Genomic DNA, 243,793 nt, shown 5'->3' on the forward strand with positions numbered 1-243,793 from the left:
GCACACTGATTGATAAGCCTTCCATCAGTCCTTCTGTCTGTCTGTGCCTCTTCTTGTATGTATGTATTATCTATTGCCTATCCATCTATCCATCTATCTATATATTTATCTCCTACAGTCTCTCTGTTGCTCAGATTAGCTCCATCCATTGCACACAGCCAAACCTACATTCAGGTGAATAAAGTGTCATTGGACAGAGAGGGAGGTAATAGGAGGGATGTGACCCTGCAACCTTCTCAACGACAGATGGAACCAATCTCACCAATCCGAGACAGGCCATCTATTCATACCTACCCACTGTGGTGTATTTATGTGTGTGTGTAATGATAGTGCCTGTCCATTCACGCGGCTGCTGGTGATGCAACTCAATGCCTCACTGTGCTTAAAAGCTATTACATGTCAAGACTGTGTGCTTTCAAACGTGTGTTTGTGAGTAACCGCACTCCTGTGCACTAATCTTTTATCACCAAGTCAGCTCCAAAAACCAGGCTACTGTCCGACTGCTGGTGTGTGTGAAAAAAACAATCTTCAATGACATTAAATTAACTAGTAAAAGTCTGTGGTGAGTGTATAATGCTGATTTTACACACAAATCTATACGTACTTTCTCATTGTATTTATTAGTAGGCTATATATCAAAAGTATAAATAGTTTTTAGAAAAGGAAAATAAAAAGTTACACCTAGCTGTAAAATCCTATATTTTGTGGCTGTAGAGAGAAGTTTATATTGATACAGCAGAGGCTTTTCTCCAATAACTAACCCCCCCCCCCATCTCTCTCCCTCCCTTTTTCCACACACACACACACATTTCTCCTAGCCATATCTATACACTGGATACAGTGCAGAGAGAAACAAGATAATTGCATTGACTTTAGTAGTAAAACAACAGTTAAAGACTGTAAGCATCTATTGTGTGTGTAATGTGTGTTTAAACCTCTCATCTATCCATATCTCTCTGCATAAGTACTCTGGTCCATTCTTTCTCAGACTCTGCTTGCCCTTGGAGAGCAGCAAACAGTACTTATTGACTTTAGCAGATATTGTGTGTGTGTGTGTGTGTGTGTGTGTGTGTGTGTGTTTGTGCATATGTAAGAGAAAGAGTGAGACAAAGTGGAGAGATGGAGAGAAGGAATAGCCCCAACACACACACATACACACCCACATATCCATGCATACACATACACAGTGAGATGCACAGTTAGTGTTTTGGGAGAGTGTGATGGTAAATGAAGCATGAAATGAAGAGTCAGAGATGTTAGAACATTCCTTCCCCAGGGAGCCTCTACAGCGGACTGACATAGACCGGGCCAAGATAGATCAGGACGGCCAAAACCAGACCTGTAATGTCACTGCATCAGCACACCCCCTAGTGGGGGCATCAGACTGTGTTCTTACATTTAAAGTTTATTGCACAAGCTTTATTACCACAGTGTTATTGTGGGTGAGGATTTACAGCATATGAAGGTGGAAGACATCTGTTTCCAGGTCCCTGACCTCTGCTGTGCTGGGAAATATCCACACCTTCTCAGCTCTGAGATGATATTTAAATATCTTTATTGTCCTTGTATAACAGAACTTTGCTTTGGTTACTCACCACATTCAGTGACTTGCACATTCTAATTGAGTTGATGTGTCTGTATAAGGGGATACCATGCACCAAAGCAGACCTCTGCCATACGACTGCTACAGCACCAACATTAAAAGTAAGTGGCATTCCCCTTTAATGGCCATTGCTAACATTATTATCCCAGTCTTGAGTGCCGTAGCAGGTCACTTAATTCTATTGGAGGCAGCTCCAGCCTGTCTCTCTTCCACCAGAGTCCATTACAATCAGGTCTTATCTCCTCTAATATGCTCTGCCGTTAATGAACAATCAGTCCTGTTAATGTCCTGCTAATTAATGGCCCATCAGCCTCTTCAGAGTGGTAATTAAGTGCCAGTTGAGGCGTCTAATTGGCATGATTTCTGATTGGATCGAGTCATGCTCGACCCTCTGGGACACAGGAAGTGAATTATAGCGTTGTCATCGTTGTGGAGAGGACTTTTACAAAGACTGCTGACTTGCTTGTTTAAGGAATAGAATCATCTTGTTAACCTGAGCAACTGTGAACTGAATGACAGTTTCACTTAAGCAACAGAGGACAAACTGTCAAATCTGAATGAAGGAACTGTCAATGACAGAACCAAGCATAAATCAAGATCTGAGAAAACTTTTCTCAACAAGTATTCATCCAGTCTACCTCAAACTCAGGTGTGTTAATCAAAAGTCAAGTTTAAAGCTGCATGAGAAGTTTTCTGCTGCAGTCTGGCAGACACACAATTTAGGTCCATGAGCTGTTGAAATGCCAAAGCAACTAGTGGAAGACAACTGCAAAATCATTGCGAAGCTAACTGCTGTCTGAGCTACGCTACACTCTTTGGCGGCGTTACAAACAAAATAATTTAAAACCTGAACTAAAAATTATATTAATGGCTGCGGTCACTTGATGACATAAAGGGCTGCCACCGTATTTTGGCAAAACAGTAAATCAGTACTAGAATGACAATTTAAAAAATCAGGACTTGAGAAAGATCTATAACCATATAGCCAGCACAGTTTTAGTACACCAGCTTCACACATGGCTGATGGTGAGCTTCACTAATTGGCTGTACTGAAAAAAACCTATGATATAGAAGATTTTCAGGCAAACACAGGTTCAAAACCAGCTAGAATTATGTGATGGATTCACACGGCTGGATGCTGCCTGTAAGCTGCTCGGTTAATTAGTTTGCCTGTTAAGAAGAACAGAAATAGCCAAAGGTTTAGGGCAAAGTTTAAGGCGAAGAGCAGGCTCGATATAATACAAGCTAACAGTGTGAGGTTGCACTTTTCACTCACATATGGCTGACTGGTTGCTTCAAGCTGTTGGATAATGAGTGAGAGAAAGGTAAAGAGAAAGGGGGGAGGGAAAGGGGGAAGGGAGGGAGAAAGAGAAAGACGTAGGAAGGAGAAAGGGGGAGATGGGGTGAGTTGGTTTTTATAATGAGAGGACAGAAGAGACAAACACCTGGGTGGAGAACGAGAGAGAAGGTTGGAGGCAAATAAAGACTCCATTTGGCTACTGTACACACACACACACATACACACAGTGTAATGCACAGAGTATGGTTGCTTGGAGCAGCTTGGGATAATAAGAAACACAATAAGATGGTTTTTTATAATGAGAAACAACAGCTGAACCACCGATGGCAGAGAGTAGAGTGAAGAGGGTTGCAGGCGATGGACAGCTCCACTTACTGTACAAAACAAGCTTCTGCACAGAAATAGAAAGTTGTTATGTGATACTTATACTTACTGAAAAAAGTATGGTAAGTGGAGGTACTTAATGCATCCCTGACTAAAAGTCTGGCCTTATATATGATGGGAACTGTAATGGAGAATTTGCAGACACATCGCTGTTGACTGGGAACGTAAGCACAAAATCAGTTCCACCTTCATTCAATCAAAGTCTGGGTGGTGTTGCCTGTAGTGAAACTCTCGTCACAGGACCTGCACATTCTACACAGTCTGTGGTGTGCTTTTATTAGTAGCATTTTGATTACCGGTATGTCTATTTTTATATTTCATCTAATTTTACCTAGAGTGCAGAAATAGATTTGAGAGTGCACAATTTATTTATTTATTTAATTATTTATATGTATTGATTGCTTATACATAAAATATAAACAGACTTTTTTTGATAGTGGAACATAGGACCTGAATGTTTCAAATGTAATGCAATGTATCTACAGTAGTCACTGTGACTTTTGCATGTGCACAGTATACACATTTGCATAGTTTGCTGTTGATCCATATAATGGATGGAAATGTTTTGATTGGAATGTACACAGTTAAAAAGTGAAAATAAGAATCGTTTTACACATACTGTACACCTGTGACAAAATGTCACATGCCATAAAAATAAAAGTAAATGCTGTGGATGCTCACCAGAGACTCACAACACAGAGCACTGGATGAAAACACAATGTTAAAGACAATGTTTATATCTACACACGTGAAGTATAGACTGGATACTGAAGTGTGTGTGTGTGTGTGTGTGTGTGTGTGTGTGCCTTCCCCCCTTTTTTCTCCTGGATAAGCACTTTGTTGTCCTTGGGAGACTGCTGGTGCTTGGCTTCTCGTGTACAGTCACCAGGCGCTGTTCCACTGAGCTGTGCACGTGAGGTGACCTTCCTTTGCCTCTGGCTCAGTCACGCTTCTGTGAACTGCTCACACACACACATATATACACCAATGAGGCCTGAGGATAACACACACTGTCCCATGCAATGTTTCAAATTGACAAACATCATGTGTTGTCCTTTTTAATGGACCAATAGAAAAACACAAACTACCATATTTTCACACATGAACCACTGTTCATTACACTGCCACCATGACATAGTTGCGCACACACAATGTGACATATAGCATCCATTGTCATCTCAAGAGGCCTCAGCTGGTGATGGTAACACAGGTGTCCAAACCAAGGCAACCACATTTTACCAGCAAATTCACAGAACTGTACACACACACACATCTCAAATTGACACATATATAAAATATGCAATACCTGCTAAACATTCAGGTCCAAGCTGTATAGTTGTCTACTATGTAACCATGTTGGAACTTAACTGACAATAGCATTAGATACACCAAGACTTGAGAGAGTGCACTAGGAAGCAATGGTGAGAAGTGCTTATTACAACAGCTGTACCACCTATGCACTTTTCTAAAGAGACACTATATAATGTTTGCTGATTATTGGCAACAGTGCCCTCTGTGGTCACAAATGGTAATTACAAGAACATGGTGATTAGCCAGCACGTCGTATAAGAAGGTCAGACTTTTTCCATGTTTTATGTCAGAGCTACACGTTCATTTGCCAGGCGACATAATGCTCCAAGACTTTTGTACTTTTGCACTATATCATTGACATCTGTAAGTCCAGAGAAGCACCTCTGCTACAATGCTTTAATGACAGCAGGGATGGGTGTTGCAGGGTGTAAGGGATGTTCTCTCAGCCCAGATGTTGACCTCGCTGTAGAGCCTCGGAGCGGCTGTGAACATGGGCAGAAAATCACCGTGGGTATCACCGTGGTTATCAGGTCTGTACCGACAGATTGCTCATTAGAACAAACAAGCACACATGCATACTTACTCTCACACACAGAGCGATAACTTTGTAGGTTCTTCCTACTACTTTAACCCTTTTCTATCACCCAGTGAGTATTTATCCTCCCTGAAAATCTTTTAACAATGTGTGAAGGGTATGCATGAGACTGGCTTCTTTGTGTTTGGCTTCTTCAATAAATGTTCTACTCATTAATGTAAATTTACAGCCAATAATGAGACCGGGAGTTAGGGAGAAGAACCTCTTTGACACCCACTACTCACAATTATTTCTCCCAGAAGAATGATTAAAATCTGACACGTTGTTTGTTTACTGCTTTGTTAATTTAGTCTTCCAAACTTTTGCTTCACACATTTCACAGACATTCTTCTGGTGGAACTGTTGTTTTGACTACAATTTAATGATTGAAATATGTCTCTAGAGCATTCGCCCCTCCTCTCCTCTGTACAGTAGTAACAGTGGGGCACACAGAGGCAGCCATTATTCTCCTCAGAGGCAGATATATTTATTCATAGATTCCTCTCATCAATGTTTAATGTGATAGTGATTTTTGGCCACCATTTTATGAGTGAATGTAACTGGAAATAATCTGCAGACTTTTGATCCAGTCTATCCATCTTCACAATACACCTGAGTTTCATTATTCTGCTTTTAAACTCTGCTAGCAGGTCGTAAATGTACACATTAGCATACAGTAGTGGTTATGAGCAGGGAGACAGGTGTTAATGATCCTCTGAGGACTCGGATATTTTTATTCATGGATTCACTTCAGCCTAATTCTTTTCTTATATCCAAATGCACAGTGATAGCCCACCCAGTTCTCCCCCCTGTGTTGATGCACCTTTGCTGTATATCTGGCACAGAAAGTGTCATTTTGAATCTTCATCATCGTTTAACAATAAGAGCTTCTAGCGCCTTTGCACAGATGTAAATTTGCGTGAGGAAAACATGTTTTTATATTCTGATGGATCATCATTCAGATCATGAATATAATAATGTTGAATTTGTACTTTCATTTGTTTCATTTTATTTGAGATATTATTTACACATTTGAATTTTATCTTACTTTTATTGTGCTTTGAGAGGAAGCATTCCTTAGATTGTGTGAGATCTTTAACTCAAAGAGCAAAACTAAGCTCTGTAGCTTAAAGTAACAACAGCTCATTAAATCTTTTGTGATTGTAGATTTTTTTAAACAGTAATGAAACACTGAGAGCAAAGAAAAAAAGATTTTTCATTCAAGACATTGTTGAATTCCAGTGCTTATTTAATGAGTTGGGTTCACTACAAACTTAGCCCTATTTAAAGACGAAAGCCTTTGGGATACTGTTTTTAAATGGAGTGATGTTTTTTCTTCAGGCATTTTACAAAAATTAATTAGAGGTTAACACACTGTTTGTATACAGATACAGACAGACAATATTAAATTATCCTCAGAGGATTTTTTAAAAACATACAATTCAGTTCGATTCATTTGAAGCATAGATAACGCTGAGCCTTTATATGTGTACCGGAGGAAATGTTAAATTTTATTATATTGTACAATAAAACACATATCTATAAGATAAATAAAAATTTTGTTATTCATTTATATAATCGATATAAATGACGTTGAATTGAAAATGTAATTAAAACCTTTTTTTCTGATAGTGGGTCACATACTTCTCTGTACAGTAGGCACAGTAAGCAGACAGATGGGTGTAAATAATCCTCTGTGGCCTGTGATTTCTATTCATAGATTCAGTTTATTTTGCCGCTTCATTGTTGTGTCTGTTGTAGGCCCCTCCCTGGCGGCAGCGTGGCTCATGAATATTAATGGTTAAAATCTGCATAATTAGATACGGTGTTATCATAATAATAAAGGCCTACAGTATACCACATCTCTAAAATGATCCTCAGACCTCAGATCAGATCTTTGACCCAGAAAAGAACAAAGATGACTGTGTTACAGTTATCCCTGTTCGAATCTGCAGCCTCTGGCAACGGGAGGCACGAAACTTTGGTTCAGTGTGCAGGACACACAGTGGAGCTCCTCTGTGTGAGCCTCAATGAAAGACACACAGACGACTGGAAGTGACAGTATAACTGCTGCAGGAACCGTAAATTCATTATTGGTGTATTGATCTTTTCTTTCTTTCTTTCTTTCTTTCTTTCTTTCTTTCTTTCTTTCTTTCTTTCTTTCTTTCTTTTTACATTTATCTTCACTCTCTCTCTCTCTCTCTCTCTCTCTCTCACACACGATAATTATCTAACCTACAGGGGGGCCAGCTTTGAATCTGGATGTCATGTGTTTCATATTTACAGCAGCACTTGAGCATACTGAGTCACATCAACACACACACAACATACATGTAGTCACAATCAGATGTGCACACTCACTGTTCAGTGTGTTGATATACAACATAAGCACATCCATGTACTGAGGTGCACACACACACACACATGTGCAAATAATCCCCTTTACTCCCTTCCCCTACACCACTCTCTCTCTCTCTCTCTCTCTCTCTCACACACCGCCTGGCTGTGTCCTGTGGTCTGTGTGTGCTGATAAGGGTTTAATCCTGATTGGAGGCTCAGTAAAAGGCTTTGTTATGAACACTAAATAGACTGGCCCTCGGCGAGCACACTGGGACACTGCTGATAACAAACACATGAGCACGGACACACTTACGGATGCATATAAACACATGTGGACATACATATCCACACCCAACACACATGAACACTCTGCGTTTTACATTATATACTGCACCTGTAGAAATTTAACCTCACATTCACATAGGAATGTCCACGAGCAGCAGGCCTGCCAACACACACAAACACACTCACAGTCCATAAAATCTCTCCATAAAACAAATGCATGCATGTGTCCATATGCAAATGTTTGTGTGTGTGTGTAGTGTGTGGAGTTTATCAGTGGCTTGATAAAGCTCTGGAGAGCAGTAAGTGTTGGCAGACTCCAGACTGAATATGCTGTAAATAGACTACTAATGGAGAGAGAGATTAGAGGAGCGGAGGAGAGGACAGTAGAGGAGAGATATGAAAGAGAAGAGGAAGGAGGAGATGAGAGAGGAATAGTAATGTCAGCAAAGCCACACTTCACCTCTAAATCTGACCAAACGTGGCACGAAGCCCCACAATGTCACACCTGTAGCAGCACAGTTAAACTTTACTGGAGCTCTAGCTGACGTGAAGGTTAAACCTTTATAAATCATGTTGTTACTGCACTTGTTAGTTGTCCCACAGGTCCAACGCATAGAGGTGGAAAATGTCACATAGTAGTTTATATCAGCTGTTAATTCATTTATTCATTATTCAATATAAACATAAATATAAAACATTACCATTCAGAGATGTTTTCAGGGGACAATAGGCCCCCTAAATACTTGCTGTTCAGAGCTTGATGCTGATTGGTTAGGCTTACTCTTAGTTTTGTTGAAATTTACAGATGGTTATAAAATTGTCACATCTCCAGGTGGACCCTTCATGTCCTGTGGGGGTCTTTCCTGCAAATGTTCATGTACAGCTCATGTACAGCCCCAGGTTCCTGCAGCGGAAAAGAGCAAATAGGCGTGATATAAAACTCTTGACATGTTCTTATGGGTCACAAAAAAGGCCAAAATTACCTAAATAAATTTGACACAACAAAAGACATCACTGCTCTTTTGAAAGCTTTAATCTTTGATAACAGACCTCCAGCTTTATTTCTCTCCCTTCGATTGACTATCCACTCAGTTAATCAGTAGATCCAGACCCTTGCTGAGGTCACCATATCTGTGTGACATCTGGTCTTGACCTTTCATCAGTGACCTCTCTGCCGCCCAGGGGTCATTAGATGTATCCCAGTATCATTACAACTGTCCCAAGAGGTCGAACTAGAGGTCAAGGCTGTTCCTAGAGGTCAAAGGTGAAAGGTCAGTTGCTCTGTCATCAATAACAAACAAGGTGGAAGGTCTATTGTTGTCTACAAGTAGTGACAGGCAGGCTCAGAGGGGTCTGAGCAAAGTGAGGTCAGCAGTGTGTGGATCCCCTTTTGTTGGTTTGTATGTGACAGTTTTCTAAAAGCAGAATACATTATGCATTACAGCTGCGTCGCCCTTTCGCTGTTCAATACACTCGCTTAAGATGAATGTTCACCTTGTGGATTTCAGTCAGATGTGGTAGCTTTTGCTGGAATTCTACACAGGCTTCAGTGACTCAGTGCACAGGTTTCTTGTTTCGCAGCAGCTCACACGAACACATTCTGTATATACGTGGGTAAATACACATCTTTGCTGACTGGATCGCTCCCTTTCTGCGCCTCAGTGAATAATCCTGTTTCTTTGGCATCACATCGATTGAATGCGAACTTCAAAAATCTTCTCAAAATACGACGCTCTGAGAAAATGTTCCGTTTTATGAAGGAGATAGAGCTTTTCAAAAATGCTGATGTATTGGCTCTGGTGCCTGATTGTCACATGACCCAGGGTCCAGCAACTGCAAATGTAAACTCGCATTCAGGCACAATCTGGTCGTCATGTTCTGAGAGAAGCAAACAAAAGTTGGCTACATTCAGTTGGTGTGTAGTTTCTGCAGAATGCACATGCCCACAAAAAGATAGGTTTGTTTGCTGTTTTTGAGTGGAGCTGTTTCATTGTAAAACACCAGACTTTCAAAGAAAAAAAAAACTACAAGTGCTTTGTTGGAAAACTTTGGAGTGGCGTTTTCAAATTATAGTCATGGCCTCCATCACCTCGCTGCTTGTCGCAATCTCTGTTTTTTTGTTTCTCTTTTCTCTCCCATTCAACTTTTTCTTCTGTTTCATTCTTGCCCCCCCCCCTCGTCCCCCAAACCTCCCTCCCCTCCCTCAGTGTAACCTTGCAGGGTAAAGCTACATTGACATCTGCTTCATAAGTATTCAGGACTCAGCGCCTTTGACATTAATCAGCCTACAGTACATTATCTCCCCTCTCCTCTCCCCCATCCCCTCTTTTTTGCCTCTCTCTACCCCTCTCTCACCTCTCTTCCCTACCCTGCCTTCCTTCCTCCACTCCTATCATGCTTCTCGGTTTTCCATACGTTGTTTTCTTATCATGCTTTGATAACGAGAAAAGAAAAGGGTCACTAAGTATGTATGTTGCCTTCCTCCACGTCACACTATCGTGATACATTGTCCAGCTGTTTGCACAGAAGTGTTTTTAAGAATAAGACAGCAACGTTAATGTAGTTGTCACAGCAAGGTCAGCTCAGCATGTGAGATTAGGAGAGAGACCCCAAAAAAAGGTGTTTAACCAAACAGAGTTCAAGAGAAAGAACAAATATGGACCTGGATTTTGTCTTTGTCTTAACTGGACTGAGATCTCTGGGTTTGTCTTAATCATCAGCCACCATTCAAACAATACAGTAAAGTCCACATAGACTGGTGCCCTGTGAGTGTAGCCTGCTTCTTGCTGCATGCTGGGATGGGACACAGACTACTTCCACCCTGATTGTCTGAAGTTTGTTCTGTTGGTCTTTGATCATCCCCTGATCGTGTACCATTAGACCGACAAAGAAGTATGCTACAAACTGCTGCTGTCATAACTTTAGCTTCACTGTCAGAACCCCCTGAGATAAATATGTTTTCAACACAGGTATTTGGAGATAAATATGTGGAAAATATGCCTGAAAATAAACGTAGATTGTGCTGGTAGAGCTTATGCATCAGCTTTAGAGAGAGATCCACCACTTCTTTCATTGGAAATAATGGCCTTGACCTACATATTGTTGAAAGCCCAAAACTGAGAGTGTAAGTAGACAAAAAGTCATTCACTGAGTCTCATAAGTCCTGCCTGTGCTTCAATTTTCCACAGGCTTTTAAAGAAACGATGTAACATCAAATGGAAATCGTACTTGTAATAAGTTCCCTCCGGCAAGTAGAAAACAGCCGATGCCGCCCTACACTGTTTTGAGTTTGTAGTGTGATTCTATAGACTGTCCTGTCAACAAGTGTGGAGTGTGCACATCAGCAAGTAGCTGATAGAGTGACTATCCCAGAAGGAGTAGATTATGGGAGTAGATGAGGACAAGGCGAGGTGTATAGCTGTCACATAGCTCTCAGATTACCTTGGTGGTGTGATGTATGCCTCCACTGCTAGCTAACAAGGGATTATAAAGCTGCACATAATCCTGGATGGGCGGGCTGGCTCAGGACTCTCACTGTTACTGCATTAGCATTAAGCATTAATAGTGCCCTAGCATTAGTGTTCACAGCTAACAGTGTCCCAGAATACATTAACAGCTAATAATGCGATGCTGTAAGATTAGCATTAAGTTATTATAATACCATAGCATGCATTATGAGTGTCTGTGTGAGTGCAGCGAACAGGAGTCTGCATCAGGCCTGTGGCTCTGTGTGTGTGTATGCGCGTGCACATTAACAGATGATAGGAAATGTATAGAGAGACAATAGAAGGTTACTGAAGACAGTGAAGGAGGGAAGATGGAGGCTGTACCAGGAGATGGGTTTAACAGAGTGTGTAGCAGCATGCATTAGTTACAGCAGGCACTGATGCAGCAATCACGCACACACACACACGCACACACACACACACACACACACACACACACACACACACAAGGTCACCTCACAAAGGATATGTCATTTACTTGTATGCCACACAAGGTCAAATAAAACAATAGAATGGACAAATATGAAGACAGTGAGTTGACACAATGACTTCACTGAATGCATGTCTACTGCTCCAACAACAACAAAATCACATAATTGTATTGGTGTGAGTTTTTTCTGATCCCACACACAAAATACAAATAAACTGGCTTTCATAAATATTAGCTTTGACCAAAATAATTTATATCATTGTTTTATCATGTTAAAAGAAAGAAATACTTGGTCAAAATTCCTTTGAAACAGCCAGCCAACAGCGACGTGTTTCTACAAATACAACACGTGTCTCCACCATCTCAGGCTCTTAACGAGCTCAACATGGAGAACACCCATAAAAGGCAAACCTCTACTCCACCACCACCATCAACTACATCTATAAATTGTACCAACAAATAGGACAGGGATTAAACCAAGAAAGAAGAAGACAATGGTGATGATGTTTTTGTCATGTGCTATTGACTTTATATTACTCCTACCATTACCGTATCCTATTTTATCCATGTAAAATACTTGTAATCATCAAATAAAAACATTTAAACATTAAATTTGATTTCACCGAGGCTTCAGCATTATGCTTAAATAAGCAACAGTGGTAGAAAATTCAATTTTTGCTGGGCTGACTTCCATTATTCACTATCATTCACCCCTGAATTGAGTACAAAATGGCAAACTTTTTGAAAGGGTCCTTGTCATAATACACACAAACATTCCTATAAGAACTAGAATTAGGCTGATTTTCCTTCTCTTCAGCATCTATGTTTTTGTACAAAGAAGTAGAAACAAAGACAAATAAGAAAGATAAAAAACAATGACAAAGTTTGTGGGTAATGAACTCCTGAAGTTGAAGGAAGAAAGAGTTGGAGCAGAGACGACACACAAAAACAGGAAGAAGCCCCAGAATGAAAGGAGAAAAATAATCTGAGAGAGAGAGAGAGAGAACAGACAAAGAGTGGAGATGCAGACAAAATGCAGAGGGGGGAAAAAGACAAACATTTCACAGAAAGAGGTATAATCATGTAGCTATTCAGCAGAGTCATTATCGGGCTGCAGGCTGTTCACTTCTTTACAGAATAACAGCAGGGGTTCAGAGGAGCTTCTAAACCACCCACAGATACACACCGAGAAAGGTCCTGCCAGCTACAGTACTATCTTTAGCCGCAATTTTTTAAGTGGCATACCACTCAATCTCAGATTTTCTTCCAATGACCCAGGGAAGTACACAGAGGATGTATGAACTTGCAGATTAAAGTGTATATTCCTGTGGAGGTGTTGAGCTGCTAAAGATGTGGGTTTGATGCTAATGTCTTATGTTCTTATATGATTAGTGGAGAAACAGGCAGAGAGGGAGGGAGAGACAAAAAAAGACAGACTGATTGGTTAGCTTTTGGTATCAGATGTTCATGGATAACATATGTTAATTACTGCTGTTAATGATGCCATAGATTACGGTGTTAGATGACAGAGCGTGGCTTACAGCTGAGACAAAGGGCAGCCATGCATGTGTCTCACGGTCACCTCCCAAGGTGCTTGGAATCACAGTGCTATTAAAAGTGCGTGTAAGTATGTGTGCGTGTGCGTGTGTGAAAAATCCACTGTAATTGCCCTGTCTATCCATATCCGCCCACAGCACCATGTGGGACCCCAGCTAAAGTGGCTGCAACTGCTTTAGAAATAGCTGTCTAAATGGCTGGCGGGAGTTGTAAAATACCCCATTGTCTCAATGGTCGCAGAGCTCAGTCTTCAGAGACCCATTTACTCACTCACTCCAACAAATAGAGGCCACAGAAATTTCTTCTTTGTGCACATTTTGTTGGATTTTCAGGGAAGCGCATTGTAGAGAGTAGTGTAGTTGATTTTTTTTTTGGAGTGACGTGATTTGAGGTTCTACTTTGCACAGGAGACCTTTTACATAATCCTGAAGAATCCCAAATGTCTGGTCCGAATATACAGTTTGACAGTGAACACCTTGTTAAAAATGCATCCATCACATGGTGCTGTGAGGAAAAAGGTTATACATTTGAAGCTCATTGGCCTCGAATATGTTGCTGTGATGTTACTCCAGTCTTCCATGGAGCTATGGTAACTAAGAGTTAACTGAAGAACCATGAAAAACAGTCAAAATAAGCAACTGCTTTGTGTGACTGAATAATTTTTCCATTAATTTCTCATTTTAAACAAGCTCAGCGGTAACACACAGACACTCACATGTAGACCATTCTATTACCTGAGCTAATGGCTAATGTAGATGGGAGCTGGCACAAGGTAATCAGCGTCTTATTTTCACCCCTTTCACTGATTAAAAACAAACATGGCTGTAAGACAAAAACACTCTTTTCACTGCAGAGCAGCAATGCATATACTTGGGTTCTTTCACTAAATTTGGTACACTGGGAATATGAGCTGAGAGTGATAGGCAGCAGCTCATACTGGCAGGATCTGGTCCTGCGTGCTTAAGAGTAATGCTGAACCATAGATCATTTAGAACCTGCATTCGTCTTTGATATTCAGAGAAGAGTGTATGTTTGTCAAAATGACAGCACTTCCAGTGTTGCCTTCAATTCAGTAAGGAGAGTTATGCTTTTAAAGCAAATTATTCACCAAAGAGAACTGCTTTGTTCATCGCCATTCCACTCATTAGGTAAGAATTCAGGAATAATACTTAAGGGTGTGTATATGAAGCAAGAATCTAGCAGTCAGCAATAAACCACATGAACTCAGGATGGTAATACAAGGTAAGAACAAGCTCCACTTCCCTTTACTTGGTTACAAGTCAGTCTTAGCCATATGGAACGGGACCTTTGATAAGAGTTCATATTTTTAAGCTGAAGGCTTCAGAGCAGTTGCACACAAGGCAAACCACTCTGAAAGAATCATCAGGGTGCAATGTCTCTTCTCCACACCGCCACATATTCTGCCATCGTTCGAAAAATGTAAACACACTTTTTACTTTCCAAAACTTATTGAGAGCCAAGAGGCATAAGCTTAGCTCAGGTTACTTAAGTCTACCAAGGTAACCAAGAAGGTCGCCCCAGAACAACATAGGAAATAACAGAAATTTGTGGTTATTGCTTCCCTCTGCACAGATTACACTAAGAAACCAGTTATATTCTAACTTACTAGACTAAATGGTTCCTGGCTGTAACTGTGTATTTGACCTACAGATATGAAGTCAACCTTCTCATCTAACTCTTGACCTGTTGAAATCTGTCTCTTTAAAATATGCAGTGGCTTTGTCTTCCTCTCCTCAGTCATCTTTCTAATCTTCTTCCAATGTTGCTGTCTTTACATTTTATTATTCTTTTCTCTCTTCCGCCACTCATTTCACTGGAAACATAATGAGCTGTTAGCATAAAGCACACAGACGCACAGAAACATTGTTGCCCTCTCAGAAGGTTTGTGCGCTTAGCATAAGAGCTTAAGTATGCGGGTCTCTTCCTGTAATGTGGATCATTATGCATTTTGCTGAACATCAACGCACGCTCACCCTGTATAAGGAGTAATTAATCAAATCCTGTCACCAATCTGTAATCATTTACATCTCCACTGCTTACTATATGTCTGTCTGGCAGTTTGAAAGTTTGTGTGTGTGTGTGTGTGTGTGTGTGTTTGTGTATGTGTGAGTCACCTACACCATCTGGAGTATAGAAGTGGCTGCAAGAGCATGTTGCAACACAGAGGGGGTCCTCTGAAAGAACACAGACACCTAACATCCCCCTCAAGCTGCAACACACACACACACGATTTATGTGTTCATTAGGATCTGTAATCACAGCCTATATCCCACACCTGTGTCTTTGTCACATGCTTAGAGGTGTGCATGCATATCTGTCTGCAACACAGAACCCCTATTAATCACAATGAAATACTAAAATAAGTCCAGCTTTGATTGAATTGTTCCACATGTAGCCCAAAATACATTTTTTATTTCATCAAAGCACTGAACCACTCTCTCCTCTGCTCTTTAAGTCTTGGTCAAATCTGTCATATCACAGACTTGATTGTTCTGTTCTGACATTTAAGTGACCTCAACAGTATCTTCAAAGACAAACATGAAGTCAAGGGCTGTCTTGTGCATGAGCATGAAAAAAAATTACAATTCACAGGAGCTGTACAGACACTGAAAGTTTGCTCTTCGGTGTTCACAGAGATCTGAGGTCTTGAAAGAGATGCCAGCATGCCTTTAATTTAGTGAAGTCCCAAGGCAAGAGAGGGCTTAGCATATACAGTCTGAGGCAGCACATACACTTGAGGACAATAACCTTGATCACGGAAACTCTTCAGAATTCATCGTTGCTTGGAAGTGTGATTTATGTTTGAAAGAACATCTTTCAGGGGGCGCAGAGAAACACTGGAGGATACAGCAGAGGCAGCCTGCAGGCAGGGGTTCCCTTTAACACTTTTTTTTTCTGAGAACACACTCAATAATGTCATTACTATCATCCAGAGACCTCTTCAGGAGCAGTTTCAAATGAATGATCTGCAGCTGGGATGTTTCAGATGCCTGAAACAGATGCTTGTAGTGTAATGATGAGAGCCTGACATGTGCAGAGGCCCAGTCAAATTCACATCCACGCTCAGTGAACAGACACACATACTGCTGCTGTATTTTCCTATCAGCAAAAGTCAGAGTAATAAATGCTCAAACGTTCTGAACGTGACCTTAATCATTACAAAAAAAAAATCACACGTAGCATGACTGGACAGCAGCTGTGTGTGAGTGTGGGTGTGAAGGGGGTGCGTTCATCATCTACATGAAAATGAGAGACACAAACAGATTCTGTTTCAGTGTGTCTGCTGCTATATCTGCCTTTGTGTGAGTGTGTGTATGCTAATGTTTGTGTGTGATTTTCCACACTATTGTTTACATGTTAATTCCACCAATCCATTCATCATGCCTCCATATAGCTCCTTAGTGTGTCTGTGTGTGTGTGTGTGTGTAGCGGGGAACAGACGGTCCATGTATATCCTGCCATTGTGTTTGACCCCCTGTAGTGCGTGCATTATATTAGTCACTCAGCTGAGGCAGTCAACTCATTTAAATACAATGAGACTTTTATTGAAGTAATAATAGACCAGTCTGTCATTTTATTTATTTATTTATTTATTTATACATTTTTTGTATTGTTCAGTTTTTGTGTACGTTGTTGTAAAGAGTTTAAATCGAGACAATTTTAAACTCTTGGATGTGACTATGACCTGGATGAATAAGAGAATGCACAGACATATTGTCCCCTTATGTATTTGGTTTCAAGGATCCTATATTGCATAAATACATAAATGAATAAACCCTGTGATTCAGGGATATATTTACAAATTATTCTATTATACATTTTCTACCTTTCTACATAAATTTCACTTATAATTTCAACCAATTTTTACAGAAGTTCTAAAAGTAGAAAAAAAGAACCCAGTTGAACAGGTGAAACAGAAATATCTTACTTGCAGTGCAGTATTCTTTCTCCTAACATCAGGCTTCTCATTAAATACAAATAATTCTATTCTGGACTCATCTGTCCACAAAACATTTTCCCATGGTTTTCCCCTCTGGTTTGTCCACCTGAGCTTTAGCACCTGCAGACAGGCAGCTTAGAGAGCAGCGTCTTTCTCCTTGCAGCTCCTGGAGTCCAAACTCTTCGGAGATGGTTGTTTAACCCTTTCCAACCTCATGAGCAGCTCCTCTGAACAGATGGAGTAATTCAGAATTCAAATAAACTGTGTTTTTATCTGTTAGATTCTGGGTTCTCCTTTTCTACTTATGAAACTGAAAGTTGCCTGATATTTTGAATCATATTTATGCAATATAGAAAATTCTAAAGGGTTCACAAACATTTAAGCACCAGTATACACATTTTAAAATTCAAAATATTTACAAATTCCTGGCCCCAGTACTACAGTGAAGTAACTGTATGAAGCACTTTGCTTCATCTCTGTTGTGTTACATTGTGTTGTAGTATAACAGGGACAATAAGAGTTGACTCATTAGGAGTTTTTTGTATACAACTGAGCAACTATATTTTCACAACTGTAACTTTATGTCAAAAGTTTACTATTTACTCTCTAAATTCCAGGTTATTATGTCTGGAGATTTCAAATCTCAGCCTGACATGGTGGTGAGGAAGACAGCTGCGTTTCTTATCCACAGAGCTCAAGGCTGTTAGAGTTTTGTAGCTCTTACTGACTGAATTTGGGGATGTAGGTTCATGGGAAAGTTTCAAAAAAATGCCAGAGGCTTATATGAATATATGCACTTGTTCTTTATTATCTACAACATGTGCAATCTGGGGAAAACATCAAGTGCACTATGACTATTTTTAGCCTGTGGGGCTACAGCCTTTTTTTTTGGCCCTTCCGATGTAGTCAGCACACATCTGGAAAGCTACTGACAGGAGGGCTAAGTCTGTCTGTTCTATGCATTATTTACAATGCAACTAGCAACTTAAAATGCACGAAATGAATTGGAGTTTAGTGAGGATGTCTACAATATTTTTCATCCTCCCTGTCAGAAACAAAAATCTCACAATAGCATCAACAGTGGTCACAGAGGCTGCTGGAGACAACAGATGCATAAAGGTAGAAACAGATGACACACACACACCTTCTGACCACAAAGTCTAGAGGCTGCTCTTCAGCACATGTTGATCCGTGCTACTTTTGATTAGAAATCTTCTTACTAAAGAAAACATTAAATAGGGATCCTATGTCAGTTTAGCCCGTCTACCCCAAAGCTACCTAAAGACAGTAAACTGGAAGCGGAGTGCAGTGACATGCTGGAGGATTTATGAGGCGGGCGGTGCACTGCAGCAAGCACAAAGAGAGTGCCAGAGACAAGCAAAGTGAAAGAGCAACGTGCAGGGTTAAAAAGGCTCATTTCTGTGGCTTTTATCACACATTACACAATCTGATGGCCTATAATGTACATCCTGTGTTGGCCTATCATTTAAAAAAAGAAAGTTAATGAAATGAAGTGTTTCTTATAGACTGGAGGTTATTTGCAGTGTGTGAAGTGGACCGGTAATTTAGATTTTTTAACTATGTTACTGGTTGAAGGTGATTATGTCAGTCTCCTCCATTGACTTTAAAGCACAGATAATTTAGAATATAATTTAAACATTATATTAACAACACTACTTTTGCAATGGACATGTCCTAGATGTAATAAAAATGGTGATACACCACCTCTTTATCAAATTAGAGATGCAGCATGACTTAATTACTCATTTATCCAAACTAAAGATGATGTGTAGTCCCTCTCATGATTTTTCACAGAAATACTGGAACATTTCTTTGCACTGAGTTGACATTTGTCTCCAATAATGAGTGAGTAATTCAATATCTAAAGACCTAAACCTTTGTGTTTCAGCGGCCTATCAATTGGCAAGCTCACATGTCTTAATTGGACTCTCAATTAGTGTTTTAATAAAGGCAGATGCATAGCAAAGGTCAACCAATTACTGTATATCAGACAGGGCTAACATCAGTTGATGAATATGCACAATTTTGCCTGCCACAAGTGCCTCATTAGAACCCAGGACATTTATAAATGATCTTGTGTGTAGATTTTTTATTTATTATTTTTGTTGGGAGTTTCTATTTCAGAAAAAAACAACTTAACTCAAAAAATGTGAAGATATTCAAATTGTCCTTTTTATTCCATCTGTTTGAGTGTAGGGGTCAGACGCTCAAGAGGCGGAAAAGCATATTTTCCTCTACAATATACAGATGATAACAGTTACAGTGCCCTAACATTTGCATAACACCTGGCGTAGGCATATGGACTGACTCAGTAGCACAAGTGCTATGTAGCTGTTGTAAAGTTCTAATTTGGGTGCAATAAATAAACCTCTTCTTCAGCCCGAAATGCATGTATTTATATGTGAGATATTTAGTCTCTAAGTTTCTGTAGTCTAAGATCAAGAGTGTGAAAATGAAAAAGTGATACAGATAAAAGAGAAGAATAGATTTTACAACTGCTGAGAGAGGAGAGATGAGACAAAAATCAAAGAGCATTAGCATAGCTGCTCTTTGTCTCCAGTCTGTCCTTTTACCCCCTGTATCTAATGAGTAACCAATGGTCTGCCAGACAGAGATAAGGTGTGTGTATGAGTGTGTGTGTGTGTGTGTGTGTGTGTGTAAGAGAGAGAGAGAGTTTGTGTATGTCTAGTCCCAGCACTTTTCCCTAGGGACTATAGTGTGACAGTGAGATGGATGTTCCTCTCAAACACCAGCTGATTACTACACATGCAGTCAAAACATACGTTGGCTGAGCAGAGCTCAATGACCACGTGTCAGAGCATGTGGAGCAGATTCATTGTTGTGTTTTCTCAAATGTAAACAAACATATAGGGTAGATGCCAGTGTGGAACAGCCTATGTTATACCTGCAGTGGTCTGACATTTGTCAAGGTCTACAAATCATTAGGATCCAGATGACAGGAGGTTTTTTAAAAAACTGGGAGACAGGAGATGAGCAACTGGGGAGCCATATTTTGTGGACCGTATCAGCTCACTGTTGCTTTCACAAGACAATGAGCTTAAAAGAAATCCTGACTCAACTTCTTACTGAAAACTTTGACCTTTTCATCACTGGTGCAGCACTTTAACATATGAAGTCGCTGCCTAACAAGCTGCAAATGATGCTGTTTCAGCCTATAAGCACCAGGTAAAATGAAATGTAACATTGCATCTGGTGTCTGTGTTGACATTCCCACCTTTGCAATGCTGTAGAGTCTGTAGCATTTAAACACGGATCCTAGGATCATGCTAGGAACTGGCTATAAAATACAGATAAATATTTTTAACATCAATCTGCAAGGTGACATTTGTATTTGTACTCAGACACCTCTGTTCTTTAAGCACACTGCAATAACAAGAAGCCACACCAATGCTAGTGTATGTCAGCAAGCAGGCTAGATGCATTTGTTGTTTCCAGAAACTTTACTGATATGTCTCTTAAATTAGTAGAAATGTTGATCTTCAGCCACAGGATGAAGGCTGCACCAATCAGATGGAAGCTCTGTTAGAATCAGAGACTTCAGACAGTTCACCTGTTTGTCTCTCACTACCAGCAGGGTACACGAAGACAAAAACTCTGCACTGTAGCTTTAAGTAATTAACAAAACAAATCATGCATCAGCTTCAGCAAAGTTAAAAGGACATTACCTCATATGTTTCTCCTCACTTTGCTTGTTTGAGTTGATTGAAGTTTTGTCTTTGTCAAACGATTTGGGAGTTTTTAATTTGCCTCCTGATTGATGGGTACAGTTGGCCAATTAGCTGTACAAGTCTGTGAGTCAACGTCTGGTTATAAATGTAAAAATAAGCACTCTGTGTGAAGCCGACAACCTTTTATCAGGAAAACGACTGATGAGAAGCCGTGACACACAGAAACACAACGAACTGCCCTTTACTGAATCTTCTGACTGGACAACAGATTTATTACAAAACAGAATTATTAAAAGAGCTTCTCTACACACTCTAGAAGGGTTTCTTCGTCTGCATATGGTGTCACCATCTGGAGGGCGTGACATGGGAGACAGATAGTTCTATAGCTGCTCAATGCATCTGCAACTAGTTTATACAGCAGTTTGGTGTTTTTTTTACAGGGATGATACTAAAGTCATGAGAAACTTGCTGCTGAGATGTAAATATGAGCTCATGTATCTATTATACACATATATGTAGACTTTGCTCAACAGGCTGAAGATGTTATTGGTGTAAAGTATTCAAAAGTTCTTTCTTTCCCTTAAATGTTCTCTCTGCCTTTGCAACCGGATGTACTGTAGATAAGGATTCTCCTTAGAGCCGCATGGCCAGAAGCCAGATGCAGCACGGATGACCTTTATAAGTGACACTTTACTGTAGTTTTAAGCTTTTGGCAGCAGTTTAATTATTCTTTGGTGGCAGTGAACGCAGCTTTATACATGAAAATGATCAATCATAACCTTGTGCTCACAACTCTCTGTAAATGAATGCTCTCATTAGTAAAGGTCTCAGCTCTACTGTCTTACTTTGGAGTAAAATTAGTCATGTCCTCAGATATTAGGTAACATGTCCACAGTTTTAAAAGATTGTTATTTAAACTGGAGTTTTCAGGTTGGAGTAAAGAGAAAATTCAGGCAAAACTCTACAGTGGTTCAGATTAATAGCCATGTGCAGCAGAGCAGGCGGCACGGCTCAGAGCCAACGGTCCCTTCTGCTCATACAGACAGGGCCAACAGCCAATTAAAGCCCTTGTTCAGGTCTAGGGCCAATTAGAGCCATTGGTCAGAACGTTGGACAAGTATGAAGTATCAGTGAGAGCAAGTGGAGTTTTGAATGCAGGGCTGAATGTGGTTTTGCCTCCTTACCATTTCCTATCTTCCTCTTCTCATAAAGCTCCGGTTAACTGTCATACTAGACAAGTTCACACACATGGGAATTAAAGTAGCTGTTTCACCAACCCCCACATGTAAAGTATCTGTACATGATGGTCATGTAGAGCTGCCCCTGCTGGCTCACCCTGCGTCGTCCTGTTGTGGACATGCGTGGGTCGAGGCTTTTAGCCAGAAGAGGAGAGGAGGACCATCAGTCAGCAGCCTGAGCCAATGAGACCCTCTGTTCTGTAGTCCGAGCCAGACAGAGGGGTCAGGCCAGGGTCATGTGGTCAAGACTTGGGTCAAATGTCAACAGACTCCCTCAGTGACCAGCAGCAATAAATGTCACACTCACACATGAATGCACACACACACACTCTAATGACCGACAACCTTGTCCAACAGTGACCAGTGACTGTGACTGATTCTTTCTGCTGCCCAGACCTTCATTTATCACATGACTTGCACTGATTTGAATGAGCAGCCAGCAGAGCCATTTGGAAACTGCTCCAAATATCTTAATAATGCTCTCAGCAGTGTCTCCTATGTAGTGTGATCTATATGTGATTACCTGCAAGAACAAAGTACATGCTCTGAGAAATCAGAACAAGATAAAAAATGATAAATGGCGATGTACCGTGAAGATGAGGGGACAGTCTTGTTTGATGCTAATCTTTTTCTCCCTCCTTCAGGTGGCCTCTCTCAATAACACATCACGGATTCAAGCAGCATAAAAGAGCAATCACAGAACAATTTAACCTCTCCTGCTTCTGTGCTCACACTCTGAGCGCATGTGATGCCGCACTAGAATTGGCAGTAACTGCCAATTCACAAAGCTCCCACTCGACGCATTCCTCACAAATGATAACTTTCGGGCCCCCTAGTGATAAAGTAATTTCTCCATCTCTCCTGTTGGGGGCTTGCGGGACGGCAGAAGGCTGTGATAATCTTATAAACAGTAGCTGTGTAGATATGGGCCATCTATTATGACCGGGAACAGTAGCGTAGATAGCAGCATTTATTATCTGAGACAGCAGACAATACATTCTCATTCTGTGATACTACTGCTGACAGACACAGAGTGATCCATCTTCACCGACTCAGCGGAGAGAGAGGAGGGACGAGAGAGGGAGCGACAGATGGGGAGTGAGAGAGGTACAGAGCGAGAGGGAGACAAAGTCAGAGTGAAGAGAGGAAGAGTATGTAGGGAGAATTATTATTGCTCTGGTCTGCATTAACTCCTCAGTGTTACAATCAGATAAACTGCACACACACACACACACAAATGGGGCTCCTCAACTGGTTGATGTAGCTGACAGGGCAGCAGTTTGCTGTTGCCTGAGGGGGTCAAATAAATCGGTAGAGGTAGTGGTGGTTTTATTGCCAGGCAGTTTTTTTTACTGCTAATTGTAATATTTTAGTGTAAACCAACTGCCCACACTGACCACAATTAATTCCTATGGTTCATCATTTACTGGAGCAGCTAAAGTTGTGCTCATTTGCAGATTATTATGAAGATTACTACTTATGGCTACAGCTAGGATGCTAATTATAAGCTAATCAAAACAAAATTCACAAAAAGGTTCTCCCTCCTGGTACAGAAGATACTGAACTAATGGATTAATCCAGGATGTCTATGGACATAGCCAGCATTTCCCTCATGAACATGGCAGTTCTGTGACACATATTTAAATGAGAATAACCAACTGATCAATTAAATAAAAAAAAAAGCTGTATAATGTTCAGACTACTTTCTAGAAGCTATACTATGTCCTCTTAGCAGCCTCTCAGGAAGAAAGTGAAGATCCCAAAATATGAGTGCAGCATTATCCCTGACACAAATGACCACTGGCTAATGATACACTCTTATTTATACTTTTATTTATCTCTGCAGGCTTCTGGCTTGTATGCATGGCGATGTTATGGAGGACACGGATGTCTTGGCAGGAAACCTACTGTATATTTAGAAAGAAGGAACAGAAAGAAAGAGATGAGCAGACAAAAAAAACAACATGAAGAGAAAGGTAATAAAAAAGAAGTTGGCAAACAGATGATGAGTGAGACAAAGAGAGGACGGTGGAACAAGTCCAAGTGATATTTTTGTTTGTTTCTCAGCTTCTTCTGTTAACTCAGAGGTTTGAGCGCAGAGCGAGCTGACTGGAAGAGAGCAGGTATAAACACAGAGAAAGCTGTAGCTTATTATCAGTGTGTAATGACAGATGAGAAAAGATGCAATTAGAAAGAGCCATATGGGTGATCATATGGTCATTTTATAATTAGCACTATTTTAAAATAGTACACCGGCTTGCATAAAACAGCAGAAAAGAAAGTGGTTGATTCACAAATAACTTTTTCAAAATTAGAGCTTTGATTTAATTAACAAGCAATAAGAAAACCTCTTGCTGTGGTCACTCATTATCATTCTGAAGGCTTTTTCTTTTTAAATTGGTTCATTTGTCATGTTTTATGAGAAGAGCAAGCTGCCAGAGGGGTTTCTGAGTTTGCATATCTGTGTTTCTGACCTCAAACGTCAGTCACTTCTTCTCATTCATCTACTAAATCACATTTACTGATTTCTTTTTAGTATACAAACACTTTTATACATGTGTTGTAAGTTAACTGTACATATTTCTTTGGCAACTATGGTACGAGTGAGACATATTTGTGTTTAAGGCTGTATAGCTTTATGATATGATGTGCATGGATCCCAATCGTAGCCAGGAACCGTGACCATGCCTGGCTAACAGACCGGTTTTCCTTGTATAATGTTTGCTATGAATTTGTGTTTTTATAACATGATCTTTACTTGTCGCCTTAAATTGTTATTTATGCCTAACCTTCGTCAGCAGCTTTTATGCCAAATTCAACTGCAATTGAAAAGAACAAAACTTGATACCAGGTAAAAACAAAACAGCCCGAGGTGTCAGGGGGAATTGAACCTCCTGAGTGATGGTCTGCCATGTTCTATAGACCTCCACTAACTATATAACCTGCAGACCTTTGCAGCTGTATCGGTCCCACAATGGGATGATGTTCCACTAGTGTAACAACAATCTCTATGGTTTTTATTTATGGTGCCTGCAGATTTGTTTGGGCAAGAAAAAGAAGTTAGTTTTTAACTAAAAAAAGATAATAAACTTTTAAAGATTGTAATTAATTAAAGTATGTCACTGAGTCACGAATGCTGACACTGACACTGAAACAATATACCTGTCCTCATTTACTCCCTGCAGGAAATGACCTATACAGTTTGTATTTTTCACTGCATAAACCTAAACATCATTTACTTTCAACAGACTGGCTCCTTTGTGCAGTGGAGCTCTGACATCCTTGTGATCCATAAAAGGTCACTGCCACACAAAACGCACTACAGCAGCGACATTTTCACACAACACTCTCCAAACACTGGGGGAAACCCTGGAGACAAACCTCACTGCCTGTGTCCCAGAATTAGAAACAGCCAAGTCCTCTCTCAACACTCACCTTTACCACTCACCTTCTCATAGCGTTCCCCACCTCATTTATGCAAATGCACTTTGTCCCTTTACATTTCTTGGTTGTCACATCTTTTCGACATTGTGTAGGTACAGAATCTTATACGATTATATGTCATGTTTTTGTGCTGTGAAACCAAACTCTGCAGTCATGTCAAAGATGGTGACACAGAGTGCTGTGGGCCCTCTCCACTGTTTCATAAAGCAGACATTAAAAATATAATGGGACTTATTTTTAAAAAAAACACATTATATGGGAATAAAAATATGATCATGTAATGGGTTCACTCAAAGTTCATTTCATTTCTTCATAATAGAAGTGTGTTTGTAAACTGTTTGGCCTCTGGGGGCCAATAAAGTTGATTTAGCAGTATTGACAAAACATTACAACATTTGAACAGTGGTGTGTTAGAATAGTAATGTGCTGTCCTGCTGATGGAACATCAGGCTACTACTGATGCTACAGCACTGCCTCAGGGATACATACATACTGGGCATATATGTGTGTGTGTGTTTGTCTGAGCATAAATTTGTGTGGTGTGTGTGCCCTGCAGAGTGTATCTGTAATCATGTGTGGGAATGTGTGTGTGTGTGTCTGGAGACAGATTGCTTGTGTGTGAGAGAGATGAAAAACATCTGAGAAGCAATAGTGGTGAGGATGGAACAAAAGAATGAAACCTCTGATAATACTGGAAACACTCAGAGAGGTTGGAGGAGAAGAAGAAAAGGGAGCAAGACCGCAGAGCCTGCGTGTCCACTCAGGAGTTATCTGTTTATCTGCTGGCATCTGGTAATGGTATGAAGTAAGAAGCACACATGATCCACGAGAGCACTGAGAGCTGTCAATACTTCACAAAGCACAGAGTAGCTGTAATTAATTATGTCATAGATAAACATTTAAAAAGCAATTTCCTCAACATGATGCGTGAATGGACACAGAAGAAGTCCAAACATGCATGCTGTTGCTGCAGGGTTATCACCTTCAACTGTACAGGTAGTCATTTCATCCACTATAAAATCAATATACCAGCTTTAAGTTCAGATTGTGTTTCTGAGCTATGGACAGATGTGTGACACACGTTATTGGCTGCAAAGTCTCTTTGTAGTGTCGTGATTGCGACCTGGAACAAACAAAAGCTAAAAGCATCCACCTGATGTTTCAGTGGATGCTTTTGTTGTATTCTACATGAACATAAAAGCTAAATAAGTAATGTCAGTTTCAAAGCGTGCATTTGCATACACTGCAGAGACTATGCCAGTCCACTGGTATGATGTCCAGATATTGGATCATGTGCTTGATCGTGCTATTTAAACTGTGTGCACAACAATAATGGACACGAAACAAAGAGAATATTTACTTTGATATCTTGCAACATTCTCTCAAATGAAATCGACTGATGCTGATGCCCCTAAATCATGACTAAAGAGTAACAGAAATATAACAGCTCCCCACTCACTCGTTGTATCTGGCTGCTTTCGCTGCTCTACGCTCTAAAAACATTGAATAAACTGAGCGATCTGTAAAACAAATAAAACTGTTATAGTGAACGTTGTCATAAGTGTTTCACTGAAGTCATCACTCCTCTCATCCCTCCCTCCATTCTTCCTCCCCTCCTTCCAACAATATGTATCTCTTTATCACATGTGACATCGTAGGATAGGCCTGTCGGAGGCAGGTAATGATTTTTTTGTTCTTATTTCTGTGTAGAGAGGGATCAGAGTAGTGCTGGTTATCAGGCCATTTATTACCCTGCCGGCTCGCCACTCAGCTGTCTGGGTAAATGCAATCTCTCCTGATTCACACAATTACCCCAAAATAGAGAGAGGAAGAGAAATATCTTTCACAATGGCATTGTGGGTCAGAGAGAGTTTAGGGAAATACACAGAGAAGGAGAGAATGGCTACTCCAGAGCCTTTCCTACGTGGCAAGCAGTCTGAGTGAACACAAAGGCTGTTTGTCTGAAAGCTGAGAATGTGTGTGGTGTTTAAATGTCAGAGGCATTAATCTACACTCTGCTGACTGCGAAGTCTTCTGTTATTAATTCATGATAAACATGATAGAATTTCATTAGACATTTTCAACAAGAGCTCATCACCTCCTAAAGTGCCCATTATTCCTACACTTCTTCCACATTCATTTATCTGATGAAGCATTCTGTAGACTCATATTGTTAATACCTTCAGTGTCAACCCTGCACCTGATGCCTGACCCTCCTGCATCACAACATTCAGTGATCAATTATTGTTAATTTGCTATACAATCTACATTAAATCATCAACATTGATTGCATTTGTTCTTTCATTTTTTTCCCATGAGAAAAACAAGAAGAATGTTTTGGTCTCTTGTTGGTGGAGTTTAGGTGGACTTAGATGTTGCATGTTGGCAACATCTAAGTCCACCTAAACTCCCAGTTAATCCAAATATAGCTATATAAGAGGTGTATTGGGAGCTGAGCTGAGGCTGTAGTTATGCTCTAAAGGTCATTAATTAACATGTTTAGTTTGTTTCGCCCTACAAAAGCCAACATGTTGTTATCCAGCTTCAGTCTATGGTGATGCAAGTGACTGCAAAACATCTACAACAACTTGTAGCTTTAACACCGTTCAGTGCTGACAGGCAGATATCCTTACTTTGTTTCCTCCTATTTGAAGTCTTCATCATTCACATTGAAAAGGCAGTTTGATCTTCTCATAAAATGTTCAGCTTAAATTCCTTGAGTACACTCCACAGATCCGATAAATGTATCTCCTTCAGACGGAAATGAATGAAAACTCAAATGAAAACATCATTATCTTTGACTGATAAGAGCAGCTCTCCTCTCCTCTCCTCTCCTCTCCTCTCCCCTCCTCTCCTCTCCTCTCCTCTCCCCTCCTCTCCTCTCCTCTCCTCTCCCCTCCTCTCCTCTTCTCTCCTCGTTTTGGGACACTCTATCCTGTGCTAATGTACGCTGCATTCTGTTTCACCAGTACAGCGGGAGTCATCAAAAACTGCAAAGAAACAGGCCACATTTCTCCCCTAGCCCAGCACTTCTGAGTGTGTCTGCAAATGTGTGTATGTGTGTGTGTGTGTGTGTGTGTGCGTGCGTGCATGTGTGTGCATGTGCCTTTGTGTGTGTGTGTGCCTGATGAGAAGAGCTGCTCAGCAATATTTAGTGTTACTGCGACAGAACAGCTTTAGGACAGAACAGAGGCTCACCTTCAGAAAAGACGAAATGAGAGGCAAAGAGAGACACCGAGAGCGAGAGAGGGAAGAAGACAGAGGTTTATTTTGACTTTTGATAATGTGCTTATAGTTTTTCCAAGTTGGACATAAATGACAAACACTACAACCACCTGGATTTACTCACACATGAGAGGAAACTCTTTGTGGCCTTCAGTTGTCTCATAAAGACACATTAGGATGTGCTGATACATCTTTTAGACATTATGAAATGTCTAAAAGATGTCTAAAAAGTGTGTGTTAGCGTCAGAAGTGATCAACTAGTTACACTTGAAAGGTTATGTGTTATTTTAGTGGAACAATGTACATGTACGTGTGTTTACTAAAGACAAGAGAACCTGCAGCAGCTGCCTGTCTCTCTCTCTCTCTCTCACACACACAGACCAGCTGGGCAGCGGCTCCATGTTTGGCGTACAACGCAGGTGTCGGCCTTCGACGTGGCACTGCATCAATTAACCAAACAGGACATCTATCACAGCTAACCTTTTGCCTGACACACACACACACATGTACACACATATACAACCACTCCTCTAACACACAAGTGCATCAATGATACATCAAGGTATTTATTTATCCAGCAGCTACAATTACAGACGTGCCTCAAATGCATTTCAGTCTGTGCGTCCACACACACACCAAGAGCCAGACAGTCAGTTTTGTAACATATAAATGATTTGAAATAACATATAATCATAACCTGCTGTTGGTGTCTCTTTTTATATTTGAATCAAACATTAATGACTAAGGTGGAAAACCTTTTTTTTTAGTGTGAGATTTTCTCACAAGGCTTCCTGACAAATTACAAAAAAAAAACTTCCATTCCTCCCAAAAATAAAGTGTGGTTCTGTTAGTGAAGTGTGAGGATGACACCAATGAGAGAACACCCAGAGCCTTCCACTTTTGGCTGCAATTCGCACTCATGTGCGCTGCAGTGAAATATTGTCACTTTCATTTTTAGAAATTACTCTCACGTCCTCAGTCTGATACAGACACAATGAGTGACTTGCTGTCACCTTGAGCATAGAGTTTAACTTACTTTAAGCAGTTATAACATCAAAAATCCCAATAATCAGAAAAATATTGTGTGTAAAAGTAATGTAAGTGTGTGTGTTTATTTATGTCTGCTAAGCTGTGTACCCACATGGCCTCTAATGATGATGAAATTAAGTTAATGTTGTAGGTTATTTCAGTCAACTGACAGTTGTTGTAGAGGTGGTTGTGTATTATGTGTTGAGCCAGTTGTGCGTGTTTGTGTGTGTGTGTGTGTGTTTAATTGGACCTCCCTCAGCCAGTCTCCAGGTGACAGAACTCATCTGCTCTTCCCCTGATTAAGGACAACAGATGGACTGGTAGCAACACACACTCGTACGCACGCACACACGCACACACACACACACACACACAGTCACCAAGATGCATTTACATGCACAATGTACACAACTTTTTTTATGATTTATCCTCAAAAACATTGAAGGCACACATTATACAAGTCACATAACACATGATCAATATCACACACACACAGAGTGAAAAGCTATCAGTCAAACTCAACCTCTTTGAACTTCAGCACACTTTATTTCTGCACGTGAGACTTCTGGCCTCCAGATATCTATGCATCAAGCCTAAATGACTCAAACGCCTCATTTGGTTCAGTCTTCATCATTATCACCTTTCTCATCCTCGCTGTCAACTACGAAAACAAACACAGTGTCGCCTTCATCCTCCTCCAAATCATCCTTGTGCTGCCTCTTTAACTTGACATCTCTACTGTCCTTCTCCATCTGTCTGACTGACAGAGATTATGAGTCAATTTACTTCACCAGCAAGGCTGAGGATTAAAAAAAAGATGTGCCTGAAAACTGGAAAGAAAAGGTTTAAACTGCTTCTCTTAGTAAGAAATTACAGTAAAAATACCTTTAAACATATTTTAAATTCAATTTGTGAATAACACACACACACACAGACACTGAATGCAACATTCTGTTACCATAACAATCAATAACACACACACAGCACTTATGCAATCACCACACCTCCACTCTGCAACAAACAAATGGATCAATGCATTAAACATACAGTAAGTGTAAATATTCTAGTATTTTTAAGTGAACATGAATATTTATGTAAATTCATAATTCAGTTGTTTTAGTTTGCTCAGCCTCCTTATTGTCCACACATTTCTGAGCCGTTATCCAAATTAGAAGCTAAGTGAGACAGAGGTTAGCCAAAAACAGACCTTAATCGTTTCCACGTATGTATCATTATGGTTAAAGGGACAGTTCACCATAAAATTGAATATTCATATTCAGTTCCCTCTGTTATTACATCTCATTCTTTGTGACGTGAGTTGCAAGTTTTGGAGATATTTGGCAAACAGTTTTCTGCTCTTCTCTCCAATATAATATGAAAGTTATTAACAGCACCCAGTCGATGTATTTCATACATGATGGAAACTGACCTGTTGAGTCAAGATTTCCATTTACTTCCATAAACTCACAATAAAACACTCAACATGTGTAAAAGCCCCACAGGTCACAGAAGGAAAATATGTATATGTTATTATGGAGTTTTTTTTTATTATTATTATGTGAATTGAATCCACTGAGCTTTCACAAACTCCAGTCAACGTGTGCCCCTTACTGCATGGAGCCAAACTCAGCCATGTGTTCTAAGGTAGGCTATTGTTCTTGGCTGAATCATTTTTAGTTCTGTATAAATATAAAACTCAACAAAAAAAGGTTTTAGGGGATCAATAACTTTTAGAATTAAAATTTCTATTCTTATATTATTTTGTCCTTAAACCTCTAATTACGAACACATCCTATTCTTCCTCTTTATAATAATGTAACACTTTCTATTCTATCTTTCCTGTCCTTACATAATAGGACACCTTGTAGTAAAACTTGTGGGTGAACCTGGTGTGACCCTGCAGCAGATATAACTCCACCTTCATATTAATCCACTAGTCACTGTAAAACACTCCATTTGGTCTACTCCCATTTGCCTTCGGGGCCACATTAATGATAATTACCAGCCTCTCAGCATGCTAGTTAATATCCCTCCATAAAATCCATGTCATCGACAAAAAAAAAGAAAAGAAAGATAAAATATGCTCAAAGCTGGAAATGTGTGGGACCCAAAAAAAGAACAAAAAAAGTACAAGACTCCCTAAAAATCATGCACAATGGGACCATCTTTAAAATGTATGTTCCACGCTGCGATAGCTGAATCAAATCAATGAGTGCTTAAAAAAACATACCAATAATTTCCATTCTTATCTCCCAAAAACATGGCGTCTCGCCTCACACACACACACCCACTGACACACACACACACACACACACACACACACACAGACACACACACACAGACACATCCTCAAAAATGAAGAGAAAGGAGGGAGAAGGAGAATGAAAGACAGAGAAAGAGAGAGAGGGGGGTGATAACAGCTTCAATAAATCATCCGGGCCAGTCGCCGCTCCCCGGGGATGTGGGATGGATTAAATTAAGCACTCCCTCTACCCGTGTGTCTATCCATCCCTCCATCCTCTCCCTCCCTCTCTCTCTCTCTCTCTTCCTCTCTCTCTCCCCCCTCTCTCTCTCTGTGCCGTATAAATGCCAACAGCTGATCGCGAGACGGCACACTCACGGGAACACCTCGCGGAAGCTGCAGAAAGAGAGAGACGAGGGGAAGAGAGAGAGAAGAGAGAGAGAGAGAGAGGGATACAGAGAGAGAGAAAGAGGGGATGCTGCTGCTCCGTCCGTCCGCAGGGAGTCTTATTGTGATTTTTTTTTACCAGCCGTGTAGACGTCATTAACTGGAATTAAGGACTATCTCTGTAGCAAAGAGGATAGGACAAGGTGTCCGACATCTTTCTGAAAAGCTTCCAAAATCATCCTTCCAGTTTTTATTTTTTATTTTTGCCTCTTGTTTTCTTCGCATCCCTCCCTCATCCTCCTCTTCCTCCTCCATCTCCTCTTCTTTAAAGAGGCCCGGGCTCGCAGCGGGGTGCCTTCCATCAGCTTTTTTTATTTTGGATTCAATTTTATTTTCTGACTACTCGCGAGCCCTCAGTCCGCTTGTCCGCGAGCTCAAAGAGCACGAGGCACCCCCCCTCTCAGAGGGAGCTGTCCGGTGCTGAAGTTGCATTTCTTTCCTTCTCTGCACGAGGACTAAGCCGAGCAGACGGAGGGCAGTCAGAGGCTCTGAAGCAGGGCAGGAAAAACACATCAGCGGCCGGGCAACTCTTTCATACACAGGATCAACACACATCTTCGCGCTTCCTCCAAAAATCTGAAGACAATCTTCCTCTCTGGCTGGAGTGTGTGCGTGCGTGTGTGTGTGTGTGTGTGTGTGTGTGTGTGTGTGTCACGGGCCAATTACCACGCTGGCCAGGCCGTCAGCGATCGGCTGCGAGTGTGTGTCGTTGTGTTTGTGAGTGTGTGTGCGTGTGTGTGAGTGTCGGTGTCGGTGTCTAACCATCATGCCAAGGTCTTTCCTGGTGAAAAAGGTGAAACTAGATGATTTCTCCACCGGGGCGGATCTGGAGAACGCCTACCGGCACAGGACAGACCTCAGCCTGCGGCTCCATGACAAAGGTAGGTCAGCCCGCCTACACCGCGAGCACTAACAGGTGTCTCACAAACAAATCGATCTCAAAGAGGAGGAGGAGGACATGAGGGGGAGCCTGATTCTGGAATACCACTGTAGGCTATAAAGATTGGATTTACCTGTTGTGCCTGGAGGGATTCCCTTTGAAATACAGCACACTATTAATAAGAAGTGGCTATAAAATAAACACGTGGACTCACAGAGTGTATAATGAGAGTAGCATGGTGAGTCACCCAATATATATCTTTGCATCTGAAACTTATTGCACTTTTGTTGGCTACCTGCAGACTGGTGTGGCTGCAGTCAGGTTATCATGTGGTTACATACCTCCCTCATGCGTAATAGCTCCAAAGTCCCTCACTAATCAGCGCAGTGGAAACATCAAAGCCTGAATAAGAGCTGTGTGCTTCAGAAGAGCTCAAAGATGATAAAAGAACTTAGACAGTGTAACCACATCACATGAGCCAAGAGCATATATAAGCTACGTCAGGCTTGATTCAAGCGGTCTGTAGGAGTTGAGTTGTGAACTGAAGCAGAAAGGTCACTTGTGAAATCAACTAAATCAAGCGCGTCCCATGTTCCGTTGATTCTGGCTCATACCCATCAGGGACCTACTTACTGCCTGCACAGGATAAGTAAGGTTAAGGGAGATAAAGACAGGACAGTGGTTGATATGTGGTGTCTAACTTCACATGTTTTGATGCTTTTATTCATGTTTCTGCGAGCTGACTGTGTTTAAGATGCAGGAGAATTACCTCCTTTGTGTGCTGAAGGTTGCAGAGACAAAAAAACGGGATAATTGTTTTGATCCTTTTACAGCTGAAAATTATGTCTTGTGATCCTCCACTGCCTGCAGGTGAAGTACAAATAAACAGTTATCTTTTACAATGCTGTGATAAACATTCAGCTACCAGCTATGTGGTTTTCTTGGTTGCATATAAAATCAGCTCTATCACAGGCTGATCAGCAGGCATTCTGCAGGCTTTCTTCCCTCCTGTGCTCCATGTCCAGGTGTGCCTGCCCCAGTTTTGCAGTGTTAGCAGATTTCATTTCTCGCCTATTGAAGATTTTTAGGCTACATGGCTGCATGTGCATACATGATTAGCCCTTTTATTAGAGGACATGATCATGTTGGCACTTTTTGTCACTGATGAACTGTTGAATAGAAGTTAATGGTAACAAGAATGAACAACTCGGGCTCTGGTAGTATTCTTATTATCTTCAGTTGTCTCCTCCGGCTCTTGTAATGATCCTGTGGTATGATTCATTACTCTGGCACTGTGCTCTTCTGGCGCTGTTAAACCTGTGCGTCACATTTTACAAAAAGGCTGAAGATGCTTTTGCCATGTAGATCAAGCCCCTCTGCATCGCTTCCACCTCGGTGTCATTGACAGGTTGCTGCACACCAACCTGTGCACGCTGCGTGCCTGCAATTCTCTGCACGTAAAGCAAAAGAAGCTGTCAGTGGTGTATTTATAATGTCGAGGTTAACAAGCCCTGCTAGGTTTTGACACGCGATCTGCCGCCTCAGCAGCACTGCTGTCCCGACCACCTTTTGTCTCCATGCCTAACAACTGATGTTAACAGCTTAATGCAGCTTCTACATAAAGAACACAGCGCACACACACACACACTGCAAAGCGTTAGGAGCAACTTTCTACTTGAACGAAGAAGCTTTTAGAATAATTTATATACCACCCGTGTTCTCTGCGTGGTGTGTGATGGGACTGTGTATTCAAATGGCTCTGTTCATATGTAGACACATATGTGTGTCACATGGAGCTTGTTGCTTCTGCCTGGAGACTGGATGGATAAGGGGAACAATGAATACTTAAAGGTACATTTAAATTTTCCATGTGAATTCACAATCACCTCCATCCACCTATAAGCTAAATTTTGTGACAAACACCCGGTCCAGTCCAACTCATCAAACTAACAAAGAAATAACCAAAAAAAGTGGAATCATCCAAATGTTTGTACATCTTAGAGCTTTCTGATTTTTTTATGTGTGGGAAGCAGGTGTGTGAGGTGTATGTCCAAAAAGGCTCCTGCCAATATGCAGGGTACATGTTCTGTGTATGGATAGCTGTGCTCAGGAACAGGGGGTATTATGCGGTTATAATTCTAAACAATATGAATTCATCTGAATACACACCAACATCATCTGGTGCGCTTATCTTTTCTGTCCACTGTGTTTGTGACCTTGTGTAAACAAACCTAATATAACACACACACTTGTAGATCCACATTTAAAATCATTGTACTGGACAAAACCAAATCTAAACGCAATGTTTTTTATTCTGTCTATATACAGTATTATACACACAATACTGCATGTGGTTATGTATCCCTATACTAACCATGACTGAAACAACATTTACATCTGTATACGATTCCCCTGGAAAACACATAAAACTCATCAGTCAAGAGATTCAGGCCGCTTAGTTAACTGCATTTTACCCAAATGTTTGCTCCCTCATCTGGAAAAACCCACAACACTGCACTGACTGAGCCCGTAGAGCAGGCCTGCTGCTGTCACTGTGCCATCGACCTGCCCTGCACCACACTGGATCTGTCCATGGTGCTGATGCTCATTTTCACACGCTAAATCAGCGTTCTTAAGTTCAGGGTCAGCCTGCGCGCATTTATCTTTTACACAAGAGGTGTTTTTAACTGCAACCTCTGAGGGGCCGAGGGGGAAATATATTGCTGAATTATCTCTGGACGTAAGCTGCAGACCTGTCTGTTTTTTTATAAGCAGCCACAGGTGCACTGATACTCTGCCACAAATGTGTAACACTGTGTAAAAGATGCTTTTACTGTTTTATTGGCTGTTGATTCCATGCCTTGTCATATTGGGACATGACTGCTGCAATATTATTATAGGACAGACAGTGAAGGACAGCAGCTGTCATTGAATTGTTTGTTTTCACATCTGACAAGTAGAAGCAGCAGAACCTCTTAAAAAGAGCATAATGACTTTTATGTACAAATACTGTACATAAAGACAGATGATCAGACAGATGTGCTTCAGATGTCTTGGAACTACATGTAAATTTCATTTTCCTGCATATGATCTTACTGCAGCCTCTCACCTACTTTGTTGCCATCTGTGATTTTTACGCTTCTTTAGTTTAAAGCAGAAAAGAAAAAAGAAAAGTGTGCTCTGTCTTGTCAACCATTTATGTTCATCCATAGCACTTAGTGAAGGGCTTTAAATCATACAGACATAGAGATAAGTCACTGGTTGAATGAGCAGGCTGTTTTTAATATTTATGTGAACCAATTTGCTCCATGTTTGTATAATATATATATAAATGCATCTGAGTGCGATGTGCAGATGCAGAATAAAACATACAGCTGTTTGTTACAATAACAGTTGGTTGTATCAAAGAATATGCGTTATTTAATTCACATTGTGTGTGGCTGGTCAGTGTGCTGAATCATTGTGTCTGTAGAAAGATAAGCTCTAAAAAAACACAGATTGCCTCATCCAGCTGGCTCTGATGGTGTTAACTCACCACACTCTCCTTCAAAAGATTTTTTACCACTCTGTTCCTCTTTAAAGTTTAATACAGTAAAACTGTATTTGTAGATATGTCATACAAGCCATGTGTATCATGGTCCATGTCTGTAGGTCTGTGTAAACCTTATACCTGCTTGTGCTAATGCTGTTTTCTTTCTTCCCTATCAGCTGGTTACATCAGTGACTACATCAGCCCTGTTGTCTACGATGGTGAGAGTGACAGCGGCATCAAGGTGCCCTCTCCTGATCCCCTCTATGACCACAGTGTCCACAGTGACTATGGGGCCCCTGACTCCGAGTCCCCTGACAGCCCTGGCTCAGAAATCACAGATGGCTACATCAATGGAGATACTGCTGTGAGTGAGGGTTACACAGTTGATGCCTTCTTCATTACCGATGGCCGATCGAGGAGGAAAGCTCTCGGCAGCCCAAGGACCATCCAGAGGCACACCTGCAACGAGTGCGGCAAAACCTACGCCACGTCTTCCAACCTGAGCCGGCACAAACAGACACACCGCTCGCTGGACAGCAAGCTGGCAAAGAAATGTCCGACCTGCGGGAAGGTGTATGTGTCCATGCCCGCCATGGCCATGCACCTGCTCACTCACGACCTCAAGCACAAGTGTGACGTGTGTGGGAAGGCGTTTAGCCGACCTTGGCTTTTACAGGGTCACATGCGCTCTCACACAGGTGAGAAACCGTACGGGTGCGCCCACTGCGGGAAGGCCTTCGCTGACCGCTCAAACCTGCGCGCCCACATGCAGACCCACTCGGCCTTTAAGCACTTCAAGTGCAAACGCTGCAACAAGACCTTCGCACTCAAGAGTTACCTGAACAAGCATTATGAGTCCGCCTGCTTCAAAGGCCCCTTCTCTCCTCTTGGCCCCCTAGATGCATGACCCACCCACATAGATAAAACAACAGACAAAACTGCAGATTACCATAATCCTTACAGACTGAACTGCAGGCACAAACAATGTATTTTGGGTCAGAACATGACCTTGCTTTCCCTCCTTAACCTTTCTCACTCCTTCTCCCCTCCACCTTGCCTCCCTTGGAGCCTATTTGTGATGATGAAGATAGCACAATTTTTTCTCCTTGAGATTTGCCCACTTAAGGATTTAACTGATCGACGCATGCACTTCTTCAAAAAAACAAAAAACAAAAAACAAACTCTTCACCTCCTCTTCCTCTGTCTGTTGAGGACAGAGACGTTAATACTAACACGGCTTCCTTCTGGCATCTAGATACAGTATGACACCATATATCCTGGGACAGTGATGATGACGATGATGAGGATGATGACAAAGACAATAGTAAGCCTATAGCTAACAGGTTTCTCCCAGCACTGAAATGCAGTGAAAGAGTTTTTCATTCTAATTTTTTTGGAGGGTGCGGGGGAGGGGGGGATAATAGTAATAATAATAGTAATAATAATGATAATAACAATGCTCTGCTGCACCAAGTGACCATATTCTCTCCACTACTGAGGTAAAAACACTATTTATTTATTTATTTATTTATTGATTTATTTATTTATTGTATACTTGATTTGATAACAACAACGTGATACAGTTTCTTTGTTTGCACTTTAATTTATGGATATGTATGTATTTGCCAATTATATTTGCCAACCTCTTTTTACCACTACAGGCCAAAGCATATGTCACTTTTTTTAATGTACTATTTTTTCCTATTATGTTGTTTACCTTTTTTTCTTATTCTCGTTTTTGCATGCAAAATAATAATGATAATAATAATAATAATAATGAAACCTATGCCAACATCATAAAAAGCTTATGATTTTTTGCCAAAATCCTATAGATAGAACCCGAGGGCAATATTTTTTCTCTTGGAGCCTCCATAGGACTCTTTAAAAGCAATAATCACCTAATGCATGGTATTTTATGATGAAGTTATGAAGTATTACCTACTACTGTATAGCAGTTTAAAAATCAGGTATGTTTTACTTCACCTATAGTCATAAACAGAAAAATACTAATATTACAGACATCAGGGAACATGCCAATGTAGTGTTAGAGTAACAAAAAGAAAAGTCCTGTCTTTCCTCTCTTGTTATGCACTGCCTGCCTCTTAGTGAGTAGATCTAAAGTAGGACGTAGGCTAGAGAGGCTGGGATCAGCTGCCTGCTGGGTGTGAGGCCTATTGCAGGACAACTAGGGTTAAACACAGCTGCTAACAACAACCAGAGGAGGCCTCAATGTGGAAGAGGCTGCACTCAGATTGGATCACAGGCCTTTCAGAACTTCATTCAAATGGCACCTGAATGCACCATCCAGCCAAGTGATGTAAGAATAACCACCCACCATATGTTTGTCCTGTGATACAAATACACAGTATTCTTAAATCACAATCATATTGGAGAATTTAGCTATAAGATATGCACAAGATGCCAGGAGGCACGCATAGATGACAGCATTGTTCAGTGCACCACACAAACAGCATGCACTGGTCTGATTGCAGCCTAACTGTTACAGGTCCATGCTGTAAATACATGAAACATCCTGTTTATTCTGCAGTAGGCCTCGTTCATCCCTACTGGGCCGACCACAGGCTAACTCTATGAGTGATATACCTACAGACAGGCTAACTCTAATCAACCCTGACCCCGTAGATGATTTAACCTCTAATCTAGGTGGTCAATACCAGTGATGCTGACCCCAGTTCTCTGCAGCTCAGAAACCTTTTCCACAGATTCATAGAGCCTCCCAGGAGACAGACTGAGGACACACAGATTTACAAATATGTACTTGTGTGTTAAACTTGTATGACGCAACCTCATATAGAGGCACTGACGTGTGTGAGTGTGTGTTGTTTATGAGCCATATGGGGTGACAAAACAGGATCTTTGACAAAGTACATTTTGATTATTGAAGTGCTTCCTCCAACATTATGAACATAAGTTAACTGTATGTGGATCACTACCTAAAATAACAGGTGCAACTGTCAAAAAGTCATTTGACTGGCCAATATGTTGTGACTGAGAAAATCAGTATGAGTCAGCAAATTGCAGGTCTGATCTCCGCACTCGAGGTATGCTGCAATTACTTCAATTGTTATGGATAAATAGTCAGACTTGTAAGGGCTAACGTTCTCATTGGTGTCTTTTTATCTTTAAAAACGAACAAAAGAGGCAAATTTAAAAACACTTCCATGTACACATATTCAAAGAGAACAAAAACTCTAATCAGCATTCAAACATCAGTATTTAAATTTCACCTGATGACAGTGTGGTGGATACAAAGTTGCTCTCTGCTTTGATTGTTGTTTACTTATCAGAAATTGTATTACTGTGTATTAAAACTCTGGTTTTAACTTTGCACTGCAGCCTAAATGTCTTAAGGGTGTTTGGCTCGAGTTGTTGTGAGTCTGTTTGGAGGTTTCTGAAGCAGAAAGGATTAGCTGTGAGTCTGTTTGTCCATATCTGTCTCTGGGGGAGCTCCAGGTCTGTTCTCTTTAAGCACTTCCATTCTAGTCATCTCCACCTTAAAGAAAGTAGCACAATGAAACTAACTAGAATTCAGGTAGAGAAGAATTAAAAAAAAACCTTGTACTAGCTTGACCTCTCTTCTTTTTTTTGTATTTCCAAGTTAAAGAATGACGATAACCTAAATAATCATTTATTGCAAGAGGGTTTGTAAAGAATCCTTTGGATTGAGACGTTTTTACTGCTGTATATCTGACACACCTTATCTCAGGAGGTTTGGATCTCTGTTGCAGAGTGAGGATCTCCTGGGTTTTTTTGAGCCAGTATTCAGACAATGTAAGCACAATGAACACAAAGCATTTTGTGGCACTTCATAATAAAGAATAATCTTAACCAACCAAGACAATTTGTTGCAGTTTTGTTTCTTCACATGAAGGTTTTTTGAATTTTTATTAAAATGCAGCTGCTAAATTGTATGTATGATTTTTTCCCCTCTGTTTAAGTAGCTTTTAAGGCAGTTCATGCTAATATAGTGCACTTATCTTTTAAGTCAGAAGTGTACTCATTTCATTTACATGGACTAACACTCTGGCCCATACTTTGCATTAGCTTTGCCAACACTGTATGTTTAAAGAGGGACAGGGCTGACACGAGTGCACGGTGTGCTTGTTAGCATTCTTCATGCTGCCTGGTTGGCCAGATAATTCCATATTAGGATGTTAAACAGCGGTTAAAGTAGAAGGGTGTTTAAAGACACTGAAAGCTGAAAGGTTATGTTTCTCTTTATGATGTTAATTACAAAAGAATCAAATTTAGAAAATACCCACAGAAAGTGTGTAAAAGCGTGTGTTTACACCTGTAGTTCAGCTCTTTTGGTCCAGAAAAAGCACATAATTATACCTCTGATTCAGTATTAGCATTTCAAAATTTGAAGCTAGTCTATTACAAATGTTAATAAAGTGCTTTTGCTTGAAATGCTTGATGTTTGGCCATGTTTGTTCCTTTTGTTTTATTAGCATGCCAACTGTGTCCTTGATGCCTAATCAGGTGATTTTTAGGGTTGCATCTTGTCACATCACATCCCGGTGGTGTGCAGTGTGACTCTTGTCATGTGTGTGGATAATCTCACGGTGTGGGCTTGGATGAAGGTAACAGGAAAAAAGGCAGACACACTTGTTGCAGATGGGAGAAGTTTGTAACATGTGTTTAATGTTGTGTGTGCAAATAGCTGCTGCAGATGAAAAGACTCTCATCTCACCAAAATGCCAATGTTCTCATATGCATGTCATGCATTTCATACTTTTATAATGAAAAATATAAAACAATCCCCATACAGTGACATCATTACAGTGTCTTATGGTATACATATATATATTATGTGCATTTTATTTATTGTCATTTTAATAGTTTTGAATGCTAAGTATGCTGATTTTGATTAACAGTCCCCACCTTACATCTTATCATGCAGGGGACAGTGAAGTAACAGCCCATCCTTGCTGTTAGCTCCTCATAAGCACAGCCCGTCCAAATCTATTGTTGCTATGCCAACACCTGTGGTATCCAAGGCAATAAACTGTATCTACAGTATCTAAACTACCTGAACTGCTCCAACAAAGACACAATGCAGCACTCTGCAGCTTTATCAAGTACACTATATTTGTCAACCTTAAACAGAATATTGGTTTCACAGCAGAAAAGTGACTGCCCACGCCTATGAATCACCTTCACCTCTCTCCATCCTGTCAGACTTATGCTCTCTTCATCTTTCTTTCTTCTTCTCTTTGTTATTTTCATGTCACCTGCTTTCCCTCATCTCCATTTTTCTCACTGCTCTTCCTCCAACCATCTCCTCTTCCTCTTACTCCTCCCAAGTCAAACCAGGCCATCAGGCCTTTGAGGACCTGAAAGTCATTTAACTCCTGGTAGATAATAAGTCTTAGAATATAGCTCCTCTCAGATAATAAGCTTTATCACTTGATTGCTCTGCACGCTCCCTACTGTCTTTAGATTCATGTCCAGGGACCTACTCAAGCGAATCACACTATTTCCTTCCTGGCAAGTCAAATTAACACTCTGAGTGTGTGTGTGTGTAGTCAGAGACTTCTCATAACAAGGAACAAGGGAGTGCTGAGGGTGCAAAATAAAATCAGGTTAAAAAAGGTTAGTTTTAGACAGTGCATGTGTTTAATTGTGAGAACAGTTCAGTCCCCTTTAACTGCTTTAGCTGACCTCATGCTGACTTTAATTTTAATTTTGATTATTATTTTGATAAACTCCACAGAGAGTTGTCCCTACATCTGTCCTCTGCTACCTCATTGACCTCTGCTCCACCTGTCCCTGCTCCCCTACCATATCTTCATCATTTCACTTCCTCCTGTTGATACTGTAAATCCATCAAATAATAACTTTAATTCTCAACACCAAGGCCAGCAGATGTCACTTGTGCTGATGACTGAATATGCAGAGCTTGTTTTGGGTAGAGCCTGGACAGCCTCTTGGACCGACCAGGAATGATCCAGATAATGATCTCAAAGGAGAAGCTAGAAGGACAGCACAAGGTAACGAGTGTGCTGCTGAAACAACATCTTTTCCTGGAGGTTTTGCTGACTCATGCAGGTACACAGAAAATTACAGTGAGATGTAATGAAGACCCAAATAAACACAAACAGTATAGGAATTGATCAGATTTGAGGAAAAGAAAAAAAATGGAATCAATGTTTTTTCCTGACAATCAATCTGCTTCACATCTAGCAGGAGTCTTGCTCAGGATTGCTCTAGTAAGTGCAATACTGAGTTTGGAGGAGTAGTTGTTATACAGAACATTTTCAGATAGCCTACAGGAAAGACAGGACAGAGCATGGAGCCGCAGGCTTTTAGTGGCCGACTATCTTCACTCACCAGCTGTGATCACGTCCCCTCCACCTTTAACAACTGGTGGACAATTTGCGAAAACATTACAGAAAGAAACATACTCTCATCTAGCTGCCTGCTGGCTGTGTGTTTTGTGTCTTCAGTAGCTCATTCACTGATTGCAGCTTACTTTAATCTCAATATCATAGGTACCAGCCCTTCTGTTTCATCACATGACCCACACAACAGGCTCAACTATCAAGATGTGTAATAATAATAAATGATCTCTATATCCTCTACCATCATCTGCAGGAAATGTTTAGTAGGTTAAGAAAAAGAAATCTAATGAGAACATCACTCATGTCTCCCTTATCGCTCGTTGTGTCTTCTCTCGTTCATGTCACACAGCCTCTCTTAAATTAAGCTGCGCAGTAATAAGTCCGGCTTCCTCTGCGGTCTCTGATGTCATCTGTTAAAACAGGCATCATTATGTGCTTTATGACCTACGCAGTGCCACGCTCACACCTAAACGTCTCATATTTAACTTTAGTGCAGTACATCCAATTTATTTTTATTCTACCAAAAATTAAGTCTTCTTCAGGGGAAAAGCTTTTTTTATAATACTTCACTACATGAAATCCATACAAAAATACCATGCCATCACACTGAGGATGCACGATGCATAAACAGGTTGTGTATGGGCTTTACAGATAAGACCTGCATCTATCTTTATCTGCTGCTACATCTTCCCCACACCCGCTGCAGACATGCACAACGTTGAGAGCGAAGTGGTGTAGGACAGGGTTGTGAAAGTTCTCACCACATCCCAGGCTATTTGTAGAAATGGCAGCTGTCATCAGAAACATCAACAGGCTGAAGACAAGTGCTGTTCACAACTCTGGTAGGTGGAGGTGCAGATTGAGGGGGAGAGATGTCGAGCTACTAGATAAACACTAAGATTTCTGAGCATACTCTTTGTACTGCCTTTTCCATTTGTCGCGGTACAATTAATGAAATGGAAGGCTGCAAAATTCAGCTTTCTGTCACAATCTGTTCAATATGGAATGACTGTATTACAACAGTCAGTATTGATATAACAAATTGACAATTGGAGAACAATTCATTCCTTTTCCTTTTGTTCTTTAACTCTGTTTCTTTCTCTCTGGCACACTGCTGCAAACAGATAACATTTTACTTCATCCAGACAGCCAACAGACTGTGCTGCTGGAGTCACACATCTATTCCAGCAACACTCGTTGTCAGAATGCAACAATAATCAGACAGAAAACAAAATATTCTGAATGTTTGCAGGAGGAAAGAGTTTAGCCTCTGCACAGAAACCTAATAGCCAAAGAATCCCTTCTTGATAAGACACAGCAAAAATAAAACACGCTGTATGCAGCATGTCTCCCCTTCACAAACAGCAGCCATATATATAGCTTGTGTAGCAACATGATTCACTGGTTTCTACTGTATGCTGCTGTCAGGGCAAATTCAGTTCAATAACACATATGTGCATGAGTGCCTCATTAAATGAACTTGTTGATGTTAAAATATATTTTGTGAGTGTTCATCATTGTTTGGCTTAAGGCGATATGGATCACCTGCAGCTGATGATTCGGCAACAGCACATAACTGCTCCAAGGCCAGCTGCGGGGCCAGAAAATACCTCTGCAGGAAAGCAAGCCACAAACATTTGTCAATCAAGTTCTGTTGTTTTATTGATGATCGGCTGATTTAAAAGTTATCAGCAGCATCATTATCGGTACAATTATCATCTACATGGGATACTAGAAAGGCAGAGGGTTCATTAACATATATTGTGATGCTAGATAGAGACAAAATAAGCACAGATTTGTGAGTCATGTGGATAAATACATGCTGGTGCCTCCACTGTGACTCGTCACCTTGGTAACCCTGGAAATTAAGGAGAAGTTTGCTTTTAGGATTTCGCAGAAGGTTTTTATTTTAATGCAAAATGTGATCTTTACTTAAATCTGACCATTTTAGTGTCTAAACAAAACCAAATAAAAAGCAAACAGAAGGAAAAAAATGTTAGTGGTGCCAAATGTACCTAGGTTATTGTTATTGCCATGCTACCCTAAACTGCCCTAACAAGTGAACTGTGTATGCTGGACCTGAGTATAGATGAACCTGATTAAATCAGTACCATTGACATTTAATGGTATAATAGTAACACCAGCAGCTTCCAGTGCAGTAAGACCCACATAGGTGAGAGGAGAACCCTCCTGACCATGTGTGGTACTGATAAGAAATGATAATGGCTATTTAATGGGATGATGACATTTTAAGTGGGCGCAGCAGTCATAGAAAAGGGAAAAATGAAAGGCACACACACACACACACACACACACACGTCATAACTTCTGTTATTTGCAGCTCCTAATGTGAAACTTCTGTGGTGCACTGCAGGCAGCAGATTTGAAGCGTCAGCAGCGTGCTTCGTACTGACAGGAGATGTTGATATGTTTTATTTATTGTTCAGTGGCCTGTCGTGTTTAGGTTTCCTTCATTCGGTTACAGAAACTTAAACTTCATCATCTTTGAAGTTCATATGTTTAGAAGAATAGAGTACATTCTCACACTGTGTCATTGCACCCTCAACCAGAGGTTTATTACTGCAGGAAAAAGCAACATTACAGCTTTTAGCTTTTAATTACTAAATGTATCATCAACATCTTCATTACACACTATACAATCATAACCAGAAACCTAGTTCAGTCAGAGACATTGTGCCATGTTTGACCACAAAGCAGCAGACATGGTAGAAAAGGCTCGACTCTTACAAAAGGAGTCTCTCAGAATCCAAGAAGAAATGAAGATTCTGTTAGGAGGACTAATCCCTCTCAACACATACAGGAAGAGTAAATCTTAGCAGAGTCAACAATACCAAAAGCTTGAGGAGGACGTTGAAGTGATGGAGGCAGTTGTAGCACTGAACAGCAGCGTGATGTGAAGACTGTAAGGCTGCGAGGGTTTTTACTAGTTAGCTAAGCAACTGACGCTAAAGCAGGCCTGAATACAAAGCTCTGTTAGTATGGAAATGTAAATGATGGCAGTATAATGTCACACACACACACAGAAAATAAAAGAAATTATTTATCATGTCTCTCAAAAATTTATAGGCATCTTTATTTGGCTTGGACACAGGAACAGAGCATGGGCCTGCCTCTGAGCTCTGTAGTTAAGCAAATACTCCCTCAGATAGAGAGAGGGAGGAAGGGAGAGAGAGAGAGAGAGAGAGAGAGGGAGAGAGGATGGAGAGAATGAGATGAAGAGAAAAGGAGAATGTGGGAGGGGAACAGAAAGGAAATAAGACAGACAGGGAGAGAAAGCACTTAGGGAGTCGAGGAGAAGAAGCAAGAGAGAGACAGACAGAGAGTGAGTGGGAAAATGTGGGAGAGAGAGAGGGAGAGAGGGGAGGAGAGGATGGAGGGATGGAGGTAGCTCAGGGAGCAGAGGAGGGAGACTTGACCCAGATTGGGAGCCTAACAGCAGCAGCAGCAGCTGAGTGAGCCGGTGAATGTTTAATAGCAGCAACCACTTGCACGCTGACACACACACACACACACACACACACACATATCCATCCACCCCCACACACACAGACACACACAGACACTGTTGACTAGGGCTCTTGTTGCTGGAGTTAGGCTCAGGCCTGTTGAATTACTTTATGTCTGTGGAATAAAAAACACAATCCATCCACGCACTGGATATACTGGTGATACTGGTGCGTAAGGTCATTATTTTCTGTTCTGCATCAACACTGCATTGATGCTCAGTGTGGAGGTCCTCCACCAGCATCTGCACCACTACAGCATTTACTTTGTATCAGAACTGCATTAGCTGCTCCAGAACAATACAGACCTGATTTGGCAAAAATCAGACTGAAACTTTGCAACAGAACAGCATGGTTGGGTTTCTGTCTGCCAAGCAATGTGTCTACAAAATCAGTAAACAGGTTCATTCAATACTTCAGACCAGCAGCTGCCTCAGTGATTTAATCCTCTATTAATACTGCATTCACATTGCCACAGACAATGCAGCCTAATCTGTGTTTAATGAGTGACTCAAATCAACAGGCACATTGGATCATAATGTTTACAGCATTTCCTATAACAGCATGAAGAACGCATAGCATCACTGTACTTGCATTGGTACATGTGACCTACCATGTAGATTGTGGCAGAGCCCCACTTGAAAGTTCAGGCTCACTCTCCACCCACTCTTCGGTTATAAAGACAATCGTCACACAGTACACAGACGTTTGTTGCAGCTCTTTTTCCTTCCTTTCTTTCTCTTTGCCTTGTTTCAGAAGTCAGCATTCTTGTTCATGTTTTCTGCTCAAGTGACTCATCCTCCTGTATCTCTGTGTGTGTGTGTGAGTGCATCAGGCTGCTATTTCAGCACTTTCCACTGCTATCGATTCAAACCAGCCTGCAGGGGGAAAACCGGGCCCCTTACAGCTACACACACATACATAGCCACACTACTGCAGTTACGAACAACCTGCACACAATTGAAAAGACATGTTTATGCTCACATTCCTACACAGTGTTGAATCACCTGGCATCATACAACCAGAGACCTGAAGAACTGTCTTCTGTGTTTGTGTGTTTGTCTCTGTGTCCTGATACTACCCCAGGTCAGGACCATACCACTATAAAACCTTTGTCATTCACAGTGTTGCATGTGCACTGCTGTATATTTGACCTTTACTTACAGAATTATACAACAGACCCTGCAGTGAAGGAAGGAAGAGTTGTTGATGACTCAATGCTAAGCTATTGCCTACTGTGTGTGTGTGTGTGTGTCAAAGGAATGGAGAGAAAGAGAATATGGTAATATAGTAAAGGGTATTAGTTTGTAAGGTTAAACTGTTTGTGTGCTTGTGTTTACATATGTGCACATAATCATATTTGGAAGTTATTTACACACATTAATAGGTGAGGTGTGTGGGCAGCTTACCAAATGATATCTGTAGTTAGTTTGAGAGAGTGTGAGTGCGTGTGAGTGTGCGAGAGAAAACAAAACTGAAATGTGTTTCTAGTGTGTCTGTGTTTGTGCTTCCAGTCAAGGTCACTCACAGACAAACACACACTCAGTGGACACACTCCAACAGTTACCTGTTTGTATTTAGACACATGTGTTGCATATATGCATGTATGCTTATACACACAGACAAACACAAACACTCACCCTGCAGGCTCTGAGTGAAGGATACTCAGCAGGTGTGGGTCAAACCTACAGAGCCACGTCACACCTCTCAGCGTGGCGTACTCCTCCGCTGCTGACCTCAGCTGAAAATAGAACCAGGAAGTAGTTATTTCAGGATCTCATTTCCACCCACACCGGGGGTAGACCACAATTAGCACAACATCTCTGTCTGTCTCCACTGCCCGTCTTTGACTGTAGCTCTGGAATGTGGTGAAGAATGAAATGATTTATCACTTTGTGTGTTTGTTCAGGACTACACAAATGTTTTAAATGAAATCTAACACATACTAGGCTACTGTTGTTTGACTGAAACACATTAGGTCGTTGGTGAGCATTACAAGCTGTGAAGTCATATTCAGCTTCATGAAAAATGGAGAGACAACACCCACTGCTGCCTGTTTCTTAATTATGACCTGTTTGCTAACTTATGGTTAATGTGAGACACACACACACACACACACACACACACACATCTAACAACATGCTAATTGCACTAGCTGCCTCTTGTTGCATTGAGTCTAATGAAAAGCCTTCCATCAAACTGACTTCTCTAACTGTTTGAACTGTGTAACAAACCAGCTTTGGATGCCCTAAACAAAGCCTGGTGAGCTTTATGCTAAGCTAACTCTCTCATGCACCTCTTTGCTAATTTAAACAGCAATGTAAAAATGCTGTATTGGAAGCTGTTTTTGTTGGAGTAGATAATCATGAATGAAGTAGCCTCTGCCCTCTAGGTATAGTGTTAACATAAATTGTGTAGCTACATGTATACTGACACCTGAGTGCTTTTATATGTTTCACTTGCTCCAGACTTTAATTTTCTTCTCCATTATATCCTCTCCTCATTCTCTGTTTCCCCACACAGCCCCTCTCTTCATACTGTTTCCTGGATTTACCTCCCTGTCATTGTTTTGGGTCTTTTTTGCGTCTACTTGTGTTTAATCCAGCTTTTTTGTTTGCTTTCTTTACCTTTCCCTCCTTGTTGGTTTTCTCAGTGCTTGGCACTGTTTCAGTCTTTTATGCAGCATGTGTGTGTGTCTACAGTCAGTTGTGCACTTATGTTTGTGTGCATTGATGCAGGCAGGTCTGAATGGGTAACCATTACAATTAACAATAGCTGGACAGTGATGACAAACATTAATGCAAACAAATCATTTCATTACATGAAGAAAAAAAGAATTATGATGTTTGCAGGCAATCATTACTGGTGAATAAATCATCATAGTTTATAGTATAGGAGCATTTGGTCTACACCGTACAGAGGCATAAAATAAGGACACAATAGAAGATACAATGAGGGTCAATAAGATCCTTAGCCTGCTGAAATGATCTTTGTGTAATATGCAGACATGTATAGTTAAGATCTAATATATGGATGTAAATACAGCTTTTCCACAGGAGTCGAGCCATTTGCTTGTAAAGCTTTATAATCTGTGCTCATAATGCACTGTTTTGGATATTGATTCCTCATCATTATGGGAACGCCACTAAAATTCTCTGCAGCAAGTCATGGTTTGTAAGACTGTATCACAAATAAACGACTGCCTGCTAATCCATCTCTAAATGCACTGTGTTAAATGGTCAAGTGTGTATTTAAATATAATGTATAGCTGTTATAAAACTGGTGTGTAGCTGTTGTAAGATGGGATCACAGAGTAGATGGCTGCCTGCTAATCTGAGCTTTAGCTGCTTTAGTTGGTCTCATCCCCTCACCATGTCTGTATAAAGAAACCACATACAGGGTAGCAGTCTCACACTCTTTTTTCTCCATTAATCTTTAGTGGGAATATTTAGACTGAAAGAGACAGCGTCAGCCTGTGTTCCTCTATTGAACATCCTCCAGTATGCACTGTAAACACTGATCCATCACCATCTTGGAGACAGTGACATCAGTGGATATGTGCCTAATTGTTTTTCCTTTTTTGTGCTAATCATAAAACAATTAAAATCCATTTCCTATTTCCTTGCCTGTGGAAGGCTGAACAAAAAATAGAAAGTGTAAATTCTGTTTTTTGTTATTGGATTGAGCCACTTGCCAACCTGATTATTTCTCTGCCAGTGTGTGGTACAAAGCTCCCAATAAAATGCTGACGATCTGTGACAAATATTTTCATTTTTCTTCGCATTGTGCTGACGCACAGATTTTGCCTTGATGCAGAAACACAGGTATTCAGTAATAAAAATACAACTGCATTGAAATCATCAGTTGTGTGTGTGTGTCTATCTCCTGCTTTCTGTCTCCTCACTGTGCTGTACAGTCCACCAATACAGTGAGGGTTGTGTATAAGAAGCCAATCCGGAATCTTTCTCCCCCTGATCTGTGACCACTCCTGACCCCACAGATCTGCACTGCAGCGTCATTGTGTACCATGAGTGTACGAAGACTAAGACCCGGTTTCGCTGCCAAGGTTTTTAGGTTTTCTTTCAAGACATTTAGGTAGTCATCTTTTTTTTAACAATTTCCTCGACACTGACATAATTCCCAGTTCCAGATGCACTGATGCATCCCCTACAGCATTATACTGCCACCACCATGTTTGACTGTAGACACCACTTTAGGAACATTGAAAAGGAATAAAATAGTAAATGTGTCTAAAACTGTAGGTGAGTGAAAAGCAGAAACTGAGTAACAAACCACTAAAGAGTTTGATACCTTGAACAAAGCCAGACGAGCTTTATGCTAAGCTAGCTGTATTGTTTCCCGTTGTTGGTCATGCCTTGACTGTAGACAGCAGCAACAACAGCTAATGCACTCAAATCCTTGTAACTACCTTGTTCAATTAATCCTTATTGGACAGAAGTGACTCGGATTGCCTACATTTATGTGGAGTTCATGGTCACACATCGAGTCCACTCTTTGCAACACATTAAGTTCAGTTCTTTCTAAGAGTGTGCAGGCTGTTTAACCAACTATTATTCCTGTTCTGATATATTGATCCTCATTGCCAAGTGTATCATACCTACCATACGATTTATTTTCACTCTCCATCTTACTTCTGAACACTCTTTCTCTTACATTGCCTCAAAAAGTTGGCCTCAAGACAACAACTCATGCAGACACACATAGATACTAAAAGCTCATTTATAGCCTGAAGGCTTGCTGCTGTGGTTGTCACTACATTCCTGTTATTTGTTTGGATACTTCAAATACCCTGAGATTTCAGTTTTAAGAAGTGACGTAGGAGTGTAACTTCAGCTCCCGCATACATCTTCGTCTGTCTGCCACCCACCTGCTCCAAATGCCTATTTCTCTTGCTCACCATCTCTCTGTATTTATCTCATTTATATCTCTCTACCTACAGAAGTGTGGAGATCTCTCTTCCTCTCTCCTTCCACCTCCCTGTCTGACTGTGTCTCTGCTTAAGGACAGAGATAATTAATCTCAGATGGAACTCTGAGCCCTTCTGCATGTTTACATCTCCTGTGTGTGTGTGTGTTTGTGTGTGCATACCAGCGTGTTTCAAGTAAGTGCATGTCTTGTGTTCTTGTGTGTGTGTGTGCATAGTTGAGTGTGTGACTTGCTAATTTGATTAACGAGTGTAAACAGTTAAGCTAACGGTAATGACTACCAAGCAGCCTGCTGCTGTAGCCAGTGGGTTTCATACTGATTACTATCATCATGAAGATAAACCCATGGAGCAGGGTGACTGAGTGTATGTGTGTGTGTTTGTGTATGTGTGTGTGCACAGTAAGCCAGTAGGCAGTGTGTGTTCATGTGCTGTCTGGATGTGTTTGGTTATTTGCGTGTTTATGTGTGTTGAACCAGAGCTAAAGGCTGTATGCCGGTTTTGTGTGCATGTGTGTGTGTGTTGAGCAGTCTCTAATCTATTATAGCGCAAAGAGATCTACGATAGGCAAAGATAACCGGCCAAATTCCTGCCAATGACACCTACAGTGAAACAAACAGTGACAGCAAACACGTTTCTGTCTTTCTGGACTCTAAATCAGAGATCATAGTGATAATTTTCTTAAATTTTATTGAAATGTATCTGAGTGTTATATCTTGTGTTTGTTCAGTTGAAAGTTTTATTTGTAAATCACAGTGGAGTTCATTTTTCCATTTTTGTGGCTTATTTGGAGTCTTTTTTAAGTGCAGTGACACACGGCCCTCTCACATATGCCTTAGGCTCTGTGTCCACAGGCAGTTGTTTTTTTTGACTGGAAACACTAATGACCTCATTTTCTGAGCACTTTATTCAGTTACTCATTTCTGCTTGTGCACAAACACTTTTCTACCTCCTCTGCAAACCTTTGTTGGGAACATCAGGTCTATTTACCTAAAAGTATACAAAGAACTCACATCCTAAAACAAGCAAGATGGAATTGACACCATCTCTGAGAGAGAAGTGGCACTGAGGAGGCCTCAATGTATCTGATTCCTTTCAGTTGATTAAATATTTTTAAAGTCTGATAAAGGATGATGGGGTCAAACCAGTCAAGTTCTTCCTCACCAAACATTTGAACATTTCTTTATTTGTTTTTTGTGCCATCTTGAAAGAGGAAGCTGTCACATGCACACACACTGATCATATAAATAGTCATTAAAGCTGCAACAATCAGCCAATAATTGGAAGATTTCCACTAGTTTGTCCATAAAATGTTAAAACAAATTGTTTGATTGAGCATGGGCAGTCAACAGCCACTGTGATGCTGTCCATTTACTTTTGGTCACATACTGTATAGGCGCTGTTGTTTCTTCCGAGTTATACTAGGGAAGGCAGGAGGTGCTTTCAACACATGAATTAAATTTATTGCATTTGACTGACAGCCCCACCTAAAAAAACATTCACCAAACATCACTAAAAAACACCCCCACCACCAAATAATAAATCATTTAGACTTTAATGTTGTCCTTATTAAAGAATGCAGATTGATCCTCTGTTCTCATATTGTCTATTTTTCAATTTAATTCAGTATAATGAATTTTAATTCAACAATTTAACTGAATTCTAGCTGTTGCAGAGCACTTTGCATCAATAACCTACTTAGTTTAATCTGCGGTGGAGTCGTATTCTGATACATTTACAATGTGCTGCTCTGGTCCCCTCAGGCCGCTCTGTTCAGCATTTAGGTTCACGCTACCCTTCACACAAGTGTGCACACGCGCAGCATTGTACGTTACAGGCACAAACACAGGCATGAAGGCTCACAAGAAGAGATGCTAATAAACAGAGAACACACACACAAACATGCCTGCACTCACACAGAGGCAGAAGGCAACTGGGAGGCTGCTCCCTTGCCTTGCCTGGAGAGGGAGAAGCTTATTATGGAGCCTTATTGAAGGCTTCAAAGAGTTTAAATTAGGGTGGAGAGGAGGGATTAGGAGACGAGTGAGAGAAAGAGGGGGGGAGAGGTTGAAGAAGAGCGGGTGAGTAAGACGAAAAGAAGAGAGACAGTGAGAAGGAAGAAGAAAAGAGGTACAAATAGAAAGAGGAGATAAAATGAGAGAAATAAAGGATGTTGGGAGGTTGGAAAGGGGAGAAGTAAAGGATGGAGAGGGAGGAGAGAGGGAGACAAATGGGAGGAGGAGAGTCAAAGAGTTTGCTGGCTCATGCTGATCTTAAACTAGACGACGTTTGAAGTGATTTCAGAGTTTATTTCCAAGTGGGAGTCACAACACTCGCTAGGAATAAGACACAGTCACAGCAGCCTTAATGCTGTCTTTTCTCATAATGACAAAATCAAACACATTACAGTGAAGGAAATGTGTGGCTGCAGGCACGATAAAACTGTCTGTGTTCTTCTCAGGAGGGACAAAAACAAACCATGGCATGTAACCTTGACTAAACAAACAAAGGAGGAACCAGTGCAGAAGCCTCGGAAACAACCGAAGAATCATTTATTCAAGCACAACGTGATAAACCAACACTGACAGCGTTCATTGACATCACTTGGCTTCAGGATGTTTTTTGGTCTGTTTGATTTTTGTCCACAGCTCCAGGTGGAACCTATACATTACTGCTTTTAATAAATCATGCTGGACTTTAAGTAGACCAGAACCACATACATATACAGACATATTGATAGAGCGGGCTGTGACTAAATGTCGACAGGGTACAGAAAAACCGCTAACACTCACTCAATACTGACACAATCCAGTGGACACTGTATTGAGTTAGCACTGTATCTGACTTTGTAACAATATTTTCCACACTGCGTCATGGCCTGTGAATAGGGAGAAATGAATGATGTGAGAAGCGAGTAAAACAATTGCAAAAAAAGAGAGGAAGAGGAGAGAGCTGAGGGGACACAGTGAGCGAGTACAGGGAGGATTTGACCTAGAGGGATGGAAAAAGGCTGTCAAGGTTGCTAAACATGGAGCAAAGAGGAATGACTGGGAGAACAGAGAGGAGAGGAGATCAGAGGAAGAGGAGAAAGAGGGAAAGAGGGGGTATTAAAGAGGCATGTGAGGAAGATGTAGGAGAGAGGAAGAACAAAGAGTGAGAATGGCGCGACTCAGAGGGACAGGGAAAGGCTGTCAAGGTCGCTAAACAAGCAGCAGAAACAAGGACCTGAAGGGATTGGCCGCAGTGCTGAGCAGCAGTGACCTGTTAGTCATGGTCACACACTCACAAGCACACAAACAATGGAGTGATGGGCCAAAACAGACATGATGAAGACACAAAGGATGACACGAGAAGCAATGAAAAGAAGCAAAAAGTTAAAAAAAAGACTTCATCTATGTGAATTTATTCATCCAAACCTCTTTAACATTTTCCTCACACGGTAAAAGACGCCACATAAACGCAGGAAGGAGTTCACATCTTTACTGGAAATGAGTCCACATCAACACCAAGTGACTAAAATTAAATTTAATGAGCTTATCTTTTTTTCTCTCCTCCAAGCTAAACCAATTTGGGTCAATTCAGTTTGCCTGAGAATCTTGTTGTTGTTTTTTTAAACTGTGTCAACAAAATGCTGAACACCACTGGGATACACAGATGATACACGTTCAGGTACATAACAGCATGATAACCTGTCTGTCAGAGAGGAGAGGAGAGAAACATGCAAAGCAGAGGAGGATGGTGTGTGTCTGTGTCCTCTGTGTGTGTGACTGCTGTGTGATTGCCTTGGGGAGAACATCATGGCATAAAGCAACAGTCACCTGTGTTTGTGTGTGTGTTTGTGTGTGTGTGTGTGTGCCTTAGGGCTTACAAAAGTAACAGCACACAGTAACAAAGCCAGCCGCCAGGTTTTAAGAAAATAAATTTTACAAACACAGTTCAGGTGTGCATCTCACATGCACCCACACACACACATTTAAACAAAGGGTAATTTTACAGGGAGTAGTTGTGTGTCTCACCTATAGCAGTAATTAGTTTCATCTCATAAGCGACATACTGTTGGCCTGTCTCTGATGTAAGACAGCTGTGTAAGTCTGAGAACTGGTTCAATCAAGGTTAATTAGTACACTGGCCATGTTTGTAAGTAATGACACCAGCTCTATACTCAGCCAGCAAAAGCACAGCCCATAATAAATTATGATGAATATTTAATGTTAAGGCTGGTCCTCACCCACACTTTTGTGTATGTAATTATGCAACATTTTAAGATAATAATAAGATAATACAGACCAAAACATTGTTTAGAGACATTTTTACCATGGAGGTTTGTAGGAATTGCTTTTGGAGCCTGCCCCCAGAGGCAGTGGGGGGAACTGCAGTTACATAGGCTTCATTTCCCAGCCCCAGAGTTTGTCCTCAACATACACTAAACTATAAATACTACCAGCTTTGCTGAGCATTTAATTGTCCCATCAGTCTGTAACTGCACCGATTCACTCTGACTCACTCACACCCTGTTTGCAGAGTAGCAGGTACTCTTTTAAACAAACACTCAAATTAGCCACATAAACTAAAAGTTGAATTTTTGACTTACACTCTCTGCCTGGACAGAAACTGAATACTAATTTTGTTCGATGACTGCTGTATGTGTAAACAGCCAACTGTTGGCTGCCACATCTGCCATATCAACTTTGCAAAGTAAAAATATGCCAAAGCTGTTTTTTTACAGCCCACTCCACTGATCAGTGGGAAAAAGAATCAATTAGTATCAATCAATTAGTAGTAAGGATGAAAAATGATGAGTGGCCATGAAGGCGAAGTCTGTAACCCTGATGTAATACATGTTATGTATTCTGGTAATGTGTCCATGCACATTCAATGGTCTGCACATCACTTCCTTCCTGCCTTTTAGAGTCTGGGTTTATGGAAATATGGTGTCCTTGTTTGGTTTTTCCACACAAATGAGCTCCATTTCGTAACAGCACCAGCAGCTCTGAACCAGAAAATGGGCGCATAGCCTTGGAAAATCTGTTTTATTCTAGGCACTGTACATCTAATTGATTTATTTACTCTAAAAAAAAGCAGTTGCCAATTTCTGCTGAATGTTTCATGTTGTGTCTTGTGTAGTCTGCTCTTTGAGGACTTGGCAGTTCTATCAGCTTTGTTATCATTGTCCCTGTTGGCAAAATAAATCAAATTGTTATGAAACAGGATTGGCACACTGTTCAGGGATGACCAAAAATAACGGACTTAGTGGATTATTATACAGGTAAAAAAAATATTAATGGGAACTGAGCTATATTGTCATATTTGAACATATTTATGACAAATACTCTAATGGACTCTCAGCTCCTCAGCCTTTCTGTCTCTGCCTGTGTTTATCGCCAACATGCAAAACACACACACACACACACAGATTTCAGTGTGACTATCAGAAGCGTTATCTCTGCACTGCAGACTATTAAACATTGATGTGTTGTTATTGTAACAGCAGCAATCTGGATCATCCAGGCTGAATGACCCAAAATAAAAACACTTTGCGTTGCGACAACACACACTCTGATAAACAACTGTTTTGTCTGCAGTGAACAATTACAGCAAGCTTTTCTGGGACCGGTTTTGATCCAGAATAATCTTTTTGGGAAGTTATTGTGTTTTTGAAGCCTTTTTAGAAACTTGTTGTATTAGCAGAATGAACATTCAGAGTAATCATTCCTTCCTGCTGTCATGACCATCAGTCAGTGACATTTCATGCATCACAGGATTGATTACATGATGAAGTCATGTTTCTCTCTGACCCAGTGTTCCCCGGGCCTGCCCCGTCTTTTTCACCTTACCTTCATGCATCTTACTGTACAGTAAGGAGGTAGAGGTAGATGCATCGCATCATAGTCACAAATTAAATTAAAGCTGCTATTATTGCAGGAATTTGTTAGAAAAGTAGTTAAAAGATTAGAAAAAGATAATATAAAATCTACACACTCAAACACTACGTGTCCAACAACAAGGAACAAGGAATTCATGCTGTTAACTAATGAATGAATTTACTTCCTATCTTTGCCGTTTTCCGTATGTCAGAGCTGATTCTGAATGATGGGTGGTGCCGACTGCAAGTTTAGCCTTGTCTCTGTCTCTGGGTTTCCATGTCGCGGTCGTGGTCATGTCTGAAATAAAAAGCCTACTTCACAATGAGATTGGCTCTGACAGTAAGCTAATTACCAGCAACACACCAGGGAGGAGGATTCCCTGTCATGATGCAGAGCTGGAAGTCTGGGCAGTGAACCACAACTCAAGCAACCAATCAGTTACGACTGACCTTTTCTAGAGGATGTTTTTAATGTTTTACATGTAGAAACAATATGTAAACAGCTAGTCACTTCATAGGAACTCTCATGTGAGAGTCTCAGCTTTACATGCATACTAATGTAGAGCAGAAGTGAAGAAGCCACTCAGGGGAACTGAAGGCGGAACGTTTTAAAAAATCCTTGAGTCCAGTTGCCTTGATTTAAAGTCATGGACATGCCTACTAAACTGCCGGAATGCCCCTTTAAGAATTCCTCCACAAGTGTCCTGTTGGAACTGGGGGACCACGGAGGAATGACATAACTGACAAATTCTAGCAGAAGAAAATGTGTGACTGTCTCTCCATAGTGGAATTAAGGAATTACTGGCTTCCAGGGTGACTAATAGTCAGACAAAAAGGTTGGTTTAATTCAGATGAGACTTGTTTAATTCAGATGGGCCCTCTCCCTCTCTCTCCCTCTCCCTCTCTCTCAATATGTGTGTGTCAGCAGCTCACTCAAGCAGGATAATTCAGTTCTCACTCTGCGGATAAGGACTTCTATCCAGCTTTAGTCTGTCACAACATTTGTTCCACATTTAAATTAGACTGCTGCAGTAGGATGATTGCATATAGATTTGCAATGAAGGAGAGCAGAAGGAATAAGAGAGAAGAGAGAGTATCATGGGGCAAAAGAAAGGAGGAGAGAAAACGCAGGGGAGGAGAGGAGAGGAAAGGGGGGGACAGAGGGGAGACGAGAGGAAGGAGAGAAGACACAAAGGAACAGTGCTACTTTTCTTTGGCAGAAACATTCAGTACAATCAACTGTTGTTGTTTCAGCATCACTCTGGTCCCCATGACAACTGTCCCGGATTCTGATGCATGCATCTCACATAACACACATCTATTATAAATAGGCTGGCAATCAAAATATAATGTGTACAACTGCCAAAAAAACTACACCAATGCAATTAAAATCAAAGCCATTGTTGACATGCACAGAGCAACAGGTTCACATACTGTGTCAACATGAAATATTAAACAGTGCATTAACACACAGTCTGGCTAAAAGGCTTCTTGCAGGATTTCAACCAATTAAACAGACTGAATATCAGAATGCTTCCTCACTGATGTTGTGGTAAGATGCATTAATAGACAGAAAAACAGCCTGATAAGAGCTGCAAACGTTAAAACAGTCATTAACTTATGTGGGTTGTAATGCCTTTTTGTACTCTGATCAAGCTAATCTCAGTTTACACACAAGACTGCAAATTAGTCACCTGTAGCAACCTATCTGCAATTCTAACAGCACTGTGGGATGCTAACTACTGAAATCATTGTTCTTCTATGCCACAGCTAACAAAATGTGTTTACACTGTGTGTCACTGTCAATCAAGATAAATACACAGGCCTGCATGGCTGGAGGCTAAAGGACAATTCCTGCTGTTTCACTGAGGACATTGTTATTATAAACAACTATAACATAGACAATAAGCAGGACAAATTGTTCAATACTGGCTGTGTTGCAGAGCTGGAGAGAAAAAAAAAGAAAGAAAAGCATCAACTGATCTTGTAAATGTAGAGTTTAAATGATGAAAGGTTATTTATTAGTTGGTTGTTAGCTTTGCAATCGTTTGCCTTTTAGGTCCAGTAAAATTCTTCATAAGCTTTTATAGACTGTGACACAAACTCCTCTAAAAATAAAGACTGCTCTTCAAACCTGCATTATGCTGGATAAGATAAGATAAGATAAGATAAAACTTTATTAATCCCGAAGGAAATTCTTGTGCCAGAGGTATCAAGTTACATTAAATGATGGCAAGTGGATGGCAAGTTCAGCAGGTGGATATATTGTGATGTTGTAAAAGCTGTAGATAAATGAGTCCTGTTATCTGGAGAGCATAAAAAGGAAGCTTCCGGTTTCACTGTTGAATGTATTAAAAAGCAATTCTCAGTTCATTCCAGAGCCAGAAGCAAAATGTGATCTGACCATGAGAGAGAGAAAGTGTGTATGTGTGTGTGTGTGTGTGTGTGATATATAAGCTCTGACATGCAGCTTTTGTATGTGTGTGTGTGTGTGTGTGTGTGTGTGTGTTATAACATATATGAGCATGATGTGTTGTGAGTAATACATGTGTCTGTGCAGACATGTGTGTGTGTGTGTGTTTTGTGCAATTGTGTGTGTAGGTGTCTGTCAAATCGAGCGAGGGAATCTTTTTTTCCTGGGCGTGATCTCAGTCTCTCCCACACTCTCTTTCTCCCCCTTTCTCCCTCTCTAACTGATGGTGACAGTTGTTCTTTTTAAAGCAGAGTGGATCAGAATGCAGGCGGAGCGCCTCTTAATTATGGATGGCCTGTTTATCCTCCCAGGAGCACCCAGGGAGGGAAAACATCCACTCTAACTTTGCCAGCTAACGCCTTCAACAGCGCTAATATGACAAGAGTCCACGTAGTGATTTTGCTCGCTAACACCTCAAAGTAACAACCCAGCTAACCCCTGATCAGCATATGCAGACTAAACACAGCACACATGCATTTGGAGTGAATGTGCCAAAGCCAATCATCAAAAGCATATTTAAAATTTAACAACATGAATAAATATAAAAACAGCACTACTTTCAACTGCTGTCAAAAGTCAGCACTGTTGCTCCCAATGTATATCATTTTCTTTTCTAATCCAGCCAGTTTAAATCATTTTTTGTAATTTAATCAGTTCTTTATAATTAAATATTTACAAAGTACGATCCAATTTAAAAAAAAAAGGAAATTTCAATGATCTATACCATGCTTCTGTGCAAATTCAATAACTTAAAAAACAAAAATCTGGAAACAAATCTGTTTTATATTTGAATCATTTCTAAAACAAGTGATTAAAATTCAGCAAACAAAAAAAGCTGGTGAGAGAGACATGCTGTTAATCATAGTGTTAATTAGCAACAGTTAAGAGGCAACCTTTCACAAAATGTAATAGCTACAACAATCCAGACCTGCTAAGCAGTTTGTTTGTCATGCTTTTATTTTTCATGCCTCTGTATCACCTTTCATTCACTTACAGCAAATCATCTGAGGAAGCAAAATGTGTCAAAGGTGCAGCAGCAGAGGAGCGGTAAATAACAAGTAATTAGATACTTCATTGATTACTATAGGGAGGCTCTCTGCTCCAGACTGTAGGCACTCCAGAGTGCAGGTCAGTGTCGTCCAGCAGCAGAGCTGGGAGAGAATGTTTGCCGCTGCAGATAAATGACGGTGCATACACACACAGAGGTAAAGCTTGAGAGCAGACAGACAACATCAATCATCCATAATTCACTCACAGCATATTCTTGACTTGTGTGTCTCCACATCTCCTATTTTAAGATCTCCTTGAAAACCTCTGGACTTATTTTCATTATGTTTAATGCAAAAAGTTCCCCAAAGCAGTAGAATTAGAACTGTGTGAGCTGTAAACCTGACACAGACACACCTGCACACAGGTGTTCGTCATATAGAAACATTTCAGCTTCATCTAATGAGGGCCACCATACACCTCTTTATGTGCACAGACAGCTCAGGTACACGGTCTCAGTTATCATATCCTGTTGACAGCGAGTGAAGCAAAATCAACATGTCGGCTTATTACAGCGAGGAAACAAATGAATGGAAGTGTCTGAGAGCTGCAGAACTTTCATTTGTGACACTTGTGACACAGTGAAAACTTTGCTGTGATGCTGATGCATCATCCCCAGAGGCACATGCTGCAAACAGCTAATGTCAGTGTTGTGAATGCAGACAAATTAGCAGTTGCAGTCAGAGCCGGTGCTGCCTGAGTTTTTTTACAGAGCTGTCGTGCAGCTCCTGCTGCATCTGTAAAATGTACTCATGTAACTCAGCTGAGATTTAGCCACATCATTCTGAATATCAGCCTGTGTAAACAAATTCTTTCTCAACATGTGGTGCTAGACTGAAAAGTCTTGCCTGGGATTTTGAGATGAATGTGTTTCTCTGCGAGTGCCTATCTCATCCTCAAAGCCCCAAACCAATCACTCAGTCCTCTGATGACTGAGGCTCATTTAGCTCTTTCCCGATTGGTTCTGAAAGGCAGAAAAGTGCTGGGATTGCCCCAGTGGGAGGTTGGGAATTGGAGTTCTGAAGTTTTTTATGTGTTTCTCTTAATTTGCTCAAACTCTTTAATGTTTGTCTATATTTGATGTGTGTGCTAATTCCTCTTAGCGAGGAGCAGTCTGAGAGTGTATTTAAGTGTGTTTGTATGGAAGCTTGTGTATATGAAGTAGTTTTTATTTTTAATTAGCTAATGCTGCAACATATTGTGGCAATATGTGGTAGACAGGAAACCAGATGTTTATTGCGTTTAACAGTCTAATGACTGTGATCTCTGCCAGTGCTGCATGTTGGGAAGTTCTCTGCAGTCTGAGTCTGAGAAAACAAGCAACTGCTGGGATGAAGCCACCTCCCTGTCATCTCAGCACATTAAATACAGAAGTATCAGTTTAAAAGGTCAATCAAACACGTATTACAATAGGACACAACAACACCATCAGCACACACATTGTAATACTGACACATACCTCATAAATTAATAAGAAAAGCAGTTAATTGATGTTTGCATCTGAGACCGTGTTTGCATGAAATCAGCTTTTTAAATATGTATTGAACATTTTGGGTGAATACATCAGCATCTGTGAGAGAGGAGAGCTGTGTCTGTGTGTCTGCTCAGATGTGAATATCAGCCACAGCACAGACGTTACAGCAACAATAATCACACTAATGGATAATGAGCAAAAGACTGGTGAAGCAAACAGGCTGCAGGTTCTTAAAGGACCACAACTTTGTTCCTCAGGACAGAAACGGGACATATTTACTGTATATTGATTATAAATCGAAACAGAACACTCACATAACTCTACTTTTGACTCAACATCCAGCAGAGACTGAAACTCTGCAGGGATTCATGAGAGTACACGCTCCAAGGTAGGATTATTGTGATCTTTAACTGATTACCCCTCACTCAGCTCTCCTTTATCAAGCCTGTAAGAGAACTAGGATGTAGATAAAGATGAATGAATCTCCTGTGACGTCACCCATAGGGTTACAGACTGTGAGGCTCTGTCTGGGAGGTACTCATGTAAGCAGGAAGCTTCATTTTTGTACCAGGCTCTAAACATGTTGTGTTTTAGACTCCTCTCTTTGGCCAACAGTTGTTGAAAAAATTGTTTAGAAAATAATCTTATTGTATCACAATATATAATTATTCTGCATTTCTGCCATCAGACCTCCCTAAATCCTGCATACTGAACCTTCTATCAAGAAAGAAAAGATAACCACACTTTGTCAAGGTGATGTGTTCATTTTCACTCGTACTTTTATTAGCTGTTCAGCATCTTTTCCTCTACTCTGTTTTTCTCCATTAATTTCTGTCTCAACCTACATCTGAAGCAACTCCCAGTCATGAAGACAGATTCACCAGTTTATCACAGCTTATAATAAATATTCAACAAATTTCCTCCTGTGTCCTTAACTTAACATTAAACCGTAAACATCAGTGATAACACTGTGGGGACTTGTGTTTTGCCCTAAAAAGGAAGGCATGCCTCCACAATGTGACTGTGTAAACAATATGACACACACACACGCCTTTAGGACAGAACCAGACCAGGAAGTGTCCACAAGCCATAGCCAATCAGGATACAGCACAGAGAAGGAAAATACCCCTAAGCCTGCCCACCACACACACACACAAGCAGATACACACACAAGCAGATACACACAAGACTTTCCTATAGGTTTGTTTGCCATAGTGCCTAGGGAGTAGCACCAGTATAGAGAGGACACTGGGAAGGACTGCAGATATACATGGACACACACACAGACACACACACACATGCACACAGGCTCTTTCTCTCACACATACATACACAGGGGAGCAGGATAAAAATACTGTGCTGACAAGTCAATTAATCAGATGTGAAGGTGCTGAGCAGAACAATCCTTTACAAGGCTGGAGTTCAAAAACACTCTGTGTGTGTGTGTGTATGTGTGTGTGTGTGTGTGTGTGTGTGTGTGTGCTTAATAACCTGTGTCATAAGCTGTTGATCAGAACATTTGGAAAAAAATAAATTGGAATGTTTTTGTGTTGAATTGGAGCTGCACAATTTTGGACTCCTCACTATTTCTGTAACACAGTAAATATGTTGAATGTATAAGTGAACCTTCAAATTAACACAAAATACAAAATACTTACAACAGATTATTTAGATGTGTGGTCTGTGCGTTGTTACCACCATGAGATGAATTGAACCTTTTTGGTGGAAACTCAGATCTGCTTCGTTCTCACATAACAATGTAAAAATACTCTATGAACTAAAAGTGAACCGAGTGTTAGAGCAGCATGTTACTGTTGAAGCTGCTGGAGGTGGAGCTAGTTTCAAATAATTAATATTCAGTTTTACAGAACAAAAGATACATCTAAGAGGTTGATGGGAGAGGAAAGCAGAAAGAAATGACTTTTCAGTTTTAAACTTTTTGTGGAAACATTTATGAAATTAAATCCTGTGAGGAGAGAAAATGACCATTTGATGGAGTTGTTGACAACTAAAAAGCTGAAAATGAGGCAGACACACTGCTGTTTGTAAGACAATAGATGACAAAAAAGTTAGAAACCCTTTTTCATTTGTTGCATAAAAATGTATTAGTACGGCTGTTAGATGAAGTCCCTCTTGTAGAAGTTGTTGGTAATTCTACAGATAGGTCAGGGTACTGATCAAGTGATAGTTAAATGTACTTCATAACTCATCAGTCTGTACTGTCAGCAGTGCTGAAGTGTGTTGACTTTGGTTCGAAATCAACAGTGTGACTGACTGACGGACAGACATCTCCTGAGCGGTGCTGAAAGCAGTCAATCAGGAGTGGGTACTGCAGTAATGACAGGGATGTGTGCACTCCCTCAGGAAGAGCTGTCAGGTCAATGGATCGCTGCTACTCTGACACACACACACATACACACACACAAACTGAAACAATACATCCACTTCTAAAATATGCTGCCATTTTGCCTGTGCATACACACCCAGTACAACTCTCAAACACACAAACAGTTCAGTGTTGACAGACTCTCGTGCTGCCTCTGTCCTGTTATTCATTATGGATTCTTCCCAGGGGATTGACATGCACACACAAATACAAACACGTTTCAAGTACTTCTTTGCATCCATTGAACTGGATTATAACTGACACCATATTCAAATAACAGCAGTTCAAGGATGAGGATATCTAAGAATTCAAAAAGTACTGTCTACACCGCACGACTACCCACAACTGCAGAGAGAGAGAGAGAGAGCACTGCTGGTTGGTGGATGCCTCTTAATCCTGTTTGTTCCTGGATATTTTATCTGGCCGTCGTCTCAATCAGGCTGAGGCTGAGCGACTGCATCGTCTCACTTTGGGTCCCAACATGACAAAAGCAATAATATGTTTTAAATTGGCCTGAGCCCTGGAGTAAGAAACTACACTCCCTCTGTTTGGACTCCTGTGTGACAGAAGGGCAATTAGATTATAACAGACCTGGACCACAGACTTATTTTCTCATCAGAGGTAAGAAGTGAGCTATAACTCCCAATTACTTCACCTCTGACATGTGCTGTATGGTATGTTTTTGAAAAACTACAGATGCAGCGAAACATTTATACCTATGAAACATTAGAATATCATGACATTGAGATTTCTTTAACATTTAAAGTTGATAAAAACAGTTAGCCAACAGCCAATAATCAGGAATTCTGTTTGTACACTTTTCCGGTGACAACAGTGCTACATTCACCAATACAGACGACGAGGCCACTAGTGCCCACATTGCTTAGACATATGGCCTGAATATCAATGCTGATAAGACTAAAGTCCTGAGTACCATTCATTTGGAGGAAAGATAAGGCACCCACTGCTGAAATCAAAACCGAATGAGCCAGACAGCCACAGTGTTCAACTCACTCAGGTAAGACTGACATCCTGATCCAATTCTACTGTATGGATCAGAAATGTGGACCACACTCTACACTGACCTGAACGAGCCTCCCAATGGATCGTCTGCACCAGACCCTGGGTGGCTCCTTTCATGATCACCTTCAACATGAACCAACAGTCAGTGACATTTGGACATATCAACAGGATGGACAACAACTAAGTTCTCTGGTCATCCTACAGCACTAAAGATACAGAGAGCTGAAAACAGTTTGGAGAAGACTGACGCCTGGCTCATGAAATCAAGCAGAACCAGCAGAAACCTACTGCTGCTATGCATCCTAAAGTCAGCCTGGAGTCAAAGACAGGAAGAGAAGAAGACTGAAAATAAAATCCTGATGTTAGCAGATGTTTTGTGTTTAATTTTAGTCTGTTGTTATAGAAGCTGGTTACAGTGGTTAAAAAAAAAAAACTGCACATTCTCACATCACGATCACATCTGTTCTCCTCTACTTCTCTGAAAAAATCTCGCCTCCCCGTACTTGTCTCTAAGGTCAAACGACTGAACTCTGTACTCACAGCGGTGATGATTTAAGAAAATAAATTTGCCTCGCTGCAAATTGAACCTGTAATTTAAATGTAAATGAAACATGTCTGTGAAACCCCGGCCACAGTTCAGACAGTGGTAAACAGGTTGTTTTAATGACCTTTCATATCATGCAGGGACATGGCTGTTTACAAACAAACAGAAAGCGGTCAGACTTGTTTACCAATTAAACAGTAGTGACAGATGTGTTTACAATCCACAAACACTGCAGCCTCTGATGATTTTAATATTTATACCTGCCCGTGCTCCCCTGAAAGGTTCATAAACACAGGAGAGGAGCGCATTTAGAATGCTTAAAAATATAGAGAAGAAAACAATGAACACGTTTTGTCGTGGCTGAAACGGAGGACGGTACAGCACAACCTGAAAGTTTCCGATGCCACTACATTTATGTGTAACAAATACTAATCACATTAGAAATTAATTACATTATTAGTATTGTATTTGTCTCCCTGCTTGGTAACATTAGACTGTTAAACCCATCAGGAAGCCTGCAGGATCAGGGTTATTTCAATGGCACCGCCGTCTCAAGAGAGATGACTATAGAATATTTCTGCAGGACTCTTGCCTCTGACTTGAGGATTTGCCTTGATTTATTGCTTTTGTTTTCATCATTCTCTGCAGTGTAGTTCACTACAGGTGTAGCTGCCTATAGAAATGATTCATAATTTATTTCATGTTCACAGATTTGCAGTAGGTGGAGAAATGAAAAAAAAAGCGTGTTGGGGGAGAGGGACAAAACACATTGATGGAGAGGTTAAGAAAGGAGGGGTTTGTAAAGACAAAACAGAGCATCTAATAAAAGGAAGAAAGAAAGGTACACATGTAAAAAAGTAAAGGAGAAGAAGAATAAGAGGCTCTCCCCGTGTATGCCTGATCATGCTGCTAAAAAAAACAGAAATCTACAGCAAAACTATTTAATTTACTGCATTCATGTTCAAGGAAAAACACATTGACTGGAGGTTAGGTTCCTTTTAGTGCACAATAACACTTGCAGTGGGTAACTTGCCATGCATAATAAACCTGTGCATTAGGCCTTTGATATTGCCTTCATGCATTCATCTTTGTACTCTTGAAATGTTCCCACGCTGCTGTTGCAGAGTGAACCTCGTCACTGTGGGCTACACACTGTGGGCTTTTCTTTGATGCTGTGAATTAAATGATCTTTGGCCTTTACATTCACCCCACTGCCTGGCAAAGTTCCTCATTTAACTAAAGGAGATATTAGCGTGCATTAAAATGTCAAATATCACTTATCCAGTGCCAACAGCAAGATGGCCCGTACTAAAAAGACAAACACAGCAGGAACTTGTCTCCAAATGTAGAGGCAGAATGTGACAGAAGAACAAACAGCAACATGGAGGATAACTTGTTTAAAACTGATTTTGGATGTCTAGTAGCTGATTTTTCTACTGCAGGAACTTTCCCCAGGGACTAAAAAACCTTTAAAGAAACTCTACAGGGGCCACTGATAAGCAGACAGGACAGTATTTATGGGTACTAAATGCTGCCTCCTGCAGTTGAATCTGATCCAGATTCATTCATTCTAGTGAAACTACAGTCTCCCCCCTCAGGGAGAGTCTGTCTCCCATTCAGTGCAGTATTAATCGATACCTTCAGTTAACAGCTAACACAACAGAGTCAAGTGACAATTTCACGCAGTATAAGTACACTAAGTATAAAAAAGTAAACTATATCTTCAATTTAAATGCAAAACCTCGTCCCTGTGTCTCAGAGTCTGTGTTTGCACACTGACTAAAGTATGTTTGTCAGCTGGAGTTGTTATTTTTCTCTGCAGCATACGCCTCAATGGGCTGTCTGTCTTTTTGGATGGAGCTGGGCAAGACAAATTGACAGCTACACACACACACACACACACACATATATCTGCAAACCCATAAGTGTGCACAACGGCACAACGCCCAAATCACAACCACCAAAACGCACACATGGGAACACAAGAGGCAGTCATGCACTGGCTGATGGACTGAGTGACAGTTTATTTTCAGGACTTAAATGAACAGAGGGATAGACTTAATACTCTAAGGCAAAGGAGAGCGGAGTAAGCAGGAGAATATGAGCCACTGTTAGTGCTTTAGGGTGGAGAGATTCAAAATTAGAATACACACACAGTGGCCTTTGTCAACTGTCTGTGCATGTTGGATTCAATGACCATTACTGACAGAGTTGCTGAGAGAGCAACAGAACAAAGAGAGGATATAGATATGTAGATACAGTGGTCCCCCACACAAATCTCTTTGACTTCAACGCTGCCGCAGCATTGCTACAGCTTTAGCAGAGGATTCATCTTGAAAGCCAGACTGTAATACACTACATAATTGGATCTATTGTAATAAAAAAGACCTTCTTCTCACACAATTGGATGTCAGACCCTTCCTGAATCAAAAAAGAGCCATGTGTCACAAATTTTCCACTGAGCGTGGATCAACAGCGCAGCAGAAAAAAAGCCTGACTTTGATCACGGCTCTAGTTTTAATATGGGATAGTTTGAACAGAATCGGCAACCACTGAGGCAGAAATGTGTTTAATTAGGATGAAGAAGGTTTTCCATTTTGTGAGCATGAATAACATGACATAATGCGAACAGCAAAAGCCACGAGAAGAGCTGACTTAGGAGATTTTCCCTTCCAGTAGTCTAACATTACACAGCAGAGAGAGAGAGAGAGAGAGAGAGAGAGAGGCTGTGAAGAAGAGAAGCAGAGGAAGAAGAGGGATCCAACCCTCCACCCTCTACCTCCTCTCTCTCACCTTGTTTAAGGTTTTGTTTATGCTGCTCCCTTTCTCCTCTGTCTCCCACTCATCCCCTCTTTATTCCATCCCTTTTTCTTGTCCTCAGGCTACACATCACATACATATCCCCTATGTTTCTCCTCTGTGCCTGGCTGTCCTCCACTCCCTTCCCTCCCACTGTCCACTTTTTTTTGTCTTTTTGTCTCCCTCCTTCTCCTCCTGCTTCTCCTCCCTCTGACAGATTTCCATTCTGCATCACCTACCTTTCTGCTCCTCCTCCTTCCAACAGTTTCCCACCTCTTCATCATCCCCTCTCTCTCTCTTTTGCTCTCCTTCCCACATCCCCCTCTTCCTATTTTCCCTGCTGCTGTCCTCTACTATCCTCCTCTTCTCTCTCCTATTGTCCCCTCCCTCCCTCCAATTTCAGCTCTCTGTCCCTGTCCCAGGGCTCGTTAAACAATGTCCACATTCACCTGACATCATCTGCAGAGAGCCTCCTACTCCTATAGGGTTGACAGTGTGTGCGTATGTGTGTGTGTGTGTGTGCGTGAGCGCACTAAATTAAAAGACGGTGAGTGTGCATTCATCGTTCTGCAGAGGAAATAATAAGAGCAAAAAAAAGTGTATACATGGAGGTCCAAGAAAAGTATGGCTAAAGTTTAAAACACACAGAAAGTAAACTGATTTGAAAAGAAGCCACTGAAAGTAAGGAGACAAAGGCAGGGAGAGATAAAGACTTTTTTTTTGCTTTTGGTGTTTTGCAGTCGACTTTTATAACTGCAGAACAATTGGTATTCACAAGAGTTAAGCACACAAGCTGTTGGTCTGGAGACAAGCACCCAACCCTGTGTTATCCCCACCCGCGTAACACTCCCAATCTCTCCCACCGTCAGACATTACTCTTCCATTTCCTCCTGTTTAAAATGTCGGCGATGTTTTACACTGTACCTTTTTGCTATTCTTCCATCAATTACTTCCTATTTCTTTCTCCTCTGTCTCATTTTTGTCTACAAATCTGTCTTTCCCCCCTATTCTGTCTTTCCACTCTCTCATGCTTCCTCTCTCTGGATCCTTTGATGTCAGCTCATACCTGCTGTCACATACCACCTGTTCAGTTCTCAGCCGGACTGGACCAGATTAAACTAAACTGCGCCACGCTGGACAAGACTGGGCCAGTCTGACTGAGACCAGACACATCAAGGAGACAAAAGATACATAACTTTAGTTCTAAACATACTTGGAGAAGGTTACTTGAAACAGTAAAACACCACAGGCATGGTGTTATCAGGTTTTTGTTGGACACATGTTCAGATTAATCAAGCAGCATGACAATGGATGTACAGTGAGGGTCACAGAATGTTATTCAGTGACAACGAGAACAAAGATTCCTGCAACAGATGGCATGATCCCCACACAGCCCTGATCTTCACATCCTGGAGTCATTCTGGGATTACATGAAGACACAGAACACACAAAGGACACACAGATCTGCAGCAAGCTTTCCAAAGAGCTTTGACAAACCTTCTTTGAAAGCTGTGACTGTTCAAAGAGAACAGCTGCTCTGTCAATGTCATCTACGGAGGCCAGAAACATGTAAAGACAAAAAGGAAGCTAAGGTCTTACTTTAACAATACAACATAATTAATACGTAATGTAAAGTTATGATTGGTGTCTATCCACGTTTTGACACACTGTGTGTGTACTTTAAGCAGCTAAAGTAGCTAAAAAATGCCACTGTATGTGCCGTTGTGCCATCTAGCTTTCAGCCCCATGATACGTCCATATGTTCCATTAGCATAAATGTGTTTTATCCCGCAGTTGTATTGTATTTGGTATGTTACAAACTGTGGTGGTTTTTATGAGGTTGCATAATTTTGGTACATTGTCTTAAAATGTAGTAAAAGTATATGTTACAGAGAAGGAATCAGTAGTTATTTTGACTACACACTTTTATTGATAATAAAATAAACACCTAAATGATCTGAAGTTTTCGGAGGAGCTTTATCTGGAGACAGATACCCACATGAGCTTTAATGTTTGCTCTGATCTTTATACTGGTCACCTCAGTACAATTCAGAGAAGGTCTTTTCTGTTTCAATCTGACCTCTCCAACAATGTCCCTCTTCATGTTTCTGCTCGTTTCCTCTCTGTCCCTCCTCTTTGATTCGCAGCAATAGGTGAGTTGTCTGAGTGAGTCTGAAATCCTGAACAGAAGCATTAACATTGCTACAAAACAAAAGGAGAAAGGCCAGAATCAGTGTGAGTGTGAGGGAGAAAGGTTGGAGAAGTGTGTGTGTCTGCTCCCAGGTGACAGAGCATGGTCGAGAAAGATACTCGTTTGATCCCTGGAACAAAGAGAGAGAGGGGAGGGCAAAGGAGAGAGCAGCGGAGAGAGACAGCAGGAGGTGAGAGACGGTGAGACAGCGAGGAAGAAAGATGAGTGAGAGAAATGGATAGCTTCAGGCTGGAGGAGAGAGAGAGACGGGGGGAGAGAGAGAGAGAGAGAGAGAGACAGGGGTTAGGAGGGATCAGGCCTCACGAGAACAGGGCTTTGTTGAAGGGGGTTTGAAGATCATGAGTAGCTTTGTCACACAGAGTGAGAGCGGAAGGAGAAATGTCCAAAAACGAATTGTAACATTTAACTGTGCGGGACATGAAGAAAATTCTCAATATTTTATTGGTCATTTTTTTATGTTTGCTAAATAAATGCCCACAATTTATCTTCAACATCAGTGAAAAAAATGTCCTAAATTCCTAAGGCATCATGCTCACTTGAGTGCAACGGGCGAATGTCCCGTACCAACAGATGCCCCAAACAATAATGCCTTTGGCTGTCACTGTCAGACCCGCACTCTTTCTAACCTTAACCAATTGTTATATTTGCCTAACCTAACCAAACCTGACACACCAGATGGTTTCTCACACAGAACCATCTGGAAAGTCGTCCTTGGAAAGACACTTTCAAAATGTTACTGTAACCAATCAGATCTGTCATCATCCTCCACCATCCACACACACAGGACGCAGCAAAGTAACCAAACATTATGTGCTATAAGAATCTAACTTTCAGTGGAGGTAGAAACCTCAGAGGAAAATATCTCGCTAAACTAAAACACAGCTATCCACATGGTGAGAGTATGACAAGCAAAGGTTTAGTTTTTTCATTATTAGTTGAGGTAAGACTTTGACACACGCTCATCTCAACAAACATCACTGCTGAAATCCTTGTATATTCCTGTGGTATCACACCATTAGTTTTTTTTTCCTGCAGCTGTACAGCTTGATTGTCAGTCACTTTAAGTGCTCAGTGCTGTGAATTCCTTTACCTTGCCTGCACCATCAGTCCCAAGGAAAAAAAACAGCCTACACTACCATCACGGCATTTTACTGATGTCAGAGAAAAAAAACTGCAAAGGAAATCATTTTACATCCAGTACGGTCATCATGCCTCCTGATCAGCAGGTACGCTGGTGAAAAGTGTTTCAACGTGCTGAAATGACTGAAAGGAGGCAGACCAGAGGCGCCGAGGGAAAGGCAAGCAGATTTTTTTTTCACATATGCTTATGGGATATTTAACATTAACAGTGTAGTCAAATTAATTATTTCAATGATGATTAAAAATGGGTTTTGCTTTTTAATAAACTCTTTCATCTGTGGAAAAGAATTAAAAATATTATAGTGCGATGTTTCTAATCCAATTAAAATCTAATCCTGCTTTCATCCTATGTATGCACCCTGTCCAAGGCCACAGAATACATTACAACACGACTGGATCACCTTCATGCACATATGCACACTATACAGTATTATTATGTACACTGTAAACCGGCCCCCTCAGACTCTTTCTCCTTCAACCCTCCTTTTTGTCACCCCCACCAAAGACATCCTCTGCAGAGCCAACCGGCATCTAATTATAATGCAAATGGATAAAACACACTGGTAACTGTGAATTTCAAAATTTGTGTGGAGTATGTTTGAGATTCTTCAAACCTTCTTACCACATGAAGAATTTATTTAGGAAACAACTCAAATAAAACGGACAAAATGTGAAAAACAAAATGTTTTTTCCCCCTTTTCACATCCTGCTTTTTCTGATATATTGTACATTTTAAATGGTTTTCATCAAAAGTGCATTCAAATACTAGGAAAGCACTCTGCAGATCTTTTATGTGCATGTCCCCAATGGGAGCTAAACCAAAGATATAAAACACAGAACAGCCATAAAGCCAACCCCCACACCCCACCCACATACACCTTTTTTTTCTACTTTAACTTTTATTATGATGCTCCAAACATGCCCGAGAGACACAGGAGTCTCTCAGAAAATACATTTTACAAAGTTATTAATTTCATCTGTGTATTTGGGTATTATTGTGAACACTATAAATAGTTCTCTATTCAGTTTATCACAATTTTGTACAAATCACTTAACTTCCCTCTCATTCACAGCCTCTCCAATGTCTCCTCCAAAGTGTGGTTTCATTGAAACAAGTGCAAATCACAGAAAAATGCACACATTTCTGGTAAATAAGGTAACACAGACTCACACAGACACACTCATCATTCTGATGAGTGTTTTGTACACAGTGCATTTCCCCTCACTGTAACCAAGTGTTTTTAGAGCTTCTATCTGAATTACTGGTTTCAGTTTTTGACGTCGTGCTGAATGTTAAATTTTCCAACAGTGGAGACGAACAGCCCATTTTTCTGCTTAGTTTAGAAGATGTGTCGGCATAAAGCTACTGAATCTGTCAGTGACACTGTCACTTACTACACTGTGTTCAGAGAAAGGCAGCATTTCACAACTATTCATGTGCTGACAACATCTTGTAAAAAAAAAAAAAAAAAAAAAAAAGCCTTTTCCAGACAGGACTGGAGAGGAAATGGTTTTGGTAATTCGCTGGTGGCCTCTGCCTCTGTTTTCCTTCCCTCCGCCGTTGAACTAGACAGTGTTGAATCTAAGCTGCTAGCCTTTCTCTCTCCCTGTGTCTCTCTGTCAGACACGAGCAGTGGAGAGTGCTGAATATGAGCTGGTAGCATGGTGAGTCAGCCAGCAGCTTTACATTTAACACATGCCAACGCTAGCAGGACTGAAAAGGAACGCAGTGGGGGTGCTTTCTCTCCCTCTGCCTTGGTCTCAGACTGTGGCTCTCTTCCTATTCCTCTCTCATCCTCTTTGGCTCTTTCTCCCTTCACTTTCCTTCTCTCACATCTCGCTCTCCATCCTCTCTTCCCTCTTTGCTACTCGTTACCCATCTCCCCCGCTCTCTATTTTTGCCCTCCCCCCCTTCTCACCCCCTCTCTCTTTCTCTCTCTCTGTAGTCTCCCAGTGGTCTTGCTGAGGGGCATATGCTGTTGCAGGGAGAAGGCGATGTCAGCTTGGATTTCAACACAGTCACAACAGGGGAACACACACATGCATACACACAAACTCACACACACACAAACACGCAGGTACACAGGAAGCAAATGGTCACTTACAAAATGCGGCGTTTTCTGTCTTACACACACACACACACACACACACACACAGTCAGACACAAATGTAAACATAAATCCAATGGTACAATACATGTGCACACACACACACACACAATAAAGGGGTCTCACCAGGGTAGAAAACAGTGCTTGTCTGCAAACTGCCTGACAGGCAGAAAATAGCCCTGTCTAAGGAGGTGTGAGAGGAGAGGAGAGGAGAGGAGAGGAGAGGAGAGGAGAGGAGAGGAGAGGAGAGGAGAGGAGAGGAGAGGAGAGGAGAGGAGAGGAGAGGATGGAAGTGGAAGTGGAAGTGGAGTTGAAAAGATAAGAAAAAGTAGAAAGAATAAAACGGAGGCCAAAAGAGAAGACAAAAGGAAACGTATGTAATGGATGATACCCGAGGGCTGCGGTGCTTTTTCTACAGAAACCGGATCACCCAGGAAAAGCAACACCGGCTAGTTAAATGACAATTTCATCAAAACAGCCCATTCTTTCTTTCTCAGGCTTTTCCTGCTCATCTGTTCCATTGTTATCCTCTCTCGCCCATTCAGCTGTGCTCCTGCCTCCCCTCCAATTCTCTCTCTCCTGATATGGTATCAATGACCTTAGCTCAGTACAGCATGGTCACACTGGCCTGACCAGAATCCCATTACTGACACCCTTCATGTGTAACATTACTGTGTTGTGTAGGTGTGAGTGTGTGTGTCTACGTCTGTATACATGCGTGACATTGCCCTTTCCAGAGGAGCGACAACAATGTTATGGGTGGTGTATACCAGACACGCACATACACACACACACACATACACACATGCCGGGACACTAATGCACATACATAAAAAATACATAGCTGCATGCTTTTAGTCACAAAACTGGTACAATACACACCCAAACACAGACACACACTTTTTCTAGAATTATTCCATTCTTATTATTATTACAGCGCCCCTCTCTAAGGTTATTAATCTGCTACATCAGGGGGTTTTGAAACATTTCCGTCTGGGAATCAAGCTCATTAAAACTGCACTCATGTGGCTAGCAACCAAAAAAAAACCTCTCTGAAACAATCTGTGACTTGACGCAGAGATTAAAGTGGCAGTAAAAACTTTATTTGAAACCGTTGTTTTTTCGCTGCATATCACACACGAGGTTTGTAAAACCAACACCATGGTTTCAATGTTTTAATAACATCATTTACTATAGTTAAACACATTTGTTGTAGATGAGGAGCATCTGCTTGACTGCCTCTGAGGGCTAGAGTGGGCGGGCTATGCTATGATTATGTAAATCAATAGCAAATTTGCAGATACAAACACTGATCTGGGGGGCTAGTTCCACTTAGCCATAAATCAGGAAAGGGAAAAACCTTCATGATGACCTCATAATGACCTTAATGATTTAACTCTGATGCATGAGGTAATGCTGCTATACTCTTAATATCTAATTACCACCTGTTTGGCTTTATAAGAGCAGGATTGAGGAAATCAGGCAGTATGATGCAGTGTTTCAATAATGGGTTCACAAGTGTAATCCTTATTTAAAAGGTGAGAAAAGCTAACAAGCTGACCTGACACAGAATTATGTGTTTAAGACTGCCACACTTCCAGTCTTGTCTTGTAAGCATGGAGCTGCTCTGATTTACATGCAGCATGCATGTAATAGATGCTTCATTTGGACAAAGACTCTTATAAATACAAGGATTTTGCACAAAAACACCTCACAGGTCACATGCAAAGCTTCTTATCTCACCATATATTATATTCCAGCACATAGATCCAGTGTGGTGGCTGTCAAATTCAACAAGGTTGGCTGATTTTTTCTGCAAATTATTCTCAATGATTAATGGTCTTATTACTATAACCGCCCCTCCCTCCTGCTCAAATGCACACAAGAGAGATACAAGTATACGATTAGAGGGGTGGAAATGAGAGAGTAGGAGCAGTGCGGAAAATAGAGGGAGACAGAAGATGGAAAGGCAGAAGGAAATAGGGGATGGCTGACAAAACTAACAACACAAAAACCATGTAGGTTGCAGAGGATGTAGGAATCCTTAGTTAAAATGATTGATGTATTCTTAAACCAACTACAGCAGCTGTAGGGTCTTTTAATTTTTATACAAATACAACACGTCCCTCATACTGAAAAAAGAATGCTAATCTACAGCTACACCTCCAGGTTTATTCCTTTATTGTCAGCAGTTACAGGCTGTGTTTTATGGCGGGGGCTGCTCGTTGGTTGTGTGGGGATCCAACAAGTATCCATGTATGATTTGTTGCACATTGGTGATGATTTAATTTTTTTGTCCCCTGAGAACAGAGCGGTTTCTGCAAACTGAACTTTAGCAGGTGAGGAGTACTCTTCTTAGTCCAAGTATCTCACAGCTGTCAAGGTGACATTTGATGAAACAGGAATTCCCACTCAGCCAGAGTATCTAATTTAAAATGCTAAATTCAGCATTTCAAAGATGAATTCATGCATCTACCTTTCTTTGCAACTTTGAACTCACCCAACCTCATGGAGTACATTCTCCCTGTTCTCTGGGCTTACATGTGTCTTAGGTTAAGTGGTGCCAGCACAGTCCTGTGTCTGCACCTGTATGTGCCTTTCTGCATGTTTGTGTCTTTGTGGGTGTGTATAAGAATCTAAACAGTTGTACAGTGCTGCAGGCCAGGAAAAAACACAAAACAAAACTCCAGCTCTGTGGACTAGTATAATGCAGATTTTTCCCCTGCAGGCTTGCTAAAACATGTTTTGTGTTACAGAGGTCAACGCTGCACTTACTCATGTACCCAAAAGAAGTGGTGCATCTGGGGTGAAATAACATCTGTTCCTTCTGTTTGCATGATATGATGTGGCATTTTCATGGTTTGCTGAGCACAAACTTCCTTGTAATTGCTTTGCTTTCCTCTTAACAAAATGCATTGACCCCTGTTGTTGGTGACTGGCTGCAAATATGCATGTCAGGAGAGACACTACAGTCTGCAGAGCAGTTCATCTACATTTGTTTTTGGTATCTGTAAACAGTGCAAGGTTAGGATCCACATGAGAACGAAATTAATATGCACCCTAATTCATCCTCACATTTAACAACAAGATAGTAAATAGTTCATTATATCCTGGAACATGTATCACAATGGTACCAACGGTAAGATAATTATTCTTTCTATCACAGTTTTAACATCAGCTCGCTGTTTTATGTTCACAGCTTGTTTTTGTATCAACATCCTGCTTAATTAACACACATTTTCAGTTAATTTCTTCTTTGTGATAAAACTGCTGTAAAACAAAGAGTTTCACTTGGCTTATATCTTTGCACACAGTGACCCTGCACACGTTTCTGTAAGTCGAATTTTGTGAAAGCACTGAGAGAAGCAACATTCCTGCAGCGCGGAACAGCTGCTCAGAGGACAGGCATCAGCAGAACAGAACAGCAGAACCACTTGGATGAGGAAAAGTGAAGAACTGACCTCACTACTGCTAGATTAGAACTCAAAACACAACAAAAAGTCCATCAATTAGTGAATCCCCCTCTGCGTATTGCTGTGGCTGTTTCCTCTAAGGATACTATTCTGTTTTTTCTCTCGAAATGCAGCTCAGTTACATCTACATGATATTTGGAATTTTAGTGGTGAGTGAGATTGTAACATTAAAAAACGAAATATACTGCATTCATATTTTGCAGATGGATTTTTATGGATAGCAAGACAGAAAAATCTCATGAAGGCCAAAGCCATAATAAACACTGATGGGCTCAACACCAATGCATATTAACATTAAGTCCTTACTGACATTAAGATGCACATATATTCCAGTTTTTATCCACATTAAAAGTAACAATGTTCCTACTAAATGGCATGAAAATGAAAATGGATGGATGGATAATGGATAATTGTGTGCAAACAAAACATGTGTGCACAAAGTACATAATTGGAGGAGAACTTAAAACTGTTTAAAAGATGTTTTATAAAAGACCTAATAAAGATTATCCAGTCAGTGTATGCTGTTTATATGACGATTATTAGTGTATATAATTATGCATGTAAACATGCTGGATGTGGATCAATAATAAGTGCAGGTTGATTCTGTCCCTAGGCACATACAGTTCACAAAATTAAAAGAAAACATCATTTCTTTAGGTGGGGACATAAAGTTAGATATGAAAAGAGGACCAGAAAAATAGGAGGGTTGAGGGCTTCTATTAGAAAGGAGAATAAAGAGGGAGGAGGTTGGAAAGCAACAGGGGAAAGGTAAAGAGGAGTCCATGGAAGAAGAGACTGAGCAGAAAGGTGTGATGCAAGGAGCAGGATGAGTCTCTAATTAGTTTTTTTCTGCTCAAACTTCAGTGTCTTACTGTGACCCTAATAAACAGATGATGCACACACACACAAACACACATATGCAAAGCCATGACTGTGTGCACATTCCCTTCCTCTCTCTCTCTTACACACACACACACGTACACAGAGGGTGATGAAAGTGTTACCTCAGCATTTTCCAGCTAAATGTACTCATTAGCCTAGTTGCACATGGCTGCCTGGGAAAACAACAAAGTCAGCTCCAGAAAGCAGAGAGCATTCATCTAAGAGGCTGTCAGAACAGGAGACACAGAGCAGAGGTCTCAGCACTACCACAAACTTATAGCTGCAATATTTTCTCACTCACTTTAGCTGCCGTCACACACAGTACACGTTCATTGTGTGTTTATTTGAGCAAGCTTTTCCTCACAAGCACACCCACAAAATCCCAATGTTTCAATTAAGATCTATGTGGTGTATTAATAAGAAAGCAGTGTGCTCAAATATTAATGTACTGGATACATGAAATATTTGCTCGATACATCTCACTCCTCATAACATTTACCTTTAAATGTGGACAAACTCCAGTTCATAAAATGCTGAAACCTGTGATCCACTCACCTTCACCCTACGCTGCAGTTTTTCGTAGCAGTGAAGGCGACATGACCCTCTGACTCTATGACTAAGCTGCTAGCGGGATCTGTATGCTCTTTCCAGCTTCATTTAAAGCTTCAGGCTTATGTTTGGAGTCATGAAGCTCAAAGTTTCAAAGGGACTCCGATAGACGCAGAGAACACATGCAGAGAGGAGGAGATGTTTGCTGATTACTTTACTAATGTGACTTATAAATTCTTCCACATGTTTTTCTTTTGTAAAAGTGACAGTGCAGCAGAACAGACTGTAAATTAGGTCTTCAGAGACTTCTTAACCTTTCATGTCTTAACTAAAGGCTGGGGTGAGAAGGGCAACGGGAGTGTTTCTCATCCACGGGAGGATGCACTGAATTAAAGGCTGTTTCAGGCTCCTTGTTGAGAAACAAACATCATTGGAGGGATCAGAGTGTGGGGAAAGACATAACAGAGTAAGAGAATCCAAAACCAGAATTACCACTTCTTGGTTGCATTTTAAGCTATGACCAAAAACCAGCTGATACTTGAGTGCAGTTGAGGTTTTAAACCAAACTTGAAGAAATTCTCTCAAGATGTTCAAGAGAATAAGATGATTGATAGCAAATGTCAATCAAATGATTGATTCCGTAAGCAGAATAAGCTGGTTAGTATCATTGCATTGATCCTTTCGATGCAATGGAAGACACATACAGTACATCACCCTGACCATACTTAATATACTAACAGGTACGTTTCTTACATACTGTAAGCAACAACTAACCACACACTCATAGTTAAAGAAATGGGTAGAAGAAATAGGGTGACCTTGCCTATGCTTACACCCCTGATATTTAATGGCAGATTACTGAGCTTGTAGCAGTGGATTCCAAATGTTGCCACACATTCAGCTTCACCAGATGTCTGGTTGACTGCATTGAAAACTGTCTGCTTCAGCTAGAAAAAGGATTTTCATCTTGTGCAATAATTAAACAGCAACTAGCTGTTGGGTAGTACCACATTAATGTCGAGTCCCAGGTGTATAAAATAATTGAGGTTAAAGTCATTATTTAGATTCTCTACCAGTCACTAATGATTCCAGAGGTGTATTTACATACACTATATTGCAAATAACTAGGATGAGCTTTACTCATTAGCTGCAGAAATGAATTTAGATGTATTACAACTCTCATGCATGGAGAAAAAAAAGTCTATAATCTATCTATTATAATATTGTGCTAAAATGCTGTTAAATGGATAAACAAAGCATGTGCAGTATCAATTTTCAGTCTTAGTGTGATGGGATTTAAAGGTGAATGCTTTTACATCATGAGTGAGAAATATATTTGTTTAAATTATGATTATTGTATTGTATCAATTGCTACCCAGTGGTGGTGATAATTGAGGAGTTCAATTTATTCATATTCATTACCCCATAATGTGCTGTATATATAATCTGTGTGTGCTGAGCTGGAGATGCAAACAAGCTCCCAGTGAAATGTTTTAATTGGCCCGTTCTATTTCCATTTCAATAGGAAGTCCCCTCCTCTCCTCTTCTCCTCCCCTCCTCTCCTCTTCTCCTCCCCTCCTCTCCTCTTTTGTCCCCCCTTCTCCTCTGAAGTTGTCCCGTCTGATATGTGACATGTTGGCTCGTTCTCTTCTTCCTGTTAATGGATCGGTTAACTCCATAATTTGGAGCTGTATGTGAGGAGAAGGAGACAAGTGTATGTGTGAGTTTGTGAGCGAGTGGATGCGGCAGGACTAAACTAACACAGGAAGTTGAAACAGGAAGAGATGGGAAGATGAAAGGGGAGACATGAAAGGAGATGGGAGGGGGAAAGAAAAGTTTAGATTTCATGAACACTACAAGTGGAGCTCTGGCAACTGCAATGAGATCCACTTCTGATCAGAAGCCATTACAAACTGACACCAACAAAACTGTAATCCAAAGTTATTCAGAGGGGGGCTATCTTAATTCAAATATCAAGACAGTTTTACATGCTGAGACCCTGGTTCACATTTAAAATCTATTTTAGTGTGATATCAAAATGTATTTCATAACATACAGTGCAAGTTGAATGATGCTCAAATGAAGTCCCCTACCCCCACTTCTTACTGCATGGTGAATGCTGCTGAATTCATACATGTCAGAGTCTGGAACCTGACCTCTGTCCTAGAAGGTCTGTCACTGTCACCACTGACAAGATCCAGGACATGTACTCTGACAAATCAACAAATAACTCAACAGTGCATTGTCACAGAGCTGGATATCTCCCCGGAACGTGTCTATTCAGCTATCTACAACAAACTCCAAATGACCAAGGCTCTGCTCTAAAACCTCCCTGATGAGAAGCAGCTTCACCACAGCATGTCAAGAATTGATGTCATCATTTTGGAGGCAGATCCCCAGTTTTTCCACAGCAGTTTATAACTATAGATGAGTCTTTAGTTCATTGGACCTGTTTTGGAACCTTCCAATAACTACTCTTCCCTCAAGATGAGGAAGAAGTTCTGTGGCCACTAATTTGCTCCTGTAAATCTGTGGTAGTGTGTGGAAATGTAGATAGAAATGACTTCAGCCAACCTTAATGTAGATCAATAGCTATGTACATTTAAATCAACAGCTATAAGCTGTCTATAAAAAAACATAACTGAGAATTGAAGGAACATTCTTAACACATAAAAAAAGTTGTAAATCTTACATATTTTCTTTTACACTCTAGGGCTGGAGCAGCAGTGTTTACAAGTAATAATAATCAGTACTGAAGTCCTCTCATGGCTTCAGTACAAACAGCACTCTGGATTCAGCCGAGTCAGGAAGCACATTTACTTCAACTTAAAAACCTCCGGCCAGAACTGAATTGGTTCCAGTTTGATCGTTGATATTTAGATGCAGATGAGGAGGACAGGGAGGGAAAGAGAAGGAAGAACACACTCTCCATTCTCTTCACTGTAGCACTCCTCTAACCTTCTCTTCCTCTCTAATCTTTAAGTTGTTTAACTTCTACTTCTTCCTCAGCTCTGTCTAACCACAGCCTCTCTTACATCCTTAACTCTTTTCCTCTCCATTTCACAGGATTCCCCGTTTCTTTTTCCTCCTCTCAGTGAACCCTCTTTCTCCTTCCTGTCTCAGCCCCTCTTCATTTGTCCCCCCCTCACTGTGTTCGTCTTTGTGCGCCCTGTCATTCTCCGTGGTGCCCCAGGCTCAGACATATGGCACTCTTCTCTCTGCTATTGTCATCCATTAACACAGTTGTCAGTGGGAATTACAGACACATAGAGCAACATGCAAGGCTGTGCTTTAGCTTCTGATGTTGCAGACAGTACAAGGCAGGGAGGGATGTAAGGTGTCTTAAAAGGGCAGGAAGAGAAATCTGTTCCACGTTTTTCAAACATTACTTCTGACAAGAATTGTCTCTCAACAACAGCATATGATGAGAAATAACATTACTATAATTAATATGAATTATGCGATTTATGCCTAGATAAGTGATCTGAATCACCCTCTGTATAACTGATGTGTTTTAATGTTGATGGTGGTAGAATTTTGTTGGATAGGATTCAGGTGGAGAAGGTGGCAATAATATGATCAATCTTATAATCTTATTATAGATTCCCCTACATTGTAAATGTGTCTCTTATGTAATTGTTACTTAGATGTTAAATGATTTCTTATATTTGTGTAGTAAAGTGTTTTTGTTTTTGACAGTAATGTGTTAAGTCTTATTTTCTGTTTGCTGTGTTGTATAAAAAGTAGTCTTTGTACAAAACAAGATGTGGACATTCTGATTAGATGCTTCTATCAGACGGCTGTATAGGAGTGCATCTCCTCTGTCAGCAACAGACTTGATTACTGCAAGTTTGATTAGACTGCATAGAAAATCACTGCATAAACACAGACACACACACACTTCTCCAAAGTTCTAATTAAAGTGGTTGTGATGACAGAGCCCAGAGTGTGATGTACAGTATTACACAGCAGTCAGTATCACATTCACAATGATGTCTGCTTGTTTGTGTGTGTGTGTGTGTGTGTGTGTGTGAGAGAGAAGCATAAAGAGAGCAAAAGAGAGAGAAAGAAAGAGATAACAGCTCCATAATAATCAGTCCATAGGGAATGGCAGAGCAGAGAGCTGTGACAGCTTGTCGGACAGCTAACTGTCAGCTATACAAACACACCTGTGTGCACACAGACACACACACACTACTAATCAAACCTCACAGTTCTTACATCTGATCCCATGTCAAAGAACTATTTAAAAGTTGAGTGTATGTAATGATAAACACTGCAGAAACCCTCACCTCCATTAAAACAAGTATAAACCTGTTACAAGGCTTAAAGTCTATTTACAACTGGAATTGCTAGGTAGGACCTGCACTGCCATTATTGGATTGACTCCTTTCACCAACTTCAAATTTGACATTGACTTTCTTAAGCCACAAGCGGCAGAGAAATGAAGCCAACACAAGCTTAAAAAAGTTGCTTACATAGCTACTTGCACACCTCAGCTCCATTCATACACCACCAGTGTGCCAGTATTTAGGTGTCTCATACACTGCCAAGATGGCCACAGCTGGGCCTCCCAATCAAAGCTTTAAAACTGCATTTCAGAAACTGGTGATGTCATGGAAGTTTCATCCACCTTTACATATTAACAATCTATGTAATTGTTGGAGCATCTGAATGAGAAAACGACAGCTAATGGGCAACAAGAGTGGGAGAACTGACTGCTGCTGTGGTGATGCAGGATAGATGCCACTTTGTAACAGAGGCAAACTGAAAAGCAGACAGGTATGAAGACAGACAGGCAAGCAGGCAGGCAGGCAGAGGGACAGACAGAGCCTGAGGAGTGTTTGCATCTCTCCTTCATCATCTACAGGTTTTGATTTTGTTTGAAGTTCTCCTTTTCAGCGATGGGTTTTGTTAAGTCTTGTCAGATTGTTCTCTTGCTTTTTTTCCGAGTTGTCAGGACAAGATGTCTTTAATCTTCCACATCTACCATATCAGCAAAGGAAGACAAGCTCTTTTTCTCACATTATAACCCACTAGAAATATTTTATCACTTACTTGAATATCATGGATGTTAGAAGGTAATTCTTTAGGTATGCAAAAAGACAAAAACTAGCAAAACATGCTAAATATGTACAATTAAATTGTGTACCCCAGTGTAGTACCAATGTGGAGGAGCAATTTGTTTAAGCCTATACTTTAAACTGTAGAGTTTTGACCAGTGTGGTGTACATGTAGCTGGCTTTGCAAGAGATTATCAGCAACACAAAGCACATGTACAACAGTGTAATGATAAAAATAGCATATATTTTAAAGGCATGCTATTCTTAAATCCTTGAGATGTGTATTCTTGCAGAACATAACTGTGAATTTAACACACACACAAAATAACAAAAAAACAAATAAATGACTCACTGATCAGGATTAAACACAGAATAAAAGTGTAGAAAAAAGCATCACTGGACACCCTAATCTTCAGTGACTTTGTTGGAAAGATCTGGAATCCTTGACCGTTAAAGTTAATCTCATCATAATACGGGTCTATTTTCCAGCTCACAGTTTGCTGACAGAGGAAATCATCATGCTGGGGAGAAACCAAGCGTTCACACTTCAAATTACCGGTGACCCTGATGAATACATGCACACACATTCATACACTCACACAGAAACACAAGCACAATCACACACCCAAACACGGAGAAATACAGCAAATGAACAGATGTACACAGAGCACATGCTGATGCACACATGCACATGCACAGATGGACACACACAGACACATGTGGCCCTCAACAACAAACAAAAACACTACATGCTTGTACTATTAGCAGTATAGATATGTGCCATATTCCACAAACTAACACCTGGTTTCTTTGGAAGATTCTGGATTGATCCTATCCCTCATCAAAGTGTTTCTGCGTGTGAAGTTTCCCTTGAAGCTGGGAGTTGTCCCTCAGATATTCCCACTATCATCAAACCTCAAGTGCTCCATAAAAAAATCTATTTCATTATACAAGCCAGGTTCACACAGGCATAATCTCTACAGGTTGACAAGCATCAGAACGAGAGATAAAAATCTGATTTAAAGTTGCAATATTATAAAATAACTAATTGGCAAGGACATATCAAGAAATTATTTCCTTTTAGTTTTCACTCTTTTTTGTATAATCCTTAATTTTGCACCAATAGGATAAGAGGCAAAGATCCAAGCGACTTTGAAAGCGGGTTCATTCCTGGGGCACGGATGGCTGGAGCTTTAGTCAGAAAGAGTTTCGATAAGGACAGTGAGTAACGTCACATCTGCATTTAAATCTATGGGAAAGACGTCAAGGTCATTCGTGCATTAGTGCGATACGTAAGGAAAAACAGAAGAGCAACTCTTCCTCAGGTGACTCAGAACATTAATGCAGGATGTGATCGGACTGTATCAGCAAGAAGAGCCCATAGACAATTACACAGAGAAGGATATTATAGTAGGGCTGTAGTGCATAAAGCTCTCATTACAAAGATGAATGCACATTTAAGAGCTCAGTGGTGCAAAAACCACGGGCACTGGTCTACAGAGAAACCCCTACAGCAAGGAGATCCGGTGCTTCTGTCATGCTGTGGGTGGGCATTTGGCTGGGAGCGTCAGCTGTTGTAAGTGAACACAATCATCGTGATGATGAAATGCTATCTTTAAAGGAGTGGTATGCTACAGGATGACAGAAGGTGTTTTTGACTGCAGGAACAGGCAGTTTTAGATGGGCACCACAGAAATGACGCTGAATGGGTGAACCAATCCTGACCCAGGTCTCTTGTCATTAAATCAATTTAATAATTAAATTCCTTGTAGATAAACAAATGGTTGGAGAGATACTTATACACCCCCTTGTGAACTGGGTGGAGGGAGCTATTACTGTAAACCATGGGCAACTAACTTGTGGTTTATGTTGCTGCTCCGTTTTATTTTCATCACTAAGCCCTTAATTCAGTTGTTGTGCTTTCATAGGAAAGAATTTGGGCACTTCTGTAAACCACACTAGCTGGAGTTCCTGCAGTCAAAAACACACTTACTGTCGCCACCCAAAAGAAAAAGGGTGTTGGACGGGAAGAAAAAAAACAACGTGAATCAAACGATGTGAATCGGATGGTCTCTGAAGTCACTTGATCTCATGTGCCATGCATTGCAATAACCAGGTGATTGGTAGAGCCAATAACGCAGTTACTGCTACACTGTATGCACTTTTTCATTGCAATTATAGAACTATATAAACTGCTTCCAAGGCTGGAAATGGCTTTCTTTCTGTAAGCATCCATTCTCTATATTGTGTGTGCAGGTTTCCATAGCTCAGCCTTTAATTAAACACTTGTTGTCTGTAATAATAATATGTAAAATAAGTATTTTCTATTTTAAAATAAAGTAGGTATCATCACGACTACAAAATAATCCAGCCTGTGGTATTACATTACAAGTTTACAGATGTAGCAGGGTACACAATCCCACCTGCTCCCTGTCTTGTCCAAGCACTGCTCAGACAAAACCCGTGTCCTGATAAAACTGTAGAGGCAAATGCAGTGAAGCAGAGTGCTCTGAAAGTCACTTAGAATTTGGAGAGCTACTTAGTCAAGGTCATTATTGTACTGAGTCTGTGCATGTGCAAGTGTGTTCCTGTGTGTGTGTGCGTGCATCTCTGTCTAGTGAATATAATAATGCATCCATTTGCAGCTGCACCGGAGTGCAGTAAAACCATTAAGAGTCTGACAGAGGTGCTGACTGTAGATTACAGTGGCTCTAAATCTGAGTGTGGCATTATGAAGACACTGCTGCACAAAACTGTGTCGTTTTTCAACACCAATAAATGCAAATGTAATTTAGGCCTACAACAACAAACACTGTGTGCCGTCTCTTCCTATAAACATTTACTGCCATTTGTGGGGTGGTCACAAAATAAAAATGTTTTGAATTTGAAAACCAAACCATGAAATCCATTCATCCATCCATCCATCCATCATCATGAACCTGCTTTGTCCTGCAGTGCAGGGTCACGGGGGGCTGGAGCCTATCCTAGCTATCTACGGGTGAGAGGCGCCCTGGACAGGTCACCATGAAATCATGACTTCATTTATCATGACAACATTTAGTACCAAATAAAACTGATAATACTACCATATCAAGGACCCAGCCAAAATAAATATACAGAGGGTGCGCACAGATGTCACTTCCCACCAGAACACTACTGCCTCATTTGGACTAGGTGGTAAAAAAACCAGCAACATGGGCCCGTTCAGTAGGGCAAACTGTGACAACAAGTGCCCCATAAAAAATTACCAAAGGAGCAGTGAACACTATCGTGGCCTAGAATGGTGTTTTCCTTACATTTACATATTTATTTACATTGTTTGAGCAGTGAGTATTAAGAAACAAAAGGATCATGCATTAAATGCATATACTTTGACCAAACATTTAACCAAAGTCATGTCAGGGATGTCAGCCTGACGTTTTGGCTGCTGGATTCCAGTTGTTTCTATGAATTGCAGCAATCCATTTGTTTCTGCTCTCTTTAGAATATATAACACAACTTGTTTAGATGAAAGAGAACATTAGCAAATGTCGTTGTTTGGCCAGCTATAGGTGTTCACCATTGTCAAAACAATTATCATAATTTTCAAAATGGCCAACATCCTGTTTTGATAAACAACTTATGTGTTCTCCCAGGTGTCCCTCCCACTAAAAAATGTGTTGAATGTGTAATATCCTGCCATAAACTGTGACTAGTATGTATGATGAATACACTCAGGCAACCATTTGCAGCACAGCAGAAGCTCCAGTTAATGTGTTTCCGTGCTGCACAACAGTCTGATTAAATAATAAGTCAAGGATTCCTTACAGCATGTGGAGTTGCTACATGCTAATGGTTCAAATGTACAGTCTATATATCCTGCCTGGCAGTTAGCAGACCAAGTGTTTGGGAGGCGATTGATTCTCTAGTTCACTTCAACAAGTCGGCAAGGAGTGAGGAAGATGAAAAAGAGCGAGACAAAAAGACTGGGAGGGTAGAGAGAGTGAGAATCCAGTTGGGGAAGGAAAAGAAAGAGATAAGCAGCATGTGTGAGCCTCTAACCACCAGCTGACACTCTTCATCTGTTGTGTTGTGTCTGCACGCCTGTTTCACCATCGCAGCACTGTGGGTTTGTCTGAATACATCAAAACAGCCAGAAAAACCGAGTGAGAGAAAGACAGAGGCGGGAAGAAGGAGCATTTTCTTAGAGAGACCCCAGCATCAGCTTTCTGTCTCACTTTCTCTTCCCTTCATTTCTCTCTGTGTAATATCATTTCCCCACTCTGTCCTGCTTTTATCGCTCAGACCCCCCTCATCCCCCTCTTCTTCTCTCTGAAGCAGAGTTGGGAGTTGGGAGCAAAAGGCAGGAGACAGACAAGATAAAAGCTGTTTCCTGATTCTTCAGCTCTCAGCTTCTCTGCTGTCAGGCAAGAAGACAGCTAGTCAAGACAGAGAATTTCCTCCTAGATGTATCCCTACACAGCTGCTGTCGCAAACAGGCAGACAGGCAGAGAGTAAAGAGGAGGGGGGTAGACAGACAGGCAGATTCAAAGGTAAGCAGATATGTAGCCAGGTAAAAAAGAACAGAGGCAGACAGAAGATGATCCTCCTGACCTTCACTCTGCCCCTGACACACACATTTGTAAAGAAATGCAAAGAAAATACAGAGTAATAAAACAGCACTGGATCACTGACAGATTTAAAAGAGGATGCACAAACATACGAGTGTGCTTCAGTTTTTCTGTGATGGCATTCTGGTATTGTACTGTATAAACTATAAACGATGCAGACGTGCACATTTTGCTGCCCTGACACTCTCTTTTGAAGCCCTGGCCTCGAGCTTGTCTTGCAATTTGTTTGTTTTATCTTCAGGGAAAGTGTCTCCAATTCTCCAAGCAGATGTACTGTGGATGAACTGAAAGCATGAAATGTTCATAAGTACACTGTGGTGGTCTGAAGAACTGGAATACTAACAAATATCCCACATCAGGATTAAGAAGTGCTTTGATGGTATGGTGACTTGAAGAGTTAAAACTGTTAGCTTAGGCACTAAAATCAGGGTAAGAGGTTAGGTAAAGCTCATCTTAAAACTCACAAATTCATAAGAGTGGTAAGTGGTAGGTTAGGATAAGCAGGCGAAACTACATATCCATATTTTTAAGAAATGTTAAGGCTTCTATAATCATTTTTTTTAACAATTTGGAAAAAAATACAATTGCTTGCTATCAACCATTGTTCACTGTGCTATTAAAAAAATAAGTATAATAGTGATGTTATATGTTGTCAGTGCATTGTGTTGCAGAGAGCTTTATTACACCTGTTAACCATACCATACTAGCACATAGACCACTTTGTACAACAAGATGTTGTGGATCATCATGTAAATTTGTCGATGGAATATAAACAGAGAGACTGACAAAAGACGGCTGGTTAGGATGCAGGAAAAAGAACAACAAACCCTGTGTGTCCTTTTTTCCAGACATGCTGTAGTTGAATAATTGCATTTCAATGAGCCATCTTTGTTGAAGACGGTGCAGTTATCCATGTAGATGAAAATTTGCGTTTTTATTTATTAAGTTTGACAACACATCTTTAGTGCTTCCCCTGTGTGAGCAGGAAGACTGCTCTCTCAGTTGCACACAAACACACTCGGATACAACTTACACGCTATCAGTTCCACAATCCATACTTTTATCTAACTTGAATTATTCAATAACAGTTTGGTCATGTGCACTGACACTGATGCTATCCTTAAAACATACCAAAAAAAGACAGGCTTACTAAGTGGTATATCTTGTATTTTCACCCATAAAGCTTGTTTGGAGACACAGGGCTGCACACACCGTTATCAGCAAGTTTTTAAGCCTCACAGGACAGACAAGACCACACAGCACGGTACATGTCTGTTCACATCTTCCCCCAGTTAATAATTTAAAAATGGAGTTGGTGCCACCTTGATTGATGCCAAACAGTCTAACCGACCAGCGTCATATGTGTTTGTGCATGCCAGCTGTGGTGACAAAAGTGGTTCTACACAGTGAGATAACCTGCTGAGACTGCTAGCCAGCATTACTCATGCATTCACCTTTCATATTTGCTCACGTCGGGCCATGTTAGTTCTTATTTAAAAATGCATTTTGACTAGCTAAAAGCAGCAGTATACAACTGCGGGGCGTTGAGGCAGGAAACAGCAAAAGAAGAAAAAAATTCAGTCATTGTCGAACATCAAAAACTAGCAGGACAAAAAATTGTCTTTGCTCAACTTGCCATCCTTCCCTTCAAACAAGACGGTCAGAGACGTCCCACAAGAGTACAACTTTTCCTTCTTTTATTATAAAATTCACTTGACACCATATTCTTTTCCCTGACACATTCTGAGCAACAGTAGTCAACATACAGAAAGAACACTGTCCCATTAGACATCGCTGCTTTCTCTCAATGGAGCTGATATCATTCTCCCTTTTTCCCACATCAACATCATTTTGTCATCTACTCTCCCATGTCTGTCTTTTATATTGTGATCCTCTGACTGTAGACTGTCCCTGTCTGCCTTTTGGATGGACACTCTTGGTTTTTTTTTCTCTCACTCTTGTTTTTTGTGCGTGTACATGTAGCGGGTGTGTATCCCCTCCAACCCCATAGGGGCTTGTATACGAGTCTGGCCTTCTCTGTCTGCCATTGTGATGCCAGCTTTGTGCCTTTGAGCAGCTGTGTGTGTGTGTGTGTTTATGCTCATGAAAGTGTGTCTCTGCAAAATGCTTGCATGTGGACGTGTGTATGAACATGTGCGTTTGCATACTGTGTATGTGGGTGTGTGTTTATGTGACACTGTGTGCAGCTCTTTTCTGCCAAGACCCAGTTCCTCTCTGTCTGTCCATTGTGTCCAGTGTTGTGTTCAGTGGCCCTGGGAATTTGGCCGCTGTAGAGAACAATGCAGAATAGACAATACTCAGACAATAGCTGGGATCCTCTGTGGAGCAATGGGATGGAGTACCTTCCATGTACTTACAGCAACAGGAATTTGAGTGCACATCACATACAGTCTCTGCAAACCTTGGTGCCATTCACTGCTGTCTACAAGATGTAATATTCTACTCATGGCATGTAATAATAGCTAATTAATTATGCAGTATATTGCGGTTCTTAAATAGCATCCGGCCCCAATCTGACTGGCAGCCAAGGCTGTAGGATGTGAGTGTATGTGTGTCATGCTATAACATCCCCCTCCTCCCCATCCATGACCTCCTTCGTCCAATAAAAGCCAACTGGCAGCTTGACATCCTGTATCTAAAATCTATTAGTCATCCTTTCTCTGTCGCTCCATCCATCTCCCTGTCTCAATAAGCCATCAGTGGTTTTGGTTCTGATCCAAATCAATCCTGTTCTGACACTGACCCGAATCATTCATCTCTCCCCACTGTCTCTCTCTATCTTTATGTCTCTCTAACAGTAGGAGTGTGTAGCCAGCTGCCAGCTAGAATCAGTCATGTTGTCAGGGGTCTGGCTCTGAGGCTGCTGTTGGCTTTGAGGGCAAGAGTTTCTCTTCAACTCTGTCCCTAAACGGCCTTAAAACGCCGATGGCATTTAATAGTATTGGCCTAGTATTAGAGTAGAATTTCAGACTGCGCAAGCACAACCCGAGTGCTAAATAAGAACTATTTCTTGAGAGGAAGTTGTGATCCAATAAAAAGCATCTTTGCACTATTCTACTAACCAAGACTATTGCTAGCAAGGCAGTTTGCTGTTTTAACTTAAACATTAAAAGAATAGTTACTGTCAAGTATTTCTTGTTATAGTTCTCTCAGTTTTATGATGGCATGTTCGTAAAGTGAACAGTTTCTTAACTGCAGACAAGTAAATGACTTCATCAAAGTCAAAAAAGTGGAAATAATAATTTAGCAGAAGAATAACAGAGTTGTACAGGCTCACCATGTGGCCTGGAGTCTGAAGATCAAGCTAGCAGCTACAGCCACTTATGGAGAGGTTATAGGTTATAGGGCAGAGGACAGTGATGCTGAGCCCACAAATGTATAATCTATACCCAGTCTGCCCTTTATTCTCAGTGTTAGTAGATCCGATGTGTCATATCATGGCACTCAACAACATCCAGCAATCCTGACTGAAACTGGTGCTGACTGAAGGGATGATCACAGAACCACTCCTCACTAAAATGCTTGTACTGTATTAAGCTCTGTTATGTTACTTTTTAACTCGCACTTCTCATCTACATTTTAGTTTAGCTTTGTGAGTCGTTGGCTAATCTTCCTCACTGGAGAAAAACTTGCTTCTGCTGATGTGTCCAATATGGTAATGCACAACGTGAGCAGCTGTTTCTGGTTCAAAAAGGTACACTGAATTATATTTCATTGAAAAAAAAAGTCCAAGGCATAATTTAAGATGCAAGAGGTCTTTGAACATATTGTTGAATGACACAGTTTCATTGTGTGCACCTGTGCATCAGGAGAGTGTGTCAACCTAAAAGAGTTGACTCATGAAAATTTGAAATGAGATGTTAAAAGCAGCTGAATTGTGTAGTTAGTGTATTTTTAATTCATCTCTTTTCTCACTCTTTTCTTGGCTCTGGTTAGTCTCTTCCTATTTCTCTTCTCCTTTTGCTGCACCAGATGTCATTTACCTGCTGTCTACTCCTCCAGGGAATCCAGACTTTTACAAAATTAAGACAAGTTTCACTCCCCCTCACTCAGGTTTCTCTTTTTTCCCTACTTTTCTTCCCATCTCTCTCGGAGATCAAAATAACTATCTATCTACCCAACATGACACGCAGTTTACAGCTCTTGCAGGCCTTCAAAATTAAGAAATGTAAAACTATTCTGCTTTTTAGATGTGTTTTCCACCAAAGCCCACTGAGTCTCCTCCAGATTTAATTGGCCCTATAAATAAACTGTTCTGCTGCAAAAGTCGTTTAGAGGAAGAGTAATAGAGTAGAACACACACAGAGAGACACACAGTGGAAGATGGTGAGATGCAGCGATAGACGGAGAAAAAATTAGGATGTGAATTACCAGAGTGGATGAATGTAATTCCCCAAGTCTTAGCTGAGCAGAGCACAGACATCTGCCTATAGGATGCAGACAGACAGTGATGGCTTCATCAGAGCAGCTGAGAGAAGGAGGGCGGAGTGTGTATGCATGAGAGAGGTAGGATCTGTGTGTGTCTGCCTCACAAGGAGACAGAGGTGACAGAGAGAAACAGATGCGATGTAAGAAAAAAGGCCAACTTGCTGAAATAGAGAAGCAACGTGGGGAGAAAAAAAAACAAGGATTTTGAGGAAATAAACATCCCACATTACATCATTTAAAGCTAATCAGACAGATATGCACTATATGAAACAAAGAGTTAAGTCATCCCTTGTTGTTGTTGGTTGGGCATGAGGCCCCTCTACCCTTATTCACACAGACAGTTTGCTTTTGGAACTGAAGCTCCAGATATCATCCTGAATCTGCCTTACTCAAGTTTCCGTATTTTAGGCTCTTGTGTTGTTGTGGTAAATTGACTGCATTCATACAGTAATTATTACACAAAATTTTGCCTCTTACTCATACATTCCCTTACACAGCGAGCTGTGCAAAGTTTACAGGAAGAGTGCTTGAACTATGAAACCTTGTCATTAGTTGATGAAAGAAGAGGAAACAAACAAGCGTCTGAGGATCGTTCAAAGCCAGGAAGCAACAGTTAGCAAGCCATCACTCCTAAACTACTTTCTCCCAGGATGCTGATTGGTCTGTGCCACCGCTGGTTTGACTCTGGTATGCCAGACAGAAAAAGCCAAGAATGAGCCCAGTTGAACTGTTTGTGTATTAATCACAGACATGTCACAGCAGACACCCATGAAAGAAGAGGAAGAGCTGTCATGCAGGTCATACAGGTGTATTACATGTCTACTGTGTATTTGCATGTCTATGTTTATGTATATGAAAAAAGCTGAGAAAGAACAAGCATGGCTGTGAGACAGAAACTGAGTGTAATCGTGCCGTGCAGGGTGTTGACTCCACAGGGATGTGCAGTAACATGCTGTCTAATTAACAGTGTCCTCTCCGTGGTGAGGCTGGTTCCCACAGCCCCAACGGCCATGATTAAAAGAGATGCTCTCAAAGGACGGGAAACTCTTCCAATTCACTCCAGATACTTCTTAGATGGCGCACACACACAATCAACCATCTCATCTTGACCAGAACGGACGCTCTTTCAACTCTCTGTCTCACTCTGTCACTGGGTCCTTCTCAAGTATGCGCACACTTCTCTCTGACTTTCTCTCTCGTTATTCGTCTGCGTGCTGCTTTTTTTCCCCCTCGCTCAGCCCTTCTTTTCCTGAAAACACTCGCTTTCTTCCCTCCCCTCTCAATTCTCTCACCCTCGCTGTCTGCCAAGCTTCACATCAAAGCTGATGATTGGTTCCTAACTGTTTAGCAGGCAGTATTTTATCTTCCTTTGTGTGAAGAGACCAAAATAATCAGCATGAATATGGAAGAACCTGCTTCTATGGTAATATCCTGCCCAGTAATATCCATATCACTCAAACTAACTTGGCTTAATTTGACTTACATATAAATGAATGGCAACACTTTACTCCAAAGTCCCCTTGGCTTAGAGTCACATTGTAAACAGTAACTGTGACTTATGGTAAAAATATACCAACTTGTCAAGGTTGTTGGCTCAGTGCTGAAACTGACTCATGTACAGAAAGCAACAATTTCCTTCATTTCTGCTGTTTTCTTGGCACCATCTTTTCTGACTGATGTAAAGTCTCTTCACCTTTGTTTGACTTCTCTGTACACTGCCACTACTCAAGGTTGTCAGCTCAGTGTTTTCAGGCTGTTTTAAAAAGTTTTCTCAACAAGGTCTTTACTTTTAATTTGATAGTAAAGCAAAGCTGCATTAAATTAGTCTCCTGTCCTTGGGCTCAGGCTTTGATTGGGACATTTTTATCTGCACAACCACCAAGGCAAAAAAATGTAATAGTAGTAGTAATTGTGGAGGTGCCAAAAACTTCAATTCCTAAAATGGCCACTGGAGGCCAGCTCAAGGTAGACGCCCCATTTACAGCAGAAAAGAACATGTTTACAGCCTGTTTACAATAACTCACCCTGTATAAGACATTAAATGCAAAACGCATAACTAAGCGCTGCAGGAATCATCCTGAAGTAAATGGGTTTGTTTTAATGAGAAAAAAAGGCTTGTTATTAACAAGTGTCTAACAGAGACTACCAATGCCATCAAGGTGTTTGTACTGTCAGGATCAGGGGGCAGGAGCAGTAACCTTGGAGATGACGCAACCATGTTGTAGTTCATTTACAGTGTACAGCTTTTTACTTCTAGGAACTGGATTTCAGCTTCACTATGATGGCAAAAATCCAAAAGCCGGAAACCTTCTTCAATCCTACTTTGAATTTTCTATTGTTAAAGTACCACAAAATGCCTGCTGTGTAAGTACACCATGGAAATACAACAAGGGCTACAAAAGTCTGTCTATTGAAAGTGTTCAGTAATGGTATCTAATACTGTGTTGAAATAAAGCAGCTGTTGACACTTCAAATCCACCACCTGCAGTGTGCCACACAAGCCTCAGATTAGCATTACAAATGACGCACATCAGTAAATTGCTTCCACTGTGTTTAGATTTCACTGCCAGTCAGAGTCTCCTTCAAGCCCTCGCCTCACTGCTAAGCCATAGTCCCGGTTCATAAATTGTTATGTGAGGATGACAAACTGCCTGAAAGGAGGAAAGGTTGCTGCCATTCGGGGTCTTCACCTCTATGTTCTGAGTAAGCATATTTTGATACTGCAGCATTAGGAGGAATCCCTGTGGCTCAGTGGATTAAGTCGGGTGACACGATGTGAATCCTCACAATCTTTGTCACGTTGTCCTTTTTTCCTGTTGCTCAGTGAAATGAATTAAGCAGAAATGTTTTTATGAGGCAGGAAATGGTGGGAGAAATACAGAAGGCTGTGACAGATTGAGGTAGAAAAGGGGGGAGGGTGGAAAGACATATTTCTCTCTCACAAGATTGATAAAAGAGATATTTCTGTAACTGCAGGCTAATTCAATGAGCAGCGCCAGATCTCGCTGGGGATCGACAGGCCTGGCTTCAAAACAATTAGCTGGAGAATGGGAGTCGTTTAGAAGACGAGGAGACGAGGAGATCTTAATACAGCTGTGGGTATTTCCCCATGGAGGACTCATTTTTACTACCTCCTTCCAGAGATTTTCTCTCACACTCTAAGACTGCTGCAGTCCATCTCTTCTGTCTCATTTCACACAAAAGACACATTTCTAAAGCTGCTGTAGGTAAAGGAAGGACAGAAAAGAGAAAAAGAAAAGGACACGGCAGGTTGGAAAAATAAAAACAAGAGATATGAGGCAGTGTAAAGACTGGTTTTATGTAGAAAGAAGGAAGGACAAAATAAAACATTAGATAAACAGTTAATGAACATAAACAAAGAGAGAGGGAAACACACCCATAGAAAAAGATAATGCTCAGCAGACAGCAGATTGTGGTTGTCTGGGGAACTGGAAGATTGAACATCGCTTCCTCCTTATGAGGACTTCCTGCCTGCCCTCTGTTTGCCTTTAGGCCAGTCGGTGAGTCCATCCGTCCAAAGGGGCCTATCAGTCAGCGCGCCAAACAACTAAGTCAGCATGTCCTTGTCTACACAGGTAATCAAAGACACTGTTAAACCTCCACCACTGTAAATCGCTTTTCACATACTCTAACCCAGGGTTGTCTGCTCCTGTAGACAGACAGCTTTACAGTAGTTTAGCCTCTTTTATTGTAGCAATCATTACCATCAGCTGGATACTCCAACAAATCCTAGAGATAAACCTTATGGCTGCATCCACATCATCCTAATCACTGGTTTGGAAATTCTAAACACAGTTCACATCAACATTCAAGTTGTAATTACATCTGAAACTCATTTATGCAACATGGTGCTAAGTGCTCATTTAAAGCTGTTGTAATTAATATTTTTTAGATTAATAACAGATCAAATGATTTGTGAGAGGGATTGTGTACAGTAATGAAGCTGAAAAGGAACACAATTATCACGGTTTTTAGCTGGTCTGTCCTCACCACAAAAATTACAGAAGAATTTTTAAGGCAAATGAGCGTATCTGTCCTCCCATGTGGTCATTTGAATAAGTGCATGTAAAATCACTTGGTAAACAAATGACTCACTACAGTGGTAGCCAAGAAAATGGCGGAGAGATTTGTCAATTTCTGCAGATTTCAATCAACCTACAGTAACGTGCATTCAAAGGGCTGATTTTCATATGTAAAGACATGTTAGTTTTAGCGTCTTTCAGATCATTGTTTTGGTTTAAACGCTGGTGCTACCGACCCAGCAACAAATAGCTTAGGCAAATTTATACATGGTGAAACGTTGGCTAAATGTAATTGCTAATGCACTGTATCTGTGGATTTCTAAATCAGCACCTGCTTGCTAACAGGTCTACCATATCAGGTTGGTAATGTACAGTGATAACATGTCAATGTGTGATCACAGCTTGTTATGTTGCTCCTGTGCCAACATAAATAAATAACTAGAATTGAACCTGTTGAAGAAAGTGTGGTTCCTATGGGCTGAATGATTTGCTCTGAAATGCTATAAATGTTAAAAACATTTGCTGAATCTGCTAGAAAGAGTGAAGAAACTCTGAAACTGTTTTAAACATAGTTTAATAGTACAATGTCTAGTAATATAAAGTTCTCTGACCTATCTCTTGTTATATATTATAAACTCTTATTTTGATAATAAGCTGGAAGGATTGCATTGGTGTGTGTGTGTGTTAAAGGTAGGGTAGGAGATTTTGAAAACTCAGTGAGAGTCAGCCAGATTTTGAAAGTAAACACACACCCCTTTCTCTCAGAGCTCACCCCCGAAGCCACGCCTCGCAGGATTGGCTGATGTTTTTAGCGTTTTATAGCTTCCACAGATGATTCATATTCTTTGTTTTTTTGTTTTAACTAATCATTTGCTATTGGATTGTAAAGAGAAGTTACACTTATTTAACAAAAAGTGCATCAGAAGGAAATCTCCTACCCTACCTTTAATCCTGCACCAGGTCCTAGATAAACCCTCTCTCAGCCCTGGCCCCCCTTCTTGAACATCCTTTCAGAAAATCAAAAATTTACTGCAACTTACTGCACCTCAAAGTCTCTACTCCACAAATATTACATTCATTGTGTCAATAATGTCAAGATGAGAGCAAGCAAAAAAGGGGTGGTTTTATTTGAAAATCCCCGTTTCTGCTGCTATTGCACTCCATGGGGTAGTTGTAGGGTGCCTCTTCTGCTTCTGGAGGGCAAGCTCACAGAGGGTTAGCTAAGAGAAAGTCTTAGAGAGACACACTTTCTTATTCTTTGGTGAAAAATGATGGTATGTGTGTCAAAACTACAAACTTTATTTACTTTACTAGAGTTGTTAAGACTATAGAAACTGTATACAAGACACTGTATACAAAAATCTCAATCAAATTAACTGCATATATTGAAGCCAAGGTACAGCACAGAGCATCTGGGTTGAAAAAAACGCTTTGGCATATTACAAACAACAAGCTGTTTTCTCCTCTTTCTCCTTGTATTTTCATCTTTTGTCAGTGTTTTCATAGGTTTTAGCAATATTATTAAGATATAAACCTCTGCACATTCTACCTACAGTTTGTACACATGCAGCAGTTCCAGCGGTGCAGCAGCCCATGTCATCAGACTACTCCCATTCACAGCTCCTCTAGTCTCTGCATGATAAATGGACTTCTCCCTCGAGAGTAAACAACAAAGTCATCCAACCTCAACCCTACCAGTCACTGTCATCTCAGGGATAGCAAGTCACAGGTTACATATGGTGCAAATACAGTTATTAGACACACTGCAGTGAAAACACGTAACAAAAGGTGACACTGACCTAAAGCAGATGTCTCACCTGCAGGATTCAGAGCAAACGTGTCTTGTCTATTGTAACACTTTGTGGTTTAACAGGTTTTTATACAGCCCCTCTATTCTGTCTTCTGCAAATGCAAGCAGCTAAAATGACTTTTCCCTGACAGGTTTATTCTCCAGGATCAGGTGAGTACTGTTTCTTCTCCACATGGACAGGAGCCAGTTGAGTTTGTTTGGGATGCACCCTTAAAAAAAGGCCACCTGGTAGACTTCCTAGGGCCATCCCAAAACTTGCTGTAGGCATTATATCTCCCAGCTGGTCTGGGAGCATGTGCCCCAGGAGTTCCTAGAGGTAGATCCTGGACAGGCTGTCTTCGCCAGGAAATCAGCAGTAGGGTTTACATATTGAATGCGAGTACATGAATCTACTGGTCATGGTGAGACATGGTGGTGGTAAGAACAGGATTCAGCCTGCTTAACTTTGAGGGATGGTCTGATTTAACTCAAGCTATATTTTCAAACCAAACCCAGCCATGTTGGTGCCTAAACCTAGCCAAACAACAAATGGCCCACATTGGCACATGAATGGAACAAGAAGCACAAGACAACCATGTACATGGGAAACAAGGACCCCAGCATGCTACGGTGTTATATCCATCATGTTTATTGAACTGTATTGTCTGTACCTACAGTATCTTCCCAAGGCTTATTAACCTGGGAAAATAAAGGTTAAATAAATAGAAAACAATGAAATGACTTGAATAAAAATCAATAATAACCCAAGAAAAATCAACACCAAGAAAAAACAGATGCAACTTCCTCTCACATACTGGATGCCATGCTGACCTGAAGAAAATTGAAAACTCCTGAAGTAAGTAGTCCCAGCCTTGTCAGCCACTTGTGAAAGCAATAACTTTTCTGCCTGTGCACCCTTCTTTTAATTCACACTTTCTGTATTATTTGCATGTTAAGGTGTCTCTCTCTCACTGGGGACCAATTAAATGATAAAGCAGTGCTGTTACAGGTTTATGTAAATGCACACTCCAAGAGGCTTGTATTGATAAATGGCGTGGAATTATGAAACAGCAAATAACTGCAGGTGGTGTACATTATTTTTTTTTTTTTAATTGATAAGGTTCCAGAAGAGAATGTTGTGTCGTAGCAAGCCTTTCTCAAGGGTTGTTTAAAAAGAAGAGAAGAGAGCAAAAGCTGAAAGACATGTATACTGAGAAGATGAGGAAGAAACACATAAATTAATGCAGCGACTCAACAGCTTGTTCAGTACAGGCCATAGCAAGTGAAAAATGGAGCCTCTTATTGTGGCAGCCAACATCATTAAAGCTGCATTAAGCAATATTTTTTACATTAACAATGAATCAGATGGTTCCCTGAATCAACATCCCGCTTTGCATTCAGCTGCTTTTTCAGCTTATTTTCTTGCTTTGCCACCAACAACAGCAAAACAATGCTGGTTCGCATAAAAGCAAAGACAGATACTCTCAGCTCATATATACATGAAAAATATAAGAATAGTGACAGGTGAATAAAATGTAACATTTAACAAGCCAAAAAGACGACAAGACTTAAAGCTATAAGTAAACAGTGACAGAGGTGTGAGGTACTTCTTATTAACCTTTGTCAGGGCAGCACTGAAAGATTCATAATACAGCCATGGGAATTACTTCATCACACTGCCTGTGACAGATTACATTTCTTTACATTTGTGATAATACTGACAATGATATCCAGTATTTTGCTCTATTAGTACTCTAATTTAAATAAGACAAGATCATGGATGTCATTTAATGCTGCATTTACTGCTTGGACTTAAAATGGTAATATATAGCACCACTTGGTTGCTTGTCAAAAAACATTTCACGTGTGCAGGATATTGATTTCTGCAGTGCAAAATCAACAAATTGTCAATGAGCAGGCCATGCAGTACTTCTTGTCATATAGGCTATTGATGGCCATATGTATAAACTAATATAATCAATATTCCAACACTTAAGCAAACATAAGGAGACAGATATCCGTTACAGTATTTAAGAATCACTCTGTATTTCCTATAAAGATACAGAATGAGTTGACTAGAGTGACATGGTGTGGCTTTAGAGTCCTTATTTAGGGCAATTAACACTCACAGAAATGGTACAGCTAATAATCGCTTGCAAATGTAAAATGTGTCTGAAGCGTCTGAATCCACTGCAGGCATAGAGACCTGAAGCGTGCACAGAAGCACCACACATTCATTCTCAGCTGGAACAGACAATTCATTGTTAAGAGACAAGTCACAAGACACACTGCCACAAGAAGTATTGATAAGTTGTGTTGCATTAAGGGGACATTAGATAATTCAAAGTTTTTAATGTTTTTCAACTGCAGTTTGACATCATTGTTTTGAAATGCACAGAAGAAAATCATATAGACATCAATAAAAGGAACTGATTCGGATTAATTGGACAGTTCATCCTACGATGCTATAGTGGAAAAACCTTATCTCAGAATCTAGCTGGACTTGCAATGTATTTGCAATATGTAATATTCTCAATTTCTCTAAGCCTTGTCAAACCAGACAGAAGCTGTTTTGTGTGTCTTTGTTTGCAGCGTAAAAGTACTTATTGTCTGCTTGTTTCTTCATAAACACTAACAGGTAATACAGAAGTTTATTAATTACGGAGCTAGTGAGTAAGGGCAGAAGAATTGAAGCTGTCATGAGCCTGCCAGCCAGAACTGGAAGCACAGAGGGGACACAAAATAAAACATTTTAGAATATTTAAAATTTGTGTTAAGATTCAAGTAAGCATTCCTACTGATACCTTTACTAGTTTTCAAAAACAATATTAATAAGCCTGCAAGATATCTTAAATCAAAGCCTGAAGACAGGACCCTGTATCAGTCTGGGTTATCTCAACAAAAATACCTTACCAGTGTGTTGTAATTTATGACTTTTGAGCACATGCATCAACAACCATGTCACAACTTGTGTACACTAATACATATCAATAATTAATGATGATTGGTTTCTTTAAAAAAATGAACACTATAACAATAGATTTGTATATTAATATTATATATTTCATGGCATCCAAAGCTCCAGCAGCTGTGTAGGTTCTTGTGATAAATAATAAAAAAGATTACAGTGATCAAATCAACACTTGTCTGTGTGTGCTTTTAATTGGCTATAATTAAATACAATCACTGCATCTTGCAATATGGTAATTTCCTCTATGTCTTTAACAGAAGCTATTATCACAACAGCATGAGCAGATTCTATTTAGCGTGAACACCACTGTCACATAACAGTGGATTCCACAGAGAGGCAATCACTGGCCTTCAGCACTGTAGGCGAGGATGATGGGGTTAAATTGGCTGCATAATTAGAAGTGAGAGTTCGTCTGGACTCAGTTTGGTTATGTTTAGGTGAGAATTTAGATTTGTTTTATTCATCTGACAAACACTTTTCTACTGCGTTGTATGCAATGCAACCTGAAACTGTTACAATAGTGTGACCCTTTGTGCAAATACACTCAAATATACAACCGTTCTGAAGTGCTACTCTTTCTTATTAATTTGGCCTATTTGTTCTGTATTCATTCCATCTCTCAGCAAAGTATTACAGCAAGCTACACTTGTTCAGCCATAAATGATTCAATTACATCAACAATCTGATGAGATCTCTCACCAGCTCAAGCTTCTGCTTTATACTACAGAAAGAGCAGCCTATAGTCAGACCCTTTGCCACATGCTAAATTCCTGGATGCTGTATTCCAGCATCCATCCTGAGTTCTAGTGTGATCCCAGCTATGCTGCAGAATGGATTTGAGAGCATATTGTTAGATAGTAACACAGTAATTCTGGAATCTTTGTATGATTTTGAACTTGAAGCTGTCTTGCAACGGATGAGGCACAACAGCCTCACACGCCCCTGACCCAAAGGAACAGCTGCAGACTTAGTGTCAGTCCACACAGTTATGAAATATATCATCTGTGACACTCTTGCCAAAGTGCTTTCTCCACGTGTGTGTTTTTTCACACACCAGCCCACTGAGGGTGATGTGTGCTTTTGGCCTTCATCTTTCCAGCTCATGAACTCTGACAGGAGGTGTTGCTGTTTCTCTTTCAGCTTCTTTTCATAGCACCAATGAGAAAAGAAGCACTGTAAAACTCAGAGGACTACGAGGCTGCAATGTTCTCTGATAACTCTAAGCTGGTGTAAGATCAATAATGCAGCCATAGCTACAGTAAAGTGATGCAATGAACAAGCAGGTCTGTCTGACTTACAGGATTAGATTGACTTCTCACAGACAGTAGATGTGAATGTTATCAACAGCATCTCCTTGTCTGGAAAGTTCTGTTTGTGAACAACACGTGTTGCATAGGAGCATTTAAAAGCACATTTTATTGGATACTGATCAACACATAAGGACCCATACTAATAATACCGCCACATGTGTGTTGACAAGGTCTTATTTTAACCTTGCAGCACTGCCTTTGAGTTTAAGGCTGGACTGTTTCCATGATTTACATGTTGTACAGAAAGGTACATTTTGAAGAATATAGCAAACATATTTTGCCCAGGGCATCACCACCAGCACACTTCCTGGTAAAGAGAGTGAGAGGGGAGAAGACTGATGAGGATGGGAAAGGAATACTCAATCAGAGAACATCCACAGGAAATGTATGAAGGTAAGAATGTTCACCCAGAGAGGGAAAAAAATATTTCATATAATCTTAGCAAAAGATTTTAGCCACATATTTCAAACCGAGTTTGCCCAGTTATCAACATGGTTTACTGATCATGATAATATCTTTCTGATTTTGCTCTTCTTTCTTCTTTTTTGTTGTACATAATTAGGACTGACTTGAGGGAAAACCTGAAACACCTGTGACAGGTATTTTTTACAATTCAGCAGGCATCCTGCAGTTCTGTCACTTTAACAGTTACAGACAGCATGGTTGTGTGTGACTGTGTGTGTGTCTGTTGGGATGGGGTGTGTGCGTCAGTGTGTGTCTAGCTCAGAGGAAACTCAGGGAGACAGTTGCCACCACCGGTTCAGTACCCAGCAGTAAAGTATTGATCTCTTATTTCAGCAGTTCTCATTTCCATCATCAGTCTTCCTCTTCCTGTCCTTCGTTGCGCTCTCCACTCTATATTGTGTTTTTTTATAATGTTTTATGAATACATTTATTTGAGAGGTTTTTTTTTTCTAACATCCATGAAAAAATATTTTTCCATTTCTCCCTTTGGTTTTTTCTCTCCACTTCCTGTTTTGCCAACCTGCTCTTTCCCTAATAGTTCTCCTCTCCTAATGCTGTTTCTTCCTCCTCTCTCTGACTCCTACAGATGTTAACCTTGTAGCGCAGTTTCCTCAGGTTGGAGAGACAGCAAGAGGAGAGAGGAAGCAAAGCAGAACTCAATACCTCCACCTTCAGGTGAAAAAGTGAACCTCATTTTCTACCCCTTAAAGATTTGACTAATAAAATCAAACCCTGATGATTCATGGATTTTTACAGCAGAGCTATAGAGGGCTGTAAATCATTTTAAGATACTGACCTCATAAACTCAGAATCATCATTTCTTTGCAGATAGAGATATAGAGCATTGGGATGCTGCTTTCAGGAGTCACTGTTGTTCACCTATGCACAGGACAGGAACATTAAAACGTTTTATTCAAGCTTTTATTTTCACTATAGCGAAAATATAATGTAATCTATATGCTATACAGTTTTCAAATATTACATTGAGGAGACAGTGACTTCTGTCCCAGCTTAAAATGACTTTTTGGGAACTAAACAACAGAAATAGGGGGATATTAAAGAAAGTTTTCCTCAACAGCAAAAAAATAAATTATTTTATACATGCATAAATCCTTTGAAACTTTGAAACATTATGTTTGCATCAGTGTGGATTTCGGTATTTAGCTTTAATGTTGTTTCCATCAACATTATGTCTGTGAATCGGAAGAAGAGGGGGTGACAAGTCTGCTTGAAAAGGGGGGAAAAACAGAAGGCAAGAAGACAAGAAGGGAGAACTGAGGGAGAAATGAGAGGCAGTAATAGGAAGGGACAGCAGGAGGATGAAGAAGAGACAAAGGGAGGAGATAAATGGAGGAGGATGAAGACTGTGTGTTGTCAATGACATTGTGGATCACTTGAAACATTAACACGCAAAAACGTATGGGCCTGCAGATACACACACAGTTACAAACATGCACAAATAACCACACAGGCACTCTGCCCTTATGTGTTTTATCTCTATAAAACACGACAAAGCAGCTCAGCCACACCAGGTTTACTCCAGGTGAACACCCACGTGTTCATTAAGTGCGATTCCTCTGTTTATAAATTGCTCCTAGGACCAATTTCATTGATTATTGTACTGGTTTTTTCTTTGTTTTCCTTTTTTTCTGAGTCATTATCTACTTATTATTGTTTATATTTTATATTTTTCCATTTATAATTTATTGTAATTTACATAAATCACCACTGGTCAAAAGGTACACAAGTGAATGAAAGCTCCTGTTAAAGCAACAGTAAACTAAGCCTTCATAGCCTAATCTCTACTATGTCCCTGGTAGCTCTTCAAATAGCCACACACTCACACACAATACAGATACCCTTGCAATCATTTGAATACAGAGGGATGAACAAACACATGCACACAAAATGCACAAATAGAAGACTTCATCAACACACACCTTTGCTGGCAGCAGAAGAAAGCTTGTGTGTCTGCCCATGTGTATTGTGTCTATGCTTGTATAGGGAGTAAAAAGGAAGGACTACTTGGACAAATCCAGTCTAAATAATCATCACATCCTGGCTGTCCAGATACCAACACTGTGTCCCATGTGGCTTCATTACTGTTGCTGCTAATTAAGCAGCTCCAAATAAACACCATCTTCTGCCTTCATTAACACAAACACAGCAGAATTATCACATGCTTAAACTGGATGTATTTGTTGATGCTGATATGGATAAGTATAGAAATACATTTTATGATGTTTATGGTGTAGACAATTAAAATGATATGACATATATTTTATTCCTAAGAGGGTTTATAATCCCAGTGGTTTACAGCCTCATATGGAGGTTCTGCACCCTGTAGTAATGCTGGTAGCCTGATATAGATGACATTTGTTGATGTGATTTTGTTAATAAATCAATTGATAACAAATGTTTAAAAAAAAACAGTACAAAGCAGTAACTGTGATGAACTTGATCTCCTTAAAATGGGAGTTCCTTTTGAAAGTATTACTGGATTTTATCAAGATTCATCAATAACCTTAATGAAGAGCTGAAACCCTAAAGCATTTGTTCAACCACTTACAGCTGACCAATTATAAAACAGAACCTGACCGTAGCCTGATATGGTTTGCTAATCAAAAAAAAAAAATAGAGATGAGGCTGCTGGTAATGTGTAATGTTTTTCCACTTATCATTGAATGGAATAAAAAACAAGGTGATCATCAAAATGATTATATTTCAGCCATTTTCTATTCTACATTGAATCAAAGGGAGGAGGATCTGCAATAAAACACCACCCTGCTTTAGCTGAGGATAAAGCTGCCCTACACCCATTTATTAACGTCCTGCCTCCACACTCAATGTATGGATAATAGGACAGTCATAATATATCCACCTCCTTGACTGCATAAGAGAAGAATACTGGATAGTAATGTGATTTATCACCAGCCACCAAGAGGGCAGACAACAACTGAAGATCTAGATTAATTAATTAGAGTCTGCAGTGAAAGTGTGTGATTACAGAAAAGCTGAGTGTGGAGAAACCGTTGAATTGGGGTGAATTACATCAGAACTGTTGAAACAAAATGCTTCAAAGTTATTTATGGACAAGACACACATGTTAAAGAGGGAGCGTCTGGCTACATGTGTTTACATCAGTGTGCATATACACACTGTATGTCCTCCTGCTGTGTGTGTGTGTGTGTGTGTGTGTGTGTGTGTGTGTGTGTGTGTGTGTGTGTGTGTGTGTGTGTGTGTGTGTGTGTGTGTGTAAAATAATGAGCAGGAGATAAAACATAATTGTATGCTGAAATCTCAGCACTTCAATTTATTCCTCCATTACAGCTCAGAGTTCAACACAGTGCAGTGAGAGAAAGCCTTTGATTATGAAGCTGTTAAAACTAGAACACAATGTAAACAACAGCAGACCGCCAGACTCAACTTGAACGTTTTCTTTCATCAAGACACAATTGATCCCAAATTTGCATACAAAGACATTTGGCTACAAAATACTAGAAATGTGCAAATGTGTGAGGTGTTTGTTTTCAGACTGCAGTGTTGCAGGGGTTGTTTTTTTTTTGCTTTCACACTGTGTGAGGTTGATAATGTCAAAGGAGCTGCAGACTCAGAGAAAAGCTGTGATAAAATGCTTCATAACCCTGTGACTAAAGGACACATCGCCTCTCTTCCTGTAACCCTTCAAATCTCTACTTTTCCAGCCGTTTACCCTTGGGCACCCTCTAAGGTAGAAAACAGTTGTATTGCTATCATATCTTTAAGCCAAAGACGACCAGAGTGACTGTTTGAGATAAAGGCGGTGACATTATCTATACTTGTGAAAACGGTAAAGCCTCACTTTTTCAGCCTCACTTTTTCAGCCTCACTTTTTCAGGTCCTTTAAATGTTGAGATTTCCGGAGTTTAAAAGCAAGGTTTACTATCTTCTTAACCATATTTTCATAATTAATAACATTTTCATGTGTTTTGCTTAAATGTCAGTAAATTTAATGCCAATATATCTGAGCTGAAGTGTATACATGTTGGTTTTCTCCCCCTAGACCTCCTGAATATTCGTCAATCCTCAAAAGGATATCTTGGCATTTTGAATTTTAATCTTTTTTTTAATCATGGCACACACAAAGTTTTATCCCACTGTCTAGCTGTGTTAAAAATGCCTAATTTGCCTGCATCTAGAACGTTAAATTCATATACATAAATACAGGAACAGACAAACAAAAAGATTTTATGGTTAGGCACACAGTTTTTTAAAAAATGCCACAATTAACCAAAAACAAATGGATAGAAGTCCAATGTTTGTAAGTTCAGGTTTGCCTAAGAAGACATTATGACACCATAATGTGACAGCCCATTGAAAATTCATGAGTCTGAATAAATGAATCCAGAATCCAAAAAGTGTCAGCTCCAATGGATCCATACTGACATATTTCTGGGTAGCGCATGTGTGGGAGGAGTATTGCTTATTCCTTCTCAATAGGCCAGATTATTACTCTCAGGGGACTGGGATACATGTCCTGTTACTGTCACTTTGTTACTGCCATTGGTTAAGTTGTAGGCCATGGATAGAACTGTGTGGATAGGTACTGAACAGATCATGGTTTGAATTAAAACATTCAAAAGGCAAAAAAAATCTACCACAAGCGTCTCTACCATTTTCTTTACTACTAATCCCTGATCTGGCCATTCATTTATTCACATGACTGAAGCTACATGCACACAGGTCACTTCAATACCCTTAAGGAATCCTTTTTCTGGTGAGTACCACCTGTCCTTATTCATGAATGCATGAGTGAACACAGGTCAAAATCAGACACAGTCACTTTACTGTAGTTTGACCTAAGTAACCCCTAGAGTCCTGCATATGTTATGTGCTAGACTTCATCAAAATTTTATATTAAAAAAAAACATCCTCACAAAAGGTTCTTCGATTTTTTTCCAGCACAAGTTCACAAAGGTTTTAATGTCTCACTGGAGACAACCCAGATCTAATGAAAATCTTCTAGGCAAGCAGACCAAACTCACCTATTTCACAGTAGAGGAAACACTGCATGATATAAAAGAGACAAATAAAATGCTTCTCTGTTCATCTCATCATCATTTCTCTTTTATATCACACTCATATGAGAATGACATTTCCCTGGGCCAGCTGTTAAACATGGTCTGCTTCAAGTACACACACAGACAAAAAAAGATGCCTATGAAAATAAACAGTCTTGTCCCTTTCAGCTCTTTCTGTCTCCCCAACTCCCACTTGTGCCCTTTAGTGTTCAAGTCAAACTATTTTAGATAGGCAGTAAGTCTGCATGCTGCTTGCATGTCTCTGATGCACACCACAACAGTATTAAACTGCACTGACTGTAACCTTCTACATGATATAATTATCTTTGAGCTTAAGTTCAACAGTTTGGCATCTCTTTCTTTAACACATAAGGCTGAATGACAGGGGGCTGTCGAGAGTGTCAGGGTCATAGAGTGAAGGTGACACCTGACATTACGCGAACTGACATCATTGTCAACATGGAGCACATGTTTACAGCCAGTGAGCCACAGGTGCTCAACACGACTGATGGAGAAAGTTTCCACATTGATTCCGCTTTCAGACATAAAGGTGCTTGTTCTTTTATTATTGGAAGTTATTGCAGTAGCTTGTCAACAAACAAAACTTTTTGCCTTTCACGTCATTTTAAATAATCATTTTTTTCATAAAAGAAACAGTAGAAAGTTTTGAATTTTGTTTGTACTGCTTTTAAATGTATTTTTGCAGCAGATTTGTCTAAAATCCAATAAACACTGAAGTGCTGAAGGTGAGAAAACAGCAGAAAAGGTATTGACTGGTTGGAGGTACTAGATGCAAATAAGGATGTTGCGGTGAATAATCTGATTGGACAAAACACAAGTGCTGCTCTCTGCTACACAAAGTCATATTTAGGATATCAGATCTCCCAAGAGGATGACAGCACAAGAACAATATCAGATGATGTCAGCAAGAAAACAATTAATCAAAAGGAAGGCTTATCAAATTTACAATGGCCCAGTAATATAGCAGAGTTAATGAATACTCTCATATTCAGCAGAGCTCACTGACTATCACAAGAAGGTTATTCAACTACAGATAGACAGCAGAAGTTAAGGCCCAGTGGATGAGTGGAGCTCAGTTTTTCTCTGAGAAAGATGAGCTAGCTCAGTTATTCAACATGCTGCAATGGCACGAACACTAGTAAGGACCATGATGGGGTCATGTGAGGGTGCTCGATAGCTCTTCTGGCAGCCACACAAGCACTTTTCTTCCAGCGTTCAACAGAAGAGAAAGTTTGAAATCAGTCATTCCTTCATCCACCCTTTTCACATTCTATTCCAATTTTCAGTCATCTAGCACGCAATACATGCCTCTCTTTTTCTTCCCTCCCTCTCCTCCTTCCCCTCCCTCAGAATGGTGGAGATGGATGGACAGGGTGTGCAGAAGTCCTTGGCTGAACTGCAGAAGTGCTGACGTGGCACCAAGCCCTCTAACAGCGTGATGACGCCTCTATCTGTCTCTCCATGATGCAGTCTCTCTCACTCACTTTCACACATACATACTCCACACTCTCAGGTGCATGCTTAAGATTGGTACTTGCCCAGAAACATGCACAGTCATGTATTAATGCACATTTACACAGAAAAATGTTCTCTATCTTCACACATATTTATGTGCCCACATGAACAGGCACATGGCAGCATGTTAATCTCAGAGCACCTAGCCTCTGTATCTCTGTCTGTCTGTCTAGTGACACCTTTATCACTCCATCCAGTTCCATATATATAATCAGCATAAGTCTCTATTGTCACACACATACTCACTCTCATATTAGAAGCACCCACACACACATACACAGGTCAGCTGAATGATGTTAGAGTGTGTATTTCGCTTCTGCCTGTGTTCAAGTGAGTCATCTATCCTTCCACAGCTTCATTACAACCTGCAAGGGCAAACACTATCTTTTGCTCCCTCTGCCTCACCAGATGGGGGAGAGAGAGAAAAAGAGAGAGAGAGTATAGAAAGTGAAATTCCTTTCTCTCTTTATATCTACCCATCTCGCTCTTTTTCTCTTGTTCCCCTGTCTCTATATTTATCTTCTGTCTCCATAACCTATGAGTCCATCTGTTTATCCAATCACACAGTCTTTCAATCTTACTATCCCTCCTACCCTTAAACAAGTGCCATGATGGTCAAGCAGCTTGAGGTGTATTTCAACCTCCTGAAAGATGTAGTGTACAGAGTGGATATACAGACAGGCTGTTGTCAAAAGTATGTGGACACCGTTGGGTTACTTTTGGATTATTTTTAGTGGTTTTGAAAAGGCTTACGACTCAAGGCTCTACTTTTCCTAGTTATATGTTGAATGTTTGGCTGTAATATTGTATTTGGCAAAAAAGCCAAACCAGGTCTTTATACCATTTAATGGCACAAGACATTCAGTGATGCCTAAAGGTCTTTGTAAGACATCACTTTGCGGCAGGATTAACAGGACGAGCTGACAACCATAGATTCGTTTTTAGTCTAGTTAACCTATCTCTTTACATGCTTCTGCTTCCTCCCACATCACCTACAAGATGGCCTCCACCACCCACCAGCATCAGAGTTGGAGGTCTGCACCAAGCAAATAGTGCAAAGCATAGGCATCATGCAGTTTGACTGTAGCATGAATACTATGGTGCAGCATTGATGCTAGAGGGAGATACCAAGCAATTTTCTTCCAAGGAAAACTTGCTTATTTATTATTGTACGGAATCATAGAATGCTTTCAACTTGGTAACGGTTAAAGAAAGACTTGTTCTGTTCAGTATGCCAGTACCCCCATGCACAAACAAAAAAAAGATACATGAATACAAGGAAGGCAAAAACTTGGTGCAAAGGGAAAGGGTCATGTTTCTATAAAAGACAGGAGGAAATGCAGACAGAAATTTGTTGTGTTTCTACCTGCCTCCCTCAGTTTAGAAAGAGAGCTTGTAGAAAGCCGCAGTTTTTGAGGCCCTACAGAAAGCATGAATAATGCATGGCTAAAACCTCTTATTCTCTAAATTTTAAATGGCTAGCTGTTATCAAAAATAACTTGATCTGTGTAGCATTAGCCGCCTTGCACGCAACAGAGTTGCTCCTGTGTGCTATAGGAAAGAGAAAGGGCAGAGTCCAATTTCAACAGCACTCATGGTTCATCTCTCCGTGACGTATAAAGACAGAAAAGAAACATCAGTTGTCGTCACTATTTTCATTCTTGTATTCTATTAAAACATATATTTGCTCATCTGAGACTGATAGCAAGGAGGCACAGATTTAACTTTGCAGACTTTTACGGGAACAGAAAAAGAAAAATATCTGACTCACCAAAAGGTAGAAACAGGATTCAAGTCTTGGACTCCCTCTACTGGTTCACGTCAGGCTAAAAGAAAAGACTCTGAGACATCTCCTCAGTCCAATCACACTGCTTAGCCTCCCTGCTGAAGATGAATAGAAGTTGTTAAAAAATATATTCCAGCCAAATGGCTCTTAGACCAGCTAGTCAATCTTTGGCAAAATAAACAATTGGTTTGTTGAAAAAAATCTATGAAATGAAGTTCAGTTTGGAGTAAAACAATTGGTCATAAGTTTCTTATTGATCACTCCTCAAGGTCTCTTATCCCAGCAACTCTGAAAGGCTCGTTACTCTAAAAGACAACCTTATAGACAGTAAGAACTGATAAAGTTGGATCAATGCAACTGATCAGTTCTCACCTTAAAATGGATAAGCATATAGAACTAGAAAGGACAGAAAGTGTGTTTTCATGATAAAGAGTTTAGTAGCTCACTGGGTGTGATTTATTGATCCTGTTTTATCCAGTCTTACAGTGAAGATGGTTGAAAGAGACCCCAAAGATTAAAGTCCTTTGGACAATTCATACTCAGTCAATAGTGTTAGGCTTTGATTGTTTATAATACATCACAGGCGTGTACTTTGGAGTGTTTAGCCTCTTTCAGACATTCACTTCTTTCTGTTTATCTGATGGCATCTTCATGTGTTGGCACCAGATTGGGATGAATGCTTGGTTACTCCTCCATTAAAGTCAAGACAACAATCTCACTCACTGGTTTGGAACTAGTAACACTTTCAACATAGCACATGTTTGATCACATTCAGTAACAATAACAGATGACAACCAAAACAAATCTAAAATCTAGAGGTCCAGGTAGTCAGCAAAACATCTGAGGGCCTGTGCACTGTTCAGACGAGCAGGAAGGAGCCATGAGCCAGAATCATAATAATGATGACTGAGTGCAAAGATCTGTTTAGGAGCTGTGTATATTTGTTCTCATGTCCATTCAGACATGAGTCCCGTGTCTGAATCTGGCCTATGTGACAAAAGTCCATTTGCAGAACCAACCCAGTACATATAATGTTTTTATGTAAGCTCACATAAAAGAACAAAAAAACGAATCTGCAATAATAATGACAGCTCCTAACAGACTTTTATGGTCTCTTTTGTCAGCTTTGTGTTTCAGATTGCAGTCACAGAGACTCCGCAGACCTCTGCTGGCTCACCTGTCCTTTACAGTGTTACAGTGCCCGCCTGCTCTCACTTTGTGCCGCGTAATGAACACACACTCCCACCTCTGTGTCAACTCCGAGGAAATCTGAGCTTTGGGCGGATTGTTTTGCAACCCGTTCACTTCCCTCTCTTTACTATCCACCCAGCCATGCTTTTATCCGAAGTTTACTAGCTTCTGTGAGTTAACAGTTGTGTGCTTCTCTGCCATCATGGGCGACTGGAACACAGCCACGGGGCCCATAACTCGCAGGAGAAGGGCGACTATCACAGCGGGGAGAGGCGTCAGCCTGCAGCCGGTGAACGGCAGGTCTACAGCGGCGAGTCTGAGCTCACTGGCCGCTGATATTAGCATAGACGATGGACACAGAAAACTTGACTGTTCACTGGAAACAATTCGGCCCAAAACCAAGAGTGAGAAAAAGAAACGCAGAAACGACTTTAGTGACAGAATGAGGTGAGTTAGGACCGAGGAGAGCAAAGTTTGGAGCTGTTTGTTCTGCCGGTAAATATAGAACAGAATGCTAACAGCTAATGTTAAATAAGCTAATTATTACCGTGTCAAAGTAGCGTTCGCTTGTGCAGAGTCGTCTGGGGTCGATTTGAACGACCCATTCATCCATACACACCGCTGCTGCAGGCACAGCGACAAACTGTAGCAGCCACCCTCTATGGCTGGAGCCTGGGAGCCTGCTGACAGGTAGAGACGGCTCCGGGGAGTCACCAACAGGGAGCCCCAATTACCCCACTTCAACTATGAGCTAGCTTAATCTACGTCAGGCCAATTATATAATAACAAAGAGCTTCTAATTTACTGATACTGTGTTTGAGAGAGCCACAGCTAACAGGTTGTTTACCTCAGTAATAGTAAACAGATGTCATGGAAATGGCTTTAGGTCATGTTTATATTTTTTTTTTTACAATATTTTACAAACTAGTTAGCAAATAACCATGAAGATATTACTCAACTAAGCACATCTTAGTGCTGCTCCACCTGGTCATTATGAACAGTGGAATTAAAGTGAGCAAACTACTGTCATACCTGAAAAAAATGCCTGTAAAGTAGTGAAGTTCACATATAACATCAACAACCAGCTTTCCTGCATCTGTGCATAGTCAAATATCAGCTGTTATCAGGCTTCTTTGTTTACAGTTATACACACTTGATCTATGTATCAATAAAGGGCCTAAGGGGAACCACATTGTTTGAATATTACATCATTTTCACCTTTTTTTACAGCTGCTGCTTCAACAATTACATAAAGGGCTTTGAGCATATTGTGTTTTCTGGAATTATACTCACACATGTTTTTTTCTGATTTTTGTTCAGTTGAGGTGCAATGAATGCTAAAACAAATGTGTCCTAAAGATTTTTCAGCCATTTGTCCCTTTGCTTTATTTCTGCAGCTGCCATAAGACACAGGAGTCCCTCCTTAGTTCGACCAGTGGCTACAATAATTACAGAGGAATACTCAACTGGTGTGTGGTGATGCTGGTAAGACACATACCTGCAGACATGCACACTACTCTAGACTTTGTCTCATGTACTATCAATAATAGAAACTGGCAGTATGTTGTTTGTATGAAACATACTAAATAAAATCATCTCTCGAGATTTAATGTCAGAGCAGATTTTGTAAGGTTTGTTGCTAATCCATTTGTTTAATTAACAATGAATGAAATGTTGGTGTTTCTGTAGCTCCTCCTTACCTGCAAGAAGAATATAGGAGACGGTAAGGCCACTAAGGCCTTCTATTAATCCACTCCTTGAACACAAATAGGAGGTTTTTATTTATTCTGAGTGTCTCATTCCTGAGCGAAGAGCTTTTGTGTGATAGAAGTTAGGAAGAGGATGAGGAGAGAAACAAGATGGGATACAGGGAGAAGTGGGAAAGAGAGGAGCAACAGATGGGAAGAGTAAGGAGGGAAGTGATGCAGGAGGACCAGGTAATTTAAAGTGGCAAAGTGCACTGATAGAAAAAAGGAATAAGGAGAATTACCGGTAATGTAAAATAACAGAAGCAGACGACAGATGTTTTTTTCCCTTTTTGTTACAGGTGCTGAGTAATGCTCGCCTCTTCCTAGAGAATCTGTTAGGGTGAGTACATACCATTATTTTAAGAGCCTCCCAACACCACTTGTACTTAGGTGTCATTCATAAATAGAGATAATTTAATTTGGAATAAATGATCACAGGAGTTTAATGTAGCTGAGTGGAGTTACACTTTTATGGAGACTTAAAATTAACCCAGCATACCATATAGTTTGATAAATAGAACCATTGATAACAGTTTATAAAATATATATAATTAAATAATAGGACGATTGGTCAGAGTCATGGTTGTTCAGCTTTTAGCGTATAGCCGAAACTTGGCAAATGGATTGTCAGAAGCAAAAGTACCTGCTGTTAAAAAGTTTATAAAATAAACAAAATGAAAGGAGTGTTGTATCAGAATTAGTTATTTACCACTAACTTACTATATGCAATATTTTTTTGTGTTTGTGTGTCAGGTACGGTGTTCTGGTCGACCCAATTCAGGTCATCTCCTTGTTTCTGAATGATCCCTACAGCTGGCCAGCAGCATGTCTTCTGATAGGTAATTTTGTAATATGCTTTTGTGCAACATTTACATGCAAACAAATCATTAATTTTATTTAAGTATATTTTACATACAGACCTTCCACGTCAGAAATCTGCTTATGTATTCAAAACTAATCCTCTGTATTCATGGTGGAGGTTATGTGATCTGCCTCATTTATGAAGTGCCCTGTTTTAATACACACACAGGTGCATGTTGTACTTTTTCAGTATTTATTTTTATGGTATATTGCAGTAAAAATCTGCAGTGGTGCAGCTTGCAGCATCTCCAGAGGGACAATCTCCTGCCCTATATACTGCACACTATATACTTTCCTGCAGAGAGGGTGGAGAGAAGGAGAAATGGGGAGCAACAGTGAGAGAAAGAGAGAGATGTGGAAGAGGAGTGTATGAGAGGCATTTAATGGAAGAGAAAATTAAGTGAGTGTAATGTGTAAACAGGGTGCGAAGATGGTAGGAAGAGAAAAAGAGACCTGAAGTGAGACCTGAAGTGCTGCATCAACATGGGCCAAGAGGAGAAAAGAGAGAGGGAGTAGATGGAGTTGAGGTAAATGACTGCACAGACGATGGGTAAGAGGCAGGAGGAGAGAATGGGAGAGTCTGTTTACAGCATGGACAGTAAAGCAGCTCGTTCCCACAGGGCATTCACTGCAGCAACTTATACACACATACTCCCACAGACAAGTACCCCGACACAGACCAAACGTGTAGTCTACACTTGACAAAGCCTTCCAGCAAAGTTGAGAAGGTTGATACTTTAAAACGGCCTTTGAGTGATGTTATAGGTTTGTTGTTTCCAAATTATTGCCCAAAAGCTACTACAGCTGATGAAAGGTTTATGTGTGTCTAACAGGTGCTAAATGGACGTGTTTGTTCCAGTTTGATGTTGCTTGAGATCAGTAGTTTGCTCTGCTCAAAAGAGATAAAAACAGCATTATCTGTAGCATCTTATTCATTTCCTGAGGCCTCCACTCTTCAGACTGATCAGCCTGGTATCATGCCACACTAGTAAAGTATCTATGAAGGACCGCACAGTCCAAAACCTCTTTCTGTTTGCATGCAATTTTATGACTTTAAATGACATAAAATGTGTAATTATGGCACGCAAAGTGCATCCCAGTGGCACCATGTACACCATGAGCTCAGTTGCAAGAGTGTGATTTATCTGATCTGGAACTGCAATGCTCAGATAGTTGTATTGATATTGATAGTGAAATGATAACCCTCCACCCCAACCCTCCACCCTCCCAGTAATCAAAATGCTTGACAGTTTACACATCTGCTCAGTCTAGATTAGATGGATTGACATGCCAGTGACTGATTAGGGTCTTTAAATGTAACAATTGCTGCAATTATGTGTCATCAGTGTGACTCAGCCTAGTCAAGCTAATGAGAAATCTACATACCAGTGATTTCCTTAAGTTCATTTAGCACATCTACATATGCTTTGCTCCACACAGAAGCAGTATTAGTGGCAGCTATTGAAAGCATAATAATGAGAGCTGCTAGTGAAAACCATTCTTTGGCGCAATGTCACAAAAATTTTCTAAAATGTGAATGCTATATTGTATAGGTGATTTACTTGATTTACTTATCCTCACTTATCTTTTTTTTACTTTTGGAAGATCAGAGAATTTTTGATTTCTTGAATAGAGCCATGATATAAACAGGATAATGCAGAGAGGGAGGACATTACAGCAGATTTAACTGCCCTCTTCCAACTGTTAACCCCAATGCTGGGGTTAATGTTAGGTATTGCTTGTTTAGAACTCAAAAGCAGACCGCAGGCAAACAGGCAGTAAAACAGTTCCAAACGTGTTCGCTGAGTAGTGGTGTGGGTACGTGGCTGGCTGAGGCTGGCTGGAGGAGCAACTACATAGAAGGGAAGTCCTGGGAGGAGTACAAAATGGACAAAAAACCACTTAACTAGTCAAAAGGCGTTATGTAGACACAAATGTCAACAAGTAATCACTAAGTACTGCAACACAAGGTTAAACAGCAGCAAGAAAGTTACCAAAGACGGCAAACAATCGAGCGTTGGTCTGAACTCCAGCACCAGCATATAAAGAGTGAGAAATAAGGAGATCAGACCCAGGTGTGCGGACTCCAGCCAGCAGGAAACCACGCCCAGCAACTCTGTGAAGGAGGAGCCTCCACAAAACCACAAAACAACCCATAACAAACCCCACACATAACAGTTCAATTTGCTATAATGGCCAGCTTTCAGCACTTTATGCCTGCCTTTTAATTCCATGCCATCCACACTGCATCACTAAGTAGCAGCAGTCCTTAAATTTAAATAGATTTAAGTACAGGAAAGAGACTGAATGTAAAAATGTGAATGTGTGTATGTGCATGGATGTGCATGCACTCCCGTATGCTTGCCTAGTCCCTCAGCTGTCTAGCAGTTGGTGTGTGCTGTGAAACACATATGCTCGGTTATTGCTGCCTCATTTCTTTCATCAGGTGTTGCTGTTTAATCATGTGAGAGCCTGTGACTGTGTGTGACAGTATGTTGCTGAAAACACAGCAGACAATCAGACCGAAGCCATCATATCATTAAAAGTCAAATTAAAAACAAAATGATTGAAGTTTATGACTAAAATAGTTGAATCCTGCTGAGTCAAAATCATTTTCTCAGTGAAAATACAGCAGAAAAATTCCATATTTAAAAAAAAAAACTGACAACAATTTCTTGTCATGTCTGACAGTGTCCAATGTGTTCATTGCGGCGGCGCTCTACACGGAAAGGCAGCTGTCTAAGGTGAGTGGAGAAACCCTGCTCAGACTCTAACGTCAGAGCACTGTGGATTTAAACCGGACTGTTGAGTTCAGAGCACTTTTCTCAGGAGGGATTATTTTTCTAAAACTGTTCTGTAAAACTGACTGACTCGCTGACCCTCCCTAGTTGCATCTGCAAATGTTAAGTGGTAAAAATGAAACATTAGTCTCACCATTTGCATTTCAGGGCATATTCAGTTATGCTCTGTCTGTTTGGCATGAATATGGAACATCAAGAGCTTTTTGCAAAATTAACTAGGCCACCATAACTAAAAATGTGGTGTGTTAAAAAGCAGAACAAACAAATGTTTAATGTTTTTATTTCTAGCTGCTGTTTTTTTTTTGTAAGTATTTTTGAATTAGGTCACAAATAAAGTTATAAATCTGCAAGAAACAAGGAGGAATGTTTGTCCAGTCCACGTCATTAAAAAAATGGGACAACATGGTGTTCTTGAGGTTTGACGTAAACGCTCCAGCTGTCCTCTTGTTTTTTCTGTTTCTACTCAGGGCTCGTTCAGTGAAGCTGTGGGATTTCTGGTCCACTGCATTAACTTAGCAAATATGCTAATCTTCCCTGCGGCAGTGGTCCTATTGGTTCCTTCCATGACCCCAGGTAAGATGTTTCTACTCTCTCTGCACTCGTGCTTCTTAACAACATATCAGAACATATCTGAGATGATCTAAACCGTCATCCATTCAGTGGTAGGTTACAATATATTCACGTGTAAGAAATGGAATGTAATGTAAGCATTATAAAGATTAAGAGGACATCCACATCCTTGCCCTTCAGAGAAACACTCAGCCAGTTTGATAGTGCAGTAAAAGACATCTCTTATACAGTCATAATTGGAGTCGGTTAGTGGTAATGGACCAGTTGGTCATGACTGGATTGTTTCCAGCTGGCTCTGAGGAGAGGAAGAAGAGGAGGACAGAGAGGAAAGAAAATGTGAACTAAAAGGAAAGGAAAGGACAAGGCAGGAGAGGAGGGGAGATGCCAAAGTGGGTGTGGTTTTCAGTGCAGGGTCATCCAAGGGTCACCTTCTCCTGTCTTCATCAGGCTGCCTGACAGAAACCATGGCTGCCTTCTACTAACCGTCGACACAACCTTTCAGAACACTGCGTGTTTTCATTGCTTTGTATTAATGTTGGTTTTGTTCTCCAGCTCTCATTATTCCACCTTGTCGACTTGCTTGTTTAGCAGGTTAACATCGTTTTTAACCTGAACGTGTAATGATCTTGAAATTGTTGAACATTTCTCTGCCATGCTGACATTTGCCACTTTACACACACTTGTTCCACAGTAGGAGTGTTTCATGTTTGAAACGTGATTTAGCTTAGAGTGTTAGCACAGAGGCCGTACTTTACTCTTCCAGCTTTAGTTATTGTTTTAATTCTTTGCTTTTTCTCTTATCTCAGCTTTACTTCTCTTCTTTCTCTTCTCTTCTCATCTGTTCTCTCACTGGGAGGGAAAGAAGTGAAGGAGTCCGTCGCTCTGTCTGTCTGTTCTGTGCGCTGCTGTTCACACAGGAAGGGCAATGACAGAGGGCAGGTGTGTGTGTATACAAATATGGTGTATGTGTGTGTGTGTTGGTATTACTCATGGTGTGGGGATGTAAATCTGTTAACAGTTAGGGAAAGGGTGAGGATTACCCAAGTAGTGATTATGCAAGACTCCAGGAAATTAATGCATGTTGACGTAAAATCCTCTGAAGCCACTGCATTTACAGGGAACTATTAAACTATAGCACCTGGTAATATGATGTCTTTTGGATTTTACATAGCCAAATTCAAATCCTAGATTTTGCATTGTCTTTGCTGCACAACGTTTGAAAGAAGGGTGTGTTTGTTGTTGAACCAGTTTGAACTTTTTTTTTCCTAAGCCTGGAAGAGCAGTACTGTTTTCAGAAGGAACAGCAAAAATAGAATAGCTTTCGAATTAAAACTTGTGAGTGTTGGTGGTAATTTGTGGTACAATGAATGGCTCCTTTGGAATGCTTTTCTGCTAAGTCTCCACCTCTGAGTGTGTTTCTATGATTGCTATCTACAGTAGCAGTCTTGGAAGACAATCTAGCTGTTTAGAAGCCACACTGAGCCAGAAAGACAGATGGTTAATGGATAAGATCGGCTGTGGTTTGATGCCAGGTGTGCTGACCTCCTCCTCACCCTGCTGGCACAATGGGCTTCTTTTATTTGTGTGTTTCTTACTGCATGTGTGTGTGTTGTTGTTTTGTTTTTTTGTTTGCATGATCTCCTCCTCTCAAGCATATGGTGACTATTGATAAAGCTGTGCTAGATAAGGTGTGTAGCTGGTGTGTGTGTGTATCCACAATTAAAAATATGTCTATTAATCTGCCTTTGAATCAGCTTTCACTCATTGGCCCATAAACATTGGCTCAGTTGTATGAGTGTGCACACAACATGGTGACTGTAATAATGTCCTTGGCATAGTTAGACTGCTCTGAGTTCAGATGATTTATTTTGCTGGGCTTGTTTTGTTGTTTGTTCAAGATCAAATGACGTTCTCTTGTTTTGTGTCTCACTTCTGTTTTTTCCTTCATACCTCATCTCTGTCTTTTTTTCCTCTCTTTCTTTCCAGCTTGTCATTTCTCTCTCTCACACACACACACTATTGGCTCACTTTCTCCTCCTCTTTCTCTTTGCTTCTTCCTCTGTTAATCCTCAGTATTTTCAAGCCTTCACTGGCACTCCCTGGTTTCCTCTTCTTATCTCTGCTTCTCATCTTCTCATGTCGTTTGATTACATGTTCTTTCTTGCTCCGCAGCTTTTATCCACATTGCTTTGTTAACCATCACTTCCCTCTCTCCCTGTCAGTTGGCAGTGCCTTTGTACTTGGTATTTACACCATCCTCTTCCTAAAGCTGTACTCCTATAAAGATGTCAACTTGTGGTGCAGAGAGCTGAGCACAGTAAAGGCTAAGAAACTGGCCAGGTCACTGTCATGTAAGTCACACATTTATACAGATCTCATATGATTGTATGACTTAGGTTATACCATAAAACATATGTGAGATAAAATTGTCTTCAGGCTTGGTGTGTAATTATTTTTTGACGTAATTTAACACAAACCCTAAAAAGATCTTGCTTATGCTGTTACAGTGACATCTGCTGGCTACCTTGTTACACTGCAGCTCTTAGTTGTTGCCCTTCAACATCCTCGTTAAAATGTAATTGCTTGACTATATAATATTTATTAATACATGTATTTGCAATGTCATTATGTTGTATACTCTGCCCTAAGGTCCATCAGAACAGCACTTCAGTGGTAACCATAAGGTGTGTTATCCCGGGAACCTCACCATCAGAGGTACTTGTGTAACTCCCTTGTCTTTGCTGCCTGTGTTTTATTTTGTCACATATTCCAACAACGTCAGTGACCTCCTCTCTGTCTCTGCAGATATGTACTACTTTGTCTTTGCTCCCACTCTTTGCTACGAGCTCAACTTCCCCCGCTCTCCAAAAATCCGCATGAGTTTCCTGCTGAGGAGACTGTTTGAGATGGTGAGGATTTTTTTCATGTCAGCATCAGCCAGTAAAAATAAAATGTAGCTGTATGTTTAAGTCAGCACAGAAAACAGGACGCAGCTCCTTGATAATGAGGGATGTATGTGCTCAGGAGTGCAGTTGAATGCACCTTTAAAGAAAGCTTTAACTGATTTATTTTCGGGTAATGGATTTTTCTTTTGTGAAATAGCTTAGTTTTGCTTATTTAAGTGAAAATAATTTTTATATTTGTTGATAATTTTATCAGTCATCCAGGTCATTTTTCATTCAAATGCTTAAAGTAGGGTAACTGGACTTTTTCTTCTTGCTGCTTGTCCTCCATTGAGTTCAGTGTTTGAAGTGGAAAAACTCCCATTATTCACATTTCTATAAATGTAAGATTCTACTTTTGCAATGGTATAAGATTACAGTAGTTAGTGCTAAACATGTCACTGATATATTTTATCAAGAGGTTGAAGTGTAAAAATCTATTTCATAATATTAATATGTGCCGTATTATACTGTCCACCATATGCAGCTATGCAATGGTGTTTCAATATTGTCATAAATACTATGGTAAATTATGGTATGATTAAGCTCATACCGACCCTAATATGTATAGTAGTACCTGCTCCATGTATGGAGATGGATGTCTCTTCTCAATAAATCCACTTTTAATATGTTCTAATCTTTAAAAATGACTGTATAGTGACTTCCCTGACTCTTTCTCCACAGCTGTTCCTCATCCAGCTGTTAGTTGGTCTCACTCAACAGGTACAATCTGATCATGATTCCGTTAGTTGTGATTTATCTTTTTCATTTCTCTTGTTTATCTGACTTTGTTGTCTTCTCTCCCTATCAGTGGATGATCCCCATCATTCAAAGCTCCATGAAACCACTAGAAGTAAGGAAGGCAAAATCAGAGTGAAGGTCTTACGTCAATATGAAATGTTGTTTTGTATTTGTTAATGCATAAGTCTCTCCTCTGCACCAGGACATGGATCTGTCCAGGATGACTGAGAGACTTCTACGATTAGCTGTGAGTAAAAACACAACAAAACATATTGTAGCAGCCTTTATGATTATATAAAGGAATAAAACCACAGCTGCAGTGGTGACAGTGACACCAGGCCATGAGTTCTAAGGTGGACCTGTGTTGTGTAGTTACAGTGTACTGTCACGTCCATAAATATTAGAGCAATAAGGTCTAAAGGGGTGCCTATGCAAGTGAAGCCATCATTAGGCTGGAAAAACAAATGGACTTATCAGTGAAAAAACAAAAACACTGGGAGCAGCCAGCACAACAGTCTGTCATTATCTTCAGTAAAAAAGATGACTTTATCGGTGTAAATACAGAGACTTCACAACAAGGTGCAGACCACTGGTTATGCTCAAGAAAAGAGAAGCTAGAAAAAGGCAGTGCTGTGACATGGGCATGTATGTCTGCTAAATGAACAGGGACTGCTGATGGAAGCAGCAGGGTGAATTTTGGACTGTATACATCATTCAGAAAAATGCTGTAAGAACGCCACTCCATGTTGCAGAAAAGGACCCACACATCTTGAGTGTTTCATTAACAAATGAAACTTGTAATTGTTCCATTATTTATAGACCTGACTGTGTATGTCTATGTACGTCTTCCATGTGTCTGTGCAGGTTCCTAATCACTTGCTGTGGCTGATGTTTTTCTATTGGTTCTTCCACTCATCTATGAACTTCTCCGCTGAGCTGCTGCGCTTTGGAGACAGACAGTTTTACAAGGACTGGTGGTATGTTTGTGTGTGTCCATGTGTGTACCGTTTATGGGGTGTGTTGAACCGTCAGGGTCTGTCCTGCTCAGACCCAGAAGGTCCTTGAGCGTCTGGGTCCATCACGGTCTGTGCTGCTCAGAGTAGCTGCATGCACAGCTCAACTTTGATCAAATTAAATTGAATCCATTATTTAGAGCCTGTAATGCTCCAGCATCCTGTTTTCTGACTCTTCTTTCAGGAATTCTGAGTCTGTGACATATTTCTGGCAGAACTGGAATATCCCTGTACACAAATGGTGTCTACGGTAAATTATTCACACAAAATGGGAACACAATTGACTTGACACAGGGCGACAAGGCACACTGACGTATTTGGGAAAAGCATTAATCTGGCTGTGATTAAAGGAAATGCTGTGGGTGCTGCTGTGAGTTCCACATGTAGTTAAACAGCAACAGGAGCAAATACTAATAATATATATTAAATAATAAAAATAATAATTAATAATATTAAACATTTTAAAGACATTGTAATCACAATGCTGCAGTGGTTTTTATGCGGTTTTCTGTCAGCATGTCACTGTTTTTTCTTTATACTACGGGTTTTTCAGTGTCTGTGAGGAGCACCTGAAAGCTATAAAAATGACTTGTCTGTCTGTTTCATTCATCTGCTCATCTATGTATCCACCCATCTGAACATCTGTCCTCCTGTCTGACCTGAAGCCACTTCTACAAGCCACTGCTGAGGAGAGGATGCAATAAGATGGTCAGCCAATCAGCTGTCTTCTTCTTGTCAGCTTTCTTCCATGAGGTAAGAGCTTTTCCTGCATATGTTGATGCTGTAGACTGTACACTGCAGATGGTCAGATTGTATTTAATAGAGAAGACAGCTGAATGATGCTTTTTGTTTTCCTGTCTGTGTTAGTACTTAGTGAGTGTTCCTCTCCGGATGTTCAGACTCTGGGCTTTCATGGGCATGATGGCACAAGTAAGACCCAGCACATCACTGAGGATATACTCAACTCTACTGTTTTAATATAAATAGGTCTAAACAGTAACACACAGTCACCTAGTATGTTATTTTTACTGAACCTACAGCTTCCATTAGCCTGGTTCGTTGGCCGTTTCCTCCGTGGTAACTATGGCAATGCTGCGGTGTGGATGTCCCTCATCATCGGCCAGCCAATCGCCGTCCTGATGTACGTCCATGACTACTACGTCCTGCACTACAGAGCAGAGGCTGACTAACACATATCTCTACAACTTGCACCATGTTTTTCTTACTTCGTGTCACCTGTTTGCTGCCTTTCTTGCACAAACACATAAAAATCACTAGTCTACAGTGCAGGAAACAGATGATGTATTATGCAGTATGATAATAGCATGTTTACAATAGACACGTCGTGCCTTACACCTGGAGGAGCTAAGAATATAAGATAAAGAGAAACTTTCAAACACTACTGTAACTTTGGGAGGAAGGTGTGTTAGTAATACAATCATACTCAGGTACTTTATATTGTATGTTGAACTGTATTTTGTTTTGTTGCAAGAAGCACATAGGATTTGTAACCTTTTTTTTACCACTGAGTTTTTTTTATCCTAGTTTAGCTATGTGCATGGAGCTGAATTTGATCAATTTTTACAGCGTGATTTATGCTCTTTATTTTTATCCAAAGGGGCCTAAATCTGTCAGGAATTACTGCTTGATGGAGAATCATATAGAAATGAATGTATATATTTTTTAATACAATATGTACGGAACTGTAATTCAAGTGTGTTGCTTTTTTACCTGAAGTGCCATTATAGTAATACAGTATATATTCAAATTAAGAAGAAAAGATGGAATTTTCTTTGTTTGTATGATTAGTGCCACCATCTAATCTGTGTCTCTGCAAATAAACATGCAAAGATTGATTTTTGTTTTTGCTTCACTTTTCTGAAATCCTAAATGATGAACCCAGTCACATACAGTTGCTCTTACACAATGATTCCATCTGTTTTAAAAATTACTTATATTGTCACTTAACATATGTTGGAGCAAGAACAGCCACTAAAAGAAGAAAATGATAAACATATAAAGTAACTGAACTTTTACTATGTCTCCATTTTATCTCCATACAGTCACTATGAAACAATCCATAATTACAGAGGCCGATGACAACAAAGGTTCAGTAAATTATTAAACTAGTTAAAGTGACAAACATTGTACCACTTTGCTACTGGGAATTCAAACCAACAGCAGAAAACCAGCTAAGATTCTCCCTCTTTCCATATATATATATATATATATATATATATATATATATATATATATATATATATATATATATATATATACATACATGGAAAGAGGGAGAATCTATATATATATATATATGTGTGTGTGTGTGTGTGTGTGCTCATAGATTTGAAACCTGTAGTTTGAATAAAAGGCTGTGATTCTGCATTTTGTCAGGTTGACATTGAATTAAACAGCAGGTCTTCCACAAATCATACACTTTCTGGAGGCGTGTATGTGTGTGTGAGTGTGTATGGTCCCTGTGAGTGTGACTTTTGGTTAAACAATCGTCATGACTTTGCAGAGTGTTTTTAACGTATTTTACTACAGAATACACAAGACATTGTTATCTAGAGGTTATAAAAACATTGTATAGCTCCTATAGTAAATGTAACTGAAGATGTTTGTTCATATTTGTATTCCAAATCTATAACTTTTTAAACTGATTCCCCAACACTGTGTGCCTGTGTGTAAAGTTCAAAAAATGTCCAACAAAAGACGAGTCATTAAAATAAAGCCAAGGATACCCCAAAATGACAAAGAACAAACAATAAAAAAAAAAACTAAACCAGATTGAAGAAAATGGATAACCACAGCAAACAAGGCAGGATCCAACACAGACAAAGGGGAGCACAAGAAGACAACACAAGGGTTAACAAGACACAGGTGAAAACAATCAGGGCGGGGCAGGTGATTACAAAGGTGGGAAAACACAAGGATGTAAAGCAGACAAGGACACACAAGGAAACTGGACTTTCAAAATAAATCAGGAACTATAACCAAACCCCATTATATTATAGGAAGGACTAACAGGCTACATTTGTTCAAATATCTTGCATCTCCCTTCATAATTTCCATCAAACTAAGGAAACCGGCCACCTCTGCCAAAAAAGTGAGCTTTCTATAATCCTCCATCCACTCCCCTCTCATTTCTGACAAACACACTGTCTGAGGATGGAGGAATGGAGTAAAAAGTCCAGAAACACCATCATCTCTCATTCTATCATCAATATCCAGACTGACATAAACAGAGCCTTCCCTGGGCCGGGCCTCATGGTGCTGTACCATCTCCATACTCTCATATTCTCATATTCTCTCAACCATATGTATACAGTACAGTATAATTGTGCATCTGTCATTCCACATTCAGACAGACATGCTCCATCACTGTCTCTCTGTCGTCTTTTCCTCACGTCCCCGTCCCGCACCTTCTCTCTGAGCTCATCCTCAGTAACAGGTTGATCCATGGGCCTTCTCCTGACATCCGTTATTCCGGATCTTTCCGAGAAATGCTGACAAGCTGAGTGATGATGAGCCTCTAGACAGGAAGCCAAGAGACACAAACCTGCCTTATTCTGTGAGATGGATGGAGGACTAAACCAGGGACTTGTTATAAAGAGACTGATGAGCCATACATTTGTTTAGATTCATACGTTTAAGTTGTAGTCGCTGCAATCACCACAATGATCAGCATCAGTTCCAGTGGCACATTTAGTTGAGTTTAAATATTAGGAGCTACACCAAGTTTGATCCTCTTGAGAAGGTACTATTTCCTCCATTCAGTTCACGCTTGTTGTTGTTTGAAGACTGAAATCAGAAAAGAACTTTGTGTGTGTGTGTGTGTGTGGAGTACATGGGCACACATGTGCACGTCCCAACAGAATGTAAACACATACTGAGACTTCCTGTCTGTGGACCAAACTGAGGGAAGATTTTACCGTGTGAGGGAGGGAAGCAGAAAGACAGAGCCAGTGAAAGAAAAGGAAAATGATGCTAAAAGGAAGAGGAGGAGAAGAAGAATGGAGACTTAACACAAAGACAATTGTGCTTTTCTTTCACCTTTAGAGAGACGCCTATAAGAAACAGAAGACAGGAAGGATATTTTCTGCTGCATATTGAATAGACTTGATTGTGACCCGAGGAACCTGAGAAGGAGAGACATGACTGACACACTGAAAACAGAAAAGTCACCCATGATATAAAGGTTTCCAAGATGATCTGACGACACAAAGGTCACAGAAACTTGGAGCATCTTTGGAGTCAAGGTGAGTTATTATCAAAACCAAATAAAACTATTTATTGTTATATTCCATCAAAGTAATGTGTTATCACATCACTAACAAGGACAGTAATGGTACACATTTACTAAAACAACGGCATAATAAGCCCATATGCACCTTCAGTCAAGCACAAAATGCACATACTATAAATACAAAAAGAATGCATACAAGTTCAAAACGTTTTGACCTATAAAATAACAAATTGTCACACTATCCCATCAGGCTGCATGAAAAGATTCCTACTAGCTTCTACTGCCTGCACGAATCTCTAAAATTAGAGTTACAGCAGCAACAAAAATGTTGAGTTTTGCCTTGAGGGGTCTTCTGTAAAGCTATAATTTGATGCAGGACAGCATGAGATCTGTATACCACAGTCCCACCCTCTGTCTCTCTCTGCCTCTTTCTGTATGTTTCGGGCTTTCCAACAGACACACACACAAATAGGACTCCCACGCTGTTGGAATTTATTTGGACAGTGTTATTTGTGATCTGCCTCAAGGCCCTCTGTTCTCCTCTCAGTATCACTTTACAGCCATTACATCACTGCCGTCTTTCATGCTGGAAGAAGGAGAGCAGCAGAATGATGGAAACAGTGATGTATAGACTGGTATGGCATTTGTTTATTCTAGTATATTGCTGTGCTCTTCCATACTTCATAGCCTATTTATACCGTACAGCAACTCGTCGTTTTTAATGAATTGTGCCATAGTGTGCATACTCACGCACAGATGTATTCAGACTTTTCACAAATGTTCTTATAGTGCAGCTAAAACTTCTCCACTGGCTTTAAACAGCTGGTTTTGGTCCGTCATTCGCCCTGGAAGACTAGATTGGACAGAAAGTTAAAGACAATCAGAGACATGTCCTGATGCTATTCACTGCATTAAGGTTTTTAGGATATCTCTGTAGTTGGCTGCCTTTGACCCCTTACTGCTCTCTGTTATATTGAGTGATACAACCCCAAAGTACGATACTACCACCACCATGCTTCACTATATGGACGGTACAAACCAGGTGATGAGCAGCGCCCATCTTTTTAATTCACAGAATTTTTTAAATCCTTCCACCATGAGGATCGTCATGTAGCTACTGGGTCACTTAGCGTCTCTCTATTATGCTGAAAAGTTTTTGATTGTGAGAGTCGACAGAGTTCTCCCGACTCTGCCCTCATTTTTTGTCCTGGTGCACAGTGTGAATTTTGAAAAGTTTGGTCTAAACTTGTTTGGAATGACACAAGAAATCTATTGAAAATGTACTTAGATCCATGTTTATCCTTTAGCTTTGGATACAGTCAGGATGCTCTGACTCACATCATTGTAATGAAGCTGAATCTATCACTGCCAAATACCAAAGTGTCACTGCTATTTGTTTCCAAAGAGAAGAAGTAAATAGTTTAGCACACAATTTCCCCACAGCAGCACTCGTAAAACTCGTTAGCAGCGTTAATGATGATGAACTATCTCCAATAAGCTGAATAATATCAGGGGGATGTCACTGTGAAAACAACCATTTATTTCCTTCAGTGGTCCTAATGTTCTGTGGCTGGACTGGTCTTGTTCATGAAGATGAATCACATTATTCATGCCTCACCCTCAACTGAGCATGTTATTCTCATTAGGCTAAATATTTTTCATCAGCCGGATGATTATTTTGCTGAGAGATTAGTTGTGAGCAATGAGCATACACAACACAATACGCTGGGCTTCTGCCACTTTTCCATCAGCAATTAAACTGCATTTGTCATGGAAGGATGCGGTAACACGCGTTAACACGGCAGCCTCCAGCTGATTCTGGGTTCACACTCAATGAGAGGCTACAAAGGATATCATGTTTAAAGTGTGGCTACTGGATCAATCAGTAGATTTTACATCTCATTTACACTCCTCCACTGTAAATCCTCTAAACAGTCAAATTGATCTTCCACTGTGTTATTAGACTGTCACTGACTGCCCTCTGCTGTCTGTAACATCACGTCTGTTAGCCTCTTCTTTCCTCGATTGGCACCTCTGCTGAAAACAATACATGGAAGGACTCATGAAGGGTCTGATGTAAGGATCTGTTTGTGAAAGGTAAACTGTGAGAGTGCGACATGAGATAAAAACCCCTTGCAGATGACATTGCCTCTAGCTTGTTGTATTTCACATTTTCATTCATAGCCTTTAGCACCACATCTAACGTGTTGTGAGGTTGTAGACAGCTCAGCACTGCTCCGAAGGTGAACCCAAAGGCAGATCAATTAAACAAAGGGCGAGCTTTAATAAATAAAGCTGACAAAGCTCTTTACAAACATGTCAAAAACAGAAAGCAAACACAAAAACAAAAACAAAGTTTAACCAAGAGATCAAAAATATAACAGAAAAGCATCCAGAAACAAACTGGAAAACACAAAGGGAAGCACGAGACAGAAATACACAAGGTAACAACACACAGCTGAGAAACATTAGGGTGGGAAGGTCATCACACTAGGAAGTAAAGCAAACAAGGAAACACGACTTTCAAAATAAAACAGGAAATGCAAGGAGACGGATCACAAAACACAAAAAACTGAATAGAGTAGGAAAACACAGCCAAGGATGGAAGTAAATAAAGCCAACCAAACTGGAGATCATGACATGGAAGCTGGAAATATCCTGTCAGCACACAAACAGATTTCATCCAGTTTTCCCTCTTTTGTTTATTTTACAAGTGATGAGAAAAATTCCCAATCTTTCTTGAAAGGTAAATAAACAGGATCGGTCATGCTGTGATATCAGAGTCACGCAAACACAAAATGAGTGGAGGTGCAGAAAAAGTCACATCTTGGCCACAATAAATAAGTCTGTTTTGAGACAGTTACACTAAAAGTAAAGATCTAACAGCTGGAATTAAATATGTGTATATCCTTAGTGTCCCTACTGTAGCAAAAAATAAATAGAGCTAGATTAAAAATAGCTGGCCAAATAAACTACATATTGAGTGACTAAATCAGTGTGACTGCTAACAGTAACAACCACTCTTGAGGTCACAGAGACAGCAACTAGATGTCAGGAAAGTGTGTGTGCTAGCTCATGGGTGTGTTTGATGCTACTGAGTGCAAATATAGGGAACAGCGTCATCATCCATGTAAGTTATATAAATATAGCTAGTAAAAATGGCACCCATAGCAAGAATCTATGTCTCTAGCTTGATGACCAAGTGTCAGCACAATTAGTTCTTCTTATGTTGGAGCAGTTTGTTAGTGGAGTAAATGTGTGATTTTTGTTCGATAGTTTCTGCGCTCACTCACCGCCACCCTGTATCTCATCAACAGCGTGGATCACACTATGATGAGCTTCAACAGCACCGAGTCCTGGCTTCTCATCAACGCTTCATTTCCCCTCCCGTCTGTAATAGTCAGTCCAGCTAACACAAGTGGCATGGAAGCATATCTCCAAAGGCTGGCACATTTAGACGAGGGGCTCTACAATGACTTTTATGGCCTCTGGATTGCACTGATGGTCATAAACTCTCTCATTTTCCTGGTAGGCAGTTTCCACTGTTTATTTCTACACTTCATTGGCAGATTAGGTCTACTTTTCTTATTCTGTCTTCGTTTTCCAGGTGGGCATGGTGCTCAACATGGTCGCACTTTACGTCTTCTGTTTCCGCACCAAGCAAAAGAGCACCTCAGTGATCTACACCATCAACCTGGCAGTGACAGACCTCCTGGTGAATCTGTCTCTGCCGACTCGCATCCTGCTTTACTACAGTGGAGGAGCGTGTCTCACCTGCTCCTACCTGCACATCTTCAGCTACTTTGTCAACATGTACTGCAGTATCCTGTTTTTAACCTGCATATGCGTTGACCGTTATCTCGCCATTGTGCAGGTGAGTTTTGTGCATGCTTGTCCAAGCCTGTCCCTGGCAAACTGATGCTGAGTATTGTCTTTTGTCCTTGCAGGTTGAAGCTTCCCGCCGCTGGAGGAACGTCGGTGTGGCCAAATGTGTTTGTATTTCTGTGTGGCTCTTTGCCATCGTGGTCACGTACTCCTTCCTCTCCACCGCTTTCCAGCAAACAGGCTGCTCTATCTCTAAGCTCCTCTTTCTCACCATCACTGAGTTCTTTCTGCCCCTCGTCATCATTGTGGTCTTCACCTTGCGTATTATGTGGGCCCTAGCAGACCGTCGTTTGATGCAGCAAAGCAGGTAAATGTAAGAATAAAAGACAACATTTAATAAAGCTCAACCATTGAAGGCACACAGTTAACACCATGACACCTTGGTGGTTGTACCGCTTCAGGGAAAGGAGAAGAAGAGCTGTCCAGCTGCTAACAACAGTGCTCATTATCTTCACTGTCTGCTTCACACCATTCCATGTCAGACAGGTGAGTAAATTTCAAGTACAACCCATGTTGAAATGATCATGATTAGAGAGCACATGTCTTTAATATCAATATCCACAGATATGATACTGATATGAGGCCATTGAGTCACTTTGATTAAAAAGATGAAATCCAAATTTCTCTTGACAATGATGAAAAGTTAAAGCATAAAAAGTCTGTATGTTGGCACAAAAATCCAATTTATGTGTTCTCCAACATGAAGCCACTCATGCTCACTGTGCGTGCAGCCTTCAGCCTAGTCTGTCTCCTTTGTGTTGTAGGTGGTGGTGTACTTCTACCCTGATATGCCTCATCATGTGATTGTTTACCACTTAACAGTCACTCTGAGCAGTTTAAACAGCTGCATGGATCCTGTTGTCTACTGCTTTGTTACTAATAATTTCCAGGTAAACCTCTCCTGAATGTCTTCCTCACTCCTTCATCCCATCCACTCCACTCATCTCAATTCTCTGCCACCTGTCATACTTTCTTTCAGCCATAATTTGTCCATTTCTCACTCCCTCACTGTCTTATTGCTTCCAGGCCACCATGAGACATCTTTTCCGCCGTGCAGAGCCTGAGCAGACCAGCGGCGACAGAGTCAGTATGCAGCACAGCTCAAAGGCCTCAGGGGGGACGGCCAACGCCATCACTAACAATGTGATCATGATGACCAGGATTCCTAATCCACTGCAGAGCGAAAACCCAGCAAAGAATCACACACTGTAAAAACATCCCTGTTACAGGCATGACAAGATGTAAAGATGTCACAGTGAGAACTCTGGACCCCCCCGAATGTGCTGACCAGTGAGAACTGCATCATGGACTAAGAGCTCAGAACTGACTTTCAGTGCTGCCATCATTTTTAATGATAAGGAGCAGCAGCAGTTTCACAAAGAGTAATTGAACAGGCACTGGAACCTCAAAACATTTGTTCAAGAGACCACGACATTGACAAGAGCCAAATTTCCAAATTTTCTGCAACTAAATCACAATGGCAATATTTAATCCCATTATTATGGATTTATGGATTTTCATCTGTGAAAGTCAATTTACAGCCAAATTCTAACAGGAAGTACTAACTTGATTACTTGGTCAGTTCCTCGTTTCTCTGAAAGCATGCTGGCTCAGTTAAACATCCCTCTTTGAGGCAAATCATTTTAAATAATGCTTACTGCTTACTGAATGTAATACCTGTGCAAAATATTTTGGGTGACAGAACATGCAACTGTGGTATCTATGAGAAAGAAGCTCTTTGAACTGTCAGGATGTGATGTTTATCATCTTGATACCATAATAATATACTGTCATACATGTGCATGTGAATTCCCTATGAGGAGGAAATACAAACTTTTGTGCAGCAGAGGGCATCATTGCATCATTGGTGCTGGTCATGTTTAGTTTGAGCTAAGTGTATCCAAAAAGCAAAATTAAACAGCCTCTTGGAGACCAGTGTGTCATGTGACCAGAGTTTGAGACCAGAATATTTTTTTTTATTACTCGAAAGCTTACTTCCTCCACTGATACACCGATGTGAGCCACACAGTCTACTGATCTACAGTCAGCATCAGCACTTCTCATATAGAAAATAAACTTCCTCATAAATAAATGAATTTTGTATGTTTAGTTACAGCTGTGTTAAAACTATGTTTGCCTTGTGTGAAGATGGTGTGCGCACTACATTCAAAACAAGGTCTATTTTCACTCTGCTAATTTAGTGGCAAGTTTAGTCCATGTATTTATTAAGTATGTTATTTCCAATTATCAATGTTTGATGCTTCTGTATATTTATCTTTGCAGAGATTACTGCCCTGCCTGATAAACACTGTCTTACTGGTACCCAATGAGGACTGTATAACCAGATCATTGAACTCAATCAAGTATCATGTTTAATGTCAGATTTCTGACCAGATCTCCGGCAATATTTCTGCACTAGTTTGCTATGATTTTTATGTTTAAAAATTATAGTAAACTTTTTATGTTAACATGGTGTGAAATTTATAAAACTGGAAGGAACTTAAGTTTACACAAGCATACAGGAAACTAAGCTCCGAAGAAACGAGGATCATGAAACTGCCCACCCCTTTCCCTCCCACCTCGCCTACCCAACAGAAGACACTATAGAAGGGAACTTGCAAAACAAAACAGAAAACAGGTCTCAAACCCAGGAGCATGAAACCATGCACATGTGTTAATGACTCTATTCTCCCTCCAATATGAAATGTGTTATTGGTGCTAATTTGACTGAGGAAGAAACAGCTAGCTGTAACCTACAGTCACCTACTTTGTTAATTGATTAGCAATAATTGAGAGTCACAGTTTACACATGAGTTGGATGGAGCAAGACATGCAAAAAAAGTCAGGAAATATCTTAATTTGGAAGTAATTATCAGATCAAGCCAGTCAAACATTGCCAATAAATTCTATATGAAACCATTTATTGTGGAATATGCTTTTAAAGCTACTCACACGCCCAGCACACAACCTGGACAACAATCAGATGTGTGTGTGTGTGTCACAGGTGTGTTCAGATACTGAACTTTGTACCAGCTTACATCATGGCGCTGGTGTTTGCTGAGTGATACTGTGAAAGCATCCTTCATGTAAAACAGGAGCCTTTCTTAGTGTAAGATTCATTGTGTGAATATGTGATGATAACATATCACTGAATCAGTATACTGAGTATATAAAAGACTACACAAAGCTGTATCACACAGACACAGACAGACAAGAGTCATATATGTCATGTGCATACACTAAGATTGGGCAGGTGTAGTGTGTATGTAAAAGAGGACACAATAGCATTACACACGACCCCTGCTCCTGCATACCTTCTGTCACAATTTATCATTTTTCCAATTGACCCTTTGCAGAATTTCCCGGTTTGGTAAACAGAAAAATGTAAGCAGCTTTTGTAAGTTTGACATGAGTTAATACTAAAACACTAAAATACCAGGAACACCTGCAGATAAGACCTCTGTTTGCTACTATAGGTAAGGGGGCTGGACCTACAATATACCCCTATAATAGAGGAGAATTCGCAAAACAGTCGTCAGACCAAAATGGACAGAAGAGAGGTGACGCCGGCAGTTTTAGTCCTGGTTTTAATACAAGGTAGGCAATGTAATCATGAAGGGGTTCTAATCATCAGTCTACATAACATTTCTTTTCTGTCAGTGCATCTTTTTTTTTCTTTTTAGGGCTCCTGTCCTCGGCTGCTGTGGAGGTCCAGCCGTCCTCTAATCCCGCTGTAGCTGGGGAAACAGTGACACTGTCTCTGTCTCCTTCTCAGACCATGAAAAGTGGAAACTGGGCGGTTGGGGGGTCACTCATCCTCACTTGGGTGGGGAACCAGCAGGCTGTTTTCCCCAATCACACTGGCAGAGCGTCAGTCAACGTCCTCAGTGGGGCTCTCACTCTGCGCTCCGTTACCGTGGCCGACTCAGGAGTCTACACGGTGCAGAGCAGTGACCCCCAGCTCACAGCCAGCATTTCCATCACTGTTCTGGGTGAGAATCAATTGTTGATGTTGTCCACATGTGAGTCATCATAAAATCCTGACAATCCTGACATGAGTTATCACAAAATCCTGTTAAGAAAAGTTGTTTTCATAAAATGTGTTTTACTCCTCAGAACCCGTTTCCAATGTGACGCTCCGCGTGAATCAAACTGACCTGACGGAGTTCAACAGTTCAGCAGTTGTTAACTGTTCTGCCTCCTCTGGATCCTTGCTCTCTTTCCTCTGGATGAATGGCAGCACTGAGATCACACGCAGTGACAGAGTCCAGCTCACTGATGGAAACACCACTCTCACTATTATTAATGTGACCCGCTACGACCAGGGACCAATCTGCTGTCGTGTGTTCAATGCTGTCAGTAGTGGCACCAGTGATGCCATGAACCTTCCCATCATCTGTGAGTATGGCAACATCGGTTAAATCCATGTTTGAGTTTACAGTACAACCACCCAGCTGCTTCTCTTCCCTCTGCGTCCATCAGATGGCCCAGATAACATGGCTCTCACTGTGAACGGACACAACAACGCTCCAACCTTTTTGGTTGGATCCAATCTGACCATGCTCTGTTTAGCACAGTCCAACCCTCCAGCTCATCTTCAGTGGATGTTCAGGGGAGAGCTTGTGAACATGACAGTTCCAGTGTGGGAGCTTTCTCATGTTAGCGAGGAACAAAGTGGTCCATATTCCTGCCTGGCTTTCAACAATCGCACCAACCTGCACAACAGTATCACTGCATATATTACAATATCAAGTGGGTTTATTGCTACTAAACCAGAGTAATTGTAACTTCCATATTTCTCCTTTTGTCTCCAGCATCATCCTTCTTTTGGTTTTGTCTGAACAGAGTCTCCGTTGTCAGGACGTGAACGTGTGTGGCTCCTTCCTCTGCTGTTATTGGTTGGATTGCTCTTCTCTTGGCCAGGCAAGTTGTAGATGAACATGCTGTTATTATCATGTGCACAGAATAATTCAGATCATTATGTCACACATATATCATAAATAAATAAGCACGGAGTACTTAACCTTAAAAAAAGTCTTGAAATTGTAAATAAAAAAAAGTGTTCCTGATGATGCATGTTCACCTTGAATCTCAATAATCCTCTACTACCCAGCTCTGCCATCTAGTTTTTTCTTACATTATGCAAACAGATTTCCTTGAACATGAGAACGTGAGATTACGATTAAAAAATGTCCAGCAAGAAGCAATATGGATAACTGTGTTTTCAAGGAGATTAAGAGCATTAAGTCACAGCTAAAATTTAACTTGGAGGGTAGTGGAAAACATTTTTGGCCTCAGCGGACACACCTACAGTGGGGTCATCAACAACATCTCTTTCACAGATATTGGTGGATCATAGAGTCTGTGGAGGCAGTGAGGACAACTGGACGACGTGAAGTGACATGAAGAAAATAATCAAACTTCTGTAAAGACCAAGTCAATAATTACATCGCTTTATTCCTTATGTGTTCATTGCACTTTGTAGACATATTTGTTTTAACTTAACAATTAAATTTACATCACACTGCGATTGAAGCACAACAGAACCATCTGGATGAGCATCATCTACCCTCACTGACTTCTGCTCTGTGTGTCTGTATTTCACTCCTGAGTGCCTGAAGACCAGCTCTTATGGACAAACATCTGTCCTTGTGGGGCAACATGGATGCATCATTCATGTTATTTGTTCTCATACTCTGACAGCATTAAATAATATCCACTGTGAATTATAGGACACGTAATCACTACATCATGTTTTCAGATGTGTTTGATGTCTGACACAAAATAAGTACATGTACACGAATAAATCTTTTGGTGATTTGAAAAAAAAATCATTTGATTCAAATTTAAATGCATCAACATATGTCATATAATTCAATATACATATATAAAATACTGGTATTTTACCTGTATTCCATACTTTATATGCAGGTCATCTAACTGTCCTTAGGTGGAGCTGTAGCACCTCCTCAAGCCAATGATTAAAATAACATCATACGAGTTAAAAAATATAAATAACAATAAAGGGATCTTTGAAGCTCCATATTGTACTGATGCTTTTACTATAATAAGTTTAACAATGGTAACATACAAATAATTGTAATTAGACCGTTTATAGGGCTTAAATTTTATCTGTACTCACCAATAGAAAAACAAGCAGAGTGTTCTGTTCAAAGTCCAATAGTGTAATATGTCAGTACGTCATATGTTCTACTCTGGCAAACCAGGTCAACTTAAACTAACATCACTATTAGTGCACCACCATGAAAACTAGCCCTAAAACTCTGATCTGTTCATAACATCTTAACTGGTCTGTATTTATGAGCCAGGGCAGTAATCCCTACAAAGAAACAAAAATACAGAACCATGGAACATTTACAGTCTTAAAGCAAAAAAAGGAATCAAGTAATTGGAAATACTGTAGCCTATAAGCAAATGAGCTTAGTGCAAACTAACGTTTTGCTGTGTTGTAGAGGCACTGCACACATAAAGCATTCAGAGTTACAAAGGGTTTTGAGCCACATTACAACATTCTATGTGGTGAGTTTAAAAAAGAGCATAATATCAGAAAGGTGAGAGAACAACGTGTTTATAAGCGACATCTCATTCACAGCTTTAATAAGTCTCGTCACAAACACTGACATACATGGCTGTGCAGTGTGGACGTACAAAGCTGCCACTTTAAAGTGGATTTTCAAAGACTTTTTTATTTAATGTTTTTTTTTGTTTACTTAGGGGAACTTTCTCATACTCGCCACCCCATGCAAACATTTCTAGGTCCGCCACTGGCCACATCCTTACCGAGGGGAAAGAGGGCGGGGCCTATGTGAGTCTTTGTCCACGAGAGAAACAAACCAATGCTAAGAAAGAAGGAAGGACGAAAAGGCAAACAGTCATCTCTGACCACAAAGATCTTCTTTTTGTTCTGTTGCATGAAGTAAGGACTTTGAAGAAGAGGTATGCGAACACGTGTAGCCTTTTCGTTTCATTTACGATGCTGTTTTTCAAGCAGGAACTTCCGTTTTCGAGCCTAACAAAATAAGACTGCGCGTTTGTTGGCGCCAGTCATATAGCTGCTTTTTACATGTGAACACCTGTTTAAATGAATTAATTTAAAATGATTTTTTGCAAACTCTAATGTATTCTAAGAATTGTATTTAAAAGTGAAAGACCAGGGATGTTTTGAGCTTGAGGAGAGTCCCACATGGGTGGTACCGTTTCTTCTGTCTACTTTGTAAACAACACCTCTCCCTTAGCTTTGTACTGTCTCTCCCAGGGCTCATCCAGCGGGGAGATGTTTGCTGTAGCTACCAGAAACTTTGTGGAGGAGGTGGATCAAGGCGGTTTACTGATCCCAGTGTCCAGTCTGAATGATACCATAGTGCCTCTGACAGTGGTGGTGAAGCGCAAGCGTTTCTGGTTCTGGCAGAAGCCCAAGTATATTCCCACTGATTTTAATCTCAATGACATACTAACAGGAGACACACCCATAAAGCCAGGTACACCCTCTATATGAGTAAATGTGTTTAATCCCTATCAGATAGCTGTATAATCATGGCCCAAATGTTCTGTGCTCTTTTACAGCTGTTGTTGTGACAGACTTCATCAAATACAGTGGGACATTTGGTGACAACATTCAGGGGACTGTGGATGCAAAGTTTGTCGACTCAAGCATCAGCCTAGAGGGTAAAGACTCCTCCAAGCTCCAGTCGTCTTTCGGCAGCTTGAAAAAAGAGGAAGTGGATGTGCAGCAGTTGCTGCGGGACTCCAAAAAGAGGTTAGTTCCTCACAAAGATTCAAATCCTCATCCAATGTGGCAGCCTGATAAATCACCCACGCTTTAAATGGCACATCATCTGACACTGTTAAAGACCTGCAAACAGCACAAGTGATCTTTGTCCCATAAAGTTTCACACAAAACAGAAGGTCGAGTTAAATATTAACACTTGCAAGAAATGTTGCTATAAAGTCAAAGTCAGCTTTATTGTCAAATCTGCTATAATGTGCTGGACATACAGAGAATCAAAATTGCATTACTCTTCACTCCGCAACATAAAAACTTAAGATAAATATAAAGTGTAAAAGATGTACCTACAATGAGGCACACACAGAATACAAGGCACAAAATGAAGGCACAATGCAGTGAGAGTGCAAGAGTAAACATAATGTAAACAGTCCAGGAATGGTTTAACTTATAGCAGCTTATATGAGACTGGTATGACATGACTAAGGTGCAAGAGAATGCACAGGATAAAGTGGCTGGTGCCACTTTTTTTGTGAAGTGGCTGGTACACAGAGAAGGAGTGGTATGAGATTTTTCCAGTCTGTATAAATTATTATTCATGTGTGCAGTATTTGTTTTTCACAGAATCTTCCCAGTGAAATTCAGCACTGATGTTTTTTATGAATTGTATGTCTCAGGGTTTTGGACATGTCCCATTGTCTGATCCAGCAAACAAAGGAGAAGCACAGACAGCTGTTTGGGATTGTGAAAGAGCACGTCATAACCACTCAGCCCTGTTCGGTCATAGAGGAGGTGCAGCAGGGCCGGCAGTGTGGAGGAAGTCTGACCTCCTGTTTCCCCACAAACTCTAAGGTTCTTGTTTTTGTTACATTCATTGGATCCTGAAAGGTTTTGTTCTTAAAATCAAAAGTGTACACTGTATGCACTTAATACAAAACATTGAATATCAAAATAATTCTTATTATTGTCACTAGCAGTGTTAAACTGAGTGTCTTATATTGAGTTGTGTTTTATGTTTCATCTCAGCTTAAACTGCCTCTCTGTTGCTTCTTGTTCAGGTTTTGCTGAAGGAGAATGGGAGTTTAAGTAAGGACAGTAACGTTACCATGGAGATTCCTCCCAACACTACCATCGCCTACGGCCTTATAGAGCTAGAGATCAAATATGATGGAAGATACGGTAATACATCAAATTCATTTAGCATTACTCTTTGCTGATTGGACAATGATGGGAAATTAAGTCCTTGATGATATGATATTATTAATTTGTGTTATGTCCTCCACAGAACTTTGTCTGATGTCAGACACCAACGGAGGTTTTGAAGTAGACAGCTCTAGTTGGAACGGACTTCTGGGTGGAGCTCCTGCACATTCCTCCAAAAATAATTATCTTGCCCAAGGTAATTTTCTGTTTTGTTGCAGGAGCTGACGTGTTCAGGAATGTATGTAAAGTCAAAAGGAGCCTCTAGAGATGGGAGGGTCTGTGCTGTCTTATCAGAATGGTGTGATAACACCATGTGCTCTGACCTATATTGGACATATATTTTTAAAATGTACTAAGCAGAGTCTTCCTTAAAAAACAACATCTCGACCATTCTGGTCCATTCTGACCATTCCTGCACAGTGCATTAAGTATAAACTATATCTCTCCTGCATGTTATGGAATACATGTGTGTGTGTGTGTTTCTTAAGCCTGTATTCATAGTCTGAGTTTTATCTTCAGCTGCAGTTGAATGCTCTGCCTTGATAACATGTGTCTTTTCCCTCCTGACTTTTCTCTAGACCTGGAGCTGCTCAGTGACCATTTCGAGCTACTTTCAGCTCTCCCTGCATCCACCAGGACCTCTCTGCTGCAGCAGATCACTAAACTTATGCAGGACCGAGCAGCCATAAGTGCACTTCATGATGTGGTAAGACTGGCCTTGCAGGTTATGAACAGTTATGAACTTAAGTTGCTTTGGTTTTAAATATGCATGTCGCCCTCTATCTCAGCTGGATCAGATGTGCCTGGATAAGAAACTTGGCCTAGATGATGTTGTAATGATAGAGTCCCAACAGCAGAACATACAAGCATTTCTGGACCTTTTGGAACAGTCTGGTCAAGCAGGGCCAACTCAGGCAGGCCAGTCCACATCAGTCCTCACTGTGCTTCACCTTGTTCTCAGCGCCTTGGAAGGTGAGAGAAGTTGCAGCCTTAACTACAGATATTATGTGGGGGAAAGAACCCTTCATTTTCAGGCCAGAAGGAGATTTGTTATATGATGTGCTGTTGTTTTTCATCTGGGCCTTCAGAGATGACAAATGATTGTCTTGCTGTCTTGGGAACTTGCTGCAGTCCTACAGTGTTGCAGACCCTGGAGCTACTGGTTAGTACTGTTAGTCTGTTTTTTACACAATTACCACCACATAACGTTATGTGAGTATTGATACACATTACACACATGAATTCAGCTGCCACATCCGTTTTCAGGTGCAGTGTGTATCAGGGGTTGGAGCGTTGTGCCTGAGCAGCGAGAGTCTGGCTGCACTGACAGATGACATCTATGAAAAGACTGAACATCTCTTCAGTTTTTGTAATGTGTCTCTGAAAAGAGACGGGGACATGGTGAGGACAGTAGTAAACAATCAGACATCAAATCTTCCCCTGGTGCTGTGTATCGCAGTCAGAAGCCTGGCCCTGCTGTGTCTGAACTGAACACACCTTTACATTCAACAGGAACCGGACATTTTAAAGAGGTAGAAGAGATCACGTAGATCTAAGTTGCCTTTTTTATCTGTGTTTTTTACTCTTTTTGATGACTCCTAGAAATAATGAGTTTTTTTACAACATGCACGTATTACTCTCACTTATCAATTTCTTTTTTTTATTTGATTTGGAATCAAACATACAACGTGACCTCTCAGTCCGTTAGGTATCTGTGTAAATATTCAAAATTTTATATAAATTCTGACAATCACTTTAAATGTACACCCTTTTTAACAACTTTAATCCAATCAGAGATCGGAAGTTTTTGGTGAACGTGGTACCAATGACCACATTTGGAATCATTGAAATGTACTGATATATGGTGACAACCTGTAGGTTCACATGGACTGTCTTGTAGGATTTTGTTTTTTTTACTGATGATACAGTGATAGATTCTGAATTGAACATTTTGATCTGTTTAGATGTAGATTTGCTGCTTGGTTGTTATTAACTCCACTTTGTTCTCATCTGTCTAAAGGACATTGTTGTACTGGTGCTTTGTTCAGGTGCAGTTTTGTGAACCTTCCAAACAAACTGTACTTGTTCAGCCTTTGTGTCAAACTATCAAAGACAATAACATTTAACCTGCTCAGGGAACTGTAGGCTCTGACATGTAGCTCCACTCCTGGGATGACTGGAAACTGTCTTGATTGCTTTCCACTCATGAATAATCTTTCTCACTCTAGAATATTGAACTCCAAACTGTTTTCCAGGATGATGAGCAGCATTGTATTAACACACACTGGGATGCTAAAAACTCCCCAAAAATGGCTGCACACCTGCTGATGATCAGTTCATCAAACTGTGTACTTGGTTGAAATAGTGTGATTATAATTTGATGTTTCAGCCCTGGAGGCTGACCCAAATCTAAAGCTTTAGGACATGTTTGACACTTGGTGACTTTGGATTGATTGTTGAAACTACAAACCTCCTTCTGAACCACTTGATCAAATTGGTTTATTAATATTTTGTGAGTCTGTGTGTCTTAGTAATAAAAGCTAGTATTGAAATTGTTTTCTGTGGTGTAAAAATTCAAACAAATGCCCTCAGATCACTGTACTGTTTTTCACTGTACATTTATCAGGCCATTCTGCTAAAAGAAACATCAGGGCAAGTCATTAGAAAACACCAGTTATTTATTCAATATCTGAAAATACATCTCATCTGAAAACTTGTAAAATATACTTTTTTAATAAGTACATATGACATTTATTTAAAACTATTAAGTTTTAGTAAGATCACATCAAAAGGGATGGTTCACTGAGTTGCAGTACCCTGTTCAAGAGTCCCGTGGAAAGTTTCTTTCTAACACAGCACCAAATTGACTCCATTGATCTAACAACCCAACAATCAACATAATTAATTATTAATCTTATATTAAAACATGTCTTTTGTGCTTGAGTAACAGACAAGTAATGGGCAAACACTGCAGTATTATTTTTTTTTCTTACTGTACAACATCATATCTGTGACTGGCAAGACGTTTTGCATACATGAGGCTGGACCTGAAAGACATTGTGGCATTAAAAAGTTGCCTGGAAGAGCAAAAAAGGTCTGAAACGTATGACACTATTCTACATGAATGACGTCTGTAGTGACAAAATGAGATGAAGTACTGGACACATGCACTGTAAACCATAAACACTGAGGTATAGTCTTTTTCAATGAGCAAGCCCTCATTTTTGCAAAATAAATACACTTTTATCTATCTCACATACAGATGTTAAATTAAAACGACATGGCAAAAACTGTTTGCTTTCAAATAATCTGACACAAAGGCCAGTATATTTTGTATACTGTATATTTTCTTTCAATCTATTTGAATAGAAGATATACTTTTAAAAAATATTGCCAATAAATTACTTACTTAAGTACACTTCCCCTTCGTGGTGAGTTGCATAGTGTGTTAAAAAGGAATCTGGCAATTCTGATGAAGGTGACACAGCTTTGTGCAAGACCCCAACTCACACAGGGCTGATGTTTAACACTGTGTGCAGCACAGTGTTGAAGCCCCTTTCATCCAAGGCCTGGAAGCTGGACCAGCAGTGTCTGTCTGGTGAGGGGTAAAGCATCAGTAGACCCAGCTCACTGGAACCCACTGTGGCTCTATGAATAAGCGCTCTACTGCCTCCTGCAGCTTGTCAAAGGCCTTGTCCAGATTGTCATTGATAATTGTCAGATCAAAGTAGTGGCTGTATGCCCGGCGGATCCTGGCACTCTCATCCACAGTTTTCTTCAAATCATTCTCCTGTTATAGACAAAGGGATTCAGTCCATCTGCACAACAGAAACCCTTCACGTCTCCCACCACCATTTAGATCAGGCGTGCCCACACGCTACTTTTAACAAGGACCAAGTCAAAATGATGTACCTACACTAATCGAATTTTTGTATCTATTCATATACATTAACTCCTACTTTACCTGACAGCAAGCTAAGTATTCTTAATTCTTCTTTAGTTTAATGTTACCCAGCTGGTCATTGATGGATAGACTTGTGTTAGCAGACTGTTACTAACTACTCAGCACACCGGCATCATGATTGAGGGGCATGATAAAAACTCGGCACACAGCCTGACACCTTCACTCATCATCCACATGCAGTCTGAACTCCCATCAGGCCAACAGTGCAGTCCTCTCCGTTGGCCTGCAGCATCCAGCTGTCTTGTATTAACGGTAGGAAGCCCTCACTCCTTCCTTCGATCACTCACGCTACTACATACACACAAACACGCGATGATGCGAGCGATCAAGAGAAAGTGGGACATCTGTGTTATAAAAGCTCTTTGGATCACTGTGAGGACAGATGTTAGATGAACATAAAAACATTTCCTTAATGGCACGTGATCGATCTGTACTCCCTTCATAATCGTTCAACGTACTGGCACTGCTGATTTAAATATAAGTATTCATTTCACTTACCGTGAGAAGCTTGGTAGTAAGTCCAGCATCTACCACAGCTTTGTGCATAGCTCTTAGTGTGTCCAGTTCAGGAGCAGCAATAAACACCACAAATGGCATAAACTCAGCAGTCTTCAACACTTTTAGAGCCTGGATATAAAATGTAATGTCATAATGACAGCTTGAGACTTCATGCTGAGACTGTGTGTATGTGTATGCCTTTGACTAACCTGAGGGTTGACGTCCAGGATGCAGGTACGGCCAGCTTCCACCACTTCATGAATAGAGTCAATCTTAGTGCCATACAGGTTGCCATCGTACTCGCCATGTTCCAAGTAACGGCTCTCCTTGATGTCTTTCTCCATCTGTTCCCGTGCCACAAAACAGTAATTCTGACCATCTTTCTCCTCTTCTCTGGGGCGACGTGATGTAACTGGAGGTAAAGAGTAAAAAAAGGGTTAAAAATCAAGTATTAGAAGACAAATTACCTCAGCTGTCTGTGTGACGCACTTACAGGGGACAGTGGTTCCATATCTCAGAGGATTAATGACAACAAGTCTGTTCTTCAGGCTCCGCCTACCAACTCCCTGGGCTCCAATGAGAACAAGCGTTTTCCTCTGAAACGGGGGCATCTTGGCTACCTCCTCATAGATCTGCAGCTCATAACGGTCAAACTCTGTTTAAAGTAAAACAATGAATGAATGACTGAATGACTACAGTCATTGAATTCAAACTCATTTAGGTCCTGTGGTGACACATACCTGCATTTTTAGCAGTGAGGTACATCATTTTTTTCTTCTTCTTCTTTGCTGTTCGAGTTCCACAGAGCATCCCTGAGCCACACAGGACAAGTGTCAGGACACCACATGGTGGCGCTAAAGGCTAAAGATTTCTGACTTAAGCTGGGGAAACACTACACAACTTTGCCAGTCATAACATATTTTGAAAAAACTAGGAGGACACACTAACAGACTGGCTTCAGTAGATTTTGTATGATGATGTGGTCTGCTGCTGATGAGGGATCACAGAAGAGAAAGAAAACTGTCTGGGCAGCTCTCTGCTCAAAAAACACAGAAAGAAGAAAAACCATGTTTGGATAAACTAGTGGAGGAGTCAATTGTTTTTGTATCCCCGCTACTTCCTGTCATCTTCTGATGCTGTCTTAACCTCATTTTTAATTGGCTGTTGACAACACATGTTTGCAGTCGGGTCTGTGATCAGTTCAGACTACTCGACTGAGTCCAGACTTGGCCCGAGAAATTTAAACATGTTTCAATGACTGCGACTGAGGTCGGCTCAGGTCTGTTCCCTCATACACTAATCTTAGTGCCGACTAAACATGATGACTGTCCATAACTAGTGCAGACTTTGCCTGACCGGGAATTTTGGGTAAAACCGGGCAAAGTCTGTGTAGTCTGTCCCCAGCTTTAACAGCAGAAGCTGGTGTGAAAAAGAAGACATGATACTGACCTGAACCAGAACTGTCACAGTCTCTTCTCACAAAAGCTTTTCTCTTCTCCTCCAAGAACTGACTAGGGATGAGACCAGTGGCGCCACCAACAACTTTACGTGCCTAGAAGAATATCAGAGTAGTTCTTAAATAATACTTGTTTAAAAATATCATAGAATGAAAAATCATGAAAAATTATGTCAGAAACTCACCTGCCACCAGTTGGGGTCCTCTTTGTTGACTACATGAAGTATGTCTCCTTTGGAAAAGGCCAAACCTGCCTCTTTACAAGGAATCAGGTTGTCTGTGGCTGGGTTATAACTGAAGTGTGGCTTAAGATAAACCTGTGATTTGGAGTTTAAACAAGATGGTTAAATTATACAGAGCACATAGACACAGTCCCTGCCAAGGTGGACATGTACAATATGATTATTATAAGTACTATAATGAGTTTTTTTATATATATCTGTACTGCAGTTTTATAGGACACAGTCTTGTCTGGCTTTCTGAGAATGTGCTCAGAAGGCTTAGTAAGTTGAACTAGATGCAGCAGTAAACATCTGTGTGAGCAGTCAGAAAGATTTTTGAAATCCAATAAGCACATAGCAAAACAGGTGATCATTTGACCTCAAGTGCTGCATGACATAACCTTACATACTGCTCCTCAATGTCAGCTGCTCTGTGCCTGTTACAGTAAGGAAGAGAGGGAGTGCCCCAGAGGGGTGTATGTCCTAGTTAGTGTGTTAAGTGTTATTAATAGATCCCCCACTGTCTCAGTTTTCAGAAGCCTGGCATTCTGAGATCAGCCAGGTCAGGCAGCTCTCACCTAATGCCTGCAGGTACAGAATCTCCAATAGTCCCAATATACTACCAAACAACCCTACTGCAAGAAAGTCTGATAAATTTACGTCAAAGGAGATTAATGAATGTTAGACGACCCCATCAAGAAAACAGCCACAGGTGAAGAGGTTTATAGAAAATACAAAAGGATGAGGCTTGCCTGTGGAGGAGCCGGTGTGTCTCTGTAGCTGGGCAGGACCTTGAGTGTGATACTCCCACTGCAGTCTCTCAGCAGCTCCTGCAGTTCATGGGGGTTGCTACCGACCTCACGACCGTTCACCTCTCGGATTATGTCCCCTGTGTGCAGCATGCCCTGCCTGTCAATCGAGCTGCCATGCAAGATACGTGCTATCACCATCTCTCCCTGCACCACCCGGAATGTCACCCCCTGAAAGAGAGTAAGAATCATTCAGGACCGAGCATCCACACTTCATAAATCATAGGAGGGTTCCATTTCATGGGTTGGTCTGTCTAGTTGTTGTAAAATAACAACTATATGTTGAGTTGCTGAGTAAAACTGAGTCACTGTGTCAACCACATGGTTCATGATTAAAAGGTCTTTGATAATAGGAATGAAAGCAGTAGCTCATAATAATGCCTGGCTTACTTACCAAGGGTTCCCCAGCCTTCTTCTGGATACCAATCATCCTGACAGCATCAGCTGGCATTAGTGAACTCGTCAACAAGTAATTGCTGTTTACTGCAGCGTGGGGTATTTCGTAGTGCTTCGCAGCCACTTTGTCATGAGCCTCTATCAAAGACTGAGACACAACAGAGACACAAAGGTCACACAACACAACGAACTATATGACTCATCCACAGCATGAGAACAGTCACAGTCAAGAAGACTAAATACACTTTTGTTTCTATTCTGACAAAATGAATGAATGTTGTTCTTACCCTAGCGACAACAAAACAGAGTCAGCCTTGGTTAAAGACTACAAACTGCATCAACAAACTGAAACAGTGAGTGTCAGTCTTTTCCCCTGCCTTTACCCACATAACTCAGGCTGCAATTGGCCCAAGAATAGACACGCCCTCCCTCTGATGCTGAAGCATGTGGTTGGGAGTATAAAGGATCAAAAGAAAGCAAAGCTGCTCGAGAGGCACATCTGAGAAGTGGCTGGAGTAAAAATCTCACCAAACCCCTCCTCAATTAACAAATGAATCTGATAACCGTGGAGTTCAAGTCACCTTAAAATGGGGTTCCTGGAGGATTCTGGCAAGCTCAGCAGCGGCAGCATCTTTGTCTGGCAGTTTGTCCAGCGAATCCAAGATGTCTGTGACGAGCTGAACATTATCACCCCGTACAGCTTGTAACTTCACTTCCTCGAGACGTTCATGGGCCTACATACAGAAAGTAAATATTCAAATTAGGGGTTGTAATGCTGGTGATTTTATTAATACTCAACTTTGTGAAGCATGTGCAACAACAGTTTGTGTTATAATATGCAGGTCCAGTATGGAAGACTTAACTTTCATATTATCCGACAGGCTTGATTACTACAGGAGTTATGTCAACATACAATGTGTTAAAAGGCTTTTAACCAACACATTGCATAGGTTCTGTTTCATTTGACACACTGTATGGACCCATCTTTGAAAAAAGAAACTATTATCTGCTTGTTGGAAATGAGGACATGAGGTTTTCTATGTAAAACATTCTATTTATAGACTTGAACCTGATGTCCCCAATCTCTGCCTAGTTGCTTTTTTTTCCTGGATAAAGTTATGTAAGCCCTTTGATCGTCTTTCTGCCTCTTTTTGTTATGTATAAAATTGATTTGACTGATCTTGAGCATGAACTTAAGTTTGGGGGCATTATATATTATTCTTCAAGATTTTTGTGCAAGACAGTACAAGCCTGCAGAGAGTAAAATAGGACTGTACATCACACTGGCTTATATTTCACACGTTACAACACACGGCACCTTGTAGTACTACACCACTGGCTCACACTGACTTAAGTATAGTAGCTATGTAATCAGCTAATTAGATTACAACCCACTGTGTGTGCACATGTTTGTAGGTACACAGACAAGTACTGGTGAGTGTGCCATTACCTTGGCAAGGGAACGTACAATTGGACTCTCCATGATTCCTCTGAGGAAGATGAGGTCGATATCTTTAGCTCCTGTGCCTGATGGCAAGTCTTTCAGGTTGTCTAGTACCTGCTGCATGGCTGAGGAGGAATATATAAACTTCAAAGATGTGGCTTAGCTTAAAAATTACTGTGACAGCAGTGCAGGCAGAAATGTGACAAAGAAAGCTTTGCTGCAGCAGAAACGAATTTAGTTTGAATTCAGAGGCAGTTGGGAAAAAAACACAATATAATAAGAGCCTACAAGATGACGACAACAACAAGTGAACAGTGAATCAATGGAGCAATTCACACAGAACATCCCTCATTTCCATTGCAGCAGCAACAAGCATGCAGAGTCACAAAGGAATTGTTCCACTGACAGATCTGTCTTGCAGTGGCTAAAAACTCAGACAAAGAAAATGAGGCAAAACCATCTGTGTTTGCCTCAAAACTTTGACTATGTTTTTGCTTGAAAACTAAATTGAGGTCTGACTGGATTCAATCACAGAAATAATTTCAGCATCTATGAAAGAATCCAAAATATCCAGCTGTTTAGCAACAGTATCATGAGTTGTTTATTTATCTATTTTTATGTGTGCTTGGTTTCCACAGAGGGAGAAAATGCAAAGCAGCAGACAGACACACATCTTAACTCTGATGGGTGGGAATGACATACTTGACATTTGGTACACAGCACTGCAGCAGGTTCTGTGTAAAAGGCTAGATATATAGGTATTTGTTTTTGAACCCTTACCTGACCCAGACTTTGCATTGGCCACTGTCATGTTTACTATTCCTCAGCTCAGGATGGTGAAACTCTCTAAACACGGTCAAAAGCCACCCAACTGCCCGCCTACAGACACCAGAGCAACTGGAGAGCTGGAGAATGTAGGAGACCCGCTCAAGTCAGTACAGTGTACGCTAAGATCCCCATACTGTAACAAGCCATGCCATGAAATTAATCAGACTGACATTTTCTGTCATGCAATGCTGAGGAACAAATGCAGAAGCAGAATGGAGAATGAGATACACAACACGGCACAGAAAACTTGTTTGTTTCGGCGTTTCATGCACATGTTAGCACAAAGAACACTTGAGGATGACAAAGGGAGCATTTAAATGAAAAAGAATGAGTCTCCCATCCTTCTGTCTAAAGGTTAGACCAACCATACTTTATTTTTTTTAATGTTTTAACTATACAAGTTTAATGGAACACATGCAGCTGCTGTCCTATCTGTTAAAAAGCACACTCAAACACATGCAGAAACATGCATGGTTCTCAGAAAATAATGTCTCAAAGTATGCCAAAGGTATCACAACTAAAGGACATACTTAACAATTAGGAGCAAACCATAAAAAGTTAATTGTCTCTGAGGTTTGATCTGAGAAAGTCCTCTTTGCCCCTAGTATTAAAATGCACTAATAACAGCAGAAAACATTCATTAGATTAAACGTATGGATTTCCATGACAACAAAATAGACTGGCATCCTCTAGCTATTTAGATTGATCAAATTAATCACACTATGTTACTGCGTATAGGTGTATAATAAGAAGGTGTGAGCGATAAGAAAAAGACTTTCATTCAAACACCTGATAAGATGAAGCCCACCAGGCACGCTGTGTTCAGAGCACATCTGTACTTTACAAGAAGTTTGGAAGTAGACGGTTGAAACCTGGAGGTTTAAACTTACAGCTGATCTTAAATCACTGAATCATGGTGGCTGCAGTGTGTGAACTGCTGTCAAGCCACACGCGCAGAGGGCACGTGTAACCACTTCCAATGGGGTAGCTAAACTAAAATGATAAGCAGCCACTCGCAGCTAATTAGCTTCAGCAGGTACTGGTTATAATATCAACATGCGACGACCAGATACTGTTTGAAAGCACCTAAATTGTAATCTTATGCTGTCAAGTCATTTTTTTTAGCATTATCTCTCCTCCATTGTCCGTCCCGTGCTTCTAACTCACATGGAGATAAGTTAGCAATGCTAAAGACTGCTATCAACTACTGGCGCACGCTGTAAAATAACTTTGAGTCAAACAAATGAAACCTCATACTGACAGACATGCTAGCAATTTACCCCGCTGTTTAATGTTCTCTTTATAGTAGTGTTAGTAGCAGCGAGGTGGGGTAGGCTAACGTTACCTGTCCTGTTATTAAGCTAGCTAGTTTGTGGCTAACAGCAGCCACTTAACATTAGCGTGTGGTAGAGTGAAAGACGAAGAAAGCAGAGGGTCCTACGACGGTGAGACTGTCGGGTCAACAGAATGAAAGATACTTCACCTTTTCCTGATCAGTATCCAGTCATATGGTCATGCTGTCCCTCATGTCAGACTCTCATGCTTCGCTGGTCGCTTGCGCAATAGTAACTTGTTAGTGTATTTCCAGCGTGCCTGCGTGCGCCCCTTGTCTCCGTTTCCCCATTCACACCGCAGGGTTATATCGACCGCTGACATCCAGAACATCCCACACACATACTTACTGTTCACCGTACAGTCGACAAAATGCATGAGGGATTACTCCATCAGCCGTAAAACAATGTAAACACGCTGTTTTATTGTGAGTCCTGTATACATTTACATTATCCTGCAGCTGTGTTAGTTAAAATGGTTGTAAAACAGACCTTTAATACCATGTTTCTCCATTTATTGTCAGTGGATTGCATCAGTAATGTAGTTTAATTGTGATCCCATTCTGGAAACATACACTGTTTCTGTAGTGTTTTATGATAAACACCACACTGTGAGGAACATACTGCACAGTACACTGCTGTAACGCCACCACCTGGCCACAATTCATTCCATTTACATCACCTATCAGTGAGTCCGCATGGAGCACCAAAGATAATGCATATTTACACAGACACCAGCACCATAATAACCCATTACGTGATTTGTTTCTGATGTATCCAGGTCACTTGATAGGATTAAACTGTTAATCTCTTTTCAGTTTCGGTGTAGGTCATCACAACAGGCTTGATATAGCAAGTGCAATAAATACAACATTACAGTGCATTAAAATGCATCCTGCTTTACTCTTCCCTAAATTTACAGCAGGCATTGTGAATGAGTGACATGTCCCTTTAAAAAAAATACTGGATAAAAATGTTGAGTTGTCAGTTCACCAGGAGAGTGCACTGTTACTCCATGACTGAGTGCAGTGTGATTCAGCCAGCCAAGAGTGCCTACATCAACCTACACTCTCTCTCTCTATATATAAACATACACAGCAACCCAGACCAAAGTAGTTTCTTAACACAGAATTTATTTCATGCAACACAACTTAATTTTATGACAGTAAATTGACAGTAATGTGGATGCAACAGCTCCGACTGCCTCACCACAATGGTAGCCCATCATACCTACATGAACGCATAAGGAAACAATATGTTAGCCCAGAAGGTTTTCATGTCACAGAGTGTTAGAAAATTAGTGTTAATCCAATGTCATCCCACCACACAGGACTAAAACCTTCAAAACAACCACACAGTATTACTTTAACACTGAATGTTATCAGCTCCATGTGGAATTACACTGCAGTATGTTATTGTGTTTTGTCCTGCAGTGACAGAATATTTACCTGATATAGCTGGATCCTGGAATGCTCTCTGTGCTCTCCCTCAGCAGCACATCAGAAAACACTGTGTCTGGAGAGTCTCGTTTTCCATACCTACACCATTAAAAAAAAAAGATGTAAAGCAACATATCGATGCTTCTATGCATTGATTGATTCACTTCATTCATTCAGGGACTCACCTCTGTCTTGTGATTAGGTTGATGTAGTGTCTTAGTGCAGTATAGTATTTGGCGAGCTCCTCAGGTGGTGCTCCTTCCTGGGGACTGGCAGGCTTGACTGGATATGCATTTATGCCAGAGTGAATACAAACCAGCAGACAGAGAGCCAGAATACCCAGCGACATCACAGCTTTGGAGTGTGTCCCACTGTAGAGCAGAAGGTGAAAAGCAGAAACTGATCATCCACTGTGCTTCATGATTATCAACCATAAAAGCTGTCCAATCAATAACTATGCCCTGATGTATATAAATAAAACAGGAAGAATAAAAACTTCCTACACTGGAAATGACTGCTGCAGTTGCTTTTCTTGCTGACAGGTACCTCTGTCAGTTTTCCAACATTGCCTGTGTTTTATAGAGTGTGGTCCTGGTGGGGAGGGAGGATGATTTCTTTCCTACCCCAGAGAAACATCCGTTGCTTCATTAAGTTTCTGGAAAGCTAAATGCAAAGCAGCGAAATAAAAACAACTGATGTGTAAACACCAGAGTCATTAAAATGTTCATTATTAGACTTAAAGGTGATTATTTTTTTCTTGTCCAAAATGCATTACAAGTTAATGTGCTTTAATCTTTCCTGCATTGCATAACTATAAATCAGTTTTATGACTCATTCTGTTACAGTTTAATTATACATAAATGTCCACAGATTTGATTTATATCAGTTATTTTTTCCTTAGTTGCTTTATCTTTTACAAAACTTTTATGTTATCACGTTTCCAATACTGACACAAATAAAGACTAAAACTTTTAATATAAACATATGACTACAACCAGCATGACAGATGTTAATACGGCTGGTCATGGTGAGCTGTCAGGATGCCCCAGGTGTTTGGAAAATAACCTCAAACACTAATCAGAGCAGCTCTGTACGCAGTGCGTCTGGAGTGTTGACCGTGCTTCAAAACTTCTGGAACTCATTAAAATGGTCACCTGTGTAAATTCATTGATCAGTGACTATGACCACACATCAAATGTGTCAGCTGACATCGACAGTTGTCCTAAGACAATTACAGTACAGCATTTTTGTCCAAAAAACGAACAAGCATAGCTCTGGATGACACCAAATCATACAGGACAGAGGTAGTAAATCACACAAACCCTTCAACTTCCAATTTCAAGTGATAGAAAAGTACATAAAAGCTTTCAGCTACTAACTGGTAAAGACAACTTGAATGGCTGCTATTTTCTCTGAGGAGCACTCTGCTGAAATTTGACAGTAGATTGGTGCTGTTGTTTTCTATGACAGTCATGTGGGAACTTAAATCCAGGGCAACAGCACAGACTTTCCAGCACAGGAAAAAGACATAAAAGCTTCTGGCTTTTCATTATAACAGCAGATATTCTGGTGGTCCCTGCTAGAAACACTCAGGGGGAAACATGTCAACATCTTAATACAGTCAACTATGATATACTGCTGTGCTGCTCCTAAGCTGATTGTACACGAGAAAAGATGATCTATCATTACTATAAGACATGAAGGTCAGATAGATCAGAACATTTTGAGGACGTTTGACTGTATCCTCACAGAAACCATTAAATGCTGCTCATGAGGACTTGTGCTGCAGAGGATATGTTCATGAAGAGTCTCCGAGAACCGAACGCTTCACAAAGTTCAAGTATAAGCATAAACTGTTCAGAGGAGGAACAGAAATGAGGTGCAGACATGTGAGGTTCTCCCTGTGAAGTATGGACCTACATCATTGTAGAATCGTTGGTGTTCTCTACTTCAGAAATACTGTGCAAGAGGGTCAGTCATCTGTTTACATAGTAAGTCACATCAGCCTGCAGATAGCTTGCTGACAAATGAAGGGCAGGTGGACGAAGCGCAGTCATGGCCGATCTAGCTGATCCTCACTCAGTGATTCCTCACAAGCTCACTTCACCAAGCGTACGATGAAGAGCCACCTGCAGGAGAGCGCTGAAGCTTTACCCCTTTAAACATGCAATGAGCTGAGCAGTTCTCTGCGGCCTGTCGTGCCTTCTGCGATGAATAAATCATCCAGCACAGACGCTTGCTGTTTGCACACTAACTAATCTTCCTCTTTATCATAATCTTCTCCATCAAAGAGAGGTATCACCGTGGCCCTTAATGACCACACAACAGTGAGCTGTGCAGAACATTAGCCACAGTAACAACTTTGTAGCAACACACATCACATTCGTTCACATTTATATTTCTAATATGTATTTAGAGATTATTTTAGCAAAAGATTTAATGGAAATGAAACCCAAAGGTTTTGCACTAAAGGTGTTATTTAACAGTCTGTCTTATCTTTCAGGACTGTGAGCTGCTTTTATGCAGGAACTGTTGCATACATTCATACATTTGTTACCGTCTTTGTCTATTAAACATCTTTGTGAGTCATTCTTCATACAACCTAATCAAACACAGTGGTCAGGCCTCGCCTGCTTCATTACATTTTTACATTTTGTAAATGTTCTAAAGTCAATGAAGCATATTGGTCACCCTGCGAGGACTATTGTAGCCTGTTGTGTGTGCACACTGCACACGAGTGTTGTAAGATCGGGCTGCATGTATGTCACATAATAACTTTTCTTTTTCAGGTAGAGGCAGTTTGCTTCTTTTTTTTATTTGATTGATTTGGCTGAAAGCAACAAATTGAACAGTTGTGTTTGGTGGCTCCACGTTGTCGTTTTTTCCCTCCAAATGAATGTTTCCTAAACCTTTGCAGACAACAAACTAGCTGGTGAATTGGTCCCATAGGTGGAAGGTGACAAAGTGTACTTACTGTGGCTTCAGTGAAATTTCAGAAGTTAAATGTATCTTCACTTCAATACCACAGTGGAGGTCAGCATTTACAGACAAATATTACTTAAACACTCGATTATCAATTGTATAATCATCTTGAATGCTGTTACATTAAGGAAAAAAGCTTTCATCCATCGGGGGCTGTTAAGGACACGGCTGCAATCTTAACTGCAGAAATTTCCAGATCCAGATCAACAGCAAGATTGTTTCTCCACATCCAGCCTGTAAAACCGTAATCTCGGCAGCTTGTATAACAACAACAACAGAATAACTCCCAAGCTGCTAATGCATTCAGCTGGCTGACCTGAATGTCTTGTACATAAGAGAGAAAATGTGTGTTAATACCCCGAAACAACTCCATTACTGACAACAATACAGTTACAAATAGATAGAATATCAAAATAATTTATTATGAACTAGCAAATATGATAAACATTTTTCTTCCACATAACACACAGAGATTACAGTAAAAGGACACTACATTTTAACAATCATTTTTCAGAGTTTATATGAATTTCAGAAGGTAATTAAATTGAATATGCCTACTTGCTGCTCCTGAGGATAGTAAAGAAAGCTATGTAGTTAGATGTGGGCACAGCTTATCTCATCACTTTGTGGTTTCAACATCAAACATGAAGTCTTCTGGTAGCGTCTCAGCTGGGATGCTCATCAGCTGCTCATCATACGTGCGAAGAGTCCAAAGCTTCTCTAATTCATAAACTTCTCTGGTCTCAGGTAGCATGAAGTGAACAACCATCTTACCTGAGATAAAGAGAAAGAAGACACCATTAGTTACTATACAAACAGCAGTCCACACACACTACAGTATAATTAGGACACTTGGAGGATTTAGGACTTTGGTTTACATACCAAAGTCTACGCACAGCCAGTCCTCTGCATCCTTCCCCTCTATCTTGACATTTGGATCTGCGTCCTTCTTCAGAAACTTGTACTGGAGTAAACACAACCTTTGCATAAGTTAAAAACAACAACACTTGATACTCATAACTTCATAAAGATCAAATAAAGGTTAGATACCACTTTGATGGCGTAAAGCGCCATAGCGCGGAGATGTCTCGGTGACACGCCACTGACGACAATGAAGTACTCGCCGTATTTGATCTGCTCTGGTACTTTAATCACACAGAGGTCCACAGCGTTTTCCTGACGCAGCAGAGACACCAGCACATCCAGACTGAATGTCTGTGAGGGTCCTGAACAACACAAAACACAGTCAGGAAATAACACCACAAAGCAGGTACAGCTCTAGCGCCATGTCTTTCAGTCCTAATGCACAACATATGTAGATAACTGGGAAAATGCATCGTTATTATTATGTAAGTCACTTTGACCTGGTGTCAAATACACAATATAACTTCTATTGGTTGTTTAATTGTTTAATCAACCTATTTATACTTATTGATGTCCATATTGTTGGGTTTATATAATACATTAACTACAATAACCATTTCTAGAGGAAACTAAAAGGTACTTCTTCAAATCCAAAGCAAATGATCAGTTTATCACACGTTTGAGTGAAGAAATCAAACATAAGCGTTCAAGTTATTTTTTGTCTGAAATATGTTGTAAAATTACTATTTTTTAGGATCTGAGGGATTGAATAAGACAAAAGATCCCTTAAGAAATACTAGGGATTACTGCTACACTTCAAACCAGATCAAAGGTTCTTTAACCTTTAAGGTTAGGAGATGTGTTTTCATACTTCAGGTACTTACTCTGATTGAGGGAGCTGTTGCTATCATCCATCTCTTGTGACTCCTCCTCTAACATGCCCGTCCTTTTTGTATTTCTGCTTTCAGAATCTTCTGAATAAAATCTTTGTGACGTTCTGTGATGCCAGTGTTGACATGAGGCTAATTTTGTTGTGAAGTGTTCAGGCAGACACGGGCTGTAGCTCTGAGCTTTATGGACCGAACAGACGTTTCTAAAAACATCCTTTTGTTGCAATAAAACGCTGCTTCTCCTCACCGAGGATACAGACGTCCTAAAGCGACAAAGCACATTCATGACTTTAACGTGCATAATGCCGCAATACCGAAGGAAAAAAAAACAGACCTCCACGAGTTTATCAAGGGCTAAAAACAGGAAGTGGTCCCTGTCCTCGGCTTCTGATTGGTTCGTTTGGCTTTCTTGTTTGTTTCTGAGCAGGTCTGTGAAATAAATGTAGATCACCCCCTATCGGTACCAAACGGTAACGTCCAACTTAAAAATAATGTATTACACAGTATTACTGTAGGACAATTATGGCAGAAATGTTCTATTATAGACGTTATGCATTAATTTACTCATTTAATCTCTCTCATAGTTGATGGCAAACTAAAAGCAAAATACACAAAGTATTCACAAAATTCATTGTATGCATTTATTTCTGTAGGAAAAATTGCAGTGAAAAAAAATCCTAAAAAATATATTGCTTTACAAAGTTTGTACCTCTAGCCTGAACAACCCTTTAGTGTATAAAATTGCATAATTACAAATTTCAAAATGAATTCCTCCTGAGACATCTCATTTGTCAGAACATAGTCATTAAAGTCACAAATTCAAGTATATAACAAAAACATTGCATAAAGAAGTGCTTTGTACATTTAGTTTGTCCTCATCAGCTTAGTCAGACTCCAATGTTACATTAAGTCTCAAGCCCACAGGAATATGGTCTGTTAGGCCAGCCAGCTGTGTTATAAATGTAACCTCTTCAATGTCCTGTATGAAAAAAACGGGAGGTGTTATTACGGTGCATTGTTCTTCCAGTAGTTGTACCATTTGCACATAATCAATGATCTATATATTTACAAAGTAAGAACACAAAGACACACTTACTGTGCGGCAGTACTTTGATATGGAATTTTCACGGTAGAGTATGTAGTCGATCCGACGTCCAATCCACGGCTGACCTGTCTCAGGGTAAACCAAGGAGGAGCCCAAGATGGGAACCGGAGGTGAGATGAACTGCTTTCTCAGTTCTTCGTTTTCCAGAGTTCTACAAATACACACAGGGCAGTGTGGGGTGTTATGACCTGGGGAGTTCCATTGTCATTAAAGTAACATTGCTGCACTGAAGATGGTACCTTTGTAGATTATCTGGGGTGTTAACGTTATCTTCATACAATGTTGGTTGTTCCAGCAGAGTACCTATAGAAGCAAACCAGTCACACAGTGTAACATTTGTAACCCTTTGCCATGTAATGTGGCAGTTACACTAGTTTAGGGATATTCAATACTGACCAATGACCCAGGCCTTCTCTTTTCCAGGTCCTGCTCTGCAAGGGTCTCTGTATTCTTCAAACACAGGGTGATTCTGCTCCAGATTGTCATCTGCACGAACAGAAAAACATGTGTTAACAATACATGTTTACAAAACATTACTAAACAATATCAAAACGTTAACACATTCTATGAGGCACAGACGCACCAGGTGAGCAGTTGTCAAAGTTGAAATCACCACAGAGCACATCAAAAACAACCTCCTCATCGGGCTGTCTGTTGGCAGCTTGAAAATCACTAATCCATTTTGTCATCATGTTCAACTGCTCACAGCGAATTTGCCCATCACCTGGTAAGAGAGCAAACAAAGCAGTCAGGACTTTATCTTTGTTCCCTTATTAGAAAATGTAAAATACTGAGCTAAACTGTGACTTGCCCTCTGGTGCATGAAGATGTGTGCAGTTAAAATAGCCAACCACTTTCTTCTGTTTCTGATTCCGTCCAATCAGCACCTAAAAGTTAAAAAATGATTGTTATATTTCCCCTAATTTTCTTCATACTGAGAAAGACCATGAGTGTTTATACTTATATGCGCTCTGCAACTGCTAGCTGCTGTCAAACCCTGGACAATCATGTAAAGCTCAAACGTCCAAGACAAACAGCACTAACAAAAAACACATGTTTTCTGAGTGTCACTGTTAGAAGGCACCTTAGCAGAAAGCAGACCCTTGGCAGCCAGAGCATCTTCTCCACTGCTGGTGGTATAGCAGTGGTACTGGGCCTCGAGCACTGGGAACCGACTGGCCAGGAAGAGGCCACTGTTGAAGAACTTAAAAGATGAAACTCTGCACGGTGAGTGCCAGGCATACACACCAATGTCATACAGTATATGTCCAAACACTGGTTTTAGAACATCTGTGAGCTTCTGCGCAGCCCTCTTATCAAACACCTCTTCCAAACAAAGAATATCAATGTTGGCTGGAAACAATGATGACACCTCCCAGGGTACATCATCCTGCTGCCGGAGCCCTTGAGAAAGCAAAGCTCGGGGCGCACTCCGGTGAGCTGATCGGTGCTGCTGGTTAGAGTTCTGATTGGAATTGGGCAGCGAGGGAGGTGACTCTGTCAAAGATTCTTCTGTATCTTCACAGGGTACACAAACCACATGACTACTGGAATTTGAGACTGTGGTCTGTCTTTCAGTAGAGTCTGACTGGTGACCAGCTGGTGGTTGCGTCTGTCTGTCTGTAGCTCCATATGTAGATGAGTTAACTGCAGGGAGGATGCTGTTGGACGGGCTGAGAGTACCACAGCTGCTGGGTGAGTCAACAAAGATGCGGATGTGGGGTCGACACACACCCTGCACAATATGCTGACCAATGGCAGCTGCCCTGCGCTGAGTGTGCCCCAGGTTGTTAAAGCGAGCCAAACCATCAGGCAGCAGACACAGGTTAGCTGTAGCAAAGCCAAAAGATGCTTTTCCCATCACCTCAAAGCCCCTGTGTGTCTCCTGCTCTGGTGATGACGGTGTCTCTCTGTGGTAATAAAACGGCCTGCGGCAGGCCTGAAGAGGTGCCCAGAGAAGAAAGCCCAGGAGAGCAAAGGGAGCTGTTACCAGAAAAAGAATGAAGAAGGTAAAGGAGCCAAAGACGACCTTGAGAGGGTGGAGGTAGCATTCCTGCTCTAGGCGTTCAGTTTGCTCCAAGGTGGTGGATTTTTGCAAAGCAATCAAGCAATCAAGACACCAGAAACAAGGCAGGATTAATGCCCATCCAATTGTATGGACACCTGCAACAAACTCATTAGGAAAGGGAGATGTCTGTAGGGCCATGCTTCAATGCCGTGCTCTAAACAACTATCAGGATGAACATCGGGACTTCCTTTTCCTGCTGCATTCCTGTGTGATGTCTCTGTCTGTCATGGGTTCCACTGGACACTAAAAAAAGAAAAATAATTTTAGAACAATCTATGTGAACATTTACAAAGTGGGTTTTCAGGAACAACAGGTTAATCTTCTTCATGCCTGTGCATATAAATGTGGAAAACGTGAAGCAACAGATTGCAGTACTGACATGAAAGCAGTCCTCTTCAGGCTGGCTTACAGACTGCTTATGCAATGATTACTTTTAAAAGTAAGCGAGAAAAAAAACATGGTGTAATCCAGATGGCACCATCTGCACAGTGTCACTAGCCACTGGCAAAATCAGATTGCAGGGAAAAACATCAGCCTGAACACCACACCTTTTTGCCTATTTATAGGTGAAGAGATACAGGCCATGTGTGTGTAAAAGTGAAATCCACGATTATTTCTCTAATGATGTACTGCTGCAATTGTATTGGCAAAATACAGATATAACATGTTCACAACGGATGATTCAGAGGATCAATTCAAGGATACTCCCCAGAAAGTAAACAATGTCAGGGCGCTTGTTAGTGTGAAAAATCAGGCTATACTGTAAGCTAGCATTGCAATATATAGGTGATTACACGTCACTGTGTTGCGTTCAGTGGTTGACTGTCGCCGCAGCAGACTGTGACTCCTAATGCAATCACTGCTTGACTGAATATATTACAATCCATTCACAAAAATACAACCAGGAAGTTGAAAACCCCCAACATCCCCATATTGATGCCCCATTCAAAGCTGGATACCGTACCTGAAAGTGGACACTGTCTTTGAATAGTGGCGGTAAACAAACCCTTTCTGTCATCGAACTGTTCAGTTGACACTCATACAGGTTGATTCACCTGCGTGATTTTCGCTCGTCGGCTGTAAGCAGTATGCTCATGCTAACAGTTTTACTTCATTAACGATCCACTAACACTTCTGAATTTAAATAATATGTGTAAGAAAACACAATGTCGCTTTATACTTGCACAAGTTTAATACTCACTCAAGCCTAGTATAATGTAAGAACACGTTGATTCTTCCGAAGTAAAAGCTGACACCTGTCATGTTGAGCAGCTAGCTAAAAACACAGCTAACGTGTAAACCCGGACGGTGCTTACCGTAGCACGAGATGTGGGACAGTCCGTCTGATGAACTCACACCGAGCAGCCCGCTAATGTGTTTATTTCATTACACTCAATTAACGTGATTGTCGCAAGATCGATAAAAGCACGCAGGCCCTGTCATGTAAACACACACACAACAGTAAAGTTGTCGTTTTTTTTAACACAAACCCACCCTGCTCTCAGCGGCTCGTGGCATTATTAAGCCACGCCCCAATGGATGGCGTTGCCATGGTGTCTATCCCGTGTGACATGTGACCTTACCTGAGTCGACCCATCAAAAAATGTATTACCAGCTCATTACTAGAACTGAAACTCATTAAAGGAGACAACTATAACCCTGCACCTTTAGCTTAAGATAAATCCTAAAACATAGAGAGTCCAGTGAGAGACACAAGAATACTGAGAACTGAAAGACCATTAAATAACTGCTGATTATTCTCTTAAATGTATTAAAATCTGTATTTTATTTATTGTTTAAATCATGAATTTAAGTTTTTCTTCAAATAATAAGCAGGCCCTGTTTTATTGCTGGTTTCTTCTTTAAGGGTGTATAGATGTCTCTATAAAGGAAACAATAGATGTTTCATGCATGTTGAAAAAATGTATTGAAAAATGCATTGGTGTGTGACAACCCACACACCAATAGAGACTGCTGTTGGACTGGATAACCATTAAATCACTTTAAAAAGTGTTGATCACTTTAAAGTGTCTTATATATTTAATAATATAATATTCAACAATATAAAAAACAAATACTAAACAGTATTAACATTTAAAATGAAATAAATTTAATTTAAAATTAAAAAATAAAAGACATTTAATGTTTAAAATAATAAATTAAAATAAAAGATGTAAAAGATGACTAAAATAAAAACTATACAGCCCCTCTTCTTCTTCTTCTTCTCTTTCTAAAGGACACATTCCTTTAGGTTGAGGTTAGAGGTTTTCAAAATAAAACAGGAAATAATACAAAACCAGAGAACCATAGATGACTTGACTGAATCGAATCAAAGCATGCTCCGTAAATGCTAGACTCCAACTCATCCAGTTTAAAGTTATTCATCGCCTGCATTATTCAAAGACCAAACTTAACAAGATCTTTCCTTCCATTTCTCCTACGTGTGATAGATGTAAATCATAATGTAAAGGGTACTTTAACTCACTTATTTTTGACCTGCCCTAAGCTTGATACATTTTGGACTGATATTTTTAATTTGTATAGTACTATTTACAATAGAAAGTTGACCCCCGGCGGCCTATTGGTGATATAGGATGCTCCACTGAGTCATTGTCTCTTCCCCCCACTCTGCAGTATGCGCTAATGTTTGGATTGGTTATTGCTAAACGAATTATACTAAGGGAATGGAAATTTGCCTCTTCACCTTGTTCTAAGAAATGGCTGAATGAACTGGTTTCCTGTTTGTATCTCGAAGAAGTGCATTACAAACTTTCTGATGCTTACTCCAAATATCATGCCATTTGGGGTCCCTTTATGGATCACATCAACAAAGGAGAAAGACATCCTCTACAGACAACTTAAACAGACTGGAGCACCGGGCCTGGCATGCATCCATTTCGCTTCTGCTCCTCTATGGTGGCTTAAACCTTAGGACTTGCCTTTAATTTATACTCTTTTTTGCACACTTCATTTATATGTACAGACATGTTGAATTTGATTTGTTTTTTTGTGATGGCAGTACTGTTGCTGTGTTTTTTTTTTTTCTTTTCTTATTGTTTCTTATTTTAGGTGTCTTACTGTTGTTGTGTACAAAAAAGAAAACTTTGCATAAATAAAATGTTAAAAAAAAACAGAGAACCACACTAGAACTAAGACAAACACAAAAAACTACAAAATAAAAGCCCTGGCTCAGACTGAAACCCTGACAGAATCTGTGTTCTGTGTATCTGTGTTTAGCCAACAATGTCACAGAAGCAAGACATTTGAGAGGAAACATAAACTTCATGTCCTGGATTATAGTGGAAATTCAAACCAAATATGGTCCACACTAAGTTGACAGGAGCCATAACCAGATCAGACCCAACTTTGGACATAAAATCTGTTAAGGCTGGCTACACACTAGGAGAAAAGAGTTAGCATGAATTTTTAACTTTTGGAAAGACAAGTATGCAGTTATATCTATGTTTAAAATTAACTTGTATGAATGTATGATGAATGTACTTCATGCATGTTGAAAAAATGTATTTGTATACATGTAAATGTATACATTCAAACCTTGTATGAATGTATGATGAATGTACTTCAGTCATAATCAAATGTCAGGATCAATTCATTTTGGTTTTTCCAGTGGAAACAACCTCCATTGTCTGCCTCAGAATGCAACACTAAGAGCGCCCTCTAGTCAGTGGCGGTTTTGGGCACGGGCAGACCGGGCGGTCATCCTCACGGCGGTTTTTAATGTGTATTATAGATCACTGTGTGGAGAATTGGCAAGTTAGCGCCCCCTGCAGCTGCAGGCGCCCCTGATGCTGAGAAGCTGCCGTACAGAAGCTGTGAGAGGAGGGGAGAGGGCGCGGGGGACAGCTCACCTCTGGGTCTCCAAACGGAACGGACAGGGAGAGGAGGGAGGTCTCACTCTGTCCTGATAGCGTGCGTCACTGCGTGTTTGTGTATAGCAGCATGAATGACCGAAGGAGTGAGCGATCTTACCGTTAAAATCATTAAACAGGTTTTGGGGCCAAACCGGACAGACAGCAGAGCTGCAGGCAGAGAGACAGCTGACAGTAGCCTGATGCTGGACTGAGAGTTTGATGCTGCGCGCTGTGTTTTTATAAAGTCCATCCATGATGCGCTGCTCTGGCTCGTCGGTTAACGAACAAGTTAAGTCCATAAATAAGTCCGTCCATCAATGACAGGCTGATTAACGGTAAACTAAAGTAAGAATACTGCTACTGTCAGCTGGTTTGATGAGTTAAATACAGGGTAAAAAGTGGGGAGTGATTATTTTTCATCCATATTTATCATCCATTCAGCCTCTCTTCACTCGATGCACACAGTCTGGACCATCACACAGGTATCAAAATGACTAGTTGCCCAAAGTGTGTGCTGAAAGCACTATCATTGCTAACAAAGAATTATATTTATGTATAATATGCAGTCCTATTTTAGTACAGTGAAATATGTTTGTTTTGTCTGAATAAGCAAGGACAAATGTTTGATCCAATCCCAATTGTAGTGCTCTAGTTTACATGCCTTATGTAAATTGTTAATTTAAAAAAAAATATAGACAATGGGGAATTTCCTTATTATATCATTTATCATCATATTATCCATTTTGCAACCTGTCATGTTTTTTCTGTAATGTTTGTGCATGTTTGTTCCTCTCTCTCTCTCCTTCATCCTCTCTGTCCTTCCTGTCTCCCTCTTCTTCTCCTCTCTCTCTCCTTCATCCTCTCTGTCCTGTCTCCCTCTTCTTCTCCTCTCTCTCTCCTTCATCCTCTCTGTCCTGTCTCCCTCTTCTTCTCCTCCTCTACCTGGCCAACTGGCAGCAGGAAGGTTCTTCCTTATGAGCCGGATCCTGCTGAAGGTTTCTTCCTGTTAAATAGGGAGTTTTTCCTTCTTTTTTTTTTTTTTTTTGGGGGGGGGGGGCGTTGACTCGCCGGGGGAGTAATTCAATGTAGAACCGCCACTGCCTCTAGTGGTAGGTGCCCTTTCACACCACCTGAAGGCAAATTAAGCTGTGAAAGCATTAAGCAATGGATATGCATATATATATATATATATATATATATATATATATATATATATATATATATATATATATATATATATATATATATATATATATATATATATATATATATATATATATATATATATATCCATTGACCTGTCTTTTGTATATGTGTGTTTTGGTGTACTCTTTTGTTCTGCAGACCACAGCTCATGCTGGTAACGGGGGAAAGATGTTAGGGGAGGTGAAGTCCCGTGGACCGCAAGGAATGCAAGGACCCGTCATTGCTGTTTGCAGCTTTAATATTAATTGGTTTACTTTTAAATAATGTTAAAAATATAATTGAATTGCCAAACAATTGGCCATCCTTACTGTATTGTATAGTTTTGTGATGTTTTAATGAATGGCTGACAAGTGCATTGTTAAGGCAAGGCAAGGCAAGCTTTATTTATATAGCACCATTCATACACAAGGCAGTGCTTTTTCAGAGTGCTTTACATAGGATGAAATCACAGAATAAAAACAATTTAAAACATGAAATTAAGAAGGAAATTACAATCATAAAAAGAATAAAATCATAAAAAAACATCAAATAAAATCAGGACGATTAAATGAGAAGAGTGCAGTGAGGACAGCAGTCAAGAATTGAGGAGAACGCTGCAGTAAACAAGTGTGTTTTCAGGACTGATTTTTTGCTGCAAAACAAAAAAGTTAGCATTGCTTTGAATAATGTTTTTTTATTATGGTCCAAGTAAGAAGTTGTTGGATGAATGTAATTTTCTTATGCCACCTAAATTTCCATCTAAACAGATAACGTACAGTAAGAGTGTTGTGACTGTGTTATTTGAACACCTTCTCCTGTTATTAGAATAATGAAATTAATTTAGGTTGAATGAACTAGCTTGAACTTCATTAGTTCTACTTGTGTCAGTCTTGTTGAAACAACATGCTACTTTTTGTTAGCTTTACAAGTATCATTCTCGTTGTGTAATTGACACAACTAGTGTCCAATGAGACACAACTAATTGAATTTTCATGATTTGTTTAGATGAAAATTAGGTGGCATGATGAAATTACATCTTGTTTTTCTTGGCTATGACTACCAGAGAAGGAGAGGCTTTCCATCCTCCTCAGCCATCTTGCAGAGACAGATCAACATAATCAGCAGGTCCCTCTGGAGCTTTGTCGGCGCAGTGGTCATTATTATCTTCCTCAGGACGTCTGGATTGTTTAAGTCCGCTCCATCCTTGGTGTAGTTACTATACTTCTCCTTCAAAATGCCATAGCTGTTCACAATAAACTCAGCAAATGTTGGGTGAAGCGTGGCTTTATACCCAAGCTGGTTCAGCCTCTGCATGAGGCTGGTGTGCCTCTGAGTGAGATGATGGCGATAGGCTTCATCCATCTTGCCTGTGAGAGGGTGAGTGCTCACCTGAAAGACAGGAGGAAAAGGTAAGACTTCCATCTGCATAGTTTGTACAGCAATGTGACTCGTGTGAGAGACTTTTTTACCTCTATGATCTTCTGTGGTATGTTCAGCAGTGTGAACCCATAGAACCGCTTTCTGTGCTGGAAGATTTGGAACAGAATCCTCCTATCCAGCTGATAGGCAATCTCACCAAGCACTCTTTCTGGATCTGCAATCGATACATTAAAATTATTATTACAGAACAAGGCACAATTAATCCATGTCAGGTAACAGTTACCTTTGACATTCGGAGTAATATCTTCTGAGCCATTTTGCAGCCCTTCCTCATTTGTGTCTGTGTACGCAGAGTCTTGAACAAAAGACTTGAAGTCGATGGGAGAAGAAGTTTGATGACTGCTTTGCAGCAAGTCTTTCCTGAACTGTCTTTCACCACATGTGTTTTGGCACTGACTGTGCTCCTTCAATCCTGAGGATGAGCAAAGACGTAGATTATTAGCATTTCTAGGAAACAGGTAGGGTGTCACCTTGTTCCTGTAAGCGCATTTAAAGTTACAGCCATTAACAGATTATACTGTAACACTTTTCACTTCATCACATTACAATGACAGGCAATCAGACTGGTAATACTATAATTAAAAAGCAACTCCAATTGCCTGGTAACCCAAGTTCATAACTGCCACCTAGTGGCAAAAATAAACAAATACCTGTGGCTTCCTGCAGACTGCAGTTGTTGAAGCTGTGCAATTTGGATTTGAGGTCAATATTTTCCTTGGCTATGCTTAGCATGAACTTCAGCTGATCATTATCCTCTCTGAGTTGTTCATACTTTGACCACAAGGCAGCTGTTTGCTCCATGTCCATTCTGAGGCTCCCCGTTTTACAGCTAGACTGGGACAGTAAAACGTCCTGCATCGTCAAATCACAAATGTATAATAAATAGTAGTTTGACTAAAACAAGGTCCACTTAGCAACAATTTGTTGTTTGGTTGCCACGGAGATTAGATATGTTTAGGTTTATCAGTTGGTTATGTTCAGAGTCATCCCCATGACAACCAGACAGACAACCTCTGCTGATAAAGGCTGAACATCAAATACACTGCTTAACAGGAAGGTTTTTGTTATTAGGTTGGATCACATCTAATCATGTTTGGTCAGGTATACCAGTAGCATCAAACCACACATTTAGGAACCTTTTTTCTCCTGTGATGGCATAATGTTTATGTTTTGTTGTCATTTGTGAGACATTAGTAATACAAATCAGTTAAGTTTTACCACTAGGTCCTTTGACTGTTGAGGAATATGGAGAAACAGCAAAATACTCAAAACCTGATGTGAAGTAACACCAGCAGTATAAACAGCAGATGGTTCTCAGAAAAAGAACACAAGAAGTAGTAAAGCACATTAACCAGCAGGTGTCAGTATAGGATGTTTAACAATCTTGAGTCCCACAGGGAGAAGCTCAGCTTTCAGCTGCAACCACAAGGGACACAGTGTTTCAACATAAACTGTAAATTTGTCAGTATTCAGCTTTGATGCTTATTTACACACCAAAAATAAATACATTACAAAATACTGCAACAAAAACATTTGGTTAGCAAGACAGGGGCTCAGATCTATTTTAATATTAGTTGTAATGTGGGATGAGCGCTTCATGTTACACAAACATCCCACATGTAGAGCAATTTGGAAGAATGTGTAATCCATTATTAGTATGTGACTCAGCTCGTCCCACAGTTTGGACAATTAGGTTTCTCACTCTGGCAACAACATTTGATTATTTTTTGTTGGGAGAGGTTAATAAGTCACACAAATTGTGTCACCCTCACAGCCACACTGTGTAGGACACAGACATTATTTTTGCAATCCGCAATACTTTTTTACTTTTTGTTTTTTTTTTAAACAGACTTTCCAGGGAACACAGGTTGAAGGTAACTTTCCATTTATTTCCTACATTAAATATCTGCATTGTTTAGAGTCATGCATTTACAAGGTGAAACAGATGATGCCCTTACATTAGAAAACATTTAATGTCAAAAGACATGAAATGTGAAAGCTGTCAGACCGTCTTTTATCAAACTGGTCAAGTATAAAAAGTGACACAAAAGAGTTTAGAATCTACTACAGAGGACAACATGAAATCTACAGAAAATAGAAAAAGCTTTGGACTTATTGCTGCTATTCCACACAGGGTTGTTCTTTGTACAGAGCGCTTTAAGCCTACTTTAAACGTCCACAATGTGCTCTTGATCAGGAGAAACGCAGCAGCACATGTGGACGCGCAGGCTTCATACATAACATATGAAAACAAACAAGGAGTTTATTGCTGTAAGGCTCCATAATAAATACATAAATAGCATAATTTAAAAAGGCACATCATTAGACATTTTATCAAAATGAAAGATTCACATTCAGCTATCTTTCTTCCCTTACTTGAGGTTTAATTTAAAAAGGAAGAAAAGTGAGTGCTTTAAACAGCGTCAGCTGTCACCTCAGGATTTTGTCTTTTGTACTATTAAGAAAACAAATTAAAGGGAACTCTTTGAGGATGTCTACTCTAACTCACGCCAAACAATTATATATATATTTTTTTAATAAAAAACATTCCTAATAAAACTGATTTCTCTATGAATATCTGCATAGCTTTACCAAACATGGTCCAAAACTATGAAATACTGAAAACTGCATGATGACATGACACACTGTTCTCATGTGTATGTAGGTGTTTTCAATGTAGTGTGGAAGAAACCTGATCATAAGACATGAATGCACTTGGGATTTTTATACAAATTCCTCTGCGATATTTATACACAAACTTCAGCAGTGGTTGAGGTCCAGTGAGTCTACGTCAGCTTACATGAAATATTTTACTGCTGAATAAATATTAAATATTTATTTATATCCAATAGTCACAAAAATACTGATCTATTATCTGATTAAAATATACAGTAAATCATCATCTGTCTCATCCTTTTCTTCAGGCCGGCTAGGTTAAAATTTAGGAGTGACATTAACTGCATGGTTCAGCCTCCATGTCTGCACCTCCTATTTTAAATGAGGAGGTGACCCCCCCCCCCCCCTCCCCTCTTCATCCCTCCTTTACAGTAGTCTTTATTCTTTTACTGCATGCGATCTGTCTGGAGCTGCTGAGGCTGGTACTGGCTAAAGGCCGCGGCAGCGGCGGCAGCTCCTGGAGTGGCAGCTGTGGCCAGCGGCTGCTGGACAGTGTATCCATACCCTGCTGTGGTCATGTAGCTTGTCGGTGCTGGTGAGGCCGCGTATGGATACTGTTCATAAGCAGCGGCGGCGGCAGCTGTGGCGGCAGCCGCAGAGTACTGAGCATAGGCCGCTCCAGTATAGTCAAGGAATGGGGAAGTGGCGGCAGCAGCTGTTGCTGTAGCAGCAGAAGGTTGTACGTGAGGGATCACCACGCTGGGTTGAACAAAGGCTTGAGGGTAGACATAGTGGGCAGGGATCCTGTAGGACATAAGGAGACATAGGATCAGAGCAAAACCTAAGACGCATCATCTTTCCAACGCTGAAACCAAACTCTGGAAAAACAGGCGCCAAATATGTCAATCCAGTCCTCAGAACACAGCAAATCCATTCATTAACAACTGAAAACCCCTACCTAGAAATGAAAAGTTAAAAAAGCAGCAAAACCACAAAAGAAACACAAGCGCAGCTTTTAATTTTTTTTTTTAAAAAAAGGGGGAAAAAAGCACCTGATCAGAAAAAGTAAGGCATTAAAAAAAGACACAGCCAAGCTCTGCACCCAATGTTTCAATGAAAACCATATTTGACAAAATGCGAGCTTATCGCAAAACACCGCAACGTATCAATACAAGAAAGGGACATTATTCAGTCCATATACTGCAACAGCACACATACAGGCATGCCCACACATGTTAATAGGTCCTTAAAACACAAACAGGACAGATGTCAGCTTTCTGTGTTTTTAAAAAAACTCATCAAGTGTGGTATTAGATTCTGTAAAGAACTGGGTTTGATTATTTGTTTAAAAAGAAATCTGTTGACTATTCAACTAATTCAATCAACTATTATCATTATAAATCAACTGTGTAGGACTAGGAACAGAAGATCTCTATTGAAAGAGGGATATTTTGTACATGCACCAGAGTATAAATGGATAAATACAAGCCAGAGTATCTGGGTAAACTTCACCTTTGGTAAATATACTGAGGAGCAGGTGTGAAATATATCTGTCCTCAGACCAGTGACCCCCCTCCCCCACCCCCTATTTACAGACATACACCCCCACACAAACATACACAAGCCAACTTGACTGACAAGGGAGGCTGGAAGCATGCTATTTTTGCTCCCCTTGTCATGTCCAAAGGACAAGCTGATCTTCTCCTTCAGTAACACATGGCAGAGCACTCGTCAACAACAGCGACTGCCTGCGCTGGACTGTCTCAGTGACTTCACTTGAATTTCTTTATTATCAGATTGGAGGCGCCCAAGCTGATGGAACTGAGCCATACATTGTTACAAAGTGGGACAGCTAGATATCTGTTGTTGCATGGTGATCACGGAGAGAGCGTGTGATTCTAATAAAATCTATCTATAAGATGCTGGTATCCTTTTGTGACACCACTACATAAACGCTAACAGGGCACAGCTGACTGTAGCCATCTGCTTTGAAAGAGAGGGGGATGAACATTTTGTCATCCCGCAAGTTGAGAGCTAAATAAAGGTGCTTTGTAAATCACTAGGACACATGGGTAATCCCCAGCACATAACCAAAAGGTTCCATGGCTGCACGGCTCGGCCCACCTGTTGTCCGCGGCCGAGCGGCCCTGTCTGTGCCATACATTATTAACAGCGCTGCTGAGTGACTCCTATTTTCCATCTGAATTTGAGAGGCTGTGCAGATCACTGTAGCCAACAGCTGCTGCCAAAGAGACCGGCTCAGTCTCCAACCTATATACACCAGTGACCATATGAGACCCATGTGAAAAAGCTTAACAATGACCCCATTACCACATTAACACACACAGTAAACCACCTGAAGTCTTAATATTTTCAATCAACTACTGATATACCAACATGGAGATGTGTGAGATTTTTGTGTTTTCACTCTCCTGTACATTATTGTTTAATAAATGCCCATTGGAGTGATGAGCAAAACACAAAACATATTATATAGTTGGGTTTTGTGTACCTGTAGATGTAAGCTACAAGTGAAAGTGATAGGTTAATAAAAAACAACAACAACAACAAAACAACACAGCATCATGGGTAAGGAAACAGAAAAAGAACTCCCACATGCAAGCCAGTGTTTTGTTTTGTTGCAGGGGATGGATCTTTTAAATTAAACACACAGTGAGTGATCATCAGCACCCCGTTGACAACAAAACACAATTAACTTGATGTTAACTAGAAACTGGGAGAAAAATAAACGACAGGCTAAAGCACAATCATTAAAAGGGAAAAGAATCAACACCCCATTGCAGAGTTATATTCTCCCTATCAAGTGATAAAAAAATACTCCTGCACGCCCCACCGCCCCCCCACTGCAAGTAGAAATGAGCACACAGTTAAGCTGAACACCACATCATACTGAAAACAAGGCACACACCAATCTATGAACTATGTAAAACTGGAAAAACAACAACAGCAGAAGACTTCCATGCATCTAGTCACCATTTCAGTTCGTTTGTGTATGACAGAGTATACAGGTAACACTTTAGTGCTCTGCCCAATGCAGACTCAGCTATTCCTCAAATCATCCTGTCCCTTCATCAGCTATTTAAACCGTTACCGACCCTGTCAGATCAGAGAGAGATAGACAACATGATGTCAAGTCCTGAGGACAAATGCTCACTTCCTTCACAGTCAACCTCGAGCAGAGGCAGCACACATGAACACTCACATGTCCTCATTCAGGATGAAAAAAGGTGGAGGCAGTAAAGAATACATGTTTAAAACAGATAACATGAGATCATTAAAGACAGAGACATTCATTCATTCATTTTATATACAGACAGATTGTGTGGAGACATGAGAAGTTCTGCAGCCCAACTTACCCGTAAGGTCTCTGGATGAACGCCGGATGGATCTGAGGCACGCCGAATGCAAATCCTGCACATAAGAAAGATCATTGCTAAACTTTAACTCGATTAAAAATAAACCTCATTCTCTGTCTTTCTTTTTGTTTTTGGCCTGGTGCCTTTGTTTGCCCATCTTTATCATTAACACTGCTCACCTGGCTGAATGACCCTGGGTTTGGCCCCCAGATAGGCCAGGTTCACATTGGCTTTCCTTCCATCTATTATGGGGTTTGGGTCCTTGCAGGCTCGATCAGCAGAGGCCCGGTCTGCCATAGTCACCTAAAGGAAACACATATTTGGCATTAAAACTACTTTTAAAGTGACACAGGCAGGTCACACTTTACACATTAAGTGACTGGCTGTAGCAGTTTCTGCAGTAATCAGGAGTACAGTCGACAGATAGGTGCATATACTTGTTCCAATTGACTTCACCCCGCGCTGTGCACGTGTGCTATCAGCTTTCCACTCAGTAATAAGAACAGGTTGTCACTTACGAATCCATAACCCCTCGATTTCCCCGTCTGCCGATCCGTGATCACAACAGCCTCCTCGATGTCTCCAAACACCTCGAAATATTTTCTCAGGCTGGAGTCGGTTGTGTGATAAGGAAGACCTCCCACGAAGATTTTGGTGAAGGTTGTGTCTTTCTGTGCCGCGTGCATCGTTAGTGGATAAAGTGTGTGTGTTTTTAAGGTGAGATAAAGTCAAGACGCGCGTTCTGGGTGTGGAGAGTGTGTGCGGCGCGGACAGGCAGCCCACCGGTAGTTAATGCGACTGTGGGTCTGAAGGAGGAGGAGGAGGAGGAGGACACCTGTTAGTTTGTTGTGAAGGTTCCCCAGTTGTCAGTGTGTGTGTGTGTGTCTGTGTGTGTGTGACACAGATACTTAACTCCACCCATAGCAAGACTACCACGCCGTGCTCAGGCTACCTTCTGACGCACAGATGCTCAAACAAACGACTTCCCTTCATCTCAGACAAAAAGACACGGTGTGCGCTTCAAAAACTTTCAGTTCGAGAATGAATTTACTTTTTTCAGAAGTTACTGTGAAGGTTCAGCGCTAAAGTCATACCTTCTGTGAGAAATGCCACCCCGCAGTGGAAACACATGCAGTGCACACCACACCACTTCCTGAGCTGCAGGATCTCTGCAGCACTGAGGTCAACAGGGTTGTTCAAGATTTGATCAAATATGTTTGTTTGTTTTTTAACTTTTTAGATCAATTTGTGGACATGACTTCCAACTATGTTCTTCTAACATTGTTTTTAAAGCATCATCTGAATCTGTTGCTGCTGATCAAGTGACTTCTACACACTGCAGACATAACCTCCTCTTGTAGATTTGCACACACGGAGATGAACTCAGTCATGGCACAGCTTCGATTTCATCAGTGTCTGCAAAGCTCCAGTTATTGGCACATTGTTGGTTATTTGCTCAAATCAGTCAGACATGTTCCAGTGGACCATAATCTGCCACTGACAATCAAAAAAACTTTAGTTTCAGGCAGTCGCTGCACAAAGGTGGAGCAAACATATGCAGCAAAGACTCACTCTCCACTGCAGTGTCCCTGCTGTGTGCGGCCTTTAAGGAACTCCACAAGCCTATATGCCCACTTTCAAGCTCTTGAATGTAGTAGAGTATGCCGTTTCATCTTTTTATATTAAAATATTTCAAGACACCTCAACAAATAAACAAAACTGACATCTGCGATCTGAGATTTTTTAAAATGTTAATATAACCTCTAATAAATAAAATTAAGCAATAAAAACATGTATTGTAAATGCATATGTCTCATATCAGACAGTAGTTTCATATCAAAAAGCCAATTTTTAGGCCTCTGAAGCAGTGGAAATGAATGAACACAAGTACAAGTGAACATAAATCTACTTCTGAAACACTGTCCTATAAACAGGGTGAAGGAGTCAAATGAAGAGTCGACACTCGAGCCGATTGTACATGTTCTAATCTAGAACATTTTGTACCAATTAAAACAGATACATTATAAATACAATTCTGTACATTATAATAAGTGTAAATACTATGTTCAAATACATTTCTATTTACAACTCCTTATTAGGGAGAGCAGCTTTGTTCTCTTCTTTAAAGTAAGGTCTTGGGTTTTGTTCATTTACTTGAAAATACAGCTTGAATATTTAAGTGTTTCTTCCACAGTTCCACCACTTACAGAAAAATATAAGTTCATACAAGACAACTGTTGCCTCTCTGTGCCTAAACCAGTTTTTGCACCGTTGTTCTCTGACATGTCCATCGCCCATTCCTCCAATCCTCCATGTGAAAAACTGTATTATTGAATACCTTTAAAACATATAGTGTCAGATGGACAATCCGTTAAAAAGGTATTCAATCAATCAGTCAGCAAGGCAGGATGGCATTTTGAAGAACCTGGTCATGATATACAGGCTTCAGGTCTATACAGTGAACTTATTATGGCGTTCACTGAATAGTCTGGGGTTTATGTGCCTCTCTATATGCAAACAGGGCATTAAGGCGTCAGTACATCCAGGCCTCAGACGGAGCCGGGCTGCTTAGTTAGGCGATGTCACAAACAGAGCATCAGTCCAATATGGAAGACAGGCGGCGAACTCTCCAAGAATCCTTTCCAGTGCAAGCATTCGAACAGCAACAGTCTCTTGCTGGATGGGGATCATTTCCTCCACAGTGTTACAGTACATCAACAGGATCATTTATAACCGCAAACACTGACAGCAACTCAGGTTTGTCCCGTGTTCATGGTGTGTGGCATTACTCCTAGAGATATGGCACTAAGCTTTACTTGGACACATTTATAGTGAATACCTCCATATGCACACATTAAAAAAAATAACATATTACTAATATAACAGCAGATATGGAACCGTAGTTCTTTGGTTAGCCCTGACATATTGATGTAAATATTGACAGTAGTACATTCTTAATCTTCATATCCCAGATTACTCCATTATGAGCCTCAGAGGAGGGGGTGGGTACATCGTCTTACAAAAATATTACATATATTGTTCCAATGTAAGAAAATGTATATGGGTAATATTCCATAAGGACTCCCAGTTAAAAGTTCTCTATAAAAATACCAACATATAGAAAACACAGATATGTGCATAGTGATTTTTTAAGTGAACAGTAATTATTAGGATATACCTTAATTAAAATGCACAGGAAAGATTATGCTTTGGGAAAGCACACATCAGCTCAGAGTGAGTGGTCAGAGAGATGGAAGATATGATGTGCCACCCGTGAGTCCCTGCCAGTCCTCAGAAAGCTGATCCTTCTTTGGGTCCTATCTGATCAGCGTCTGGGGTTCTGTATCCATGGAGGGAGGACCTCTGGTGAGACGAGATGGTTTCACAAACACACCGTGACCTGGTGGACAGCGGAAGTACACTCTGCCCTGAACAGTCCCGTTGTGTTTACCTAAAAGAGGGTCAACACAACAATATGTGGATCACTTCTAGTTCTACACAGAATGAAGAAACATGTCAGGGTAATTGACTTATTGTACTTGAAAACATTTGTGTGCACTGTGCAGTCTTTTGAGTTATTAGCATAGACCTTCTTTATATTGGTGTCTCTGTGTCAAAGTTTGTTTGATTAAAAGCTGTCTCACGCATGATCTTTGTAGTGAAAACTGCTGGCCAGCAGGGGGCAATATTCAAATTTGGACGCCTAAAGCATTCATAAATCCACAGAAGTGTTCATAAACATATATATATATATATATATATAGTGTGTATATATATAATGAAAGTACTCTAAAGCTACTCACCTACTGCCATGTCCAGCTTGACACCAATCCAGATCCCCTTAGCAAACTCCACCCCGCCGACATAGTGGACCGTTCCTCTCCTCTTTCCCACCCACACCTGCTCCCCAGGTGCCATCCAGTCAGGGAGCTGAGCTACAGGGGTGCTCTCATCCCCGCTGGAATCCCCCGATGGCTCGGCGCTGCTTGGGTTTGGACTAGGGCAGGGGCTCCCGTGGGGCAGATCTCCCTGAGCCGGTTCCTGAATTGGAGGTTCTCCTCCTGCTCGTGGAAGTGGGGCAGAAGATGGTGCTGTAGACAGAGTTGTGAATGGGGTTGGAGATGGTGGAGGTGCAACTGATGCAGAGGGGATTATTAGGGCAGGGGATGGTGCAGGGCCTCGGACTGAAGTGCAAACCACTGTTGTGGTGGGGCAGGACACAGATACACTAACAGGGTCTTCATGATTAGGACTTTTGTATATTGCATTTTCAGGTGTCTTGTGAATTCCAGCAGAGGAGAGCTGATTGTCATTCTGACATGTTTCTTCGCTGTTGTGTTTGTTCTGCTGGTTTGTGGAAAACTCCAACCCATCTCTCTCCCATCCTGCGGTAAAATTGGCTAATTCGCCCTCTCCAGCACTGTCATCAGCCCCTTTAAAGTCAGTAAACTCCTGGCTAGTACTAAGAACACAGTTGTGAGGCAGAGGGAATGACTGCTGCCTATCTGTGCAATTAGGAATACTGAGAGGTGTGGAAGCTGAATGGATGAGCAGGTCCTGTACCCCACCCACTGACAGAGGTGACTGCTGGGAAACACTTTTGGTTTGGGTGCAGGCTTTCCCAGCAGGACAGCCAGGAGGGTCCTGGGAGTCTCTGGAGGTGCAGCTGAGGTGATCAGAGCTTTCACTGGCACTGAAAGGCATGTCAGACAGTGTGGCGTTGGAGGCACTGTGTGAAAAGTAGCCACTAGTGCAGCTGCTGGCTGTGGGGCTTCGAGACACCTCCCTGTCTCCACTCCCACCTCTGCAACGACTTCCCTTCATCTCAGAATGGACCCCGTCCTGGCTCTCCAGAGTGGCGTTGTAGATTTCGAAGTTGGCAAAGTCCTCTGGGATGTAAGGCTGGAAGCCGCTTTGGTCCTGAGGGCCCCGATTTAGATTTAGAGTCATCTCCGTCTCCTCGTCCTCAGAGTCCTGCTGATCAAAAGAACAGCCACAGGACAAGACACATCCCAGAAGACATAATGTCAGCTATAGTCTGTATGTAAACAGCAGCCTATGTAAACACTGTGTCTGAATAGAATGGAGACAGTGAAGATGGTGTAAAATATGTGTGGCACAATGTTGGTTGATTTTGCATTAAGGCTGTTTTACCAATGTGGCCACAGAGCCATCAGTGTGCACCATAATTGTAGTTTTCAATTAGAGTTCTGCTGTAACATTATCAGTAATACCAGCTGTTGTCACTGCTGTTTGTTTTGAACAAATTATATTTTAGCTAAAAAAATGTGTGACTCTCACTGCAAATGCTTGGACCACAGAGAATAACAATCCTTAAACCAAGGTGTGCCAAATGGAGTACACCTGTGAGTGTGATACTTACATGTCAGCAAGTTGATGAATATATAACTCCTGGCATTTATATGCATGTTAGATGATATAAGTGTGAATGCATACAAGACAAGAATTTTTTGAGGTTCTGAGCTAGTGCAAAGCATGAAGAGGGCCTTACAGTAACCAGTGCAGTGTGTGCTGGTGTGTGTAGCACTTACAGCAGTGTGTGGCAGTGTGTGGTTGAGCTGTCTGCTGGTGGGAATGGAGGTGGGGGTGGTGGAGGTGAAGGTGGAGGTGGAGGTGGAAGGCTTGCAGTGGCCCTCACTGCCTGCCCTGGGTTGGAGCCAGAGGCAGGGAGAGGGGAGCAGTGCAGGGCTGTCCACACATGAGCGCATGCTCTGCAGATGGGTCAAAACAAACAGCACACACTTCACACTCACACACACAGCATGCATGGAGCTGGGCAGGCCAGGTACACAGTTAGTGCCATGCAGTTTAATATTTCACAAAAAACAGTGCTTGAAGTGTCCTGAATGTGAGGAACAGTAACTTCAACTCACACTTGTATGTGAGCAGCAGATTCATTTTTTCCTAAAACTCTAAAATTACCATACTACTATAGCTTGCAGCAAACATACCTTTATCCAGACTACAGCTACTCATTGGCCCTGATTTATAGATGTATTCTTCTGTTTCTCTTGTTGTGCTGAGGGCTACTATTTCTAACACAGTCTAAGTACCCGCACCTCTTTTAGTCCACTTCAAGAAAACACATATAAAAGGTTAGTTCAGATGGTCGCAACAGCCACAAACCAAATGGAAAATCCAATTATCACAAGCAAAATCAGACATAAGACTTAAACAGTGCATCTCTGTCTGGTTAAGAACCCAGAACCTGAAGTCATGCTCCTGGGTGTCATGCACTTTTCTCTCAGTTCAGAGGATGATCTCACCACTTTAGATAATTAGTCACTTTTCAAGGTGTTTTTCAATGTGTTTATCATGTTTTGGAAATGTAATTTGATGCAATAAAATATCAATGAGTCCGACAGTGGATGATGCTTTTCATTCAATGGAAAATGGAGCAAAATGAATAAAGATTAAAACACATCCTCCTTACCTCTTGTCCCAGCAGTGGCCGAGCCTCCAGGGCTTTCTTTGCCTTGTTCTCCTCTTTGACAGGAAGCAGAGACTTGAGGAATTTAGGTGGCTGAGGGGATAGGACTTTGAAGGGGCTGGAGCTGAAAAAGGTTGGACTCTCTGGAACCAGGCCTGTGTGGTAACATTTAGTGGTTTAGTTAAAAACAATAACAGCAAACAGAAGTCTGTGCATGATGTAACTGCTACACATGTGCTGTTTACCTGAGTTCTCCTTATTTTTGATGGGTGTGGTACAAAGGGAGCCATCTTGAGGATTGAAGTTGTGGTTGTCCACATGATCACAGAAGTCCTAAACAGTAATGTATAGTATCATGAGCTTAAAATAAAAAAAAACTATGAAAAATCTTCTAACTATCTCTTTATGTGATAAAGCAAAGTGAAATGTAAAAAGGCCATGCCTGGTGTACTTTACAATCTTCATCCTCACAGCTGGTCAGGTCTGTTTTACTACAAGAAGACTAGAGAGTGAGAAACAAGATTATATCAGTTCTGAGATGTAACGATTTGACAGTCAAACAGTCATGCAGTCAGCAGTGAGTTAATTACATGCTGTACATTTGGTGTGCTGATACTCCTTCTCAAGTGCCTCCCCTTAGCAGCCAGTGCTTCCTTCACTGTCACAGCCTGCAAAGAATAAAAATCACCACCGATGTTCAGTAAAGATGTTGTTTATTAGATAGATAGTGTTCTTGTGTGTGCTACCTGTCGTAGCCTCTCCAGACTCAGGATATTTTCTACTTCCAGGACTCCCCGTGTGTACTTTTCTATGTAGGTCTCTCCATCCTGAGTCTCCTCGCTGTCACCCCGAGCAGCCATAAGGGCCAGTGTTTCCCTCTCCTCTGGCTCCTCTGAGGCCTGGGAACATGAAAAATAAGTAAATCCTTGATTCATACTGTTATACACATAGAACTGTTGAAAAAAAAAAACCAGGACAAACCTTTGGTATGTTAGAAACGATCTCATAGGTCACACCACAGGAGTAAAGTGTGTTCTTCAGGGACATTCTTCTCTTGAGACTCTGAGTGAAGCTCTGAATGACACAAAGCCGGACCATCGGTAAACATGACTAAACCTCATCTTTGTGTTTATTATAAATTTTCTACTATCAACCTGTTTGTTGTAGATGTTGACAGCAATCCTCTTGCGGAGCACCAGCTCCATGGAGGCAGGGTGGCTGAGCTGCACCGTGGCTTTAATGATCAGGTAGATTCGTTCGTTGGGTGAAGTGACCCGGTTGAGGTGCACAGAGTCGTGGATGGATGAGTCCCAGGAGCACACTGCAGACACCTGGTGAATTAGAAGAGCTCTGTTTTATTCATCTACAGTGGTGGACAGAAAGCGTGGGCTGTGACAACACAGGCAGAGACATGGATCAGACTGATGTGGGTGGGCTGCGGCTTTGGGTTTGGCTAATTACCATATTATGACACAGTTTAGCACTGTAAAGGGGGCTGTAATTACTGTCTGGTTAGTGCTGCTTCTCAACATCAAAGAAAATAAAAGTTTTCTTTGCTTGCATGTATTGTGCAGCCAACGCAATTACATGATTGTGCAATTATTCAATTGCACAAAGCGAGAATTGCTCTTTGTGTGAGTGTGTGTGTGTGAGAGAGAGAGAGAGAGAGAGAGAGAGAGAGAGAGAGAGAAATAACGAAACAGTGACAACAACAAAATGTCTTGTAATAGTTTAAGTAGTAAATGATGGAGCCTTTGTAAAGCCACAGAAACATATGTTTCAACACTTAAGTAGAAAAATAAGAAACAATGGAGCAGCCTATAACAGTCTCCTAGACAATCCACAATGTAGAAATATCTGACAATACATGTCAATGTTTTATGTGCTATACAAACAGAAATGTATAAAGTTTGTATCTCCACAGGAGGGCAGTAAAGTCGCAGTCTTCGCTCACCTCCTCGTCACTGTGCCTGATGATGGGCAGATAGAAGAACTGGCTGCCGTGCTCTTTGGGCAGGATGGAGTTAACGCCTGCAGCATGTGGGCCGGTCAGCTGCTCGTTCACTGTCAGATTATCCGCTGGTAGCATAAAAGACTGTTTTTAGTATTCGTAAAGCCTCAGAGAAACCCGTGGAATTAAAGTATATGTGTCTGCCTAACCATTTAAATCCAGAAAGAGTACAGGAATGTGAGCTTCCATCCCTGAAGGTGGAGTCCTGCACAGAGTTGAGTGTAATGTTAATGGTGAGACAAACAACAGGCCACAGATGAGGTGAATGGGATTTTTTTTACCAGTCTGCGGGAGCTCCTGGGATGCCACTGCCAGGTGCAGGTACCAACACTGCATTTCTCTCTTCAGTCAGGCCAACCCACTGCTCCACCAGCCGAGCTTCTCGCTCAATGTCTTCCTCTGACTTTTCTGGATAAAGAAAATAGCAGAGAGAGAGGGGGGTGTTTAAACTTTACAAGACACAGAGCATCCTACTGCCCTTCAGCTGAACAGGGTCTACAACTCACCTGGTTTGTTGATGATTTTCTTGATTTGTTCATCAAGGTACTCCCGACGTTTGATCAGGGCCTCTGACCAGCGCTCTCTAACGCAGTTAAGATCCTCTTCCTGGAAGCAGACGGAGATGAGAATGAATGCCAGCTGGCTCAGTGAGACAGAGGATCGGCTGCAGGCCACGGTGAGGTGTTTCCAGAGGATGGTGAGTGTGCACAGGGCTGTTTTGTCTGACTGTAGCTGCTCCTTAAAACTACTACTGATCATTTTTGTAGTGAAAGCTAATTTATACACCCAAGCTGTAAAAAAAGAGCCTGAAGGTCTGTCATACTGGCGGTTAAAAAATGTTCAAAACACTTACACACATGTAACTCCCCTTACCACTTTGTAACCCACACACACCCTTCACACACACTTGCTTTCTCAAATGCAGCCACAGCCACCCAAAGTCCTACCTGAACACATGGCAGATCACCCTGTGAGGAGATTCCCCTCTGCAACACCCACAGACCTCAAAGCCGATCATACCACACCTGCGATGTCAGCACACCTTCACCATGCAATGTACCAAACCCATGCAGCCATGCAATGTCTGTGTGATTAGGTGCAGCTGATTACTTCTGCAGCTCTTTAGCAGTGACAAGCAAACAGCAGCATTAGTGTGTGAAACCTGAGAGGAAAGGCAAGAGAAAGCCGGGCAAGGACCCTGGTAGGCATGCTGCCGGCTGGGAGCTCAGCCATGGGTGGGACTGTATTTTGCACCGAGGGCTGCCAAAGAATGGCTGGTGTGATTGATAATTACAGCATTAGAAATCATACACATGTGCAGCTGCTGTTTTATAAAGCACTTCCTCAGTCATCACAGGCACAGCCATCTGCCTCCTGCCTCACATGCCCTCAGCAACAGTAGTCACAAACAAGTTGGTTTTCTTCATGCTGCAGCGTGACTACAGTGGGAGCACTTAGAGGGTACCTGATAACTATCCATATCGTCTTCCGCCTCTCTCTGGCAGGAGAGAAGACACTCAGTCAAAAGTGTGGAACCAGTAAGGGCCTCTGACATGACAGCTCAATGCAAGAGTGTAACTTTCTGGAAGTCTTGATGAAGTCTCTCCTGTAATTGCTTTGGAGTGAATAGTAAATGTGGACACTTTAAAGGGGTTCTCAAACTAATAAGGGTTAACCAACTGTCTTTAGAACAAACAAGACACTAAAGTCTTGGTGTTTATTGGGCCTCGCTTAGACTGACTTCCAGCTACCCACATGAACCAGTCATGGCATAAAACCTAAGAAAGACTAAACATACTTCAGCTGAATCATCACAATATATTGTGTGTCTGGCATGAAACTAGGATAATGTTCCCAAAACATAAAGTCCAATTGGCGAGTGTGTATTCTGCAGACCTGGTAGCTGTCGAGTGGTCTCTGTAGTTTGGTGGAGCGAGCCGACACGCAGCCAATCGAGATGGACAGCATAGCCTCCACCAGCAGAGGCAGTGTGCCTGAATTCTGGACCGGCTTCACACACACGTGCAGCCTCCTGGAGTGACCCTGCACGGATGAATCATTGTTCAAAATGGTTTTGTCAGCCAGTCTGACTAGAAGGGAAACCTTCTTCATGGTTGTTCTCTGACCTGTCGGAGCTGGAAGACTCCTCCTGTGCTAATGTCTTTTCCAGGATTCAGCTCCACGGATGAGTACTCTCCCTGCTCATTCAGCTCCTGGATGGACAGCCACAGCTCGATCCTGCGAGACACCTCACTCCACCTTGAATATGCAACAGTCATTAATTAATGAGGTGAGCCATGTCAGTAAATGACATAGTGCAACATGTCATCAAACCTGTCTCGGAGTGTCTGCGTCTTGGCCTCTAGTGCATCTAACTCCCAGGGAGAACGTCCGTTCCCAGCACAGCGGTGACCCCAAACTTCTATGGCCAGTGCTCCATCTGATATGAACTCTAAAAACTCATCTGTTACGTGCACAACGTAGTCCTGGACAAAGACAAGAGTCAGTGAAGAGAAGGAACAAGAACATAAACTGTGTCCTTCACGACCTGAACCTTTGCTTACCTTGCAGTGATCGAACTGGACAGTGAACTGAGCGTCTGGGCTTCGAGGGGAAGGTCTGTCCGGGCTGACCATGGGCGGAGCCACAGTTGGCTCACCATGCTCCCAGAAGGTGTACTGACAGAAGACAAAGTTGGACAGGTTGAACGGCAGCCCTGTGGCCTCCTTGATCCTCACCTACAGCAGAAAGACAAGTCAGGATGGAGCTGCAGAATCTTTTGAAAATCTACTTGGAATCTAGAGGTGAGCAGCTTATACCCTGCAGGTGAGTCTCTTGGCCATGTGGACAATCTCTCCGTTGGTGTCCATGACTTCGTAGCAACTGCTCTCACTGGAGTTTTCTGAGGAGTCGTCTCCCCCAGACAGGCGTTCAGGAACAGCTCCACTCACTCGCATCAGCTCAACGTGCAACCTGCCTGCTACCTGTACACACACACAGCAGTATAACGGCGTTATTGCTGTGAATTCAAGCAGTGAAATGTTTGCACAGGGGTACCATTACCTCTCCCTGTTGGCTGATGATGGGGACAGCATACTGCAGTTTGACATCATGGAAAAGGCACTCTAGAAAAATGTTGGCCACTCCTATCAGGTTGTGGTTCTCTTGAGCCTCATAGAATGAATCACAGTGTTTACTGTTTGTTTTGTTACACTGGGAAAACAAGAGAAACAGCCTCAATGTTATACACATTTTTTTCAGACTCATATTTTCCTGTTTCTGGTTCTCTGTTTCTCACCGCTTCCTCTGTGCCTTCTTTCCAGTCTCTATAGTGGTCCCGCATGTCTACCAGTTTGTTCTCCAGCTTCTCGATGGTCCACACCTGGGTCCCCTTCCCTTTCCTCCGCACCTGAATAGCTGGCTCACTCACTATCACTCCACGCTAATTAAAAAAAACGATTGGACACATTTTAGATAGATATTCAGAGTTTTAGTTTAGTTTAAGAGTTCCTTTGAGAAGTGCGGTATAGTGGTCTGACCTTTCGGTTAGCACTGAGGTTGGCTGCAGGAATCTGAAGGGTGACCTGATAGTCAGTCAGTTTGTTCATCTCCTCTGCCAAAAAGTTAGCTTCTCGCACCAAAGTGTTGGCTTTGACGACTTGCTCTCTGAGTCGGGAAAGACTCTGACGAAAAAGCTCATCCCTGTCACACACAAAAGCACATACACACTATGATATATCACAAAAAGACTGTTCTGGATTTAAGATTTCTCATCACATTGTAATTTGTCTATTGGTCCAGTATTGGACAGATATCAGATTTAAAACTCTCTGTGAAACACAGAGAAATGTACCTGCTACTGTGGTTTAATCAGGGCTGTGTAAAGCAAAGATTGAGTGTAACAAATATTAATTTATGTTGTCCATCTGAGAGAATGCTCAGTCTGCACAGCAAATACCCACAAAAAGTAATGGAATGACAAATTCCTGCATCTCAGCTCTGTCTCTTTTTGTACTAATGGAAAAAGGAAGAAAAAGAGAGAGAGAGAAAGAGAGAGTGTGTGTGTGTGTGTATGAGCATTCTACTAACCTCTCTTCTGTCCACAGTCGCAGCTTGCTGTGTGGTGTGTGCGTAGGGAACGTGAGGCGGTCACTGCTGCTGCGGTGGTGCTGGGGTGTTTTCTCGGGAGACAGCTGTTGCCGTAGCGACTCCAGCTCTCGCTCATACATCATCCGCTGCTCCTCCAGCGCCGTCCGCTTCTCCTCCAGGTACTGCTTCTCCAACACCTGGACCACATTCTGCATGGGGTCTAAATAAAAGGGAGAGTCAAAATACAATTAATTGTGTTTGATTCCAAAAGATGATGCACTCATCCAGGGTGGCTGGAATAAGCATACTGTACACATCTGTGGTCTGACAGCCTAAAGGATCATGATCCTCATACCATTGTTTCCAAGTGTCTTCATCATGACCTCCATCTGGGCAAATTCATAGCTGTAGTCTTGCTCAGAAGATGCCTCACTGGCCGTCTCCACATCTGCCTCGACAAAGCTCTCTCTGGGAGAAGCTCTCTCCAGCTCCTTCAAACGGTCCCGCCGTTTTCTTTTAGGCAGATTGATCCTACAAAAAAACAGGACTTCTAATCAGTTACTGTTCACATGCTTGGATGTTACAACACAAACAAAGGGTCGTACCTGAAGAAGTGATTGTTTCCCCATAAGATACGGTCTCCATGCCACAAGTGCACTAAAGAATCAATCATTGTACCATTCACACAGGTCCTGTAGTAAACAGAAACATTCTGTTTGGTTAATAATGTTGAAAAACAGTATTTTAATCTTTTGAATAATCCTTTAGTGGTGGGAGGGAGGTGTGGCTCAGATATCAAAGTGTGGGGCTCAGATCATATGATTCCTGTACAGTGAGGTCATGTGAAACACTGAGGTCCAGTCATCCATGAAGGAGAGAGACAATAGAGAGATAGACAGATTAAAAAAGTATGTTAGGAGTATTGTATAGTAGCTCACCTGGCATTCCCTATAGGCATCAGGGTGACATCACTGTCTGGGCACAGCTCCAGGACGCAGTGCTCTGGCTGGATACCGATCCCAAAGAGCTGGATGTCCTGAGACGTGTCTGCACCCACACGTGTGTGCTCCTACACACAGGTGGAGGACAGATTAAGTAGATTATTAGACCCAGCTTTCTTGGTTCATAACTCTAAAGCCTTTTATTTATTGAAATATTTTTGCACAACAGTGTAGCAAAAACACACATAAAACAGCTCTGAGGGGAAGAAAAGGGAGCGCTGTTAAACAAACATCCCTGCTTCTAGAGGATGTCTCTGCAGGGTGGTAATGCATTTCACATTACCATAGTCATTCCACACCGATATGCCAGGCCTGCCTGTACAACCCAGACAAAGGCCTGTTGTTCTGTACGGCTGCTTCCCGCATGCCTCTGCTCTTACAGGTCCAACTACATGGCTGGTTGTCCCACTTCAAAGTCCGGAGCTGATCGAACTGCTCTCACACTGTCAGCTACATCACTGTAATACTGTGTGCAGTGTTTCAAGGCCTCGGTCAGCAAATACTGCTGAGGTAGAGATAGTCAATGTGTGAAATGTTCAAGAGAGCGAGTTACAAAGAGAGATTTTTGACTTGTGTGCCAGATAAAAGCCATTATAAGGTGTTTTAAACGTTGGCAGTCATTATGGAAAAAAGGTTTCAGCATTTGTCATTAACAACATGGAACATGTTACCAAGCTCTTTCATCCAGTCATGGTATTAACCACAAGAAAAAAGACATTTTCTTATACAATGTACTGTGATGATCTAACAAACGTTGTTAGGAGCCTTCACAAACATACAGTCAGAATACCTGTGAAGGATTTGGTTGCTCCAAATGCAGCTATGCTCTTGACACACTATCAAGCACTGGGTATAAAATTAGACAGCAGACTAATCTTTGATTGAGTGGCCAACTGCAGACTATATATTAAGGGGGGAACTGTTGTGCCTTTTTTCCAGCTCTATATTTCTATTCTGGGAATCAAGCCTTGCATGATTCACAGTGTAAAAGTTGTATTCATCTCATACTGCTTTCTATGCCACACCTCAGTTCAGCCTGAGACTGAATCTTTTTCCAGAATATGAGAGAGGACAGCACATACGCCTGTTACAATCATTACCTGCTTATTGTGTGACACAGTGCAGGTTATATGTATGTTGGAGTACATTAAAAACATATGCAGTTAATGGGATTAAAGGAAGGTTACATCTGCACTATACACGCATTACTGGGTAGCACAGCTTCCTTATGTTAATGCTAAAGAATAAAAATAATTTCTTTATTCCGCTTTAAAAACTGAATTACCTTCAGGTAGTAGACTAGCAGCTCATTTAAGGCTGGATCGGCATTCAGATTGACCAGGAAACACTTGTCTTCACCCACTTTAATCCCAGAGGATTCCAAAGAGATACCCATGCTCTCTAGCTGCCTCTGACGCTCCTGTAAGCACGAGAACAAATGGTTTAAATCAGTGTTTAGTAATAAGTGTTTTTACAAATGATGTGCGTACAGTAGCTATCTCCTCCGTCTTCCTTAGCTTCTCCTCCCAGGTGACAGTCATCTCCTGGATGAGTTTTTCCGATTCATGCAGTTTCTCCTTCAGCTCAGGAGCCTTCAGGGACTAATGGAAAAAAAAGAATCATATGATTTGTGGTCATCTGAGATGATTTAATTCATCATCTGCTAGCTTTAGGGGTCCACCTGTCTCCTCACCTCGGCCTGAGAAAGCTGAACTTTGAGCTTTTCCACCTCTTCCCTGAGCTCCCTGATGATCCGAGCGTTGGGGTCTTCATTAACCACAGCATGGTTGACGATTCTCTTGGCCCTGTCGGCATACCGCAGTGTGGACAAAGTCTCCTCGTAGTTATCAGCAGCTGGACTCACTGTGGCTATCATGGCTGTCTTACTGTTTCCACCAAGGTTGTCCTAAATATATAAAAAAAACATAAAGTAAGCTCTAGTCTGCAATTTATATATATAATTACAGTAATCATAAATCACAGTAAAAATAGCAAATGAGAAATCATAAATAAACCTTCAGTAGCCAGGTGAGTACTGAGTCTCTGTAAGGCACAAACTTGGCCTTTCCCTTCCCTGCAGACTGATCAGCCAGAGCAGAAATCACACAGCCTAATGTGGTGAGTGACCTAAAACGCACAGTGACACAAACTTGACACCACCTGTCAAAGGACTTCATACATTTGTGTGCTTTTCTATATTAAAAAAATAAACTCACTTGTTTATATTGCTGCCTTCTTTGAGTCTCTCCCCAGCCGCTCCGGTCTTAGACACCCGCTCACTCCCTGCCAGGTCAACCAGACTCATCTTGCTGACTTTCTCCCCTGAATTCTGTTCACAGTCACAACATGCAGTCAGGTCAGGACAAACAGCAGTGCATGAAATTATTGTAAAGGGGAGTCAAAATCTGAAAAAGACTGACTCCAGACTGTAGATCGTAGAGTGTTTGTGTGACAATGATGCTGAAGACGGCGTGCGATCGGCTGCTCTCCTCATTCATGTTGGTGGCTGCTACAGTGCGAGATTTGTTCCCCTCTGACATTAAAACCTCAATGTCCTAAAAAAACAATCAGGAGAGACAGGAGCCTTCGTTACTGTTGCATATTTTTGTCAGCAGTTATGATGACAGTAAAGGTGGGAGGTATTTTCACATGGCTACATGCCATTAGCTGGGTAACAACAGGCATTGGGCCAAGGCAGCGGGAAATCCACTGGACTAATATCAGGCCAGGCAGAGCACAGAGGAACAGGGTGGAGATGTTTAAACTTAATTAAGGAAGGACCTGCCAAGCCTTGGCATACAAACTACAAAAAACCTCATGTCTACATCCCACATCAGGAATATGTGAGTTTCTGCACTTGGGAGGACTTTAAACCAACTGGTTATTCCAAATGTAAATCAGGGACTTGACAGCCAGGGATGTGATATAAAAGCATTTGTGGTAGATGTTTTAAATCATGTCTGTGTGTATGTGAAACATGAGGCACTCTGGTCTGCGCTGCAGCCTCATCTCTAGTTACAGCATGATGACAGAAGGGTGAGAGACACACCTCAAAGCTGGTCACAGCCAGCTGAGACAGACCATCCACATATGGACCCAGGACTTTGTGTTCACGAACTTTCAGAGACTGTCGGCTCCTTAGGAAAAGCACAGAAAGCAAAACAATGAGGAAGAGATACATTAACAAAGAAACTCTATGTAGACTTTTCTTCTTCTGGGAGTCGACTCTTGTTGTAAAAATAAATCTCCTTGTCTGTGAAACCTTGATCAGAATGGATGCATGCTTCAGAGTTTTGGGAAGCTCATATGACTTAATTACCTTATCGTGGGGTTGTTTTAGGTTTTTCTAGGAAATTGTGAATAGGCTTCTGTTGAAATTTTGAATTTCATGGAAAAGTTAAGCATTCCTTGCTGTTCTTGTTGCTCCTTTATCACATGTGGAAATAAATGGAATGATTTGCATGCAAGAGTTTGAATTTAAGTCACGATAAACACCTTTTGCTGGTTATGCACAGCAGCTCCACTGAAAAGTGAAATATTACACAGATAATAAAATGCTAATTCAAGAGTCCTCATTGTCCTGATTGTGTTGGTATTTGCCTATATGTTAAGGCACTTATCTAACATCTGATTATTGTCAGTGAACAGTCAAGTATGAGTTATAGGACAGGGAAAATTGAAATAAGCATCTTAGTAAGGATAGGATAACAGTGGTCTATGGAACAAAAGGACCACACGATACCATATCAAGGACCATATCATTCTCTCACATAACACACAATACTTGTTGGTTAATAACACTGACTGAAGCTCATCCTGTCAGTCTATACCATACTCTATACCACACTCCATATCAAGGCTAATGGTTACTTCTAGAAATCACAGATTTTCATTATACAGGCGAGAGGAAGCTGCTATCCAATGAGTCTGGCTGCATCTTTAGACATCTGCAGCACACAGAGCACTGCACTGTAGCCCATCTCTGGAGCTTGGCTCACAGGCGACTGCAACCGCTGTGCTGCTCACAGCTTCACTAACGGACCTCCCTGAACATACCCATTCACAGCTCTCCCTTCCTAGCAGTCTGTCTGCCAACCCACATCACACCACAGAGGCGAAGAATGCAGCAGTGTCTTTGTACGACGCTGGCTGCTGTTCTGCAGGAAATGACTGGGTTAAGCTTCCTACTCACATCATTCTGTCCCCCCGTTCAGGCTACTAGACACAACAGAGCAACAAACAGATGCAAGCTAGCCCAAAGCAGAAGCTGAGAGAGAGGCTGCTGCCTGTGCTGGAGCTACAGTAAATCATGACAACAAGACATTTTGTGTAACCAGCTGTTAATGTCGGCCAAAGGTCCAAAGAATTAGGTCATCAAATTCAGAATTCAAAATTAAATGAATTGACACAAAACTGAATTTAGACTCACCCTTTAGGATCCAGCAGGTCTCGCACCTTCTCATTGTAGATCTCCATGTAGGACACTTCCACCTTAAATGTATGGCTCTCATTCTCCTCTCTGTGGACCCTCTCAAACAGTGAGCAGCAGAGTCGAGGGATTAAACCAGGCTGCTCTCCATTCCCCATCATGGAAAATGACTTGCCTGAACCTGGATGCACAGCAGAGTGTATCAACTACAAAGAAAAGGGGTTATGCTGCACTGACCCTTAATACTGTAAATATTCTCAGCCAGTCTGTGGGAGGTGAAAGGGGAATCCATTTTTGAACTTGCAGTTCCCTAAAGGACCACATGAGGCAGTATTCCAGAAGTCAATCAATCCCATTACACTCCAAAGTTCAAATAACATATACAGTCTGGTTTCTATATACAGAATAATGTCCACATTCATTCCCCATTTCAACTGTGCCATGAGTGATACTTCATATAAAGTTATGCATAATAAAGTGTAAATCTACCATGATGACAGGTAGGTGCTGTATAAAGAACAATCCGGACCCAACAGTTTGAGTTCTTTATTAAACTATCTCTGCCTAGAGTTGCCAAATCAAATGGATTAACTCTTCAAAAACTGCAGGGCTAATTAAACAACTCAAGCCAGACTTCATCTTTCAGTTACCTGTTTGTCCATAGGCAAATATGCAGGCATTATATCCCTGGAATGCATTTTCAAGTATTCCCTCTCCAAGGCACTTGAACACCACCTCTTGACCTTTGAGAAAAAAGAATCAATTAAGTCACTATGGAGATTTTAGTAAACAAATGGAACAACCGTGTTTACCTATGAGTACTAAGACGTAGTGACATCAGACTTCTAAAAAAGGCTGAATAAGACATGTACTGTTTTGACAGGGGTCACAAAACAAAGAATAAGATTCATGGAAGGTGGCAGATTCCTGTCTTGTGGTGTGGAAAATGACAAGCTGTGTGGAGACATCTCTTGTGCTGCTCACTGCCATGCCCCTGCTGAATGGGACAGCTGTTTAATGAGCTAAATAAAGCCTTGGCTCAGGCCCTTGAGGCAGCCTTTCACTGAACAGGCTGCCTTGTCGGTTCAGCACAAAGCAGATGTAAGCATTTCCATTACAAAATGGGAGTGATATGACGAGCAAAATATCTACAATGACTATGTAAATCTGCCTCAGACTGGATGTAATAATCACTGTTCTATAGATGCTACAAAACAGTGGCTGTATCCTCCTCTATACAGCAATTATTAGAAAAAAATGAATGGTGGCTTATGAAACTGAATTTTCAGTGGTAGGTGATTAAAAAAGCACAATATGAAATGCAGATGAGAACAGCACAGAGCAACATGATGATCAGTATAATACTTGTTTAATTTCTTTGTTCAAAATGCAAACGATCACATATGCCCACAATCTGCTGATTTGCATGATGCAAAAGCAGCTTTCCAACAGGCAGGTCGTTTCCCTCACAGTGGTAACACAAAACTCAGCAAATTTTTACAGGACATGAGGACTCTTTGAATGACTTTAGGATCACTTTCAGCCTTATGACTCACCAGCATATTTGGGAACGTTGGACTCATCCATGGACCAGAAACAGTGGTCAAAAGCAAACACCTGCAGATGAGACAGCACAGGGAGTGTAAACACTTCTCACACCTACCTGAGCATGTACAGTAAAACACAACCTGATCTGCCTTGATGGTTGTGGTGGTCTTCTCGTCAGGTACAAACATTGCTGTGCAGCACTGTGCCACCCTGCAGTAAATCAGCAGGACTGAGCTTGTCTGAGTAAGTAAGATGAAGCCTAACCGACCATTGTTTGGGGTAATGCTCGTTTAGACCGTGCAGTGACTGTCTGCACAAATCCACTGTCCACTGTTAGCCAACCCCATGTTTTGTCATAGTGGCTGGAGTGAAATGAATTCATAAATCAGGGTCAGTGCTCCCCAGAAGAAATTCCAGCACCCAGTGACCCTCATCTCCAAGGAAACGGGGCTGTAGTGGTCCCCGGTGGTGCAGGCTGGCTCTCAGCCCTTTAGAGCCGGGTCTCACGACACAGACTTCCAACAGCAGAAAGCCCTTGTATCCCCCCAGGCACCTGCATGAGCTCAGGACAGACAACACACAGAGAGGGTGCTCTGGGAAAAAAAACTGTGGCTTCATTTACCAAGACAGAACAGTTCCTGTTACTCAACGTGTTGCATATTCCCTTCACTTAACATTCCCTTTTTAGGCAGCTACAAATAAATATATGAAGCTAAAGTGTGACCAGTTGCAACACTGCAGCGAGACTTGATCACACTCATGTGGATTTGAATATGCAAATCTGGTGTACTGGTGCAAATCAGGGCTCAAGTGTTCAAAAAATGTTTAAGCTTGAACACATATACAGTGCTGTGTAGTACTGCATGCAAGTTAAACAGACATAAATCTCACAGAGCCTTCTCTGTCTGTTTTACTAAAAATGTTTGCATGACAATATGAATTTCATCCGAGTTTGCTGTTGTTTTTTTTTTCTTTAACCCTTAGCCATATTCTAGCCATTCCCCTTTACTTCAAAGATGTTATAAAACATGCTGCTGACTGTGCAACTATGCAACTATTTCTGCACTTGCTCTGCCAAAATACTTTCCCCTGACACAAATACCCTGAAATAATTGAACTCCCTTTTAATCATAATAAGGGCTAATGGCCAGGGAACCAGTGGTTGCACAGTCAGCATGGGAAGCACTGAGATCACTGAATGCTTTGAAAGCAAGACCTCCTCTTGTGACTTCAGACAAGTGAGTGGGTGCCATTCAAAGGAACAAAAGTGCCATCATTGTCAATTAGGGCTGGTTTGGAAACTAGGGCTTCAAATCTTTTTCCAGTCTGTCTCTGATGAGCCTGAGGGTGTGATTGCACAGCAAATTGTTTTTGATTGGACAATTACTATTAATCAGCAGTACAAATAATGATGAAGCAGGGAGGCATAAAGCCCTTTTTGTCATCATTTCTAGGATGAAAACTGGTTGGACTGCAGCCTCCCTTTAGAATGCAGGGAGGATAATTTGAGTGCCACTATAACTAAGCAGACAGCCACGTGCTTGTCTAGCTGAAGGGTATTACAGGGTAGCTCAGGTTCACAGGCCCCAGAGACCATGCACACACATGGCCCAGACTGACGCTCCCTCGGCCCTGTCAGGGGCCGAGTGAACTGAGCACAAAGCCCGTCCCTGGTGTGTGAAACATCTCCGCGCTAGTCACCAGCGTGTTGTCAAGGGGGGAAGTGGGGGTGCACTCCAACAATGCAGCTTTGAATGTGCGCACACACTGCCACAGTGTCTGCGCTCATCCCTCTCTCATTGTAGAGCCTTTGTGGGTGTTCACAAGATCTTAAGAGCGCTGACACATTCACACGGACATCTATCCGGCTCCTGCTGACCAACCAAACTACTAAAACACTCTCAATCATGTCCCTAGAAACAATGTCACAACAGTAGACTGTCCTGTGCAGGATGCTTCTCAGGCCCTCTGGGGAAAAAGTGCTGCTTGTAATCCTGCTACTAGAGGATTTCATCATCTGGGATGTAACAAAGAAAACATACATACCTTAGGTTGTTTCCTGTTGTATTAGAAAGGCAATCCATCACACAGAGAGGAAATCCACAGGTGAACCAGAAACAAAAACACAGAGAGGTAATAACATGGTTAGCATCTACACAAATCACAGTTGAAACAGGTTCACACGGTCAGCAGTGAAGTAAAGTGAGATCTTCAGTTGCTACACTTTAAAATTCCTTTTTTGACTTCTTCATTCACTCTTTCATTCACTTCCACACAGTGGCATTTCCTGGTGGTAGGTGCTGCTGTGATTGGGTTCATAATTGGTCCAGTGGAGCGTGAGGAAAGGAAGAGATTTAGGATTCAATGTCCCACTGACTCTGTTGAATAAATAGCTCTTATGCCTGTGGACCTAACACAGAGGCCAGTTAGGGGAAGCTGCACTCAGCAGAAACCAGCTGCCGGAACTCAGGACAAAAGGGTGGTATATATGGTCCTAAGATGTACAGGAGTGGGAATTACCTAATGCAGAAGAAATATAATTTTAAAGCCACCATGCAATGTTTTATTAAGCCATGCATGCACATAAATGCACTGCCTCCCTGGTGCTTTTACATCTGCCAGACTCCTGTCCTTCAACAGACAGCTGATCCCTGCTGCAGACATCTCCTGGCGCAGGGACAGAGGTGGGCATCGCCTTCAAATAGTAACCTATGCGAGGCAGAAAGACTGAAACACTGCACCAAAGTGTCTCACACAAACCAAGCTGAGTCACCAACAACAGCAGGCCCAGAGAAAGCAGCGTGACAATTCCCACCCAGAAAATACTTTTCTCCTGATCTGTTGTTTTGAACTGAACTCAGGCCATTAACTGTCTGTGCCCATTATAATGAAGGTCAGACAGAGAATGTGTGGGTAGAGGAGTAAAAAATAAAAGGGCCTCATTTGGGTTCATACGCTTTTTTCCAAATCTGGACCACTGACAATGACAGAGGATCTGTCTCAATTAAGGTGCACAATAACTGCAGCAGGATTCATCCCTCTGGTTTGTCTCTCAGAGCATAGACAACCAGCAGCAAAACACGCAGACAAGTCAAACTCATTTTTTCATATTTTAGTATAACTACAAATTCTCATTCAATTAAGCTTCATGATAACAAAGAGACAGCAGGCACAATGTACTCTGATTATAATCTGAATATTTGACTCCATGTAAATGTACCTACAGGATACAGAGAAGGAGTCAGAGGAGCACAGCCGAGATAAATGATGGAGCGACACTGCAGACTCTGCATCAGCAGAGAAACAGAGCTGCTGCAGTGTAACTCCTGCTTCACTGTGGCATCTACTGTATGTACAATAATGTAATGCATTCAGTTCTGGTATGCAGGGAATGCTTGACACAATGGAAGGAAGCGCTTTCTAACTGACTAAATTTAGGATTTTAACAAAGCTATTACTTCCTTTATGAGACATTACACAAAACGAGTTAATTTACGAATTGTATTACAGCAGAGTCTTTAACCTCCTCCCCCTGTCGCAAAGTTAATCCCTTCCCCCTAAATAACTTAAAATACATTAAGCTCCAGTTCTCCCACTTTGGACATAATCTTTCTAATCTCCCCAAAAATCTGTGTCCTACTTGTAAAAATTATGTAAGCTTTATCAATGATGTTGTTTTTGTGCTTAATCATAACGTTACCCTTTATGCTACATTTACTATTACTACATTCAAATTATAATCTATAAATGTGTTCTGTCATCATCATATTATTATGAATAAAACTGCAAATTACTACTATTTGATTCTTTCCATTATTGATTTATTTTGCTTTAAAAAAACATCTTCAGTGACATATGACACAAACTGACCTACATCATTCCAGATAGGAAATGCTACCAGTGGCAGCGTAGTCACAAATGTTATTATTCAAGCATAAAAACCCGCCGGCCATTTGCTTAATAATCAGCCTGCATGTCTAGTCACGTCCCGAGGGCTTACTGAGGACTATGATGTGGTTCTGCAGTACATGTGGGCCACAAATGTATGGCACAGAAGTGCCACATAGCATCAGATTCTTACCCCCTCAGAGGCAGATGCACTCGGCCACAGCAGCCTCAGTGGGGCATGACTGAAGTTCCAGCAGAGACTGTCACAGGCATGCCGCAATGTGTGTGTGTGTCATCACAAGCACGCCTCCAGCTACCTGATGCCAAGGCACCCATAAATGATCTTAATTTGGCCAAGGGGGGAAATTGGCCTCTCTCACACTACTACGATTCACCTCCTGTGAAGTAAGTGCATGTGGTGCCGGGCAGATTAGAGGGGCAAACACTGATCCCCTTCCCTTCCTAAAATACAATAATAAATACCCACTTATTTTTAACTCTATGCTGAGGGTGAGGGTATCTACTCACATCATCCATGACTAGCTTTTTCCTGAGTTTTTCAGCTAAGGTCCCAGCATGCGCTGGTGCCCAAAAGGAAGGTATAAAGAGTGGGAGAGCAGCAGTGGGAGCAGGATTAAGGCCACTGGGTTATTATGCCACCGAAAACTGCACTCTTCTAGACCAGTAGGCAACACACAGATTAATCTACTGTATCATCCACCCACTGAAGCATCCATCCGATCACAAAATAACGCATTGCATGGTGATGCTCACAGACATGTCAAATTTCTAATGTATAACCTCATTTCATCCACCTCACTAAATACCATGTAACTGGTTAACTAGAATTGGCGCATTGTGCCTCCATATGAGTCACTGAGGATATAATTTATTGATAGATTACAATTTCAGTATGATTTAGAGGGCTTTGCACAAGATTCTGATGATATAATCCCACTGCTCAAAGGGAATATGCCCCCTCCCCACCCTTCAGATGGCACAATACTCATCTATCCTGTACTCTCTCACACACACACACACACACTCATAGGGTGCAGGCACCCCCAACACACACTGGAATTCCTCCTCTTGATCTATTGTTGATGCTGCGCCTCCCCCGCACTTTTACCCTCTATTTAAGCGCACATGTGACTTTTTCCTGTTTAGCCGTCGACATGCTTTGAGACAATTGGAATTCATCAAGCTCCAGAGCCAAACACAAACTTCAGATGTCTGTATCTGTGTATCTGTGTGTGTGTGTCAGTGTTGGGTTACAGTGCACTGTGCTCTCACAGGCTCCAAGCTAACATTTCAAATAGCCTTTCCAGTATGTTTAGAACAGAACACACCAGTCCCCACCCAGTCAAAGCAGAGGTCAGCCTGCTGCAAGCAGAGCAGGGAAGAAGGAGGTGGTCGGTCCAGGGAAACAAACAGCTTAATGCAAGAACTGAGCAGGCTGTCACTCTTATAAGCATGAGTGATCCAAAAGTAAACATGACAAGTGGTTAAAGTCAGGGGTTTACATGTTGAACGTTTAAAAATATTTCCAGCAGCAGTGCAGGAAGTTTGCCGGCTGATGACAGAAACAGACCTTCAACGCTGAGACAGCTAACTCCTGTTACACAAACAATTTCTGGAACCTCGTCTGCCTAATTACATAACAGGTCTACTGGGAATATACACAGGCAACTGGGTCAGTGGTAGAAGAAGTACTCAGATCCTTCATCAATACAACAACAAAAAATAATCCATTAACACTACATAAGCATAGAATTATTAGCTACACTGTAAATGTAATGTAATTGCAATACAGTTGACATGGAGCTGGTTTTCTTGTAGTTTGGTAGTTTTGCCCAGTAGTACACATCAACTTTTATATTTTGGTGTTTTCTCTCTGTTTCTTTGGAAGCGTCAGGTGGACTCTGATAATAATAAATGCCCCTGTCAAATGCCTTTGGTAAAGAAAAGAGTATTCTGTTCCATCTGACTTAGTAGCAAGTGAAAGATCCATATAAAGTGCTGAGAACATTAAGCATTTTTTAAAACATGGATCACTGTTCTAAAAGCTAAAATTAGTTTCCTATGAACATATCTGTAAATGCTTTGGAATATCACTCGTTATGTAATCAACATAATTCCAGGCCCTGTCTGTATCTTCTGACTGCTGTTGCTTGGCAACATGGGTAAACATGGTGGTGAGACAACATCCCAGCCTCATGAGTCAAAGTTCCAATAAAAAAAGCCAAACTCAGGCTCTCAATAACAGCCTTAATGAAGAGTACTGTCACTGGCAGCACACATGACGCTCACACCGACTTCTGCATGCCATCTGCAAGTTTCCAAAACAAAGGTTAACAGCATATGATTCAGGCAGCAATGTCTAATTTAATCCTGTCTGGCATTTCTGACAATACTGTGACAAGCTGGGGTCAACAGGCTGCGGGACGAGTGTGTGTGTGTGTGTGTGTGTGTGTGGTAAAACAGAGAGAGAGTGATCTGACCACATCTGCTCCAAAGTCTTAAAATCTGGTAGACTAACAAACCAGGGTGAAGTCAAGTTCATCAATCTGTTCAATACACTTCAGCTTCCACCCCACAGGGAAATAAAGTGACACATTTACTACTGGGACACACCTCCTGTGACCCTGTCTGCCTTATCTGAATAGATGTGGCATGTGGCCGCTAAGAATAATAGACAACAAAAGCTGAAGTGTGCTCATCAAGTCAAAACAACAACACTCACGGCTGTCATTAACTGCAGACAGAAAGGTGCAGTTTGTTTATTGTTGAGGGCTTAAAATGTAACAAGCAGAATAATTTCTTTGTTAATGCTGACAGGCTCCACTTCCCCTGAATGAGACAGAAACCAGAGTCCATCATAAATCTCACCATGAATTCATGTAAACACAACATGCTAACTTCAAAACTGCAGAAATTCCTCATCTGAGAAAGAAAACCACAATCATTATAGAAAACCACATCTGAGATTAATGAAGCACATGCCTGACAAAGAGGGAGGCCGCCATCTTTTCTCAATTCCGGATCTCAATGTAAACAATGTCCCACCCTCTAAACAAATAACAAACAGGGCACCACACACGGCACTTTCTCCTAATAGCACAAAAATGTCCCTTAAGAAAAGAGAGAGAGAGAGAGAATGTGGACTGATAGTGTGCCTCAGACTCTGACAGTGAAAGGTTGCTCATCGGAGCAAAATGGAAACACGAAGAGAACATTCCTGAGGGCAGTCACTGGACAAGGCAGCATTGTCATTTAGTAAAAACTTATTTTGGAAAGCAAAATGAAATTCTGGTCATATGTGAGAAAGAATGACTAACCTCTAAAACAACAGGGGAGACTCTCATGTCTACTTAATGCTTTAAACAGAAAGACAGACAGCATCTGTCTCTATCTGCATGGCCCATATGAGTATATGCAGATTGAGCAGTTTGATCACAGTGCATGCTCAGTATGTCCTTGGTGTATTCACATCTGTAGTTAGAGCTCAGATAAGGTCAGAAAACAGGAACGTTGATGGCAGCTATGAACAGGGTCAAAGTCATTATAGCCCTGTCTTCCCACTCCCCAGTCAATTTTAGCAAGTTTACAAGACCAAGCCTCCATCTACATGAATGAAGAGGGGGCCCACAGTTGCAATGTAAATGGTGAATTGAAAAACACCATATTTTAAATGGACTGCACGGTTTAAACAACATCAAAAGAATATTGTCTCTTACCATCGACCATCATACCCCACAATAAGCTGCCCTGGTGGTCTCTTGGTGACAAGGCTTTACCTCCACACTTCTTGGCTGGGAGCAGTTGCCAAGCAACCAGCAGAGACCTCACAAAGTTTCAGCGCTCACTTACTCAGCAGCAGTCTTATGCACAACCATAAAGAAGCAAACTTAAATTTGTACACTTTACAGGATGAACAAGTGACACAAATCACAGCTGTCTTCTTCTATTAGAATTTATTTGTCCAGGACAGTTCAGCATAGACAAGAAGCATCCTGCTCCCTGTGGGTGTAGCTCCACACCTCACAGATTACAATAACCAAGTAAGGAAGATAACACAGGCTATTGGAGATAAACCCAAATGAGCCCTTGTAACCATCAGTGATAAGAAGAGATTAGAGTAGAAATTACAAGCTTGGGTACGGACATTATCAGATAAAGACACACTGTACTTCCTACAGCTACACCATGGGGGGAGGTCAAGGGACAAACATTTTTAACTCTGTAATTTTTGGTAAAATAGAAAAAAACATCACTTCCCTCTGTGATAAACCATAAACACTGTGCCTGCTTTTGTATGAAGCCAGTTGATGTTTAGCTTTTGCAGCTCAGTGCATCTGAACTAAAATCCTTATTAAACCGGGGTTAAAATTAAGCCTCCTGTACTGCGTTGGTGCACGTTGACAGACATGCTAGGGCATGTAATACATCCCCATTGTGTGAGTCCAAGGGTATTTTCTTGTCATGTCGCTCCACCACTCATCCCCAGCCTCAGGTATTTCTCTGCATCTCCAGCAGACCCCCCCCCTCCAACCACCTTGATTGTGTCTCCTCCAAAGGAGAGCAGACTGGTGCGTGAAAACAAAGCCACTTTCCCAGATTCCCATTTCAAATATGCCCTTGATGCCAGCTTAACAGGCAGATGAAAGATGAAACTTGGGAAACTTAACCTCTCGCCCTGAAGTCATTCATTTCATTTTTGCTGCTGAGATTACTGTTCATTTCTCAGGGAAATAAGAGACGAGGGTGGGAGTCACGAGTGTAGCCATAATGCTCCGTTGCAGTGAAAAGAATGAGGCTTAGTCATTAAAGGAAATCCCTTATGTTTCTCTCAAATTCTTTACATGACTCACAAGTATTAGTGGTGCTGTGAGTCTGATTAATAAAAACTCTAATATTTATACCTAATTAATAATAATCCCACATGGAATTAACCTCACTGGAGGATTAACTACATTATTTCCTCAGATTGAAGCCACGTTGTAATTTTTTCTTCACATTAACTGCTGTTTGTTTCTGCACCTTCCCACGGGTGTCTAAAGGTTCCCATGATCTTAGTCAGCCATATTTGGCATGTTAATACCCACTAAATCAGACACATTTCCAACACACAAGAACAGGTGTCTTCAAAACAAGGCAACGACTTAGTGATCAGGGTATCTGGCTTCTTGAGGCTCCACAAGCAGCAGAGAGGAAAATTATAAGGTTTAAGAAAACCATGGCAGCCTAAACACAGAGACACACACACACACAAGAACTGAAATGTTAACAAGTAATTATATGCCTGGACTGCACTATAGAACAGAAATGTGACATAATAAAAGCTGCTTCAGGTCATGGCCGCTATACAACTGTAAGAATTACAAACAATAATGTTTTTAAAACACGCCTGGCAGGATACACAATCAGAGTCCATGAAAGGAATCTCTGTGTGACTGATATCATCTGAATCAGATGATCCACACGGCAACACGTAGGAGTGGAAAGATTCAACCTGAACTCCTCCACTCACAACAACAGCAGCTTTGTGTTGTGCTGTTATACATCCTGCCCCACATATGTTCGTTTTGAGCGTGATTTGCTTAATTGCCTGGAAAGCAACCATTGTGTGGCAATTTCTGTTCTGATAATTGCCTGAAATACAGGTTAATGTGTGTGTGTGTGGTGAACTCATTACCATTTAATGCTGACTGTTAGTGAACGTGGAGCAGCAGAGAAAGTGTTAAACTTTAACAAGACTGGAGGCAGGCCATGAGAAAAAGCCTTGAGTGTGGCACGTCTTTAAGCCTCCTGAGTAAAATAAAAATGAAAAAAACAAAAACAAATAGCCGCTCCTGATATGAGCATCCTTTTAGACTTCTTCGCGCCTGTGGGTAATCAGGTCAGCTGTCTAATCATGTGTGACACCAACAGCAGCAGAGAGCTAACAAGGCAAACTGCAGAAAAGCTCATTACATTTATGAGCATAGAGTCATAACAAGCTAACATAGAGTCTAAACATAGAGTTCTGATGACCTTCAGTCTGCAGGGATGATAACGGATGCTTGGCTCTACCGTAGCCAACACCGCCGTGAATCCATCTGATGTCACACAAACCAGCTCTGACTCCGGGTTTACAGCGACACCCCCGAGGCTCCACACATTCATGTCAAACGGGCTCAACCTCCTCTGGTGGCCTTGAAATTCAACATCAGGTATGCAGAGTAGCAGGGTAGTGCTGTTAGATGATTAGTATTGGAAAGTTCACATGAATTACATAACGTAATATCATGTTGCAAGCAGGTGGGTGACTTGTCCTCTGCAGTGCACCACTGCGTATGTTTACTGGTACTAATGCAATAAGATAAAGGTCTGTCAATGCAACTTTAACCCTTTTCAGCTCAATTTGTGGTGCTCACTGCATCAAGAGTTTTCTTTGCCACTTGGGTGAGAGTGCAGACATTTCCAAAACAGCCCTCACAGCCACACAAATCCCCCTCAGCTATATTGTCCTCTATAATGTGGTGCAGTATGTTCATGTCCACACACACACACAGACAGACTCTTGGCAGTGTTTCAGCTTTGTTTACCTGTTCTCTCCTTTTGCATTTGAGGGTGGTGGGTGCAGAACTGTTTGGTTGTCCTCCATATCCACGACACATTTTGTGTTGAGTTCAATTTCTGCAGAGGAAGAAGTTTTGTTGGGGAAAGTCAAGCAGCAGAATTGCGGGGGTGTGAAAAGAGTCAAATCTGAGCTACTTTGGCCTCTTAAAAAAAACTATACACAAGTCTGGCGCATAACTCAGCCTGAAAGCAGTAATGGCGAAGAAGACAAAACTTTATGATAATGTGGCATGAATCCCACGAGAGACACAAGAGTTTAGGCGAGCACAGATCGCCGTTGTGGTACACTTACCCCTGCGGTTCATGGGACGAACTCTCACTGCAACTTTTACCTTTGTATCCGACATTTTCGTCCACTTTTCACTTCCACCCTGTCTCTGCGCGGAGCTATCAATGTATAGTCTGAGAATCCCCGACAAGAAGCCCGGATTTCTGCCACACACAAAAATGGCAGCAGGCTCTAGTTAAACAACCCCAAATAAGTCCAGACCTCGAGGAGAAGAGATGGAAATATGTTCATATTTGTCTTTATATCCATCCGGGTTCGCTTCTTGTGCATAGCCAGCACTCTGCTCCAGCCCCAGACAGCATCCCCACCGCCATCTTCCACTGGGAGCACGACACTGCTATCCTCTGGCAGACCGGAGAGGCTGTGCCAAAGAGGGGGGACAGGATTTACGCACCGCGCCGCTTATCGGAGGAGGAGACCAATGAAAAAGTGAGGCTGAGAGACGAGCTGAGTTACAAGCATCATTTCTGAAAGGAAGTGTCAGGAAATAATGGAGAAAAAAAGTCACTTTAAAAAAAAAATCCAAAAAGTATAATCGTTCACGTGTGTGTGTGCGTGTGTTGTCACAAAACAACTGAAAGGACCATAAAATAATTTAGCTTTAGCTAATTGGCGAATTGTAGAGCTGTAACACTGATAAATACACAAACTTTAACAAAAACGCGTCAAGACTCAACCACTAACACTAACTTTATTTTTTATTAATTTTTAGTCATTCATATTTCACATGTTGTTTTTCCATTAGTTGTCAAAAAACAATGTTTGTGTTGTTTTATTTTTTTGTCATTGCTTTGATGTATTAATGAGGGGTAATAAAAGCATGATCAGTGGCAACAGAACAACACAAACACCAATGAGGGATCAAACTCAACAGACTCCACATACAGTATCTCAGGTTTGGTCCTTAGTGGCGGCCATTTTATTCACACGAACTTGGCCAAATAAGGGTGATTAAGCTTTATTATACCCCACTGCAACAAAAACAGTTCCATATGTTCACATGCTTAACACTGTTGAAATGTCTCTTTTGTTATTTTTCCACTAAACTGAATGCTACATGGCACTTCACTGCATTATGTTTCTTCATACAGAAGCTACTTCATCGTGGCTCCACTGTCAGATTTAGGAGTATAAATCTTCACCGTGTGGTCTCCACCATCCAGCGTGATGAGAAGGTTGTTCAGTACTATAACTCCAACAGGGCGAATCAAATGGTCTACCACCAGTGGAGTTAGGACCGGACCGTGCTGGAGCTTCCCCAAACTGAACACCATCCCCTGATCAGAGTCAGTCACCATCAGGTCTCCGTCTCTGCTGAACACCACGGCTGACATGTTGAGCCTGACTGTGGACTGCAGAGTCAGGCTGAAAGTGTCTGTCTGGTAAAGGAGCTGGAAGTCTTTTGTGAAGACTCTGAGGCGTCTGAATGTATGCCTTTCTGCAGAAGGTGTGATATCAGATGGATGCTCCATCACTGCGCTGTTCCCAGTCACATGACAGCAGGCCACTGCTTTGGGAGACTGAAGGTCTGACACGACTGTTTGATGCTCCAGAATGACACCATGACAGTAGTCTACTTTCACCTGGGACAGTGTGCCAGCCTGGACGTCTGAGACCAGGATGTGCCCACAGCTGTCTGTGTCTACACCCCAGGGCAGCTGGAAGGAATCCTTGATTGTTAACACACAGTTTCCCCTGGAGGTGAACACCTTCACGGTTTTATCCCCTGCATCCGTCACCACAATGTAACCACTGGGAGTCACTGCCACATCCACCGGGTAACACATTTCCCCACTGGCTTTTCCTTCAGGCCCGAAGCTATGCAGCTTCCCCCCCTGCAGACTGAACACCACCACTCTCTTTTCTCCACCGTGCACCACCACTATTGTGCCTGAAGATCCCAAAGGAGCTATCCCAGTGGGGTTGATAAGAGTCCCCCAGCCACCAAAAGCAGCACAGAGGTGCAGACTCGTGGTGGTAACAGAGCTTCCTTTTGCCCAGCGAGGAGGAACAGAGGATGTGGGACTCCGAGACACCAGAAGCTGCTGCAGGTCACACAGAACCTGGCAGTGGGAGGTGCTGTCAACAGTGCACAGCTGTCGACAGAACGGGCACTCCAACTTCCTCAGGAGAGGGTGGGACAAAGCCGTGATGCATTCCAGACAGAGTACATGGCCACAGGAAAGGTTCTGCGGTCTGCGCTCCCTCTGCTCAGTACTAAATGTCTCAAAACAGACCTTACACTCCAGTAAGTTGATCTGGATCTCCCTCAGTATCCCCTCAGGACTCAGGCAGCCATGATATGGGAGACCAGGACTTTTAGCCATGACTGAAATATCCTGACGTTCTTAGATCTCCCGAGTCAACTGATTCAGGCTGCACGACATTAAGGAAGCGAAAAAAACCCTGAGATTAAAGTGGCATATGAAGCACAGAACGGCAGCACTACAGTGTAAACATTCGTGTCCTGCTCCTGCTGTTCTTTCAGGCCCAGGCCATCACGTGACATCTTGTGCACAACAGAGGCTCTCTGCTGCCCTCCTTTGGAAACCACCACACATATAGGTTGTTAACGCCTTACAATGCAGATATTAAAACACATCCAGCAAGACAGGAGAGAGTAGCAGAAAAAGTCATTCTTTTATATTAAAACCAACAATAGAAACACTCAAACGGTGTTAGAGTGTGTCTGAATACTCACTGGTGACAGTTAAAAGGGTTTTACTGCTACCACAGTTCACCTTTGGGACTGCAAGACACTGACTGCGGTCATTTTCCAAAGGAACAACAACTGTACCTTCAGATACATCTTGTAACAGGTCAGCATGAGGCAGCAGCTATTTCAGTCCGAGTTTCACGGTGTGCAGACGGAGTGAAATCTGATCCGCGATGGGCAGTGCTTGAATCAGCCAATCCTGCACTCCTCTGCCGCAGCAGGACCTTCAGGGGTCGGGCAAGGTCATTCCAACATTTTTATGTATACAATCATGAAGAACAAAACAAAATCCAATCAATGAATGAATAAAGCCATCTGTTGTTGGAAACAAATATAATCATGTTTAATTTGAGGACAACCCCTTCATTTAATAACACACAGATAAAGTTTAAAGAGGAAATGTAAAACATTTTAATATGTTTCATTGCGTCACAGTGAAAAAAGAACAGCACAAGTCATTTTCAGCTGAATTGTTTTTTTTTTGGCAAATGGCATCTAGAATCCAAAGACAATGTACCATTTAGTATCTACTGTAGCACAGGAGCCTGGTCCATTCTACAGAGGTCAACATCTGGATTGTCAAGGATTATGAAGGATATATGAGATGATACTGACAGAGCAAACAAAAATCAACCTTCAATACACTCAAATGCCAGAAACACAAAAAGCTTCAATCTAGTATCAATACAAACAAAAATCTGGAATAAAAAAAAAAAACATGCAAACAGGCACAAGGGGTGAATTAAAAGGTTACAGTAAAAGACATGAAAAACACTGGTGTCCTGCTGTGTGGTGAAATACCAAGATTGATTCTTTGACTACTCTTGTAACATTTTCCTACTGCAACACTTTACATGGTCATGCAAAAGCAATGCAAAAAAAAAACCAAGAACAGCAAAGGAAAGCCATGGTGTGTGCACACACACACACGTGTACGTACAAGGACAACCTGACAACACATGCAGGAATTTGAATTAATTGCCCTCTGTTTAAATCATACAACAGAAAAAAATGATAGCAGCCACAGATGGACAAGTAGAGTAAAAATTAGTCAATGTCACGATGCGTCACAAAATACTCAAACATTAACAAAATGTACAGTATTTCAAGAAAATATTCTGCAAAGTGCTTTGACTGTGTGCTTCGCTTTGTTACAGATCAAACCTCAAAGATCCTTCTGTCCTGCTTTGAATTTCTGCCCACATTCAAGTTAAAACACCAAATAGTGAACATCTATGATGCAAACAGACAGTCAATGACAGATATTTAGATATATATATATAAAAAAAATCACTTTAGATATAAACATTGAGGCTCCAATTAAAGTGATAAATTCTACATAATGGCTTTTAAAATGAAATGTGTTGACACATCATACTGGAGTTAAGCCTGGTGTAAACCAGTCAAATGTACATTAATGATACTGTATTATAGAATACATGTGAATTATCGGCTACAATGATCATGCACATCTAGAATCCATCACACACTCTTCCTTACTCTCGTTCACACATAAACCTGTGATCAGTGGTTTAGGGACTTTTATGACACACACAGTTTAGTGTGTAACTTTGTAGTCTGAGCCACTGTGGACCCCTAATAACACTGTATGGAGCTGTTCATCCACTTAAAGTCTCTGCTGTCTGCACTCCCTCTACTCTGGGTGGGGTCTTGTTAGACTTCAGTTAACAACAGGAAGTAGTTGGTTTTTTTTTTCGTTTTTTTTTAACCTGCACCCCCCCCCCCTTCTTCCTAGACTTGCAATCCTTTACACTTGGCTCTTCAGAGAGAGATACCCTGCTGCCTCTGGCTCCTATTCCTACTGGCTGTCCAGGCCATTCACAGACTTGGCCCTCCCTGAGCCCTTTCCTCTTCGTCTGGTGGTAGGGCTATCACAGTCCACATCTGTCTCTCCTGAAGTCAAATGTTTTTTAACAGTTACAAGAGTGAATCCACTAGAGGTCAGCCATTTGCAAGATTGAAAAGTGACAGTAAAGACACTATACCTTTAAATCCCTCTGACAACTGGTCAGCAGACTCTGTGTAATTACTGTCCTCACATTCTGAGAAGCTCTGTGAGAGGAGAGAAGGGTTCAGACACACACCTTTAACATATAACAGCTATGTGACCCTGGGCAGCTTCTCCACTACACTCACTGGTAATCACTGAAGGGAAAAACCCTGAAAGTTAATCATTACTGAAGATCTTCCAACAGAAAGAATGCTGAACTTGATATTCAGACACAGAACATGTAACATAGCCTGCAGAGACGATATGGCTTTTTGTCATTTGAACACACAGGTGTGAATGTGTTGCAGCTTTATTTAGATGTGACTATTATAGAACGTCACAGGCTTGTGAGGAGGAGTGTGTCCCTGCTCTGTGTCTACACGTGGAGAGCACTGCCCAGAATTTGATAAAGGAAAGGAAGTCTTTAGGAACACATCTGTGTAACTACATCCACAGGAGAGTTTACCCAACACTGTAGTGTCATCAAAAACCACAGTGCACTAATGGTTCTTTCACTCAATTGTGAGTTATTACACCTCTCACAGCCTACAGTTTGCAAGCTAGCAATGCCTTTACCTGCCCAAAACATCTGTCCTGGATGTCAGAATTTTCATGACAGCTCTATGTGTCTGAAATTTCTGAAGAGGTGGATTTACATTGTGAAGAGCCACTTCACAATTAACATTAACAAAAGCCTCTGCAGCAACCATTTTTGTCATCAGAGACTACTGGGATAGGCTGTTACTGGGCAGTACTGACCCTCTTTTTCTCCATTATCCCTCCATTCTACATGTCTGCTTATAATTAGGTAACCTAAGCCCCTTTCACACTGGATAAACAACATACTAAGACCCATTAACAGCTGTCTTTTGCCTCAGCATTCACTTCAACTACAACTGGCAGTGATAACTGGCTACCTAGCTGGACACACTAGACTAAAATTTGGCTACTGCCATTTTAGGCACAAATTCCATTTTTTTGCATTTAAGCAATGCTCCTGTATCATCCCTTAAGAGTTGATTAAAACAATAAAGGATATAATAAAGGACATAAAGGTTTTTTTGTGGACAATCACAACTTTACCTCCACTTTTTTCTAAAGGTTAGGATCTGCATGGAAAAACACTTAAAGCAATAAACATACCTTTTCCCTTGGACCATATGTTTCTGCACACCAAACCATTCCGTATAGGCACAGGAATGTAATGAAGGCCTAAAAACAGATCAAAAGTAAAAGAATTTAAATTGTTCATGGAAGATCTGTGATCAATAACTTGTGTTGAAACAGAATGATATACATATAAATTAGTGTGTTGTCAAAATCCAACAATACACACTTGATATTAACAAAAAAACACATGCTGATCTTACCAAACATAACAGCCAGAGAATCACATACAGGATCTGCGTTTTTGAGAACAAGTCCTGCCCAAATTTAATACAAGCCAAGGCCTCTAGAAAGGCTATAGCCCTGTGAATGAATGGGGACAAAACAAACACATACAACTTAAAACTGTGACCCACATTCAGTAAATCAAAATGAACAAAAAGCAAATCTGTTAGTTGCTATCATCCTCACTGACCTCAACATGTTAACATTAGCTCATAGAAATGTATTACTTTTGTGGATAATAACAATCCTCATGTAGGTCAACTGTCTGACAGCTTAAGCCTGGCAGCTGAGTTAACATTCATCACAGTTAACGTCACCTCACTTATCAGCCATCACTGGCTGCAGCCGTCCTTACAAGTGCACAACAATTTTCATATAAATACAAGGCGTCACTTACCCAAATACCCAGCACTGGGTTCCAACTCGCTTGCACTGCGTGTCTGTGAGGTACGCATAATACTGCCTGAAGCAAACACCACAAGACCAACAGTCTGAGTCAGTTACACATCTTAAAAAAATGAGACAGAGTAAGGAAGAAACAAGTGTTTTACAGCTTACCTTACTGTTGGAGCTGTGATGATACCAATGAACAGGATTCGACACCAGCTGAGAGCATGGCTCGCAGGAAAGATGAAAATGTGTTTAAGGAAGAATGTGTTCAATTCTGTTAGCTGTAAAAAAAAAACAAAGAAAAAACAGATGAGAACAACAATAAGAACACAGTTTCAGGTGATTTCATCAGACAGCTGTATTGTCTCTAGTCATGAGGTGACTTAGTGTTCCAGCATACATCACTCTTTAATTTTAGGGTCCATAAGTCTCTCTCATGGCATGCATGCTGATGTCAGGTGTAGCAAATAACATTTAAAGAGGTCTCTGTTCCATTGTCAGTGCATGTCCTTGTGTGTGTGTGTTCACCAGAAATAAGTTTAGGTAAAGACACAAACAAAGACTCCATTACAAAGCAAATTGGACTCATATAAACAAGACAATAACAGCAGTGTATTTTGAAGGAGACTATTTTCAAACCCTGCTCGTCCACTATGGAAGATAATGAGAAGGAGGCCGGCTGCAGTGTTATTCACTCGTTTGGCCAGAAGCCTGTGTGGTTGAACTGTCGTCACGCCAAGCAGAGCTGAGCCAACCTCTATCTCTTCCACCACTTCTCAAAGACTGGTGATTGCAATGTGAAGTGTCAATAAAGCTGCTGGCTGTCTGAGAAAAGGCGAGGTGAGGATGGTGCCCTTTCATCACTGACAACGCCAGCCTTAGCTCTCAACACTCCTAGAAGCCCAGAGTCTGGAAGTGCTGGCAAGTAGGCCAGTGGCCAGAGCTCACTCTAGAGCTCCAACTGTGGTTTTCTCATCACCATAAACCACCCCTAAGTAATTCAGCTCGTCTCACTCTTACAGGATTAGCTCTTAATGTGTAGACAGCAGGACACTTGTACATTATATGGATCCATGTGCGACAGGTTTTAGATTCCAGCAACAGAGAAGCCAATTAGATTAACCAGGATTTAGCACGCAGAGCACACCGGATGATCTCCGACTAGTCAGCATTTAGTCACCGTGGGATAGCAAGAGGATTTCCCCCACTCTGACCCACCTGCCAAATGATCATAAACAGATAGACGCCCATCACACGCTGCAGGGAGGACTTTGGGTCGAGCCAGCGCACATAGGTCCAGCTCGCAGGGGTGAACTGTAGCACAGCTCGCTTAATTTTCCCCGTGGTGGTGTGGATGTCCCTGGTAGAGGAGAACAGAAGATGGATTACGGAAGACTTGCAGATAGCTTTACAGTGAGTATTATGTTAGAGTAGTGGACAAAGACAGATGAAAGCAACACCATCACATCAATCATTTAAGTCTACTTTGTGATGATGTGGGATTATGTTGGAAAAGATTTTATTACAGTGTTAAATGTAGTGTACATTTGATACTTCCTCATCTTATCCTCCAACATGAAAGAAGAAAAAAACAACTCATAAAAATAAATAAACTATCTATATACTATCTATATATGGCCATAATAATAAGCAGCCAAAGTTATAATAATAAAAATCAATAAAGTCTTACTTAATACTGGCCCAGTGGTAGGTCCTCATCTCAAGAAAGCGACAGACAGTCATTCCAAGCCAGATTCCCCCTCCATTACACAGCAGTATATCCAGAATCACTTGGTCCCACCAGCATTCAGCAAAGTTAGGCAGCAGATGCATGAAGAACAGCTACAAATATGGCAGAAGACAATGCAGTTAGGAGCTAACACTAAATGGATTATTCACAGGGTAAACCACTACATCACCAGATTCTGCAATTTGTCCTGTACAAACAGACCGAGACAGGAAGTGACAGGGTGCTAAGCATGTCATGGAAACCTAATTTGTTTCCATGTGTGTGGCTCTGTACCTCAGTCAGCTCCCAGGTAATACTGATGGTCCAGCAGAGGCCATAGCTTCGAATGAGAAGGGCTTTCATACCCCAGCCCCAGAAATGGCTGAAAGCAAAAATGTCAAAGTGGCTCAGGATTCTCTCCCAAGTGATGACATGGCAGTTCACAGCATATTCCTGCAGGAAGAAGAACACACAGCCTCATCAGAATGACCGATAACCTCCTGTTAGTGGCCTCAGCTGGTACGTCAGTATAAACTGAAGCATCACTCACCATTATGTCTGCCTCTCTCTTGGCATAGCGCAGGTTTGGATCCAACCAATACATCAGCTGCTTCACCTGCTGCCAGTTGAGGAAGATGATCAAAACCAAGAACAGGAAATAGAGGACGCTCAGACCTGGGCAGCAGAAGAACATGGCAATCAGACAGGAAAATATATGAGTCTGGTACACTGTTGCACTAAATTTTAGAAAATACTCACCAAATACTATTCTCCATATTGCTGGATGTGGTCTGGTAAATGGTCCTACAATGAGATAGACCAAAATGTCAATGACATGAGACACTGGTAACAGACTCTTTCTCTCTTTATTGTTTTCCCATACAAAAACATGACTTATTATGAGTACCTTCAGGCTACCAACTCCAGCATTTACTCACCATTAGGAAATGCCAAAACACTGATGACGAGGAAGAAGGATATGACCAGAATGAGCCCCACCCAGAGATTACTGTCAGGATTTCCATCATCCCTACAGAATGGGTGAAGAAGCATTAACCATTGAACAGTTTATATCAACAGAAACACAACTCATAAAAACGGTGGTGATGTCATGGATGCACTTAATATATCCTGAACATCACACAATGACACACTGGACTGGACTGGATGGCAGATTCTGAGGAGCAGACAATCAGTGTTAAAATAACTTTATGAGTCTTTTGAATGCTTCTTGTATTGTTGAAGCTAATGTCATCATAAGAATATGGAATAACGTTAGATAAGCAACTCAGCAAATTGGTTTAATAGCTTAGGCTGGGGCTCATTTAGTGTAAGGTTTAACATCCTAGAAAATGTCAATGAAAAGAAACAAACACAAACAGTACAGCTAGTTAGCTACAGTCACAGCATCACTGCCCCTGTTAGCCTGGCTAAGCTAACCCATCGAGCTAGCTAACGTTAGCATTGAGCGACCTACCTTGTAAACGCGAAGTACATCAAACTGAGCACCGTACATGTCAGCAGCGTTATTGTGTGCGGTTTGTAGAAAAACTCTATTGTGATATCTTCAACCTGCTGCTCGTTTATCATGCGGAAATGCATTCTGTAGTTCACATCATCCTTGCTCAATGTATGGGACCCGCTATCGTCGGACGCCATAGCAGGACGCAGGACGCAGGCAGGAGAGCAGCGGCAGCGGCAGCAGCAGCAGGAGGAGCAGAGGCGGCGGTGGCTCCTCTCAGGAGCAGGAGAAAGTGATCCACCGCCACCACCGGCACCAAAACACACAGGGAGCCGACTAAATAAATAAATAAAGTTACATAACGGGCTAGCAGCGGACAGGTAGGAAGCAGGGAGCTAAGAGTGGAGGAAGCCAGTGTGAGTGGAAACTGTTGACTTTTGATTATGATTGGTTTACACGTTTGTTGGGAGTGTCCCAATGCGGAAGAGTCTCTCCATCATGTGCTGATTGTTTTTTAAGCGTGACTTCCACGGGACGACGTTCAAACTGTCCTTAATTAAGAGAGCCTGACTCCAACATGAACTCAATCAATGATGTAAACTATCCACAACATCTAAACAGTAAGTATAGGCTTTGGAAACCGGAGAGGAGCGCAGACGTAACAGTCATTTGAAAGTCAAATGACTGCGTTTCCCAGAACGCAGCTTTCACTGAATGCTGTGTTTACTTGATTTGCTGCGTGTTTGTCTCCCTCTTGTGGCCGGTCAGGGTTCACATAACAGTGCCTGTCATCTTTACAACACATTTTTAAAGGATTTTTATTTAAATAGTTTGCAAAGCAGACATGTGATAGATATTATAGCATAAACATAACTAAATACTACACTAAAATTTATATTTTTGTATTGATTTCATGAGTAATTTGACATTATTATATAATATTTTATTTATGTATTCTATCCAATAGAGAGGTTATGTTTTAACCTCAGACAGGCAAATAGACACTTTTTATTTTGTATTTTCAAGACAAACTTTATTTAAAAATCACTCATAAATGCATGTAAATGCAAACTGTATATGTATTTTAAAATAGTAGCATAAGTGAGACACATTTTAAAAGTTGTTATATAAATACACATTTGGCCACACCTACACTTTTATTCTTAATTACACTTAATAATATGCATGTATAAAAAATAATACAATGATAATAAACGTTTACAAATATGATTTATGCCCAGCTTTCTACAGAAATTACAGGTTGATTAATCAAGTTCAGTAGCTATGATAAATATGAAACAAAGAAGAAAAAGATGTTTCATATTTGGGAAGCAGTGCACTACAGATAGAAGCAGATCTTTGCAGAATATCTCTGAACACTTGCAGGCCATTGGTGCAAATCCATCTGTAACACTCAGTCTGCCTGTTTCAGCAGTATGGTGGGCTGCAGAGCAGAAAGATTAGGTTTTTATAAAAGTGCATAGTGTGTGTGTGTGTGTGTGTGTGTGTGTGTGTGTAAAAGACATACCAGTGTGTTGAAGTGCTGTCTGCATACAGCTTTGCCCAGCCAGTAGATCAAGAAGAGGGCAAATAGATTTTCAATGACCAGCAGCAACATTACCAGCCCACAGATTCCTTCAGACAACTGAAAAAACGCACATGAGTATTTAAAAGATCAACATCTAGTCATCTAGTCAGCATCAGAGTGCTGCTGTAAGGTACCTTGGGGTGATGATAGCCAAAATTCAAATCGAGCACGCAGAAACAAAATGCCGCAATGGACCAGAAGAAGCCAATGATGTTCAGAGAGAAGGAAAGCTTCACCTGCAAGGTAACAGAGACACACTTCACCATGTGGGGTTCAAACCATCAGGAGATGAACTGAATCCCATTAGTGCCAATAAAAACATAACAAATATATAAAAAGGAGTCACATAAAAATTACACTGTGGTTGAAGAATCTGCAGTTTTCTGTGCTTCTGGGTTAATTGAGGTTACTTACAACATGCATGTTGGGAAACTTTCCTGCAGCAAAGGTCACCATACCAGTGATCACATACTGAAATGGATAGAATGCAGATCAATGGTTTCACACAGAAATGTAATAATTTCCATTCATTGATACGGATATCTAACATATTGCTGAAATTACCACAACACTCGGCAGAGTGTAGATCTTATTCAAGATGGATGAATACGGTCGCGAAAAAATCAGACCAAGCGTGACAATAAACACACCAGCGATGGTTTGAGCTGCCTATTGACAAAAAGAAGAAGCAGAAGCAGAGGAAAGTAGTGTTGATACAGAAAGCACAGTACCACAGCCGTCCGTCTACAAACAGTCAAGCTTACTCCAACAGGTTTGGGTTTTCCTCTCACAACAAAGAGCTTGTAGAAGTCCTTGAACACACAGTGGAATCTGTCCGGCATCAGTTCACCCTCTCGAGCATTTCTGAGGCTTCCAATGGGAATAGTGATGATCATTGTCTCATCACACACAAAGGTCTTCCTCATTCTCCTGTTAAAAAAAAAAGCAATTTATGTTCAGTTGTTGAAATAGAAGAACTTTATTCATCTCAAGCTGGGACTTTTCTCTATTAGAGCAGCAATATGCAGGCACTCAGCATACTAAACATATACCACTATAAAGAGTATAGATGTTATTTAAAGAAAATATAAATACAAAAACAATTGGGAAATTTAAAAGTTAAAACTTGTGCAATCAGTCAGTGTTATCTAAATGTTCAGAAACACCAATATTACCTTATTTTTCTTGACTCGATTCAGGCTTAAAAATTCTCTGCTTTGTCGAAAGAGTGTGAAAAGGAAATAGGAAATGACCCCCCGTCTTTATCTCACCACCCCATCCTCCCCCTCCTCTCCTCCCCCTTCCCACCTTGCTTCTGTTACACCTAATGTTACAAAATGTTAACTTATTTCACCAATATTTCAAACTATTAAAAACATTTATATTAGGAAAATGTTAATCTTCTTAAAAAATGTTTTTGGTTGCATCAAGGGTCCAATAACAGCTCAGACCTTAAATGAACATATATTAGTAGCTGAGTCTGTGCTGACGGGCGAGGAAGTGTCTGATGACCTCATCTTTCAGCGGGGTGGTGAAAATTATGCCTATAGAGCAAAACACTTTTCTGAGAAGGAGTGTGAATTAGATTCTGCTCGAGCTTAACGTGGTAAGAATTCTGACCTGAAATATTTTCTGAACAGCTTTGTGCTTTATATGTAGATGTTTTGTACATTTCTGTTTATTTTCTGTTCACTTTATATAGTTTTAGTTATTTAGCTGATTAAAGCTGCTGTCATCGTGTGATACAGAGCTTGAAGTAAACAGCTTGTGCATCTGTAAAGGTATGATTCTTTAATATTCAAAATAATACATTAATATCAGTCATTAATATCACAAGGACAATGTAAGATTAAAATCTCATTTTTCAGTTTGTTGCAAATTTAAAAAACAAACTCTGGAATTTAAATGAGCCTCTTTAATTCAAAATATCAACTATACATGGCAAAGAAAATACCAACATGGTACTGCTAACTACTCTGAAGTCTGATAACTCTGGATTATCACATCTCTATATCAGCAACACCTCAGAAAGTCTGGATTTACACATTTTATTTGCACTACTCTAGCAGTGCATGCAATATAATGTATTACACCATGTATTCCATGCAGCTGCAGTATTTGTCCCATGCTGCTGTTGAGGTATGAATAAAAGTGAATTATTATGCAAAGGAGAGGATCAGAGAAGCACCATGGCCTGTGCTGATGTGGACATGGACATCCATGGCGAGGAGCTGCTGCTCAGAGGTGACCAGTTGGAGCCGCCGGTGGAACGATACTACCAGGCGACAGAGATAGTGCCAGATGTTGAAGGGCCGCTGCACAGCCTGCTGCAGAAACAACCAGCCGTGCTGGGGGTAAGAAGATCACAATGGCCAACACATGGTGTCGGATTTGGAGTGTAATGTAATGTAACTGTAATCGGATACAGCATGCATGTGAGCACGCAGCATGTTTCACACTTATTGCTACACCTGGCAGAGGAGCATAAGGAACTAAGCTTGTGGCTTTTGTTTCTCATACAAGAGTGCAGACACTTTTATAGTTATATACCTTCAGGCATCAGTGATACTAACGTAATCACTCTTTCTACATTAATTTCTAATTTTAGTCTTTTCTATATATATTAAGTATATATTAAGACAAGATATAACAAACAGATTAGAGTTTTTAAAAAAGACCAAAATAACACTTATGTGCAGCTCTGGGCAGCAGCAACAGGAAATGCTCAGTTTGAGGTTTGTGTGGCACCCGTCTGTACAAATGTGGACAACCAGTTAGTTCTTAGATTGATCAAAATGATCCATGTTAAAGATACTAGATCATACTTCACCATTTATTTATTGCATTTATGCTGATTTGTTCACTGAGAATGCACAATTAACTGTACATGGACTTCCCACACCTACAGGCTTTAGGACTCTAAATATCTAAATAAAAGGAAACATTACATTAATTCATTCATATAAGAGGAGGAGTTTGTCTTATAGATGATTGTTTTTAAATGACTGGAATTCTGCTGAAAATCCCATCTAAGCATAATCAGGATAGGTCCAGTTTATTTTCATTAAAATTAACATTAGCGTTCTTGTGTCAGGCCATGCAGGTGGTGAGCGGCATCCTGAGCGTTGCGTTGGGAATTCTTTTTTCTGTCACCCAGGACATGAACGAGTCCTTATTCACTCTCTTCAGGGTTTCCCAGTTGACTGGATTTCTTGTAAGTTTCTGCTCAAACAACAGCTAAAAAAAACATCATGCAGTATTATTATTATGAGCACATAAAACTCCAGCTGCTTTCTCCTCACCTACAGTTCATAATTGCAGGAGTTGCTTCCAGCCTGTTGTTCAAATATCCCGCTTTATTAACTGTGAGTAAAAACCAGGCAGATCTTACAGATGTTAGGTGTGGATATTATTTAAAAGTTGAATTTCTGTTGCAGGTTTCCTTCGCTGTTAACAGTGGCTGCATTGCTGTAGCTGTGGTTGCAGCTTGTCTGATAAGCTTTGACCTGGCTCAGTGGGATGACAACGATCACTTGAAGGTGAGATCGCATTTTAATGATGATGACCAAATGAAATAATAAATTAATATAATAATAATAATATATGTTTGTAATAGCTGGAGGCGCTGGAGCTGTGCGTGTTGGGGTTCGAGGCTGTGCTCTCTGCAATCCTTTGCTTCTGGTTCACTAAAGAGAGACATGCGAAAACACCATGATCAAACTGATGTGAGAGGAACCTTTGTTTGAGAAGACCTGAGAACTGTATAGCAGTCTTTGAAATAAGTTGAGCAACCCAAATGTTTTATGCTTTTTTTTTTTTTTAAGTCAAGTGTGGCTTTCTGTTCTGTCTTTCTGTGTATCAGACTCACACTCACAGCTCTGACTGTGGTCTGGTGTTTGACTTGGACTGACAACACAAGGCTTGTGGTGAGCAAATGTCAGCTTCTCTCATGTGAAGATGAAACCACTCTTCATGCCCCTCAATGCTAGTGGATCTAAGTGCAGGGTTTTCTGTTCATTTGCAGGGGTCTGTGTGTCTGTGTGGTTTTACACTTGTAGCTTGTTATCAGTGGAAATATCTGCTGGTTCCACAGACAGAAAGCTTTGCAGATAAACAGGCCTGCTTCATTAGTGTGTGTAATACTGTATTTCACATTAAGCTTAACTGTCAAATAAATACAGACAAATGCATTTTCAAAACATTTTAATATTCTGTACAAATTCTGTCAATAACACGGGACTGGCGACATGGGAACAGCTTGACATTGTCTGCATTGGTGTGCTACTTAATGTTGTGTCGAATACATCTACAATATAAGCACATACCTAGCTCATTAACACAGATGTACAGACGTACCATCATGGCAGTGTTTATTAAGTGTCACTTTTCAATTCTTCAGTGTCATAATGTGATGGTTAAGTTTCAGCCATTAAAGTCTGAGTGCTCAGAAGCTTGAATTTTCTTGTTTTCCTCCTCTGCTGCTTGAGGACTTCACAGCTGCAAGGAAAGATGAAAAATCTAATTAAAAATAGCTTTGCTTCAGCGTGCTATTCAAGAATGTCATGCAAGGAAATAGACCCAGTTACACACATTTTAATAAAGTAAAATGTCTTCCCAAGAAGTCTTAGTTTACTCAGTGTTTTAATTAGTGTTTTACTGTACACTGTCTTCTAGACAGAAACACCAGAACCACAGTCTATTAAAAAGGTTCCTATATATATTTTTAAAGTTTCTGATCTGCTGATTATTTTAACTCTGTAATGTTCCTCATTTGTAAAAGTATAGATTTAGAGAAGTAACGTAGGAGGGAAATAACACTAACACAGAGACTTACTGATGCTTACATGGCGTTGTCGCCCTGCAGTCGTCTACAAACAACTTCCCCTAATGAGAGGGTGCTACTTCTTACAGTGATGAATTTAATTTAAATGTAGCAGAGAGAGAGCCTGGAAGATGCAACGTAGGGTCCTATAGACCACAAAAAGGGGAACCTACATGACTAAATATGTGTGAGAGAAAACAAACATTTTCTAAGGTGACATTTTGTTGACTTCATTAGGCATGTCGGGCCTCGAAGGCCTTAATAAGTTCTGATACAGTAAATGGAACAATATTTTAAATGTAACAAGTTCAGCAGCTTGTTAAAAACACAACATGTCAGGCATATACAACACAATTCAAACGCATTCCAAACCCCTTAAAACAAAGGCAGTTACACCGCATGCATGCGTTCAAACACATACTCCTCAAGTAAGTCAAACGGATGCACAGAGAAAAAAGACAGGATGAGGAAAACATAAGACAAACCATCAGAAAGAGAGACCCTTGAACCCCACCAACATGCAGCACACCACACGAGCACCAGACGCACACAGATTAGTATTCAGGCCACGGGTGCTTCCTCACAGATGTTAATGAGGTTGTGAGGGGAACAACACAGATGTCCACTCCTGTGACACTTTACGATTACTTACTGAGCTAAAAAACCCTTCAGAGTCAGACCACTGTAGAGAGGCCTACTGCTATATGAGAGGTCTTGGTCTGGTGAAAACAAAACAGCAAAAAGGTAGTGAGTGAAACTAAAGCTGCAACTGCTCCCTGCTACTCAGTTTCAGGACTGAAAATACAGTGAATATTTAAAAAAAAAAAGAATCAGTTCATCTTTGTTAAAAGCTCTTAAAAGAAGATCATTTATGCAGTTGCAATACTCTCCCACAGATCATTTCAGATCTAGAGGCTTTCTGACTTTTATAAACCGTGTCGTCCCTGTTTGTCTATGAAAGCACAAAAACCAAACACAAGCAGTCCATTATCTGATATTTCTGTCCTAAAATAGGGACCGGTTTAACCACTCAATTAAAAAAATGTTTTTTTTAATTTGTGTGGTTAACTGTGCTTGTTCCTGTAAAAAAAAAACATGCCTGTAGAAATGAATCACATTAAATGGCCTGCATCAGACCAATGAAAAACCAGAAAGAAAACATGATGTCTGTGATAATAAAGCATCAAACACTCACTGCTGTGATGAACTCGGTGCCTGGAGGCTGGAGGTCTTCTTCTTTCTGGAATATTGAGGGAGATGCTATAGAGGAGGGAGGTGTGGAGGAGCAGAGGAATGATGAAGAGGAGGAGGGCTCATTGATGTTGTTGTTGTTGTAGGAGTCCATGGCGAGGCTGGAGTGCCCGGGTATGGCGAGGGTGCTCAGGCCTGTTACACTGTCAGTGGAGGTACACTGGGAGGACGTCTCTGAGCTCTCAGTGACTGCCACACAAAGTAAGCAGAGAGGAATATGTTAAAACAGGTGGTGATGATAAGGTAACACTTGAGACACACTGAGACAAGTTTAAAATAGTCAGACTTTGGCACCACCTAGTGGTAGCAAATGAAAAGACACCAAGGTAGTCCCCCCAACAATAACAATAGAGGCCACTCACTCATGGAGGGCTGACTCCCACTGTCCTGCTCCAGCTCATCTTCTTCTATGCAGTCATATGGCCACTGTGCAAAGGAGGGAATGCTGCCTAACGGATACGGGTGTGGGTGAGAGGGTGAGGAGTACAGGTGGAGGTTTAGGGAGCCCAGCAGGGAAGAGGACGACTGGCTGCTGGAGGAGGAGGTGCTGCTGTTAGAGATGGTGGAGTGTGGCCTCTTGAAGGAGGTGGCATGTTCAAATGAAGACACAGCAATGGACGCCCTGGTCCTAGACTCTGTGGGTAGAGACACACTGAGCTGTTTGGTGACAGGAGTGTTACATTCTGACAGTGATTACAAATATTTGCATATGAGCAGAACTTGTGTCACATCTGAGTTGTTTACTTAACAAAACCCTCAAAATACAATTTGAAGAGCTGAGGTGTGGTTTTAAAGAAAAAATGACCAGCTCACCTGTCCCCTTCATGATATAGTCAATGGCTCTGTCACTAATGGCTGCATCACTTGGCTTGATGTCCATGAAAGGCTTGCTTCCAATCCCCATAGATACCATCTCCTGCATTCGCAGCTCTGAAATTCCCCCAAAAAATATACATGTCCTTATTGCAAATATTTGTCCGCAACCTTGTCCTAATGACCTAAATGCCATTCTGTTTGTATACCTCTGTTTCTGAGCGCCTGCCTCCACAGGATCTTGCCAATAATAGCTGTCCACACAGCCTTGACCTCCGCAGAGCTGGCCTGAAGTATAAACGTGTCCTGTGACTTCCTCCGACGGAACCAGATCTCAAAACGAAGGCCGCTGTCGCCCACATTTTCAGTCATTCCTATCTCTGCTGTCTATACAAAAAAAAACCATAAAAAAGTTAAACTTCACTATAAAAGCAATATGCAGACTGTATAAAAATCCTCCTCAAACAATACATTCTTACTTTGAAGGACTGTTTATAGATGTAAATGTCATATCCTCCCTCTATCTTCTTGGTCTTGCTGAAGAGGATGAGGTCTTCAAACAAGAAGACATGGCGGAGGTATTTCCTGCGCCCACACCAGACTATGAACTCATCCTGGCAGCGGAGCTGACCCTGTTCTTTTAGGTTCACCTGGAGAGGAAACAGAGACGCTCACATGCGTCAGAGAGAACAATACAATTCCTGGTGGGATTCTGACTTCACTCTACTGTATACATAACAAGATGACCTCCACTTCAAAAATAGCTTTAATGACCTCTTTGCTGCCATATAACTGCCGTACAATGATGATTGTCCTATAATAATGTTCAGCAGTAATTCTACTTTATGGCTCTGTGTCTGTGTACTACACACTTACATCACACCCCCGAATGGCATCCATAGCCAGCAGGTCGTTGCCATGGCGAAGCTGAAACTTGACCATCTCCTCTGCGGTGCGGAGGTCGCTCAGTTCCTGCTCCTGCGACTGGCTGCACTCCTTTATCAAGTCTTTGAGGAGCAGTGCATATTTACTCATCCGCTGAATGGGCTTCAGGAGGTATGACGCCAAGTCCATCTTGTCACCGAGCTCCAACTGTTTATTCTGGAGACAGAAGCAGTGAGACGGTATGACGATTTGCAACCTGCATCCACTGAGAAAAGCTAAATGTTGCCCTTTGTGTTTTTATTAACACAATATTATTGCAGTCATATATGATCATTTACATATCCCAATAATGAGTTGCTGTATGTTGACTAAATGTTGTTTTGAGTTGAAGTGCAGCAGTCACTGTGTGAGGAATGTCACCAGAGCAAGAGTCTTCAGACGCACCTTAAAGAATTCGTTCCCATGGCTGCTGAGCAGAGCGTCGGACTGCGGCTTATTCTTGCTGTACAGAGCATACATTCCAAACTGATCCTCCTGCACACAACGTTTAACAAGTCACAACACTGACTACTGTCAAAGGTATGCTGACATGTCATTAAGGCTTCTAAAGCACAACAAATGATTCAGCTCGCTGTCTATGTGAATACCAGGGTTCAGCCACAGGTTATATTGTATTGATGCTGAAAATATGACACACGAGATCTGACAACATCACAGCAGGCAGTCCAGACTCACGTGACGGAGGAAGCAGCTGCTGATGCAAAGCGGGGAGTGGGCGCACGCCTCCAGCTCCTTTAAGAAGTATTGGCTGTGGAAGTCCCACAGTTTCTCCACATTCCCAAAAATGATGCTGCGCTTCCCTCGCAGGTCCTGAGGCAGGTCAAGGCGCTCCATCTCAGGGAAATAGTGTTCAATGATGTAGCTGAGAGATCTGACGTACTCCCTCTCTGTGGAAATCATTTCATCCATGATGTGCTGCACTTTACTGTTGAGGGGAAGGATGGAACAGGTTTGTAAGATGATTTCAAGATTTATATGACACCGAATGACATCAGATAATCAGAGACTTCCTGACCTGCTCTGTTTCTTTCCCTCTCCATCACTCTGTCTGCTATGGATCCTGGAGGGTGTAGACATGCTGCGGCTGCGGCCCAACCCAGGGCTCATCACGTCAGGCCTCTGCAGCTTCTTCTCCGCAGACACATTATTGATCACTTCCAAGCCCTTAATGTACACACCTGTATAGCCGTGGACATGGTTGACATCCGAGTGACTGTTGTCTCTTGTGGTCAGTTCATAGCTCATGGTCTTCTTCATGATCTTCTTCATCGGCTGCTTGCGGGGCCGGGAGGCTCCGGAGTAGATGGGCTCAGAGTGGCAGGAGATGGTGGAGTCAATAGTGCAGTCGCTGTCCGTGTCATCAAACATGGACGGACTCTGCCTCAGCTTGCTCTCACAGTCAGGAGAGAAAGTGAAGTGTGAAGAAGAGACTGAACCAGTGGGGCTCCTGGAGAAAGGCTGATTCTTGTTGTCTTCAAAGGTCAGTGCTGTGATCGCTCCAGGTAAACGCACACACCTGTTTGCTCCGTGCTGTTCTGGGCTGACAGTATGATTTTCTGCAGAATGCAGTGTATCAACAGTTGGGGAGCTTGCAGCAGCTGGAGTCAGGGCTTGAGCCAGAGTCTCTTCCAGCTGCTGTTTGGTCTGCTGACATTTGTGCCACACTGTGTTCCACTGCTGCAGCTGCTGAGGACTCTCCAGAGACATCACCATGTCATTGAGCGTGCTGAAGTTGTCCAAGGAGAACTTAGATGCTTCGGCACAATAATCCTCTAGAATCGGCACTACAGAGGGTGACAATCTGACAGCTGTGCTGCCCAGACTCAGCTGATGGAAATACTCCTGACAGTGGTCCACCCACTGGTTGGCCTATAGACAGAGTGAGTTTTATCAGTTAGTTAAAATAGTTCCAAACAATACATGAATTTTACAAGAATTTTTGATACTTACTGAGTCATAGAACTCATAAAGGTTGGCTAGGATATCTAGCTTAGCCTTCCTTTGCTCCACTCTGCTCAACACAGAACCCAGATGTTGTTTAAACTCAAGCAAGACTGAACCTGGAAGTGACTCTGGAGACTCTTTTACTAGCTGCAGGCCAAGCCTCTGCTGGTGCTGTCAGGAAACAATTACATCAGTTAATTCTCATTGTTACACAGACCGGTAAAGCTGGTAATGTATTGTGGTACCAGCTTACCACTGACTCCTCCAGAAACTGTTCCAAGCTCTCTCTCTTCTCCTTTATTTTGGCAGCAGAAAGAGTTAATGACTCGAAAGGTATGAGCTGCTTCTCTCCCTCTACGCTGAACCAGAGTTTGATCTGGAAAGACAAAGACGCCATTTGGTAAATGATTGAACAAAACAGCGGCTGAATGTCTGCATCACAGGAGACAGTGATGACACATAAGAACTCAAACATGAGGGTCACCTGCTGTGTTTGCTCTTCAAACTTGCACAAATCCAGCAGGCTCTCCAAGTCCTTCTGAGACTTGTTGGATAGGATCACAAGTTTATGAACCTCTTCATCTACTTGGTTGTACAGTGCATTCAACGTGTCAACAGCATCCCTAAAAAAACAAAAACAACAGTGTGAAAAGTGTATTTTTCTACTCATTATAGCTGGTATTCTACCACATCTTCTATCTGTACCTGTAGTTTTCATTCTCACAGGCCTCTTCCTTCCTGATGCGGGCAAGTACAGTTCCTCCCTCTAGACGCAGTTTGTTAAGACAAGTGTCATCCAACACACACTTCATGAGATGCCTCTGCTGGTCTATCGCCTCAGACACCTCCTGAATTTAATGAAAAAGGAATGGTTACATTTTACAGTGAATGTGACCATGTAACAAGCTCCTGAATTACGTAGTCCAGCTATGAAGGGAACAAAGCCAGACTGACTGCAGGGTTTTACCTCAGAGGTCTTCAGGTTGCTGCTGGTGCTCAGAGTGTTGATAGACTGCTGAAGGGAGGCGATGGCTGCACTACAACTGCTGGCAAACGGTTCAATTTTCTGTGGGAAAAGGATGGTGGGAGATTATTAGCATTACCAGCGCCTAATATATACATATTACAACATGTGAGACTGGTCATGTTCCAACTGGCTTAGAGATGTCCTGCAACTGTGTGACAAAACAGCAATTAGAATCATTTTCTTTTGAACAAACAACAGCAAATTTGAACTCTTCTTCAGAGGGTATCCTTACCCTCTTCAAGCTATTAAGTAAGTTTACAAATATGCTTATAATGCTGGCCTCCATCACACCCACCTGTCTGAAAAGGATCCAGTGGTTGTGGTTGTAGTGGAAGGTGCCCTCCAGCTCTCGTGTGAGCTGGGTTTGGTCAATGTGCTTCAGCAGGGCCTTCAGAGATGACAGCGCCTCAGTCTGTGCCACAGAAAAGAAAAGAAAAGAATAAATAAACAGCCAGCTCTCAGCCACAGTGACTCCTGTCCTGCCTCAAAACTTTAACCACCCTCATCCCAAATCCTGCTCAAATCTAATCTCTGCCATCGTGGTGTGCAGGAATTATCTACTCGTTGAATGCGCCTGTATTTACCTGCACACAGATGTCTCTCTCTGGTTTTGCCGCTGCCTCCTTGTCCCCCAGGAAAAGAATTGAGTAAAGTGCATTTGGTACTAAAGCCTGAAAACAAACAAACACAGGTAAAATTTGTACTCTCCAAATATACATTTAAATGCATGTACATTTATGTCAGGAGCAGCTAAATACTGTGTAAAATACAGGTTTTTAAAGTGACGTCTGTTTTATGGTTTGCAGAATGATCCTCCTTACATCAGCAAGAAACTCATTTTCATAATATGATGATATGTCTCTTGTGAGTCGGCTGCAGCCAGCCCGCTCCCAGCGTGTGGTTAAAAACAGACATGTAAAGACAGGCTTCTGCACAAGAGCCTCTGAGGCCAGCCTTTTCAGAAAAATGTGTACAAGTTTAAGTTGTGTCCTTTTTAAAAAAAAAAAAGAAAGAAGAAGAGAGAAGTGTGTCAGAGGTTGAGAGGCAGAACAATAGAAGATGAGAGAATGGACACGGTATAATAACTTTGATGGAGCATTACAGCTCAAAGGAGACTCTCTGGGTGTGTTGGTGGGTAATTACATATTTTCCACTGTGGGCTCACCTGAAATTCAGACAGCGATGACAACAGAGCTGGAGCAGGCTGCTGCCTTCGACTGTCTATTACAACAGTCAGACCTTGATCACGCCTTTCTTTCCTAAAACCAAAGTATTACTGTTAGTGTTCTGTCTTTGTCAAACACCTCATTACATGAAAAAAAACATACCAGGTATGACTGTTAAGGTTGTGGCCAAAAGGAGTTCAGATATAGAGGTCTGACAACTCCTTTGGTGTGTTGATTTCTAGCAAAGTGTACTTTCTGTCAAGAAGGATAAAATCAGGCTTTATATAATTATATACAGTCATATGCTCCCTCGGCTTTAAGGGCTTATCGGACAAGTAGGCCCACGAGGACACAGTGGCAACAGTAGGTTGGTCAATGACAAGATTAATGACACGATCTGGATGTCTGGATGAGAAACAGAAGAGTAAATTTCCACAGAGCTGAGTGATCCACAACAAACTCCATAAGATTAAGGTGTCAGCTGGTTGGGTCCCAAAACTGCTAGGGCCTGATAAGAGGAGGATTCAGTGTAGCTTACACAGGGACAATGTGCTATCCTTTAAGCAGATTCCAAGGATTTCTCCAGCGTTTTGTAAGCATGGATCAGACAGCTCCGAATGAAAACAATCAACACAGTGGAAACACCCAGAGTCTATGTCCACATAGTCTGTGACGGCCTCTGTTTTCTGGTATGCAAAGGTAATGCTGCTCCACACATTACAGGGGCCTACTATTCAGACCTCTTGAGACAGCGACAGGATGAAATCACAAGAACAGTACTGTTCCACCACAACAACACTCCTGCCCACAGGTCCACAGAGGTGATGGCTGATATCAAGCAATGTGGATTTGATATCATCCAACATGCATCCTATTCACCCAACTTATCCCCAAGATGAAGAGAGAACTCAGAGGTTGCCATCTTCACAGAGATGATGACATTTTTGCAGCGGTGAAGGTCCTACACTGACAAGTCTATGACTGCTGGTTTGTAAATGCAGGAGGGGACAGTGTTGGATTAAATGTGCTATGTTTTATGAACATTATCCTTTTAACCTAGGCCACAAACTTATCAATCATCTCTTGTATGGTTATTTTGAAACATTTGAACATGAAATCTCTTGAAAGAGAGATATGCTGTATGAGGTAAAAATATTGTTTAGGGTGGGAGTTGTGTTTCCCTCTGGAGTACACGTACAGGTGTTTTAGTTATTTCTTGACACGGACAAAATAAACCTGAGGCTGCATGACTTACCGCAGAGTTGAGTAGTAGTAGCCCAGTAAACAGGTTAGATCATTGGCTGTGCAGGTCTCACCTGCCCATACTTGAGCTCTAGTGCACACCTGCAGAACTGCCCTCCCACTGCGATCCCTGTTTCCTGGAAGATGGGAGGCAGGGGGTCAACACCTAACCCCCAAACATACACATCTACACCTTTCTACGGGAACGAAGCTTCACAGTCGGTCATTGAATGAAATAAATGCTATTAACATGAAAGCAGATATGTCTGAATTCCTCATCCCCTACCTGGCAGGATCACAGCCCCTGATGTGAGCAACACTTGGTTGACCTCTGTCATCAATTTAGGGAGCACATAGTCAGAGGGAGAGCTTTGTAATGGAGCCAGCCTGACCGCCATCCCATTGGCAACTTTGGGGGACTGCGACTCCTCTCCACTATTTCTGAGCTGCCTGCTCTCGTTGCCGATGCCATCATCCCGCTGTCCTGTAGGGATAAATATAAACAATGAGGACAACTCTTACTGATACTAAGTGATGTTTACTGTCAAGCAAATGCTCAGAAAAACAACCAGAGGTTTGAGGCGTCCTTTCACCTCTGCACTGTACACAATAATAGCTTTAAGTGCGTATTAGTGTGAGATGGGTGTTTGCCATTAATGAGTCAACAGTTGACCACCCTGAGTCACCACAGAGTCCAGGTGTTTAGTCAGCCTGAGTCATGGGTAACTCTGGTGTTATGACAGTGTCATATCTTGGCCTCCTCCTAAACAGCCCTGCACGCCTCCAGGCTGTGATTACAGGAATGATGAGCCTGACATTCCCAAGTGGTACCACAGTTTGTAGACTGCTCCTGAGGCAGCATGCAGACAGACAGTATCTGTGAACTGGATATACTGTGAGCTGTCAAAAACAATCATAAATTACTAATTCTGGTTGTCCCGAACGCACAGAGAAAGCCAGTCTATGCTTAGAACAGCAAGACACAACCTGGCAACCCTGACCTTACAGGCACATTAACAGGATCAATACCAGAAATTTACCTCCGGCACTCTAGGGCAGAATCAGACATATTTTGTTTTATTTACACTGATCGTCTAATAATAACATTTAAAACATAAAAACTATCAACTAGTTCCACTAGTTCAGACCTCTGATTATTGATCTGTGTTTGATTGACACCTGTGTGTCTTTTTAAAGGGTGTGAGGCCTCTTGTATTGTCCTGCCCTCTTCTGTGACAGTAAACCCTCCCAGCTCAGCCTCTATTGTCTTCACACAGTAAATGCATTTCCTGTGTGGATGTGGGACCATGTGTTTGCTGCATGTTTCCTAAAATGCTTTGTTTTGACAGGAAGTGACAGTAAAGCCTCACGAGTGTTGTCCTGTGTCAATGTCTGTTTTTGTGTTCTTTGCTGGGCACGTAATGGGCTGAATAACAAGGTTTTGACCTATTGATCACTTATTGATAAAGTAATTCAACCTGCCCTGTGTATTTGTTTCAGACAGGTATGAGTCAGTGCAGGTTAGGTTTCATGTTTCTGCAGTTAATGGACTCTCCAAAGACACGGCAGAGTTTGAAAGACTTTTTTTTGCAGATCCCCGGTGGCTGTTGGGTGCACAAAGGAAACTTTTGTAAATGAGGCAACCCATCTGGGATCAGTGCAGCCCCCATCCCTAGTAACACTGCAGGGTCATCTCATTGTGGGATGCTGGGGTCCCTGTGGTTGGTTTACAGGGTTTTACAGGATCCTTTGTTGGCTTTCAACTGTCGTTGTGAGAAACCTGCTTTGCAAAAAGCTGAAATGCAATCCTGTCTGAGGTAATCTCACAAACACGTCAATGATGTGATTCAATTGTTGAATTTTTGCTGACTTGTGCATATTTAACACATCTACGTTCACATTTATCGAAAAAGCTCAGAGAGTTAACTAAACCCAGTCAGTTTTCAATTCCCGGAAGAAGCTGTACTTTCTAAAAACAGCCTGATACCCTAGGTGATACTCTCCCATCAGCGCTTTCCTGAGATACCCACAGCAGACCAACACAAAGCAAAACAGTCTGACAGCAGCAAAGAAAACACAGGATTGTGGGTAAAGTTCTGTTTCCAGGGTAGGGCCATACCTATGCCCTGAAATTGCCAAAGAACACACAGCGTGGGCTTTGAAAGGCAATCTGTCACCGATGTAAAGTGTTAATGCCTCAGAGTAATGTTTAGTTTACTCAGACACTAACTCCAGTCATCCCATGAACTGTTGGAACCAGTCCTGCTGCGGGGCATGATTGCACACCACCAAGCTCTTAAGAGGTTTTTACAACCTCAGGATGTATTATTTAATAAGTGATAAGTGATGAGGCATGGACTGTTAGGATGATTCAACTGCTGGAGATGCTGAAGAAATCAATTTTAAGCAAACAATAAATAATCAGGATTCAACTAGAGCAGCACAGTAGGGGTTACGTGCTCTTTTTTACTTTATTAAAAGTTTAGCATAAAAATATCTAATATAGTTTATGCACATATGTGTTATAAACAAAATATACTCTTAGTACATACAGGTTGGAACTATATTGTGTGGCATGTAGCATGACATACCCAACTCCTCCTTGCTGTTTCTCCTCTCCGTACCCGGAAATGCTGCCTCAACGTCCAGTTTCCCAAAGCGGAGAGCGTAACCGTTCATTAGTTTTTTGGGGGAGATGCCTGCTGAGCCCCCAGATGAGGATCGCTCCCGGTGGCCTTTAACCTGGCCCGCCTTGTTAGTCCTCTCCAGTGACTTGGATCGCCTGTCTGCCCGTCTCTCAGCGCTACGCAACCCCCTCTGCAAGTAAAGCAAAGGTGTGCTGGGCCTGGAGTCGTCACCACTGAGCCAACCCCGGCTCCCCAGCCTTCGAGATAAGTGTTCTCTGGATGAGGTCCGGTTGTCGGGGCTGCTGCCTGGCGTCACAGTTCTCTGTCTTAGGCCAGCACTGTGCTCTGGGCTCTCCTCCAGGATGGATTCAGAGCTGGACCCCAGGCTCATTGGGTTCTGCAGAGCCTCCATGTAGGATTTTCTGAAAAGTCTCCTGCTCTCAAAGGCCGCAGAGTCTCTCTGGAGGCGGCGGCGAGGGCCTGGGTTACTAAGATCTGTACTAAAAGACAGCATCTTGGTCCCGAGTCCTCTCTCTCTTTCACTGCTGTCCTCACCTTCCTGTTCTGTACACTCACCAGCTTGTCTTTCAATTTTAATGACAGGTGCAGCAGGGTCGGCTGATCTGCTGCTGTGGTTCTCACTGCTGGAGTCCATGTGGTTTCTGTTTGGTGTGGTGGGCTCAGAGAAGATAGAGTCAGCTCCCTGAGAGTGCAGAGACTCTCTGGAGCTGCGGTGGCTGTCCAGGGTTCCTGTTGATCCGCTGGTGCTGCATGTGCTGAGATGGCCACGGAAGCCACCTCTGCTGCAGCGCGCTTGCATGATGGCGTCCGTCGTGCTGCTGACAAATAATGGGTTGACCACGTTCTTCCACGGCGTCCTATATACAGCCGTACCAGTGGTAAGCAGACAGTTCTGTAGCGGGTGCAGGTTTCGGTCACGTGTTACATTCTGCAAGAAGTCAGCTGTGAAGAGGCTGCCAAACATGCTTTCTGCTATGGGGATTTCTGCAATGGCCTGCCCACTGGCAGACAAACATTTTATCACTAGCTTGGCAGCCTTGCGGCCTAGAGGTACTAGCTGAAGGTAGAAGTCTCCTTGCTTTAGTCTAACTTTGTGCAGAGGGGCAAGCTGCAGGATGACTTTATCATGGATGCAGAGAGGCCACCCCTCATGATAGAACAGCAAGCCTCTGAATCGCACCTGAGAGAAAACAGAGAAGTCAGTCAATGCCCAGCACTCATAAAACATTGTTACCATCTGTGTGTCACAGCTCAGCTGTGGTACAACTTGCATCAACTAACATCTGCAAAGCTGTTTAAACACAGGTTTAGTTGTAATGGAGTGGCGAGATGTTTTCATGGACGCACCGGATGAATCACTGTCAGCGATCGTTCGAGTAAAGAGGAGGACCTGTCTGATCAGGCCTGGTTTCACAGCAACTACAACACAAATCTTCCACACCATGACGGCATTAAAAAAAACAGAGCCTCAAATCAAAGACACGGTGCTCAAAGGTTATCTGTTTTCATCTCCTATGAATGTCAGGGAAAAGACTAAGAATGTGAGCTGCCTCTGAAGCCTCTCATATTGCTTTCGATACAAAGACTCATGCACAGCGCGCTGTTCTCAGGGGCTAGGCTTAGGTGAAACTATTGCTCTATGGCTCTCGTCACAGTGTAATCACCAGAGCCATGAACAGAGGAATACAGTTTCAGTGCTTTGGTCCTAGAGCTCTAACACACAGCAATCAAAGCTTGAGAGAGAATATTAAGTTTCACCTTGGACCCAAGAGTCCAAGTCTCAAGCAGATCCTCTGTTTTCCCACTCAGACATGGATGGCTGCTTTTCAGCTTGTTTCAGGACAATAATGAACTCTCTCAATGTCACTGTCATTTCCCACTCAGCAAAAATGTTCACACTCAGCAGGACTGCACTCAGTAAACAAACATTTTCTTACTTCTGTGTTTAACATCTCAGGCTTACATGTGTCCTCACTCAACCTTCCCCTGCATTTTATATTCAATACACCTACAGGCCAAAACAAGACCAACAGTCTTACAGGAAATCACTCCTCAAAAAAGGAATACTGAAACAAATCACAGAAGGCATTCCTCAGTTAGACCTCAGGTAACATGTCTACAGAGCACTTACACAGGTTTCTTTTTGGATGATCTGCAAGATCCTCTTGGCAGGAAGCAAGAAGTCGATGAGGCAGCGGAGGCCGTCTCCACGGTACTGCCTCTCCACCACACTGAAGAGCTGCCAGAGGACGGTGGCAGCAGTAGCACTGAAGGGACGGTACAGCGCAGACAAGGTGCTCTGGATGCAGTTGTCCAGCGACTCAGCGTCCTGAGGGCAATAAGATGTTTAATCAGATTACAACAATGACCATGTTAACAACTACGCTTAAGGCATCTCACAGGACACAGGACACAACAAAACATGACACTTAAGGCTATTGATGAGGTCTGAACCTCTTGGGACTAAAGTTTCAAAAGGTGTATTTTAACCAGATTACCTGATTAAGTACCTGATTAATATAAGTTTTTGATGTGAGGCTGACCTTTGAGTGTGACACAGTGTTCACTCAGGCTAGGCTTTTGCACTTCTTTTAATGTAATAATGTGTTTGCAATGCAGTCAATCACATGTTGTCCACCAAATTAAACACATACCTAGTTATCAATAAGTTGTTCATTCAATAAATATGACTGCAGATAAACATCATGATTTATGATGCATGATCTCACTTGGCTTGACAGAAAGGAAATGTGAATATATCAGAAGGAAAATCAGCCACCACAGCGACGGGAAACACCTGGTCAGAGTGACATCACCATCAGCAAACACCAACAGCCAAACTGGAAAGTCCAGACTGGACTCCAGTACTGTACAGGATGGTGGAACCCTTTTAATAATAACCATATAATCAACAAGTATTATCTGACCACTACATGACCTGGGCCACCACCAACAGACGAGGATGATGATGATGATGATGATGATGATGATGATGATGATGATTATGATGATGATGATAAGACAGGACATTTGGGGTTATTGCAGCAACCCTAGATGATATTGACCTGGAGCGTTGGGTATGTTCATGGTGGAGGCTATGACCTTCCACCATTCATTCAGAGCCAAGGCCAAACATCACTCGGCTATCTGTCCTTCCTGAGCGGAACACAAGAGTGGAATAGAGACATCTGTCTGTAATGATAACACAGATAAACAGCGATGCCAGGGAAAGCCTCACACTATAACAACTATAACATCTGTGTACCATGATGAGGTACGCAGGGAGTTTGCAGCTCTTGCAGCTTCACATCGCAGAAAATGGAAAAAAAAAATGTTTCCTATAAATTTAGAGATTGGCCGAACTTTGCTGAATTCTGCCCACGTTTCACGCTTTATAAGATCTGTCCTGTTGACCAAGCAGCTCAGCACCATCAATTAGAGGGGAGCGAGTACAGTTCAGCGCATTCGTACACATGCCACGACTCTACTACAAGGCACTCATTGTGCACTCCGCCTCTCTAAGTGGTATGTGCTGTACAGTGTTGGTGCCCTGAAACAAAACACCCACTTCCATTAGCAGTCAGCCTGCTTTTAGTGAGACAAAAATGTCTCTGGGCATTAGTCACTGTTGCACCCAGGAGGAGAAGAATAACATGGTTTTTTATTGGAGGAAAACTAACAATGGGAGGAAAGCCCTCTATACTTAGTTAGGACAGACCAGCAAGTTTCTCTTCAGGTTCCCAAGGTGAAAAAAAAATACAGCAGTAGTGACAGAAGCAGTGTTTTGAAGAACAATTAGTCAACATAGCAGAGATTTCAGCACAGTTACAATTCAAAGCATGGTCAGGAGTGGCTGCACATGTAATCTAAAACTGCACTAAACCTGACAATAGCTGGATAGCACAATGTTTACATTCAGAGGGGTAGGTTACATGTGTATGTTACATCATCATCGTGTAGACACTACCTTACACAAGGTAAGCTTTCCATTGTCCTTTTCAGTGAGTGTCACCTGTCTAGTGCGAGACATACTTGCATGTCTCAGCAGAACAACTGAGCTCAGCCACCAGAGCCGACCTTCCCATCCGCTCTGAGCCACAGAGGAATGCAGTGTGTATAGCTGTGTATGTCTAGCTCCAGAGCTTCAGCAGCCAGGACAGGACAATATTTAGGAAGTCCCACCCTTTTTGATGTCGGGTCTTTGTATGTGGCTGCCTGCATGATGGAGGACTGAGGCTGTAATTAATGGTTTTAAGCTCCAGGTGGGACACTTTTGTTCATGCTGTCAGTAAACCAGCTGTTCAAAAGGTGCATGCAGAGAGTAAGCAGACTAGACGATGGATGGTTTTGTCTTGCGATGAAATTCAGAGGAAGGATTCTGGTTAGGAACCATTAAAACCCCACTGGGTGTTTCTATTCTATCAGCAGGTTAACAAATTAATTCTAAAATTACAGAACTCATTTAAAATCATGAGTTAGAAAGCAAAGTGGAAAAAAGAATCAGTCAGGAAGGAAGGAAAGAAAGAGTCCATCACAGAGAAAGAAAAAGTGAGACACAGAGCGAGAGTGAGCACGAGGTGGTCGCTGACACATTTAGTGGGTCAGGGACACAAAAGACGCTGCCTACCAGGCCTCCAGTGGAGCATGAAGCCACCAGGGGAGTGTAACAGGAGAGCCCTGGAGCCCCCATACAGTCTGCTCCCTAACCAACCTGCTAACAGCCTCAAAGGCAAAGTGATAATAAAGGCCGCAGGTTGCTCAGACCTGCCTCGCTGCCAGGTGCCAGGATGCCAACAAAAGAGACTATGAGACCTCCTCACTGAGCTGGCAGTTTGATTCAGCTTTTGATCTGTGCCAGCAGAAATCCTATCTCATGAGAGGAGAGGAGCGGGGATGTGTGCTCAGACAAAACAAAAAAAAGCTGTATTTCTGGCTAATTTAAGAGAAAAACCAGTGAGGATGCACACACTGCAGCAGAATGATGTGGCACTGTAAGAAGACACTTGTTGCTTTAAATGTTATAATGTTATCTCAGCAGATAAACCTTAACCTAGAGAAGGGAACAATGACTGAGAGGCCTGTGAGGTCAAGTGATAAACAGCCCACCCACATGTCTACAGCAAAAGGAAGGTGATCCTTTTATTAACATGTATATTCTCAATGACTAAATGTTATGTACAAATGAGGCTATACACTTTGTTTTCTTTCTTTGTGGGTTCTATGAACATAAAAAAAGCATTTTAAAGATTCCCACAGTGAAAGGATTGATGTCATTAACAGGCAATTAATTACTTTGTCGTACAGGATGTAAACAACACTGACAGGATGTCGCCCTGTGTCACACCATCAGCCCTCCCTAAACCCTACACATGGATGCTGTCCTACATAAAACACACACATTTCACTTGCATGAAGGCAAACAAAACACCATTAAAGATGACAATTCAAGATGACAACAAGTCGTTCCACCAAATAGGGGGGTCATGAGCAGAGACAAAGGAGACAAGCTCTGTGGATACCTCTGTCTGCAGGGTAAATATAGAAATGTGTGCATTCCAAAACAAGTGGGAGGGTGATAAGAGAAGCACAATATCAGAAAGGATACAAACTTGTGCTCCTCACTGACCTTCAGATATGATAAACAGATGTACTAAATCTCATGTGTTGTGGTTGCTGATGTTGGCACATGACTATAACTGGAAATATACAGTTTATAAGTCCCATCTATCACACTGTGCAGCTTTTCTGTAGTGAGCTGTATTTGAACAGGAATTACACACAAATAAAAATAAACAAAAATCAGGAAATGTAATCCTTAAACTAAAAGAAATTGAAAATATATATGGAGCAATAATATAATTAAGCATAAGCATGGTACTCTCTGCTCTTTCACATAAAAAGCTTCCTGTTTTGTTTTGGCTACTGAGCAAGAAGTCAAAATATCAGCTGTTGCTAAGCTGTGACATCCAGCTTCCACTTCCATAATGTGCACAATAATACACAAACACACCAATTATCGACAAGACAAAAAAACATGCAGAAACTGTCAGCAGCTTTCCAGACATCACAATAAACCTTCAAATAAGACATAGATCCAGCTTGTACCTTAATACTCAGGTAGTTGTCACAGCTCCGTGACTTGGCTCTGGAGTGCATTTTGCCCAGTGACAGCATTTAGGCACCAGAAAGAATCCAAAGAGTCAATAAATAACGTGCCACTGACTCCAATGGGAAGAATTTATAATCCACTCTGTCATTGTTTTGATATCAACAGGTCCATTTCTCTCTCTCTCTCTCTCTCTCTCTCTGTGTATGCTGTGGTGTCGGCAGCTGGAGCAGACTAAACTCTGGAGCGTGAGAGAGGCAGTACGCTGGCTTCCCCGTCAACTCACCCTCCCTTCCTCCAACAAACCACCCCCGCCCTGCTGTTGCTCCTCTGCTACTGCAGCCTCTTCCAGCTGGATAAATGCACACCGCTGCTCATCATTCATGAAAAAACACACACACACAGGCCACACCCCTTCCCTTACACTCCACCCAGCATGCACTCTCGGACTCCCCTCTGCCCCCTCCTGACCCTTTGCACCCCTACCTCCACCAGCAGCTACCCTCTACCCCTCTTGTCACAATGGTCTCTCTCTTTGTCCTGACAATACAAATGGACTAGGGTTTCAGCTTATTCTGCTGCTTTTCAAAAGGAAAAAGAAAGACATCAGCATAGGATTGGTAGCTCAGGTCACTCACTACAATGACATTCCTCTTAAATATTGTCAGGGGAATGCCCAGGCTTTTTAACTGGCTCTTACAAAACAACTGACATATGTGGGACATCCTCCTGTTACAGGAGATTGATTTGATGTCTTCAAGAAATGTTACAAAGTACATTTAAAACTTTTAGCAGCTGTGTGCCTCTGGTAAAGAAAGAAAACCCTCACAGACACAAAAAACACCGAAAGTATAAGTATGTCATCAAATTTGTTGCAAACACAGGAAATCCTTGTTCCTTATTGGCGCTCTGTGTGAAAATGCGAAGATCCTATTAAGTCATCCTGCGTAAACAGAGGAGGCAGTGAGGATGGGTGATTAGGTTGGTTTATATTTAGAGAGAGGCGCTAGATTCTTGTCAAGACGTCATTAGAGCCAGACATCACAATGACCCGGGAGAGACAAGAAGGCACACTGTCACTGGCTGCAGTCACACAGTGCACGTGAGCCCACTCAAAACACACATGGTGACATCCAGAGGAATTTACACTAGCATGTCGATCCCACAAAAAAAGTAAAATAAGAAGAGACAATATCACCCAGCATATATTACTCCTACATCTACTATATAATCTGCTATATAAACAGAAGAAGACATACCTCACATATGCACTATGTAAATGAATACTCCACTCCAGCTCACACACTGTTTGTGCCACGACTGACCCTATAATTTCTGCTGTCTTGGCCTTTTCCACTGGTCTGGTTTCTCATGTGAGAGGGCAGATTTTCTTCTTTTATGTCTCCCTCTTTTTCTTCTTCTTTTTAATTCTTACTTATCATACTGGGTTTTAAAAAATGGGTCCAGCTGAAGTCTTGGTTTTTGGGAAGGTTTTATGTAGTCCCAAAATAATCCAAACATGGGATGACAGGAAATAAGGGGGGAATGACATGAACGTCCTGGGAGAGTCGTAGGTCCACCAGCATTTGATTCAGAATGACTGTGTAAACTAAAATGTTATAGAAGAAGTCAGGCACTTTAATTCTTCTAGAAGCGCCACAGATTGGAACATTCATTTAAAAAAAAGAGCCATATGCAGAACAAAGAGCTTTGTAAACAGTGTAATTCAAACAAGCAGCAAAAGAGTGAGAAGCTACTTATAATGTTATTGCGTCTGCTGGTTCATAAATAATAATAGGTTTTACAGCTGGTCAGAGTAACGCCCCCTGTAAGGTCAGCCTTGTGCAATCATTGGTCTGTTGTCTTGTGTGGCTTGTGTCATTGCTCTGATTACCTCCCCATTAAAAGAAGAGCAAAACAACATGATGTTCTTTTGTCACAACATGACAAGCTGCATGAAAGACACAACAGTCACAGGGAGCCATCAGTGGTCTCTATCCAGTATTACAGTGAAAATGACAACTTTGGCTTCACTTGTGGGGGTCCCCCTGGCGTTATCCTGGCAGAATGCAGAAACACTTGACACTACTGCACAGTGAGATGTGTAGTCTCCACTTAATTAACCCCCCAGTCTCAAAGTCTGATACCGTTACACAGAAACAATAATACAATAAATTATCTGTATTTATATGGTGTTTGTCTAACTTCTCAAAGGTACTCAAAGTACTTTACACTGCTGTGGGCACCTTAGGGTTAAGTGTCTTGCCCAAAAGCACATTGGTATGTGCTGGCAGGTCAGGGAATTACCGTAAACCACCAGATGGATGGTTAGTGGACAACTGCTCTAGCACCTGAACCACAGCCTGTACGGCATATCAGCCATGTTTTTTAAACAATTTTACAACAACGGAGATTATTTTCTGCAAAACACTCCCAAAACACTAAAGTTTACACGTTTCCACTCTTTATATGTCCTTTCTGGACGCGTCTCTTCTGTAGCCACAAGACGAGGTATCAGTGTGTGTTTTTATTCCTGGTGATCGAGGTCAGGAGCAACAAGCCCTGCTGCACTGGGATAAACAAAAAATAAAATGTATCCTGCAGCTGAAGGTTTACACGCAGGGGGATTTATTCCACAGCACAGACGGACCTAAATAAATACATCTCTCTTATTACACTAACATGTTGTTATGCAAAATCAAGGCAGCAGTGACGTTATCGACAGTAAAACATTAGCTTAGTTTACGTTAATATGTTTGCACAACTACAAGAATCAAACTTTTCCTGTTGTTTTTCTAAGGGCAACCATAAGGTTTAAAATAGACCCATTTACGCAGGCTTCTGGTAAACAATGTTTATGTGATCTGAAAAAGCAGATAGGGCAGTCCCCAGGGCTGGCATGCCATCTGATAAAACTGTCAAGGGAAAACATTAGTGAGACAACATAAGAGGTGCAGTTTCATCATTTTTCATGGTCATATCTTACCATTTGCCTGATAAAAAAAAATAAGACGGCTTTAAGGAGGGGAGGATGAACTCAGCAGATGTTTGGATAAAGACTGGACTTTTTGTTCGTTACTCACACACGCACACACACACTTTCAGCCAAACTTTAATAAAACATGGCGGTATATTTAAGGCAAGATTAGCTCAAGTGCATGCTCTGCTGCAGAGAGATGGGTGGTCATTGTGATGAACTGACACACACACACACACACCAAACTGTGGAATGTGACACCTCAATGCTACCTCACTTCGTACCAACCCCACAGTGCCACACAGGCCACCAACAGAACACAACTTCAGAGACATATTTATTCTTGACTTTGGCTTTTTTTAAAAACACACGATTGCGACAACAGCTACATCATTGAACTTTTCTGATAGCATACATCAATGTATACAAGTCCTTGTTAGACTTTAGAGAAGCTGAGTACATTTATAGGACAAAGTGAGCAAGTCATCGTTCTCCTTCGATCCTACTCACACGCAGCCTTGAGAACTCACATCACATCACCATCCGGGCTCACACACAACCTGAGCTTTCCCCCCCTCTGCCTCTTCTCAACCTCCTGAACCTTTCCTCCTCCTCCTCCTCCTCCTCCTCCTCCTCCTCCTCCTCCTCCTCCTCCTCCCACAGACAGATTCAGTTGTTGTGTTGCACATTTCAGATTGATCACCTCAGTACGCAGATGACCGCAACTACACAAACAGAGACACCCACACTGCACCACCCTTAGCTTCCCACGGCCAGGCAAGAGAACATTTCCAAGCCTGAGACTGTATGGAGACACTGCAGTTAAAAAAAAGCACCCTGAACCCTAAACATGGCATGTAGAAGCTGTCTTTTGCTGATGTCTTTGTTAGGACTGGGATTGACCTCCCACCTACCCTCCATGGCAGTGTGGTGCAGCTGTTCCAACCCAGATTCATGCTCTTTACTGCAGGAAAACACAGGAAGAGCAAGCCACCTGTCAGAGCCCCCTAATGTACCTTAACCCCCTGCCGTGTGGACGTCTCACTCCAACACAAAAGCCAGTGTTTTCTCTGAGCGCGCGAGCACAGGTGGCTGAAGGAGGCAAGGTCGAGTTACAGCAGTGGCTCCCATAGTTCAAACCAAGGCATAGTGTATACTACAGACTACACTGAGGACAAACATGACTTACTCAACATAATAAAAAGGCACAGGCATCATAGTAATGCTTAAATAAGTAATCCCAGTAAATGATACAATTCAAATTTGTAGAACAACTTAATTTAACATTTACATTTAACAACTCATTTTAATCTGAGCTGCAGGGCAGACACAAACAGATTTTATAATCTTTGCACAGGTCTGTCTGGGTGCATACACACTCACAAATCTGCTCCAATTCCATACTGTAAATACTGCAGTCAGATAATGGATGTAAGCTGCATTTACTATGATCGCTGTTGTCCTCCTGTTATCATTTTATCAAGTTTCATTCTGAATAAACAACTTATCCAAAGACTCAACCGGGTTCAACGACAATAAACTAAACTGAATCCACAATAATTTCTAATCAATCATTTTGAAAATCAGCACTCACCTCAGTCAGCTCTCCTGTGTTAAAGTCTCCAGCCACACACAGACGAGCTGCTTCTGGCTCCTCTTTGCACTCTGATGGGCTGACAGCTGTCTAACCAGTATGAGAGGACCAGCCCCCGAGTCCTCAAGGAACCTGACATGTTCCATCAAACGCACACTGTTTTGTTGACTGAGGAGAATCACAATATTAAGGCTAGCCAGGCAGAAATTTTCCCAGCCCCCCCAGGCATCCCAATTCCTCAGTGGGGCGTAACCCTTGTCGTTTTTATCTGCACCCATCTCCCTCAGTACACACACTGTGAGGGGAGCTGAGAGCAGTGCAGCTCCACAGGCCGGCCATGTCAACAAAGTCTAGACAACCGCACTTTACCTGTGCATTTTGCCCCCTTCTGTTCACAGAATGTATTATATTATTAATAATTTTATATTGCTGTATTTATATTTCAGCATCTGTCGAATTCTGTCGAAAAGATCATATTTAATCTGAGCAAATCCTCTAATTTGCAGAGATAAAAATAAAGGATTAAAGGCAAATGTGACAATAAAGAGATCAACAGCTTGGCTGACCTGCTGATCAATGAGACAATACAGAGCCTGTCAGAGTTCAAACTGCCTCCAGTGCTTCTGATGGCACCAGATGTTAGCCTGCATTGTTATATGGATTACTTGAGCCACTCTGCAAACACCTCCAGGTGTGCATTCCACACCAGGAAGGGGAAAGGTGGGAGCCACGCCTCTGAATCAATAAAAATGCTGACTTTTCTCTCTCTCTTGATCTCTGTGCGCCTCAGAAAACAGAGGAGGATGATGAAACTGGGTTAAGTGCTGCTTTCAGCTTCCCTGCACTAAAAATTGAATATCACAGAGGTGGAGTTTGTTGCGGGAGCAGATCGTTTATGTGGGTGAAGGGAAGTACAATGGGTGGTTAATCTTTGCTCTGAACTGTACACCTGGTCTAGTCATGGTCTTTAATCTTTGGAGGAAGGAGCAGAAATTAGAGGCCGCTTTGCTACATCCCTCA

At 41.3% G+C, this 243,793-nt stretch overlaps 14 protein-coding genes across 28 annotated transcripts; 5 read left to right on the plus strand and 9 right to left on the minus strand.

Annotated features, from left to right (window-relative positions):
- The first annotated feature begins 33,352 nt into the window (after nucleotides 1–33,352).
- On the plus strand, nucleotides 33,353–38,208 carry LOC114448853 (transcriptional repressor scratch 1-like). Its single transcript, XM_028426060.1, has 2 exons — nucleotides 33,353–33,467; nucleotides 37,175–38,208. The coding sequence occupies exons 1-2, from the start codon at nucleotides 33,353–33,355 to the stop codon at nucleotides 37,903–37,905; spliced, it is 846 nt and encodes a 281-aa protein (XP_028281861.1). The 3' UTR covers nucleotides 37,906–38,208.
- A 75,910-nt stretch (nucleotides 38,209–114,118) lies between these two features.
- dgat1b (diacylglycerol O-acyltransferase 1b) lies at nucleotides 114,119–126,576 on the plus strand. Its single transcript, XM_028426089.1, has 17 exons — nucleotides 114,119–114,525; nucleotides 115,476–115,563; nucleotides 116,126–116,166; nucleotides 116,580–116,665; nucleotides 119,379–119,431; nucleotides 119,956–120,061; nucleotides 122,281–122,409; nucleotides 122,708–122,773; nucleotides 122,864–122,967; nucleotides 123,685–123,723; nucleotides 123,812–123,853; nucleotides 123,944–123,988; nucleotides 124,606–124,718; nucleotides 124,939–125,004; nucleotides 125,420–125,507; nucleotides 125,622–125,684; nucleotides 125,795–126,576. The coding sequence occupies exons 1-17, from the start codon at nucleotides 114,281–114,283 to the stop codon at nucleotides 125,942–125,944; spliced, it is 1,524 nt and encodes a 507-aa protein (XP_028281890.1). The 5' UTR covers nucleotides 114,119–114,280; the 3' UTR covers nucleotides 125,945–126,576.
- A 2,197-nt stretch (nucleotides 126,577–128,773) lies between these two features.
- Nucleotides 128,774–134,367, plus strand: gpr20 (G protein-coupled receptor 20). Its single transcript, XM_028426132.1, has 7 exons — nucleotides 128,774–129,019; nucleotides 132,324–132,534; nucleotides 132,614–132,880; nucleotides 132,954–133,198; nucleotides 133,293–133,377; nucleotides 133,656–133,781; nucleotides 133,918–134,367. The coding sequence occupies exons 2-7, from the start codon at nucleotides 132,337–132,339 to the stop codon at nucleotides 134,101–134,103; spliced, it is 1,107 nt and encodes a 368-aa protein (XP_028281933.1). The 5' UTR covers nucleotides 128,774–129,019; nucleotides 132,324–132,336; the 3' UTR covers nucleotides 134,104–134,367.
- A 5,331-nt stretch (nucleotides 134,368–139,698) lies between these two features.
- On the plus strand, nucleotides 139,699–144,390 carry LOC114448214 (gasdermin-E-like). Its single transcript, XM_028425013.1, has 10 exons — nucleotides 139,699–139,848; nucleotides 140,168–140,390; nucleotides 140,476–140,668; nucleotides 141,313–141,487; nucleotides 141,694–141,814; nucleotides 141,921–142,034; nucleotides 142,417–142,544; nucleotides 142,627–142,810; nucleotides 142,927–143,000; nucleotides 143,105–144,390. Exons 2-10 carry the CDS (start codon nucleotides 140,186–140,188, stop codon nucleotides 143,327–143,329), a joined length of 1,419 nt encoding a protein of 472 aa, XP_028280814.1. The 5' UTR covers nucleotides 139,699–139,848; nucleotides 140,168–140,185; the 3' UTR covers nucleotides 143,330–144,390.
- Nucleotides 144,391–144,498: 108 nt separating this feature from the next.
- On the minus strand, nucleotides 144,499–153,075 carry pals2a (protein associated with LIN7 2, MAGUK p55 family member a). 2 transcript variants are annotated; one of them, XM_028425011.1, is made up of 13 exons: nucleotides 152,938–153,069; nucleotides 151,407–151,531; nucleotides 150,633–150,751; nucleotides 149,764–149,916; nucleotides 149,181–149,330; nucleotides 148,730–148,957; nucleotides 147,942–148,073; nucleotides 147,750–147,852; nucleotides 147,041–147,112; nucleotides 146,794–146,955; nucleotides 146,510–146,712; nucleotides 146,301–146,429; nucleotides 144,499–145,628 (listed from the first exon to the last, which is right to left on the minus strand). In XM_028425011.1, exons 2-13 carry the CDS (start codon nucleotides 151,435–151,437, stop codon nucleotides 145,452–145,454), a joined length of 1,659 nt encoding a protein of 552 aa, XP_028280812.1. In that variant the 5' UTR covers nucleotides 151,438–151,531; nucleotides 152,938–153,069; the 3' UTR covers nucleotides 144,499–145,451. The 2 variants fall into 2 exon arrangements, with proteins under 2 accessions (XP_028280812.1, XP_028280813.1); XM_028425012.1 differs by lacking the exon at nucleotides 151,407–151,531 and having other exon boundaries at nucleotides 152,938–153,075.
- A 915-nt stretch (nucleotides 153,076–153,990) lies between these two features.
- Nucleotides 153,991–154,743, minus strand: LOC114448486 (peptide YY-like). Its single transcript, XM_028425455.1, has 4 exons — nucleotides 154,728–154,743; nucleotides 154,410–154,595; nucleotides 154,234–154,323; nucleotides 153,991–154,015 (listed from the first exon to the last, which is right to left on the minus strand). The coding sequence occupies exons 2-4, from the start codon at nucleotides 154,571–154,573 to the stop codon at nucleotides 153,991–153,993; spliced, it is 279 nt and encodes a 92-aa protein (XP_028281256.1). The 5' UTR covers nucleotides 154,574–154,595; nucleotides 154,728–154,743.
- A 2,864-nt stretch (nucleotides 154,744–157,607) lies between these two features.
- Nucleotides 157,608–159,334, minus strand: malsu1 (mitochondrial assembly of ribosomal large subunit 1). Its single transcript, XM_028426018.1, has 4 exons — nucleotides 158,955–159,334; nucleotides 158,257–158,432; nucleotides 158,089–158,170; nucleotides 157,608–157,980 (listed from the first exon to the last, which is right to left on the minus strand). Exons 1-4 carry the CDS (start codon nucleotides 159,259–159,261, stop codon nucleotides 157,826–157,828), a joined length of 720 nt encoding a protein of 239 aa, XP_028281819.1. The 5' UTR covers nucleotides 159,262–159,334; the 3' UTR covers nucleotides 157,608–157,825.
- Nucleotides 159,335–159,587: 253 nt separating this feature from the next.
- Nucleotides 159,588–163,649, minus strand: smpd5 (sphingomyelin phosphodiesterase 5). 3 transcript variants are annotated; one of them, XM_028426598.1, is made up of 8 exons: nucleotides 163,450–163,649; nucleotides 161,150–162,376; nucleotides 160,877–160,952; nucleotides 160,649–160,789; nucleotides 160,462–160,551; nucleotides 160,305–160,368; nucleotides 160,057–160,216; nucleotides 159,588–159,939 (listed from the first exon to the last, which is right to left on the minus strand). In XM_028426598.1, the coding sequence occupies exons 2-8, from the start codon at nucleotides 162,269–162,271 to the stop codon at nucleotides 159,844–159,846; spliced, it is 1,749 nt and encodes a 582-aa protein (XP_028282399.1). In that variant the 5' UTR covers nucleotides 162,272–162,376; nucleotides 163,450–163,649; the 3' UTR covers nucleotides 159,588–159,843. The 3 variants fall into 3 exon arrangements, with proteins under 3 accessions (XP_028282399.1, XP_028282401.1, XP_028282400.1); XM_028426600.1 differs by lacking the exon at nucleotides 163,450–163,649 and adding an exon at nucleotides 163,335–163,425; XM_028426599.1 differs by lacking the exon at nucleotides 163,450–163,649 and adding an exon at nucleotides 163,098–163,322.
- A 6,849-nt stretch (nucleotides 163,650–170,498) lies between these two features.
- rbm24b (RNA binding motif protein 24b) lies at nucleotides 170,499–175,518 on the minus strand. The gene is made up of 4 exons (XM_028425660.1): nucleotides 175,142–175,518; nucleotides 174,803–174,926; nucleotides 174,624–174,678; nucleotides 170,499–172,050 (listed from the first exon to the last, which is right to left on the minus strand). Exons 1-4 carry the CDS (start codon nucleotides 175,307–175,309, stop codon nucleotides 171,693–171,695), a joined length of 705 nt encoding a protein of 234 aa, XP_028281461.1. The 5' UTR covers nucleotides 175,310–175,518; the 3' UTR covers nucleotides 170,499–171,692.
- A 1,050-nt stretch (nucleotides 175,519–176,568) lies between these two features.
- kif13a (kinesin family member 13A) lies at nucleotides 176,569–205,338 on the minus strand. Of its 7 annotated transcripts, none has more exons than XM_028425651.1 (40): nucleotides 204,954–205,338; nucleotides 204,628–204,718; nucleotides 196,199–196,211; nucleotides 194,161–194,221; nucleotides 193,255–193,347; nucleotides 192,605–192,785; nucleotides 191,225–191,312; nucleotides 190,596–190,730; nucleotides 190,392–190,504; nucleotides 190,191–190,302; nucleotides 189,869–190,081; nucleotides 189,666–189,776; nucleotides 189,461–189,595; nucleotides 188,113–188,243; nucleotides 187,780–187,866; nucleotides 187,530–187,705; nucleotides 187,175–187,394; nucleotides 186,625–186,787; nucleotides 186,384–186,527; nucleotides 186,149–186,298; nucleotides 185,905–186,069; nucleotides 185,650–185,823; nucleotides 185,420–185,571; nucleotides 185,212–185,344; nucleotides 184,982–185,128; nucleotides 184,551–184,583; nucleotides 183,592–183,691; nucleotides 183,367–183,493; nucleotides 183,235–183,290; nucleotides 183,029–183,153; nucleotides 182,229–182,405; nucleotides 182,056–182,148; nucleotides 181,821–181,973; nucleotides 181,665–181,742; nucleotides 181,517–181,576; nucleotides 181,320–181,407; nucleotides 181,078–181,229; nucleotides 180,176–180,355; nucleotides 178,427–179,597; nucleotides 176,569–178,074 (listed from the first exon to the last, which is right to left on the minus strand). In XM_028425651.1, exons 1-40 carry the CDS (start codon nucleotides 205,006–205,008, stop codon nucleotides 177,941–177,943), a joined length of 5,970 nt encoding a protein of 1,989 aa, XP_028281452.1. In that variant the 5' UTR covers nucleotides 205,009–205,338; the 3' UTR covers nucleotides 176,569–177,940. The 7 variants fall into 7 exon arrangements, with proteins under 7 accessions (XP_028281452.1, XP_028281451.1, XP_028281454.1 ...); XM_028425650.1 differs by having other exon boundaries at nucleotides 178,427–179,600; XM_028425652.1 differs by having other exon boundaries at nucleotides 176,570–178,074; nucleotides 178,427–179,600; nucleotides 181,674–181,742.
- A 289-nt stretch (nucleotides 205,339–205,627) lies between these two features.
- On the minus strand, nucleotides 205,628–207,746 carry LOC114448604 (E3 ubiquitin-protein ligase NHLRC1-like). The gene is made up of 2 exons (XM_028425659.1): nucleotides 207,652–207,746; nucleotides 205,628–207,491 (listed from the first exon to the last, which is right to left on the minus strand). Exon 2 carries the CDS (start codon nucleotides 207,275–207,277, stop codon nucleotides 206,045–206,047), a length of 1,233 nt encoding a protein of 410 aa, XP_028281460.1. The 5' UTR covers nucleotides 207,278–207,491; nucleotides 207,652–207,746; the 3' UTR covers nucleotides 205,628–206,044.
- A 307-nt stretch (nucleotides 207,747–208,053) lies between these two features.
- Nucleotides 208,054–215,076, minus strand: ptdss1a (phosphatidylserine synthase 1a). Its single transcript, XM_028425658.1, has 13 exons — nucleotides 214,666–215,076; nucleotides 214,127–214,218; nucleotides 213,948–213,992; nucleotides 213,739–213,863; nucleotides 213,483–213,641; nucleotides 213,150–213,301; nucleotides 212,678–212,819; nucleotides 211,628–211,740; nucleotides 211,467–211,532; nucleotides 211,048–211,147; nucleotides 210,821–210,889; nucleotides 209,673–209,739; nucleotides 208,054–209,580 (listed from the first exon to the last, which is right to left on the minus strand). The coding sequence occupies exons 1-13, from the start codon at nucleotides 214,845–214,847 to the stop codon at nucleotides 209,486–209,488; spliced, it is 1,407 nt and encodes a 468-aa protein (XP_028281459.1). The 5' UTR covers nucleotides 214,848–215,076; the 3' UTR covers nucleotides 208,054–209,485.
- Nucleotides 215,077–217,788: 2,712 nt separating this feature from the next.
- Nucleotides 217,789–220,477, plus strand: LOC114448550 (B-lymphocyte antigen CD20). Of its 4 annotated transcripts, none has more exons than XM_028425565.1 (7): nucleotides 217,789–217,844; nucleotides 217,941–218,019; nucleotides 218,408–218,592; nucleotides 219,333–219,452; nucleotides 219,547–219,603; nucleotides 219,676–219,777; nucleotides 219,855–220,477. In XM_028425565.1, the coding sequence occupies exons 3-7, from the start codon at nucleotides 218,428–218,430 to the stop codon at nucleotides 219,951–219,953; spliced, it is 543 nt and encodes a 180-aa protein (XP_028281366.1). In that variant the 5' UTR covers nucleotides 217,789–217,844; nucleotides 217,941–218,019; nucleotides 218,408–218,427; the 3' UTR covers nucleotides 219,954–220,477. The 4 variants fall into 4 exon arrangements, with proteins under 4 accessions (XP_028281366.1, XP_028281367.1, XP_028281364.1 ...); XM_028425563.1 differs by having other exon boundaries at nucleotides 217,826–217,844; nucleotides 218,348–218,592; XM_028425566.1 differs by lacking the exon at nucleotides 217,941–218,019 and having other exon boundaries at nucleotides 217,819–217,844.
- Nucleotides 220,427–238,483, minus strand: plekhg4b (pleckstrin homology domain containing, family G (with RhoGef domain) member 4B). 3 transcript variants are annotated; one of them, XM_028425560.1, is made up of 24 exons: nucleotides 238,202–238,482; nucleotides 234,228–234,425; nucleotides 232,040–233,276; nucleotides 229,735–229,932; nucleotides 229,462–229,585; nucleotides 228,206–228,299; nucleotides 227,625–227,711; nucleotides 227,336–227,452; nucleotides 226,981–227,079; nucleotides 226,719–226,861; nucleotides 226,498–226,636; nucleotides 226,267–226,389; nucleotides 226,020–226,184; nucleotides 225,085–225,938; nucleotides 224,745–224,994; nucleotides 224,454–224,543; nucleotides 224,001–224,225; nucleotides 223,604–223,774; nucleotides 223,334–223,511; nucleotides 223,125–223,241; nucleotides 222,674–222,946; nucleotides 222,256–222,500; nucleotides 221,713–221,779; nucleotides 220,427–220,735 (listed from the first exon to the last, which is right to left on the minus strand). In XM_028425560.1, exons 1-23 carry the CDS (start codon nucleotides 238,268–238,270, stop codon nucleotides 221,735–221,737), a joined length of 5,241 nt encoding a protein of 1,746 aa, XP_028281361.1. In that variant the 5' UTR covers nucleotides 238,271–238,482; the 3' UTR covers nucleotides 220,427–220,735; nucleotides 221,713–221,734. The 3 variants fall into 3 exon arrangements, with proteins under 3 accessions (XP_028281361.1, XP_028281362.1, XP_028281360.1); XM_028425561.1 differs by lacking the exon at nucleotides 221,713–221,779; XM_028425559.1 differs by lacking the exons at nucleotides 220,427–220,735; nucleotides 221,713–221,779 and adding an exon at nucleotides 221,799–222,140 and having other exon boundaries at nucleotides 238,202–238,483.
- Between the last annotated feature and the right edge of the window lie 5,310 nt (nucleotides 238,484–243,793).

The sequence above is a fragment of the Parambassis ranga genome, chromosome 16 (assembly GCF_900634625.1).
Source record: "Parambassis ranga chromosome 16, fParRan2.1, whole genome shotgun sequence".
NCBI lineage: Eukaryota > Metazoa > Chordata > Actinopteri > Ambassidae > Parambassis > Parambassis ranga.

Bases quoted from the DNA above. Each gene is read 5' to 3' on its own strand.
- LOC114448853 (XM_028426060.1), top strand. From the start codon at position 33,353: ATGCCAAGGTCTTTCCTGGTGAAAAAGGTGAAACTAGATGATTTCTCC. The intron at 33,468-37,174 runs GTAGGTCAGCCC...CTTCCCTATCAG, and splicing joins CCTGCGGCTCCATGACAAAG to CTGGTTACATCAGTGACTAC.
- dgat1b (XM_028426089.1), top strand. From the start codon at position 114,281: ATGGGCGACTGGAACACAGCCACGGGGCCCATAACTCGCAGGAGAAGG. The intron at 115,564-116,125 runs GTAAGACACATA...TTTTTGTTACAG, and splicing joins ACTGGTGTGTGGTGATGCTG to GTGCTGAGTAATGCTCGCCT. The intron at 122,774-122,863 runs GTACTTGTGTAA...CTGTCTCTGCAG, and splicing joins CGGGAACCTCACCATCAGAG to ATATGTACTACTTTGTCTTT.
- gpr20 (XM_028426132.1), top strand. From the start codon at position 132,337: ATGATGAGCTTCAACAGCACCGAGTCCTGGCTTCTCATCAACGCTTCA. The intron at 132,881-132,953 runs GTGAGTTTTGTG...TTGTCCTTGCAG, and splicing joins GTTATCTCGCCATTGTGCAG to GTTGAAGCTTCCCGCCGCTG. The intron at 133,199-133,292 runs GTAAATGTAAGA...GTACCGCTTCAG, and splicing joins CGTTTGATGCAGCAAAGCAG to GGAAAGGAGAAGAAGAGCTG.
- LOC114448214 (XM_028425013.1), top strand. From the start codon at position 140,186: ATGTTTGCTGTAGCTACCAGAAACTTTGTGGAGGAGGTGGATCAAGGC. The intron at 140,391-140,475 runs GTACACCCTCTA...GCTCTTTTACAG, and splicing joins AGACACACCCATAAAGCCAG to CTGTTGTTGTGACAGACTTC. The intron at 142,545-142,626 runs GTAAGACTGGCC...CCTCTATCTCAG, and splicing joins TAAGTGCACTTCATGATGTG to CTGGATCAGATGTGCCTGGA.
- pals2a (XM_028425011.1), bottom strand. From the start codon at position 151,437: ATGACAGTGGCCAATGCAAAGTCTGGGTCAG. The intron at 150,752-151,406 runs GTAAGGGTTCAA...ATTCCTCCTCAG, and splicing joins CAATGCAAAGTCTGGGTCAG to CCATGCAGCAGGTACTAGAC. The intron at 146,956-147,040 runs GTATGTGTCACC...TACTTTAAACAG, and splicing joins CCTCACTGCTAAAAATGCAG to AGTTTGACCGTTATGAGCTG.
- LOC114448486 (XM_028425455.1), bottom strand. From the start codon at position 154,573: ATGTCGCTGGGTATTCTGGCTCTCTGTCTGCTGGTTTGTATTCACTCT. The intron at 154,324-154,409 runs GTGAGTCCCTGA...TTAATGGTGTAG, and splicing joins AACCTAATCACAAGACAGAG to GTATGGAAAACGAGACTCTC. The intron at 154,016-154,233 runs GTAAATATTCTG...GCGTTCATGTAG, and splicing joins CCAGGATCCAGCTATATCAG to GTATGATGGGCTACCATTGT.
- malsu1 (XM_028426018.1), bottom strand. From the start codon at position 159,261: ATGCACGTTAAAGTCATGAATGTGCTTTGTCGCTTTAGGACGTCTGTA. The intron at 158,171-158,256 runs GTATCTAACCTT...TGTTTACTCCAG, and splicing joins CGCTTTACGCCATCAAAGTG to TACAAGTTTCTGAAGAAGGA. The intron at 157,981-158,088 runs GTATGTAAACCA...TCTTTATCTCAG, and splicing joins CTGGCTGTGCGTAGACTTTG to GTAAGATGGTTGTTCACTTC.
- smpd5 (XM_028426598.1), bottom strand. From the start codon at position 162,271: ATGGCCCTACAGACATCTCCCTTTCCTAATGAGTTTGTTGCAGGTGTC. The intron at 160,790-160,876 runs GCAAGTCACAGT...CTCTCTTACCAG, and splicing joins ACATCTTCATGCACCAGAGG to GTGATGGGCAAATTCGCTGT. The intron at 160,369-160,461 runs GTCAGTATTGAA...TTGCTTCTATAG, and splicing joins AGAGAAGGCCTGGGTCATTG to GTACTCTGCTGGAACAACCA.
- rbm24b (XM_028425660.1), bottom strand. From the start codon at position 175,309: ATGCACGCGGCACAGAAAGACACAACCTTCACCAAAATCTTCGTGGGA. The intron at 174,679-174,802 runs GTGAGCAGTGTT...TCTTATGTGCAG, and splicing joins ACCCAGGGTCATTCAGCCAG to GATTTGCATTCGGCGTGCCT. The intron at 172,051-174,623 runs GTAAGTTGGGCT...TATGTCCTACAG, and splicing joins TTCATCCAGAGACCTTACGG to GATCCCTGCCCACTATGTCT.
- kif13a (XM_028425650.1), bottom strand. From the start codon at position 205,008: ATGTCGGATACAAAGGTAAAAGTTGCAGTGAGAGTTCGTCCCATGAAC. The intron at 187,867-188,112 runs GTGAGCTACTAT...TGTTTACTACAG, and splicing joins ATGCCTATAGGGAATGCCAG to GACCTGTGTGAATGGTACAA. The intron at 186,788-187,174 runs GTTAGTAGAATG...TGTGTGTGACAG, and splicing joins CGACTGTGGACAGAAGAGAG to GGATGAGCTTTTTCGTCAGA.
- LOC114448604 (XM_028425659.1), bottom strand. From the start codon at position 207,277: ATGGCTAAAAGTCCTGGTCTCCCATATCATGGCTGCCTGAGTCCTGAG.
- ptdss1a (XM_028425658.1), bottom strand. From the start codon at position 214,847: ATGGCGTCCGACGATAGCGGGTCCCATACATTGAGCAAGGATGATGTG. The intron at 213,302-213,482 runs GTACAGAGCCAC...CCATATTTGTAG, and splicing joins TTACCTGGGAGCTGACTGAG to CTGTTCTTCATGCATCTGCT. The intron at 211,533-211,627 runs GTAAGCTGTAAA...TGTTTGCTTCAG, and splicing joins ATCACAGCTCCAACAGTAAG to GCAGTATTATGCGTACCTCA.
- LOC114448550 (XM_028425563.1), top strand. From the start codon at position 218,380: ATGAATAAAAGTGAATTATTATGCAAAGGAGAGGATCAGAGAAGCACC. The intron at 218,593-219,332 runs GTAAGAAGATCA...TTCTTGTGTCAG, and splicing joins AACAACCAGCCGTGCTGGGG to GCCATGCAGGTGGTGAGCGG. The intron at 219,604-219,675 runs GTGAGTAAAAAC...TTTCTGTTGCAG, and splicing joins AATATCCCGCTTTATTAACT to GTTTCCTTCGCTGTTAACAG.
- plekhg4b (XM_028425559.1), bottom strand. From the start codon at position 238,270: ATGCTGTCACTGGGCAAAATGCACTCCAGAGCCAAGTCACGGAGCTGT. The intron at 228,300-229,461 runs GTAAGTCATGCA...CTTTGGTTTTAG, and splicing joins TACTACTACTCAACTCTGCG to GAAAGAAAGGCGTGATCAAG. The intron at 226,185-226,266 runs GTAAGCTGGTAC...GTTTCCTGACAG, and splicing joins AGTTTCTGGAGGAGTCAGTG to CACCAGCAGAGGCTTGGCCT.